Source organism: Diprion similis, chromosome 3 (genome assembly GCF_021155765.1).
Source record: "Diprion similis isolate iyDipSimi1 chromosome 3, iyDipSimi1.1, whole genome shotgun sequence".
NCBI lineage: Eukaryota > Metazoa > Arthropoda > Insecta > Hymenoptera > Diprionidae > Diprion > Diprion similis.
The window spans coordinates 6,018,965-6,273,336 of record NC_060107.1 but is presented as its reverse complement, the minus strand read 5'-3'; the positions used below and the strand labels follow the sequence as shown (position 1 = coordinate 6,273,336).

At 37.2% G+C, this 254,372-nt stretch overlaps 10 protein-coding genes and 8 non-coding genes across 23 annotated transcripts; 13 read left to right on the top strand and 5 right to left on the bottom strand.

The window, feature by feature from the left end:
- Positions 1-6,725: 6,725 nt before the first annotated feature.
- LOC124403984 (calpain-C) lies at positions 6,726-40,987 on the top strand. 2 transcript variants are annotated; one of them, XM_046877761.1, is made up of 16 exons: positions 6,726-7,131; positions 14,372-14,515; positions 19,833-19,902; positions 28,460-28,742; positions 36,352-36,535; positions 36,718-36,792; positions 37,068-37,237; positions 37,316-37,488; positions 37,827-37,921; positions 38,025-38,257; positions 38,364-38,533; positions 38,930-38,988; positions 39,610-39,757; positions 40,058-40,174; positions 40,445-40,503; positions 40,600-40,987. In XM_046877761.1, exons 1-16 carry the CDS (start codon positions 7,123-7,125, stop codon positions 40,624-40,626), a joined length of 2,016 nt encoding a protein of 671 aa, XP_046733717.1. In that variant the 5' UTR covers positions 6,726-7,122; the 3' UTR covers positions 40,627-40,987. The 2 variants fall into 2 exon arrangements, with proteins under 2 accessions (XP_046733717.1, XP_046733718.1); XM_046877762.1 differs by lacking the exons at positions 40,058-40,174; positions 40,445-40,503; positions 40,600-40,987 and having other exon boundaries at positions 38,893-38,988; positions 39,610-39,741.
- A 31,121-nt stretch (positions 40,988-72,108) lies between these two features.
- Positions 72,109-75,961, top strand: LOC124404109 (coiled-coil domain-containing protein 102A). Of its 3 annotated transcripts, none has more exons than XM_046877987.1 (7): positions 72,109-72,444; positions 72,617-73,362; positions 73,462-73,687; positions 73,780-73,989; positions 74,093-74,367; positions 74,608-74,746; positions 75,195-75,961. In XM_046877987.1, exons 1-6 carry the CDS (start codon positions 72,400-72,402, stop codon positions 74,714-74,716), a joined length of 1,611 nt encoding a protein of 536 aa, XP_046733943.1. In that variant the 5' UTR covers positions 72,109-72,399; the 3' UTR covers positions 74,717-74,746; positions 75,195-75,961. The 3 variants fall into 3 exon arrangements, with proteins under 3 accessions (XP_046733943.1, XP_046733941.1, XP_046733942.1); XM_046877985.1 differs by having other exon boundaries at positions 72,110-72,464; XM_046877986.1 differs by lacking the exon at positions 74,608-74,746 and having other exon boundaries at positions 72,110-72,464.
- Positions 75,962-77,014: 1,053 nt separating this feature from the next.
- LOC124404652 (uncharacterized PE-PGRS family protein PE_PGRS54-like) lies at positions 77,015-84,952 on the bottom strand. Its single transcript, XM_046878986.1, has 6 exons — positions 84,814-84,952; positions 83,819-83,917; positions 83,367-83,528; positions 82,171-82,552; positions 81,972-82,091; positions 77,015-81,815 (listed from the first exon to the last, which is right to left on the bottom strand). The coding sequence occupies exons 1-6, from the start codon at positions 84,898-84,900 to the stop codon at positions 77,350-77,352; spliced, it is 5,316 nt and encodes a 1,771-aa protein (XP_046734942.1). The 5' UTR covers positions 84,901-84,952; the 3' UTR covers positions 77,015-77,349.
- Positions 84,953-87,832: 2,880 nt separating this feature from the next.
- Positions 87,833-93,987, bottom strand: LOC124404294 (zinc finger protein 567). The gene is made up of 3 exons (XM_046878322.1): positions 93,523-93,987; positions 91,639-92,418; positions 87,833-89,695 (listed from the first exon to the last, which is right to left on the bottom strand). Exons 1-3 carry the CDS (start codon positions 93,590-93,592, stop codon positions 89,010-89,012), a joined length of 1,536 nt encoding a protein of 511 aa, XP_046734278.1. The 5' UTR covers positions 93,593-93,987; the 3' UTR covers positions 87,833-89,009.
- Positions 93,988-117,125: 23,138 nt separating this feature from the next.
- LOC124404956 (protein furry) lies at positions 117,126-222,560 on the bottom strand. The gene is made up of 48 exons (XM_046879514.1): positions 222,446-222,560; positions 221,585-221,658; positions 221,445-221,486; positions 220,273-220,449; positions 219,891-220,078; positions 219,557-219,756; positions 219,262-219,471; positions 218,965-219,172; positions 218,750-218,887; positions 218,432-218,666; positions 217,913-218,316; positions 217,438-217,810; positions 217,094-217,296; positions 216,880-217,015; positions 216,631-216,801; positions 216,343-216,532; positions 216,028-216,204; positions 214,674-214,820; positions 213,524-213,694; positions 213,302-213,451; positions 212,891-213,060; positions 212,514-212,785; positions 211,983-212,137; positions 195,293-195,456; positions 143,285-143,485; positions 127,483-127,619; positions 125,932-126,036; positions 125,643-125,777; positions 125,206-125,474; positions 124,933-125,062; positions 124,158-124,345; positions 123,685-124,085; positions 123,444-123,609; positions 123,071-123,380; positions 122,699-122,993; positions 122,103-122,617; positions 121,702-122,010; positions 121,370-121,538; positions 120,895-121,067; positions 120,732-120,806; positions 119,923-120,096; positions 119,692-119,829; positions 119,444-119,625; positions 119,184-119,376; positions 118,784-119,041; positions 118,201-118,702; positions 117,906-118,108; positions 117,126-117,269 (listed from the first exon to the last, which is right to left on the bottom strand). Exons 2-47 carry the CDS (start codon positions 221,625-221,627, stop codon positions 117,954-117,956), a joined length of 9,504 nt encoding a protein of 3,167 aa, XP_046735470.1. The 5' UTR covers positions 221,628-221,658; positions 222,446-222,560; the 3' UTR covers positions 117,126-117,269; positions 117,906-117,953.
- On the top strand, positions 126,179-126,251 carry Trnaa-agc. The gene has a single exon. It is a non-coding gene; the product is annotated as a tRNA-Ala (tRNA).
- Trnaa-agc lies at positions 126,329-126,401 on the top strand. The gene has a single exon. It is a non-coding gene; the product is annotated as a tRNA-Ala (tRNA).
- On the top strand, positions 126,479-126,551 carry Trnaa-agc. The gene has a single exon. It is a non-coding gene; the product is annotated as a tRNA-Ala (tRNA).
- Positions 126,629-126,701, top strand: Trnaa-agc. The gene has a single exon. It is a non-coding gene; the product is annotated as a tRNA-Ala (tRNA).
- Positions 126,779-126,851, top strand: Trnaa-agc. The gene has a single exon. It is a non-coding gene; the product is annotated as a tRNA-Ala (tRNA).
- On the top strand, positions 126,929-127,001 carry Trnaa-agc. The gene has a single exon. It is a non-coding gene; the product is annotated as a tRNA-Ala (tRNA).
- Positions 127,079-127,151, top strand: Trnaa-agc. Its single transcript has one exon. It is a non-coding gene; the product is annotated as a tRNA-Ala (tRNA).
- Positions 127,229-127,301, top strand: Trnaa-agc. Its single transcript has one exon. It is a non-coding gene; the product is annotated as a tRNA-Ala (tRNA).
- On the top strand, positions 151,522-183,623 carry LOC124404957 (neuropeptides capa receptor). Its single transcript, XM_046879515.1, has 3 exons — positions 151,522-152,379; positions 167,422-167,596; positions 183,517-183,623. The coding sequence occupies exons 1-3, from the start codon at positions 151,522-151,524 to the stop codon at positions 183,621-183,623; spliced, it is 1,140 nt and encodes a 379-aa protein (XP_046735471.1).
- Positions 222,561-223,322: 762 nt separating the features above from the next.
- On the top strand, positions 223,323-229,795 carry LOC124404298 (chromosome-associated kinesin KIF4A). Its single transcript, XM_046878326.1, has 14 exons — positions 223,323-223,495; positions 224,162-224,387; positions 224,568-225,006; positions 225,315-225,580; positions 225,843-226,295; positions 226,381-226,768; positions 226,997-227,363; positions 227,502-227,808; positions 228,005-228,141; positions 228,247-228,432; positions 228,526-228,690; positions 228,968-229,153; positions 229,283-229,350; positions 229,558-229,795. The coding sequence occupies exons 2-14, from the start codon at positions 224,162-224,164 to the stop codon at positions 229,622-229,624; spliced, it is 3,255 nt and encodes a 1,084-aa protein (XP_046734282.1). The 5' UTR covers positions 223,323-223,495; the 3' UTR covers positions 229,625-229,795.
- Positions 229,796-230,232: 437 nt separating this feature from the next.
- On the top strand, positions 230,233-241,569 carry LOC124404588 (small subunit processome component 20 homolog). Its single transcript, XM_046878854.1, has 11 exons — positions 230,233-230,405; positions 230,499-230,779; positions 230,886-236,084; positions 236,166-236,421; positions 236,508-237,113; positions 237,342-237,905; positions 238,003-238,185; positions 238,377-238,716; positions 239,379-239,809; positions 239,929-240,198; positions 240,319-241,569. The coding sequence occupies exons 1-11, from the start codon at positions 230,361-230,363 to the stop codon at positions 240,466-240,468; spliced, it is 8,325 nt and encodes a 2,774-aa protein (XP_046734810.1). The 5' UTR covers positions 230,233-230,360; the 3' UTR covers positions 240,469-241,569.
- Positions 241,570-241,964: 395 nt separating this feature from the next.
- On the bottom strand, positions 241,965-249,432 carry LOC124404590 (6-phosphofructo-2-kinase/fructose-2,6-bisphosphatase 1). Of its 2 annotated transcripts, none has more exons than XM_046878858.1 (6): positions 249,069-249,432; positions 245,164-245,591; positions 244,042-244,515; positions 243,265-243,499; positions 242,884-243,011; positions 241,965-242,047 (listed from the first exon to the last, which is right to left on the bottom strand). In XM_046878858.1, exons 1-6 carry the CDS (start codon positions 249,145-249,147, stop codon positions 241,991-241,993), a joined length of 1,401 nt encoding a protein of 466 aa, XP_046734814.1. In that variant the 5' UTR covers positions 249,148-249,432; the 3' UTR covers positions 241,965-241,990. The 2 variants fall into 2 exon arrangements, with proteins under 2 accessions (XP_046734814.1, XP_046734815.1); XM_046878859.1 differs by lacking the exon at positions 241,965-242,047 and adding an exon at positions 242,664-242,802.
- A 974-nt stretch (positions 249,433-250,406) lies between these two features.
- LOC124404591 (probable serine hydrolase) lies at positions 250,407-252,887 on the bottom strand. 2 transcript variants are annotated; one of them, XM_046878861.1, is made up of 3 exons: positions 252,657-252,796; positions 252,377-252,536; positions 250,407-251,705 (listed from the first exon to the last, which is right to left on the bottom strand). In XM_046878861.1, exons 2-3 carry the CDS (start codon positions 252,417-252,419, stop codon positions 250,864-250,866), a joined length of 885 nt encoding a protein of 294 aa, XP_046734817.1. In that variant the 5' UTR covers positions 252,420-252,536; positions 252,657-252,796; the 3' UTR covers positions 250,407-250,863. The 2 variants fall into 2 exon arrangements, with proteins under 2 accessions (XP_046734817.1, XP_046734816.1); XM_046878860.1 differs by lacking the exon at positions 252,377-252,536 and having other exon boundaries at positions 252,657-252,887.
- Between the last annotated feature and the right edge of the window lie 1,485 nt (positions 252,888-254,372).

Below are 254,372 nucleotides of genomic sequence, written 5' to 3'. Positions count from 1 at the left end.
TATCATTTCTCTTAAACCTTGAGTGCCTAGTCTTATCGAGCTCCTTTCGTACCTAGTTATCCGGTGAACGTTGAGGATATATCTTTTTAATCTGTAAATTTGTGAAATAATAAATCGTACGGTACCGAATTACTCGCGGTTAATTGCTTGATAATTGTTTTAAGTGGACATACGTATTCGAAACAAGAAACTTTATAAACGAACGAGGAATTAATTGATGATTTCAGGGTTACTTGTACGTAAGGACAATCGTTTATAGTTTTATAATAATCGCTGAGCGAAAAAGAAAAACAGAAGCATTTTCGCAAAAACATCGATGACGTCGGTGACATTTTTTATTTTGCAATATTTCATCACAAACATATACAATGATCGAGACTCTATGATTAATATTCGATAGAAGTATCGTTATTTATTATATGTATATAAGTATACATATATTTGCATAATCGTAAATTAGGAAAATGTTGAAAGTAACGATGTCTTGTTGGTTTGTTTGTTTTTTGTTTTTTGCTTTTTTTCCCAAATAGTATTCGTTTTTTCTATAATCTTTTTTTCTTATCAAAGAAAATCAAAATTCTAATATATTTTAGTATGGAATATATTTATCACTCGTAAATCGTCTCTCTCTTTCTCTCTCTCTCTTTCTCTCTCTCTCTCTCTCTCTCCATTACTCTTTATTTACTTTATACGGGTGAAAGAAAAAAAAGGTTATACATATTATCGGGAAAAGTGAAATTTCGTTTATTTATTAGTAAAAATTATTATTTATTTATTTTTTTCTTTTATTTTTACAATTCAAATTTTCTAATCCTGTCGTTGTTTAATTTTCTCAACATTTTTCTATCAATTCATCTTAACATCAATAGTTCTTCGCTGATCAATTGCGATTGTCCCAGTCCTTACACTTACAATTTTCACTAATTATGCTTCTTCCAAACTTTAGCGAATAACCGAATCGATCGATACGTCCTAAGAGAAGAAATTTGGTTACACTCACAGGTTATAATTGTTATTATATCTAAATCCCGATGTGAATTTACATTAAAAACACACATATATATATATATATATACATATATATTACTTCGATAAGCTTCGTGACAATAGACGTAGATAAAACATCATAATAATAGCAACGATTTTAAGTTAAACACAGTGTAAATCAATCATCACTTCTGTTCATTATTACATTATTTCTCATTATTTTTTCTCTTATTCAACTTTGATCAGTTGTATTACTTGTAGTTTTCCAATAATTTTTATTTTTATTTATTTTTTATTGTTTTTATTTTTATTTCTTTTTCCTTCTTTTTTTTCTTTTTTTTTTTTTATAAATATGTATACACATTCTCTTTCTCATCCTTTCGTACAATATATTGTAAAATGAGCCTGCCTTTTTAATTAAATACGCGCGGTGAGTTCTCTCATATTATAAAAACATGTGATATAAGGCTAAGAATAGGATTCCCACACATATATATATATATATATAAATATATACACACACATTGTATATATATATATATACATACAATACATACATGCATACATATATTATATCAATATGTATTATACTATATTATATATATATATACATATATATATATATATATATATATATATATATATATATATATACGGTCAAAAAATTGGCGTTTAATAGCCGAATAAAAATATAACTGTAAATATATATATATATACATTAATACGTAAATTTTTAAGTGAAAAGAATCATTGTTATTATCATTATTATTATTATTATTATTATTATTATTGTCATCGTCGTCACCATTAGAATTTTCTTAAACAACGAAACACACATTTCCATGACTTGGTTAGATCTAAATATCCGGCTGTCCTCTTGATTGGGCATTTATCGGGCCGCATTATCCGAGGCCCAGCGCTTGTGATCTTTGTTGTTCGGGTCTTTGAGTTGCAGGTATCGCTGCTCTGCTTCGTGGAGCCCTTTCGACTTTTTATATGAAATTTTATGCCTCAGTCGCACCGTAGTACTATACTTATACGTCGGTTTATTACACCTTGCACGCAATTTTTTTTTTTTTTTTTTCTTTTCTTTTCTTTCTTTCTTTCTCTCTTATATTCGTGGCTGAAAATCACGAATATATTTCTTCTCACTTTGACGTATCCATCAGCGCAGTAATTTCCTATTCCTTAACATTTTTTTTTTTTTTTTTTTTTGCACATCAATCACGGGTATATAAAATTATTATCGATAATTGATAAATAATCGCTGCAGTCGTTCTCTTCATGTCGCTATACATTGAAGACGGAGATGAAAATTGAACATATATATGTATACAATTTTTTTTTTTTTTTTTTCTCGCTGATCATACGTCGGTTTCTCCTGACGCTTGAGCTTGGTAATGGAATATTTACTAACGTCTCAAACATTCTGAGATGGAACCACCACGGATCAATTATATACATACGTATCTTGAAAGTTTTTTTTTTTTAATGCAAGTTTTTTTAAACTTTAATTGTCGTAAGACGAATTAACAATTTGAAAAACAATTACATTATCGCGGATAATGTTACGCGGAAACAACTTACGATAATGAAAGTAAGAAAGCAAAATAACTAGAATCAACATTTTTATATCATACACACTCGATGATTTATCATACTTATTGCTATAAATAAAAATATACGCGCGTTAAGACTGAACTTAGGGCATAAAATTTTAAAAATAGTCAATTTTTTTGTTCCTTTATTATTGACGTTTATAATTAGTATAAACGGAACAAATAATTATCCCATATATACTTGTTTAATTCAGGTAGTTTATTCATATATATGTATATATACGATATATACATATATATATATATACACACATACACACACACGCATGCAAGCAACGAACGTCAATGTCATACACATCTTAGTTGTAATTTCAATTCAACGACCACAACTAGCGGATATACATATATATAAAATTGTACATATTGAACGAATAGCTATATTCGAACATATGGTGCTCTGGATAAAGATTTTCACGTAAAAATGTTCCATTATGTTTTACAAGAACAATCATAGGGATATTAATATTTAATTACCTTGTATATATGCATATTATAACATTCAGGTAACGTGAAATCCAATTGTTATTGTCGTAAACTTATACTTTGGTACTTAAGGCTATACCAGAGTTTTTTAGCCTGATAATATCACTACTATTATTGTTAGATTTATTATCATTATCTTTACTTCATATGTACTATTATTATTAATATTATTACGTATTATGAAATATCACGATAGCTACCTTCTCAAGCTCGCTTGCAATAAATAACATGTTAAAAATGATTCCCGCGTTCCGGTTATCGGCTTCATTTTTTCGCGCAAGTACTCCTGAACTTAACTCTGAAATGATCTTTTTTTTATCGTAAAATATGAGGAATTTCAAGCGGTTTACCAAATTTTTCGCAACTTCAGTATACGGTAGTGTTTTCAGAATTATAAGAATTTTAGTTGTTAATTGATTTCTGCAAAAATACGATTTTATAAAATAACTCCGTGCAAGTTTTAACGCATGTGACCGACGGCTGCTAATATAAACTCGCTATTCACAACTTATAATAACCGACGGTTGGTTACGTATCGCAGTTGCTTCTGCCCATTTCCAATATTTTCTTTGAAAACAGACGAAAAATGAATAATTCCGCATGTTATTGTCCGAACTTCATTATTTTTCGTGTTATTGAATGCCACTGCATAAAACCGCCTTACAAATTTTGAATAAAAATTTTTTTATCTCGGCCGGCAATGTAGACATCGATTGTACCGCTTTACGGCTTCTGTACTTATGCGTCAAAGAAGCAAAAAAAAAAAAAAAATTACTTACGTCGATCAGAGGTGTCTACATAAAGACACCTAGATGTATAGGCTTTTTCTTCACCACATTTGTGAAGTCTATGAAATTCTCGTCGATTACTGACCGGGATACACAGCCAGTTCTTACCGATTTTATTGCAGTTTTACTTATTATCGACTGCAATGATTGTCTTTACTTATTACCGACTGCGATAATTGTCTCCGACGAGACCGAGTGCAGATAACTGTTTCACCAACGATGGTAAAGCAAACGGTTCCAAGTGAGGAAAAATTGGAAAACATCAATCCCGTTCTTACCAACGATTTTATCCCACAACCATGGGGCTTCAAACCCAGCAACTTGACTCGCTATGATTTGCCATTTGATCCTAATTTGCGGTAGAGTACGGATCGGACTGCGGTGCTCCGGCTTTCACCTGAACACGTCATAGCTGCCGGCAACAATCAACCCGATCTCCTCGACTTCCCTTCTCCCCCTCAGAAGGCCGGCCTTTCTTCTCGGCAAAAAAAGCAATGGACCTGACGGGCCATGGTACCGAAAGGCCATTGTCATCCTATAGTTTTTTGATTAAAAATATTTTCAAAATTTGAAAAATTGCTAAAAAAAATTACTCGTTCGTGGATTAATCTGAATTTTTCGTTATAAATCTTAATAAAAAAAATTTCAAAGGTTATGCAAACTTTAATAAGTATTAATATTCGTACGTGTGTTCAAAAGTAGTTGACATAAGTTTCGAAAAAAATAATCTCGTACGGATCTATAACTTGAATGAATTTACCGGAGAAAATTGGTTCGAATAGTATTTGGATCTGGATTAAAATCAAAGGAATAAAATTTACTGAAAAGCATATTAGAACGTCCTGTCAGCAATAACAGCATTCTGTTAAAATTTTGGTCAGATCTGTTTGGCGGTTCGGCGAGGATCGTGTTTGCAAAAAATCCTTACACACACACACACACACACACACACACACAGACATATACATGCATACATCCGTTTCTGACAATACCGACACGCGAACGATTTTGTGCGTGACAAAACATGCTTGCTATGCGGTTTTAATGTTTTTTATTCATCCAACGTTTTTTGCAACGACTGTCGTAAAAGCCAAACAACGTTATTACTGTTCTCTGTGGTTACCTTTCTATAAATACGCAATTAATGTTTTTGTCACGAAAATGACCTAGCATATTGTGTATATACATAATTATACAATCAGCAAATAATTTGGGAACTAAATTTATTAGTATGACAAGAAAAAAAAAAAAAAAAAATCAACGACACAAACAAAGGTAGAAAGATGTCTGATAATTATTTCAGTCGATTGTTCATCGTCAAATAGTGATTATTATCAATCACGGGAAATATTGTTCAAGTTAACCTTAATTTCAAGTAAATGACTTTTTCTTCGTATTATAAAAATCTGTTAGCCTGATTTCAACGCAGGTCAGTCGGATACAAGATTGCGATGCAGTGTTTGGTATACAATAAAATCATTCGAAGCTTTTGACTGCAAGTAGCGATGGCCACTAAGATAAAAATAATCGATGCATCGATCAATCAAGTCCCAAAAAACAATCGAACACTACTAGATTGATTCGGTAAAAATTAATCAATTATTTCGTATTTTTTGAAACGGTGCAATTGAAACCAAATTTTCTTAAATTTCAGTATATATACTAATATTGACAATTTCATTAAAAATATTTCAGGTGAAAATATTCAGATATCTTTCACTTATTATATTAGATAGGCACTTCAGTCAGTAATCCACACACACACACACATTCCTGTATTATTTAAATGGGAAATGGAAAATCGCAAACAGGCACCTCTTAATATTGATATCAAGAGCTCAAACGTTTCCAGAATCATATTTTCGTCATGTTGAACGATATTTTCATGGTGACTAACGAGACAGAAATGGTCATTGTTTTTGGCCCACCCTACTGTATATATATATATATATATTAGAGTGGCGCAAAAAAACCGACTATTTTTTTTTTTTTGAGTCTCGTATGACAAAATGTTAGTTTTTGATGTTTTAAGAGCCCACTACAGAGGACGGCTCAAAAAAAAAATTTCAAGAGGTAGCTCCAAATTTTAAAAAATGTCAAAAATCGTGAAAAAATTATATTTTCAGTATTGTGTTCGATTTTTAATTCATATCGTGGTGTATTGTTATAGATTCTTTCTTACTAAATTAAAGAAAAAAAATTATGAAATTTTAATATTGATATTAAAAGGTCGCTCGAAAAGATCTAATCAAGAAATGCACTCAAAAATTGAAAAAAAAATTTTGAGCGACCTTTCAAAATTCAAATTTTGAACTGAAACTTTCGGAAACTTATTTTTTTTTTTTTTTTTGTCTATAAAATTACACCGTAACGAGAAAAAGAATGAAAAAAAACATCGATTTTTGACGATTTCTGACGTTTTAAAAAATGTGGAGCTACCTCTTAAAAAAATTTTCTCGAACTGTCCTTTGGAGTGGGCTCTTAAAACATCAAAAAATATCATTTTGTCAAACGAGACTCGAAAAAAAAAAAAAAAAAAAAATAGTCGGTTTTTTGCGCCACCCTAATATATATCCTAAATAACCGCAGCCATAAACCCCTGAAAGCGGTTTAATCCCAGGCCTTCGGTCTTCGGGGATATCGGAGGATTTTTTGGGTAGATGTGCTACCTGTCCGATGCCTATGCACAGTACCGAAGAACGGAAAGACGCGTCGCTCTCGCGCAAGGTGGATAATTAATGCGATGCCGTGACGGCGGCGGCAAGTCGAGAAGAAAGAGGGGAAACGCGGAGGAGGAATAACTGGTCGTGGGGACCGGGGATCGGGGACCGGCAGAAGTCCCTCGTCAGTCCCCCGTTGAACCCCGTCGTGAGAGGACTTGGTCGAAAGGTGAAACGCACGGTGATCGCGCCGCGATATTTAATCCGAGATTCGGGGCCCGCGAGGAAACCAATCTGCCGTAATATCGGGGCCCAACTTTTTCGGCGAGGGCCTTAATTCCAAGGAAATTTAGGGACATGACTGCCAAAAGGACACGCCGCGTTTGCTGATATTTAATGCTGCGCGTTGATATGATTGCGCGCCCTTAAAAGATTTTTTTTTTTTTCGTTGAATCTGGATACGTCTATGGACTGTTATAATTTTTATTTTAGTGATAATCAAGGAAGTGCGGCGAACTTTATTGCAGAGTGAAGTGCTGGTGGTGTAGAGGAAAGTGTTTTTACCTATAAAGGAAACCTCTCCGAATGGTGAACGTGAGTATACATATATAATACATATATGTGTGTGGCCATTGGAATTTGATTTTTTTTTAATTCGATTCGATGCATTCGATCTGTTTCGTTGGAATATCAATAATTTAAAACGTTTGATTGGATAAATTATACAAATTTTATACGACAAGTACGTTAAAGTTCGATATCTCAAGAAATATTAATCTCAGCATTTAGGTCTAAAAGACCTTTTTTGCAAGAAATTAAATTTCCGTAAAAAATTTTTCTTCACATTTTTTCGGTAAAGTTGATCATTATTATGGAGGTAACAGTTAAAATACGAGAATTTTGGGTGAAAATCAACTTTAGTGACTCGCACTTACCATCTCACTAGTACAAGTTGCACTTACGCTGTTCTAGACACTTTTGAGGATCGTTCAATTCTGCGTATAAAATTCCGCTGGGTTATAGAATATTGAACAAAAAAATATTTCGATTTACATGTATTTTAAATGCAAAATCTTTTCACGTCTAGGTCAATTACTCAATATTAATATTAAGGGATATAACTTGGAGGGAATTTTTGTTTCGATATATCTAAATAAAATTTTTAGGTCAGGACTGAAAAAAAATAGTCTAAGGAAAATCCGAATTATTATAGTTATAATAAATAATGAATTACGAATTTTTAAAGTTACGAATTCTCGTTGACACCCGATTTATTTCTTTTTCATTTCTGAGACGATTTTAAATTTTGCAAAAACTGAATCACATTATCGGAATGCTCGAAGCTTTGAATGTTTGAAAAGCCGAGACTTTGACGATATAACTCGCCAATTTTACTCGTAATTTCACCAAATTAATTGGAGCGATGAGCTGGTTTAATTTCCGTAGCAAACCCAAGCATATCACACAAGAACTAGGTATAGATATTCACCTCGAGCGGATAATTTCTCTTATAAATAAATACCGTGGCTAATTATATTTCCGCTGTATAAGCCTGACTTGCAAGTTAGCGATTCGCCAAATTGCCTTATACGTATTGTAGAGCTTTGCAAATTGGATAATGCCGATTGTCCAAAATCTGCAATAATTAAATTATTGTTCCGCTCAGCTTGACATTTTATAACTATAAATTAAAAATCCACGATCGAGCTCAGAAGTTTACAATAAATCTGCATATTATATACGCTGCAAAATGCAAAATCTGTATATTTATAAGTTATTTATTCTTATAAAATATGGCGTAGAGTGTACAAAAAAATCTTCTTTCACTGAGTTTTAAACTTTTTGTATCACGCATTTGATTCTTACTGCTTTCAAAAACACAAAAACATCATTTTCGAATAAACAGCCCCAGTCGATTAACTTCATATTTTGTCAGGAATTCTTTGTTAGACAATGAAAATTTTGAGATCAAAATAGAAGTGGGCAAGTTTTTGGTTTAAAGGTAACAGACGAAACAAGTAATTGAAAAGTAAAAGAAATCGAATTAAATATAAATTTCAAAACCCCAAATTTTTTTCTATTACTTGTTTCTTTCAACAAAGAATTCTTTGGGGCTATTCATTCGAAAATTGGGTTTTTGTGTTTTTGAAGCCGCAGTAAAAACCAAGCCCGTAATCCAAAAAATCTAAAACCCGGTAAAAGATAGTTTTTTTTAGTATTCTACTCCCCACTATACTCAAAAATAAAAAAAAATCTGCGATAGTGAAGGTCATACGTAAGTAGATTTCTAGTGGAATGTCTCATACATAATATATAAATACATATATACACATGTATACTTTCCGGGGAAAATTATTACTTGTATAATACGATATCACTGTGTAATAATAAACTATATCTAAAATGAAAGTAAATTTAGCACGCCATATTCGAACGTTTTCGCGTATACTGTACACAGTAATATTTTACAGACTATTACAGAGACTATTAGTATACGTTACAAGTTAAAATACATTCGGTGGAGATTTTTGTAGTGGTAAAATTGTGTGGCAATGATTATATTCGGTGATATCGTCAAAAACTGCTTACTTTTCCTGTTAATCCAGCATTTACCCACACAATCAAGGGATAACAACATCGGTGTCACAACCGACATTCACTCAGTGACCGAATCACCGATTTCGACACCCGCAAACGGCATTCACTCAGTGTAAAAACATTTGTTACCTACCGGATATTAAATGTCCGAGAAATTCCTCGAAAAGATTTTTTACGACAACTCTTTGACCCCTTAAAAAATTCATGTGAATCCTTTCTTCTTACAAGAAAAACAAAAATTAATTCCTTTAATTCCTACGAGCAGTTGAACTTGAATTTTTTTTTTGTTCAACTTACAGTCGTCTGACGTGTTTTGTCGATTTTGAAAAGTCGTTAGCTTGACGTTAATGTAACGTTTCATTTTTAAGAACAATCAATAAACTCCTTCAAAATCGTTCTGAATTTTTAAAACAATAATTTCAGTTTCAATATCTCGCGTTACTAACTTCAATCTGGTACCAAGAACCTGTACTGTCCGAAAGTCCCGAGCTCAAAAAAATCCTTACGAAATATCGAAGAACAACAACGTTACGGAATTTCTGACGGCACTAAGTTTGGCAATAATTGGTGGGCAGTGATCCAGTGGGCGATGGGTTGGGTATGCATTAAACCTCGCGTGAACCATGCAGGCTTATTTTTACTTTCAATAATCCGCCCACGAGTACGCGGTCATTGGAGGCCGCATACATGAGACGCGATGCACGTTGAGTGCAGATACTGCAGATACTGCAGATACTGCACCGCTCCTCAAGCCAGTATCACGTGGAAGACGCAGATGTAATGCACTAGGTATAGAAATGCATGATCTCGGTACAAACGGAGCCTAAAGAACGTAGGAGGACGATGCGATGAACCCAGAACAGTCAAGGCCACGTAAGGCCCTAGGCAACGTTCCGTTCGCCAGAACATCCATGCTTCCAAGACCTTACCGGATCTCGGCTTGTGGACTGCAGGCCACTGCAGTCTGTAAGAACCTCCTTCTCTGTAGCCAGTAATAATCGGTTTTTGTATATAATAATCGATCGTTATTCTACAACGGAATTGCAAGTGTAAGAAAGTTAACGGACAGGAATTCATTGCTTGAGACTTTAGCTACTTCACTCCGAATACGGAACAGTCCAATTTAATCTGAACCGATCTTGATATCAAATGCTTAACGTTTCTTGTTTTAAGTAGCTCGACATAATGCGTGAGTTTGTTATTTAAATAACACGATGCATAGCCGTAGTTCTCGTAATTCTCTTGTAAAATGATTGTAGTCACTAGAAAAATGGCTGCTGATCGTTAATCCTCACTCGATTTGATATAACGTCAAGACTATATGCTCTAAGGTCCTTTTCGACGAACATGTCTTCCTTAAAATGTACTTGTACCTGACAATGTCTCATTGTCTAATCAAAGAGAAAGATCATTCATCTTGATCGTTTGCTTTTCATCTGTAAATATCTGACCTCAGGAAAAAATTAACGGCCCTTGGACTCGACTGGTATTCTTCACTTACGATTAACACTTTCGACATCGAGTCCTCTTTCACGCTACTTTCCCTTTCACTTTGCCGACCACATGCGACACATTCACTCCTTTGGTCAATACATAATATATGCGTGACTTATCACACGTAACTTCGGAACATTCGTACTATATATATATATATATATATATATATATATATATAAGCTGTTGTTGCGTAACGGCTTAATTGGTCGTTGAAATAATCTTTCACAGGTCGTAGTCGAGACGTGGTTTTACGAATTAGTGTGCAAAAAGGCTAATTGCGTTGAGTGTTTTAAGGTACGAGAAGTTGATTCCTTATTTTCTAGTTCACTTTGAATACGTTTGATAGTCTTTAAATCCTGACCAATTTTCTTGAAACTTTCGCAAGAGTTGTTCACGTTGCTGATTGAAAGTTGGCAATAAATCTTTAATGCAACGATACCTAAACATCGGTTGCAAGGCACAAAGTACGTACCAATATCCTACCAACGCAACGCTGAAGACAGGCAACTCAATAAATAGCCTAGAAGCAACGTTATGACATCGAGGTAAAAACGTTTTGTAACGAACGTTTAAACAATGTGAGTTCTAACGGAAGTGAAAGTATAAAGGAACCTATGAGATCCAAAGACCATTATCTCTTGCACGGTACCTACCAACAATACGCGAGACTCCAATTCCTCGTGTTTGATGTGCATGCATGGATCTCAACGGTATGAATCAGAAAAATCGAGTAAATATTTTCCAAGTCCAAACAGAAACAGCCGGAATGTAAATTCATCAAGTTTGCAGACGCGATCAGTGCATTACGCGAGCAGCTTGACTCCTTCAAGTCAATTGCCACGACGGTAATTCAAGAATTGTAGATGCGGTCAGGTGATGTCATTTCGAAGTAATAAACTATGAATATTAAAATACCATCCACGAGTTATTATTTACAAGCAAGAAAGGTCAGTGGCCTGCAACCCTGACCATCCGAGGATCCTTCGAAGTCCTTAAATAGCAGAGTGTCTGTATAAGTCTTGTCAGTTTTCAATGAAAACTGTCAAAGTATAACGTATTCAAGTAAAGTCAACTTACAGAATGATCAAACAACAGTGTAAAAGATACGTGTAAAATTTTCTACACTATGGTCAAGTGTTAGAACACCTATTTGGATGATGAAATCAATTAATGGGATAAAAAAGATGTTCGGTGGTACTCCACACGTTGTGTTAACAGGGTACCTAAGGCAGCCGTCAAATCTCGTTACGTGTTTGCTTTTTTTTTTTTGCTTTCGCTCTCTCCAACCGTCGAACAAGTGATCATCCAAATAAATTCTATGAAGATCTATGTATGATTCTCGGCCAACTGAGAGCAATCACCTCGAGTACGTCGTCGGGAGCAATTTGAGTTTCGGATCTTGACCTGCCTCGCGTTACGTAATTCTGTCTACTAAACGAGCGTGCAGTCGCCGGAAGGAATGACGGATTAGACTGGCAAAAACGTAATTTATCTAAATCAGCTTCATCCGTTTCTCGTTCATCGAGCCCTAAGCGCTGACCATAAACCAGCGTTAGCGACCCTAGTTTTAGTATAGTTAGTTCCAAGCTTAGCTTAAATAGTGTGCAATATGGATCGAGGCTTCAAGTCATTCCTTCTCTTTGCGCTCAGTAAACATGGTATCGATTATTAACGATTTACCGCAGGTACTCGATAATACGCAATTTAATAAGCCGTATGCAAGTGATAGTTATGTATGTACACCTTTATACGAAGTTGGCATAACAGTAATACCGATAATAATGATTATTATTAGTACAAGAATATCGGCGAGAACGGTAACCAAGCCACCACATCGCCAACGCAAAGAAAAGCAAATGCAATCTGCATGGATATACTTGTGTCAATAAGTGTGGGCAGCCATTTCGAAGGTCAGAGACAGACGCTTTGCTTTGAACCACATGTGTCTCCGCACAATATACATGTATATAGTAATTATATATTTATTCAGGATATGAATTACTTTGCAGGTGTCTGTCTACACATTGTTTCGTGTATAATAATAAAAAAAATGGAGAGCAATTTTATCATTGTTCCGCAATCTCTCACCGCGATCTTGAATAAGAAACATTCTCCGATCTTACGCTTGTTATGTAATTAACTATAAACTAAAATTCGAGAGGAATCAGAGTCATATGGGCAAATGATGAATCATCGCTCGATTTTGGTGTTTAGTGTGCTTCTACTAATATTCTGACTAATTTTGAGGTACGATATCAATAGCTAGTCACGAATATCTAATGCTGGACAGTTCCGATACCTCAACTCCTCTAACAAATCATTTGACACATTTTCCCAGCAACTGTTGATTAAGTCCACGTTATGGTCTTCCACTCTACCATGAAAATCGTCTGAAAAAACTGCGGTTATACGTTCGATGATTTATTAAAATCTGAGCGTGTAAAAATTGGTCTTCATTGATCACAGAGCATAATTTTATGATGGCATTGACCTTGACTACTGCGACTTAAAAATCAAGACACCTGTCAAAAAGCTTTTACGATTCACCGATGTGTAATAAGAAAAAGTTAAAACACTCAAGTTTGGGTGAAGGAAGGTTAATCTTAATCGATACTGATAATTTTCAACTTCCAAGAGGACATTGCTCGTCCATTTTTCTACCAAAATAATTTACTCCGTCGCTGTATCGTAAATTTTCAAACTTGAGGTGCAGATATTTGGATTAACACAAAGTCAGGATGTATCTCGTGATTATTGCATTCAGCAATGGCCCCGCAGGCTTAAAGACTACTCGGTTCGCTGGCTCTTTCTGCGGAGCAAGAATCTCATCCAATGCCATTTCCCTCGTTCCGAACTGCATCGCTGACTCTCTTCGCATCCTTAGAAACATTTCAAACCATCCTCCGCGACGTTGCCGCGATTCTTGTCGATGCTTCTCCAATGCTGCCCTGCTTTCAAAATGAACCGTTCAAACTGCTCGCAAACTCAAAATGAATATTAGCTTTGAATTATATGCATCTTTCGATCACTTTTAGCGTGTATAAACCGGGATACAATATGGCTGAAATATGGTGTGAATTGGTCTTCAGGGACGAGTGAAGGTTTTTGGTTAAAAGGAGTTTTGTCAGACGTGTCTGAACGATTGTTTCGTTACAATATATGGACGAAAAACATTTTTGGAAGACACATTATGTCGGACTCGATGCGAACAACTTCACTGAATAATTAATTAAGCATGTCCTTGAACGCTGAATTATTTTTTAATCAGCAAAAGGAAAGAACGTGTCGAAAGATGGTTCCAATTACGAACGCATCATGAGATGAATAATTGTTGCTTTAATCACGAGTAATCGCGGGATTTAACGTTAACTAACAGTTTAACTAACGAGATGCTGGTTAATGGGAAATATAATCTTAATCCTTTTCGTCCTTCTTCACGATACGATGGAGCGTATCAACGAGCGCAAACACTATACCAACGATTATATGGTCTAACGAGATTCTGGTGTTTTCTGTTTCGCTGTAACTTCCTATTATTATTATTATTATTATTATTATTTTCTTTTCCATTCTTTCCCTCGTTCCTTCTTCATCAACATTATCTGTATCAACGGAATCCATCGCAACACCGGCATCACTGATTATCTTGCAAATCTGTGCAAGTGAAACCTGAAAGTGTGAAGATGAAGAATAAAAAATGTAGATCGGTTAACCAGAGAACCTTTTTTCTTTATTTCAGGACGTGATGAGCGAGTACGAGCGCATCAAGCGAGCGTGCTTGAAGAGCGGGGAACTCTGGGAAGATCCTGAATTTCCAGCAACCCAAGCCTCTGTCTTCTACCACCAAACGCCCCCGTTTCAATTTCAGTGGAAGAGGCCCAAGGTAATTGTTCTCTTCTCAGCAACCACTAAAACTGTAAGGTATAGAAATAAGCTGAAGCAAAAGAATCGATTCCCACGCCCGCATGCGTGAGGACCATGCCAAGTCCTGATCTTCGCGTCCTCCTTAAGGATGAATCGGTCGGACTGTCTGATTCAAAAGTTATCTGCAGTGATAGTGTGAAAAAAAAAGTATCTTTGAAAAATAGAATCACACGATTTTATTGAAATAAATATTTTTTATGTTTATCCCTGTAATCCGGGCTTAATTGTGAAGTTGCTGCAAGAGATTTTCATACGTAAATGGTTATTTACTTCTCTCTTCCTAGCTTTTGGTTCAGACGATCCAGCCGATCCATTCTTAACAGCTCTCGAGTGCCCTGAATACCAGTTTCGCACACCTTAAAGCCCACGTGCAGATATGTTCTTTCGCATATCAAGGGACTCTATGGGCAGCAAGTCTTCTCAAGGGATATCAAATCAAGAACCGCGATCTCGAGAGTGCAGCTCTTCTCGGCGATTACGAATAACGGGAGCGCATTGAGTTTTCCTTATCTTTTGAGCTAGCTGGGCCAAGTGGTTAAATCGGAACTGTATCCATTACGGTTTCTCTGCCGAGTATGTCCAACACCATCTCCGCATATGCAACGTAACCGAGTTACATACGTGTAACAATACGTGTCCTAGCTAGCTCTTGTTCGACGAGGAACTGGAGCAAGCAGAGGGCAGACCCCGTGACTGTCGTGTCTACCTTAAGTTTACCTTATTCTTCGGCAAAGTCGATTCTTCCAAAAAGTGGATATTGTAACGAGAACAAGAGATCAGTGTATTACGAATGAATTAACGATGGATCTTGAATCGATATGTAGATAAAATGGGATCTAAAAGGTCTCGCCGAAAAAACACAGCATCAACGTTTAACCTTAAGAAAATTTTACCTCTGTTTTAGTCTGAAGCAAAATGAAAAAATTCGGAGACAAAGTAAGCGGCAGAATTTTTATGCACGCGATAATTAACCACGTGCGAAATTTAATACACGTTTCACTGCTTTTTTTGAGTCATAATTAATTCTCTTAGCACAATTATAATGCCAATTTATAGTCTAATTTATGAAGCAATCAAAGTCGGGAACACATTTTTACCCCACTTACTAAAAAAATACGATACAAGTGTTTTTCGATTCGAAGTCGGTTCAGCATAGCGGAAAAGCTTGGATGCTGTTTCGAAATTTTGTCAATTAAAAGTGAAATAAAAGCTAATTTATATTTCATTCGATTTCACTTCAATACCAAGTTCAAACCTATCATAATTATACCTGACGTGAAACAATCGGGCCACCTTTTTCCTCGACGTAATTCGCAGCTTATTTATCAGCCACATTAAACGACGATAAAAATCGATCAATAACTCGTTGCATATATGTGATGCATATTTATTTCGTAGAATACCTAATCGAAAATAACTGTTTTAAAAATGTCAGTTCTGTGATGATAAAAACTATACTAATACCAGAGAAATTGAGGTATCTCATCTTGAGAATCTGAAAGATAATTATCCCTAATCTCCGGGACCATAGACAGCAATTAGTGAGTACAAAATAACGCGTGGCAACTCTGCCTAACATCAGTGGGTTAGACGGGACCGCAAGAGTGTGTTAGGAGATTAATTTCTCGGATTATTACGTGAGCTGCGGTTCTGTGTATAACATCCACAGCCTTGTTCGTCGAAGGACAAGTTAGATATACCGAAGAGCAAGAAGTCCGGAGAACGTGCGGGAATTTTTTGTTTTATTTTTTAATTTTTTTTTTTTTATTTCTTTTATTTCTCTTGTACCTCCTGAGCGACGAGCAGCCAGACGGCTAAAAATTTCGACGACCTACCGCCTTACGTCACCTGAAATAGTTTTAAGGAGGAGGAATGGAATAAAAAGAGCCGAAACATCGAGATGTAAACAATGAATTTTCAGTTACAATTACCTTGTATAATATTTTTATTATTTTTTTTCTATTTCTTTTACTCGAGTAAGAATTGTTCAAAATTAATTTAAACGCATAAATAATTATATATATATATATACGTATATTAGAGTGGTTCAGACAAAAATCACTTGGCATTTTCCAACCCCCCCCCCCCCCCCCCCCCCCCCTCCAAAACGATTGTTTAGGTTAAAAGAAAGATTGTGTGAAAAGGTAAGATATATAATTACATATAACTGAAAGAAAAAAGTTGTGGATGTAGGTTCAATCCAGATTGTTTATTTAATCAAACTGAAAAACTGTAGACGAGGTAGTTAATTTAGCCGTTTAAATTTTTGCGAAAGAGAATTTGTAGTAACTTGGAGGTTTACGACAACCAAGTCTAATTACCGATAAATACGTTCCCCGAACAACTACAGCATCAACAATTAATTATTTATGCTTCATAAACTATAAGAAGTACTTAAATGAATGCTTTCATTCATAAATCTGATGGATTGAATATTTATGAAAATAATTTCTACACGAAATTGTCGAAAATTTTCGGTATCATATCAGCACTGACTGAATTGTGAGACCTATTAAGATTCTTTTTTTTTTTTTTACTTGTTTTTTGCGTGACTAATTGCAAGGTGCACCGATCTCTAAATCATTCAGCCGAAGGTATCTGAAGTCAGCTATACTATAAACGACCGGAAGTCTCGAGTCGGCGAAGGTCTTGCGGTGAATAATGTTTACGAAATCTTTTGACGATTGGAATCACAAAGTGATCTCAGCCTTGCAGTTTCACTTTTTCCGAGTGACTGGCCAACCTACTACTATATAACTAGTAAGTTGCTGCTCGATCAGTCGATTCGTCAGACGATCTACGCTTGTAACGGTGACTGTTTCCGGTCCGGAAGTAAGTCGTACACGTGCTTTAAATAATGTCAAATGATCTGTACGACGGATAGCTGTATAAAAATTCTTTTCCAAGATGTAGAGAAACGCGTCGAAATTTTCTGTAAACATTTCTTAACTTACGAAGCTTAAACGATCCATTTTTGATTTACGATTATAATTAAAACGAGCGAAGAATTCTTCCTAAGTCTTCTTTTTTTTTTTTTTTTTTTTTTTTTTGTTTTTACTTTTTTGCAGAAAACTGATAAATCGAATACGTTTAGCATTGAAGAACATTGTCTGTAAATTGCTTAATTTTCATGACAGTATTACCGCAACTAGGACAGGCCTAATTTAGAATTCTTTAGTAGAACGTGACTTGGAAAACGGTAATAACGATCAGCCAAAAAATTTTGCAAAACCGACAAAATCACGCCGTTTTTCTATACTGATTGGAATTCACCGTGTGATTTCGGCGGATTTTTGCCTATTGTCAACGTTAACCCAACGCCAAAGCGAGCAGCTCCCGTGACTGTCACGGATGGCTAGACGACGCGACCGACGCCTCGGCAAGTCACAGACCAAGAAAAGACCAAGAAAATCGGCCATAAGAACTCTACAGCTGTAGTTGCTTGCCGTTGAACTAATATTAACCTCGTGAATAATCTGATACTAATTGAACCAGCTTGACTGGCAAAAAAACTTCAAATCACTTTTTACAGTGGGGTTCTTTTTTCTTATTATTATTATTATTATTATTATTATTATTATTGGGTGAGATGCTCAACGCCTAAAAAATTTTCACATCCTAGCCTTAGAAATTATCAAATTTTGACTTCAGACTCGGATTCAGCGGCTCCACAAACACACGAGTAACCAGTATCGGCCAGAATCATCAAATTTTGATAGTTTTCGCGATTTTACAACTGCCATACTGAATCCGCAATATTTGATTTAGAAATCATTAAATTCTGACTTCAAATTCGTGGTCAGTGACCCCAAAAACTCTCGAGTAACAAATTTCGGGCCAAAATATTGAGTCGAAAAATGTGTGACTTAAAGGGTTAAAACTTTATATTTGGTCAGTCCAGCCATAGGATAGTGTAAAAAATTAATATATACTTATTGCATTTCGAAGAAGCCGTTAATTATGCATATTATATATGTATAACTCGTTTAACCAGCAGTAGGTATCAAAAATTGAACCCTCGATAATATAAAAGCGGTTTATTGATGAGCTGTAAATGCCATATTCGACCAGCGACTTCGTTAGCACCAATTCGTGGTATTCGAGCCATCGTCAAATTCCTATCAGCGCCAATGTATTTTCTGTATATTGTATACACGCAAATACATTGATTTAATTTAAATAATATCTTCTTCGTCACCTTGGCCAATTTTCTTGCTGATGCCTTGAACATTTTGCCGAATACTATACAGATCAGTAAAACACCTGTCTCAAAACCTTGTAAGAGGACCTTCTGCGACGAATTAATTGCTGCAGATTGTTGAAGATTGACTGGTTGAAAGATGAGTTTTTAGTTAGTCTGAATTGAAGAGAGGAATTTAAAAAAGACTATATATGTGCCATTTTCTTCTCTTTTTTTTGTATCTTTTTTTTAGAAACAATGTATGTGGCTCCAAGGCCAATTTTTATAATTCACAATTCTTCTCTTCAATTTTTCTACTCTTGCAGCTCTTACGACTCGTTACGTTCGTCATTATATGAATCGAGGACGTAAATTATTCGAAGAATGTACCGTCTGTTTCCCGCGTATATATATTATAATGCGGCTGAATAAAGTTCGCGGTACAAAAGTTCGCGACAACAATCATTGGCGAAACAACAGGTTTCATCTTCCGTCTATAGAAAAGCGATCACACATGTGATGTCTGAGGAATTTATTTCAGCTCAGATTTTGTCGAGGCAAAAATTATTCTCTAAGAAATAATTCTGCACGTACACTCTTAATGACCAGAAACTAAATAACGTTTAGTTTGTCAGATTATTCGAAAGTCGAAATCCTAACGGATTAAAGTACAAATCTGATGATTATAAAAAAATAAATCTCATCAGTTGAGACTGATCGGGAAAATTGAAACAAATGTTATTCGTTCCCAAGAAGTCTTAGTTGATTACAAATAAATTCTAAAAGATGTAGAAAGAGAACTTGACTTGTAGAAAAATCTCATGAAATTTAATCAGAATTTATTTTAACGATTCGAACAAAGTCTTAAGAATCAAGAAAATTTATTCATATATGTCTTCAACGTTTGATCTCTGGGAAAAATGTTATTTTCAAATAATTACAAATAATTCCACAACTTCTAAGTTAAAATAGTGAACAAAAACACAAAAAAAAAAACGAATATTCATTTTCAAATTTCAAAAAAATGCTGCCAGTTTATACCGCATAATTATATGTATATAATAATAAATAACACAGATGATTGAAATGATTTCAGGAACTCTGCAGCAGACCAGTTTTCGTCAACGATGCACCGACACAGTTTGACGTCATACCTGGAAAAATGGGTGAGTTAATTCCGCCTATGGACGTAATAAAAATAATCATAATAAATAAATGAATAAATAACTTGTGAAACGCGTGTTTTCGTACCAGTTTTTCAAGGGTCAACGAATTATTTGCATACAAACGCACGCGTGATATGCATTTATGCATATTTCTTTATAGAAAATTATGCGTGCTAACCAGGCCGGCGAAATTAACATCGAGACATTTCCTCCGTTTACATTCGGTCTACCGAACGAGCTTACAGACCTCGAATAATCATCTCGTGTATAGGCAACAACGAAATACGTATAATTAAATACTTACAGACTTTGCTTTGTACGCTCCTGAGTTCAAATCGAACGAAATCAGAGCTGAAACCGGTTTCCTCTTACACACCTACTGCAGTGCCGCCTTCGTCTTCTGGATCTATTTTCTGAACCTCTTTCTTGGCTCCTCCTCCTCCTCCCTTCTTCTACACAAGGCCCCTTAAATTCTAGACTGATGATCGTTAGGTACAACAACCATTAAAAACTTTTTAGTCATTTTCTGATACGACATTCCAATATACAATTTCCACACAGCATGCATTTAAGTATGTAGCAAATATCTGTATTCTTAATACCATAGACAGTTGCTTCTGAATTCCTATACTATTCCACGTCGCATTGGGACACTCAACTCAACAATTCATAAGCAGCTTTCAAAATTGTGCGAGTAAAAAATAAAAATTCGGTGTAAAATAATATAAAACGGATGAATATGGTGTGTACGTATATATGTCAATGTGGTCTATTAATTATACTATACCTATATTTACCATTCAAAATTCCCGCCCACTTATAAAATAAAACTTAGCTTCGTTGACCCAGCGGTACTTCACGCCTGCTTAACCAACTCTCAATAATTGTATGTGTGAAAATTATTTTGTCCCATTGACTCACTTACTAATGGTGCCGCATTTCGAGTCGATAGATTCTTTATCCCGCGGATTGAGGAGGATTCATTTTCTTAGGTAAATTTAAACAGGAAATCGCTCGAGGAGTGCCTGTCGGAAATTTCTAAAACGCGTTTGGGAGAGGAAAAAATAATTTGAACACATGAATCGATCGATACTGGCGTTGCACTTTCTAATTTATAGCTATGTAATGTTTGTAATGTCTGTATACATATATATGCCTTTATATATATATATATATAGTTACACTCTGGAATGCGGACGGTAAAGTTGTGAAATTCAAAGCCACGATGCGTGCATAAATTTTTCTACGTGCAGGCACCTATATTCATGTTTTTTCGAAAGAGAAAATTATGCTCTAATTATAAGAGATTTTCCAATTTAATACGAATCATTCTGAATCCTAATCACATCGGTATTGTGAAAAGTATGTATCCCAAAAGCTGAAGATTCGAAAGATTTTTGATGATAAGGTTTTTTATTTTTGCCAGCCATTTATTTTGTTAAACCTTTCGAACTTGAATCATCAGTTTCACGCTGATCATAAAATAAAATTTGTCCAAGTCCGACTTCAATCAACTTCGAATCATCATTATATGTTCAGCCAGTATAATTGAATTACAATTTGCATAGTATTCTGTCTTTATTCTAATGTTCACTTGTCCTAGAGTTTGCAGTTTAAATAATATCTTGAAGATCAGCTAATTCGATAATTCTATAAAGCAATCATACTTCAAAGAGCTGGAATTAATAATTTTTCGAAATATAGACACGTAGTTCTAAATCGTGCTGGGTGATCGAAAATTACACAAATTGTCATCACCATTATTTTGAAAGCCGGTGTAAAATTCGAAAGCGATCGTCCGAACCATACCAGATTTATTTGACTTGTCATTGTTCATAACTTTACACTGACAATCTAACCATTTCCATAAAGACCATCATCAACATAAAGTGGCAAAAAATTAGTAAAAGTAAAATCTCTCTGTTACGGTTCTGACAATCGCTTCCAGCTTTTAAGCAGGTGTTTAAAAATAAAAATGCGAACAATTTGTACAATTTTCACTAACCTGGCAGCACGACTTCGACTTACACACCAGTATGTACCTACATCCTTAAGGAGTCAAACCTACGTATATAGTAGGGCTCAATCGTTCTTATCTGCAGTCTCGTCGTGTGCCTAGATAATAGGTATGCATATTAGTTAGGTGAAAAAAAATTTACTCGCGTCATTAGTCACTGTCCACTACCAAGTGACCAGCAGGCTACTTTCTACGCGCGCATATGTATGATGATATTGGCTTGTCTTATAGCGTGCGAAGCCTACTTCCTCGATTCTGATCTCGCGACGCGATGTGGATAGAGAGGTATTGCATAGGTGTGGGTAAATCACGTGTATAACGTGTATATCGCGTCCTATGGGGGAACTACTTCAAAATAATGCTCTGCAAGAAACCAGCTCGAGGTAGCCCGGAATGGGGGCATGGGCACGCATCGAGTATACATTTATACATATATATTTGATTCAATATATATATGTATATACACACATAAGCATAGATAATGTATATCCCATAGAGATGCTTATTGTCAGCGCGTAACGAACGTCTAGCATTGTTGTTATTATAATTATTATAGCCACTATCATTGTTTGACGTACGTCTATAACCGGTCTTCTCAATTTATGGCATCAATTCTCTGTGACTGTGATTCTCGCGAAAAGTACGTGAGTCATGGATTCCGCAGCAAGTGACGCCTGTGTCCGCTGAAAGCCGCGGATCTGCTACGGTGGTCACCGAATTCGTACTTGTTGCAAATTGACATCCACGAACGAAGGTCGTCGTCGGATTTATTTCACGCTATAATCTTCGTTTGTAACCACAGAGATTGTTGTAAAGAAACCGGTTACAATTAGTGAAAGGATGGCCCTACCTCAATCGTGTGAAATAAATTTTTAGGAGAATAACAACAAACAGACAATTGTTTATACTCGTTCCAATGGTATGTTGGTGTATGCGAATGGAATGTGGATACTTAATATAGTATTTTTTCTGGTCATCATTACACTGCAGTGCATTGAGAATGTAAGAATACATATATAGAGAAGCGTATGTATAAGGTACAATGAAACGGATTCTACGTTTAAAAGAGAAACTTTGTATTGTTGACGAGGGCTTGGAACAATCATAAATGCGGGCTCTCGCGTTGATTTTCATGCGTAGCTGTTTCATTACGCAGTTGAACAATGCGTTGTTGATCGTATACGCGCGTGTACATACCTATGTATGTACCTACTTACGTTGGCAAGTGTCGTAAATATAATGCGGGATGTCGTGTCAGGGTGCGGCCGTATCTTGATGAGTGGGCAAAGTGCGTTATGGTGGTGCCTTGAATGTACTATACGTTATTATAAAGGCATGGAATTCGCAAGGTGTTTGGATTTATGAGATCCATGCCGCACGAAAGGCTGAAAGTGAAGTTTACAAGTGCGTGCAATGGTAGATTGTAAGCGGAATGTTTATCTATATTATAGGCATCGAATTATGATGCGGTTTGACCTGTTTTCAATTTTTTTTTTTTTACATTTCGATTTTCTTTTTCTTACTTTCCTTTTACTTAAAAAATTAACCAATCTGTAGGTTGATTTTATCATCAAAATACTTACGTGACAAAGTTGGAGCATAGGTGATGGATACAGTAGGTTGTTGTCTACATCAAGATATTTTCATTCAAGGTTATTACCGTTTTCGCAATCAGTTTCATCTGGTGATTGCAGACTATTCAGACAGGATAAATGGTATATTTCACATGCGGTTTCAACGACGTGACGGAAACTCGAAGTACTGTTTAGTTATATCGAGATTTGCAACATTCTCTGATTCAATTTACCGTTCATCACATTTGTCAGCGAGAATTTGCATATAGGTAGCTGGAAATTTATAATCAGTTTCATAAACTTCGAAATCTTGCAGCAAACATTTTTAAAAGGCATGTAGAATTTACTATTTTTGGCCAGTGAATGATAACTATAACTCACACTACTATCGTATTTAAATTTACACAGTTGAATAGTAAGTGTCAAAATACCATGCGTAAATTTTTATTGAAAAATAAACTTGCGTCGTCAGTTTTTGATGCTTTTTGACAATACATATTATACATAAGATATCGCCCGCCTTGAAAAGAGGGACTTTTTAACAATAATTATAAAATAATATTTGAAATTACATATATAAAACATAATTGAATCAGAGTGACGACAGACCGAAGATATTTTAAGGAATAGTCATGGAATTTTATTTTAGCAAAATTATCGCCACTCCGTAGAATCTTTGAATGCATTTCTAACATATATTTTTTATTAAAGCATGTTACATTAAACTACCAAAATTATTATTGAGCACTCCTTTGTACATCTCTTTGGTTATCGCACCTATTCGTCTATAATCAAGCATTGCTCTGGAAGTGAACTCCATCTCGCTTTAATATTGCCCTTGCAAAACACCTCCCAATACGCCTCAGCTCCAATAAGCAGCTGCGGTTCATCCGACCAGAATATCAAGTCCTGCAATACTTGGGCCTTGGAAAATTTGATTGACGCATACTTCATGTACGACGGTTTTTCTTCCCGTTTGATCCTATCTGTTACCAAGCAATTTAATATCACGGGCTGCTTAGAATTCAAAGTTTTCACTAATACCTCTACGGAGTCTCCAGACTTTACATACGCATAAACCAGTGCCGTGGCAGTAGCCTTATTGATAAAGTTCACACTCGACAAACTATAGAGAAGGGCTCGACACCTACGTTCTGTCAACTGACTCCAGCCGAATATCTGAACAGTTACGTCTAAAGAGAACAGTTCGGAGGCGTGAGGTTTCCGCGTAAAAGGGTGTGAAAAAGTAGACAAGCTGTTCTCTTCTGGATTTTGCTGACTGGAGGTACTAGTCGTCGCCTCTGGGGATACATGTGGTCTCTCAATATGCAATAGCGTGCTGTGTTTTTCGCCACATTTTTTACAACCACCACCTTCACATGTTTTAACTTGGTGCGAAGTAGTACGCAAACAATTCATACACAATTTTTTTGCGCGAACTATATCCATCTTTTCGTCAATCGACGCTTTGACGAACTTTGCGCATTGAAAGATGTAATGATTTCCATTACAAATAGGACATTGACATTTTGCAGACGTTCTTCGGACACCTTTCGTATTTTTGGATTGATCTTCTAAAGCCTGTGCTCTATGCGAAAGAAAATCCATCAACTGTTTCAGGGTGGGAATCTCGGAACCGGTGATGCTGGTCTCCCACTCTCGTTTACTAAAAGAATCTAATTTTGTGAAAATAATATGTATGACAACGTCGTCCCATGTGTCCGTAGGACGATGTAACGCTTTCAGAGCTCCGAGATGTTTCGTGACTCCATCTAGTAAGTGACTTAGTGCAGCGTGCCTCCCCTTGCGTACGTGTGTGACAGCTCAAAAATGGCTTTGACGTGTTTTTGTACGATAATGCGCTTGTTGCCAAATCTCTCAGTCAACGTATTCCATGCTTGGTTGTAATTTGCGTCAGAAATTTCCAAAGACTGAACTACCTCGGCAGCCTCATTTTTTAAAGCCGCTTTTAAATAGTGAAATTTCTGAATGTTGCTCAACGAGGCGTTCGAGTGAACCAGCGAATAGAATGCTTCATGAAATGGATACCATTCGTCAAATGCACCCGAAAAACTTGGTAAATCTACACGAGAAAACCGTACGTAATTGTTTAAAAAATTCCACTGCTGCTCCGTCGGTAACGCGCTCTGCGCCGACTTGGTTGCAATGAGTTCATCGAATCTGCAAGTTATTTCTAACATTCTGAACTTTATCCTTCAACAAATAAAGAACTTCGTTGCAGGATGTAACAATATACAAGGAAATAGGCAGAGTTGAATTGCACGGTATGTACCGTTATCAGCAGGCTTTTATAAGCACGTGCCAAGAAGAAGCGTTGCACGCGCGCACACGTTCGCGATTGATGGCACACAATTTACTGTGACCTACATCCTCCAGGCTTTATAAGATAGGCAATCGTGTCAGTTATTCGCCGGTCATTTGACCTACACCAATTATATCATTGTTCAAGATGATTTGCAACGTGGGACCGCGGCGAAAACGAACGATAATCACATGAGAAAACAACGCGAGCCAGGCTCTCAGCTTACCAAAATATATCATTACCTGTACCCAATGAAAGTTCGGAACAATTTTTGGTGTAATGTAACGGAATTTCGTCTCTAAAATCATCCTTGATTTTCTTTATTTTTAACTAACTTTTTCAATAATTCAATTTTCTTTAAAAATTTCAATTATATTAAGGATTAAGGATTAATGTGAGTATGTATCAATCCGGTTAGTAAAAAACATCATTCCCGGACCTTAAGAGATGTACGTCACGTTGAAAAATCCGATTAGCATATAATGTGTATAATGGGCTGCTGAGTAATTGAATAAACAATATATATTTTGCATAATTCAAATGGTTATGTGATTTTGTTACATAAACCTATATCGTCACGACCAAACAATTATTTTAGACCGGGGTCATGTACAATATATGTGAAGTGTATATAGTTCAGCCACGTTCAGATAATAACTAAATATGTATAGAATAATACACGCACTGTAACAGCGAAAAGGAAAAAAATACTTGCAATTAAAAGAACGACAATACGTCTCACGTCGGGTCTTTTAATTACATGACCGCAGCTCGCACTTTGCCGGATATGGCGATAACGGAAGTACGACATGCGTACGGAATACATTATATAATTATTCAACGACGAAAACAAAAACTGTTCTTAAAAATGTAGGCAGGCACGGGTGACAACACGTGTACAATTGCGCACAAGCCGTAAGAACTTATCATGACTCTAATAATAATAATAATATTAATAATTGATTTGGTTCATCAAATTCTTGATTCAATACCTCAAGCTAATGGATTTTATTTACGTACTTTGGATATGGTACGCGGTTACAATATTTTGAAAGTGCGCATCTTATGCGCGTGCGTCAAGTCGTTCGAATTTTATTGGCCGACAGAAAATGTCCCTAGGAGAGACACCGTCAGCTGTGGGCTCCTAGGGACATTTTTTGACAGTCGCGATCGGTATTGCGTCGGTTGCTCGATCAGGGGCGATCTCTCAGCCAATAAAATTCGAACGACTTGACGCATGCGCATAAGGTGTGCACCTTCCTCATGGACACACGGTATATCAGAATATCGTGCATTTCACGTTGCATAATAGGCGCAATGCCGCAAGTCGCATGTCATTTGTCATTTTTATCCCAACAATTAACAATGTTATTACACTGGCTCTGTTGCAATTAGACTCTGCTAGATCATAGAGTTGCTGTCCGTTGTTCGCAAATTCCATAGAGAGCGAAAGTGAACTGTGTATAACATGCATGCGGAAAAAACGAAGCAAGTGTCTCGCGTCGAACAAACCACACAAAGCCACGTGTTGAGAAACCTATTCTCCAGATGGAGAAACAAAGATCAACATGTCTGATTTTTTTCAGAGTGGAAATCGAGCGACGTGATCTTCCTGAATGAGTTATAAATTAATTTTTCTCAACGCGGGTAGGCTGATTATAATCTTAAGAGGTACGGATTAATTCAGAAAAAGAGTAAAGTTTGTAACAAAAAAAAAATAAGTTGAGTGAAGCAAAAACTCTACGGAAAAATTGAAACGAACGTTTTTCTCGTGAAGATTCGAAATTTGGGACAGTTTCATAACTTAATAAACGTGCGATATCATAACACGTCAGAATTTTACCAAAATCAAAATTTCGGCATCTACAGATGGTTTACTTTTAACTGAAGGAATCATAGAAGCGTTACGGGACTTGTTTTTGTCTGATTTGGAAAGAAATTTTGTACAATTTCTGTGCAGGAAATTGATCAAAGCCTAAAGTGCAGAGACCTCGGTTAAGCAATTAACGTCGTTTTTTTGCGCACGACGGATTTGCGCCACCGAATGAGTAAGATTGCAGGAAATAAAAATCAGGTGCATCAGGCGAAAGTGAAAATAATTATTATATTTTATAACACCGATCCATAATTTCCTGTACTATTCACAAATTTTTTAATCATTACCAATTCCACACGTTACTAGTATATTTCCAAAAATCATAGTTCTTTCAAAGTCGTTATAAAATTAATAAAAACTAAATTTTCACCCCAATCTTTTGTTACGATAACATTACTAACTTCAATATCGTGTCAAGTTTCTTTTACAGCTAATCAAAGAAGAGAATGAAAAAAATCTGTTAATGCTACGTTATTTAAAAAAAATAAAAAAATTTCTACAACACTATTGGATAAATAACTATGCAGTGAAAGAAAGATTCATTGCAGGCACTTCCAACTTTTTTTATATTCCTCTACAATTGTTGATCACAACATCAGTCCAGTCTTTACAGTACATGTCCCCTCAAGTATCCTTCGAAAAGGATTGTATCTTCCTGCAGGTACAACAAAAAGTGGCGATTAATCGACGCGTCATTTCCTTTTATCAATCCGTCATTTCGACCATACATTTTCCTCCGTGCTATGCTGTATTCTCTCTTGTTCCAGGTGACAAATGGCTGGTGTCCTGCCTCGGAGTCCTTCACCTCAGCAAAGGACTATTCTACAGAGTGGTCCCAGCGGATCAGGGCTTCGGGGGCACAACCGAGCTACCAGGATCACCGACTGCCGAGTACGCGGGTGTCTTCAGGTTCCGGTTGTGGTGGTGCGGGGCCTGGGTCGAAGTCCTCGTCGACGATCGGCTGCCCGCCGTCCATGGAAGACTCGCCTTTGTCCAGAGCCGGCACAGCGACCAATTCTGGCCTGCTCTTCTCGAAAAGGCTTACGCCAAGTAAGTTTGTATCATGCTATAGACAGCTGATTCAAATTAAGACGATATTTTTGATTTCAATTTTTTTTTTTTTTTTTTCTTCTTTTTCCATGCTGGTAGAAGTTTTTATAGATTTTTTTATAGATTTTTTCTTCGTAAAGACTTTAAATATTATATATTTGTATATGAGCAATTCCATGCGAAACGAATCAACATCTGACCTTCATCGTTTTTGATTTGATCCATAATTTTTTCTAAAATTTTCTCAACTTTGATACAGTAATCTCAATTTTTTTCCGATTCTTTATTCAACTGCTGAATTATTTATGAATACTTGGAAGGATCCTGACAAAGACTTGTTTTAAAATTGTCAATAAATTCTACGAAATTTTATTTTTGATTTTAAACAATTAAAAACGAGCCGACTTTTTTCCATTTTGTTACACCAGTTTCAATTTTTTTTATTAACTAAAACGTTGTTCGAACGGGCTGATAATTCTCGAATAATTGTCAAAACTTGTATTTTTCATGTTAGAACATTTCTATAGGCCCGCTTCGTTGTGAAGTTGATAATTGCGTTGCGAAATTCGAGGATCTTGCTGAATCCGTAGTAGAATTCTCGTCAGCTCCGAATGTCTTCAAAGTCTTGACCTGACCAGTCTCTACGCATATATTTACTGAATTGATTAGGTATGTTATATGAGGATGTTTATATGATAATTATCGTCACGAATAATATGGTTTTCGTGTTTTTAGTTATAAAACCGTTTTGGAATAATCGTCTTGAAAAATCCCAACGGTGATAAACATCCGCAAAACAAGTCTCAAGAATCGTGGATATATATATTGCACATCCTCTCGCCGCATTCCCAAAATCCAGAAATAATGTTTTCCTCAAATGTATGAACGTTTCTGTGGAAAGACGATCACTTATTCGAAGTGAACAATATATTTTTCCACGTTAATATTTTAGTTTAAAAATATTTACAAATATTTACAGCGATACGTGAGTCAAAGTCAACAAGATTTTTATGCTGGACTCACATTTCGTTGGTTCTGTAAAAAATTTTTTTCCTTATTCATTCAATTCAATAACTTTTATTCCGCGTTCTGTGTAACACGATCGTTTTCGCAAATTACTACAAAACTAAACACTAATAAAAAAGTTTCTACACAATTTGAAGAAAGTTTGAAAAACGTATCGTTTTCAAATTTTGCAGGTACAAAAAGTAGGTGCATTATACGTCTTGAGTATAGATATAAGCCGTAATTCCTCATACAGGCAATCTGATCGGGTCGATGACCGTTGAACGTGGACTCTGGATCCTAATCAACAATTTGATTATACCTTCGCGCTGTGCGTTTATCGCATACTTCGATCCGGAAAAGTATCGCAGGTAGACGATTGCACTGCACTCTATGAAAGTGTGGCTTTCGTGCAGACTTAAGAGTCGTTTTTCATAGTGAATTATATAATGATGAACAAGTTATCTGTGGATCTTTGTCGTGTTGAAAAAATTATAAGCAATCAATTACACATTGACGTGAATCAAAAGTCGTAGGAAAATGTAATTAATGAACTTGACGAGGCCGACTTAAAATTATATCAGTACGCCCGTGCCGTAAATTTGTTTTTATTGTTAAAAATGATCAATTTATTCCAAGACTTCCGTCCAGAGACTTAATCTTATGGGGATTCGAAACACTTTCTAGTTGTAGAGTAGATTTTACGGCCGCGACTTTAGAGCGTTGCTAATAGTCGTAATAATCTAGTCATACTTCGGTGTGTCGGTTCACATCGCGTGGGCTTGATACAGGCAGTACACGACTTTGATTTGAGTTAAATTATGCGTGTAAGTATCGCAAGTGCAGCCGTGCAGAATAAATAAAAGATTTGTCCCCAGAATTTTTTTTTTTTTTTTTTTTGCAAAACTTTGCAGAGCAATTTTTTTCCCTTCTTTTTCTTTTAAACATATTATAAGATAATTTATTTTTTTTTCCATACGCTCACTGTTGTATTTCTCTGAAATTATAGTTTCTTTATACAGGTTTAAAAATCTACAGACTTCAGCGTTAAGATTTAAAGATGAATCACGCAGGCTGATGTTATTTGCTAAAATGCAAGAAAGAAATGCGATAACTTTTCGAAATTATAGGGTAAATTATGCGACCTGTTATAAGAATTGATAAATTCACAAATGTTTAATGTAATAATTACTATTATTATTATATTACTATAATTATTAATTGATAATTACTAATTATTCTTGCCTCACAGTTGCATCCGGTTTGATGATGAAACAGTTGCCTTTTCATTTCACTCGTTTGTCGATGTTTTATTTTTATATTTTTGGTTCCAGGTTTCCGTCTTCTATAATTAAATATAGCGATACGGTAAAAGTGTTAAGCGTCCTGCGGAGAAAGGAAGTTGTGTACGATATAAGCACGTGGAGATTATTATTGTCGATGCTATCTAATTATTATTGTTATGGCATAGCCGTTGTTGCCACGTATATAGTATTTTAGACTTCTGCACGTAAGGATAATAATTACAGAGGCTATTAGGTAAAAAAATCGCCGCGAGTGCTTATAATATTCAAATTATGTACATAAGCATTCGTTTTTAAATTCTGAAATGTGAGAAAAAAAATCTGCGAAAAAAAAATGAATGATGATAAACGAGTCGATGATAATTATACTTCTATAAATTCAATATTTTTTTCGCTCGTTTATTGAGTGAAATTAATTCTGAATCGGAAGTGATAATCGGACGAGTAGTTTAGCCGGGTCAGCAAACTTAAAGTTTTACTTGTTCTAATATCTCCAAGGAACTTGAAGTCCATCTTGATGTTGAAGAAGAGGATTTCGCGCTGTCGATTCTACGATATAAAAGTAATTTTAAAAAAGACTGAATCTTGATTATTCAGAGATAAAAATTCTTTTTTTCCGTATATAATAACACAGTGACTGGATATAAAATATAATTAATCGTATACATGTCTGATATAGAAAATGCCTTTCTAATCCCTGATATATCTATATCGTATTTCGTACCAATTACGCAGCTGTTGGTATATTTAGAAGGTAAATATTAAATTTTTTTAATCAGTCGCTTGAATGTGCGGCTGAGTATATATCCAAACGAATCGACAATTTTTTGACATTTGTGCGACGGGAAAAACCTCGTTTTCCAAGCATTTTCTCACGTTTTTATTGGTTACTGCGAATAAATAAATAGTAAATAATGCTATAAATGCAAACCTTGCATCTAGTACAATAAATTAGTAACAATTTACAAAAGTTTTTTCTCAATTCTTTTTTTTTTTTTTTTTTTCATCAAACTGTCAAAATAACTTTCTTCCAAAAACTGTTTTAAAAGTGGCACTAACGGCAAGTTTTAAATTTTTCTCTTCAATAAATCATACTTTTATAAAAATTTTTTGTCTTCTACTTGAAATGGATCGTTTCAAACGTTTCAAAAAATTACCAAAAATCACTTCCCTCATTGAACAAAGGAATCACGATTCCTCTCCACGTGTCTCATAATTGGGCGAAAGTCCGAGATCAGAGTAAGTAACCACACTAAGTTCAATTATAAACTGAGGTCAGACTTCCGACGAAAGCGACGCCTTATTACACCTACATATTCAAGACGCGTTTCAAATCTCTAAGGAGGCAACCGGACGATACCTTGTCCAGTTACGTAGAACGTCGAGGGTGCGCTGACCCTACGAGAAACCAATCATGCAGGCAACCAGGAATCAGGCCCCGGTGAAAGTACCTTCGACGTATGTATGTATGTTCATGCCTATAACGTGCACGTTGAATCACGGCCCCGAGGATATCCATCGACGCAAATATGCCCCCCCCCCCTCCCGCCCCTTGTGAAAATGGTTTCAAAGTAGTTTACATGCGTCCTTAAGACTCTGATGTTGATGCTTTCCATTCCAGCTTTTCGATTGGTGTTCGATTTGGTGTTCCAAAAGAGGAAAAAACCGTTTCAAAAATCTCCAATTTCGTTTCTCTTTTGTGTGATCTATGAACTATGTAACTATAGTGTAAAATCCAAGAAAACTTCGGTTCTGCTTTTTTCAAGAGTCGATAATTTCATTCACGGGATCTTTTGTTATCCGGATTCCAGTATCTGGACGTCATCGATCTTGAAGACGAGGCTTGTGTTTCACGCGCGTTGTGTTTTCTAATGGAAATCTAGGGCTCCGGAGTTCTAGGCTTCCAGCTACTTGGCATGCCAGTAGCTCTCGGGCGAGATCGCGAGCTCGGAGCTTTCTATCTGCAATATTTCCGCTGAGGAACTCGACGATTTCTTATCGATTTATACGGCCCTCGACGCCTTACGCATCGATAATTATACAACGTGTGGAGGAAAAAAGTAAACGGATTGATCGCGGAGTGGAAAATCTGAACCCAAAACACAAAAATCGCTAGAAATACTTTATCTGTAATTAAAATATTGGTTGGTATCTCGTATCTTTGGAAATATATTATACCTTAAAAATTCTTTTTTAATAACTAACCATTATACCTACGTAATAACCTCTTAATTACATCACCAGTCGTGTCTGCACAGTTGCGAAAACATTCTATATGCAATCTAATATATTCTTCCACATTATATGCCCATAAAATAAGGAGTGTATATAATTATATATTATGCAGAAGTTTCTCTATCCATGCTACGTAATGTTCAAAAACAACATCGTTACATCATTATATATTATACACTATTGTCACGAAAAAGGTTCGAGTATATATAATGCTAAACTGAATTAACAAAAAATGTTTATCACTTGTTTCGTGAATTTGAGTTTATATTTTTGAGGTTCGTGATTATCTAAACCATTAAAAACAATGCTTGAAAGTATACAGACGAAAAGATTTCAACGTGGGTAGTTATTTATATAAATAATTCAGCAATTTGATAATAAATCGCAATATTGAACATAGACGGGTGTATTTTTTGAATCTTCACATCTGCTGCCTGCATGTCTTCTCCGAAACTTCCTCTACGAAGAAAATATGTAACACACATTATCTAAGAAAAATATCACCTATCACGTTTATAAGTATTTTGCAAACACTTAATGCACCTTGCATAAAAATTGTGCGTCAAGAATCATCGTCTCGGTTTGACCCTGAAACAAGTACGCTGCTTGTCTAGAACTACTACTGACATTTAACCCTCGACGTTTTATCGTTCATGAATGAAAGCTGTTTTCCAAGTGTCTGAGAAATTCTTTCGAGAATATTTCCAGCTTTTACATTCTATCATAAAAGAAAAAATCTCAGGCCTAAGTGGAAACAGATAGTCGACGGGGGGGGAAAAGTTTGCAGCCCTCTCGCATCTCGTTAACTTATCGTTCACAAAAAGAGAACGTTCATTCACCTTGACGTCAGTGTTCCCGTTCGCAATGCCTTCCAGCGAGCAGGCTACCTCACATCACGTGCATATTATATACACCACGGATAACGAGTTTATGTACTTGAAAAATCTGGAATAGCTAGATCCTGCAACCCGAAGTCAGCGCAACCCGTTTCTAAAGGAACGCAAGCTTAATGTCCCGTCGAACCAAAGTTATGAAAGCAGTAAACGTCAGAACAGCTGACACGAGAATTATAGCACCATTAACTTATGGATTCGGTTGAGGTCCGTAAAATATTCGAACCGGATTACACGGTGCCGTTTTTCTTTACTTTTGTTTAAATAATAAATACTTCATCGCACGGCAAAGTGTTCGATGTTTTATTCGTTCGAACATACGCTGCATTCTAACTGCACAGTAAACTCTTGGGACTTGTATTACATTTATTTGGGGCCCAAGAACACAAGCTTCTCATCTCTTCAGTACCTTTAACTGCGATCCTGTCTGAATTATTACAGTTAAAAAACATGAATCGTCTGCCTGCGATTTGACCAAATAGCTGTCTGCACAATCAGTTTACAGGTATGTAGAAAGTAAGAACGGCAAACTATAAGAAATGGAGGAGGACAGATGATAGACAGTTTACTATAACGTACATATATATACGCAACTAATAGTAATTACGGAATGTGGTTATAGGCAGTGACAAACGGAGATACCTAGATGGGCGTAGAAAATTTCATACTGCATTTAACTTTCTCTCGAGTCTTTTTTTCATCAATCTGTTATAACGACTCGTAATACAAGCTAGGCCGTCTCGCTACACGGTGTTAATTGGATCTGGTACCTCTATAATACCTGAAGATTAATTTAAATGTAATTGTCTGGCATTTTCGAGTAGATACTGCCTACCAAGGCCACAAGTCTACACAACTTAAACAAATTCGACTGTACAGACAAAGAGATGTTTTTTTTATTTTTTAATCTTTGAAAAATGGACGTAAAAATACACGATTCGGTTCGTCGTCCTCGGCAGCCAGAGTCGAGGTGAAAAGATCATGGTGCCTGATGATCGAAACGAATCGACGATCATACGCTTCGAGTAGCTCGGCGATGATGGTATGAGAAATACTTTCACCAAGTTCCCGAGGTCGACCGCGCTTCTATAAATTAAGAATAACATAATCGACGTCCCGTTTCTGCCCTGGGCCATTCGAAACTCGAGTTTTTCTGATCGAAATCTTCGCGGAGAAGTTATTATTGCGATTGCTGAAAAACAACGTGCCGACCAAATAACTTGTGAATATAAATAACTGGGAACTTGGTCAATGCCGTTACGATCACATTCTATTAAAATTGTCATCGTGACGAATCGTATGTGCACTCGAGAAATTTCCGTAATACCGAAAAACGCGACTCAAAATTTAACGCGCAATTATTAGGTAGGTTTTAATTAATTTAATCGAGCCCTAATCCGAAACAGAATCGATATAATTCCGTACCCTTCAAAGCAGGCAGTTATTCTATGGATTCGCATAAGTAAGAAAAGCAGTGACGAGCTTAGAGAGAGGTGCAAGATTTTTGCCGAGATAACTATACATACACGTATACAAAATGCACGTTTCACCGCGGATGTAACTACTTAGGTGCTAACCACCAGCTAAGGTATGTTTGAGAAGCTATAAACTTCGCTCTCAGAGAACGTGGTGGTTGTTATCGGCCGGCTAATCGCTGATTAGAAGTTAAGTTACGGTCTTAGACTGACAATGAATCTCTTTTCGTTTGACGAGAAGTCGGAATAAGAACTCTCCCCCATTTTTAAACGCAAAAATTCAGCAACCTGGCACTGATAATAGCTATTTCTGTGGCATGTCCGTAAACCGCCTGTTTTTTGGCAAGGATAAAGATTTCAGGACGAGCTGAAGGCGAGCCGGAAGCGAGCCGGATGCGAGTACTGAAATTATCCGAGCCAAAAAATGGTTCACGGGCATGCCACATACAATATTTTTTACGCTATGGGCATTGAAAAGCAAAGCGAAGAGTGAGGTTATGTCGCGATCTGTTCGACGAAGCTACTTTATTCGGGAGCTTGGGATGCGCACTTCGAACTGCGCATCAAAACTGCGGAATAAAGACTTTATTCCGCAACTTTGTTCGCTACTGTATAAAGCGTCACTTTACGGAACGAAAACTGCCACAAAAAGTGGACTTTTCAATGCCCATGCCGTAAAAACTCTGTTTCTGTCCAGATTGCACGGGTCCTATGAGGCCCTTAAATACGGCACCCTGTTGGACGGACTCTCGGACCTGACCGGGGGAATCACCGAAAGTATAGCCATTCGGCAGGATCCTACTGGCTGCGGGCGAGCCCTGGCCAAACTGTTGGACATGACTTCTCTGATCACATGCACTGTAAACACGAGCCAACAACAGGTGATTAGTCGCTCAGAAATACTTCAATTTCGTAAACATTCGGGTGTCGTATTCCAGGTGATATTACGGTGGTCCTTATTTGGGAGTCGGAACAGTTTTCCTTACGACGCTTTAATAAAGACCACCCTAAGGTGTATTATGTAAGGTGTAGTCACTCAACCATTACACCTAATCGGTTTCAGATTCGTTCAAGTACAGAGAAACTCGCAAATGGAGTACAAATGGGCATAAACTACAGACTTTACGCTGTTGAACGGGTAAGTTCATGGCACGAAATATCTTTCATTATCAACATCGCATTCAGTCATTTTTGAATGGCTCAAGCATCAAGAAACTTGATTAAATAGTTACTATATTCAATGGTCTCTATGAAAACCTTGACATATAGTGTCGGTACCTTATTCTTCTCAAACTACAGGGAATAAAAGTCCCAGTTTTTGATAGTCGTAAGTGCACGCGTGTCCCCAAACCCTAAAACGATGTATGGATCAGCGCAGTAACACACTGATGAAATTCCTTTGAATACAAACAGGTCGAAACCTTCAGCAGCGAAGCTGTACAGCTTGTAAAATTAAGGAATCCTCTCGGTCCAGGGGGAGAATACATCGGTGCTTGGGCTCGAGGTGGTCTTGAATGGGACGAAGTGCCGCCGGTGGAAAGAGAGCGATTGGCGGTACGAAACATGGCCGAAGGAGAATTTTGGTAATACTTGTCAGATGATAAATTGAGCGATGTCTTCGTAATCTTTCATTTCGTCTCATATTGTACCTGGTTTCGTAGGATTTCTTACTCGGATTTTGTAAAGACATTCACTCATCTGGAAGTGGTACACCTCGATGCTGAGACCTCGCGGGACGAACCTTCGCTTCATAGTAAAAACACCTGGCAGATGAAACTTTATCAGGGCAGCTGGAGGCGGGGAGTTACGGCGGGAGGATGTCGAAATAATCCAGGTTCGACTTTTTCATCACGACTCTATAATCAAGGAACTTTGACATTCACTGTGCATGCTTGATATTCTCTGTATGATGTTTACTTGGCCCAAATTCGTGTTATTTCGTGAATAGTGCTTCTCTTTGTACAGAAAATTTGATACTTCCAAACGCAGGTAGAGAATTAAATTCCAGAAGAATGAATATTCACTTAGATGCATGGGTATGTGGTTATTCATCGTTGCAATTAAGGACGATTGAGGCTCACAAGTCAATGACATGCGCAACAAATTATTATACTACCTACACTGACGCGACACGCTCAATTAGTGAATTATACAGATTAATTGTAATTACAGAAACATTCCACATCAACCCGCAACTGCACTTAATCCTCAGCGAAATGGAGGAAGTTATTGTATCTTTGAATCAGCACTCAATCGTGGAACCTAAGGTATGTGTAGAATAAAATATCGATGCGAAGCGACGAATTAGTCAACAGACTAATGACTGCATTATGAATAGAGAAAATTTGATGAAACTTGATTTTTACACAGGTTGTAGGTTTCACGGCGTACACCTTACCAAAGAATAGCACAGAGTCGATAAACAAACAATTCTTCAAGAAAAATAAGTCACTGGTAAACTCCCAGTACACAAACAGCCGGCAAGTCAGCCACAGATGTCAGCTGGACCAGGGTGGTTATCTCCTTATTCCTACGACATTCGAGCCCACCCAAGAAACGAGTTTCACGCTTAGAGTTTACAGCAGCAAACCTCTGAAGCTGAAGTACGTATGATGTAGAAAGTAAAATAACTCATTCTGTGATAAGTGTACCTGCTTGTAAAAAAAAAATGCACCGATTATCATATCCTTGCGTCTTATCGTTCGACAGATTACTCGATACTCCACCGTCTCTGATAAAACCGGCCATCGTTAAAGCTCACGGTCTCGAAGGAAAGGGATTTTCGCAGTACGAGGCGGTATTTCTTCAGCTTGCCGACGAGCACAAAACCGTGAATGCCTTTGAGCTCCTGGAACTCCTGGAGGCTTGTCTACCGAACGGTATGCTGGAACGGTTTCACTCTGTTATACCCACAGTTTCACTACATCGAGATAAATTATCCAAGTAGATTCTCGCTGATTAAGTGTCTAAGACGTGAACGTAAATAGAACCCATTATCATGCTCATCAGCTGCTTATCCAGACATGCTGAGAAAAACTATAACGATCCACTCACTCTAAGGTGAAATGCAGTGTTTCAATTTATGTGCGGAAACCTATTTGGACTTGAAGTTACAGGCTTAAGCTCCGGAATTTTGTTATAAGTATATACATGTATGTGGGAAACCTGAAGAGCTGGATATGGGCAGGTTCCTTATCTTATACCTACTACGTATCATAACGTTTACTTATGGCTGTAGATAAATCTAACCGACGATGTTCTCACTTCCGTTTCAGACTACATAAAGAGCTGCGCCAGTTTGGAAGTATGCAGACAAGTCGTCCTTACGATGGATGTATCCTTGTGTTTTTCTGTACAATAGTTCAAGCTTATCGCCTTTTAAGACCCATCCGATGTGTAATATCTCTGAAAGCATATTTTATAGACTCTTCACTCGACAACTTTGTGGACCTCATAGTTATCGATTTTTTTTTTTTTTTTGTATTTGTATTCGTTGAGGATCTATTCTGACAAAAAATTATCTAGACTCTGTGTCGTGTTTGGAGCAAAGTTGAATCAACCGTTTGACCGTGGAGGTTTCAGGAATTTCAAGAAACTTCTGATGGAAGAATAAATAATTCGAAAGAACGTCACAAAGAATTTGAAAAAAAACCATTTATACCGTTTTTTTAGAATTGTCTTATCTTAGAATATTTTATCCTCGGACGATATTTTCACTTCAGCCTGAAAATCTTTTTACATAAAATCTTCAAATAATACGGATAAAAAACATATTAGTTTTCAATACATTTTATGAAAATTCTCCAGTTTTACGAAAGAGGTGAAGATTTTGCCAAGATAAGAAACTTCCGTATTATAGAGAAAACTCACCTCACTTCCAATATGGCGTTAGATGAAACATCGCGTGCATTAATACATGCCATATTTAAATGCTTCCTTGACCGATACTAAGCAGAGTTCTGGTAGTGGGAGGTTGAAGTTCAACGACTTCAAAGATCTGATATCAAGCCTGAAGTTCTGGCAGCACTCGTTCAGAAATCATACGAAAGAAAAGACGGGCATACTCAAAGCGGAAAGACTTAGAGACGCACTCCTAGAAGTTGGTTAGTATCAAACATGATTCGTCTAGTTGAAAACCAACTAAAGTGTTTCGTCCTTTTAAATGATACAACTAAATATTTAGTATGAAAATGAAAGTAATTTTACAAGGCATAAATTGTAAATTAACTATGAATAGCCATTATAAATTATGAAAATCGTCAAGATTTTGGTTCTGGAAAAACTTTCTTTAACATTTCTGATGTCCAGAATTTTTTATCTGACTTCAAAATGCCGGCAAATTTTACGTGATAGTCTGTCCAAGAATTATTTCTGAAAGCTAACATCTCATTTTGGTTTTTCAGGCTTTCAACTGAACACGGATGTCCTGTCGATTCTTGTTCTCCGATATATGCGGAAAGATGGAACTCTGAGATTTGGCGACTTTGTGTCTGCGATTCTACACCTTAGCGTTGCTTTCAGTGAGAAATTTCCCCTCATTCGTATGCTAAGAATAATATTTTCCATAATCTGACTCACATCACTGATTAGTTGTCCAATAATTGTTGAAATATATCAGAACAACAACATTTACAACAATTTCGCGATAAGCAAATTTGCAGAAATCTATCGTCTATAGGATCAGAGGATGAAAGATTTTGATTATGGATTTATATTTCTCAGTGTATATTATTATTAAAAATATTTACAAATGCTTCTTATACTACAACAATCACGCATTTATTTTACAGATATATTCGAGAACAAAGACCCTCTACAAAATGGTACGATAAAACTAGGATTATCAGAGGTACGCATACATCACGTTTAACTAGATTTACATGGTCTGAAAAGTTTCCAGACAGAATTGATTCTCAGCTGAAAATTCTGGTTACTTTTATTTCAGTGGCTCCGGTCATCTTTAATGTGCTGAAATGTGATGGCGATTTACGAAGACTAAATACAAATACCTGAGTGTATTTTTCGGACGTTGTAGATAATATAATAATTGCAAAAGAAACAGAACTTGCTGTTAGTTATGAATTAGCCATATTAATGATTAATCGTTACTGTAATTATTCTTGACGAACCTCGTCGTGAAGTGATGACGTTTATGTTGAACTTTACAGTTGTACGTATACGATGATATGACTAAACCTACCAATACACATTGAACTCATTCCCTATGCTCTCATACGATGATGAAGTCAATTTGTCTTTGAGAACCCATGTACAAAAACATACCGTACCTATAAGCATGTTGTACTCATTATTAATAATAATTCTATTTTCTACATTTCTTTGATTTCTTGACCCTACCTTCATTCAAACTTAATGGATATTAGAGAATCATGTCTGCGCGAAACCAATCACGAACAGTATGTGTCCACTCGAACAGTGAACACATGAAAGTTTGGATTTGAGATGGTTAAATATCACTACGGGTAATCTAGAATACGGGTGCCTCGACGGATGACACAATCAACATGCCAATTGAGGTGCGTTGGTCGAATCCTTTTTTTTACCCTTTCCAAAGTGAATCGACCCCCGGAAATTCAGAAAACACATGAAAAAGAGCGTAGGACCAACAGCAGAGAAATGAGGACGAAAATAAGCAGTTTTTCGCCTGTAACTTTTCAGGCGTTGCTCGCAGCGTATTGGGACTGCGATTAATCGATTCCTCTCGCAAAATTACGTCGGAATAGTGCCTGAAAAAATTAATCGCAGCACTTTTCAAACTCGTCGAAATTTTGCCCAAAAATGCAAAGGGGTTAGCCTTAGTTTTTTCCTCATTTCTGGGGCCGGAAATTTTTCGTTCCGGAATCGATTTGTATGACCCTTTCCGGAGTAAATCGACCCCCAGGAACTCAAAAAACACATGAAAGAAAGCGTAGGACCAACAGCAGAGAAGTGAGGACAAAAATAAGCAGTTTTTTGCCTGTAACTTTTCAGGCGTTGCTCGCAGCGTATTGGGACTGCGATTAATCGATTCCTCTCGAAAAATTACGTCGGAATGGTGCCTCAAAAAATTAATCACAGCACTTTTCAAACTCGTCGAAAATTTGGCCAAAAATGCAAAGGGGTTAGCCTTAGTTTTTTCCTCATTTCTGGAGCCGGAAATTTTTCGTTCCGGAATCGATTTGTATTACCCTTTCCGGAGTAAATCGACCCCCAGGAACTCAAAAAACACATGAAAAAGAGCGTAGGACCAACAGCAGAGAAATGAGGACGAAAATATGCAGTTTTTCGCCTGTAACTTTTCAGGCGTTGCTCGCAGCGTATTGGGACTGCGATTAATCGATTCCTCTCGAAAAATTACGTCGGAATAGTGCCTCGAAAAATTGATCGCAGCACTTTTCAAACTCGTCGAAAATTTGGCCAAAAATGCAAAGGGGTTAGCCTTAGTTTTTTCCTCATTTCTGGAGCCGGAAATTTTTCGTTCCGGAATCGATTTGTATGACCCTTTCCGGAGTAAATCGACCCCCAGGAACTCAAAAAACACATGAAAAAGAGCGTAGGACCAACAGCAGAGAAATGAGGACGAAAATATGCAGTTTTTCGCCTGTAACTTTTCAGGCGTTGCTCGCAGCGTATTGGGACTGCGATTAATCGATTCCTCTCGCAAAATTACGTCGGAATAGTGCCTGAAAGAATTAATCGCAGCACTTTTCAAACTCGTCGAAATTTTGCCCAAAAATGCAAAGGGGTTAGCCTTAGTTTTTTCCTCATTTCTGGAGCCGGAAATTTTTCGTTCCGGAATCGATTTGTATGACCCTTTCCGGAGTAAATCGACCCCCAGGAACTCAAAAAACACATGAAAAAGAGCGTAGGACCAACAGCAGAGAAATGAGGACTAAAATATGCAGTTTTTCGCCTGTAACTTTTCAGGCGTTGCTCGCAGCGTATTGGGACTGCGATTAATCGATTCCTCTCGCAAAATTACGTCGGAATAGTGCCTGGAAGAATTAATCGCAGCACTTTTCAAACTCGTCGAAATTTTGCCCAAAAATGCAAAGGGGTTAGCCTTAGTTTTTTCCTCATTTCTGGAGCCGGAAATTTTTCGTTCCGGATTCGATTTGTATGACCCTTTCCGGAGTGAATCGACCCCCAGGAACTCAAAAAACACATGAAAAAGAGCGTAGGACCAACAAAAGAGAAATGAGGACGAAAATATGCAGTTTTTCGCCTGTAACTTTTCAGGCGTTGCTCGCAGCGTATTGGGACTGCGATTAATCGATTCCTCTCGCAAAATTACGTCGAAATAGTGCCTGAAAGAATTAATCGCAGCACTTTTCAAACTCGTCGAAATTTTGCCCAAAAATGCAAAGGGGTTAGCCTTAGTTTTTTCCTCATTTCTGGAGCCGGAAATTTTTCGTTCCGGAATCGATTTAAATGACCCTTTCCGGAGTAAATCGACCCCCAGGAACTCAAAAAACACATGAAAAAGAGCGTAGGACCAACAGCAGAGAAATAAGGACGAAAATAAGCAGTTTTTCGCCTGTAACTTTTCAGGCGTTGCTCGCAGCGTATTGGGACTGCGATTAATCGATTCCTCACGCAAAATCACGTCGGAATAGTGCCTGAAAGAATTAATCGCAGCACTTTTCAAACTCGTCGAAATTTTGCCCAAAAATGCAAAGGGGTTAGCCTTAGTTTTTTCCTCATTTCTGGAGCCGGAAATTTTTCGTTCCGGAATCGATTTGTATGACCCTTTCCGCAGTAAATCGACCCCCAGGAACTCAAAAAACACATGAAAAAGAGCGTAGGACCAACAGCAGAGAAATGAGGACGAAAATATGCAGTTTTTCGCCTGTAACTTTTCAGGCGTTGCTCGCAGCGTATTGGGACTGCGATTAATCGATTCCTCTCGAAAAATTACTTCGGAATAGTGCCTCGAAAAATTGATCGCAGCACTTTTCAAACTCGTCGAAAATTTGGCCAAAAATGCAAAGGGGTTAGCCTTAGTTTTTTCCTCATTTCTGGAGCCGGAAATTTTTCGTTCCGGAATCGATTTGTATGACCCTTTCCGGAGTAAATCGACCCCCAGGAACTCAAAAAACACATGAAAAAGAGCGTAGGACCAACAGCAGAGAAATGAGGACGAAAATATGCAGTTTTTCGCCTGTAACTTTTCAGGCGTTGCTCGCAGCGTATTGGGACTGCGATTAATCGATTCCTCTCGAAAAATTACGTCGGAATAGTGCCTGAAAAAATTAATCGCAGCACTTTTCAAACTCGTCGAAATTTTGCCCAAAAATGCAAAGGGGTTAGCCTTAGTTTTTTCCTCATTTCTGGAGCCGGAAATTTTTCGTTCCGGAATCGATTTGTATGACCCTTTCCGGAGTAAATCGACCCCCAGGAACTCAAAAAACACATGAAAAAGAGCGTAGGACCAACAGCAGAGAAATGAGGACGAAAATATGCAGTTTTTCGCCTGTAACTTTTCAGGCGTTGCTCGCAGCGTATTGGGACTGCGATTAATCGATTCCTCTCGCAAAATTACGTCGGAATAGTGCCTGAAAGAATTAATCGCAGCACTTTTCAAACTCGTCGAAATTTTGCCCAAAAATGCAAAGGGGTTAGCCTTAGTTTTTTCCTCATTTCTGGAGCTGGAAATTTTTCGTTCCGGAATCGATTTGTATGACCCTTTCCGGAGTAAATCGACCCCCAGGAACTCAAAAAACACATGAAAAAGAGCGTAGGACCAACAGCAGAGAAATGAGGACGAAAATATGCAGTTTTTCGCCTGTAACTTTTCAGGCGTTGCTCGCAGCGTATTGGGACCGCGATTAATCGATTCCTCTCGAAAAATTACGTCGGAATAGTGCCTCAAAAAATTAATCGCAGCACTTTTCAAACTCGTCGAAAATTTGGCCAAAAATGCAAAGGGGTTAGCCTTAGTTTTTTCCTCATTTCTGGAGCCGGAAATTTTTCGTTCCGGAATCGATTTGTATGACCCTTTCCGGAGTAAATCGACCCCCAGGAACTCAAAAAACACATGAAAAAGAGCGTAGGACCAACAGCAGAGAAATGAGGACGAAAATATGCAGTTTTTCGCCTGTAACTTTTCAGGCGTTGCTCGCAGCGTATTGGGACTGCGATTAATCGATTCCTCTCGCAAAATTACGTCGGAATAGTGCCTGAAAGAATTAATCGCAGCACTTTTCAAACTCGTCGAAATTTTGCCCAAAAATGCAAAGGGGTTAGCCTTAGTTTTTTCCTCATTTCTGGAGCCGGAAATTTTTCGTTCCGGATTCGATTTGTATGACCCTTTCCGGAGTAAATCGACCCCCAGGAACTCAAAAAACACATGAAAAAGAGCGTAGGACCAACAAAAGAGAAATGAGGACGAAAATATGCAGTTTTTCGCCTGTAACTTTTCAGGCGTTGCTCGCAGCGTATTGGGACTGCGATTAATCGATTCCTCTCGCAAAATTACGTCGGAATAGTGCCTGAAAGAATTAATCGCAGCACTTTTCAAACTCGTCGAAATTTTGCCCAAAAATGCAAAGGGGTTAGCCTTAGTTTTTTCCTCATTTCTGGAGCCGGAAATTTTTCGTTCCGGAATCGATTTGTATGACCCTTTCCGGAGTAAATCGACCCCCAGGAACTCAAAAAACACATGAAAAAGAGCGTAGGACCAACAGCAGAGAAATAAGGACGAAAATGTGCAGTTTTTCGCCTGTAACTTTTCAGGCGTTGCTCGCAGCGTATTGGGACTGCGATTAATCGATTCCTCTCGAAAAATTACGTCGGAATGGTGCCTCAAAAAATTATTCACAGCACTTTTCAAACTCGTCGAAATTTTGCCCAAAAATGCAAAGGGGTTAGCCTCAGTTTTTTCCTCATTTCTGGAGCCGGAAATTTTTCGTTCCGGAATCGATTTGTATGACCCTTTCCGGAGTAAATCGACCCCCAGGAACTCAAAAAACACATGAAAAAGAGCGTAGGACCAACAGCAGAGAAATAAGGACGAAAATAAGCAGTTTTTCGCCTGTAACTTTTCAGGCGTTGCTCGCAGCGTATTGGGACTGCGATTAATCGATTCCTCTCGAAAAATTACGTCGGAATAGTGCCTCAAAAAATTAATCGCAGCACTTTTCAAACTCGTCGAAAATTTGGCCAAAAATGCAAAGGGGTTAGCCTTAGTTTTTTCCTCATTTCTGGAGCCAGAAATTTTTCGTTCCGGAATCGATTTGTATGACCCTTTCCGGAGTAAATCGACCCCCAGGAACTCAAAAAACACATGAAAAAGAGCGTAGGACCAACAGCAGAGAAATGAGGACGAAAATATGCAGTTTTTCGCCTGTAACTTTTCAGGCGTTGCTCGCAGCGTATTGGGACTGCGATTAATCGATTCCTCTCGCAAAATTACGTCGGAATAGTGCCTGAAAGAATTAATCGCAGCACTTTTCAAACTCGTCGAAATTTTTGCCAAAAATGCAAAGGGGTTAGCCTTAGTTTTTTCCTCATTTCTGGAGCCGGGAATTTTTCGTTCCGGAATCGATTTGTATGACCCTTTCCGGAGTAAATCGACCCCCACGAACTCAAAAAACACATGAAAAAGAGCGTAGGACCAACAGCAGAGAAATGAGGACGAAAATATGCAGTTTTTCGTCTGTAACTTATCAGGCGTTGCTCGCAGCGTATTGGGACTGCGATTAATCGATTCCTCTCGAAAAATTACTTCGGAATAGTGCCTGAAAGAATTAATCCCAGCACTTTTCAAACTCGTCGAAAATTTGGCCAAAAATGCAAAGGGGTTAGCCTTAGTTTTTTCCTCATTTCTGGAGCCGGAAATTTTTCGTTCCGGAATCGATTTGTATGACCCTTTCCGGAGTAAATCGACCCCCAGGAACTCAAAAAACACATGAAAAAGAGCGTAGGACCAACAGCAGAGAAGTGAGGACAAAAATAAGCAGTTTTTCGCCTGTAACTTTTCAGGCGTTGCTCGCAGCGTATTGGGACTGCGATTAATCGATTCCTCTCGCAAAATCACGTCGAAATAGTGCCTGAAAGAATTAATCGCAGCACTTTTCAAACTCGTCGAAATTTTGCCCAAAAATGCAAAGGGGTTAGCCTTAGTTTTTTCCTCATTTCTGGAGCCGGAAATTTTTCGTTCCGGAATCGATTTGTATTACCCTTTCCGGAGTAAATCGACCCCCAGGAACTCAAAAAACACATGAAAAAGAGCGTAGGACCAACAGCAGAGAAATGAGGACGAAAATATGCAGTTTTTCGCCTGTAACTTTTCAGGCGTTGCTCGCAGCGTATTGGGACTGCGATTAATCGATTCCTCTCGAAAAATTACGTCGGAATAGTGCCTCGAAAAATTGATCGCAGCACTTTTCAAACTCGTCGAAAATTTGGCCAAAAATGCAAAGGGGTTAGCCTTAGTTTTTTCCTCATTTCTGGAGCCGGAAATTTTTCGTTCCGGAATCGATTTGTATGACCCTTTCCGGAGTAAATCGACCCCCAGGAACTCAAAAAACACATGAAAAAGAGCGTAGGACCAACAGCAGAGAAATGAGGACGAAAATATGCAGTTTTTCGCCTGTAACTTTTCAGGCGTTGCTCGCAGCGTATTGGGACTGCGATTAATCGATTCCTCTCGCAAAATTACGTCGGAATAGTGCCTGAAAGAATTAATCGCAGCACTTTTCAAACTCGTCGAAATTTTGCCCAAAAATGCAAAGGGGTTAGCCTTAGTTTTTTCCTCATTTCTGGAGCCGGAAATTTTTCGTTCCGGAATCGATTTGTATGACCCTTTCCGGAGTAAATCGACCCCCAGGAACTCAAAAAACACATGAAAAAGAGCGTAGGACCAACAGCAGAGAAATGAGGACTAAAATATGCAGTTTTTCGCCTGTAACTTTTCAGGCGTTGCTCGCAGCGTATTGGGACTGCGATTAATCGATTCCTCTCGCAAAATTACGTCGGAATAGTGCCTGAAAGAATTAATCGCAGCACTTTTCAAACTCGTCGAAATTTTTGCCAAAAATGCAAAGGGGTTAGGCTTAGTTTTTTCCTCATTTCTGGAGCCGGGAATTTTTCGTTCCGGAATCGATTTGTATGACCCTTTCCGGAGTAAATCGACCCCCAGGAACTCAAAAAACACATGAAGAAGAGCGTAGGACCAACAGCAGAGAAATGAGGACGAAAATATGCAGTTTTTCGCCTGTAACTTTTCAGGCGTTGCTCGCAGCGTATTGGGACTGCGATTAATCGATTCCTCTCGAAAAATTACTTCGGAATAGTGCCTGAAAGAATTAATCCCAGCACTTTTCAAACTCGTCGAAAATTTGGCCAAAAATGCGAAGGGGTTAGCCTTAGTTTTTTCCTCATTTCTGGAGCCGGAAATTTTTCGTTCCGGAATCGATTTGTATGACCCTTTCCGGAGTAAATCGACCCCCACGAACTCAAAAAACACATGAAAAAGAGCGTAGGACCAACAGCAGAGAAATGAGGACGAAAATATGCAGTTTTTCGCCTGTAACTTATCAGGCGTTGCTCGCAGCGTATTGGGACTGCGATTAATCGATTCCTCTCGAAAAATTACTTCGGAATAGTGCCTGAAAGAATTAATCCCAGCACTTTTCAAACTCGTCGAAAATTTGGCCAAAAATGCAAAGGGGTTAGCCTTAGTTTTTTCCTCATTTCTGGAGCCGGAAATTTTTCGTTCCGGAATCGATTTGTATGACCCTTTCCGGAGTAAATCGACCCCCAGGAACTCAAAAAACACATGAAAAAGAGCGTAGGACCAACAGCAGAGAAATGAGGACGAAAATATGCAGTTTTTCGCCTGTAACTTTTCAGGCGTTGCTCGCAGCGTATTGGGACTGCGATTAATCGATTCCTCTCGCAAAATTACGTCGGAATAGTGCCTGAAAGAATTAATCGCAGCACTTTTCAAACTCGTCGAAATTTTGCCCAAAAATGCAAAGGGGTTAGCCTTAGTTTTTTCCTCATTTCTGGAGCCGGAAATTTTTCGTTCCGGAATCGATTTGTATGACCCTTTCCGGAGTAAATCGACCCCCAGGAACTCAAAAAACACATGAAAAAGAGCGTAGGACCAACAGCAGAGAAATGAGGACGAAAATATGCAGTTTTTCGCCTGTAACTTTTCAGGCGTTGCTCGCAGCGTATTGGGACTGCGATTAATCGATTCCTCTCGCAAAATTACGTCGGAATAGTGCCTGAAAGACTTAATCGCAGCACTTTTCAAACTCGTCGAAATTTTGCCCAAAAATGCAAAGGGGTTAGCCTTAGTTTTTTCCTCATTTCTGGAGCCGGAAATTTTTCGTTCCGGAATCGATTTGTATGACCCTTTCCGGAGTAAATCGACCCCCAGGAACTCAAAAAACACATGAAAAAGAGCGTAGGACCAACAGCAGAGAAATGAGGACGAAAATATGCAGTTTTTCGCCTGTAACTTTTCAGGCGTTGCTCGCAGCGTATTGGGACTGCGATGAATCGATTCCTCTCGAAAAATTACTTCGGAATAGTGCCTGAAAGAATTAATCCCAGCACTTTTCAAACTCGTCAAAAATTTGGCCAAAAATGCGAAGGGGTTAGCCTTAGTTTTTTCCTCATTTCTGGAGCCGGAAATTTTTCGTTCCGGAATCGATTTGTATGACCCTTTCCGGAGTAAATCGACCCCCACGAACTCAAAAAACACATGAAAAAGAGCGTAGGACCAACAGCAGAGAAATGAGGACGAAAATATGCAGTTTTTCGCCTGTAACTTATCAGGCGTTGCTCGCAGCGTATTGGGACTGCGATTAATCGATTCCTCTCGAAAAATTACTTCGGAATAGTGCCTGAAAGAATTAATCCCAGCACTTTTCAAACTCGTCGAAAATTTGGCCAAAAATGCAAAGGGGTTAGCCTTAGTTTTTTCCTCATTTCTGGAGCCGGAAATTTTTCGTTCCGGAATCGATTTGTATGACCCTTTCCGGAGTAAATCGACCCCCAGGAACTCAAAAAACACATGAAAAAGAGCGTAGGACCAACAGCAGAGAAATGAGGACGAAAATATGCAGTTTTTCGCCTGTAACTTTTCAGGCGTTGCTCGCAGCGTATTGGGACTGCGATTAATCGATTCCTCTCGAAAAATTACGTCGGAATAGTGCCTGAAAAAATTAATCGCAGCACTTTTCAAACTCGTCGAAATTTTGCCCAAAAATGCAAAGGGGTTAGCCTTAGTTTTTTCCTCATTTCTGGAGCCGGAAATTTTTCGTTCCGGAATCGATTCGTATGACCCTTTCCGGAGTAAATCGACCCCCAGGAACTCAAAAAACACATGAAAAAGAGCGTAGGACCAACAGCAGAGAAATGAGGACGAAAATATGCAGTTTTTTGCCTGTAACTTTTCAGGCGTTGCTCGCAGCGTATTGGGACTGCGATTAATCGATTCCTCTCGAAAAATTACGTCGGAATAGTGCCTCAAAAAATTAATCGCAGCACTTTTCAAACTCGTCGAAAATTTAGCCAAAATTGCAAAGGGGTTAGCCTTAGTTTTTTCCTCATTTCTGGAGCCGGAAATTTTTCGTTCCGGAATCGATTTGTATGACCCTTTCCGGAGTAAATCGACCCCCAGGAACTCAAAAAACACATGAAAAAGAGCGTAGGACCAACAGCAGAGAAATGAGGACGAAAATATGCAGTTTTTCGCCTGTAACTTTTCAGGCGTTGCTCGCAGCGTATTGGGACTGCGATTATTCGATTCCTCTCGCAAAATTACGTCGGAATAGTGCCTGAAAGAATTAATCGCAGCACTTTTCAAACTCGTCGAAATTTTGCCCAAAAATGCAAAGGGGTTAGCCTTAGTTTTTTCCTCATTTCTGGAGCCGGAAATTTTTCGTTCCGGAATCGATTTGTATGACCCTTTCCGGAGTAAATCGACCCCCAGGAACTCAAAAAACACATGAAAAAGAGCGTAGGACCAACAGCAGAGAAATGAGGACGAAAATATGCAGTTTTTCGCCTGTAACTTTTCAGGCGTTGCTCGCAGCGTATTGGGACCGCGATTAATCGATTCCTCTCGAAAAATTACGTCGGAATAGTGCCTCAAAAAATTAATCGCAGCACTTTTCAAACTCGTCGAAATTTTGCCCAAAAATGCAAAGGGGTTAGCCTTAGTTTTTTCCTCATTTCTCGTGCCGGAAATTTTTCGTACCGGAATCGATTTGTATGACCCTTTCCGGAGTAAATCGACCCCCAGGAACTCAAAAAACACATGAAAAAGAGCGTAGGACCAACAGCAGAGAAATGAGGACGAAAATATGCAGTTTTTCGCCTGTAACTTTTCAGGCGTTGCTCGCAGCGTATTGGGACTGCGATTAATCGATTCCTTTCGAAAAATTACGTCGGAATAGTGCCTCGAAAAATTGATCGCAGCACTTTTCAAACTCGTCGAAAATTTGGCCAAAAATGCAAAGGGGTTAGCCTTAGTTTTTTCCTCATTTCTGGAGCCGGAAATTTTTCGTTCCGGAATCGATTTGTATGACCCTTTCCGGAGTAAATCGACCCCCAGGAACTCAAAAAACACATGAAAAAGAGCGTAGGACCAACAGCAGAGAAATGAGGACGAAAATATGCAGTTTTTCGCCTGTAACTTTTCAGGCGTTGCTCGCAGCGTATTGGGACTGCGATTAATCGATTCCTCTCGAAAAATTACGTCGGAATAGTGCCTCAAAAAATTAATCGCAGCACTTTTCAAACTCGTCGAAAATTTGGCCAAAAATGCAAAGGGGTTAGCCTTAGTTTTTTCCTCATTTCTGGAGCCGGAAATTTTTCGTTCCGGAATCGATTTGTATGACCCTTTCCGGAGTAAATCGACCCCCAGGAACTCAAAAAACACATGAAAAAGAGCGTAGGACCAACAGCAGAGAAATGAGGACGAAAATATGCAGTTTTTCGCCTGTAACTTTTCAGGCGTTGCTCGCAGCGTATTGGGACTGCGATTAATCGATTCCTCTCGCAAAATTACGACGGAATAGTGCCTGAAAGAATTAATCGCAGCACTTTTCAAACTCGTCGAAATTTTGCCCAAAAATGCAAAGGGGTTAGCCTTAGTTTTTTCCTCATTTCTGGAGCCGGAAATTTTTCGTTCCGGAATCGATTTGTATGACCCTTTCCGGAGTAAATCGACCCCCAGGAACTCAAAAAACACATGAAAAAGAGCGTAGGACCAACAGCAGAGAAATGAGGACGAAAATATGCAGTTTTTCGCCTGTAACTTTTCAGGCGTTGCTCGCAGCGTATTGGGACTGCGATGAATCGATTCCTCTCGAAAAATTACTTCGGAATAGTGCCTGAAAGAATTATTCCCAGCACTTTTCAAACTCGTCGAAAATTTGGCCAAAAATGCGAAGGGGTTAGCCTTAGTTTTTTCCTCATTTCTGGAGCCGGAAATTTTTCGTTCCGGAATCGATTTGTATGACCCTTTCCGAAGTAAATCGACCCCCACGAACTCAAAAAACACATGAAAAAGAGCGTAGGACCAACAGCAGAGAAATGAGGACGAAAATATGCAGTTTTTCGCCTGTAACTTATCAGGCGTTGCTCGCAGCGTATTGGGACTGCGATTAATCGATTCCTCTCGAAAAATTACTTCGGAATAGTGCCTCAAAAAATTAATCGCAGCACTTTTCAAACTCGTCGAAAATTTAGCCAAAATTGCAAAGGGGTTAGCCTTAGTTTTTTCCTCATTTCTGGAGCCGGAAATTTTTCGTTCCGGAATCGATTTCTATGACCCTTTCCGGAGTAAATCGACCCCCAGGAACTCAAAAAACACATGAAAAAGAGCGTAGGACCAACAGCAGAGAAATGAGGACGAAAATATGCAGTTTTTCGCCTGTAACTTTTCGGGCGTTGCTCGCAGCGTATTGGGACTGCGATTAATCGATTCCTCTCGAAAAATTACGTCGGAATAGTGCCTCAAAAAATTATTCGCAGCACTTTTCAAACTCGTCGAAAATTTGGCCAAAAATGCAAAGGGGTTAGCCTTAGTTTTTTCCTCATTTCTGGAGCCGGAAATTTTTCGTTCCGGAATCGATTTGTATGACCCTTTCCGGAGTAAATCGACCCCCAGGAACTCAAAAAACACATGAAAAAGAGCGTAGGACCAACAGCAGAGAAATGAGGACGAAAATATGCAGTTTTTCGCCTGTAACTTTTCAGGCGTTGCTCGCAGCGTATTGGGACTGCGATTATTCGATTCCTCTCGCAAAATTACGTCGGAATAGTGCCTGAAAGAATTAATCGCAGCACTTTTCAAACTCGTCGAAATTTTGCCCAAAAATGCAAAGGGGTTAGCCTTAGTTTTTTCCTCATTTCTGGAGCCGGAAATTTTTCGTTCCGGAATCGATTTGTATGACCCTTTCCGGAGTAAATCGACCCCCAGGAACTCAAAAAACACATGAAAAAGAGCGTAGGACCAACAGCAGAGAAATGAGGACGAAAATATGCAGTTTTTCGCCTGTAACTTTTCAGGCGTTGCTCGCAGCGTATTGGGACCGCGATTAATCGATTCCTCTCGAAAAATTACGTCGGAATAGTGCCTCAAAAAATTAATCGCAGCACTTTTCAAACTCGTCGAAATTTTGCCCAAAAATGCAAAGGGGTTAGCCTTAGTTTTTTCCTCATTTCTCGTGCCGGAAATTTTTCGTACCGGAATCGATTTGTATGACCCTTTCCGGAGTAAATCGACCCCCAGGAACTCAAAAAACACATGAAAAAGAGCGTAGGACCAACAGCAGAGAAATGAGGACGAAAATATGCAGTTTTTCGCCTGTAACTTTTCAGGCGTTGCTCGCAGCGTATTGGGACTGCGATTAATCGATTCCTTTCGAAAAATTACGTCGGAATAGTGCCTCGAAAAATTGATCGCAGCACTTTTCAAACTCGTCGAAAATTTGGCCAAAAATGCAAAGGGGTTAGCCTTAGTTTTTTCCTCATTTCTGGAGCCGGAAATTTTTCGTTCCGGAATCGATTTGTATGACCCTTTCCGGAGTAAATCGACCCCCAGGAACTCAAAAAACACATGAAAAAGAGCGTTGGACCAACAGCAGAGAAATGAGGACGGAAATATGCAGTTTTTCGCCTGTAACTTTTCAGGCGTTGCTCGCAGCGTATTGGGACTGCGATTAATCGATTCCTCTCGAAAAATTACGTCGGAATAGTGCCTCAAAAAATTAATCGCAGCACTTTCCGAACTCGTCGAAAATTTGGCCAAAAATGCAAAGGGGTTAGCCTTAGTTTTTTCCTCATTTCTGGAGCCGGAAATTTTTCGTTCCGGAATCGATTTGTATGACCCTTTCCGGAGTAAATCGACCCCCAGGAACTCAAAAAACACATGAAAAAGAGCGTTGGACCAACAGCAGAGAAATGAGGACGGAAATATGCAGTTTTTCGCCTGTAACTTTTCAGGCGTTGCTCGCAGCGTATTGGGACTGCGATTATCGATTCCTCTCGGAAAATTACGTCGGAATGGTGCCTCAAAAAATTATTCACAGCACTTTTCAAACTCGTCGAAATTTTGCCCAAAAATGCAAAGGGGTTAGCCTCAGTTTTTTCCTCATTTCTGGAGCCGGAAATTTTTCGTTCCGGAATCGATTTGTATGACCCTTTCCGGAGTAAATCGACCCCCAGGAACTCAAAAAACACATGAAAAAGAGCGTAGGACCAACAGCAGAGAAATGAGGACGAAAATATGCAGTTTTTCGCCTGTAACTTTTCAGGCGTTGCTCGCAGCGTATTGGGACTGCGATTAATCGATTCCTCTCGAAAAATTACGTCGGAATAGTGCCTCAAAAAATTAATCGCAGCACTTTTCAAACTCGTCGAAAATTTGCCCAAAATTGCAAAGGGGTTAGCCTTAGTTTTTTCCTCATTTCTGGAGCCGGAAATTTTTCGTTCCGGAATCGATTTCTATGACCCTTTCCGGAGTAAATTGACCCCCAGGAACTCAAAAAACACATGAAAAAGAGCGTAGGACCAACAGCAGAGAAATGAGGACGAAAATATGCAGTTTTTCGCCTGTAACTTTTCAGGCGTTGCTCGCAGCGTATTGGGACTGCGATTAATCGATTCCTCTCGAAAAATTACGTCGGAATAGTGCCTCAAAAAATTAATCGCAGCACTTTTCAAACTCGTCGAAAATTTGGCTAAAAATGCAAAGGGGTTAGCCTTAGTTTTTTCCTCATTTCTGGAGCCGGAAATTTTTCGTTCCGGAATCGATTTGTATGACCCTTTCCGGAGTAAATCGACCCCCAGGAACTCAAAAAACACATGAAAAAGAGCGTAGGACCAACAGCAGAGAAATAAGGACGAAAATATGCAGTTTTTCGCCTGTAACTTTTCAGGCGTTGCTCGCAGCGTATTGGGACTGCGATTAATCGATTCCTCTCGCAAAATTACGTCGGAATAGTGCCTGAAAGAATTAATCGCAGCACTTTTCAAACTCGTCGAAATTTTGCCCAAAAATGCAAAGGGGTTAGCCTTAGTTTTTTCCTCATTTCTGGAGCTGGAAATTTTTCGTTCCGGAATCGATTTGTATGACCCTTTCCGGAGTAAATCGACCCCCAGGAACTCAAAAAACACATGAAAAAGAGCGTAGGACCAACAGCAGAGAAATGAGGACGAAAATATGCAGTTTTTCGCCTGTAACTTTTCAGGCGTTGCTCGCAGCGTATTGGGACCGCGATTAATCGATTCCTCTCGAAAAATTACGTCGGAATAGTGCCTCAAAAAATTAATCGCAGCACTTTTCAAACTCGTCGAAAATTTGGCCAAAAATGCAAAGGGGTTAGCCTTAGTTTTTTCCTCATTTCTGGAGCCGGAAATTTTTCGTTCCGGAATCGATTTGTATGACCCTTTCCGGAGTAAATCGACCCCCAGGAACTCAAAAAACACATGAAAAAGAGCGTAGGACCAACAGCAGAGAAATGAGGACGAAAATATGCAGTTTTTCGCCTGTAACTTTTCAGGCGTTGCTCGCAGCGTATTGGGACTGCGATTAATCGATTCCTCTCGCAAAATTACGACGGAATAGTGCCTGAAAGAATTAATCGCAGCACTTTTCAAACTCGTCGAAATTTTGCCCAAAAATGCAAAGGGGTTAGCCTTAGTTTTTTCCTCATTTCTGGAGCCGGAAATTTTTCGTTCCGGAATCGATTTGTATGACCCTTTCCGGAGTAAATCGACCCCCAGGAACTCAAAAAACACATGAAAAAGAGCGTAGGACCAACAGCAGAGAAATGAGGACGAAAATATGCAGTTTTTCGCCTGTAACTTTTCAGGCGTTGCTCGCAGCGTATTGGGACTGCGATTAATCGATTCCTCTCGAAAAATTACGTCGGAATAGTGCCTCAAAAAATTAATCGCAGCACTTTTCAAACTCGTCGAAAATTTGGCCAAAAATGCAAAGGGGTTAGCCTTAGTTTTTTCCTCATTTCTGGAGCCGGAAATTTTTCGTTCCGGAATCGATTTGTATGACCCTTTCCGGAGTAAATCGACCCCCAGGAACTCAAAAAACACATGAAAAAGAGCGTAGGACCAACAGCAGAGAAATGAGGACGAAAATATGCAGTTTTTCGCCTGTAACTTTTCAGGCGTTGCTCGCAGCGTATTGGGACTGCGATTAATCGATTCCTCTCGCAAAATTACGACGGAATAGTGCCTGAAAGAATTAATCGCAGCACTTTTCAAACTCGTCGAAATTTTGCCCAAAAATGCAAAGGGGTTAGCCTTAGTTTTTTCCTCATTTCTGGAGCCGGAAATTTTTCGTTCCGGAATCGATTTGTATGACCCTTTCCGGAGTAAATCGACCCCCAGGAACTCAAAAAACACATGAAAAAGAGCGTAGGACCAACAGCAGAGAAATGAGGACGAAAATATGCAGTTTTTCGCCTGTAACTTTTCAGGCGTTGCTCGCAGCGTATTGGGACTGCGATTAATCGATTCCTCTCGCAAAATTACGTCGGAATAGTGCCTGAAAGAATTAATCGCAGCACTTTTCAAACTCGTCGAAATTTTGCCCAAAAATGCAAAGGGGTTAGCCTTAGTTTTTTCCTCATTTCTGGAGCCGGAAATTTTTCGTTCCGGAATCGATTTGTATGACCCTTTCCGGAGTAAATCGACCCCCAGGAACTCAAAAAACACATGAAAAAGAGCGTAGGACCAACAGCAGAGAGATGAGGACGAAAATATGCAGTTTTTCGCCGGTAACTTTTCAGGCGTTGCTCGCAGCGTATTGGGACTGCGATTAATCGATTCCTCTCGCAAAATCACGTCGGAATAGTGCCTGAAAGAATTAATCGCAGCACTTTTCAAACTCGTCGAAATTTTGCCCAAAAATGCAAAGGGGTTAGCCTTAGTTTTTTCCTCATTTCTGGAGCCGGAAATTTTTCGTTCCGGAATCGATTTGTATGACCCTTTCCGGAGTAAATCGACCCCCAGGAACTCAAAAAACACATGAAAAAGAGCGTAGGACCAACAGCAGAGAAATGAGGACGAAAATATGCAGTTTTTCGCCTGTAACTTTTCAGGCGTTGCTCGCAGCGTATTGGGACTGCGATTAATCGATTCCTCTCGCAAAATTACGTCGGAATAGTGCCTGAAAGAATTAATCGCAGCACTTTTCAAACTCGTCGAAATTTTGCCCAAAAATGCAAAGGGGTTAGCCTTAGTTTTTTCCTCATTTCTGGAGCCGGAAATTTTTCGTTCCGGAATCGATTTGTATGACCCTTTCCGGAGTAAATCGACCCCCAGGAACTCAAAAAACACATGAAAAAGAGCGTAGGACCAACAGCAGAGAAATGAGGACGAAAATATGCAGTTTTTCGCCTGTAACTTTTCAGGCGTTGCTCGCAGCGTATTGGGACTGCGATTAATCGATTCCTCTCGAAAAATTACGTCGGAATAGTGCCTCAAAAAATTAATCGCAGCACTTTTCAAACTCGTCGAAATTTTGCCCAAAAATGCAAAGGGGTTAGCCTTAGTTTTTTCCTCATTTCTGGAGCCGGAAATTTTTCGTTCCGGAATCGATTTGTATGACCCTTTCCGGAGTAAATCGACCCCCAGGAACTCAAAAAACACATGAAAAAGAGCGTAGGACCAACAGCAGAGAAATGAGGACGAAAATATGCAGTTTTTCGCCTGTAACTTTTCAGGCGTTGCTCGCAGCGTATTGGGACTGCGATTAATCGATTCCTCTCGAAAAATTACGTCGGAATAGTGCCTCAAAAAATTAATCGCAGCACTTTTCAAACTCGTCGAAAATTTGGCCAAAATTGCAAAGGGGTTAGCCTTAGTTTTTTCCTCATTTCTGGAGCCGGAAATTTTTCGTTCCGGAATCGATTTCTATGACCCTTTCCGGAGTAAATCGACCCCCAGGAACTCAAAAAACACATGAAAAAGAGCGTAGGACCAACAGCAGAGAAATGAGGACGAAAATATGCAGTTTTTCGCCTGTAACTTTTCAGGCGTTGCTCGCAGCGTATTGGGACTGCGATTAATCGATTCCTCTCGAAAAATTACGTCGGAATAGTGCCTCAAAAAATTAATCGCAGCACTTTTCAAACTCGTCGAAAATTTGGCCAAAAATGCAAAGGGGTTAGCCTTAGTTTTTTCCTCATTTCTGGAGCCGGAAATTTTTCGTTCCGGAATCGATTTGTATGACCCTTTCCGGAGTAAATCGACCCCCAGGAACTCAAAAAACACATGAAAAAGAGCGTAGGACCAACAGCAGAGAGATGAGGACGAAAATATGCAGTTTTTCGCCTGTAACTTTTCAGGCGTTGCTCGCAGCGTATTGGGACTGCGATTAATCGATTCCTCTCGAAAAATTACGTCGGAATAGTGCCTCAAAAAATTAATCGCAGCACTTTTCAAACTCGTCGGAAATTTGGCCAAAAATGCAAAGGGGTTAGTCTTAGTTTTTTCCTCATTTCTGGAGCCGGAAATTTTTCGTTCCGGAATCGATTTGTATGACCCTTTCCGGAGTAAATCGACCCCCAGGAACTCAAAAAACACATGAAAAAGAGCGTAGGACCAACAGCAGAGAAATGAGGACGAAAATATGCAGTTTTCGCCTGTAACTTTTCAGGCGTTGCTCGCAGCGTATTGGGACTGCGATTAATCGATTTCTCTCGAAAAATTACGTCGGAATAGTGCCTCAAAAAATTAATCGCAGCACTTTTCAAACTCGTCGAAAATTTGGCCAAAAATGCAAAGGGGTTAGCCTTAGTTTTTTCCTCATTTCTGGAGCCGGAAATTTTTCGTTCCGGAATCGATTTGTATGACCCTTTCCGGAGTAAATCGACCCCCAGGAACTCAAAAAACACATGAAAAAGAGCGTAGGACCAACAGCAGAGAAACGAGGACGAAAATATGCAGTTTTTCGCCTGTAACTTTTCAGGCGTTGCTCGCAGCGTATTGGGACTGCGATTAATCGATTCCTCTCGAAAAATTACGTCGGAATAGTGCCTCAAAAAATTAATCGCAGCACTTTTCAAACTCGTCGAAAATTTTGCCAAAAATGCAAAGGGGTTAGCCTTACTTTTTTCCTCATTTCTGGAGCCGAAAATTTTTCGTTCCGGAATCGATTTGTATGACTCTTTCCGGAGTAAATCGACCCCCAGGAACTCAAAAAACACATGAAAAAGAGCGTAGGACCAACAGCAGAGAAATGAGGACGAAAATATGCAGTTTTTCGCCTGTAACTTTTCAGGCGTTGCTCGCAGCGTATTGGGACTGCGATTAATCGATTCCTCTCGCAAAATTACGTCGGAATAGTGCCTGAAAGAATTAATCGCAGCACTTTTCAAACTCGTCGAAATTTTGCCCAAAAATGCAAAGGGGTTAGCCTTAGTTTTTTCCTCATTTCTGGAGCCGGAAATTTTTCGTTCCGGAATCGATTTGTATGACCCTTTCCGGAGTAAATCGACCCCCAGGAACTCAAAAAACACATGAAAAAGAGCGTAGGACCAACAGCAGAGAAATGAGGACGAAAATATGCAGTTTTTCGCCTGTAACTTTTCAGGCGTTGCTCGCAGCGTATTGGGACTGCGATTAATCGATTCCTCTCGAAAAATTACGTCGGAATAGTGCCTCAAAAAATTAATCGCAGCACTTTTCAAACTCGTCGAAAATTTGGCCAAAAATGCAAAGGGGTTAGCCTTAGTTTTTTCCTCATTTCTGGAGCCGGAAATTTTTCGTTCCGGAATCGATTTGTATGACCCTTTCCGGAGTAAATCGACCCCCAGGAACTCAAAAAACACATGAAAAAGAGCGTAGGACCAACAGCAGAGAAATGAGGACGAAAATATGCAGTTTTTCGCCTGTAACTTTTCAGGCGTTGCTCGCAGCGTATTGGGACTGCGATTAATCGATTCCTCTCGCAAAATTACGACGGAATAGTGCCTGAAAGAATTAATCGCAGCACTTTTCAAACTCGTCGAAATTTTGCCCAAAAATGCAAAGGGGTTAGCCTTAGTTTTTTCCTCATTTCTGGAGCCGGAAATTTTTCGTTCCGGAATCGATTTGTATGACCCTTTCCGGAGTAAATCGACCCCCAGGAACTCAAAAAACACATGAAAAAGAGCGTAGGACCAACAGCAGAGAAATGAGGACGAAAATATGCAGTTTTTCGCCTGTAACTTTTCAGGCGTTGCTCGCAGCGTATTGGGACTGCGATTAATCGATTCCTCTCGAAAAATTACGTCGGAATAGTGCCTCAAAAAATTAATCGCAGCACTTTTCAAACTCGTCGAAAATTTGGCCAAAAATGCAAAGGGGTTAGCCTTAGTTTTTTCCTCATTTCTGGAGCCGGAAATTTTTCGTTCCGGAATCGATTTGTATGACCCTTTCCGGAGTAAATCGACCCCCAGGAACTCAAAAAACACATGAAAAAGAGCGTAGGACCAACAGCAGAGAAATGAGGACGAAAATATGCAGTTTTTCGCCTGTAACTTTTCAGGCGTTGCTCGCAGCGTATTGGGACTGCGATTAATCGATTCCTCTCGCAAAATTACGACGGAATAGTGCCTGAAAGAATTAATCGCAGCACTTTTCAAACTCGTCGAAATTTTGCCCAAAAATGCAAAGGGGTTAGCCTTAGTTTTTTCCTCATTTCTGGAGCCGGAAATTTTTCGTTCCGGAATCGATTTGTATGACCCTTTCCGGAGTAAATCGACCCCCAGGAACTCAAAAAACACATGAAAAAGAGCGTAGGACCAACAGCAGAGAAATGAGGACGAAAATATGCAGTTTTTCGCCTGTAACTTTTCAGGCGTTGCTCGCAGCGTATTGGGACTGCGATTAATCGATTCCTCTCGCAAAATTACGTCGGAATAGTGCCTGAAAGAATTAATCGCAGCACTTTTCAAACTCGTCGAAATTTTGCCCAAAAATGCAAAGGGGTTAGCCTTAGTTTTTTCCTCATTTCTGGAGCCGGAAATTTTTCGTTCCGGAATCGATTTGTATGACCCTTTCCGGAGTAAATCGACCCCCAGGAACTCAAAAAACACATGAAAAAGAGCGTAGGACCAACAGCAGAGAGATGAGGACGAAAATATGCAGTTTTTCGCCGGTAACTTTTCAGGCGTTGCTCGCAGCGTATTGGGACTGCGATTAATCGATTCCTCTCGCAAAATCACGTCGGAATAGTGCCTGAAAGAATTAATCGCAGCACTTTTCAAACTCGTCGAAATTTTGCCCAAAAATGCAAAGGGGTTAGCCTTAGTTTTTTCCTCATTTCTGGAGCCGGAAATTTTTCGTTCCGGAATCGATTTGTATGACCCTTTCCGGAGTAAATCGACCCCCAGGAACTCAAAAAACACATGAAAAAGAGCGTAGGACCAACAGCAGAGAAATGAGGACGAAAATATGCAGTTTTTCGCCTGTAACTTTTCAGGCGTTGCTCGCAGCGTATTGGGACTGCGATTAATCGATTCCTCTCGCAAAATTACGTCGGAATAGTGCCTGAAAGAATTAATCGCAGCACTTTTCAAACTCGTCGAAATTTTGCCCAAAAATGCAAAGGGGTTAGCCTTAGTTTTTTCCTCATTTCTGGAGCCGGAAATTTTTCGTTCCGGAATCGATTTGTATGACCCTTTCCGGAGTAAATCGACCCCCAGGAACTCAAAAAACACATGAAAAAGAGCGTAGGACCAACAGCAGAGAAATGAGGACGAAAATATGCAGTTTTTCGCCTGTAACTTTTCAGGCGTTGCTCGCAGCGTATTGGGACTGCGATTAATCGATTCCTCTCGAAAAATTACGTCGGAATAGTGCCTCAAAAAATTAATCGCAGCACTTTTCAAACTCGTCGAAATTTTGCCCAAAAATGCAAAGGGGTTAGCCTTAGTTTTTTCCTCATTTCTGGAGCCGGAAATTTTTCGTTCCGGAATCGATTTGTATGACCCTTTCCGGAGTAAATCGACCCCCAGGAACTCAAAAAACACATGAAAAAGAGCGTAGGACCAACAGCAGAGAAATGAGGACGAAAATATGCAGTTTTTCGCCTGTAACTTTTCAGGCGTTGCTCGCAGCGTATTGGGACTGCGATTAATCGATTCCTCTCGAAAAATTACGTCGGAATAGTGCCTCAAAAAATTAATCGCAGCACTTTTCAAACTCGTCGAAAATTTGGCCAAAATTGCAAAGGGGTTAGCCTTAGTTTTTTCCTCATTTCTGGAGCCGGAAATTTTTCGTTCCGGAATCGATTTCTATGACCCTTTCCGGAGTAAATCGACCCCCAGGAACTCAAAAAACACATGAAAAAGAGCGTAGGACCAACAGCAGAGAAATGAGGACGAAAATATGCAGTTTTTCGCCTGTAACTTTTCAGGCGTTGCTCGCAGCGTATTGGGACTGCGATTAATCGATTCCTCTCGAAAAATTACGTCGGAATAGTGCCTCAAAAAATTAATCGCAGCACTTTTCAAACTCGTCGAAAATTTGGCCAAAAATGCAAAGGGGTTAGCCTTAGTTTTTTCCTCATTTCTGGAGCCGGAAATTTTTCGTTCCGGAATCGATTTGTATGACCCTTTCCGGAGTAAATCGACCCCCAGGAACTCAAAAAACACATGAAAAAGAGCGTAGGACCAACAGCAGAGAGATGAGGACGAAAATATGCAGTTTTTCGCCTGTAACTTTTCAGGCGTTGCTCGCAGCGTATTGGGACTGCGATTAATCGATTCCTCTCGAAAAATTACGTCGGAATAGTGCCTCAAAAAATTAATCGCAGCACTTTTCAAACTCGTCGGAAATTTGGCCAAAAATGCAAAGGGGTTAGTCTTAGTTTTTTCCTCATTTCTGGAGCCGGAAATTTTTCGTTCCGGAATCGATTTGTATGACCCTTTCCGGAGTAAATCGACCCCCAGGAACTCAAAAAACACATGAAAAAGAGCGTAGGACCAACAGCAGAGAAATGAGGACGAAAATATGCAGTTTTCGCCTGTAACTTTTCAGGCGTTGCTCGCAGCGTATTGGGACTGCGATTAATCGATTTCTCTCGAAAAATTACGTCGGAATAGTGCCTCAAAAAATTAATCGCAGCACTTTTCAAACTCGTCGAAAATTTGGCCAAAAATGCAAAGGGGTTAGCCTTAGTTTTTTCCTCATTTCTGGAGCCGGAAATTTTTCGTTCCGGAATCGATTTGTATGACCCTTTCCGGAGTAAATCGACCCCCAGGAACTCAAAAAACACATGAAAAAGAGCGTAGGACCAACAGCAGAGAAACGAGGACGAAAATATGCAGTTTTTCGCCTGTAACTTTTCAGGCGTTGCTCGCAGCGTATTGGGACTGCGATTAATCGATTCCTCTCGAAAAATTACGTCGGAATAGTGCCTCAAAAAATTAATCGCAGCACTTTTCAAACTCGTCGCAAATTTTGCCAAAAATGCAAAGGGGTTAGCCTTAGTTTTTTCCTCATTTCTGGAGCCGGAAATTTTTCGTTCCGGAATCGATTTGTATGACCCTTTCCGGAGTAAATCGACCCCCAGGAACTCAAAAAACACATGAAAAAGAGCGTAGGACCAACAGCAGAGAAATGAGGACGAAAATATGCAGTTTTTCGCCTGTAACTTTTCAGGCGTTGCTCGCAGCGTATTGGGACTGCGATTAATCGATTCCTCTCGCAAAATTACGTCGGAATAGTGCCTGAAAGAATTAATCGCAGCACTTTTCAAACTCGTCGAAATTTTGCCCAAAAATGCAAAGGGGTTAGCCTTAGTTTTTTCCTCATTTCTGGAGCCGGAAATTTTTCGTTCCGGAATCGATTTGTATGACCCTTTCCGGAGTAAATCGACCCCCAGGAACTCAAAAAACACATGAAAAAGAGCGTAGGACCAACAGCAGAGAGATGAGGACGAAAATATGCAGTTTTTCGCCGGTAACTTTTCAGGCGTTGCTCGCAGCGTATTGGGACTGCGATTAATCGATTCCTCTCGCAAAATCACGTCGGAATAGTGCCTGAAAGAATTAATCGCAGCACTTTTCAAACTCGTCGAAATTTTGCCCAAAAATGCAAAGGGGTTAGCCTTAGTTTTTTCCTCATTTCTGGAGCCGGAAATTTTTCGTTCCGGAATCGATTTGTATGACCCTTTCCGGAGTAAATCGACCCCCAGGAACTCAAAAAACACATGAAAAAGAGCGTAGGACCAACAGCAGAGAAATGAGGACGAAAATATGCAGTTTTTCGCCTGTAACTTTTCAGGCGTTGCTCGCAGCGTATTGGGACTGCGATTAATCGATTCCTCTCGCAAAATTACGTCGGAATAGTGCCTGAAAGAATTAATCGCAGCACTTTTCAAACTCGTCGAAATTTTGCCCAAAAATGCAAAGGGGTTAGCCTTAGTTTTTTCCTCATTTCTGGAGCCGGAAATTTTTCGTTCCGGAATCGATTTGTATGACCCTTTCCGGAGTAAATCGACCCCCAGGAACTCAAAAAACACATGAAAAAGAGCGTAGGACCAACAGCAGAGAAATGAGGACGAAAATATGCAGTTTTTCGCCTGTAACTTTTCAGGCGTTGCTCGCAGCGTATTGGGACTGCGATTAATCGATTCCTCTCGAAAAATTACGTCGGAATAGTGCCTCAAAAAATTAATCGCAGCACTTTTCAAACTCGTCGAAATTTTGCCCAAAAATGCAAAGGGGTTAGCCTTAGTTTTTTCCTCATTTCTGGAGCCGGAAATTTTTCGTTCCGGAATCGATTTGTATGACCCTTTCCGGAGTAAATCGACCCCCAGGAACTCAAAAAACACATGAAAAAGAGCGTAGGACCAACAGCAGAGAAATGAGGACGAAAATATGCAGTTTTTCGCCTGTAACTTTTCAGGCGTTGCTCGCAGCGTATTGGGACTGCGATTAATCGATTCCTCTCGAAAAATTACGTCGGAATAGTGCCTCAAAAAATTAATCGCAGCACTTTTCAAACTCGTCGAAAATTTGGCCAAAATTGCAAAGGGGTTAGCCTTAGTTTTTTCCTCATTTCTGGAGCCGGAAATTTTTCGTTCCGGAATCGATTTCTATGACCCTTTCCGGAGTAAATCGACCCCCAGGAACTCAAAAAACACATGAAAAAGAGCGTAGGACCAACAGCAGAGAAATGAGGACGAAAATATGCAGTTTTTCGCCTGTAACTTTTCAGGCGTTGCTCGCAGCGTATTGGGACTGCGATTAATCGATTCCTCTCGAAAAATTACGTCGGAATAGTGCCTCAAAAAATTAATCGCAGCACTTTTCAAACTCGTCGAAAATTTGGCCAAAAATGCAAAGGGGTTAGCCTTAGTTTTTTCCTCATTTCTGGAGCCGGAAATTTTTCGTTCCGGAATCGATTTGTATGACCCTTTCCGGAGTAAATCGACCCCCAGGAACTCAAAAAACACATGAAAAAGAGCGTAGGACCAACAGCAGAGAGATGAGGACGAAAATATGCAGTTTTTCGCCTGTAACTTTTCAGGCGTTGCTCGCAGCGTATTGGGACTGCGATTAATCGATTCCTCTCGAAAAATTACGTCGGAATAGTGCCTCAAAAAATTAATCGCAGCACTTTTCAAACTCGTCGAAAATTTGGCCAAAAATGCAAAGGGGTTAGTCTTAGTTTTTTCCTCATTTCTGGAGCCGGAAATTTTTCGTTCCGGAATCGATTTGTATGACCCTTTCCGGAGTAAATCGACCCCCAGGAACTCAAAAAACACATGAAAAAGAGCGTAGGACCAACAGCAGAGAAATGAGGACGAAAATATGCAGTTTTCGCCTGTAACTTTTCAGGCGTTGCTCGCAGCGTATTGGGACTGCGATTAATCGATTTCTCTCGAAAAATTACGTCGGAATAGTGCCTCAAAAAATTAATCGCAGCACTTTTCAAACTCGTCGAAAATTTGGCCAAAAATGCAAAGGGGTTAGCCTTAGTTTTTTCCTCATTTCTGGAGCCGGAAATTTTTCGTTCCGGAATCGATTTGTATGACCCTTTCCGGAGTAAATCGACCCCCAGGAACTCAAAAAACACATGAAAAAGAGCGTAGGACCAACAGCAGAGAAATGAGGACGAAAATATGCAGTTTTTCGCCTGTAACTTTTCAGGCGTTGCTCGCAGCGTATTGGGACTGCGATTAATCGATTCCTCTCGAAAAATTACGTCGGAATAGTGCCTCAAAAAATTAATCGCAGCACTTTTCAAACTCGTCGAAAATTTTGCCAAAAATGCAAAGGGGTTAGCCTTACTTTTTTCCTCATTTCTGGAGCCGAAAATTTTTCGTTCCGGAATCGATTTGTATGACTCTTTCCGGAGTAAATCGACCCCCAGGAACTCAAAAAACACATGAAAAAGAGCGTAGGACCAACAGCAGAGAAATGAGGACGAAAATATGCAGTTTTTCGCCTGTAACTTTTCAGGCGTTGCTCGCAGCGTATTGGGACTGCGATTAATCGATTCCTCTCGCAAAATTACGTCGGAATAGTGCCTGAAAGAATTAATCGCAGCACTTTTCAAACTCGTCGAAATTTTGCCCAAAAATGCAAAGGGGTTAGCCTTAGTTTTTTCCTCATTTCTGGAGCCGGAAATTTTTCGTTCCGGAATCGATTTGTATGACCCTTTCCGGAGTAAATCGACCCCCAGGAACTCAAAAAACACATGAAAAAGAGCGTAGGACCAACAGCAGAGAGATGAGGACGAAAATATGCAGTTTTTCGCCGGTAACTTTTCAGGCGTTGCTCGCAGCGGATTGGGACTGCGATTAATCGATTCCTCTCGAAAAATTACGTCGGAATAGTGCCTCAAAAAATTAATCGCAGCACTTTTCAAACTCGTCGAAAATTTGGTCAAAAATGCAAAGGGGTTAGCCTTAGTTTTTTCCTCATTTCTGGAGCCGGAAATTTTTCGTTTCGGAATCGATTTGTATGACCCTTTCCGGAGTAAATCGACCCCCAGGAACTCAAAAAACACATGAAAGAGAGCGTAGGACCAACAGCGGAGAAGTGAGGACAAAAATAAGCAGTTTTTTGCCTGTAACTTTTCAGGCGTTGCTCGCAGCGTATTGGGACTGCGATTAATCGATTCCTCTCGCAAAATTACGTCGGAATAGTGCCTGAAAGAATTAATCGCAGCACTTTTCAAACTCGTCGAAATTTTGCCCAAAAATGCAAAGGGGTTAGCCTTAGTTTTTTCCTCATTTCTGGAGCCGGAAATTTTTCGTTCCGGAATCGATTTCTATGACCCTTTCCGGAGTAAATCGACCCCCAGGAACTCAAAAAACACATGAAAAAGAGCGTAGGACCAACAGCAGAGAAATGAGGACGAAAATATGCAGTTTTTCGCCTGTAACTTTTCAGGCGTTGCTCGCAGCGTATTGGGACTGCGATTAATCGATTCCTCTCGAAAAATTACGTCGGAATAGTGCCTCAAAAAATTAATCGCAGCACTTTTCAAACTCGTCGAAAATTTGGCCAAAAATGCAAAGGGGTTAGCCTTAGTTTTTTCCTCATTTCTGGAGCCGGAAATTTTTCGTTCCGGAATCGATTTGTATGACCCTTTCCGGAGTAAATCGACCCCCAGGAACTCAAAAAACACATGAAAAAGAGCGTAGGACCAACAGCAGAGAAATGAGGACGAAAATATGCAGTTTTTCGCCTGTAACTTTTCAGGCGTTGCTCGCAGCGTATTGGGACTGCGATTAATCGATTCCTCTCGAAAAATTACGTCGGAATAGTGCCTCAAAAAATTAATCGCAGCACTTTTCAAACTCGTCGAAAATTTGGCCAAAAATGCAAAGGGGTTAGCCTTAGTTTTTTCCTCATTTCTGGAGCCGCAAATTTTTCGTTCCGGAATCGATTTGTATGACCCTTTCCGGAGTAAATCGACCCCCAGGAACTCAAAAAACACATGAAAAAGAGCGTAGGACCAACAGCAGAGAAATGAGGACGAAAATATGCAGTTTTTCGCCTGTAACTTTTCAGGCGTTGCTCGCAGCGTATTGGGACTGCGATTAATCGATTCCTCTTGAAAAATTACGTCGGAATAGTGCCTCAAAAAATTAATCGCAGCACTTTTCAAACTCGTCGAAAATTTGGCCAAAAATGCAAAGGGGTTAGCCTTAGTTTTCTCCTCATTTCTGGAGCCGGAAATTTTTCGTTCCGGAATCGATTTGTATGACCCTTTCCGGAGTAAATCGACCCCCAGGAACTCAAAAAACACATGAAAAAGAGCGTAGGACCAACAGCAGAGAAATGAGGACGAAAATATGCAGTTTTTCGCCTGTAACTTTTCAGGCGTTGCTCGCAGCGTATTGGGACTGCGATTAATCGATTCCTCTCGAAAAATTACGTCGGAATAGTGCCTCAAAAAATTAATCGCAGCACTTTTCAAACTCGTCGAAAATTTGGCCAAAAATGCAAAGGGGTTAGCCTTAGTTTTTTCCTCATTTCTGGAGCCGGAAATTTTTCGTTCCGGAATCGATTTGTATGACCCTTTCCGGAGTAAATCGACCCCCAGGAACTCAAAAAACACATGAAAAAGAGCGTAGGACCAACAGCAGAGAGATGAGGACGAAAATATGCAGTTTTTCGCCTGTAACTTTTCAGGCGTTGCTCGCAGCGTATTGGGACTGCGATTAATCGATTCCTCTCGAAAAATTACGTCGGAATAGTGCCTCAAAAAATTAATCGCAGCACTTTTCAAACTCGTCGAAAATTTGGCCAAAAATGCAAAGGGGTTAGCCTTAGTTTTTTCCTCATTTCTGGAGCCGGAAATTTTTCGTTTCGGAATCGATTTGTATGACCCTTTCCGGAGTAAATCGACCCCCAGGAACTCAAAAAACACATGAAAAAGAGCGTAGGACCAACAGCAGAGAAATGAGGACGAAAATATGCAGTTTTTCGCCTGTAACTTTTCAGGCGTTGCTCGCAGCGGATTGGGACTGCGATTAATCGATTCCTCTCGAAAAATTACGTCGGAATAGTGCCTCAAAAAATTAATCGCAGCACTTTTCAAACTCGTCGAAAATTTGGCCAAAAATGCAAAGGGGTTAGCCTTAGTTTTTTCCTCATTTCTGGAGCCGGAAATTTTTTGTTTCGGAATCGATTTGTATGACCCTTTCCGGAGTAAATCGACCCCCAGGAACTCAAAAAACACATGAAAGAGAGCGTAGGACCAACAGCAGAGAAGTGAGGACAAAAATAAGCAGTTTTTTGCCTGTAACTTTTCAGGCGTTGCTCGCAGCGTATTGGGACTGCGATTAATCGATTCCTCTCGCAAAATTACGTCGTGATAAAGCCTGAAAGAATTAATCGCAGCACTTTTCAAACTCGTCGAAATTTTGCCCAAAAATGCAAAGGGGTTAGCCTTAGTTTTTTCCTCATTTCTGGAGCCGGAAATTTTTCGTTCCGGAATCGATTTGTATGTTCCTTTCCGGAGTAAATCGACCCCCAGGAACTCAAAAAACACATGAAAAAGAGCGTAGGACCAACAGCAGAGAAATGAGGACGAAAATAAGCAGTTTTTCGCCTGTAACTTTTCAGGCGTTGCTCGCAGCGTTTTGGGACTGCGATTAATCGATTCCTCTCGCAAAATTACGTCGGAATAGTGCCTGAAAGAATTAATCGCAGCACTTTTCAAACTCGTCGAAATTTTGCCCAAAAATGCAAAGGGGTTAGCCTTAGTTTTTTCCTCATTTCTGGAGCCGGAAATTTTTCGTTTCGGAATCGATTTGTATGACCCTTTCCGGAGTAAATCGACCCCCAGGAACTCAAAAAACACATGAAAAAGAGCGTAGGACCAACAGCAGAGAAATGAGGACGAAAATAAGCAGTTTTTCGCCTGTAACTTTTCAGGCGTTGCTCGCAGCGTTTTGGGACTGCGATTAATCGATTCCTCTCGCAAAATTACGTCGTAATAGTGCCTCAAAGAATTATTCGCAGCACTTTTCAAACTCGTCGAAATTTTGCCCAAAAATGCAAAGGGGTTAGCCTTAGTTTTTTCCTCATTTCTGGAGCCGGAAATTTTTCGTTCCGGAATCGATTTGTATGACCCTTTCCGGAGTAAATCGACCCCCAGGAACTCAAAAAACACATGAAAGAGAGCGTAGGACCAACAGCAGAGAAGTGAGGACGAAAATAAGCAGTTTTTTGCCTGTAACTTTTCAGGCGTCGCTCGCAGCGTATTGGGACTGCGATTAATCGATTCCTCTCGCAAAATTACGTCGGAATAGTGCCTGAAAGAATTAATCGCAGCACTTTTCAAACTCGTCGAAATTTTGCCCAAAAATGCAAAGGGGTTAGCCTTAGTTTTTTCCTCATTTCTGGAGCCGGAAATTTTTCGTTCCGGAATCGATTTGTATGACCCTTTCCGGAGTAAATCGACCCCCAGGAACTCAAAAAACTCATGAAAAAGAGCGTAGGACCAACAGCAGAGAAATGAGGACGAAAATATGCAGTTTTTCGCCTGTAACTTTTCAGGCGTTGCTCGCAGCGTATTGGGACTGCGATTAATCGATTCCTTTCGCAAAATTCCGTCGGACAATGCACCTAAATCGACCCCCAGGATCTCAAAAAACACATGAAAAAGAGCGTTGGACCAACAGCAGAGAAATGAGGACGAAAATATGCAGTTTTTCGCCTGTAACTTTTCAGGCGTTGCTCGCAGCGGATTGGGACTGCGATCAATCGCTTCTTCTCGCAAAATTACGTCGGAGACTGCACCTAATCAATTTTAATTCAACATTCATCTCAAATTTCGGCTCTTTTTCCCGGAACTTTGCGCAACGGCAGCTGATATTAGATCTATGGAACGTAGAGGTAAGGAGAACTATAGTATATGGGAGAAACGTTGAAAAAGTGTCCGGCGGATGCTGTAAATAACAGTTCACAAATTCTCTAGAATTGCGTTAGCGTTGTTCAAAGGTGTGTTATGAGTGTAGTAGTTTCAGGCGGATAGAAGTATGCCGAGTTTAAAAATTCCACAACTTGGTGACCAGAGTAGTTAGTGACAGTACAGTTGACAAACCTTAACTATTCACGTAGTCCGAAATAATTTCATAATTATAACCTGAAATAACTGCATTTTTTTCTCTCGCTTTCTGGTTCACTGTCATAGAACTCTTCAAAATTAAAGAATAATAATGGTAGAAGTTTGTGTGGTGAAAAGTTGCTCAAGTGGGCGTCAATCAAAAAATTGAAAAAATTATTTACCTTCGTTGCTGTCCTATCTCCAACCAACAATATGTAAAATAATTTTTCATGAAATATTTACATCATCAACGGTTGTTCATTTTTATAATTTATTATGATCCATTGAAAATAAAATTATCATCCAAAAATTGATACTTGTCAATTTCTTATTTCTATAATTCTCTTTTTGGTGAACTTTTTTTCCCTAACTTTCTCAACATATTCATGCATTCTTTCTTCAATATTCACGAATTAGGCATTGAAAACAGATACGTAGAAGTTCGATTATTCATAATTGTTTCTTATTTCAAACCTATTTTAAAAATTCCGCTATAACGAAGCGGAAGATTTTCTTTTCTTGTTTGTTTCTCTATCCTACTCTCCTAATTTTGGCGCTTTCTTTAAAAATCTCCCTGTAGCTACTGTGGCGCCACCCTAATTTTACGCATTCGACGGACACTTTTCATATACGGAGATAGTTCTCTTTACCTCTACCCTCCATAATCAGAACACACCCAGATTCAAAATGATACTACAAATAGCGCACGCGTAATACAACGCTGCGCGATACCAGCGAAGTATGCGCGATACTTTGTGATTTCAATTTAGAGTACGCTATAATATTACCTCCCAGTGCTGTCAACAGTCTTTCATCTCTCTTGCACTGCTGAGTTCTTTAATAGCTCTGCCTCTGTCCTAGGGAGTTTTTAACGCTAACAGTAAATTTCGGAACGCATCCTTACGTACTTCTAATTTTTACCAAGCTTCTGTCATTGTGTTGTTTTCTTTAGGATTATTGTAAATAATAAAAGTTTGTCTCTATTTTGCGCAAAGGTATCTAATTGTAGTTAATATTGTGCGCATTTATCAGTGCTACTAGAAAATAAATCTCCAACTAAAATGAAGGTTACATGAAATACTATTCAGTACAGTAATCCATTCGGTAACCTCATGGAATAGGTTAACCTGCTAACTCCCAATGGCACAATCAACAGCTAGTGGAACGTCATCCCGTCGAATTGTTAGGGAACATGACGTTTCTGTTAGCTCATCGAGTTCTCCTCGCTATCCAGACAGCGAGTGGGAAACCAAAGAGGTAATATCCAAATTTTACCCGTAGAGATTCATTGCTTGCCTCTGTAGTTAATTAGAAGACTGAAAAATGAATTGGTCTGCGAAAAAATTCGTGTTAAAAAAACTCACAACCAATTTCAAGATAATTCTAATCACGTTTTCAAATATGTATAGGCCTTGCGACAAAGGGAACTTGAGGAAGCTCGAGCACGAGCTGCCCAAATGGAAAAAACAATGCGTTGGTGGTCAGATTGCACGGCGAATTGGCGTGAAAAATGGAGCAAGGTGCGCAATGAAAGAAACAAAGCGAGAGAAGAGGCTAAGGTGCTGAGAAGCAAGTTGGAAATAGCATTGAAAGATGCAAACACATTCAAGCATGAGAAGCAAGAAATTGAATTGCAGAACGAGCAGCTTAAAAAAGAAATGGAGAACATACACATGATACTGTTGAAACACGCAGGGCAATTTGATCAACAAATAATCAGCATCTTAGAGTCTGATCCTCGACTTAGAGATGCGCTCGGAGTTGACGAGCTCCTGGAAGTATACAATAACGTTCAACAGACTGAAAAAATGGGCCCCATATTGAAACAAAAGGATTTGTTTGTGCATGCAAACTCCGCTGAAGAGCCAAGCTCTAAATCTGATATGGATGCAGCAGCGCAGGACAGAGATATAGAGGAATATGTTCTGCAAGGTGCTGTCCCAAAACATGCTGTAGAATTGTACAAAGAAAGTTCAATCGATACTTTGGACAGAGATATGATGAAGCTTGTTGGCGAGACAAATGTAATGCAAGATAAATTAGATAAACGACAATCCGTTATTGATGCTAGCGATGAAGAATTTCTGATGCAGAAAATGTCCATGCTGCATCTAAGACTGGAAGAAGCAACAAAAACTATTTCTGCGGAACGAGAGTGAGTATGAATATATTGCTAATAATAAGTAGGAAAACGAATCTGTTTATGAGTCCTTAAATTGTTACATGTTTACTTATTTATTGTACTATTTTGAAGAGAAAAGTCGTCGCTTCATCGGGGAATGGAAAAACTCAGATCAGAAGTAACACAACTCAGAGAGCGCTGTGAAGAATTACAAGAAAGTAGAACTGAAGTTACCAGAGAATTATTGGCACTGAAGGACAGATTTCAAAGTGAACTCAATGCTGCACAAGCGGACCTTATTGACGAGGCAACAAATCGTGAAGGCATGGATCGTCGTCTATCAGATCTGCGAACTGAAGTTAGTCCACGGATTTTGAATAGCAACTGAACATTAACTCATGTAAGAGTAATCAAAAGCAAATTTCATCTATAAAATTCCATCAATTCCAGTTGGAGAGACTGCAAGCAGAAAATGCTGCAGAATGGGGTAAACGGGAACGGTTAGAGACTGAGAAAATTTCTCTTGATCGTGAGAATAAACAACTCAGGAATGAGTTGCGCGATATGCAGGAAAGAGCGGAGTCACGACGAGCACGACCTGTTTCTGCCTCTGACACCGACGTCAGACAAATTCAGCAAGAGTTATTGGACCGCAATAAAGTAAATTGAAAGACAAATATTTATTTGCACCGAAAAATCTAAATCATCAGAAATATTGTTTTGCAACTAACGTGCGTTAATGCTGTGTATTGAATTTTAACAGGAGGTATTAGATCTTAAGCATTCACATTCAAAACTGAAAAAAATGCTCGCTGAAAAAACAACCGAATTGTCGCATGCTTTGAGACGATCAGAACAATACGAAACCGAAGTGAAAAGGGTACGAGCTAGGGTGGAAGAATTGAAAAAAGAACTAGCTTTAGTACAGGACGAGCTAGATACTGCTTCTAACAATGTTCGCAGACTCCAAAGAGCCAATGAAGATCTATCAGAACAACTAGGCTCAGCAAACGTCCAATTAGAGCATTTCAAAAACAGGTAATAAATTTTTTTTTTTAAATATTGTACCTCTATCTTTCTGCCTCCAAATTTCAATACTTACGATTCTTTGTAGAAATTCTCATTAACCTTGATATTAACAAGCAAACCTTTCAATTAAATCTTACATTTCTGACATTAACACCACTTTTTGCTTTGAAAGAGATTTTTTTACCATCATCATTTGGTAAGTATATAGTTTATTTCTGTATGTAGACTAATTTATATTACTATTAACAGTTCTGAAACATGCGATGATGAATTAGCTGAAATAGAAGAAGATAAATTAGTGGATGGTATAGTGGACCATACCGCAACCCTATGTCCTAATTCACTTTCTACAGATTAACAAACTTGCGAGGGATAAAGGTTGAGCAAGGCAAGTTTACTTTAAGCCTGAATAAAAAAAATGGTAAATCATTAAATGTTACTCGTACGTTCATTTTCCTTTTGTTTTTGGTTGCTCTGAAGTTTGCATTTGAGGTAGCATTTTCACAACAATGGTTTTGTTTTCAAGTTTGTAAAGTACAGTATTATGATTTGAAGTATCATGATATACACTGCATTAGAATTGAGAATTTTTATTCAAATATTCAGGGATTTTTAAAGTATCGTCGTGAAATAATAAACAAACCTAACAATGAACTACACTTGAAATTAAGAATTGTTTCAAAACCTCTGTCACATACAATTATTATTATGATTTTTTCAATTTGCCTGTGACCTTTAAATCCGTTTAGGGATGAAACACTGTTACGTATCACTCAAGTTCCAAAATGGATCCAAATCTATGTACGTAATTCATGATGACGAATTTTTATTTACAGATTACTGACCTCTACAGGCATAATATCTATTCACCCTAGCACCAGCATTTCTCACGATTTCAGTGACGAAGATGTCAATGACTTCTAAACAGCATCCTGTAAATCTGTACAAATGTAAACACAACGCACGATTTTATTTTAGTCGCAGACTGAAAAAGTAAAGATACATAATAGCATGTTGAAAGATGATTAAGACGCTTCCATGTAATTTAATTAGTATTATTATTTACGATAGAGACAAATACTCAGCATGAAATTTTTTATTACTAACTCCTCTGCAGATACTTGTCTGAATTGTTGAAAAATCCGACATTTGTATTACGCTTTAATAATTTTGTTACGCTGTACATACATAATATAATTACGTTTATTTTTTTACTTGCAATTTTTGTACATTTTATGTTGTTTACGTATACTTATTTAACTTTTTGCGATCTATATAGAATTCTTTACAATTTTCATATGTTGTGTTAAATGATTTAATGCATGTACAAAATGTTTTATCACTTTCTTTTTTGTACAATTGGCCGCAGAACAATGATAAATTGTTTGTATTATTTCCATAAAGACTGACGAAATAAGAATTTGAGGTGTTTCCTGATTATAAGCACATTATTTTAATAAACCGTATTAACAATATAAAATATATATGTGAAATACTTTGAAGCAATAATTTGTGTAACTCTGTGAATAATAATTGAATGTGAATATATATAGCTTATATGTATATGCTGATTAGAATATGATGAAACCATACTTTTGTCTGAGTATTTTTTACTGAATTCCCCTACTCGTATAGAATCAACAAAGTGTAGTGAAATAGTTAACGAATCGTAACTTGATTCTGAAGTGGCAAAATCGATATTCGTTTCGAAATTTTAATATTTCTTCAAAAACGTTGAAAGCATATGTACAAAATAATTTATCCAACCGTCGATTTCTTTTCACAATCCAATTTCACGTGCGCATGCTAGTAATAAAACGAGAAAAGATTTTAGATTGATTACAAAAACAATCTATTGGAAATAACTATTGAAATTGATACAATGAAAGGTGCGTTCCGAAATTAGCTGGCAGCCTTAAAACTCCCTAGGACAAAGGCAGAGCTACTCACGAACTCGGCAGCGCACAAGAGATAAAAGATGGTTGACAGCACTGGTAGCTAATTTCAGAACGGACCCGAAATATAATCAACTTGGTATAATTCAATGTTAAAATCGTTTTTTTTTTGCTCATACGCGATATGTCGTCGGAAACTTTTTTCTCACTATCAATAAGATATGACATGTCGGAAGACGTCATCTTGCGGCAGAAAATATGCAGTTTTTGAAAACTTGCTTTCAACTTACAAGCTTAGAGCATATCTTACAAGCCTTTTTCTTTCGTTTGTTTCTCAATAATTCAACACAGCAGTCAACGCATAACTTGATTGGCGCATTGACGCAGTAGTACAAAGCTTACAAATGTGTAACAGCAGCAAATACAATTCAGAATACATATATTCGTAATACACATATTTTGTACACAGTACGCGTCCGCGTTTCGTCCAAGTGTTTGATACTCATCCGTTACCCCACCGTTGCCCCACATTCTAATGATTAAAAGGTGCAGTCCCGTATGAGACGGTTCACAGAAAAAGCGCACACGGTTCACTGATTACATCAGATATCAGTCTTCCGCTTTTCTGTGATCCGTTCACGTGGCACAAGCAGCAGCATCTTGAGGGATACTCATGATACTTCCGTTTATGTGTATATATTATAATGGAAAAAAATGAGCATATGCACTAACTCAATCGTTTTTCGTCGTTCGAAATTCATTCGTAATTGAAAAATCGTCGGACAAGTATACTTAATTACTTGCGTTCTCTCGCATAACGACAGATTGTAACACTATTTTTGTATATACTTTCAAAGATTGAAAAATCAATTCTGTGTAATGATCGGAAAAGTTAAAACGTTAACTATATAGAATTTAATTCCTTAAAATTATACGACCCAATCTTTGAGATAAATTTTTCATATGAATACTTGCGTTATTTGAAGAAGGCAGTGCAATGAAAACAAATGTGAATATATCGACGTTAGTTACAGTAAGTATTCTGAAAGTTTAATGATATGTGTGTAGAAAGTCACGTAGATTTTCAGACAGATTTTCAGCATTTTATTGGACTACCATCCGAGTTCGTCGGCATTTTTGGCTTACAGACCTTAGTTCGCCCATTAGAGCCGTAGACGATATTGCAAGAGAACGTAAAGTATCCACAAGTGGAGCTTTTTGTGTAGTAACGGTGTTCGTACTTGCGAGCTGTGTCTCTATTGCCTTGTATCTTACCTGCAACGCTGTTGCTGATCGTGTAATAATTAGGCTTACTGGATGGACTAGGACGGGAGCGCAAGTAACTGTGTGGTACTGCGGGTTGTTGGTATCTTCTGTTGTCATATCTAAAGCGGTTACGTGGAGTTTGCAAAGCTCTTGAATGGGCCGCTGCTGATTCCTTGGTACGATTTTCATAAGTTACGTTGTTTTTCCCTGGAGTTAGCGTAAGCGTTTGGGACTGCGAATTTCCGTCACCTTTAGCTAATGTGTCGCTGCCGGAAACAGACACTACCCTGCCACGGTATCCAGGAGGGATTGTAAATCCTGGTAAAGATTGTCCTGATTGGAGAATATCCCCCTCACGAAATCCCGTTGTAGAGTCTTGTGTGACACGTGTGCCGTATTCTCCATTCGAAACGTGAGTCTGTTGATATTGATTTGGTTGTTTGCTGCTCGTGGTGATACCACTATCATCTTTAGTCACACCGTCAGGTGGGAATACGGTTGGCGTAGTGTCGTAATAGTCTTCTTCTGTATACTCTTCATCATAATCTTCTGAATTTGCATTTACTTGCTCATAAGTTTCAGCCACTTTTGTCTCTTGCAATGAGCTGCGAGTTGGTCCGGGATTGTTATACCCTCCAGGTGCTCTCGTTGGATCCGAAGGATTGAACATTGTACTATATGATTTCTGAATAAGTGGAGATGGTGTTCCGCTGTTCTGTGTCTGTGGTTCGTAAAGGTCATCACCGCCTTCTTCATCTTCTGGCAACCCTTCGGTTGGTTGTAAATTTCTGTCAGTTGTCACTTCTTCGGATGAAATTACGACGGTTGGAAATGGACTAAACGGCTTGAACAGCTCTGAATTGGAACTCGAAAAGTTGAAAGGTTTTCTAGAAGCAGCAGCCCCTGAACCAGAACCGGCCTGAGCAGCTCCGTTATATGATAAACCATATTTAAACGAGCCATGCAACTGTGCCTGTGATTGACCTCTGTATGTCCCACTTTGTGCAGAAGCAGTTCCACCGCCTAGGAATATTGACGAATTCGTCTGCGATTGGTCATTTTCTTTTTCGTAAGGCTGGAAGCCTATTTGGGCCTGACTCGAGGTGCTTCCTTCGCCGTTAGCTTGTGCGTCTGCCATTCCGCCTTTGGAACTTGTTTGTACTTGCGAGTTTGTGCCATGATTCCAGCCGCTGCTTTGTGCATCCGACGATGTAGCTCCTGTATTCGAATGAAGCTGTACTTGAGCCTGGCTCTTGCCACGACCTCCAGAGCCCTGTGCACTGCTTGTCGCACCCTGCTTACCACCACTAACTTGAGTCTGAGCACCTTTAGAGCCATCATTGGTACCCGCCTGAGCAGAAAATGATCCGGAACCGCTGTAAGTTCCTGAAACTTGAGATTGTGCCGTCCCCTGTCCATGCTTTCCTTGAGCTGATGCACTAGCTGTGGTCCCGGAATTTGCTTTCTGTACTGAACTCGAAGCTTGCGAATCTCCGTCATCATCGGAACCTTGTAACCCAGATGATGGATAATACTGCTGCGACATGATATTTTCTTTCTGTAATAACCCAACTGGAGGTCCATTTTGACGGGACCCATCAGTGACAGGTTGGCCCGAATACCACCCAGGTCTATTTGGACCTCCAGTACCATCTATACCGCTTCCAGGATAACCACTTCCAGCGTTACCAGGACCGCCACCAAGATATCCACCTCCACTGCCTCCAGGACCACTGCCATAATATCCACCTCCGGTATTACCAGGAACAATTCCGGGATATCCTCCAGAACCACCAACAGTGCCACTAGATCCACTACCAGGATACTGTCCTGCTCCTACACCACTAGAACCACTACCAGGATACTGTCCTCCTCCTACACCAGTAGAACCACTACCAGGATACTGACCTCCAACACCACCAGAACCACTGCCAGGATACTGTCCTCCGACACCACCAGGACTAATGCCAGGATACTGTCCTCCTACGCCACCAGGACCACTACCAGGATACGGTCCTCCTACGCCACCAGAGCCACTGCCAGGATACGGTCCTCCTACGCCACCAGAGCCACTGCCAGGATACGGTCCTCCTACGCCACCAGAGCCACTGCCAGGATACTGTCCTCCTACGCCACCGGAACCACTACCAGGATACTGCCCTCCTACGCCACTAGGACCACTGCCAGGATACTGCCCACTTCCAACACCACTAGAATCACTGCCAGGGTACTGTCCGCCTACACCACCAAAACCACTACCAGGATACTGTCCACCTCCAACACCATTAGAACCACTGCCAGGATACTGTCTTCCTACGCTACCAGAACCACTGCCAGGATACTGTCCACCTACGCCACCAGATCCACTGCCAGGATACTGTCCTCCTGCGCTACCAAGACCACTGCCAGGGTGCTGTCCACCTCCAATACCACTAGAACCACTGCCAGGATACTGTCCGCCTACGCCACCAGAACCACTACCAGGATATTGTCCTCCTACGCCACCAGGACCACTGCCAGGATACTGTCCTCCTACGCCACCAGGAGCACTTCCAGGATACTGTCCTCCTACGCTACCAGGACCACTGCCAGGATACTGTCCTCCTACACCACCAGAACCACTGCCAGGGTGCTGTCCACCTCCAACACCACTAGAACCACTGCCAGGATACTGTCCGCCTACGCCACCAGAACCACTACCAGGATACTGTCCTCCGACGGCACCAAAACTACTGCCAGGATACTGTCCTCCTACGCCACCAGGACCACTTCCAGGATACTGTCCTCCTACACCACCAGAACCACTGCCAGGGTGCTGTCCACCTCCAATACCGCTAGAACCACTGCCAGGATACTGTCCTCCTACGCTACCAGGACCACTTCCAGCATACTGTCCTCCTACACCACCAGAACCACTGCCAGGGTGCTGTCCACCTCCTACGCCACCAGGACCACTTCCAGCATACTGTCCTCCTACACCACCAGAACCACTGCCAGGGTGCTGTCCACCTCCAACACCACTAGAACCACTGCCAGGATACTGTCCTCCTACGCCACCAGGACCACTGCCAGGATACTGTCCTCCTACGCTACCAGAACTACTGCCAAGGTGCTGTCCTCCGACGCCACCAGGACCACTGCCAGCATACTGTCGTTCTACACCACCAGGACCACTTCCAGGATACTGTCCTCCTACGCTACCAGGACCACTGCCAGGATACTGTTCTCCTACGCCACCAGGACCACTGCCAGGATACTGTCCTCCTTCGCCACCAGGACCACTTCCAGGATACTGTCCACCTCCAACACCACTAGAACCACTACCAGGATACTGTCCTCCTGTGCTACCAGGACCACTGCCAGGGTGCTGTCCACCTCCAACACCACTAGAACCACTGCCAGGATACTGTCCTCCCACGCCACCAGGACCACTTCCAGGATACTGTCCTCCTACGCCACCAGAACCACTGCCAGGGCGCTGTCCACCGTCAATACCATTAGAACCACTGCCAGGATACGGTCCTCCTATGCTACCGGGACCACTGCCAGGATACTGTCCTCCTACGCCACCAGAACCACTGCCAGGATATTGTCCTCCTACGCCACCAGGACCTCTGCCAGGATACTGTCCTCCTACGCCACCAGAATCACTGCCAGTATATTGTCCTCCTACGCCACCAGAACCACTGCCAGGATATTGTCCTCCTACGCCACCAGGACCTCTGCCAGGATACTGTCCTCCTACGCCACCAGTGCCACTGCCAGGGTGCTGTCCACTTCCTACGCCACTAGGGCCAATGCTAGGTTGTTTACCTCCAATACCACCAGGGCCAATGCTAGTATACGGTCCATCTCCTCTATCACCTGGACCAATGCCAGAATATACACCACTAGTACCACTATGGTCTCTGCCAGTATTCTGGCCCCCTGGACCACTCAGTGCACCACCACCACCAGGAACAACAGGATAAACACCACTAATACCACTGGGGCCTCTGCCAGTATTTTGTCCCCCAGGACCACTCAGTACACCACCAGCACCAGGAATTACAGGATATACACCAGCAGCACTACCAGGGCCGCCAACAACATATTTACTATTTGGTTGACTAGGCAAACCACCTTGTTTTTCACTCGTGTATTGTTTTGGCAGCAATAGATTATCTAACTTATTTCCCACCGTTTGCTGGCCCGTTGATCCAGATCCACTCTGTTGCCAACCAGATGTCGGTTTATAATTAGGTAAGTAATCACTTCCACTTGATGGTCTTCCAGTTGGATAGGACCACGCAGGACCTAATTTCAAACAAACAGGACAGTTGAATCATCGACATCTTACGATACTGGAGTAGTACCGTTATTCGTAATACACCAGATTCATTGAGTGGGTCGATCCAGCTTGTTTTTAGTGAAGCTTCAACTAACCAAACCTTCATGCGTGTTTTCAATTACCTTGAGAACTGATTCCTCCACCTTGACCTGGGTATGTTTGCTGACGATATCCCGGACATTCGTCACAGTCACTTCCACCTGAGGACATACTCTGCGCCTGGCCCATACCATTCGTCCCACCTAAAGCAATGTTACAGTTCAAGAACTGAACAAAATCCGTACTTCCCTTATTGCCAAATAAAGTAAGAAGAGAACTTACTAACAACCGCATGAGATGAATCATGTGTTACCCTGGCTTCGGCTTTTCCTTCCTTTGGTTGTCCCTCACCAAAATTTAGATACTGCGATTGAGTTTGTCCACGAAAACGACCTCGAAACGGTGCCTGACGACGTTGACGCAATGCAATTTTCGCATTAAGCTGCTGCCGTTTCTGAAGCTGAGTTTGCCTCTTTACACGAGCGTATAAGGGTTTCAAGACAACATCAGCTACGCGACGTTGCACAACGTCGTTTTCGTCCTCTGCAATTTCGTTAAGGAAAGGATCCTCCATATGTCCTGGAGTGGGTTTGATTTCCTGTAGCAATACCGCGGATCGTCCCCGGCAAAACTCAACTATACGACCTCCAGCGAGACGCCAAACCTGGTTAAATGACATCGTAAAGAATTCTGAAGAAAGATTCATGAGTTGAATTCTGAAGCATTCAATGCTAAACAATATGCAGCATATGAGGAAGATCATATAGTTTCATCAAAAAATTCATACGACCGCTCTTAGCGACTCGAAATTATATGTCTCATCATCTCAAAGTGAGCCGTTATAAAAGAAGCGCACCTGATCCAGAATAATTCATACTTCTAATTCAACATTAAATTTGAAAATGCAGCTCAAAAATAATTTAGTCTGTCGGATGTCATTGTAATCGCAGTCATGGGTTAGTTATTCTAAATTAGCGCGTAGGAAATGGAAGCGATAAAATGATATTGGTCAATGGTCAAGGAGAGACAAAAACTGGTTCAACCCGTGCCTGATTTTGATAAGCGAGACTAGAAATAAACTCTCTCTTCGTGCGACCTGATAACAATTGCAAATTGCGTCATGCGGAGAACTGTTAACTTGTTAAATACGTCCGATGTTTTTAGAGTAACAGATTCCTAATCAGGTTGACCATCGCAATACTGCGATTACTTTTCTTCCATTAAATCAAGAATTAATAATTACTGTTCCTCGCTGCATTGCACACTAAATGTAATGACATCGTTTTCCTGTTGTCGATTCAGCTGAATATAACATCAACATTAGCAATTACTTTGAAGTTAATTAGTGGAACATACACACGCCCTATGGAGAGGTCACTTGATACGTTCAACTTTCCGCTTCACCTCTCATGAAACAAAGGGCGATTGAACCGTCAGCTCGTGTAATCGAAAGATCAGTTGCACTCTATTAGACTTACTTCTATTTTAGTCAGGACTTGGTTCGAGACATAGAGAGTCCTTTGACGACCAGCTGCATTGTGGAGAATTTCTTGCAAGAGGTTCAGGCCATTAGAAGAAATGTTTCTCATAGGTTCCAAGTAGCACACATTCAACTTCGCGTCCTTGTAGGCGATGTAATGCTAAAGCCGATTTATAATGTATAAATAACAGTGAAAATTAAAGCGGGCATGATTTTGATAGAAGGTCATGGTTTAAACTTATTCTTTTAATTATGAAAATCGAATCTTGTTACTCAAGGTTCGGCGTTGAATGGGAGGGTTGTTGATTAGACTGGGCAAAACCGAATTCATGAATGTCATGCGAGACATAGAATATACTAGTAATGAAGAATCAATTCGTATCTGAAAAAACTGAAAATCCCTTTTTCGGAACCCACTACCAATTATTTCGCTGTATGATATTGTCTTACCGTTTCGTAATCATTGAATGTTCGCTGTTTACTGGGCCTATGAGATGTGCCAAGAGTAGTTTCTGGCTGATCAATTGACCGGTCAAACCTTCTCTTTTCCTATTAGAATACAATGTTAATTGTCAATTAATTTGCTCATTTATAGTAGCCCGATAAAGGCGCAGGGTTTGAATGACAAGTATTTTTTGGTATTATATGTTTTTACATTGTCTTACATTGAGATATATGAAGTAGTACATATTATGATATCGTGAGTCTAGCGTGCAGAAGCTAAAAGAATATTTATCATTTCTTATCTCATAACCTTTGATCCTCAAATCTTTCGTCAGTCAGTATCTGAATAAAATTAGTGGGATGCGCTAGATTACAAGGACTAAGTTCCTTAGATTGGCACACGTGCGAACATTTCCTTGCGAAATTTAATTGCACATTCAAGGCTCCTGTTTTCAAAGATGATAACGAATAACAGGTCATGACTCTAACTAGACTATGATTAGATGCGTGGAAAGTAATTGGTTGAGATACTGTACAAATACGGTCAAATTGTGCTACAGTGGCGCCTGCCCACATATCGTTACCACTTCTGTCAATGACCGATTATCAAAATATTACAAGGACATTCACGATCGGCGAAGATTCTTGCTCTAATTCTAAGACGTTCGATCACTATCTCAAATTGAAACTCTACGTTGTATATTATGCATTTGATATTTGCAGTTCGATTTATAAAGGTAGGTGATGAAAGTTTTCATTCAACTTAATGATACAAGGATTTTATTAATTCGTCGTTATTCTTATCCTCTATTGAAGTTTTCGCGTTCACTGATTATGCATATCAAAACCCAGGAAGATAGAGAAAAATACTTCCTCGGGTGTTTTTTGGACGAAAGTAACATCAAAGTTCGATTTCAGAATTAAATAGTATAAAAGTGTCGAAAAAAAATGTTTAGATTAACAAAAACAGAAATTTCAGAAATTTTGTAAAAAATACTTACGTCATATTTAGCCTGAATCGTCGCCAAACCAAATACGACGATTAAGACCAGAATGGACCACAAGGGTGGTCCCGGTACTCGCGTCATGACGACACTCGGGGTCTTGTCTCGGGCTGACTGGACAGCCGGATCAAAACGGACCGAAAGGGACACCGAACACTCTTGGGCCCCACTCCATTCGAGACTTCTGAAACCTCATCCCATTCCCCCCACCAAAATCTCTCCCCTAGAACCCCTCTTCGATAGACCATATCGCAGATGTGATTTCAGAGAGTGACTTGTACTCTCAGCGAGTATTGCGCCAATATCTGACATGGTTTTGGAGACTTGGTAAAAACGATGCCACTTTCCAAATTCCAATATAAGCAAAAGGTATTTTTTAATGACTCGTTCAAGTTGGAAAGATGAAATTGTTAGAACTTCAAAATTTGAACTGCTTCGTATAATGAGACGCATTCAAAGTTGAAGGGCCAGTGCTATTACTCGTCGAAAATTTTCAAAATCCAGCATAGTACCTATAGCAAGTTAGAATGATACTATTCAGATGTAGGACAATGGAAGCTCGGAAAAAATGTCTTTGTTACATAATAGTTGTTTAAAAATATCCCTATTCAGAATGTAAATACCCTATTATAAGCTAGTCAAAAAAAAAATACTGGGCAAGTCAGCGTAAAGCCGGGTCACCGAATATTCTTGGAAACGAATAGTAGCAGTACTGCTCTATACTAGCACTTCCATGTTCAGATATAGAATTCTTAGAAAACATATTCCTATGTACAGTCTCCGCTTCGCGGAGTCAATCGAGTTGGATTTATTGAAATAGACGTAAATGCGGCTGAAACGAAAACTTCTCCTCTCGGTTTAGGCTATAGTTTAAATAAGTTCAACTGAAATCACACATGGAACTGGAGAACAGTGATGAAACGGAGGGTAAAAGCTTCGAATTGACATGTCTTGAATACATCTCTTTTTCTCCCTTGCGCGGTTACATTCGCATAAACGACTCCGTTGCAATCACAGTTTCTGGTATTTTCTATTAGCAAAAGAAACGCGTAGCTCGCTACGCGTATCATTGATATATAATATAAAGTTCATAGAATCTCGACCGATATATCTACTCCGCATCCGATACACGCTTCTTCCCCTACAACGCCCTAATTATGCATTGCATATCATTGGTGAAAGACAGCTAGCCGTTGTTTATCTGAGTTCATCGTGACCGCGGCTTTGGGATGAACGCGATATGGAGGAATGGCATGACATCATTCATATTTAGCTCTCTACAGACTGCGCAAGCCATTTTTGAAATCATAACAATCTATTTCAAGGATACACGACTGGTCTGGAGGGTCAATTACAGATTGATTGATCAAATCAAGAGCTGATACGTATCGAATTCAAGCTGGAACTTGTGCTGGGCGACATGTATGTATTGAAATGTGCGAGATACTTACAACGTAAAATTTGCTCCTTGGCACTCGCTGTTTTACTCCCAGCTAAATAATTTTCACCGAAGAATACTTAATGCTTCTGTAATGACTTGATGATGTATCGTTTCGTTCGTTTTTTCTTATTCCATAAGTTTTCACGACAGGTACACACTTTTGGACGATTTATTTTAATCAACGTTCAAATCAGTAGAGTTGTGGACATGGTTCCATATTGTTTTTAAATTTGCAGGCTGAAGGGATCAAATGCTGCAACTCGACAAGTGCTCCCCACTGCAATAAATATGTCGAGGTAATAACTTGTCAGACACATATTGATTAGTGTGCAATGAATCGACTTACGTGTTAATCTGGAATTTAAAGAAGTTGGTACTTTAAGGTCACTTGACTCATAGCAGCGTCACACTAAATTTTCAATATGGATCCTTTTGTTTTAATTGCATTCAAATTTTTCTGCAATTAACAAAGCTAATAGAACATCTTACGGTTTCCATGTAAAAGCCCAGACTGTAAAATTTGAGTTTGTTTGTTTTTAAGAAACTTTCTTATTTCCGAATACTTTTTAATCAGACTGAAACCCGCAAAATCATAATTCGCATCGCCGTTTCCGATATTTGGAAAACATGTTGAAAAATTGTAGATGTAGTCATAATTCGTTCGGAGATTATGTGGAAGCGAATTACATCGCGAGCCCAGAAGCAGGAAACCCAAATGATCACTCGTAAGTAAGCTAATTAGCTGTATTTCGAGTTGCCTGCCGGTAGGCGATAGTGCGATTCGTTTCCATATAATCTCGCGGTGTATTAGATAATGGAAAATGCAAAAAAGGTTACATAAATATGAACGATGTGGTTTGATTTATACATATAATGTTTTCACAGTACTCTTAATTTATTTGCTTGCTATATATTTATACAAGGCGTATATACAGTCGTTCACACATATCTGCGTTGATAAAAATATATAGCAAACGAAAAGAGTTTTACGATTCGTAAAAAAATGAGTAAGTGTATGTCTATCAAGGCACTCAAGTATATTAATCATAGTACGTATAAACAATTATATTAACAATTCTAAAAATTATTCTGATCAATATATAATGGATATATTGTATTAAGTACTAACTGGGAATGCTATTTACAAATATATGTACGTTCAATTAAAATTGGGGTTTCTCTAAGCGTTACAGAGCTTGCTTGTGTTATTGTACCGAGTTGATGAAGTTTTTTCAGCGACCGCATTAACAAAACGTAGCCACCTATTATATATGCCACGGTTACAGTTTGTTAAAATAATATGACTAGGACACAAAAATTTACTCTATTTGAAGATAAGTTTTGTATAGAGTTTGAAAAATTTTCCCACGCGTGTAGACCTGATTAGTAACACGTGCTCAGTCCAAAATTATTTACATGGATATATTATTTTTATGTGTATATACTCACAAAACAAATATACATACGTACATGTATATATACTATTTACGATCATCTCGTGACTGTTTCTCCAGTCTCTTACACAGTGAATTTCGGTCTGGTATTCGTAAGAGCAATTTTCTTAATTTTGTTCAACTACCGATATGTTTATAAATTTGTTCATTTTTAAGTGAGACAAAAAATTTGATACTTTTAAAAAATTAGAATTAATACGAGCTAGGGAAGTGTAAGAGATTTACTGGTTAATCACGAAACGTTTCCGACTAGCGCACACTCTGATAATTACTTATTCAGTAACCGATCAAAAGATATCAATCATTGCAATTAAATAGTAGTTCTATATGTATATCAAAAGGACACAATCCCTTATATTGATTAGATATTGCAATATCCGACACTACCCCTACGAGTATTTTGAGGCACTTTGTATTAATTACACAATATGTCTTATATTTATATTATAATGTACTTATAAGTCTTACAGTTAGACAATCTATAGGGTATAGTCTAATATTTACAAAATAATTTATAGCTGCCTTGAAGAGCCTTTATATTGCTTACGGCAATTAACATCATATGTAAATAAATATGCAATATATTTTAAGTACTAGCACCATGAATCAACAATGTATTTACTCTTCAGTAAATACAGACAATGACTAATAAATATACATGTATGTTTCAACATTTGAGATGTTTACATGCTCGACACCTTTGGTTAAATTGACATCAATTTTCAACACAATTATATAGGTTGAATAATAATTACGAGCAAAAAGAAAAGTACAGACAAAAAGATAAAAGACGCAAAAATGAAAAAAAAAAAAAACGACACGTGAACTGACTACACGTATTTCATCAACTTTGCAGCTGTATATATTATGTAAGGCACATTATGAATTCACAGTTGTCTTATAATAATTTGACAATTAACTACTAAATATGGTCCCTATTAGGAAGATACTTGGAATAATATTCATCATAATTCTTTTATATCATACATACACGCATTTATCATTCTCGCAATAGATTAAAAACCTATACATATGTATACTACAAATTTAAAATTGATTAATCTGTAATTGACGATTATACGTGCATATCCGAAAATATCACTAGTCAGCTTTGTCCAGACCCGAAACCGAGAATCCAAATATGCATTGAGCTGATGAGAAAACCGAAACAATTGTCGGGTTTTTTTTTTTATCCCCACAATCGTGAAAATTCTGTTACACTGCAATTGACGTTGGTAACACTTAACAAGTCGGGCAGCCAACCGAAATCTTCCAAAGTCCCTAGGAGCCCAGCAGCTTTACGCGATAGCAAGATTCAGCGTCATGCCTGGCCTGGAGAAGGCCGAATTTCTTGATGCAGAAAAATCGAATGGCGATTTGTTATTTCCGGCGGCCGAGAGCCGCCCGAGATGCTCGGGATTCGGCGATATCACCGAAGTTCGGATGACCATTTGCGATCGGTACTCAGGGGCATCGGGAACGGCGGCTTCAAGGCGTCTCTTCGGCCTCTGAACCTCCGAGTCAGACGCTTCCGCCTGCTCCAAGGCCTTCTCCAACATCAGACGTTTCGGGTGTTTTTCCACGACCAGTCTTTCCGCTCCCGTTTCCGGTTGCGACGTCTTCGTGTGACGAATCGCCGAGAAAGATGGCGCTTGCGGCTCCGGCGTTCCGCCGACGGAAACGCTGCGACTCAACCCGAGTCGCGGCACGATGACGCTCGTCGGAGAGGCTGTCACCGGTGCCGAAATCCTTCTGGGGAGCGGACTGCTTCTATCGCTCTCACGCTTCTCTGAAGAGGCTCGATGATGCGCCCGCATGCACGACGACTCCTCGTGCTTGTAGAGATAGGACTTGAGGGCGAAGGCCTTTCCGCAACGACCGCATACGTGCGGCTTTGTGTTCGAGTGAGTCTGTATGTGCGCACGAAGATTCGACTTATCCGCGAAGGCCTTGTTGCATATCGTACATTTGAATGGTTTCTCACCTGGAAATTTCAACGGTTATCATACGTTAGTTACAAAATTTATGGATCAATAATTGTTTAATGCGCACGAGAAAGAGAAAAAAATCAAACTAATGCAGCGAGTGGATAGTAGAACCGGTATATTATTGATTAAGTTTCATTAATTTATGTGAAATGAGTCAGCTGAAACTCCAAGAATTACCATTTGCCGCCATTAAAGTTAAGAACGCAGGTTATGTGGTGATAAAATGGCGCCGACAACCAGGCTATGACGTCATGAGGACATTTTCTAATAGCAACTGTTTTCAAACTTTACATAGCTTTGTTAGGACAGGTACCCTAACTTGCAGAAAAGTAAAACACCGGAAGACATCGGTTAAAGTTCATCGAATTTGAATGAAAACGAGATTTCATCACGTTTCAGAGTAGCTACCGATTCCGAATTTGGCATCAATCAAATAATTTATAATCACTAAAATTTTGTGAAAACTACGTAGATGTGAGCGCTTGTGGAATCAAATTTACCTCCCGTCGAAATTTTTTAACTTCATTACGACGTCCATGAATCGGTATAGACCTAAATGATGGAATATAGATCGACATAGGTAAATTTGATTATTTCTAAGAATCGTAGGAAGGCTCACATCTCAAATGGAACTACAGTACGCGTCTCGAAAGCACTTTGCGTACAGATTTATTGCGATTTATCCAATAAATAATTTCTCTCTCTCTCTCTCTAATAATCTCTCAAAAAACTTCTAAGAATTATCAATTTTCTAAAAGTTCAGATAACAGTTATTTTAGTTGTGAATCGAAAACGGTCACGCAGCTCATCTCAAATACTTGATTTCCCAGAAATATTTAATCCGAGTATCTAAACGACACAATCGATAAATTTAAAAATTTAAAATTACATTCATAGGTTTCCCATCATTTCAATTACAATTTCATTTACAATTTATTGTTGGTGGCCCCAAAGTGTCTGAGAATATAATCAGATTACCGATATTTTTAAAGATACGGCGGGCATATCCAAGGATTTTCGATACTTTAAGACTCTAACAGCTGCACTCTGAATATCATTGAATAAATATTTCGATGAAGCTCATACTCAATTTCACGTGAATTCTAGTTTATCCAAGTAGGTATATATATTCTACAGTCGGCCCAGCATCGAACTATCTTCGATATACGCAGAAAGCCACCTGCAGCACGTCTGCGGCGTGTGTATTAATAGTACATAAAACGAACAAAAATAGAAACCAACAAAAACTTTCCCTCGGAAAATTTACAAATCAGTATCTCCCAAGGTACACACAGCGGAAAGAAAACTTCTGAACGAAATAAATCGGTTATTTCAAGCCCTGAAGTAAGTAATTTCGACAAACACGCAATAATATAATGTCGAAATTTTGTTGCTCGACGAAAAGTTTATGGCGCAAATTGAAATTCGATTGAATCAACCGATATTAAATTTTGCAAAACTGTGTGCAGCTATACACGGAAAAATCATGAAGCTGAAGTTAGTAACGTTACGTCAACGATGCATGTTTAGGAAAATTGTTACTTCGCATCCTTAGGTTTGTCTGGAATTCACCTAGTATATCGCAACAAAGAAAACATGTTCATATTTTGAAAAGCCAACTCGGTGAAAGTGGTTTTAAATTTACAATCATTTACTCCATGATGTTTCGTTACGTTAACGTCACTAACTTCAGTCTAGTAAGAAACTGAAGTTGCAGTTTGAAAATTAGTACGATTCTCTAACACGAGTCATACTTCAAGTACAGTAGAGCCAATATTCCGTACGCAATATAAGACTAAACTGCAAATCCATGTGTTACTCTACCGCACGTGCATATTTCTTAAACCCTTATCTCTGTATTCCGATTTACATGCAGCAGTCAAAACGGACCTGCTCTTTTCGTCAAAAGTATAAAAACACAATATAGATTTCTGCTTACCGGTATGCGTTCGTATGTGTCCCTGAAGAAGCCACGGTCGTGAGAAGCACTTGCCGCAGTAGTGGCACTTGCATCCTTGATTGTGGGTCCTGACGTGCATACTGAAAGCAGGCATGCTGACGTAGACCTTGTCGCAGTGCGGACACCGTCTCGCCTTCTTATCGCCGAGGGAACGATGCGTCTGGCGATGTCGTGCCAGGTTCGAGGACGTCGAGTACCTCTTCCCGCAGTCCGGACACTCATGATCCTCGTTGTCTTCGGGCCTTCCGCAGGTCTCCGCGGGGCTGGCGGCTACCTGTGCCTTCTTGGATGCCGGAGTCCGAGGTTCGGAGTGATGTTGACGTTGTGGATGGGCCTCGTGGTGGGTTTGGGCCTCATCGCGGGCCGCCGGAAGTCGGAGTATCCTCTGCGTCTTGGGCTCGGAGGTTGGAGAACGTCGCTCCAGTATCTTCCGTTCAGCCTCGATCCTCTCGAAGAAGAGCCGCGTCCGTTCTTGGAGGGCGTGTTCGTCGCTCGTTCGTTTCTCCAATGCTTCGTTAATTTCGTATCCGACTTCGTCCTTGTACCCGGGTGACGTCGGTCGCTGGCACAAGACGCTACCGGCCGGATGTATCAGGGTACCAGCGGCCGCTGCCAGACTGACTTCCGCGAGCTTCGTCAGGTTGTAGAGCTCCTCGGGACACTCCGAGGACGTCTCGCTACCACAGTCGCTGACCCCATCCGAGGTCGGCTGACCGCCGCCATACTCGGCGACGCTGACTCCGCGCTCAGGGCTGCAATCTAAAAATGGAAAGTCAAAATCTGATTGGTCATTCGACGTGAAAGTGCTTAGGTGGAAGCTTTCTTCCACAAGTTCGCATCCCTGATCCGAGGGTCGCGACAAGCTGCACCTCGCGATTCATCGTCAATTGCATTCCCTTGATTTAACTCATGCGTTATGTTCCCGCATCACCGGATCTGAACGAATGAACGAGCTTCTACGAGAAGTCGTGCCTGGAGACACGTTAGAGTTTGGTGTACGTACTCGACTGCGCCTGTTTTGGAGAGAACGGAAATAGACCGACGCGTTTTGGCCGCGCTTATACCGCGTGCGCTAGCGGGAAGACGTCGAGAAAAGGTTGATCGGAGGGTTAGCGAGAGGTTTCGTCCGCTGCGACGGTATGCGTCGTCTTCTGACGCATCTCTTGTCTCTCCTATTCTTAAGTCGACCACCGGTACCAGTCCAACACCAAGACCGCCGTGCCGTTCTACACACCGATGCAAGTTACGTACAGGAATGGCTGAGTAATGCTTTTCGATTCGTCGGCCATGTTGGTAGCGCAAAATCATCCATCGAACGTCGGTGATGAATATGGCGTCACGTTGTTCGAAATGTGTGTTTATGAATGAAGTCTCATGCAAATGAAAGAGAGCGGTTCAAAAATATTCGACGAAAAAGTTTGTGCTTCAAGTTTTTAAACGAGTAATCATGGCTCCGCGGTTTTATTATCGGATTGTCATTGAGGGGTTCGAAGTTTCGAGGTCAACCTTTGGGCAGCCACGTTGTTTGGATGGCTGTGGTTAATTATAGCACCGTTCTACAACGGACACTTCGGACGATATTTCAATCATTCTATACTATCCACACCGACATACTGACCGCGTCGAGGTGGGTAATTAGTTCAGTAAATCTGTCAGCGTAACGTCTTCGTTCTCATTTCAAGGTGGAAGAATTTTCTAGCACAATAGTCCTGCAAGGCTACGATATAAGATAACACGCACAGCTTATTGGGGCAGAGAGACGACTGCAGACGAAGCTACCAAGGCGCGGGCCTTGAAGCTTTGAAGGATGCTTAGCGCAAAAATTAGTTTAACAAGTCTCTAAGTAAGTCGACAACAACTCACCTCGCATGGTCTCCACGAACTGGTCAGAGCCGTCGTACCTTCGGCGAGTGATGAGAAAAGCTCGAGGCATATTTGCAGGGTGGAAGGTCCTGTCAGTTCAGAACTGGGTATAGCACACAATAAATCATGCCACACAAACTGGAACCACCACTTGAATCGTAGCCGTTATTCACTCCAGGGTCGGTCAGAAAAACAACAACAACCCCTTTTTTTTCCGAGAAAAATGACGTCAACTTTTGCGGAACTTGATAATATATTAGATATACTCTCAGCTCGATCGGGCCTGCAACTCAGCCAACCGCCGCGCAACTACTGAACCCACCGTTCGTTCTAATCCTGTGCTTAAGAGAACCTGACCGAACCGTTCTCTCGCCTGCTCGAGATACTCTGCGGATCAAGCAAGCTCACCGCGCGCCGCAGCTTTCGAGCGTATAGTGTTCGTCCGGGTGTATTTCGGGCCTACATATAGGAAGGAGTTCGCCTCCCCCGCGTCGCCCCGCTTGTAGGACCCGGTGCGGAGGGCCTCGCCTCCCCCCCCCCCCCCCCTCCCGGAACCCCGCCGAACCCTTGGAACCCCACGGAACTCTTCTTCAGCTGCCCCGAGGCACCGAGTGCGCGCGTGCTCTACCTCCTGCGGGGCGTGTAAGGTTGTATGTATGTAAGTAGGTGGGCATGCACACGCGTTGATGCATACGAGTATGGTGTGCTAAAGGGGCAGGGGGGGGGGGGGGAGTCGGAGGGTGTCTCGGTGGCTGTACCACCGATGAACGAGTTCTTAAAATTTGACTTGAGGAGTGTCGATTGCTGCTAGATTTTTTATTTAGTTTAATTCTGCACTGTAGAGCACCTGCGCTGAGAGACATTTCATTAAATATTGTTACTAGAATGTTATCGTAAAATTTGTATCGGTACACACTTACGGTTTGAATATTGTATTTGCGTTGGAAAAAAAATTTGTACACGAATGTTACAAGTACAAGTGATATTGGACACAAAAAAAACTAGACAGATATCTATTACCTTGGAGGATTCCATTAATTGGGCATATCGTTACCGTGACCGTAAAGAAGGTAACAAAGTCTGATTAGGCACAATAAATTAATTGAATACAAAGAATTTAAAGAGTGGAGTGAGTTTGAGCCGTGCTTGGTACAGATTCTCCTACAAATGTATAATCATATCACTTAAATATGACAAACTATTGGTACATTACGTAGAATGAATCTTGTGTCCCAAAAGATTCAAGCCCCAACTACCGAGTATCTTGAGTCTAATATGGCGACTATTATCGACACGGGGTTATTCTGTGAATGACGAGGGACACCACCGTTGCTTCTTCACCGCCCGAATAAAATGTGGGTTACATTATAAGGAGTTGGGTTAGACCGGAAGCAGTTGCAAATGGAGCGGAATGTGTACAATGTAAGTACGTTCGAGGATTTCCAAGGAAGGCCCTAAGCCGTCTCTAGTTTCCTAGCGCTCCGAAGTTTATTTTGAGGGATATAATCGAAGGGGAAACAGTTGACTCTCGTCTTCTCGGTAAAACCGGGGATGCTGGATGCATCAAAGAGGTACAAGGCAAGACTCGTTGAAAGAAGAAAAAAGAGACGTCGAGAGCTCGTTGAGATTTTTCCTTTGTCGAAAACTGCGAGTCCCGCAATCGAACTTTCGAAGTGGCCCATTACGGAGGGTAGAGGTAGGGACGACTATCTCTGTAAAGTAAAGGAAATTAAAATGGCGTTGCTGCAACAAAAGTTCCGCAAAGTACCAATAAGATTCAACCCTGATACCTAAACGCCAATCACACTGTTCCCTCTATTGCCTATCAGCGCCATTCTGGCGACTTGTTGAACCATTATTTTCTGCTTTTTGGCGAACAATTTTTCAGTTGAAACCCCATATACCCAGATACTTTTCCTTGTCTCTACCTTTCGCAATGGGCGCATGGTAGGGCAATCGTTACCATTCATGGACACTGCAGTCACGTAGCGGAAGTTACGTAATGTGGAGGGCTGTAATTCCGAAGCGTACACGTTTGTTGCGATTTAATATTTTGAAATAACTTTTGGCAGGTTCTGCTATATTTTGGATACAAGCATATAAGCATATAAGCACATCGTGTATGCGGTAAACCTACGCAGACTTTGGCCACTCCCTCGACTTTCGGCTTGACGACAATGTCGGCGTGTCTCGATCCACGCGGTATTCAGCCCCTTGAAACCTCTCAGGGTATTAATTATCGCCGCAAAATAATTACCATGGAACTCTGGCGGTGTATTTTTACCGCCTCCCGGTTTCGTGCGTCGCTCTGGGACCGGCCCTGTTTCACCCCACAAGTTGCTCCTGGAGTCGGCACGCGCCAGGGGGGCTTGTTAACCAAATATTAAGTCATCGTGAAAAAAGATGGTGCAGGAGGAAAAACGAACGAGGTGGAAAAAATTCAAGAGTGGAAAAAACCGCGACCCTTGCCGCTTGCGGAGTTCACGTGGGTCGCGACGCGCCCTGCAAGCACGCTTCAGTCTCTCGTCTCTCGTCTCTCGATGGCTTTCACATGTTCTGCAAGCTTCTTTTAACCGGCCCAACCACCGTCCCTCACCCGTCTCTTGTCCCTTGTCCAAACAGGTTCAATACGGCAAGTTGATCCGACGACGAGAAGCTGCTTCGACTATTTGTTGTTACAAACAAATCGCGGGGAAGGAGAAACAGAGGGAGAAAAACAATTAGCAGTAGTCAAAGAACCGTCCTGAACAGCACGAAGTCAATCCGATTTTTCTATCTAATTCTTTAATGTGCATCCATTAAACATTTTCAACGAATATTTTCTAACACCCGCACGTATAACTTTCCTGTACGAAATAATGTAACCAGTAAATTACCCCCAGAAACGTTCACACTACAAAGAAGGAAGTGGTTACTTGGCGCTTGAAATCGAGGTACACTTTTATTCACTTACTTAGGTGTCAGTCAAAAGTCAAAGAGACTAATTACACAGAGGAAATTACAGAGCTTTTTATATCGCTGGTTAAGGGGGTTTAAAAAAAGATCGGTAGATGAATTGGTTCACCATCTTCCGTCCCGCAGATCCGTTTATGCGTTCACCACAAGACTGAGTATCTTGAAATCTGGACCCAATAGCATGCAAGTTATAGAATATAAAGATGGATGATGTTTTGATGAAATATTAACTTCCCCTTGGAGAGTTAATGCCAAAAACTAAAAATGGCGTATACCTCGGAATCTTGAAATGTATCGTTATCACAGGGAAAAAATGTAATATAGATTTTACATCTGCTGTGGTGAATATATGGACAGCACTTTTTTAGAGTCATATCTACATCAACTGTGGTATTTCTTCCCAAGTGTGTTGTAACTCTTGCTGTTGGTTTGGTAACTCATATTATCGAATGTATAAATCTTGCTAAAATAGCTGATCCTAGATTGAACTCGAAAAATTGCTGTCCATATATTTTCACCACAAGAGATGTGAAAGATGTACAATATTTTTCTATCAGTGCACAGTCGCTATAATACATGCGCTTGGAGATAAAACCACGGCGCATTACTCGAGGCTTATGGAAAGGACCGATATCCGAGGTGAGATGCATCGAAAATAAAGAAAAGAAATCGAACAATTAAACTAAAATTTGTTTCAAAGAAAATTGAAAGTGCATGAGTAGATTGGTATCAGGGAGAGACAATGACTGCAAGCCGGACGAGTGAGATCTCCTCCCGAAGGTGGACGACGATAGGTATATAGGACGAAATTAGCGATAGAAGGATTTGCGTTCGCGACTGAATGGATGCTTCGTGAGTTAGTCAGCGTCGCGGTGCTAAATCCATCCAACGGATGCCTGGCGTCGGGCCAGTTAAACCACCCAGCGCACCAACCTGCTCGCTCCAACTATAAGCAGCGAGATTCTCTCCGACTCGCTCGCTCGCCTACTGGCGTCTTATCATCCTCCTCAGCCGCGTACCTACCGACGCCAAGCGTCGTCGACGTCGTCGTCGTCGGTGGTGCTTCGCCCACGTCGCGCCGTGACCTCGCCCACCTATCCATGAACCACCACGAGGTACGTTTGCGCGAGTCGTTTTTGGCACCAACATTTTCTGCAAACACATGACTTTTCCATCCCACGTCCATCCGCCACCGCCTCCAATTAGCTTCCAATACGAGCCGCTGTCCTTTTCGAATCAAATTTTATGCCCCCAGGATCCAGTTGCGTGACCACTAGCTGCGGTCCCATAATGGTTTCAGTCAGATTTACTGATCACCATTTTCATTCGGAATCAATGTCGACTCTTACACACTACGTGTCTCCGCTGTCTTAGCATTCGACGAGGCACGCCGCCTTTTTGGAAGGTGAAAATAACAGATTCTTAGGACGTTTATAGAACTGACGCACGTGCTCACGCAGGCCTGACACACGATTTCGTTGGATAAATTGCTGAACTATGCCGTGTAGGCATTAGGAGATTATCAAGGAACGCAACAACGGAGGTTCAATTTTTAGTAACGTTCAATCATCGGAGAGACGCTATACGCACTGCAGTCGATACATGAACGTTATTATACTTACAAGGAAGGTACCCCAGGTCGATCCTTCCGACTTGATTTCGTTTGCAATATGTTATAGTATAAGACTAAGAACTAAGCGACGCGTTTTTTTTTTATCTGCCATTAAACAGTTTAAGGGGGTGAAACCCCCACCTAAAGTTAGGTATGCCAAGGGTTGATTTAGCAGTCTCACCCGCACGAACATAACATTTTTTAACCATCCCAATTGGAAAAGTTCCATCATAACGAGAAATGAAAAATTTAATTTTCTCAGTTAAAAAAAAATAAATAAAAAACAAAAAAACTGCTAAATCACCACTTAACATGCCTTACGTTGGAGGGTGGTTTCACCCCGTTACAGTGTTAGATGGCAGATAAAAAAAAATACGTGTCGCTTAGTTATTGCTCTACTACAACATGCTACCTTCCCTGTTAGAAGCAAAAACGATCGATTGCAATCAGGAATGTGCAAGACTATAAATGATCTCTGAGATCCCTGGTGTTCAAGTGTCGGAAAAAAGAGCGGGAAATTTTGATTGTTTCTTAGTCAGGATGCGGAATTGCGGAAGTCCGTCTTGCTAACGAGCCGCTGATGTTTACGAGTTATACGGGCTACGTGCCATGCGATGCGCCCATCTTCTCCACCTATTCACAATATTTTACTTCTCTAGTTTATATCGTTTGCACTATGAGAGGAGAACAGGTGTCCCCCACCACTGGCAGATCGACGTCCCGCCATCCCGGAATAAAACTCTGCGCGTCGACGCTTTTACGCCTCTCTTCTCTACATATCTTGTGTGTATAGTACAGCCATCCGCCTACCGACATCCTCTTCCTAAGACGCAGGCGCGGGCGAAGTGATTACAGCCACCTAACACAGCTCGCGTTTAGCGATGCATGACGCCTAGACCATTTATATTCTCATAGGTTATTGGAAACTGTCATCGTGACGTCAGAGCCTGCTTGTCGGCGCCATTTTGTCACCACATAACCTAAGTTTTCAAGTTTCAATGGAATTTATGGAATCAAATCGTAATTCCTGGGCTTTTCAATTACTCATGTCACATTAATTAATTTAACGTAATTAGCAATGTACCTGTTCTGCTATCTACACGCGAAAAAATACCTTCAACGGTCAGCTTTCAGCGTGGTTTCATTAGTTTAGATTCTTTTTCACCAGACGACGTACTGCAAAGTGACAAACCCATTATGTAAAATTCTTACGCCTCGAGATTTGTTCGAATTTATAAAAAATATACGGTTTATCACTCTTGTCAATTAATTCTGAACACACACACACATACACGCGAAATATTGTTAAGCCAGTTGGTTTTAATCCGGTCATTATAGCATTTGAGATAAATCATCGTATCCAAGTTGAAATGAATAAACTTTAGTTGCTGTATTATCGTTACTATATATAGTTCAAAGAGATCACACATATTCGTGATAACAATCTAAACTTTGTGAAAATATTATTTCAATTCAAAACAAAATTAATGCTTGACTTGAGACAAGTTCATCAGGCACTAAACTAACGTCAAATAACATTCCGATAATTTTTGAAAACTGATCGTTATTGTTTTTCATTAGTGCAGGATTTCGTTTTAAAAAAATTTTTTGACCACACGGTGTGCAAGAAATTTTCCAAAGTTGTATGCTACGAAAAATGACGTCAATTCGTGATGAAATGAAATTCGATAAAGTCGGTAAATAACGTCGAAAACAAAAATTAGTAACAACTGCTCGCTGTAAACAAACACAATATGATAGATTGACAACGTAGGTTTTTTACCAAGCTTTGCCAGAAAAATTGAGTTTCAACCTGTAGAGTCGATTGTTTTTCGTTATTTTTTATTTTATTTTTATTATGTGTTTCTTTTGCACAAGATGCAAGCTATTTTCGATAAGATGCGCGTGCGTCCGCTGCACCTGTTCAACGAATAAATTCTTACGTTTGTTTGTTCACTTCGCGCTTTTAGATTTTTTCATTCGTCCGACTTCTTCATATTAGATTTATCTAAATCGATGATATTCTTTCTGCATCAATCGTGATTACCTTTCGACATAATTATTTTAAGTACTGTCACAGGGTTCACGCTTTTCAGATCAAATAAAAACTAATACGTATACCGTGAACGTTGTCTCGGAAAAAGTGACCTGCAGCTAAGGAAGCGAAAGGGAAGAAAAAAATAGAAAGAAAAAATGGAGCCCACGTACGGTGTATTAATAGACAGCCTTACGCGTGTATAGCCTCATGTTCATACAGCGTTTTTAGCACTATAGACCAGGGTATTACCCAAATATGTGGAACGTGCCGAGGGCGTGTGGCTTTTTCAATCTCATAAACCATCGTCAAAGTGTACACAGAATGTATCAACTTGTCGGAAGTTCTCCGGAGGCAGACATATTTCTTTTATAAATTAGGTGTATTTCCCGTATCTCTCCGTTGATGTTGGGGAGGATTATCGCCCTGCACCCTGCCGGGTGTGCGTAAAAAAGGCCAAGCAAAGGGAGGAAATTTTAGAAATGGGGAAATGCGGGCTCGCGGATCTATTTCGTCGGCTTTGGTGCTTCGCAGCCTAGGTACGTATGTACACACAACATGCGGCCAAGGGAAGCACCGGGCTGCTCTGGCTTGTTCCGTATGGGGTTCGAGAGTTATTTTCGTTCATTGCTCAAAGCCGTATGTACGCCGCGCCGCCGCGATGCTGCAGCTGTCTGCAAACCACCGCCAACCACGGTCATCTCTGATCTATGCAAGGTTTACTCATACGGCTGCTTGATTATAAACTTGGAAAATCACCGCGTTACCAACCGCAATGTGAACAGTTGTCTCGAGGCGGGGTTGAAGTTCCGAATTGTTTGCGGGCGAAACTTGAAGTGAAGAAATCAAACTTTGAACAAACGACGAGTTTTCGAATGCTCGGAAGCCCTACGGCTGAAAGTTTTGGAACAGATTTTTTGAAAAAATTAAAATATCAATTCCAGATTGAGTCGTATGCAAAACAGCACGATTTTCGGTAAAATCTAATCCATGCGTTGCCTGGTAAAAGAAGTTGTGATCAAAGAGAAAAAAAAATGCTTCGTTCAATCACGAACTATATTCACCTAAGAACAATAAATATTTGGTTATTTGATTACAGATCCAGAAAGCTATCTTGAGTTATCCTGACCACCGAGAGAATTCTTTTTTCTAAGAGGTTTCCAAAGACCAGTTCCCAACGGCTGAATTTTCAAAAATTTTTGACGAATATTTTATAAAATATTGTTAAAACAATTTTCTTTTGTATGCTTAAGCTATGAATAAAATAATTCTGTTATTATGTTTATAAAAAAAAAAATATAGAAAATGTATGTATATTTTTTTTTGTCCTTCAAAACCCATGTAACCCCTTAAGATATTCCTTGCGTGGATGGCAGTGTTTTGTGGGGGCATAATTAAGGCCCCTTATCGATCATTCCTAAATTAGACTGGCTCTTAACAAAAATGAATTGTAATCAATTATTACGATTAACGATAAGCTGGAATTAAAAACTCCTCACGAATTGCGTTGCCAAACATAACCCCTAAGAATTCGTGGTTACGAAAATTCTTCTGCTTGCGACATTTTTCCAAGTTTTATCATTATTATTTTCTCAAACACTCGGTAACCCCCTATTTTTATCGTCTTTAGGGATTCCTTGGAATTTTTTAAACGCGTAGGACAATTTGTATCAGACATATGGAATTATTGAGTACATAAATTATTAGATATAAATATGGCCGGCACGTCATCTCCATAAAGTTCCGTACAAAATTTAACGATTTCAAAAGTCGTAATTTTTATATAAATGTTCGACAACTTGGCTCGAAACTATTTCAATTCAATGCCACGTACTTCGACTTTTTTGTAGACAAAACTCAAAAGGAACACATTGTGCCATTCGTTATTTGTCCAAAGTTGAAGAATTCTTTGTTAAAGTCGATGCGAGTTATAGAGAAAGTGAGATTATAATAATAAAAATCCATCGCACAGTCGTGGGTGGGATTTTATTCAAGTGAACTTGCACCGACAATGAGAATCTGTAGGTACTCGGGGCATTTCCTTATTCTTGATTCGGAGTTGTACAGCTTTTGGGAAGCCTGGTGCTGCAGGGTGAATTTCTTTGATGGAGGTTTCGTATCGAGGGCTGGCATTGGGCCAACGGGGATTTCACCGTCAGCCGTCTCGGAGACCCGGGTGAGTCTCGAGTCTGCATAGCTGGCGTGTGTCTTCTCGTCCCGTCTGCATCTTCGCCATCTTCATCGGCTCTTACTTCTCTTTTCGTGTATCCCTCGAACCGGAGGCACGCAGACGCCGCCGCCCGCCACCCGCTCGGCTCCCGTCCCTCCGAGTCCATATTTACATTCATAAACATTTGCCTTGAGTTTGAGTCATTTCCCTTTTCACTTTCCACGCTTTTCACTTTGTGCCTCCGCTGCTGCCGGCCCCGCACCCTTCGACCATAAACCAGCTCACGTTAATTCGGCAACGTTCGCTTTGCAGAAACCAACTTTGCTTTTTTTACCGTAGAAGGTCAACATTTGCTCTTGTATGGACAGTGGAAACACTGCAAACTGCTCGTTTCGAAGGATTTTAAACGACATTAATTCGACCCAATACCTTGACTGAATATACGATTCGGTAGGACTTGCGAAACAGGTATAAAAACGCGAATGGTACGTACTACTTGAAGGTGACAAGTACCTCTGCAAGTCGAAGAGCTTTTTAACGATTCTCTATTCACTTCCGAATTGAATAGCGGCCGCAGCACGTGTCGTCGTGGGATGCAGTCAATCGGAGGGTACAAAGGTCGTTTCATTCAGTGTATACTGCAGCAGTGACGCTTGAAGAGAGGCATAAAAAACTTGTCCAAGACGACCCCCGATTCAGTAAATTCGAGGCGCGTGTTCCCCAGGAAAATAGGGTGGCTTCCTCCTTCCCCTAGGCTGCAGACATCCATCCAGCCGTCTCTTCACACGCACGATTTCTCCCCTCGACCCCAGTATTTCCAATACCACCACCATCGCAACACTGCACTGTTTGCGTTTGGTCTAATCCAATGTCTTCGTGATATCCTAAGCGGCAAAGGTGATTTTTTTTTTTTGCATTTTGATGATTTTTTTCACCCAATTCAGGTAAGTGAGGTATAAGGGTCTCATCAATGTTGCTGATAGTGATAGATCGTGCAGATTGGTGATTGGGATACCGAGTCGCATAGCCACGAAGATCTCAGTCTTGGCGATTCCAAAGCGAGCAAGCCTCGTCTCGAGCTCATGAATGGCGGTTTACAGCTCATTGGAAACTTGGGTGGCGTCACTCCAGAGCGTTGTGTGCAGTGCGGGTTGCTTGCGAAAGGAATTTTTCGTTATTTCTATCCTCGGATGAATGGAGTAGGTCCGCGTACTTGGATTCCCCGCAAGTGCAGCACTGCGCCAGCAGCATCAGGAGTAGCATCAGGACCGTTTAATACGATAGCACTCCCCGAGCGTACATAAAGACATAAAAAAGATCAGCTGGCTGGGGCGTTTAGACGCAGGCGAGAACAAGGAGCATCCTGCACTCGCAGGGTTAGGATGGCATAAGTGTTTGTGTATATAATTATCATGCATATGAGGACAGGCGCATGTTCCTCGTGTGCGTGAGCGCGATTCCATTGAGAAAACGGGTGACAACCTGGCGAGCCATTCACTCCACCAGCCTCTCCACTGAGGGTTTCACGTTGCTTCACGAATCTTGCTTGGCCCTCGAGTAACTGTACAAGGATCCGGAAGATCGGCCCTGATAGACGTCCACCAGAAGGCTGGGGAGAGGCGTGGCGGTCGAGAGGCTCTTGGTCTTGGTGCCGTCTGAGTGGCACGCGCTCGCCACGCGACCTCGTACGAATACCAAACCCGATCTGCCCCCGTCTTGCAGGCCGTAACGGTGGAAACGGCTGGGGACTAAGAGAGGGAGATGAATGGGGAAGACGGTCCCAAAAGGGCCCCCCCCCCCCAACTTCTAGCGTTCCAAGTAGTCCTCTGCCGACGCAGGCCTCGATTTAGCAGACGCGTTGTGTTGCCTACGCGTTTAATTCCCAACCACCTTATCTCGAGATCCTTTGAAAGAGCACCGCGCTTGCTATCCCGTTTTACCTCTTTACTTGGCGCTCCTGCAGCTCTCTGTAGCTCAGACAACGTCCTCCTTGCGTGGGAAAGACTGAATAGGATTCTTCAACTGCGATTAAGACACTACGAAGGATGAGCTGACACTCACCTAACAGCTGGAATAATTACTCCTTGGCAATCCGAAGGATGGGTTTCTGGATTTTCAGGAGGCACCGTCTATCACGGTAGCCTTTTCATCGTCGACCACTTGCAGGAATTCTCAACTCTAAATTCAGTTTTCATGATATCATGTGTAATATGGTTCAGATTGGAGCAGGGTAAATTTTTTTAGGTACTCATACATATATGTGGATTGGAAGTTGTAGTTTCTCCTTGTCAGTATTAAATGGATTCGCCGTTGAAAGATCAACGAAAATTCTCGAACCGTGGTAATATATCAGATATTTTTAGATCATCGCTGTTTGGAAAAACTTGCATCGCCGCGTAAAACCATTTAAAAATAATGAACTTTAATGTACAGATACGGAAGCCATGCCATTAGTTAAAGATACCTTCATTTTTTTTTTTTTTTCTTCTTTTTTTCACAAATGCACAGACATTTTCAATACCGTTCGGATGATACTTATCAGCTCTATTTCGACATGTTTTTTCCGCCACCTGCGATAGTGGATACGGATCGGTGATCGTAAATGGATCATGCGCATTGCACACATAAAATCGATTTAACGCGTATATAACTATTTATACGAATGGCATTTCGAGCAAATTAGAGACCCGCTAGTGCGGCGGGTTTTACTTGCTTCAATGAGCTGCCTAAGCTGATTCGTAATTGCCTTGCACCATTGGCACCGGATTATTAGGATCGAGACATTGCACAAGACGAATCTTCGCGAATGGACTGTGTCACTGATGAACGGCCAAAGCGGGCGGCAACTCGGCTCGCCTATTAAACATCCTTGCGTGGAATTGAAGAAGTGCCAATAATCGGAAATAGATCGCGATCCACGATCTACAGTTACTCTTTCGACTCCTACACCTATCCTTTAGCTGCATGACAACCTGTAACGGTCAGGATCGAAGAAAATCACGCAAGTACCAGCCAAGATTTTTAATATGACCGCGGATTTCCTGGAATCAGACATTTTTTCCGCACACACGTTCCTCTCAAAGTCTCAACGCTTCGTTATCCTCCAGCTGTATGGCATTCAAACAATGACATTGCACTTACGAACGATAATATAAGTTGAAAAGTTTTATCGATAATCATTATTTTTCGTTTTATTTTCATATTTTCATTACGATTAAGAGAGTGAGGATAGAGTTGAAAAAATCGAAATTACGCTTATCTACCCTTTGAGTCTAGCACACTTTGGATAGCCTCAAGTCATAGCTGGTGTGTAAAGTAAAAATTTCCGGTAAGTAAGTCTGAAAAACGTTTGCCAAGATCAGGGTAACAGCGAATGGCTTTGCCAAATCGTTTAGCGGCGTGCGTTAAAAGATCTCGCCAGAATTTTCATTGCACAGATGTTGCATCCAGCTTTGGATGGAGTTTTAATGGCTGATCGTTGTGTACATATAATATGAACGGCGGAGTGATTTTTGCAGACTTAGTCGCGTGCCATCGCGGATAATCCCTGGAAGGGAAGGAAAAAAGACGCACCGACGGGAAAGTCTGAGAGGCGTGCGACCGATATTTATTACAGCTAAGGTGTCTAGGCAGAACAAGGAAATCTAATTATAGAAGCACCGCGTCGGTCGCGAGGGTGTGCGTAGTAGAGAGAGATTGTGTACGGGAGCAAAATTGGTTGCACTGGGCGTCCATAAAGTGCAGCCTGCATCCGTTGCACGCAGATGTGCAGCCGAGGCGAACGGTGCCGGGCAGCGAGACTCCGGTGCAGTCGGTATGTGCATACGAGTATATACGTGCACCGAACGGACCCCCAACATTCTTAATAGGGCCGAGATATCCTTGGGGATCCCGCAGGGTATCCTTTCATCCTCTAGCGTACGTGGCGCTCCTTTTTCGCTTCCACGTTGTACCACAATTTTCTCTTTACACGTATTATACACAGACACGGCGAAGATCGTTGGAAATGATTTCTACGAGTTCTCATTATACTTTGAGTTCGAAGTGTTTCTTCCAAATCTAAGCGTACACACTTCTCGATTTTATCTGCAAGGAGACAGTGAATTGCCATTTCGACTCTCTTCTTGTTCTTGTCTACCGCGTGTCGCGAGTATAAGCTGTGTAACGAGAAGCGGCTTTTCTGGCTTTTGGTATGTTTTTGTTGAGTCCAACTCAGGCGAGGTGACTAACATTTGGGTTGAATCATATCCTCCGGTTGTTTTCACGTAATCCAAAAACGGAAGGATGCTGGGGCCACGGTAGGGTGACGCGGCTGATGAGCTGAGCCATGTGCAAGCATGGCTTGATCCGAATCTTAATGAGTAATCCGTAGCCCGCACCTTTCCAACTTCGTCGAAAGTCAGATAAGAGCAATGCAGCCCTTTCATAAAAAGCTGTCTTCTTTCATGTCTCACAATTCGAGGAAAATTTTTTTTGGAAAATTATAACAACTTGTTGTTTAATCTCTTCTAATCTTGATCGCGCAGTCTTTCGGTTACATCCGAAAACGCTGGTGATTGACGGGCAGATTTTTCTCAGATTACAACGTAGGTAACACCGTATTCTCTACGTAATAGTTGTATGGGAAGACATGAATCAACCGAACATGATCTATCCAGCGACGAAATTTTATTGATTCCAACTTCCGGCCTCTGTTCAGATTTGGGCAGACCGGATCATTCACGTTCCCGTCTGCAGATGCATCGTTATTGTGCATGCAGCCGCACAGACGTATACATATATTTTCTTTCCACGAGCATCTTGCGTGCAACTAAAAGAAGTGAGGAAATATCTACGCGTGGTTATCAAAATATTTTGCGATGCGCGTCGTCGAGCAAATGATGTGGAGTAATGATTGAATCTGATGACCAATTTTGTTTCCATCAGAGAGAAGAAGGGAAAGAAGCTATGTTAATCAAGGTTTCAATCGCGAATGGATATTCTCAGAAAAAACTGATTTTTCGCGCAACACTGTCGCATTTTCTTCGGACTCAAATTGAAAAATCTTAGGTATTAAATTTTTAACCCAAATTTCTGATAGATTGTATTCTTTCAATTTGTATGTACAAAAACCGTTAAGCACTGGTTATTGAACTAAAATTTGATTAAAAAAATATAAGTCTACATTCATGCACGGTTACTGACTTTTCGTAAGTCTGGAAAATTGACTTAGTTACAACGATATAGTAATAACGAGGAAAAAAAGAAGAAGAAAGAAATCTATCCAAGGAAATAACTTGAAATTTAGAAAAAGTGGGTTTTTGGGGTTGCTGATTACGAATTCGAACTCAAAGTTTCAAAATTCAAAATATCGGATTCGATATGACCACGAAAAATTTAAGAAATTGTGGAATTTTGCTGAAAGTGACACATATTTTGAATCCGCCATCTAGAATTTCGCAAATCTGCTAACGGATTCGTTTACAGTGACCCCAAAGAACCCCGTGTGAGAATTTTCACGATCGTAGTACCATTTAAAAAATGTATGCTCCAAAGTGTTAAATAAAAACGTATATTGAACTGTTTTTGTTCAAAATTGTGTACAGAATAGGACTGTCACGCCCTTTTCGCCATTCCAGACATGTCGACTTCGATATTTGGAAGTATGTACGAGAACGTCGAAATCAACCAGAGCACCCCTTGAGTGTAACGAATGAATAGATCTGCGGTAGCTCTCGCGAATGACCCGGTTGTCAGCGAGTGATTAAAGTACACAGAAACACAGCAGCGCAGCCATTCGGCTGGTTTCCCGGGCGGCAGGTGATCGCTGAAATTGCAATAAACCGAAGCGTGATTTGAGTCGGAGATTTAATGCGCGTTGTTTCCTGTACTCGAGTTTCGCGCCCTGACGTCGTTCGCCGGACGCGTGCGCGACCCGCGACGCCGTCGCCTGGACCTGGGGGACTTGGGGGTCCAGGGGGCAGACGGCGGGACTCGTGAGCAATCTCAAAACGAGCAGGGGACACGCGTGTAGCCACGTGCAGGCGGACCCGCGTCGTCGGACTCGCCAGCTGCCCTTTCCGTCCTCGTGGCCGCTCCCCAGGTCCCCCCTGGACCCCCGGACGACGTCGTCTCGACGTCTTTGACCCTAGGGGTCTAAAATTAGCGACGTGCACCCCTGTTATCCCTTACATGGCCGCATTACCCGTTGATCGTCTTGAAGAGAATTTTGTGGTTTGGATTTGTATGCTCAGTTTTTTTTTTTTTTTGCCACAGGCTGAGGACGTAAGATAGGAAAAGAAATGAGGCAGTTTCAAAAATCCTCAACGATATCAATTGCGCTAATGACGATGACCGCGGTTTAGACCATATTGTGATAGCAATGAATTTAAACAAATTTTTATAACATGGTCAAAGATATTATATCAACAATTCGAAAAAACACTTTGACAATTAGAATGTCAGAATTTATTAGAAAACTCTAGTGTTTTTCATCCGATTATGCAATGTTTTTGGACTTATTTTATTTGCTGTAGAAATCTCTAGAGATCGCTTGACAAAGAATTTATGTCTTTCGAAAACTTTTCAGACGATTTTTGGCGATCTGGTCAGCGAGCAAAATGAGGTTGATCACACTAGAATCGGATCAAAAACGCCAGGGTTTCAATAATTTCGAACGTTCTAGTTATAGAAGCTTGCGTTATTCAATTTTTTTCATATTCATTTCAAGATTTGTCAAGCCCGTCTTCTCTTCTTTGTACTGTTCGTCAGTGTAGATCTACGTACGCTTTTATATCCATAATTTCGTCAAGCAGTTTGATTTCAGGTGTTGTTTTTTCAGCGATTGGTTTATTAAAAATGCAGAGATGATCCAGTCGAAGAAATTAAGTGGCACTCGGCATCTACACTCAATTCTTAATGTTTCTCGCTTGCCGTTTGTCGAGAGGCACTCGACGCAACATCGTTTTTCAATTAACCCATATACATATACATAAATATATATGTAATATATATTTCGATTGACAAGTGAGCAAAATCCGTTCGATAGAGAAATCCAGCAAACAGGTGGATAATACGTTTCTCTTAAAATAATATACGGCAATTGAATTTTGAGTCAATATCTCAGCTCAGACACTGAATAACGCACCGGTTGGTTGAGCCACATGAGAAGCAGCCGTCGTTTCGAATGAAATTCCATTTAAAAGCTTCGGATATGCCTGTGTATACGTACCTATATGCTTATTGCACCACAAAAGACGGAAGTGGCCATACGGAGGGGGGATCAGAGGATACACGGAAAGATGTGAAGCTGTATTATTAAAAGGCGGAGAACAGAGAGGAGTTCGGCCGTATGATCACAAGTACGTTCTTACCGAGGTGGGTGTATAGGGCAGACCTCCTGGCAGCGGCTGGTGCAGCGGATGTTTTAGACTGCTGAAGCGGATGATGGCGGTAGTTCCTCTCTCAACTCCTGCTGACGCTGCTAACTTCCACGGAGACCATGCTTCGGGGAGGAAGCAGTACGGCGGATGTGATGTTTAAGACAGGGGGGGAAAAAAGTTGATGTAAACAGGGACGGTGGTTGCTGGCACCTCGAAACCACGCATAGACACCTAGATCTGATTCCTCGTTGAACTTCGTCGTGGTCTAGTAACCGAGGTGATCCATGGAACAATCACCTGTATCTGTGTGTGTTGGGCTAGATTTTTCAAAATTTTTTTTGTCGATTGGTTTGGTTTGTTCAAAGCAGTCACGAACGCACGGAAGTAAGTTTTAAACATTGCGATTTGTCAGATTTATCGTGGATTAAGAGTCATGTTTTTCGGAAATTGTGTCAATAATCATATTGGAAATAATGATTACTGCTTACTAATTGTGGTGATATATTCTAAGGCAACAGATTTTTCGTTTTTAAGTTCAATAAAATAACATGAAGTCAGTGTGGATGAATTGAAGTAAAATTAAACCGTTATCATGATTTTGGTACCTATAATTTAAAAAAATAAAGCTAAGACACATTTCGATCATTCTGCATTACTGAATTGAAACTCACTGTAGTCTTTGATTAATTTTTTACGAATCGCCTGAAATACATATTCAAAACATTTATACATCTTTTTTTTCACACAACAAAAGTTCATTAATGATAGGCTATTTAATAATTTTGAATACAATAATTTTTTTCTCTTCTTGGCAAACTCGAAAGGTAAGTAAACGAAAAATCTACCTCAAAAATTTTTTAAAGAATCTATTTCTTTGAGCACGAAGACATTAAACCGTAGAAATATATAAAGAGCATCGTAATTTCGTTACACAAAAATTATGCAATAATGTAATCTCTCTGAAATTGGTGATAAATTGATTCTTATGTTTAAAATTTATTTCATTTTTTTATCTCATAACTTATGGATTTTCCCGTTTAATCGTATTTTACCCAACTGACGTACGATATATTCTTCAAATGCTTATAAGCGTAGCATGCAGACGATGCATAAGAAAAAGCAGTTTTTCATCAGCTCGTGAAAACGACGCGATAATTAACAACGAACAAAGTATTTTGAGTATCGTTTCGGGATGGCGTAAAACTACTTAGCAAAACATTTGTGGTCTCGAGCCACGCCAATCCACTTCAGAAATTTGACTCAGACAGGCGTGAATTGGTTCGTTCCACTTGCAGCCAACCTGTTTTTACTCACATTTCAGGCCGGTCGACCCAAAATTTGACCTGCAACCTGCCAGGTCAGAACGTGGAAAATATTAAATGCCAGCACAAAAAGTGAAACATGTGTCCGTAGGCTGTTTGGGCCTCACAGGATCAACGTTGGTTCTACAACTGGGATAAAGCTTAAAAAAACGATGAAGAAAAGTAGCGAGAAAAAAAGTCAGAGGAAAACCTCGTGTGTACTACCCATAATGCCCTGGAAATGACAGACTACCTTAATCCGTGCCAAATAGTATTTGGTTCAATTAAATTTACTATTACTCAGCTCAATATTATTCACTTTTCTTCTTTTCTCAGAGTTCTAGGTATAATAATAAATAAATATTACTATAGTGAATGTCCCAATTTTTATATACGAATACACCGAAATTATATAAAAAAAAAAAAACTACCACCATCGAGTCAATAGATTTTTTTTTTTTACTCAAATAAATAACAGCTGTGCCTAATCAACTAAATATTTGGTTGACATTTTGGATCCGATGATTGGCTCGACTAAGTTATGTCGCTAAACACATAATTTCATACAACGAAATAGTTGAGGATATTTTTTAGTTAACTTTGAGCAGCTGCTATTGATACTGGAAAGTTCACAAGTTAAGTTTTATCTTTATGTTAAGGTGATAATTTGAAATATTGTACATAATGGTTCAAGTGTAGACGAGATTTTGAGTTTAGAATTGCAGTGGTGCTAAAATTCGGTACGTTCAGTAAATTTTTTCTGTAATTTTATTGCATTTTAGAACGTCTATAATTTCTAGCCTAAAGAATCTATTTCAGACACGAGTTATTATAGTTCCAGCGAAAACTATAGGCATCAGAATAGAATGTGTATAAGCAAATATCCTAAAAATCGTACAAACTATTTTGAAATTGCCTTCGTGAAAAGTGTTTAAAAACATTGTTTCGAGTAAAACGAATTGAGATAAACAATTACAGGCTATTCTCCAAATTTCAAAGCTTAAAATAAATGTAAAACTACAGTATCTTTCAGCTGTTTAATCGTTGGTCATTTGCCAACGTTCCCGTATCAATAGTTGCGGCTGTTCAAAGTTGTAGCTTAAAAATGAAACGCGAAAGGGTGACCAGCTCCCTTGACGAATTCCATCGCTAAGTGGCCATTCAAGTATTAACTAACGCTAAAACAGAGGTTGGCCATTCAGAGAAACGTTATCAAACAAAGAGAATAACAAAGAAATTTTCTTTAAAAGGAGGTGTTAATAATGCATGAATTGCTCGATAATAATATCTTAGCAAATATAATGTTTATTGCAAAGACAATATATAATGTATTTAATACCCAACGAGTAATGAATTCACATTTTACCGAACACGTTAATGTGTATTAATAATTAGCAATAATTAATATTCAATAAAGTAGGAATAAATTGACCAGAATATGCCAATAAAAATGGCAATTCTGCCATTCCAAGGTAACGAATCGACTTGCGAATAAACTTTTGAAAAAGCGTTAGCTAACGTTAAAAAACAGTAGCAAGCAGAAGAAGCAAACGTTATCAATCGCTATCACTAGGCTTGGGATGAGAAAATTTGCAAAAAATGCTTCAGCTACTACTTGAATGGCTCGTTTAAAATAACGAAATAAATCACACAACAAGCCTCGAAATATGCAAGCTGAAATATCGTCAGCGCGACGACTCGCGACGTTAATGTCTCCCAGGGCGTCGCGTGCGCGGCGTCGACGGTCGACTTGCGCTATTTACGACGAAGCGTCTTGAACCAAGGAGGTGCAATCCGCGCGTTGGTCTTGCGGAGCTTCTACGCATGCAGAGGCTCTCTTGTTGCTGCTTTTTTCCTCCTTTTACCGTTTTTTTCTGGGCCCTCTCCTCAGGGCCCCGAACAGTGGTGGACTTTTAGAAACTAGACGAGGTTGACATGAAAACAGAGGAACTGCAGCTGGTGGTCGAGCTGCGCCGGGAGGTCTGCAAAGGTCGGCTCAGCAGGAGTTTCAACCAACCACGTGCTCCCAGCTCTGAACCGTCTTCTCGAACTACCCCGGACAATTGCGGTAGACAATGAGACCCTTTTCTTGGGTCGTCGATCCTTTCGCAGATTTTACACGTCCATTATTATGCCGAATTAATTGAAATGACTCCGAATATCAGCCATCCAATTTTCGATTATGACAGTCATCGGGTGAAGAAGTAGTTGAGTGTGATATGGTTGATTGTTGGTATTTCGAAAGAGTAATATTTTTCAGTGTGTACTGGTATTTCGATAAGCGTGTACTGGCAACGTATCTAACTTCCTGTTTATCACGCAGACATACACTCGCACACACGTTTGTGAACATTTGAAAAATCCAAACGGGCGAGTCCATTGACCGTAGCTGCGACCTGAAATAATAAACGTCGATAAATATAGTCATTTTCTAATACGGCTCTAGTCGGCGCGTTTTATCCGACGGAGAAGCTGCATCTGGGTACCTTGGTCCAATTATATGCGGGTTAATCTATGAAAATGAATGATATTTTATTCGACGAATTTTATAATGACAGTGTCAAATATTCAGTCCAAGGTTCCGCGCAATTCTCGGAGTTTCGCATTAACTGAAGGAGACAAAATTTTTCGAGAAATTCAAATGTTAGACGATTCTTGTTTCGAATAAACGCAAAATGCAATTCGGATTGACAGCCATTCGCATTTAATAATCCAGAAAGTGAATCTCTATGGAAGAATTGGAAAATAAATTAATAAAACTTTGGTATAGAAAACACAACTAGAAAAGAAATCGAGTTTTACTGGATTCGGTCGTATATATAAATTCGATCGCTAAATTTTGAAGCTTTTTTCGCATACCTTTCTATCCATTGCAATAGCCCAAGACAGAGACAAAATTAGAACAGAGTCAATAACACTGTCAACTCAAATCGGTTAAAAGAACATGAGGTATGCTAAGTATTTCGCTATAAGACTCTATAAATAATTGAAACAACATATGTATATACCATATGAATTTCCATTTTTCTAGAAATTCGACAAAATTTCCTGACTTTTGGATGGTAGAACAAAAAACCTTGGTTCTTACAGGTTTTCCACATTCCTATCACTGTTAAAAATTCCGATTAGAACTTCCTACACTGTATTGGAAGCTTTATTCCGATACGGAACAGCGAATTTACCCAACATTTATTGTTCATTCAATTCACAAATACAATAAATTTACTACACAATTACGTAAATTGAAATGACTTTTTTGTGTTCTTCCTACAAATTTTAGTAACATCAAAGACTTTTGTTATAAATTTGAGAAAAATACATAGTAATTTAGACTTTGTAAATTGACAGATCATTTTTACAGTAAATGTGTAATAAATTCAGAATTATTTCAACAGTGCAGGCTTGCCTTCTCCGATCCGAGTGAAATGATCTACAGATCTATAAAATCGGAGCATATTTAATACGAGTGCACAACAATTCCGGGAATAGTGTCACCTGTCCCATTGTTTCTTCGCCGCTTGCAGCGGCGATGTTCTGTTGCAGACCGGAGCGAGAAGAAAAAGGAAAATAGGAAAAGGTAAAAAGGAAAAAGGGAAGATCGTCGGTGGGGCGCGTGCCGCGGAGGCGACGAAACCCGAGACCTCGTTTTATTACAGCCGCGGCCGCTTAAGAACTTCCAAACACACGTTGCAGAAGACCGCTGCACTGCGACCAGCACATGCCTCTTACTCAAGTTTCTATAACTGACCATGCATGCACTGTAATATAATCAGTCGAGGGACAGGTGGCGAACCCGAGGACCTTTTGTTTTTCGCAATTGGTGTAACTTTCCCAATTTTTGCACTCATTTAAAAATTTTGTTCATTCGCTCTTTCTGGCCTCGATTGTCGTGCAGATCGCAGATTTGAAATGGAATTTTCTTACACATACAACTTTATACGGGACACAAAATTAATGTCTTGTATCACGTTCAATGCTTGAATCAGCGGGATATTCTGTAAAACAATTTGAAAAAACGCGTTTTACTATCTTCCATATTTTTTTGTTTTTAGAGAAGGAGGCGGAAAGTTTCGCAACATCTCGTTCTAAAAATTTGAAAACAATCGTTACCTCGTTATCATACTGAGGCATTTTTCACCATGTGTAAGATTGATATGAAACGTTAATATTCATCCAAAATAGCCTGCGGTTACGTATGTTGTTAAAGTAAAGCGTATGTCTAATAAATGTTTAACGTCACCCTCGCCATATTTAAATATTGCCGAGATTAATTAATGTTTGCAATGTATCTTTACGTCATTAGTCAATTAAGTATCCGTGTATTAACTTTTTGTGTATATAAATGTATACCACAGCCGCAGCGTTTGCGGGAATTCTTGCAGCGCGTTCATTTTTCAATCAGTCCTGAGCCGTGAAGCCACTCGAAGTATTCAGGCTAATTTTCGTGTCACCCTCGACTTCGTAGAATGCGAAAAAGAAGAATTTGAGGAAGACGGTAAAAGAAGCCTGCACGCCGCGTGGCGCGTGACATCATTCATTCTGAGGAATTTTGGTGACCGAATGAATGACACATGGGACGCGTGTTTGAGTTAAGGATTATGATTGCGCAGCTCGTTTTAAGAGCAAATTTTAATTCATGCTGATGCATCATCGCGTTTGCATGTTTATCTGTACTACATATGCTTGTACAGTGTCAAGAGACATCTGATCAAATTCGCGACACATTTTTCACGGTGGTGAATAGATTGTTTGCGGTGTCGTAAGAATGTTTTTATAATAATAAAAAGGGATGGAATAAAGATAACAGGAGTTATTTTTGCAAAAGAAAACGAAAAAAGGCTGGCAGCCTAGAGTTTTAAAGTTAATATGCACAATTTACTGTAAACTTGGCAGCGAATTTAGTCAAGAGTTATAGTTATAGTTGACAGTGAAGCATGCCGCGTGAACTTAAAGTTAGAACAGCATAAACACCAAAAGAATACTGTTTCAAATTAACAAGACAAAAAAGATCATGGGTTTCCCATTCATTTTCAAGGAAAGTTGGCTAGCCTAAAGGATTCTTGATTTGGAGGGATGTGATGCCTAGATGATTAGTGACCTTGCGCACAAATATCTGACTTTTAATTCAAATTTCAGAATGTTATGATTTGATTAGATTAGAATGTTAGATATTTTCAATTAGTAAAACTTGTTTTTCACTCAACATTTTGTGTTTTCCTTAGTCAATATTAGCCATCGAGAGTAACTCAATTAAGTCAGAAGTATTTGGTGTATTTTCGTTGGTGCTGAATACTTGTATCATTATCGGAAATGGAATTACCAAAATAAGAATCACGAAAATGGATCATGTTTACATTGCTCTTACAGGCTAGAAAAATAAGTTATACTCCTCTCCTAGATGTTTCTGTATATCTAAGTAAATTTTAGTTACCTTGATTCCGAAATGTCACCATCCAAAGCCAATCTGTTGTATTTTATTGTAAGCCTAGGATTTTTGAGTGAAAAATACCTGTATTGACGATTGAATTTGTACATTGTAAACGAATAATTGAAGGAAATTGCGACTGTTAGATTAGATTAGACGGACGTGATTCTTAAAATTCATCTTCAAAAACGTAAGGATTTAAAGAAGAGAGTCTTCACGTCTAAAACATCGTAGAGCCATTTCTGTCGAAACGGTATTTCAGGTTGATGTACGAATTGGGTTCCTTCAAAGACGTAAGTTACCTTTGCGAAAATAATATAATTATGAAATTTGGATTACCAGACTCGGATACTGACTGGCAATATTTATTTATCATTAAAATCAACGCAAAATGCTTTCAAGGGATATTTATATCGACTTACGTTAACGGGATGCGACTTTTCTTTTAAACGCGTCGCTTCGATACAAAAAAATACGCTAGCTGTAACCTGCGGAATCGGATATTCTGCGGTTGGAACACTCCACTTGACTTCGTAAAGAAAGAAGTCTGAGGTTTGGTCAGCCTTTAATGCAATAAATTCCACATTGTACATCCACTCTTCCAAGCCCTGTGAAGAAATCAACAGATATTATCATGGGTTAATGTGTGACGCTTTCCAAGTTTTCATCACAAAATATGAACAAATTTGAAACGATTTTTTCTCCAACAAGCATCAAGGTAATAAAAATCAAAATGCATATTAATACCGGTACAGATTTCCATTTATTCATGAACTTCTCTATATTTTCTTGTCCATTTTTTATGTTAATTGATCCACAAGTTGGCCAATCACCCTGCGGAGATGTTATTAACTCCGACGCGCTAACCGGCAATTCAACATCACATTTCTAAACAATTAATTATTTTTTTAATTCAATATTTCTATCGCACGAAGACGATGGCGTCTACCGTTTGTGCTGTCTCCGTAGACATACTGTCAGTGAACCTTTCTGAACATCTATAATTAATTAATCTTCATCATACACGTCCACGCATTTATCAAAGTTTCATCGATTATTCTTCCTGTTTCTCAAAACATTCACGATATGTATGTACTTAACTATCATAATATATTCAGTTTAACTTTTTTATATCTAAATGTAGTGTCAGCTCGTCAATTTGGTTCAGTTGTTTAGTTTATTATATTTGTTCTCAATAAGCTTGAAGTTTATCGCGAATTGTGGTTATTATACCAGTGTAACACAATTATAAACTCTGAATGGAAAAAAGATTTTCTGTGCCCAGTGTAAGGCATTTTTGAGAATAAGTTAACTAATATTTAGCTGAATTTCTTACGTATACGGTTGTCTGATAAGAAAGCTCGATTGTATCAGCTTTCTATTAACGCCAATATTTACGGACAATACGTTAAAACCCGATCCCAATCTGGGTGGGGTAATTTTATTCACGATTGTTAGAGAGACGCGAATGACTGACATACATGAGGTGATAATATTTGAATGTAAATTAGAATTGACATTTACCTATTAAAAAAGAATATGTTAAATTATAGTAATATAGCTAACTAGCAGTCAGTTTTGTGGATTAGAGTGCTCAGTCTGTGCTCTTGACACTTTAGCCGACGCCTCAAGACCCGTTACAGCAGCTAAAACTTGAAACAAACTTTCCATAAGTTTGCTAAATACGTCTGCCAACTCCTTCTCATTCCGTGTAACAACAAATACGTCTGAAAGAAGAGAAAGGAAACAAACATTTCATCCACCCATTATTCCCTTATTCAAAATTTTTGTTTCATCTATAGTCTCATTTCGTAGTTACCAGCTCTTTCTTGACCCATATTTCTGCAATACATATTGACGGCAGTCGTCACATCATCGTCGTCGTGAAAAGGGTCCATGGGCCACTGAACTCTGTGAAGCCTGACAGCTTCGAGAGCAGCGGACCATCGAGCTGATTTAAGCAGATCAGCTACTTTCGCAGCTTCTTCTACCGAAGCACTGCCGGGTAAAGGGCTTGGACTTGGGGTAGGCGTCGGTGTACCTCGCTCACTTTCGGTGCTTTCTTCGAGGGCCCTGCTGAGTGCCAACTTCATTGAAGCCACTTCCAGCGACATGTCTTGCAGCTGAATTGAAACGTTGTTGACAGCCGTTGTCAGAGCGCCGAGCATTTTATTTGACGCTTCTATCAGAAGTAGAAGCTGAAAGTGAAGCTTGTAAAGAGCTCTTCCTAAGTCCAGTAGCATCTCTTCGAGTCCCGCTTCGCCTGCATGACTTTCTCCAAGGATATGGAGCTTGCTCGTTGCTTTCACAGCCTCTAGGAACTGCATGATCGATCGAAAAATGTGAAATTTATTTAGTCTAGCGCAACGAGTAGAAACACTTTCAAGTACAGAATATCAGACCTCGGTTGCGTGATCCTTTCTATCGAGAAATGTTTCCAGGTGTTCCTGAATCTCCAACATTCCAAATCGCAGAGATTCGCTCAGTCTTTGGTTAGCAAAAATACTGGTCGAGAACCAAACTAAGGGAGGTTCAGCTTTGGTGCTCAGCAACTCCGCGTGACTAGACAAATGAGCTCCAAGCTGCGCTGATGCTGAGGTACTATTGTTGAGTAAAGCGCTCGCCTCACGAGTCAGACCGACTGCCTTACTGCTTACATCCTATTATGTATAACCACACTTCAGCGAATATATGAACATGAGGATTATATCGCTCATGAAACAAATTCTTACTTCAACTTTCCGCAGCAAAATGAGTATGAAATTGTGATGAACTTTAGTTTATTTACTCAAGGTTACTCACTCGTAAAATTCTGCCCAACAGCTGGAAGAAATCTAAAGTGTTGTAGGGAGCTTGAGTAACAAGACTTTGAATTTGTTGCCTCCACATTTCTTCGGCGTCATCTCTGACAACTTGTCTGAACGGCATCAATGAAGACAGATTTGGCGAAGCGTTACAGGGTGTTACATCACCCAAGTCCCCTGCACTTGACCCGCTGCGATTGGAAAAATAATACATGCATACGAGAATCATCTATCAATTAATTTAATAGAGAAACTTACGATGTGTCCGATCTTGTTGAGGAATCGTGTCTGGTTCTACTTTGGATCAAGGAAAGTGAAGATGGTGGGAACATGCCAGGAATGGAAGCTGCTTCTTGTCCTGTTCCAGGCCCACCAGGTACTTCGTCTAAGGGAGATTCTGATCCCACCTCATCATCAGATGACTCTTCTGTGACTCCTCGCTAAAAATTGATTGAAATAATCAGAAAACTAAGTTTCCGGAAGATATTATAGTTAGCATTACTTACTCTAGTAGTATGCTTGCTAGAAGATGGAGTTTTCTCGCTAAGACTTTCTTCAAGTTGGCGCAAACTTGGCTCTCTTTCTTCTCCTTCGCTCAGAGGTCTTCTTCTTACACCCCAATTGAAGTTGTCTGTACTCTCGCCCTTTTATACAAAGACAAAGATTTCAATTATAAAATAGAAAGCAGCCAAATGATAGTTTGCATCGCACAGGCTGTCAAACATTTTATACATTACCTCCACACTTTCACTTTCATATTCAAGGAAATCAAAGTCTTTAAAGACGCCAAACTGCTCGTCATCACGCCGAGACCCACCGCTCAAGTCGTTGTTTGCTCCCGAAACTTCCTCCGTTGAAGATGCCATTGAAGATTGCCTCTCCATTAGATCTGAACTTTGACTGAATATCACCTGTTACACAACACATTTACTCGATGAGAAATGTACTTCTCACGGCTAATCATATTGTTGATGCGAAAAAAAATGTATCAATAACATTTACTTTTAGAAGTGTATAACAAAATTGATAACCATTACAGTTTTGAAAAGCATTAATAGTACAATATGGTGATTAAATATATAATATACGCACTCCACACCAAAGTGTGACAAAAGTACAAAACCTACAGGTGTCTTTTACACAGCCAATTTGTGCACTGAAGTACTCGTGAAGATTATTAGATAAAAAGAAATGATATGTCACGATATATCCCATTTAAAAATTATGAAAACGAAATGCGATACACGAAGAATGGAAACAATATGATTAAACAGATGAAATGTTTTGTGGAAAATCGACAGGTGAAAAAGCTTGGGAAGTACATTGTGGATATGTGATTGCGATGCAGCAGCTTTCTATGGAAATTTTACCTTGCTGTATAATGTCATTGAGCTAATATGTTCATCCTAGAAATAGGGAGATAAGCAATCAGTTAATCAAATTACGTAAAAACGTCGATGTTGGAGAAATTGTGAAATAAATAAACATACTTCGAGTCATGTGGTGAACAAAAACGCAAAAGCCAATTAATCGTGTTATAACTTACCGACGGACTCTTGGGCAGTCCAACACGCTGTCCGCAAGTCGTCAATAAGTTCACCAAGCATTCTCTGACACGTCCCTATTAGAATAACAAAGTAAAATATAATCATAAAACTTCAATCACAACGTGTAATAAATCAATGAAAAATTTAATGAAGTATTGTTACCTGTGACATCCATGGCCGCTTCCAGCCAGCAATGGCACTACTATCAGCTGGCGAAAGAGAAAGCGAACGTCGTGGCGATGCTACTAATTTGTCGTCTCCGATCTGTCTTATCAGCCAACATCTACCAATTACTGGTGTCTGTGATAGATCGAATGTGAAGTCCATAGTTCTTCCTGTATTAATAAGATATTTAAGTATAGCCAAGGTAAAAATTCAAGATTTTATAAATTTGTGTTGAGTCTTTGCAGAGGGATAAGCAAGTATTAGCAATGAAGAAGTAAGTCTAATGATATAAAAATAGACTTTATTTTTCAATAAAATATGTTCATTTATCATTGTTATTTTTGTCACAACCTGGGTGTCAATGTGAAGATGCATGCAATCAGTGCCATCCAAGATGCAAAACATACAAAACATTGTATTTATTATTATACTGTTCATGCTCAAAATAAACGTTATGAGGTGAATATCGTACCGGGTAGTTCTTTTTTCGTAAATATCTCCGTGTCTGTGAAACTTGGGTGGGGTGATGCCAGCGATGAATCCCATGCGGAACCATGAAGTGATATTGGTGGAGCGACTAGTGTCGATGATCTCGTTACGACCAGTTTCAATATTTTCAGAGCTTCCTTCCAGTGCGTGCCCTGGGATCATGAATATATTCAATTATTTTCACCTGTATTCAATAAGAACAACTCGAAATAAGATCCAAGTACAATGTTAGTTGAATTAATATTCGTAACGTTTATTGAAAACCGCATACTTACTGAGATATAAGACGATGGTGTATTCTGAAGTAATTCTTACCTCAACATATTTAGAAATGACCCTCAGTAACTCAGTGTTGATAGGCTGAGCAGCTTGGGAAGCGAGATCGACGTAATGGAGCATGCAATGAATAATGCTAAGAACTGGTAACGCTACACTCGCCGGTCCCTTCTCAAGGACTTCAATCAGAAATGCGAGCATATTGAAACTGAGGTGAGCATAAGTATCGTACAAATATTTAACAACACATTTTGTCCACTGAAAGCTTTCCTTGCTAAAAGTTCGACGACTGTACAGCGTCATCACGGTTCCAAGATTTTCCAATTTCTTACCCTTCTCTGAACTGACCTGAAATCAAACATGCAACAAGTATTCGTAAAAAAAGATATCTATACCCTGAACTATTCGAGGATCGTAAGAATGCTTTTTAGAAATCTTACTTGAGCAATATTTTCGGCGCTCCTGATGCACAGTTCATTGGCGTCTTCGTAATTAAGAAGCATGTAAGGTAAGAGTGACACAACGTTCATGGGGAAAGCTAAGCTCTGCGTTGGATCAACTACAGGAAGATCCAACAATGGAGTAAATTGTGACAACAATGTGACAACTGGTTCGTAGGTGTTAGGGCTGGTGCATCCTTTAAGTAGTAAAGCATGTACGCCTGGAAAAGAATTCCACCTCAATTGTTGTTGCAATTTTTCCACTTTATCTCTTGCGTCCGGACGGTCTAGCGGAAGCCGATGCAGTACTCGACTCAGAAGTCTTAAGGCCAGTAGGAACTCGTGCTCGTAATCAGACTCCAAGAGTGATACGGAGAGCCAGAACAGTTGAGCTAATATGGTCATCTTGTCATCTTGCGTTGCTGAATCGCCTAACAACTTCAGGGACTGCGCTGATCTTGATCTGGACAGGTTTGTGTTTGGATATTTACTGCAACCGGGTCGATTTTCTAGCTCTGCAAATGTCATTACACTGTTAATAAAACTTTCATTTTACGTTGAACGAAAGTTCGGTAAATAACGAATAATCTGAATACCTTTTGGATCGGTTGCTGGACTACCACTGGATTTCCTCATACAGTAGCTGACAGAATAACTTGTACTACGTGTATGACCACCTTGATTAAGATGTGAGAAAAACGGTCCAGGTGGATAGAAATTTCCACCTCCAGGACTGCGCTTTCCACCAATTATCATTCCTGACACTGGATCCTTGTTATTTAAGTTTGGCGTCGATTTGAAAATTTCCTTCATGAAGTCCAACGGCCTAAAATCTGACTCAAGTGAATCAACAGCTGCTTCAAGAGTCAAAAGAAGTTCCGTGACATATCCCTTCATAAATGAAACATATATTATTAATAACTTAAGTTTCATGGACTCAAATGAATCAAAAGTGATAGTGATTTTACCTGCATGTCTTCGCCTTGCTCAGCTACCGTTTCTACTAATCTAGACAAAATGTCCGACAGCATTCTGGAAGTAATAGGAACTCGTAAGGCCCTGAAAACTTGCAGCGATCTTCCAGCATAATGCCGAGACGAACAAGAAAGACCAAGCTGAAGCGCTGTTTGCGCCCATCGCTGACTGACAAGAGCATGCGGTAAGGAGTCTCTAAATACGCGTAATACATGGCGCAATAACACGGTCAGCTGTTCAGCACTCCTTACCCACCAAACTTTTGCAGTCATATCTTCATAATTCCACAACGGTTGATTTGTCCTGTAAAATATTAATGTACTTGATGCAGTTCTATACATCTAATGATCCCAATTTGATTTTTACCTGGCTGCTAGAAAGTTGATCAATGACTTGATCACGTCCTGGATGGGCATATTAGGACCAGGCTGCGGTCCTGTCCAGTTGGCACTATCTTCTGGTGTAACAATAACAGGCACTGTGCCAGTTGATCCTATTGACGATGTACTGCTACTAGGTGCAGAGCTTTCCACTGAGTGACGAAATACGCAATTGATTAGTCCAGAGTCTATGTTATCAAAAGAACGGCAAGAAAATTCGATATTACCAAAAACCGGAACAATCAGTTCCTTGGAATCTTCGGCGACTGATTGAGGAACTGCAGTGCAAACTGCCTGAGGAGGTGGAACGAATAGATAACTGTCAAATTCTGGATCAACTTCGGTGAAATTATGCTCAAGAACTGGCAGAGCGGGAGTTGTTAAACCAAGTCCTAGTTGTTCGGTGCGAGAGGCGAGCAGAACGCGTGCGACGCCCAAATGATCGCGATGATCACCCAAGACAACAAGAAGATTGAGCAAAAGACATCGACAATGATCTCTGACCAATGGTCTCGAATGATCCAAACCCAGAAAGACAATATGAAGCATTAAAGGCACGTGAATAGCCCAATCCAATTCAACTCCATCAACGACGACGTCAGTGAGCAGCATGACTGCAATATTGCACCTGAAAGTTTGAAATAATTTTAAGATTTCGTAATGAGAAATTGATTTTCTTCAATATTTTTAAGCTTGCTACCTATGAAAGCCGCTTATAGGCTGGGAACTGTCCGGAAGATATTCAGTAAGCGGTGCGAAGTAACCTCCATACTCCGGCATCGGTAATGGATGTGGTTGAGGAATGTCGAACTTCTCCCCTGGACAATTGACTTTACCATTTCCACCGACTACGTTTCGAGGTACGTAACATGACTCGTCGGTATTGAGCTGAAGTTGACAAGTTGATTAAATAGAAAAGTAAATGAGTAACTTACTTTACAAGCAGAAATAGAAAGTTTAAATATTCATTAAACCTGCAACGGTTACTATTTTGAAACAAGCTGGATAATATACTTTGGAATTATACCAACGATTGTAAAAAACAGTTTATTTATCCATCTGGTCGAAACTAGCAATTAAACACAGAATATCATCAACAAATCAAGGATGAGAGAAGAAAACCAGAAGCAATCTATAAAGAAAACATGCGAAAATCTGTAAACTTTAAGAAAATATTACGAGTATTTTAGAGATCATGAATAAGTCACTGTTTGGAATGGTCAATAGCATTTTTGGTATTAACTATAAAATATATAAATAAATGGTAATATATAAGAGTATTTTTGGTGATATAGTAACTACAACTATGATGAGTTGTTAGCGTTTTGTTATAAATTTTCGTATAAGTGCAGGTATTCGATCACTCGGGAAATTGGTTCTAAATTTTTACAATCAGTATAATATGTCTTGAGTAGTATTGTTTTCCAATGGTACGTAGTATGTCAACTGGACATATAAAATCTACAAAAGTGTACCTCTGCTTCAGTTGTAGGTGTTGACAAATCATCCGGTAAACCAGGTGGGCCGCTACAAGTTCTAGTTTTCTCAACACGAGGCGTAGGAAATCCTGCCAGTGCTCGTAAAGCTGTGTCTGATTTTGAGCCGCTGAGATAAAAGTGTTAAAAATAAATTCAACAATTAACTTTGAAGAACTGTATAGCTTCTAGGTATTTGTATACTAGTCTGTTTACCTATAGATGGATCTTTTCAGATCCATTCGACACATGAAGTAAAAAGTGATACCTTACCCCGTCTTGATAGGATCTTCTCCGGAATGTCGTTTTGTGTGAATAGTGCCTTTTTCCACTCCTAAATCTCTTGACGGATTTGCTGGATCTGCAGCAGGTGCATCGCTATGTGATGAAGCCTTTCTCATACTGGTAAGCCTGTAGAATGGAGGTGTTTCGGTACGTTCAATAAGGCAGTTCAATGTCTCAACTGTCTGAAGTTCTGTCATCATTTCATCGAGAAGACGATCAGGTCTGGCTCTCGCCAGGTAGAGGACTACACGTTTTGCCTGATAGATTAATCATGTTTGTGTCAGTAGATATACTAAAAGTAAAGTTATACCTATATAAAAATGTACAAAGATAATTATATGAGAGAGTATAATAACGAAATGTGCCATTAGATTGCTCTCATGTTACTAAATATAAATTATCATACTTTTCTAATAATCACTCACATATGGCAATAGTTCTAATGGTGCCATGCCTGACACTATTATCAGATATCGAATGATGACTTTGAGATTATTGGGCCAGCAACCGCATAAAGTTGCCCATAATTCTTCCATTTCTTTTGGATGTTCATCTGCAAACTGTACGACATTTTTCATTAACTTATTTTCCGTGTAGAAACACTGGGCTATTACATCAGAAGTGCAATGTGCACATTAAGTACATTATTATTCCCTTGAGTAATTTATTTATCAGACCTATGTTACTTGGACAAGAATCAACTGATGAGAGTACCTTTGCAGTGATGTAAAACAAATTATTCAACACCATCTCTGTTGCCTCGGCACTACCCCATCCTTCTCGACGAGGCCCTCCTCGTGTGACATCACTTGCGTAGTACTAAAAAGGTGAAAGACCTGTATCAAAAATTATGAAGCACATTTTCCATGGTTTCACATTTTCAATTTTTTTTTTCCAAGTCGGGGCCTTGAAATAGATCAATTTGCCGATCTTGACAATCGTGGACAGAATCTGGATCACGGGGGGCGTAGCTCAGATGGTAGAGCGCTCGCTTAGCATGTGAGAGGTACCGGGATCGATACCCGGCGCCTCCAAGATGTTTTTTTGAATCGGGGCTTTAAACCGGTCCAGCTTACCGATCTTGACAATGGAGGAAAGAATTTGGATCACGGGGGGCGTAGCTCAGATGGTAGAGCGCTCGCTTAGCATGTGAGAGGTACCGGGATCGATACCCGGCGCCTCCAAGATGTTTTTTTGAATCAGAGCCTTAAACGGGGCCAGCTTACCGATCTTAACAGTGGAGGACAGAATTTGGATCACCGGGGGCGTAGCTCAGATGGTAGAGCGCTCGCTTAGCATGTGAGAGGTACCGGGATCGATACCCGGCGCCTCCAAAACCTTTTTTTGAATCGGGGCCTTAAACTGGGCCAGGTTACCGATCTTGACAATCGTGGACAGAATTTGGATCACGGGGGGCGTAGCTCAGATGGTAGAGCGCTCGCTTAGCATGTGAGAGGTACCGGGATCGATACCCGGCGCCTCCAAGATGTTTTTTTGAATCAGAGCCTTAAACGGGGCCAGCTTACCGATCTTAACAGTGGAGGACAGAATTTGGATCACTGGGGGCGTAGCTCAGATGGTAGAGCGCTCGCTTAGCATGTGAGAGGTACCGGGATCGATACCCGGCGCCTCCAAAACCTTTTTTTGAATCGGGGCCTTAAACTGGGCCAGGTTACCGATCTTGACAATCGTGGACAGAATTTGGATCACGGGGGGCGTAGCTCAGATGGTAGAGCGCTCGCTTAGCATGTGAGAGGTACCGGGATCGATACCCGGCGCCTCCAAAACCTTTTTTTGAATCGGGGCTTTAAACCGGTCCAGCTTACCGATCTTGACAATGGAGGAAAGAATTTGGATCACGGGGGGCGTAGCTCAGATGGTAGAGCGCTCGCTTAGCATGTGAGAGGTACCGGGATCGATACCCGGCGCCTCCAAAACGTTCTTTTGAATCGGGGCCTCAAACTGGGCCAGCATGCCGATCTTGACAATGGAGGAAAGAATTTGGATCACGGGGGGCGTAGCTCAGATGGTAGAGCGCTCGCTTAGCATGTGAGAGGTACCGGGATCGATACCCGGCGCCTCCAAGACATTTTTTTGAATCTGAGCCTTAAAACTGGGTGAGCATGCTGACCTTAACAAATGACCGTGAAATTTAAATCTTTTCTTGTGAAATTCACCGCAGTTAGATGTAAAACTCATACAAGAGCTATCAGATATAAGACATATCACGTCTCTAACATTGCTGAGTTTAAACTAAGACTTCACCTGATAGTAGCTCAGAGGGTTGGATGGTGGAGGCACGTTTGGGTCGACCAATTCCATGTTGTGAAGCCAGGGAAGAAGATACTGCAGTAATAACTGGCGCACTTCTCGTCTGGCGGTTTGAAATCTATGCGTGATTTCTGAAAACAGTCAAAAACGAATTCAGTTAGGCGTACGTTGTTTTCATAAAACTATATTGTATAGTCTTTATTCAGAATAATAACAACTTTTAAGTTGAATTTGACACGTTTTTTTTTTAGAGTTATAAGCTTTACCGAATTCGGGGAAAAATCTACAGACCCCAAAAGAAAATTCATGTAAAAGAGATTTTCATACATTTGAAGTAAAAAAATTAAACGAATGTAGAATTTCAGAATAATAAATTTTCGTGGATTTGGTTCTCTTGCAATTTTGCATTAACATATAAGTTTCTGTAATCAAAAACTGACAGAATAATCAATGAGCGAATTATAACATTATATTCTTTCAATCTGACTAAAAGTCTAGTAAATTTATAATATATATGTAAATAAAAAACATTTGTGCATCACTTGAGGCTAAAAAACTTCGGATACGTATGGGTAATGGAAAAAAAATACCATTTCATTGTAAGATGCACAGGAAAATAATTTTTTTTTTTCTAAATTGTTCGTGCCAAGTCTTGGACAATTTTCATTGTAAGATGATTTATAAATAATGTGTTTGAAATGACGAGGTTTAAAAACATTGTTAAAAATCGAAAAGTGAAATTCTGACATCTCTGCACGTCATAAAAAACAGCAATACGTAATGTGAGAAAAAAAGAAAAATATTGCAACAATCTCATCTGGATATTCGAGACAAATTCAATCAAGTGTGTTGGGAAGTCAACCGAGTTTGACTTCTTCATATCGCAACATATTATAGATACAATAATTTCCACACTGCATAGGTGATACGTGTTCGTCTGTGACGTATACCAATATATCTAATTAAAGGTAATTGCTTCGAACAGATTCTCGTCTCCCCCATATTTTTCCGGCATTGGTCTTCTCGGCGTGCAACATCTGGCACAGACTCCAGATACGCGTAGACATCTCGATTTATTAATCTTCCATTAAGCAATTACTCGGTGGATCGACATCAGCAGAAGTCGGAACATCTCGCTCGAATTGAACCGTCAATTCGTATTAAAGAATTTGGCGTTATACTGCACATCATACCTCGCTGCGTAGGTATATTATTGTTATTATTCTTGTTACTATATTATACATATATATATATAGTATAGTATATCCGTATAATGCACACTCCGATGATTTTTCACGCTACTCATTTATTACACACTGCATACGTTCACGATGCAATTAGAGCATCGCATCGAGCCACCGCCGCTGTTGCGTGTAAATTAATTCTGACTACATATTTCGAATAACTAGGATTGTTAGGAACACGACGTATCGAAATTATAAATCCTTTAAATGCAACAGTAACAGTTCGTTTAATTGCTGCATGATTTTTGTTTATTTTTTTTTAATTTTTATAAGCTTGTTTTGCTTCTCCAGCTTTGAGCAATCGTTCAATATTATAATCTCCGTGAATGTAATGTGAAAAAAATGCCAAGCAATTAGCATGGTATGATTAAAATCCTGAGCAGATGGACTTTGTATCATTTTTCACGATGTGAGATATCGTTCGTGAGACGAAGCTTCGTGTTTCTTAATAATGAATTAATTAAGTAAGGACTTGGCCCATATTTACACACTGTGACAGTACAGCGTTACAAAACGAATTAGCGTAAGTGGATTAAGAGTTGTTACTGATTGTTCATTTTTTTTTTTTTTTTTTTTTTGTGTTTTTACTATCTCGTATTTCTCAAGTACGTGCATTATTAGATGCACGTGACTCTCGTATATTAAAGTTATTTTTCATAATTAGCCAGTCTTCTCGAAGCATGTTTAATACCACATGTGTAATATTATACGCTGCATGTAGTACGTAGAAAAACAAACAATAATAACAATAACAATAATTAATAATGATAACAGTAATAATAATGAAGGAGAGTCGTTATCAAAAATGTTTGCGAATCCATTACCTTGCAAGAGATATATATAAACGAGTGGGTGATCCTGGTGCCCGATATTGTTTGGAAACTGGAATACACAGAATAGGTATACCTGTAGGTACTGTAGATATATATAATAACCCATCAACGCGTTGATGAAATATTAGAAAATAACGGAAGTGAAAATCAGGCTGCGATACGATTTCATATATCCGGAATGTGTTCCTTTCATTTTTTTAATTTTATAAATTTTTTTTTTTTATATTAATAAAATATAAGCTTTCCAATTTCAGAGTCCTGTAGAAGAGGAATTTGGATTTAAATATAGCTTATTCAATATCAAAGGTATTTATAATATTCTTCGAAGGTATTTGACATTTGACGTTGCCCGATAACTCCGCGGCGCGCTTTTGTCTCTGGCGACGATCAATCGGGTCGGAATAATTCTTATACCGAAAAACTTGGGGTCATTTATGTACTCATTTCGCAGTTGATTGTGCGACGCTATAACATTAATACACGTTCTACTCTGAAGTTTGTTAATATTTATCTGACTATATAGGTATGAAAAAAAAAATTTCTAGAATTGGGAAGAACAATTATTATTATATAAATGTGAATGTTAGAATTCTGTTAAAAAATTACGCACATTGAAAAAACAACTAAGGGAATAAATAAAAACTACTGTTGTAATATGTATAACTGTAACATGTTGTATCTTAACGTAAAAGAGCGTGAAAAATTGAGTTTAGAAATTTCTTACACACGGACAAAGTACTGAAATAATTTACACGCGTCTCGAGTCTCGATCCATCTGGTGAAAGTAGGTATGTTATGCGTATACAGCTTGGAATTCCTTCGTCGCCAAGTGTACAAACTTTTTAATACCGTTGATCTGGATCGTGTAGAGTGAAAGAGAGAAAGCGACAGAAAAAAGGAGAGAAAGAGAGACACGATATCGCCATATTCAAGATTGACGTAACACAAGGCCGGATTGTAACAGTCTAATATAAAATGAGATGGTGATTCTATGAATAGAAACGTAGAAAATATAACACAACGCATAGACTACCAGGAGTGTCACGCCCATGATCGATTAATTCTTATTCAAATATTGATGAGTATAAACCGGCGTAATTCGCACAGGAAATTTTTTCAAACGTATGCTAGGTATGTAAAAAAACGTATTCGAAACGGAAATGAGGTATAAAAATTTAATTTCCGAATATGAGGCGATGTGAAATATGATCAAACAGGATATAAAAAAAAAAATTGAAAGATAAACAGAAACAAGTAAAAAAAATCCTACTCATACTGATTCTTCGTAACGCGACTTTGGGATCGTGATTAGGAGAAAAATTCCTAGCAGAAGGATGTGTATTGTTTGTACAAAATCCAAGAACACAGAGTAGGAATCTGACGCGAAATATCCCTGAAAATCAGACATTGGATAAATTTTAGATGAAAAATCAAATTCCAAGAGCTTGGCTTCAAGGCTTTTCCGTGATCTTTTTCATCTGTTATAACTCTGCTGATGAAAGAGTCTCGTGACTCGATTAGGTTCACGTCTCTGGTATCTTTTAAGAAATTGCTCGCCCGTCTAGTCCAATTGAAGTCCCATAGGAGGTCTTTCATATTCCAACGTATAATATTTATTAATGATTGATGGGCTTTTACATTTCTGCACATAACGCGTTTTATCAAGAATCGACGCCGGTTCGGTAGAGGTGGTCGATTCTGAATCGATCTTCAGGAGAATACATCGTTTTTGCGAGAGAAATCGATCTTCTGTATCGATTCTCCAGCCTTCGATTTTCGAGAGAATCGATTTTTTTAGGTTGGAATCTATTCTCTTACGTTCATCCAGGTTCCGGGTTCCGAAATCTGAGGCAATAACACAATGAAAATTTTATTACACCGAGGCACGTAAAAATATTCTAGTAAAAGAACGTTCAGATTAAATCGGCCAAAACTAGCGACCCGATTTGCGGCGACGATCCGGAAAAAAGAGAGAGAAACAGAAAGAGTCAAGATAGAAAAAAAGTGCATTTGGCTCCCGCGTTGCATCTCCCATTCGAGGCGTGTCTTAGAGTTTGGATTTAGGTTATTCGTTTGACTTGGAGTTTGGTTTTTTGAGACACGTGACACGAAGAGATCGATCGTAACAAGATCGATCTATCACCCTTCAATTTTTAGTTAGCGCCGGCCATAGACGGTTCGTTATTTAGAGAGGAGGTCTCATACACATATGTGTCTAACTTGTCGATCGGACCTTAGCCTAACTATATTGCATTCAGGTTACAACACATCGATACGAGATTAGCCTACTCACAATTGGATGTCAAGTTTTTTTGATCAGTTTAGCCATTCGCATGTACTTCATTTTCTGGGCAACGGTCATAGTTTTCCATCGCATGCCAGCAACCTTGGCGATCCTAGAAACCGGACAATTGGGAAGCCGGCGTTGAACAGCCAAGAAGAACACGATGAAGGCATTTCTCTTCTTCCTCCGACAAAGGGAACGTCTTTTTTTACCTCTCGAGCAGGGCATCAGGAAGCTTAGTTAGTTAGCATCAACATTTCTCGTCGTTTCACGCGCGTTTAACTCGAAATTTTTACTCCACCCATTTGATACGTGGAACCCGAAAAAGCAAACGGTCCGTGTTACGTGTAATCGACCGGAAGAAATTTAGAAAAAAACGACGTACAACAGTAAACAAACGTGCCTGTGTTCATAAAAATGTTCCATGGGCGATTTAATATTGGGCAAATTCGCCTGTATTCATGCAATCCAGGGTGCATTTGATCGAAATTGACTCTTCACTCTCCTGCCAATCGTCTACCACGAGTCAAGTGTCGATCGCTGGAATTTACTCTGAATTGCACAAATGCCGGCTGCATTCGGTAAAACGTGGCTTGAATTGCATTAATTTCGGTCAGAATGTATCTTGGATTGCATAAATGCAGGCGGATTTTGCCAGAATGTACCCTGAATTGCATAAATGCAGGCGAGTTTTGTCAAAATGTACCCTGAATTGCATAAATGCAGGCTAATTTCGATAAAATGTAGCCTGAATTACACAAACGAAGGCAAATTTCGGTAAAAATGTATCCTGAATTGCATATACGCGGGGACGGATTTCGATGAAATGTATCTCAAATTGCATACATGCAGGCGAATTTTATCGAAATGTATTTTGAATTGCATATTTGCGGGGGCGGATGTCGATGAAATGTATCTCAAATTGCATAAATGAAGGAGTATTTTATGGAAATGTACCCTGAATCGCATAAATGCAGGTTGATTTCGGTAACATGTATACTAAATTGCATAAATGCGGGCGTGTTTACCTTATATCACATCTATAGATATATTATTTGTTATAAACAGTTTTTGCTACAGTCCATGACATATTAGCGATCATTGGGGGAGGGAACCTGAATTACGATTTGGTATTCGTCGTGCTTCTCAATCGCAATCAGTCTGGGCTGTAGTAAGGAAGGTAAGAATAATTTACATCAAGGGGTGTTCGACGAGGAAAGCAGACCCTGTATAACTACAAGAAGCCCGATAACGCGGCCGGGTTCTCTAATTCTGGTTAAGGGAAACGTTGAATAATAATCATTGTTTGCTCCTTGTTTCAAAGAAGAAACATGGCACAAGTTAATTTTACTTACTTTGATCTTATTTCGGGACTATACATGCATGGTGATAAAACCGATAAGGTTCGCATAAAAGTTTATGATTTTATGCAAAATCGGTCGAGTTGTTGGTGAATTTTTTGTTTTTCCTTTTTTAAATGATGATTTTTCTTACCCGGAATTAACTCAAAATTTGACGGACGAATTTGGGTGAAATTCGGTTTATCGGTTTACTTTCGCTTAAAAAAGGAGAACTTGTATAAAAACTTGTCTTTTTAGGTAAGTCAATTTTTCTTGCTTGTTTTCACATCGGTTTATTCATCCCGATTATTAGGTACATAGATTAATTGAGAATTTCAAGGGAAACTGCACTACGGTGAAAAAACTATGCCTGTTTGGTGTAAAATGAAATAGTATTCGATTAAACTCGAGTTCACTTGAACATAATGAAAATTCATTTGAAGATAAATTTAATCAAATATAGTGTTCGACAAACCGAATGAAATTCTCTTCCAGCTAGTTTAACATTCAATTAAATTAATGAAAATTTTAGCCTTTTCGTATACGTGGATACGTATGAATATCTTATTAAATAAATTTCACAAAATCGTTTTACAAACGTATCGTTTGAGAATAAAATTATCAAGTGAATTAATTTATTTGTATAAAATTCTTGCTGTTATATTGAATAGAACATATGAAATTTTTTCTTCACCTTAGTCTGAAACAAAACTCTGCAGGCCTGTATTCGGTTCCCGGCAATCTATAATTGATCGGCGATTTGCTGGCGGGATAAGCTCTGTGCTGCAGTTTTTTTCAGCTTTATCATCAATTTCCGCAGCTGCAGAAGCGTGGGTATAACTGCATTTACACCGTATCGAAAAGCGATGCAAATGAAATTCGATTACAGGCTACGATCGAGTGAGTATAAACTTATTATCCGACGAATAAATCCTTGAACGAACAGACGGAATCATACGTATCCAAAATTTCGTTGACACGTGAAGTATTCGTGGGTAGGCAGCCATTTTTTGCAAATTACTGGGTTGAACCAATTAGGTACAAATACCAAATACGATCGACCTGCTGAATTTCTATATGGGGATAATAACGACGACACGACATGATTAATCACCGGCAGACATGAGATAAGCTTATAATTGCGTTGCTGTTTTGTTTTCCTTTTTTAGATTGTTTGTTTTTCATACGCAGGATTTCGTATTACACTAGCAGCGTAGCGAAACGCCTAATTTCGACTAATTAACGCTCGCTTGATTCAATTCTGCTGACATTGAATGAGTGAAAATAATAACAACGGTAGTAATAATAACAATAGCCGGAGTAAGCAAATGAGAGGTGTATAAATTATTCGCCCCTTTTCAAATCCAATTTCACTGAGATACGTATTATATCGTTTATACGAAAACAATTTAACTCACGATTTTTTGCGAATTACAATAAATCGAATAATAATCTGAGTTATATATATATATAGATATAAATTTGAAGAAGAAAAACTCATTTTAAAAACGTTATTCAATGAAGGGGGAGGAGAAGGAGGATTCTATTGACTAATTTTTAACGTATGTAAATGAATCGAAGTTACCGTTGAAATTAAAACTTGTGACACGTTTAAAAAAAAAACGTCCCCTTAAGCTCCCGTGATATAATAAATACGTGTGATATTTTTAAAGCTTTTGTTTGAAAAAGATCGTATCTGAATTTCAAACAAGTTTACCTTATATGAAACCTAATCCGTTTCTGCAGGAACGCGGCGTATCTATGACAACGAGACGTAGGTAATACTTACGCCGGTTAAACGGCAGATGCAATAGAAAAGGACGAAACGTGATATGACAAATACATATTGCGAACAAACTTATTTAAAGACGTCGCATCTCGATGCCTACTGCCGCTAAATACTAGACAAATGGATTTATGTATATATAAATAATTAATTGTTGTAATATTTTCTAAACCTACAAGCTTTTAAATATGGTTTAAAGTCGTTTTTAATATTTTTACGCCCAACCTCCGCAGGCATAATTCTTTATAATCCTCTTTCCCGCTTCCGGGAAACTCTGCTGTTTTTAATAGCCGAGTTCACTGTTTACAGAGAAAAAAGGAAGTTGCTGTAATCAGGCCGGAGATGAAAAGTTGAGTTACGGGTTTCAGTGATTTTGGTCTCAATCGACGCGGATTTTCCAAACTTAGAACTGATTTGATTTTCGCTTTGATCGGTTTGGTCCTTTTTCAATTATTCGAATAACAAAAATTAAATTCCAAGAAGTTGAATAGAAATGATAATATCTTGATAACGGATGAATGCATTTGAATGAAAACCGCGAAATAACGAATCTATGATCAGATTTGTAAAATTTATAATTAGCGTATTTGATAAGCTAAAAAATAAAGTAAAAACATTGGGATTTAGATGAAAATTCGTATTTTTTGGTTTATGGCGGAAGAACGTCCGAAATATTTTTTATACTTATGCTGATTTCAGATTGATAATCAGCGACACCAAAAACCGTGGAATACCATCTTGTTACAAAAGTTATATCGCGATTTCGATAAGATAATTTAAAACTAGGTACCCTAATTTTTTTTAAAACGAAATGTTTGTAAACTTTTTCCTCTGTATTAATCTCGGGAGAAGAGATAGAAAAACTCACTAAACCTTATCGTAGAAACAAAATAAACGAAGTAATCTGACGAAATGAAGTTTAATTCTTGTCCGGGTCGACGTTACACCGACCTGTATTTCGTTGTACAACTTTTTATTTGTTACAACCGTTATACGAAAGCGAGTTGAAGGAGCAAGTTGAGGGCGAGAGTACCAAACCCTGTTCTGGGAACGTGACGAACCAAGCGGTTGTAAAAAGAGAAGGAAAATTTAAAGAGAGTTTGCCAAAATGTGCGAGTAGAGTCTACCGGCACGGTGCCCTTATATTCAGGTAAAATCGGATTATTTCGTCGAGCTACGTGTTTCTGCTGCAAACGAAAAGTTATACAGCCGCAGTAGCCGAAATTATTTATAAACACAAACACACGGCTAAAACTACCCAACAAAAGTATAAGTATAAGGGAAATATTGGATGAAAAAATTTAACTTTTGTATAGAAAGTAGGAAAGGGGGTTGGGGAGGGGGGTGGCAAAACGAGGTACTTAAGGAAATACTTAGTTTTCGAGGATTCGAATAAGCTGAATATATATATATATATATATATATTAGACTGTATCAAAAAAATTGACTTTTTTTTTTAAATGTTATACTGAAAATATTGTTCAAAATCACGAAAAAAAAGTACCGTCAAAATTTCAGATTTTAATATTGATATTTAGAGGTGCCTCATCGCGATTTTCTACTTTCCATAAGAATAACATGGCAAAAATGGTTCTTGCTCCTTGCGATTTTTATAACTAGATAACGACACGTCGTATAGAAAATTCATAAACATATTTTTGTAGGAAATTGAACGTTCTACAAAAAAGGTATACTGTCATTTTACGATAAATCTATTCTTTCAAAAGTTATTTGAGGTCAAACATCAACAAAGGATCTCAAATAACTTTTGAAGGAGTAGATTTATCGTAAAATGACAAGAGACCTTTTTTGTAGAACGTTCAATTTCCTACAAAAATATGTTTATGAATTTTCTATACGACGTATCGTTATCTAGTTATAAAAATAAATATATATACAATATAGTATATGTGGTAGAACCTGAGTTCAGAGCTCACAACAATTGGGTGGCGCAGGAGCCGATACGTATCGTAAGCGGACCGACTCACTTCTGGATCTGTTCGACTGATAACAGCTCGATTTTATTACCATCGAACCACTAGCGCCATCTGTCAGCCCGAAACGGTTTGCCGAATCAATTTAGGGTATGTCCGTATATTCGTAATGAAGGTATGTGACAGTGCTTGAGGCTTCTTGTATCACTATCGCTCCCACATATCTATATATATATATGTATTTTTTTTTTTTTTCAATTGTAACCAAAGAAAATGAAAATGATTTTCAGATATCAGGGAAAGAAAAAATCAAAATAATGATCAATATTGTTCACAAAAGTCATTTAGGAACTAATTGGAAAAAAAAAAAAAAGAAAAAAATTCCAAATAAAATTTTTGTTTTATTAAATTTTAAGGGTGCCCCCCTCCCCCCTCGACTCGACTGTAATACTGACTTACAGACCTTCTTCATCTCGACGCAATTTTTATTTTCTTCCGTTAGTAAGATTCATTTTATTTTTGTTTGTTTTTTATCGTTGATGATGGATTTTATCTTCGAAAATCTTGAGCTTTCTCTTCAAAATTGTTTGATCTAAAAATAATATTGAAATTTTTAAATAAATACGTATACATATATATATATATATATGTATATCATCTCGTAAAAAGTTATATCCGTAGTTTCTGACCGTACGAGATGACTTTAATAAAGTTTGGAAAGTAAATATGAGAAAAGGAGTTGAAGTATAGAGACATACATACATACATATATGTATACTTGCGATATACACGTGGGATAATTCGACTGGTGTCAGAGGTTATTAGACCGATATTTTGGACCGTTTTCAAAGTTTTCAAAACGATGAAAAAAATTCAGATCCTGAACGAGTAATTAGGTATACGAACCGTGCTCAAGTCTGAATAATATCGTCGGTTTCAGAGCGTTGAGGAATGAAATTTGATAACATGGTGCTGATGCATGGTTCCTCGGACTATGTTTAAGACGGAGTTGAAACGTCGACTTTACTACGACGCGAACGTCCTAAGGCTAGATTCATCACTGTCGAGAAGTTTCGAAAGGGATTCCGAAAGTTTAAAGAGGACCCAAACAGCGAGCAAAGCTGTTTTCCTAAAGAATTTACAGTCCAAAGTATAAACCCTTCAAAGGATTTCAAAGGAACCTCCTTACGCACGTGCATATAATATAATATATTATAATATAATGTAATGTAATACAAGTTGTAATGACGTGAGCTTACGCTGTAGAAATCAAAACGCAAATTGTTTTCCTATTAAACTGGAATTCGCAGATCTACAAATGGTCGGGGGGGGGGGGGGGGGGGGGGGGGGGCTATAACACCGTGTGAAGGAAAGTTTTGATTTTATGAATGAAAAAGGTCACGATTTATTAGCGAAATTCCGGAATATAAATTTTAGTCGTAAACTTTCCAGCTGATCGATGATCCAGTTTCGTTTGTTATTACAGAGTTTTGTCCTGGCAAAGAGAGAGAAGAAGAAGAAGAAAAAAAAAAAAAAAAAAACAGTCCCTCTCAAACGAGAAGGCGAAATTCTTTACAAACTTTTTTCTATAAGATGATACCATTCTCAGATGGCAAATAATTTTTTTACAACGTGCTTAAATTATTGGTTTAAAATTCAAAGAACTTTGCAAAGAAAAAAAATTTTTTTATCCAACTTTCAACAGCGCTGAATGTGTGTGGTGATGGTGAAAGTCGTTGTCAAAGAACCAAACACGTCAACGTCTCAAACTCTAGGGGTTTTCAGAAATTTTACTTTGATTTCTTTTTTTTTTTTTTTTTCAGAAAATTTCAATTCAATTTACATAACGATTTTAGAATTTTTATGGAGTTTTCAAAAAAATATTATTACGCAGTATTTTGCAGGGTATTTCTGTTAAACTTCAATGGGAGTTGAAGAATTTTTATTGGAATATGAGAATTGTTATGGGATTTAAAAAAAAATTTTATCGGGACATCCGATGGGGTGGTTCCAGTTTTTTTTTTTTTTTTTTTTTTCCCTTCTCGGTAATCAACTCCTGAATTCTTACCCGTAGCGACGACATGTTTTTCACATAAATACAATTACTTTCATGCTGTATACTATATACGCGAAAAATTCTGCATGACGACGATTACGTTTGAAATATTTACTCCCTGTATTATAAACAAGATATAAAATCCGGGCGCAAGGCTCATTCATCTCCGCAGCGTTGACTTAACTTTGCTGTTTATTGACGGTGTGAAATATTGCCTATGGGAAGGGGGGGGGGGGGGGGGGGGATATTGCTGCTGTGCGTACGATGATGTATACATCGTTGAACATGCCAAACTCCCAATCTTCTATCCACGCGTCATCAGAGTTTCGTTGCAAAACAAACCTTTCTTCTGCAAATTTGCCAAGACTTTACACATCTATATATATATATATATAGGGGATTCCGATGAAAACGAAACCAGCGTGTAACCCACAAAATTTTTTCGGCAATCGTCTAAACTTTGAAACAGTACCCTTAATTTTTTTTTTTCAGATATTTTATTCAACTGCTTGATTATTTGTATATAAATATTGAGAGTTATTTTGAGAAATTACCTTTTTTAATATCATCAAAAAACGTGAAAAAAAATAAATAAATAAATAAAAAAAATTCAAATCGCGAGAGTGCGTAAGTTCTCGATCTTTAAGATACGTGAGTAAGTAAAACAGTTCGATCGGCAAAATATGTGAGTATGAGAATCAAGGGGTGAAGTTTGGTCGAACAGCTCGTCGAGAAGTGGGCAACGAATCCCGGTGTCGGTACAATAAATCTTTCGACTTTTCAAGAGTCAAGAGTTTGAAAACGAATATGAAACGAAACTCAATCCGAATGTATAACATATGAATCCGTTCCAGTGGCTTCATAGCTATGCCTCTTAAAACCAGAATAAAAGCATCCATTCAGAAAAACCATGCATAGATTTTTCTCGGGAGTTGTTATCATACTATGATGTAATGGATTCGCTTTTTCGCGAGAGAAAAAAGAGGAAAAAAATGTATCCTACGTTATGGCCATATACCATACCAGAGTATCTTTAGTAGCGAGAGTCGTGACTCTAGTGTTTTGATTAGGTGAAAAAAAAAAAAAAATTTTAAGAAAAATTTGCACCACATTCTCGCGAGCAAGAGACTGTTCTACGTTGGTCATAAAATTTTTGTAAATTTTTTCGAATTTTAAAAAATGGTCGTTTTTTTTTTTTTTTTTTTTTTTTTTTTTTTTTTTTTTTTTTTTTTTTTGGCTTACAAAAAAAATGGTTGGTCCGAAAAATCTGAAAAAATTCTAGATAATGTTTCAGAGCAAGGAGAACAACAGAAAGAATCTCGAAATAGATCAAAAATGAATTGACGTGGACAGCCCCATATGTTATAGGTAAACTAAGTTTTTCATCACCGACTTTCGACGAAATTCAATTATCTAGCGATTTTAGAGACAAAAACGTGTAATTCGCTTACACAGATTTGAATTGAATTCACCGACCTCGTCGAGCAGCGAAGTATAATTTAGAAACTCGGCTATACGTCAACGGTCAGTCAACTGTGAGGGAAATTTGGATTCCCCTTGGGGGTTGAAAGGTTGTGACAGGGTAGAAGATGAAGGACAAGAGAGTGAAAAATTGGGGCAGGATTGAAGTTCCGAAAGCGGCGAATTCCGAATTACTTTACGGCGAAACTTGAAGTAGGGAAATCGAACTTTGAAGAAACGACAGAATTTCGAAACGTCGCAAAGCCTATGGATAAAAAAAAAATTCAACTTGGAATGGAGTCAAATTGTCGAAAATAAATTTTCGATGAAGTGAAATTCCGAAAATTAAAATAAGTATAGTCACACAGCGTTTGCTCAACGAGTGGGTGTGAAAAATCAGAAAAACCAAAAATCGGAATAACCAGGATTCCGAAGGTGAAAATATCGAAAATCCAAAACGAAGAAAAATGAAAATGGCGAATTTTCAAGGAGCCAGAAATTCACGGAACTGAAAATCTTCGGTCATTTGAAATTCGATGTTTCAGATTTAAAAATTCTCTCATTTTCGCTCTTTCGAAACTTTGCCCTCCGGACCTTAAGCATCGGCTTTTGGATTATTCGAACCTTTAATATTTCGTCGAGGTTTGATTTCTCTACGTCAACTTTCGGAATTTCAATCCCGCCCCAAAAAATTATTCATATATTACGTGTGATAATAACAATGCGTGAATAATTTTTTTTTTCTGCTTCCACAGGATATTTAAGACGATCACACGATGGAATTTTAACAGATCTCAAGAGCTTATTTAAATCCGACGATAAATCGTCATGAATCATTGAGTAACATACGTTATATATTCATATTTTTTAACCTTGCCAAAAACCAAGTGTGTTACGAAACAGCTTGAGGTATGATTCTAAAAAAAGCTTTACTCATACTTATTATACAACCATAGTCATAAAATAATAAAATCAGTTTACAAGAGGATCGATAATCCATTAATCGATCGTGTAATGTTTGAAATAAAATCTTGCCGAAGTAGTTTGCGAAAAAAAAACAAATTAAAAAAAAAAAAAAAAAAAAAGAAATTCGTCGATACTTCGTAAAGTTTTTTCAAGTTCTTCGAAAATGAACTCGGCAAGAGGAATTGAAAAAAAAAAAAAAAAAAAAACCGATTGAGATCTAGGGAGTAAAAATACAGACTAATTAAGCGAAGCGGTGAAAGAAAAGAATGATTAAAAAAAAAAATAAGATAAAATAACGAAACGCTGCGGATCCTATTGACAATGAGACTTCCCGGGATTCGAGAGACTTTCGAGTCGTGGTTTAGGTATTCCGCGATGTCAAGGATACAAAGCTTCAAGCGTGCAAGGATGAAACGAGCATTTTATGCCCGAGAAATTCTCGCGGAGGCTTCTTTCAAAAGGTTAACAGAGTCAGCAAAATTACATTTCGGGAGTGGATATTTCAGCTGGAAAATCAGGAAGTACGACGAGGAAGTTGAAATGGCACGGAAAAACCACAGAGGAGTTTCGGGGGGTGAGAAGGTGTAACAAGGGATTCGAAAGTGTGGTTAGATGTTGAAATTTCATATTCAAAGAAAATGTCTGCACGAATCGAGTTAATAAATCCTAGATTCGGTTTCACTTTTCGATTAGTCTTCCTTCTTCTTTTCGCGAACGCGCGTCAATCGATGAATCGAATTACACGGATGAATGGAAGAAATAATGTTCTTTCTTTTTTTTCATTATATTTGAATAAACAAATTTTGATTCTATACATTGAACGATAGCAAAAATCTCTATTTATTAATCAATATTACTTAATATGAACGATATTTGGGATTTTCTAAAAAATTGCCTTCCTTCTCAAGCATTTATTGTGAATAGCAATTAAACAAAATTTAGTGTCACATTTAAATGAATTTTATTAAAAAAAAAAAAAAAAATTGTATTCGAAACCGAAGTTTGTTTGATTGATATTTACAATAAATGTTTTTTAGAAAATAGGTTTTTTCATTCCTTCATTTGTGTTTCGGCAGTTTATAAAATTCGCTTCAATTTTCCTCAAATTTTTACAAAGTAATGAAATAACGTCGATTCTTTGGAGTTTGTATGTTCAATTTTTTTAATTATTGATTTTTTTTTCCTCAATCAATGATCATTACGCGAAATCAGAAAAATCTGCGCTTGTATTTATCTCGAACATTAAAAACGATATTATATGCGATTTTGGAAGAAATAATCAAGTTAAAAAATTCATCGCTGTTGGGTAAAATCACTCACGAATCACTTATTGTTGATACGAAAAAACAATTCGCAGCTCGTTTACTCGCATTGAGAGTAAAATTTCGCATCTCAATTATACGTATAACATTTAACAGGGTGTCCAGTTATTTGTAAAAACTTAATTCCCTAAAAATTCCAGGTTTTCCAGACAAGAATCATTGTTTATCCAGTCTCTTCTCATGTAAACAATAAATCAAAAATACGATATTCGTACGAAGAAGATTATTCAATATTTGACTATAGCACGGCTCATTGTGAGGCGAATTTGTAAGAATTCTCTAGCGAGTAAAATTTTCAAGAAGTCAGAGCTTGATTCACGAGCATTGCCTGAAAGTTGAAAGAAAATTTTTCTCTTCTCACCAAATGGCTAAATTTTTATGAACCTGGGATGAAAATTATTATATTCCAGATTCGACATAAAATTCCCTGAGATTTCCAACTTTTTTACAGGGTATATGAAATTCCTTGAGAACTCCCTAATTCCTGATAATTTCCATGAAAACCGGCCACCTTGCTGAATGATGATCCCGAGAGAATCCGGCAACGTTTTACACGAATATTCTACTCACCGCTGAACATCGGCATCGTTAGTTTAGGGTGCAATTGCGCCAGCTGTCGCGACAGGTACATTTGGCTTCGGCAATAGGAGGCGGACAGAAGAGCGTCCAGGGTGCCGACGCGGCTGCTACCGACGGTCAAAACTCCTCCAGGACTGCTTGGTCCAGCAGGAACTCCAGCAGCCGAAGTCCCAACAGCAAGTTCCTCTTGTCCTGCAAAATTGATTTAATAATGATTTAAAAATAAGAATCAGGAACTCAATTCTGAAGTAATTTTTGAGCTGCGTAGCCGGCGTTTCGAGAAAACAGAAAAATTCGACGATTTTTGCCTTTTTCTCAAAAACTGCTATCGATAGATGAAAAATGACTGGACCGTTGTGTGGAGCGGAAAATTCTAGATGGAATTATGTCCTCGTGTGACGGAAACGAAGTCGGATTAACAAATAAAGAAAATATTTTACTAAAATTCTGCAAACTCCGTCGGTAAGTAGAATTTCTCTTTTCTTAACAAGGACGATATATACTTGGTTGAGTTTTATAATAAATAGGTAGACAAGTATAACAACAATATATTACACATATACTTCAGACGGCATCCTGACTCAATTTTATTGAAGTCGGTTTGTCGTTCTTTTTTTCTTTTTTCTTTCTTTCCTTTTTTTTTTTGGCGCGCAAAATCTCATCAAAAGAACTGTCTAAGCGTATAAAAATCAGAGAATTCGTACAAAGACGTCTGAAAGTGGAATCATTATCTACTTCGTACAGGGTTAGCTTTGCTTTTCTTTTATACATTTTCTTTTCGGTTTTTCTTCGCTTCCCTTAACTCGACTTTGTGAATGAATGAGGAATAAAATATCCACTTGAGGTGATAAATTAGCGGGATAACTCGTACAATATAAATTTAAGATGAATATAATCATTTTTCGATATATTAATTCAAAGATTCGACCATTTTCCCCGCCGTGGGAAAAAAAAAAAAAAAAAATGAAACATAAAATATTAATCCACGGAAATAGAAAAATTTTAGAAAATGTCTCTCATTCGATTGTTGTATATAGGCTCTGGTAAAAATTTTAGGATAATTGTGGAATTTTTATATTTATTAAACGTATTTTGCAGGCAATAGAATTTCAAGAGAAATATATAATTTTGAGAGTGAGTAAAATTTCGACGAATCAGGATCGTGACGAGGCTTTGATGAGCCTCTTTGAATAGCGACGAAGTGAATTCGTTCCAATAGTAATTAGGATAATTCGCTGAATTGCTACGGTTTTAAAAGTAAGCCAAAGGGGGCACACGATGCTGATTAACGAGAGAGAGAGAGAGAGAGAGATTTTTATCGGAGCAATCAGGGCTCTGATCCGACGAGCTTTTATCGGTATTAAAATTAAGGAGGAAAGGCCAGCGATTTTTTGGCCACTTTATACATTTTTTATACAGAATAAATTCCAAATCGCATCGTCGATAACGACCTAATGTCTTACGACGTTGATTTACACGCAGATAAATTGATTGAATTTAAATTGAGGAAATTCGAAACTTAAGTAACGCAAGTTGCACGCGAAAAACTAATAACGCTTCGTTTTAAAATCCGCATCCACGTTATTATATGTATACGGAAGATCTGAATCTTTCTGTATAACTTATTTTTAAACGAAACGATCTATTATTCAATGAAATTTATCAAATCGTAGAAATTTGAAATGAAAAAATTAAACTGCTCCATAATATAAGCCGTCTCAGATGTTCAACTCTTCACACAACTGACTCACACGCTATTGTGCTGAAGAAACTTTTGTAACAAAATAGTAATCAATCGTTTTTCAGACCGGTGATTACGAGCCTGAAATTAGATATCAAAAATTCAAGATCCCGGATCCAATATGATGGACAAAAATTACAAATTTGATCAAGTCGGATCAAAAAACTTTATGCACTGGTTTTCCGGGTCACTGATCGGATTCGTCGCACTGGATTTTCAAAATCTGATTTCAGATTCGTAATCAGTAACCCCAAGAACCCCTGGACAGAGTTTTTTTCCCGGATTTGATGGAATTTCAAATTTTGTAAAATCCGAGTTGGACAAAAAATCGTGGTTTTCAATTTTTTTTGTTGTCTTTTATCTTAGTCACCGCAAAGTGTCCCCAACAAGTCGAAGGAGTTTGGTATGCTGACTGGGTTCATCATAGGGTGAAACTACATTATCGTCTGTTTACAAATATAAAAGTAAGCCGCTTCACTACGAATGACAATGAATCTTGTACGAAACGATGGATGTTCGGTAGACGCGTGTATTTACTTACCTACGTCAACTAAATTAATGGTATTTCGAGTAAATAGCTTTTCTCCACTTCAGCAGACGCGGCGAAAAATGTCGATGTTATGTCGACTTTGTTCATTCGTTCGCCGTAACAGCGGCGAACTAACTTTTTTTTATTTTTTCTTTTGTTTTCATAGTATCAACTATCGCATAAATTATTATTCGCCTCGAATCCGCGTATAGTGAAATACGAATGTCTGAAATTTTTCTACCCGGAAAATATTTTACACGATAAAAAAAGAAGCGTTCGAAAATGACGTAAAAATGGGAAAATGAAAAAAAAAACGTTCATTTCTATTTTGTTAATCAGTGTTATTAGAGTATCGTTTCGTGATGTATTATATTCGGCACGAATTTTAAGAATCTGACGAAAAATATCGAGACTCGAATTTCCCACTCGTGCATATCTTGCAATTGCTAATAAATGATGAAACGCAACTGTTGAGGTGTAGACACGAAAACACGTCTTTATGGTCTATACGGCATGGGCATTGAAAAGTCCACTTTTTGCGGCAGTTTTCGTTCCGTAAAGTGACGCTTTATACGGCAGCGAACAAAGTTGCGGAATAAAGTCTTTATTCTGTAGTTTCGATGCGCAGTTCGAAGTGCGCATCCCAAACTGCCGAATAAAGTAGCTTCGTCGAACAGATCGCGACATAACCTCACTCTTCGTTTTGCTTTTCAATGCCCATACCGTGAAAAATATTGTATGTGGCATGCCCGTAAACCATTTTTTGACTGCGATAATTTCAGTACTCGCTTCCGGCTCGCCTTCAGCTCGTCCTGAAATCTTTATCCTTGCCAAACAATCAGGCGGCTTACGGGCATGCCACATAAATAGCTATTATTTGGTAAATAATTTCTTTAATCGTAGTAATATACTTTTACTGGTAGTAATAATATTCCCTAGAGAAAAAGTCCCTAATCTAGTATTTTACTGTCCATTTGTTTTCAGAGTAACAAAGCCGGTTATTCACCCATCCAGGGCGTATTGCGTGGCAAGGTTAGAAGTTTCCGGTTCAACCGACTTCGGAAACTTTGAAATTAGGTTTGCCTTCGCTTCTAAGGAAGCCCAACGTTTACCTTTATTGTCTGCACAGCCGCACCGCTTTGTTTCGAGTATTGCGTAGTTTCAAATCTTACACTGTTAGAAGAATTTAACGCGATGTAGCAGTTGCCTACCTTTACCGACCGAGCAAACTCGTCCGTTTTCTTTCTATATTAAATTTAAAAAAAACCAACGGAATGAGCTGAAATTTTAACGGTGAATAGCTCTTTTGTAGCGGAATCGAGGAAGGTTACTCATATCTTGATAATCGTGAAAAATTTTCTGGTCTTTTGACGTATATATCGCTGTTTCCACATTTTCCAAATTTAAGGGGCAAAAAATGCATATTCGAGGGATTTGCGATGAAAACAGTCTCACGATGGCTCATTTCATTACTCCCAATTCTTTTCGCTCTAGTGGTCTAAAAATCCCTAAAAAAAAATTCAGAAATTTTCGTTTTTATTTAAAATTTAAATTAATTTTAAAAAACAGTCGAGGTATGGAAAAGTAAATATAGAATATCGGAATATAAAATTTTCAAAACCCGTTTCGATATTCTAAATTTTGATTTTTCTGTACTTGACCCTTCAATATATGCTGTAATAATTCTAGGAATTAATCCCCCGAAATTTGCTCAAATTCTATGGGTTTTTTCTCACAAAATCCGTGAGTTATGGAACACCCTGTAGACGTCGTGTCATGGTGCAAGGTAAACTTGATCCCTACACGCGTAGTGTATGAATGGGAAATGTTTACATTATAAGCAATAGACTTGCCGCCTGTACCTTTCAATCATAATAAACCGAGTTTGCATGGCGTTTACGTCGGGCTTGAAACTACCGTGCATCCAAGTTTTGCTGGGCGTTGACGGCCGCGTTTATACTCCAGGAAAAATCCATAACCTAAATTCAGATCGATAAATAGACTCGGTGATATTTGAAAGACATATGCCGTTTGGGAGATTATTTTTTACTTGCATAGAAGTACCTTTCAAAGAATTTTTATTCTCTTCACTTGACTAACTAAATTTTTTCGGCACTTTTATCGAGTAGAAAATCAATTTTTTTTTTTTTTTCTTTTCTAATCTTCTTTTTTTTTTATTTTTTTTTTAAACATAATATTACATTTTTGAATCGTTGGAAATGATTTGTTAATGCACAAAATCCATATAACCGGTGAAAACTGATTAATGATTTTTTTTTTTTTGCTCCAAAGAAACGTAAAAAAACTAGAAGTGGTAAGATTTTTTGTATCTTCTCCGTTTTCAACCCTTCGATTCACAAATTCTTGTGCTAAGTTTACTTTTATAACAAGACAGTATTCTATAGTTTTTCGGATCGCTGATTACGAAATTGATATGAGATTTTGAAAATTCAAGATGGTGGATCGATATACGTAAATAACATGCCTGATTACGAATACAAAAATCGAAAAATTTCAAAGGCCAGGATAGTTTCTTCTTTCGTATAAATGAAAATTTATTTTCTTTTATCGAGGCGATTAATCACTCGAAACTTTTTAGAAGTAATAATTTATCGGACTCGAAATTGTGTCAATAAACAGGTTTTATTCTCGATCAAATGTTCTGGTATTTGTTTGCCGAGGTTTGTGATGACGTTGAGAAGCAAAACGTAGGCCTGCTTGCAGTTCGAGAAGTAATCGATGACTCGAAAATTTGGTAAGAATGTTTTTGTTCATTTTTATTTTATTTTTTTTTTTCGTTTTACTAAATTAATATAAAAGTGAACAATTTTTCTGTAAGAATGATCAAAGTCTAAAAATCTCAGGTATTCCCAATGGTGCGACGTAACTATATTCACAACCTGAATTCTACGAGCCATCAAATGTGCGTAAATACAATACCCACGAAATTTCTCAAACTCTAAAAGTTTAGAATTTCTACAAAAAGTCTAGCGATACTTATCGAGAAGGTTTTGTTTATAAAAAATGACAGATATCCGCCACAGCTTTGCACTAAAACAACAAAGGATTCAAAACAATTTTTTATACTAATGACGTGTATTTTTACATCGATTAGCACATAGAAGTGCATTTTTTTTTTAGTTTTCAGATTACATAACATTGAAAATAAGGAAAAATTATGAAAATTTTACCGTATCGTAATAAATAAAATGTTCGATTCGTCGTTTCACTCAAATTATACATAAAACATCAACCCGATACGATTAAAATCACCCCCCCCCCTCCCCCCCCCCCCCCCCCCGGACAGTATTTTCAACCTCTGCGCCAAGTTGAAAAAAGACAAGAAAAAAAAAAAATAGAACGCAGCAGTAAGAAGTGAATTTCCGGTTCCGTTCAGATCCGGGCGATGTATAATGGACGATGAATTTTTTATAAGATCGGTGAGATAATTGTATAATCACGGGCTGAGAAACTCGATGGGTAAACGAATTTCGAAATGAAATATCCTCGATTCTTTTAAATAACTTTAACTACACGTATACTCTTAGATGTATAAAGGGGTAAATATTGACGAATAAATAGAAATGAAAAAAAAAACGACGCCAAAGTTCGTTAGATTTGTTCGTTTTTTTTTTGTTGTTTTTTTTTTCTTCTTCACGTCACAAAGGGTAATAAAAAAGAAGAAGAAAAACAATCGGGGGTGAAAGTCGTTAATGACTCTCGTCTCCACCCCCTACAAGATGCAGGGATCCGGCAATGACGTTTGCCATCTCGCCAAAGTGGAGAGCTGATTGATCTTTTTCCCCCAAGTCGGTATAAATCACGATTGTGTGAGACGGATTTTTGTCCCCGAAGGAAAGGCGGAAGAGAAAGTGTGGAAAACTAAGTTTTTCTTTTTATATAGCTTTTTACAGCTGGTGAATAAAATGCGGAAATAAAAGAGAGAGAGAGAGTGAATAATGAATAATAAGTCGAGTTGTCGAAAGAAAAGTTTCTTCTAATATATCTAATTAATATATGCGAAGTATAAAATTTGCAAGTTTGATAAAAATAAAAGCGGCGCGTATAAAATTTCGCATTAAGATATTTAATTAGGTAGAAGACGTGATCGAAACATCCGAGGTATAATAAACAAACAAACTTCAAAAACGTCCGACACGTTTTTTCACCGTTCACGTGGTTGCAATGACTTACGAGATGTTTAAGGAGGTGGAAACGCGACGGCGGAGCTGAAAGCAGGCTTCCGGTATCTCGTGGGCGAGAGAACTACCGATAGAGGCGAAGAGCTTTCAAAAAGAGGTTGGCAAAAAGACACGTGAGAGGTTGGCGGGTGGCTGCAGAACCGGCGCGCAGAAGCAAAGTCAGCCGACGAGTCGAGTCGAGTCGAGATAGGCGACATGCAGAAGGGACGCCGTGGCGAAGGCAGTCTGGTGCCACCTACAAACCGGGAGGTCACTCGGCAAGACGGGGAGAAAGTGAAAACCAGAAGGCCAACTGCCAAGGATTCATAATCTTCTTCGACCGGTTGGAAACTGCGGTGCAAAACAGATTCGAGAAAGAGTTCACCTCAAAACTTGAAACTCAGAAATCGGGATACAATCTGCGACTGTAACGTGAAAGGAATAATCGTTTTTCATCCCCGGGCGATAATGCGAACGACGATTATGAGCTAAGCATGGAATCGGAAAAATCTGAAGAGACTTGGAGTGCGGTGTGAAATGTGACGAAAAAGTATTTCGACGAGACGGGAAATAAAGTGAAAGACGCTATTGCGTTCTGTCTTAAAAATAATAATAACAACAAAAACAACAACATTAGCAACGATAATATATAAATAATAATAAATCGTACGTACGTAGAACGCGAATTCGTATTTCTATTTCTACATTCATCTTTTTTATTCTTTATTTTCCTCTTTCAAAACCATTTATCAAACTGTGAGCAACACCGAGCAGACACTCTTTAAATTTCGGAAGCGAGAAAAGGTTCTACAAGCAACTCAAATAAGCGGTTCAGCTTCCATTAATCCTAAAAACATTTCCTCAAGCTTACATTTTCGTCGACTGTTTTCTTCTTCCCTCGCTTCGTTTCTCTTATCCCCCCTTGTTTTTTCTCATTCTTTTTTTTTTTACTCCACTCCCGCGCTTTCCCCCCTTAAATCGCCCTAAAAACTTCCGTGATATACGACTTGGCCACCTACGCTCTAATCTTCGCACCCTTCAACATCGCGTTAGGCACGTCGAAAGTTGTGCGGATTCGTATATCTGCCAGGAATCTTATCGTTGTGAGAAATTTTCGAAATTTTTCTTAATTCTCTCCCCCCCCCCCTCCCCTTTTTTTTGTACACCATATTTTCATGGTGTAATAGAAAGAAATTGAATAAAACGAGAACGCGAGTGAAGTGGCTAATCGCCCGTAAAGAGTTTTCTAAGTCGATGTAAGATCTTCAAACATTATCTCAATCCTCTTCCGTTATTTTGTTGTTGTTGTGGTTTTTTTTTTTTTTTTTTTTTTTTAAGCAACCGTATTATATAAACCGGTGCTTAGATTCGGTTTCCATAATGCTTAGATCGACCTCAAACCTGTGGAACAGTCCGAAATAATGTAACTCGCGAAGACTTTCCCAAAATGTGAATGTGTGAAATTTGAAAAACGAAAAGTCCAAAAATTTGCATAAATCGCGGATGTCAGTCGGTGATGACAGGTTAAGCAGTGAAAAAATCAGACCAAATCATAAACGACGATCCAATTTAATACCGAAAATCTCGAGGCGAGAATTCGGGGATCCCACCGCTGGCACCAATATTCCCGTTCAACAAGTGGTTTTGCGGGGAGAGGAAGTCGAGCAGGCTTCTCTGGTTTTGGTCGTAATGCCGTCGCGACGTCGCTAAGGGTGGTAAAGTAGAAGAAACGCGGAGCGCAAAAAAAAAGGCATAAAAAAAAAAAGCAAAAACAAAAATGAATACCACGAATGCGACGAGCGGGATTCTCCCGATGGACGAATCCGACCAGCTTGAACCTGACCTGGCCGAGGTGGTGATCCACTGTATCCAGATGTACTACACGCCGGTTCTCGTGTACCTCGGAGCCCTCGGAAACTGTCTATCGGTCTGCGTGTTCTTCAACTCGAAGCTGCGTAAATTGTCATCGAGTTTTTACCTGGCAGCACTAGCGATAAGCGACACGGGCTTCCTGGTCTCGCTGTTCGTCGTGTGGTTGAACATGGTGGACGTGGGTTTGTTCAACCGTCAAGGTTTCTGCCAGTTCTTCATCTTCCTTACGACCCTCTGCAGTTTCCTGAGCGTTTGGTTCGTCGTAGCGTTTACGGTGGAGCGATTCGTCGCCGTGCAGTATCCGCTCCGTCGGCAATCGATGTGCACCGTTACCAGAGCCAAGGCCGTTTTGGTGGGCCTTACGGCCCTTGGGGTCGTCGTCTGCAGTCCCGTTCTCTGGTTCTCCAGCCCCCAACCACCGACCGAGAAGCACAATGTGACCCTCTGCAACCTCGCCGAGGAATGGGAAGAGTGGGCGAACGTCTTCAACGTCGCTGATACCATCCTCACCTTCATACTACCATTCTCCGTCATCGTTGTTTTGAATTCGTTGATCGCCAGGGCGGTTTGGCGACTGGCTGGTGTTCGTCGCGCCATGACTGTGACCGGAAGACGAGTGAAGAGACCTCAGATGTCCAACGGACAGAATCCAAGACCCGCCACTTCTCAGACGAAGGTCACCAAGATGCTTCTCGTTGTCTCGACGGCCTTTCTTTGCTTCAATCTTCCCGCCTATGTTATGCGGCTCTACGCCTTCTTCGGGGTAATTATTCATCCATCGATTCAATGCTTCCGTATATATTAGGGTGGCGCAAGAAAATCGACTTTTTTTTTTTTTTGATTCCCGTGTGACAAAATTTTAGTTCTGGATGTTTTAAGAGCCCACTTCAAAGGACAGTTCAAGAAAAAAAATTTTAAGAGGTCGCTCCACATTTTTTAAAACGTCAGAAATCGTCAAAAATCGAATTTTTTTTTTAATTATTTTTGTGGTTACGGTATAATTTTATGGACAAAAAAAAAATAAGTTTCCGAAAGTTTCAGTTCAAAATTTGAATTTTGAAAGGTCGCTCGTAATTTTTTTTCAATTTTTTGGTGCATTTCTTTAGATCTTTTCGAGCGACCTTTTAATATTCATATTAAAATTTCATACATTTTTTTTTTCTTTTATTTAGTAAGAAAGAATCGATAACAATACACCGCGACATGAATTAAAAATCAAACAAAATACTGAAAATATAATTTTTTTAATTTAATTTTTTGACGATTTTTGACATTTTGAAAAATTTCGAGCGACCTCTTAAAATTTATTTTTTGAGCTGTCTTTTGGAGTGGGCTCTTAAAACGTCAAAAACTAACATTTTGTCACACGAGACTCAAAGAAAAAAAATAGTCGGTTTTTCTGCACCACCCTTATATACATGTTGTACATATACATTACAAATATAACAATTGAGACTTTTTTACCATCTAGTTAATAACGCATTCCCACTTCTCACTTCTATAAAAGTCTATCGTTCCCTGAAAATCGGAACGATTCAATGCTGGACAGAATAGAATTGAGAAGTTGTGATGAGATGCCGTCGATCATTATCAACAACAACGACAACAACAATGATTTTTGTTTCGTTTTCTTTCCTCTCAACCTCATAGAAAATGCTCAGTTTTTCCTCCGCATTGATTTCCTTGTCAGAAAATCCAGACTCAATGTCACTCCACAAGGTGAAACTGTTTCCATAGTAAATCAGTAATTTGTTACTATAGTGCTATGATTTAGGGAAAACATCATAGCTATAAGTGAAAACTAATCCCGTTAACTAAATATTCGAGATGAAAATTATTCAGATTATCGATCAGCTGTACATTGATTGTGATTAAATCGAAACGATGCAAACTAGCATTGAAAACAAGTATCGCTGTTAATTCTACGAGATTAAATTTCAGACCGAAGCACTCAAGAATCACGTTTTCGTTATAAGCGTGACGATAATTTCGAGCCTGCGGCGATTTCAGTTGTTGCTAATTGTCAAACAACCGACAAGTTATTGTCGGAGGGAATTGAGCAAGCTATTTAATAATGGCTCAGCGGTGCGGATTAGACTCGCGAAAATTTTGGAGCAGGTGTTGATCGAAAGCTCGGGCTGAGTTGGAAATTGTTAAACAAATTTCTGCGCACTTTTTTTCCTTTTTATTTATTTATTTATTTATTTATTTTTTTTTTCACGGCTTTGGAAAAAAATAAAAGGAAACCGAAATAATTACTGTTAAAAAAAAATCCGTATACGTATATACATATGTAGGTACAAATGGCGGTTGAGAGAGTCGTTCATTTGTAAAAACATTCCTTCACCCTTCTCGAATCACTCCATTAATCTTCATCTGCGATTCAATACTGCGAATTGATAAATTGTCAAAGGATGTAAGGCGTAGCGAATATCTTGAAACGCGTTCTGCTCTCCCCCCGATAATAAAATAAGCTTTATTTGCGACACCGTTTTTCCTTCTTCTTCTAATTCTTCCTCGTTTTGTCTTGCCAGAAAATTATCGGATAATCATTTCAGGCCAATCGGCATTCCACGAATGAAAAGTACATAATAAAAAAAGTGTAAACTGAAGTTCAGATTTGATAAGATAACGTATCGAGTTGAATTAAAATCCGATTATAACATCTGTATTTGCAAAGCTAAAACGACGAAGAAAAAGGCTAATTTACTTTGCGTTATCGCATTTGCAATTCCCGATAGCCAGCGAGTTTGATTTTTCTACATGGTTTCTTTTTTCTTTCTTTCTTTCTTTCTTTCATTCTCTCTCTCTCTCTCTCTTTTTATACAAAGCTGCACGCTTCGGCTGGCTTTAAGATCGCAAATGGTAGAAGCCACTTTATAAGTTTTTTTTTTTTCTCTCTCTCTCCGTTTTCTTATCTACGTCTACAAACCGAATGAAATTGAAAAGAAGAATTACCAGACACTCGCCGGTTTACTATATAGAGTGTCTAAAAATAAACAAGACACTCGAAAGATGCCCCTGAGTTCGATAGATAAATATTTCAGCTGCCAAAGTACGATATGAGAAGATTTTTGTTTAAAAAAATCCTCGATACGACGCAGCAAAAAACTGCAAAAATTACAAAGTTTCTCTGGAGACGAAACGAAGCTGAAATTAATTCAATGAGAGCATCTACAGTCAAACCTTTCAAACAATTTTCAAGTAGTCGGATAAAGTTTTGAAAGAAAAAAGAAAAAAAAAAAGTAAAATATCTACTAAAAAGCTACTCAGGCAAATAATTTCGAATCGAGTTTATAGCGAAATAAAATAGACTTTCTTCGAGAATTAAGAGGTCGAAGTTAAGCAACGTTAGAAATTTATTATATCAAGGAGTTGGGATTTTGAAGAATATCGATACACTGTTTGAAAAATTTACCTTAAACATACTGTTCCAGCAATTCCACTTTATGTTTGTGTTATTTATTACATTTCCGTTAATTAATATAACACAAATTATTGTATAATATTAACATTTAAATTGTCAAATCAACATTTAATTTATACTTTATACTTTCGTTTTCGCTTAGTAATGGATTTGAAAAAAAATAGTTAAATGAAACCAAAAATTTTAGTGGATCTGCTGGGACATTTTTTATTTTAATCGTGTACGTTTTTTTTTTTTTTTTTTTTTCTATAATTTGCTAAATTTTTTATAATTTTTACGGTGCGAAGAAAAGATTATTCTTGAACAAGCATCGTTAGAGTAACGATACTAACTAACTTCTATCGCGTCGAGAATTGATATGACATAATTAACATTTTACTGAAGCACAAAATCTGCTGAAAATAAAATAAGAAAATGATTCCTCGGCAGCAGGTTTTCATTATTATAACTAAGTGAAACGAATCCCACTCGTGACTTCTATACACGTTTGAATATTTCAGGTGAATTGATTAAACACCATATACAAGAAGCGTATCATACGTGTAGCTGTTCGAATCAACCCACGCAAAGTATTATCCATTGTGTGCATACGTTTAGAATTTTATCGCGATTGAAAAGTAGCGGAAAAATTAAATGAAATCGATTAATTTCTGTTAAACAAATAATAAATTAAATGTAGTTTGAAGAAAAAGTTTAAAAAAATAAATAAATAAATAAATCAAATAAAATTTGATATAAATTTAATAATATTAATGAATAATCCTGAATCAAAAATGAAAATGAAAATAATAAAATTCTCTTGTTTTTTCTTCTTTCTTCTTTTTCCATCTTCTTATTTTCGTTTCATTGTTAAACGCAAAGCATCTCAGACGGTACGGTTGAGAAAAAAACATTTTAGTATTAGCATACTTCTGGCAAGAGTGTCTAATTAGTCCTTTGACGAAGTAAACTTTCATGAATAAGTAACAGAAGCCCTTCGCTAATTCGTTTGGTGCTACGTGCTGCAAAACAATGTCTATAATACCGGATAAATATGTATTAAAGATTACAAAACATGTACACATAAAATAGACGACTTATGGAAACAATATATGGTGTAGAAAAAAACAACAACTATTATCGAATAGAAAACACTCTATTATGACAGAATTTATTATCCGACAAGAGTTGTTATTTTTTATACCATATTCAGGGTGTCCAGTTATTTCTGAAGACATAATTCCCTGAGAATTCCAGTTTTTCCAGACAAGAATCATTGTTTATCCAGTCTCTTCTCATGTAAACAATAAATCAAAAATACGATAGTCGTACGAAGAAGAATATTCTATATTTGACTATAGCACGGCTTATTGTGAGACGAATTTGTAAGAATTCTCTAGCGAGTAAAATTTTCAAGAAGTCAGAGCTTGGTTCACGAGCATTGCCTGAAAGTTGAAAGAAAAATTTTTTCTTTTCACCAAATGGCTAAATTTTCATGAACCTGGGATGAAAATTATTATATTCCAGATTCGACATGAAATTCCCTGAGATTTCCAGCTTTTTTCCAGGGTATATGAAATTCCCTGAGAATTCCCTGATTCCTGATAATTTCCATCAATACTGGACGTACATATTTCGCAACTTTTAATACGTAATTATCCGGCTCCTACATGTATAACTAAAGCATGCTTAGGAATGAATCTTTTTCTGAAAAATCACGTTATTCACCGTTTGTGTCGTTTAGGTAAACAGTCTACAGTAATATCATCGTCAGAAGTACGCCGTTAAAAGCCACGAAACGTGAAACGAGTAATTTCCGGTATGGAGTATATATACATGTATGACACGCAGTCCGAGTCATAGCTTCAAACTTTGAAGTTCTTTGTTTGTAAATGGAATCACCGAGCTGCACAGTCAGTTTTAAATATCTCGCGTAATCGATCACAGCTCGTAATCGCAAACGCAAACCTAACTTGAAAGGTTTAAATTTTACACATATTGCCAGTACGATAATCATAGTTGATAATTGATACTTTTTCGCAGTTTAATCACGAGATAGTATCACGTCGATTGTTATATTCGTCAAGTTTGTAGAAAAAAAAAAAAAATGAAAAAAAATGAATTCTATAATTTCGATAATGATGTCCTCAAAAGAACAAAATAAAATAAACAATTGATGAAGAAAATAATAATATACACGTATATTCTCACGATTTCGAATCCAAGTTGACCCAATTTGTGTGTTTAAAATTAATAAATAATTCTTCGTCGATTTATCGTCGAAGTTTTTTTTTTTTTTTTTTTTTTTTTATTTTCCTCTCTTTCTCGTATTATTAGAAAAAATATTATCAATCTGACGAATGATTAATTAATTTAAAAAAGGAAAAGAAAACGAAGAAAAAAACCAAATTTCCCCAACTTATTGAAAACTCAGCGCAATCTGTTGAATGATGTAAGAATTAAAAATTGAATAATAAAATGAAAAAAAAAAAAAAGTGAGAGAGAAAAGTAAAACAAAACTTATATCCCCAACTTTCTGACCTCGTTAAAAGGAGACACAATGACGCGGGATATAATTAGCAGGAAATTAGCTCGCACGAAGTTATAACGTAGAGACTACTTCAACAACCTAAAACAATTAAACCCGGCAACGTTCAACCCGCACAAAATTGCCGACGTGTCGACCGTTGGAATAATATTTACGAGGACGATTCCGGCAAACGCGCCCTAAAAACGTAGCGTAGAATATATATATACATACATCCTAACTTGCACCCTCGGTTTTAGACGAAACAGATCTGATATGGATAAGTTATGTACGCAAACACGAACTTAAAGTATAGGTATAATAAAAAAATGTCCAACAAGTTGTCGATTTCGTAGAAGGTACGCCTCCCTTTTTTTTTTTTTTTCTTTTGTCATTTTTTTTTTCAATTCCGTTCTTCACCTTAATTTTTTCGCCCAAGAATGGAGAAATTCCTTGTGAAACTTTAAAGAACTAGAAATCTTTATTGTATACCTACTTGATGATAGTTTTTGGATAGAAAGAAAATTTCGCGTCTCGAGCACGTTTCAGCAAAGAAAATAGGTAAAAAAAAAAATATATATATATATATATATATTAGGGTGTCGCAAAAAAAAAGACTATTTTTTTTTTTCGAGTCTCGTGTGACAAAATGTTAGCTTTTGACGTTTCAAGAGCCCACTCTAAAGGACAGTTCGAAAAAAAAATTTTAAGAGGTCGCTCCACATTTTTTAAAAGGTCAGAAATCGTGAAAATCGATTTTTTTTTCTCGTTAAGGTATAATTTTGCAGACAAAAAGAAAATAAGTTTCCGAAGGTTTAAGTTGAGAATTTGAATTTTGAAAGGTCGATCATAATTTTTTTTCAATTTTTTGTTGCATTTCTTTAGATCTTTTCGAGCAACCTTTTAATATTCATATTAAAATTTCGTAAATTTTACCTGATATATATGTATATAGGTTGTCCCTTATTTAGGATGTTGACAAATTTTTGGCGCCCTACTACCCGCCAAATCAACTTCAAACTATTGGAAAACAATTACCTAATTTTTTTCAGATCTCTACCTCAACTCTGGGATAGTCCGCTTTATGATCGAAGTTTCTTATGGAAATAATATGGGAAAAACTTTTTTTCCTCGGTATATATTCTGTTGCGAGAGTAATAATATTGATGAAAAAAAAAAAGTCTGCAACTACGAGGTTTTAGTGGACATTATTGCTACTATCTGTAAAAAAAAAAAAAAATTTACATCACGATACCATCAAATCTAGACGAATCGCAATTCCTCTGAATAAAGAAAAAAAAAGGTCAAATTTCAAGGGTATGGAATTCGTCAAGATTGCTTTGTATGATTATGTAAATTTTTTCCCCAGACAGTAACACTAATGACGATTAAAACCTTACGGTTACAAATTTTTTTTTTAACATATATTACTTTTACAATAAAATATATACCGAGAAAAAAAAAGTTTTTCTCACGGTATTACCCAAGTTGATGTAAAAATGTGTAAAAAATTAGGTAATTGTTTTCCAATTATTTGAAATTGATTTTGGGAGATGGGGCGGCAAAAATTCGTCAACATCCTGTGAATAAGGACGAAGCTAATATACATATTGTCCTAATTATATGAAAAAGTTGAGTGGACGTAGAGGTTATTTATTATGCACGTAGGTATGCGTATGTAACGTAAGCGTGAAATTTTAACCGCAACAAGCTTTCCCATTATCGCAGGTTCCGCGTATATTATAAGCCGTATTATACCTGATCCGGGGCTTAAGCAAATCAGGTTTCGGCCAGGCTCTCGGAATTCTATCGGGCAGCGTATATTTAAACAGACCGAAGTCCCTCGACTGAAACCCTCGCGAATTATTAAATCTAAATTCGGCAAAATTTTCGAACGAAAGCGAGAATTCGAAGAAAGACTTGTCGCTTCGAAAAGCCAGAAAAGACAATGATTTGAGAATTGGGTAAAGTAGAGAAAGAGAAAGTGAATAAAAAAAAAATTAAACAACGAAAGTTAAACGATAGAAATTGTAGCTTGTAATTTTTTCATTCTTCTTTCTTTCTGTTCACTTTTCAACTTGAAATCAATAAAATCATATCAATTCGGTGAAATAAGTGTAAGTAATGTGAAAATTCAAGGCTCAAGTGCTTGCGAAGTGGAAGGAGAAGAAAAAGGACGACTGAATAAAAAAGATAAAAAAAATTGTGATGTGGACGTTTGAAGCGAGCGCAATGATCGATGATTTGTTCGAAATGATCTTGATTTTCGAAAGTGCCACTGATTAAAATGATTGGTAATCAGTGAGACTTTCAAAAATCAAGATTTTGTACAATTTTTTTTTTTTAATTTGAATTTATTGGCCAGATAAGTTACAAGCATTATACATTATATATACAATATATAACACTTGCAAATCCTGCAGAGGTGCACTGCTTACCTGTTCGCAGGACTGGTCCTAAAAACTAGACAAATATAAAAAACAAAATAAAATATACTAAAGTGAGTAATCAATTCATTTTTCTTTATTTCATTTTCGTTTGTTTGAAATTTTAATATATATAGGCCATTGGAAATATTGAACCTTTCAAGTTTTGACCTCCACCCATTAATTCGTATTTGTTCTTGTTTTAAGCCTAACGTCAGTCGACGTGTTGCACAAGAATCTATATTAATATACTTACGCAGCGTTAGTTAAACAAATCGGACGCGTGACTGCAGTCCAAGAATCGAGTAATGTTTCTATATCACGTTTACGAGTATACCGAAGTAAATTATAAATAAATATATACTATTCTACCCGCGGAGAAGGCGAGATAAATATATTTCGTTAGACAGGGTTTCCAGTTATTTGTGAAAACGTAATTCCCTGAGAATTCCAGTTTTTCCAGACAAGAATCATTGTTTATCCAGTCTCTTCTCATGTAAACAATAAATCAAAAATACGATAGTCGTACGAAGAAGAATATTCTATATTTGACTATAGCACGGCTTATTGTGAGACGAATTTGTAAGAATTCTCTAGCGAGTAAAATTTTCAAGAAGTCAGAGCTTGGTTCACGAGCATTGCCTGAAAGTTGAAAGAAAAATTTTTTCTCCTTACCAAATGGCTAAATTTTTATGAACCTGGGATGAAAATTATTATATTTCAGATTCGACATAAAATTCCCTGAGATTTCCAACTTTTTTCCAGGGTATATGAAATTCCCTGAGAATTTCCTGATTCCTGATAATTTCCATCAATACTGGACACCCTGTTAGAATCTTCTCAAATATGTTTATTTCTGCCTTCCATGAACTTTGTTGAGGTAAGAAAAGTATTGGTTTCGATCGAAAACCACATTCTCTAACTTCACTGAATTTTTAGCACGATATTAAGGTTAGGATCACGCGTTGTCAGATCCGTTCGTGACAGCGCATGCGCGGGAGTGCAGAAAACCCCACTTTCTCCACCGGTGACTAAAAATCAGTCTTTTCGGTACTCCGCGCATGCGCATTCGCATCCTACCTCTGCTGCCATAAAAAAGATTACTTTGCGCACGGAAAACAGGCATGAAAAAAAATGTCTAATTTCTCGCAGCTTTCTTTTATCAGTGACAATAACACCAAAAATAAAAATAATATAAAAAATTGTTAATCACGCAAATCAGGGCCCAAAATGACTAAAACCCAAGGGACCGTTAAGCCGTGTTAATTAAATTCGTCCGAAGACTGTCAAAGTTTCGAATAATTTATACCGATGGACGAGCATGGCAGACGTTCGAAAGGGTCCACCAGCCGACTTTATACAATATAACCGAGATAAAGGGGGTCGGTATTTTCCTCTGGAGCAAAGGTGGGCGGCGGTGGCTGAGGGAAATTCAATTTGGGCCCCTCCGTTCGTATACCGGTGGGAATTTAAATCAAGTAACGTAACAAGAGGCCGAGACGTAAGGGGGGAGGAAGCTCTTCGGTTATTCATAAAAACATTTCCCAATAAGTCGGGACGTGTGTCGTATAAGATAGCGAATATATAGTGTACGTATATATGTGAGAGTCAAAGTGAAAAAGGCGCTCTTGTTCGATGATACTTTTCCAGACAGATATCAGACTTATAGACCGTATAGGTATAGGTACAGTAAGTACAGTGTGGACGGAAAAATTTTTACAGAGAAAACGGAAAATTTCGCGTTCAAGAGGAAGAATATATATATATATATATATGCGTAGGTAGTAACAATATCCGGAAATAATGAAACTTGACGCTAAAGTTAAACTAAATTCTTATACATAAGTCTGACGAATCGACAAGAATCTGAATAAAAAAGATTCGATAATAATCAGAATGATCGACGTTTGTTGAACTCTCGTGTGTTTTTTACTTCTTTTTTGATTGTTTTTTTTTTTTTTTTCTCTTCTCCCCCGTTTTTTTGTTCGATCACGTTGCATCGTTTTCGAGTCAAAAATAATCTCGACGAGCAACGTTCGTGAAATCCTAAATTCTGGTGTATAATTATAATTCTTAACTAACCATCTGCAGCTGTAACGTATATTTATTAAAAACTCTATTTTTATCTCCTCGGAAGTCACTCAAAGATTCTTCAAATTTATTTTACAATCACAATCAACAATCTTTGAAGATCTATATTTTCAAGAATATTATCCATAAAAAAGATCAGACTCAAATCAAGTCCCCCAAAGTTTTCCAATCGTAGATAAGAACTTTTCCCCAAAATAAATCACGTGGCGTTGAAATTGACTGTTTCAGAGTAAAAGATCTTTCCTGAATCCTATTAATCCATGAAAATTTAACTCGACAATGAGTTTTGGTCCGTATTAGTTTACGAGACTGAAGTTAGTAAAGTTTACGCAACGAAGTATTTGGGGGGAGGGGCATTATTATCTTGCAAGTTGACAATAACTTCAAAACAAGTAAAGTCAAGTTTTGAAAATATCAATACATTTAGCCTTATTATACATAATTTACTGAATTTCCAGACATTCCACTGAGAAACGATTTTTCCGAGACGTTAATAATTACAAACAAACTTACAAACTTCAGCCTAGCGTTTGTTTCGATTAAATTTTTGACCCGACTGTACTTTTGCGTACCTACGTTATACCTACGTATATCCTGAATATCGGTTCAAGTTTACTTTTCATCTAAGGAACTATATACGACGTAAAAGTTGAACACGGGTTCGAAGAACCGGGAAAATAAAAAAAAAAAATAAACAAAAGTTACGCCGAGGAATAAACCGATGCAGAAACAATAAAAACTTTTACTTTTTACCAACTTTATACATCAGGGTATAGTCGTGCTCTTTCAACGTAGGCTCCTCGAGTAATTAATTATCACATCGTTGCGCAAGTCAGTGATTTATTTTCCGATAATTATAACCCAACATTTTTCCTTCCACCTTTTCTTCCAAAGAAACACTTTCTTTTCTCTTCTTTCCTTTCCTTTTTTTTTCCACCCCCTCAACTATTCCGACAACGAGTGAAACGTTTCGGAGCAACGCAAAAAAAAAAAAAAAACTTTGTTAATTTTTGGTCGATATAGTAAATGGAAGAAGAGAGGTAAAGGAAAAAAAACAAAAAATCCAAAAACAAAAACACCCGTTCGAACGGAAAAAATTTCAAGAAAATTTATCGCAACCGTACGTCTCGAGTCTTGAGATAAATAAGAAAGTTTGAATACAATGTTAGTAGTTTACGATAGTCGAGTGACTGGCAATTTACCCTTTTGATTACCAATTACTGGTCTTAATAGCCATAAACTAAGTTATCACGTTAAACGTTTTCAGAAGTTGTATAGAATTTCTCCATATACGTATACCTACCAATAAATCAGAGCAACTAAAACTTTCTTAAGGAGTTGCCGGTATTTTGTTGTTTTTTTTTTCCTTCTCTTCTATTTTTTTTTTCTGTTTTTTCTTTTTTTCATACAATTAGTCACACAATTGATCTTTTTTTTTTTTTTTTTTTTTATACTCAGTTTTTCCACAACAAGTTCTTCTATACAGCGCTAAACACACGCAGGCAATGACAACGATGGAGATAATTAATCTTTAATTCTGAAATGATCGGGGAACTCGAGCGTATGAAGCGTATTGTTTATTATTTTACAAACAGCTAATGAGAAAAGCTCTTAATTGTGATTACCCTTTTAGCTGATGCTTGAGTGCGAAATCTGGTCTAATTCAATGCTTGCCAATTATTTGTATATTTGTATATACAGTTATACCTTGAATACTGCTTGGCTGCAGCTTTGTGGAAAAGTAAGTCCCATTGAAACAAAATTCGTTGATAAGATAACAATCGATACTTTTCATCAATTAAGAAAACCTTTGTGTTTCTAATCGATATTTCCTATTTCGTACTTCTGTATTTAAAGAAGTAAGAATATTCAACTTTCTCGTTATGATAAAACGAATAAAATGTATCGATTTTTGAACAATTAATCTCTTATTTTTTATACAAAGATTTAAATTATCAAAGTATTTACATTTTCTAACCGCGTACAAATATTATATGTATATATATATATATATATATATATTTATTTTCAATAGAGGAGAAAAAAGGAGAATGGAAAAAATGAAGAAAAAAAAACTCAACATATTTTATGATATTCAATAAAGTTTCACCACACTTTTCACATTCCCTGTAAAGTTATCGATATAATATAATATATATATATATATATATATATATATATATATATAGGTATATATGTATATATCAAAGTCAAAGGAAAAGTCATGGCTGCATGAAGTGAGGTATAAAAATTCAGCAAAGCGTATTGACATATATGCTGATCATGCAAGACGTCGAAATACAAGTCATAAATTTTAAATCTAACTCGGTACGTGTGTGAATTTTTTTTTTATATATATATATATATTTTGTTTGTTCGAAAAAAAAGATGAAAAAATAAAAATAAAACCTTTTTGTATCAGCAGATCAATTCTACAGTGAATAACACTTCGTTTGGGGTCTTCCAACTGAACGATTTCAAATCGCAATAACCCCCCGCCCTTCTTCGGCTGAATAGAAATGGATTCGATCACCAACTCGAAGTTCGGAATTTGCAATTTATCAGATATCGCTGTACTAGGCGCTATAACCTTATAAATGTGTCTCCTGTCCTCCTCTTTATTTTTTTTTTTATTTTTTCCAACTTTACAAATCTTTTTTGAATTCCCTCGAGAAGAATGTTCAACGACGCGGATAAAGAAAATAAAAAATCGGAATGAAACAGCTGATCCGTTTCTTTTTATATACATGTATATATATATGTATGTTTTTTTTTTTTTGAAAATTTGTTTAATAAGAAATACTTGCCGACACTTGATTCGGTAGAAATTCTTTTCTCTCTATGTATAAATATTTATTGTATATGACATATATGAATAGAGGAGAGAGAGGGAGAGAGAGGGAGAGAGAGAGAGAGAGAGAAATTAAAATATCGGAAATTATCTCCTATGAATCGCAAAATTCCAACAAGAATATCATTATTATTTTTGTTATTGTTTTTTTTTTTTTGACTTTTTTTACACCGTTCAATCATTCGTACGTAACTCGGGTGAAAAATTTACAATAAAACCAACACTGCAAGTATAATATAATATCTGCAATAATAAATTACCGATTCTGAAGAGTAAAAATAAAAAAAGAAAAAAGAAAAAATCGAGGCTCTCTACCCGTGTGACTCAAAGAATTAATTATACTTTACTTACGGATAATTTAAGACAACGATTTGATATTGCCAATATTTAATTTTAAATCTATACATCCAGCTTCTATATTATAGGATGTAAAATAAATTTTGTAAGGTATTAAAGCTTCAGCAAAATATTTAAATGAATTAGATATTATATTCGTTGCCTTTAAAATTAGACGGCGAGGGGATGGAGGGGGGGAGGGGGGGGGGGGGAGGGTGTCTTCCATCAATTTTCGCTCCCTTTCGCGTCTGAAATTAGGTCATAAAAATTTATCATTCGTCGGTGGCTGATTTTTTATTATCGACTGTCATCGAGGCGAACAATATTTTATATATCTATTATCACACAAAACGCGAATATCATTTATTATTATACCAATTTTTCAAAGTTTTATAAAAACTAACTTACATCCCGATTGCTAATGTCGAAGAAAAACTGACGATTATTATACCTATATACGTCGGGATCGAAATTGTGTAAAGTAGGTGCGAAAAATTGACTTGGAAGAAAGAAAAAAAAAAAAAAAAAAAGAAGCAGAAATTCATTTATTTATTTTTTCTTAAACCACTGACAACGGATTAAAAACGTGATCAAATCCGTTTTCTTGGAGGAAAATGGTTGCAGTTGTTGTTATTATTACTGTTATATCTATAAGTCAAAGGATGACGATCGTTTTTAATAAATAACCAATTTTCCCTACACTTCGTAGATTTTTTTCTTTATTCATTTTACTTTTTAAACAGACAAATGGAAGAGGTTCAATCAAAGGGCTTCCGGATCCGCTGGGAGTTCATAGAACAATTTATCATTGCGCCACGGTTCATTTCTCATTGCTCATGTATTATACATTCATCCTCCTCGGAGTTTCTTTTCCTTATTATTATTATTATTATTATTATTATTTTTAATAATTTGTTTTTTCTTTTTCATTACGGCCAAATTTGCAATCGGAAACTTTTGCCGAAGCGTTTACGCCGGTTTCCGGTGACTTTGATATTTGTGAAAAGATATATTTTATTTAAATACATAAGGTGGGGAAAATTTGTAAAGTAAATAACACGATGAAGTAAAAAGAACAAAAAAAAAAAAAATCTAATTCTTTGTTGAAAATTGATGGATTACAAAACAAACTGTTGTTCAAAATTTACAAATTTACAAATTGAAAAAAAATTAAGGAAAAGCTCAGAACAAATAAGAAAACGACAACAAAAAAAAAACAGCAACAACAACAACAACAACAACAACGAAAACCGAGAATTCGGAACTGACGTATTTAGTCAATTTCTGCGAAACTTTGACCGTTCGTCACACGTCAGTCCGTCGTTATATTATTAGGATACACACAGAGAGTGCAAAATGTATATTAAATATCAGAGGATATTTAGGAATAGTTCTATGCCGGAACTTGGATCGTCAAAGGAAAGAGAGAAAAAAGGGTAAGAGGTGTGAGAGAGAGAGAAATCTAAAACGATTCCCCGAGATTATAAATAGACTATAAATAATATTTCAAAGATTTATCTGGCGATGGAGATTAACGATAAGCGGCAGTTAGATATATTTGCACGCTGCGAAATATAATCTTCAAAAGAACTATATTCGTTACTGAGTGAATGGGAAAGAAAAACGAGAATAAGAAAGAGGACAAAAAAAAAAAAAAAAAAAAGTAGAAAAAGTAACTTAGATATCTGGCAAAAAGCTTTCAACACAAATTAACTGTATTCTTGTATATATTATACCTATTATTTGCAATTAGCCATTAATTATTTGTTGTTTTGTTTGTTTTTTTTTTTATCTACGTCTCTTTTGATTCTGTCTATATATCACCTTTTCTAGTTTAATGTAATTACAAAACTTCACGGGCTATAGTACCTAGTTTATAATTAAATGATAATTAATTATAATTGTTAGGTGAAAGAAAAAAAATAAATAAATAAACAAACTAGAGGAGAAATAAATTTAAAAAAAAAAAAAAAAAGGCTAACCATTTGTTCTAGCTCCAAATAGCGTATCAATAACGATGAGAAGAGGGGAGAGAGAGAAAAAAGAAAGATTCAGTATAAATGAATGCCTGAGAATAGATGAAGAAGATTAATATCGGGGGATGAAGAAAAATTGATTGAAAACAAACAGCCGTCGGTTAATGTCGATCCGTTTTAATGTGATTTCAGGGAGATTCGGATCGCATGACCGTGATACTACAGCACGTGTGCAATTTACTGTTTCACACGAATTTCGGCATCAATTTTGTGCTGTACTGTGTCAGCGGTCAAAACTTTCGACGAGCTGTTGGCCACATGCTTTGTCCAAGACCGAGACGCCGCCATGACACTACTCAAGTTACCAGTAAGTATAAGTTTTCGATTTTTCAATTTTGATTTGAAAATATGATTTTTAGTCGCGATTTATTTATGTTAAACTTTGTTTTATAATATCTGTTTTTTTTTTGTATGTTGAGAGAACTTTGAAAATATGCTTCTTTACGGTTTTTTGCTTTCAATACTCGAGAGTAATTGTTGCGATGTAATGTGAATTATTATTATTGTTAGAAACAAATTGATTGAAAAAATCGTCAAGAAAAAGTTACCTCTCGACATAAGTGTACGTGTTTTACATAAATTAAAAGTTTTTGAGATCGCTGATTACGTATCTGAAATCGGATTTAAAAAATTCAACATGCTAGATCCAATATGGCGGACGAAAATTTCAAATTCCATCGAATCCGGAGAAAAAACTCTGTGCAGGAGTTGGTGTTGAATCTGAAATCAGATTTTAAAAATTCAGCAAGACGAATCCAATCGGCGACCCCGAAAATCCCTGCATCAAGTTTTTTTACCCAATCCATCAAATTCGAACTTTTCGTTCGCCATATTGGATCCGCCATGTTGAATTTTCAAAATCTTATTTCAGATTCGTAATCAGCGATCCTAAAAACCATAGAATAATATCTCGTTATAAAAGTATCAGTTAATCGATTAATTCGATAAAGGTTTTTGGTGTATCTTGTTCTCGTTCTTCGTCTTCTTCATCTTCGACTCAATGAGATAAAATTTGAACAGCGAATGGATGAATATGTGCATAAAGCAATAAAACTGTATGAAAATCGTTGATTAAATTACATTAAAGGGTTTCTATGAAACTCCATTACAGGAAACTAATCTTCAAGTGCAATGATGGTAAAAGTGAAAACTAGGTAAGTTCTCAGAATATGAAAGGGAGAGTTAAAATTAGAGTTAGAGAGTCAGAGAAAGAGAGATAGAGAAAGAAAAGGGGCGCGAAAATGATCAATTAACAGTTCCACGTTTCTGCAGGAATAGCTGCAGGCTCGTTTATTCGGCGACGAAAACTCGCGGGGATGAATAATGAATTTGTAACGGAGATGAATCGTCCGGGGCATCTGTTATGGCGGAAGTGAATTAATTACATTTTATAGCAGGGTGAATCCATTGCCGGAAGTTAGAAAAAGACTTTCCACCCGGTGGTGATCCAGGATACGGTGCTCGGAATATCGTCTCGAGCAAAAAAAAAAAAAGGGGTTGATAAAAAAAGAAAATATAACATTCAAGTTCACCAAGTACGGCGTATTTCACTTGAGAATAATGATAAAAAAAAAAAAAAAGGAAGAAAGAAAGAAAAAGAATGGCGAGAACGTTAAAATAATAACCGGTTATAAAATTGCGACGATTTTAATAAAGCCGGAAATTCGTTTCTACATTTACCTACTAAAGGCAAGTATAACCAAAAATCGTTTTTAATTAATTTTTCCCGATTTCCGGTATCTGAGAATAGAATACAAACGATACTCTTTATATTTCCAAGTTGTACGAAAATTTTTCGAAACATAACTGATTTCTAAACGCCGAACTTAAAATTCAAACAATTAATTTCAATAAATACGTTTGACAGACAAAAGGGATGAAGGATTTTCTTTTATATCACGATTAATTAATATTTCATCACTTTCATTCCAAAAAATTATATTTTTCTTTTCTTTTTCCAATTTACTCTTTTAACTGATTTCGATATTTCGAATTTTGCAGCTTTGATATCGGTTTCCAAATCAGGAATTCCACTAACGGTAATCGTATAATGATCTGAAAACCAATTGCGGAGAAAATCGAACGAACTTTATACAATCTTATCCTTCCTTTTCACCCACCGAATTCTCTACCGCATTAAATATTTCGCAATCACGAGGTGAAACCGTATAATCGAATCGCCCCAATCCCATAAAGAGCGGTAACTTGCTCAGAATTCTATTGAACATTGGAACACTTTTTATTTATTTATTTATTTATTTTGTTTTTATTATCACTGCAGCCGCAGCCACGCATAAAAAAGTTTCTTAACTTGTGATCAACTATGACGCGATCTTTTGATTACTTTAACTTTGTTTTGTTTTTCTGTTTAACCATAATCGAAAAATCCAATTCCAGATACAAAAATTAAAAAGTATTTTGTACTATAAAAAACTTGTTAGGTGTTGTAATTATTTTCAATTATCATCTCTGGTACTAAATTTTTGTTGTTGTTTTTATTCTCTCCTAATTTGACATCGGTACAGGGATAAATTAATGTCAAGGAATTATTTTATTAGAAAAAAAAAAAAACCAAAAAACAACAACAAAAATGTAGTTAGCTAACGAAATTTGCAGTTATAACGATACTGTCACCGAAAAAAAAATTATATCATCGACAATTTAACAATAGTTACACTAATTGTAGAAAATTTTTCTTATGTTTATTTTTTTTTTTTTTCACGATTCATATAATTGCAATAATATTTAAACCGTTACTCCAACCTTTAGTACTTTTAGTAATAAACAATATATATACATGTGTGTGTGTGTATTTTTTAAAAAGTGTATAATGAATGAACGGTTTCCAAAATTCGTATGAAACTTCGTCAATCACGACACGAGACTTATTGTTAGAGAGAGAGAGAGAGACTAGCAGCGAATCGCCTGTAGAGAATATCAGCCCTTTGGAAGCTGATGTATCAGTTGGTATCTCGCATATAATACATAATGCGTTGGAATACATAGAGGAATAGGGGGGAGGGGTAAAGGCGTATTCACGGATAATTGCAGAGAGGCTTCCGAGATTCAGATACTGAGATATTAGATCTATTCCTAAGCGTGTCGCAATTAGCCAGCTTGCCGAGTTCGCTGGGTTTGCGTTTGATATGTACATGTACATATACATATACATATACATATACATACATACACCGTGTGTAGGTATCGCAGATAACAAACACAAACACAAAGACAAAGACAAAGACAAAGACACAAAATATCCGGGAGAGTTGGCGAGAGCTCGCGCAGAGCTTTGTAAGCGGCAGGCGTGTAACCCCGAAGAGCAAAACTAACCGCGTCAAAGTCTGTATTGAATTATGGAATGGAATAGATATCCCCCAATTACCGAGGGTAAGGGTCTACCAATTACCATGGGTTCGGTGTATTCTACTTCAACGTATCGTTAATATCCTCTACTCGACCATCCATCTCCTCGTGCAATTTTCAAACGCCAAACTTCGTGCCTTTGATTTGCATGAAGAGGGATAAGAAAGACGATAAAAAAAAAAAAGAAAAGAAAAGAAAGAAAGGAGAAAGAAAAAAGAAGAAAAAACGACGGAAGATTCGAGTTTCATTATTTTCTGGTTCTTTTTTTTTCCCCCAACAACAACAACTTGCTAGTCACGGAATTCGTTTCTTTTTTTCAACTTTGAAATATTTGCTTCATAATTTTAGCACCGAGGGGGCTGCTTTGCCAAAATATGATAGTTTTGGCACTAGGATTAAAATGTCCAAAATCAATAACCCAGAATAGAAAAACTATAATCATGTAGGGGAGGGTGGGGCAAAGTGGGCACCGTAAAATTTTTGATATCCCAAAAAATTTGGGGGCAAAGTGGGCACCTTAAAATTTTTGATATCAGTAGAATTCACTGGGACACTTCGCTTTTTCGTTTCAACTCGAAGGGCGTGGAATCAGTTTGCCAGAAACTCAGCGTTAGATGGATGATATTCGGCGTGACGCCACTGCAACTCCCAAAGGACATTTCACGCGTCACGTCCAACCGAAAGGAATGGGAAGAGGAAAAAAAATTCCAACCCCGTAACAAAACTCCCCGCAGATTTCCCTGACCAATTCCTTAACCCCTCAAGTTACCGAAATTCTCACAAATTCCCTCCGCAGTTTTGCACCAATCATGTAAAAATTCATGGGATACCGACGTCACATTGTTTTTCAAAATTAGACCCAAATTAACAAATTTCAAATATTCGAATCTGAATCTCCAAGTAAAAAATTGTCAAATTCAAAACGACTGAGTTTCTTCACCCGAATTAATTCACTGTTTGATTTTTTTGCATTTGGTTGCATGAAATTTCTACCGAGTGACAAAAAAGAACGAAAAAATATCTTGTGTGATAATTTATTTTGTGTACGGTTTTGGTATTTTTTTAATCAATTTTCTCGTACCAACCAAGATATTTATCCTAATTTGTAAAACTTTGGTAGAATCGCATAACTGACATACAGGGTGAAATATACCCCATTCTTCAAAAAATTGATATCCAGGATCAAAAATGAGTCGTAAAAATTTTAAAAAAATATGTATATCTAGGTATTGCTTAAGGATCGCAGAAAAAGATCTCTCAGTTTTCCTAACCATAGGATTAAGAAGGGGGGTGGATCCCTCTCACCAATACTCGTCACGACGACGTCTTCCAGCATATCGAATCTAAATCTAATCTAGCATGATTTGAAACAACGTAAATCCGATCAGTCGTTGTCTAGACGTATAACAGAGATTGGAGGTGTGCCTGTCGCGAGGTTAGTTTAAACTTGAGACTATGACAAGGTGGCTTAAAGATCCAATTAAACAGATCCACTCCAATCTTTAACGAGCCGAACTAATTTCTGAACACCATTCGGGTAAATCTCGCTCCTTCCCTTTTCTCGAGTACCTATATGGATACTCAGTCGTGTTAAGTTAGGATCAAAAATAATACCCATAATTTTTTCAAATTTTTTCGAAGTAATGAAATGTCCTTGACATTGAAGATACGAGATTTTGAAAATCGATGAAACTTGGTTGTAAAATCAGTGACTTGGAAGCACATTTTTATGTCATGGTTCCAAAATGGGATGAGAAGGATTAATATATATAGTACTAAATTTTTTATTTTTGAATTTTTTTTCAAGAGGTAATTTCGTTTAATAAATTATGTGTTTCATTTAAGGTTCCCGTTGATTGATTTGTTTACTATTTTTCTTTGAATGTGAAGCGAGTATCGTTTTCTTAATTTCACTTTTGAAGTGAAAAGAAAATTGAATTTCACTAGGACGAAGTTTTTTATTTTATTTTCAAAACAATTTTCATCGAAAAGAAAAAAAAGAATGAAACTTTAGCATTCTCTCATCCCGTTTTCAAATCCCTGATTTTCCAAAAGAGTTTCATCGATTTAAAAAATCTCCATTTTCGTATCAAGGATATTTTTTTAAACTTTTAACAATTTGGGAAGAAAATTTGAAGAAATTTGTGGTATTATTTTTGACTGAAGTGAAGCAGAAAATCCATTATTACTCAGAATCCAAGGGGATAGAGGGATGGCCCGTTCGTTTGACGTGGAATGTCCCATACGTAGTATTATGTATCTCTAATAATTCAAATAGACGCGATCAAGATTTCTGACCGCAAGTCAACCGAGATCCGATATTTCGGTCTGACATGCGGTCGGATCGAGGGTGGCTTTCGGCGCCCTAATCCGAGCAAAGTCTTCCTGCCTACAGTAGCTACGCAGAGAGGGATGGAAGCTCGAGATTCGAGCTGTGCTAATCACGGGGTTGCTTGGAGCAAACGTCGAACGAAAGATATATGTTGAAAATGTTCCGCGAGTGGTGAGATTTTTGAGAATGACGAATGAAAAGGGGTAAAAAAAATGGGGTAAAGTATGAGTAAACTGTTTGGAAAATGATGGTGAAATTGAATGAAGAAGCAAGTAATTTCTTGGTGGTAGTAAACTTGAAGTGAAGAAATGAAACTTTGACGAAACATCAAAGTTTCGAATGGTCTGGAAATTGACGCTCAAAGTTCCGAAATTTCGAGAGTGAGAAAATTGAAAAATCCGAAACATCGAGGTTCTGAATGATCGAAAATTTTCGGTTCCGTCAATATCTGGCTCGGTGAAATTTCGCCATTTTGATCTTTCTTCGTTTTGGATTTTCGATATTTTCACCTTCGGAATTCTGGACATTCTGATTTTCGGTTTTTCTATTTTTTTACACCCCCTCGTCGAGTGATTCTATTTCAATTTTCGGAATTTCACTCGATCGAAACTTTATTTTTCGAAACTCTGTTCTATCGTAATTTGAATTTTCGAAAACTTCGTCGATTCGTAAAAGTTTGATTTCTTAACTTCAAATTTCGTCACCAAATAATTCGGAATCAGGCGCTTTCGGAACTTCTCAAATTCGGAACTCGAACCCCGTCCGGTGATTGCTTAAATTTTATCGAGTGATTACGAGAAATTACTTGACAGATAAATTTTACTTTTATTACGTGATTTCTCATGATATCCAATATCTTATATGATTTCTTAAGATCACAAAGAATTTTCTGAAATCCTAAATGATTTCTGACGACAACCAATAATTACCTTCATGATTACTAATGCGGAATTTTATTTCAATATCACTAATTTCAGTGAAATCATTTCAAATGAAACGTCTCTCGTATATCCTTCGTAATGAAAAAAGAAGAAACGAATTTGAGATTGAAAAAAAAAAAAAAAAAAAAAAAACCCCTGATACACGTAAAATTTTCAAAAAAAGTTTTCATAATTAGTATAACGTTGAAATTTCCTCAACTCTTCCACAAATTTCCTAAGCGGTTTCTCCTCTTTCGCAAGCTCTTTATTCGCACCGCGATCCGGCAGGTTCATCCTTAATCACATGCGCTGCACACGATATGAAAACACGATAATATTATGCTCTTCTTGCAGTCACGCCATGATGGATTTGTGGGTCGAGTGCAAAGAGGAAGCCATGAATCTCTCGTCTAAACTCCGCGTGTATGAGTCACGTGTCTGTGTGCGTGTAATATGATCTGTGGAGTGACAAAATGAATTTGAACGATTCCAAAGATAGGCGGACAGACGCGAGAGGTTTGAAATTATTTGTATCGTAAGAAAAAAAAATCTATCGCTTATGATCCTTTCAAATTTCAGCTCCTTTCTTCTTCTTCTTCTTCTTCTTCTTCTTCTTATTTCTCTCCTCTTTTTTCATCTCGTTTTTTATCGTCAGTCTGGGAAAAGTCAGTGTTGATCAAAATCGTTACCTAGACTGTCAGATCTTCTCGTTTTTATCGATCGCATAATATGCGATGTAAATTTTTTTTCTTATTCTTATCTTTCCTCTTTTTTTTTTTTTTTTTTTTACTTCTTCTTCTACTTCTTCTTCTTCGTAGAACGCGATAAAAATTTTCAACTCTCGAACGAAACTCCGTTTCGATTTCCTAACTGCTGTAATAAAATTTTTCAGATATTTCAGTTCAATATATAGTATATCGCGTGTCAAATGCCAAAAGGGAGTAAAATATATATATATATATATATATATTTTTTTGTCATATTGAAAATTGTGAAAAAATTCATTTCGATCGACGATGAAATTATAGAAAGTCATGATTACGCAAGTATTCATGGAAATCGGTAAAACGTCGAGTTTTCCGGGTTGAAAAAAGAAAAAATAAATAATAGGATCTCCCTCGAGTTTTTAACGATTCCACTTCGTTTAAATTTACGATTTTGTCGTTCGTGTAATTTGATATTACATTTGTTATGTGCCAATATCTCGACGGAAGTATATACGACGGCGATAAAATCGTGAATATTTCTTGAAACTTGCAATTTCATTACAAAGTAGAACGTGAGAGGGTAAATGAAGAACGGAAGTTAAAAAAGAAGAAGAAGAAGAAGAAGAAGAATAAGGCGGCGGATAGGCGAGGGTAAATAAGTAAGAACGGCTCTCCTAGCACGAACTCACTTTCTACCCAAGGCGCGTAAAATATAGGGCATTAATAACGCGGGGGTTTTATAAGTAGGTATAGAAGAAGAGACGTGCCTCGCCTATTTCTATGGGAAAACGTTTTCCATGGATTTGAAATTCATCAAGTTTAAGTGTCAATGCGATTCCGCGGATAAAATCTTCATCTCGTCCGAAGGGGATAACGCTGCTATTGCACTCATCGTCCACGTGACTTAATACAAACGAAAAAATTTACTCTATATTATAGAGTATTGAAAAATTGTCAAAATTTATACATCGGCTGAGCACATATTAATTATTTCAATTCAGATGAGGAATTGGTCGAAATTCTAAGGAATTTATTCGTTACTTGTTACATTGAAAAATTAAGTTTTATTCATTTTTTTTTTCTTTCTCTCAAACGCGCATCAAAATTTCGATAAATCATCTCAAATAGAATATCTCGGCCAAATATGAATACTTAATATCGATATTTAAAGGTGCTTGTTTTACTTTTTTTTCCATTTATTCATTCAAATAATTGGTAATAAGAAAAAAAAAAAAAAAAAAAAAAATTAGCAATATTCTGAATTTTGTTTTCACGTAAATGTTTTTTTTTTTTTTTTTTTTTTTTTTCGATACACTAATACACACGTACAGAGAAATTCATTCAGATTGAAATAGCAGTCGACGGAAATTATTACAACATGATCCTTTTTTTTTTTTTGTTTTTGTTTTTGTTTTTGTTTTTTTTTTTTCGTCACTAAAAGGCGTTTCAAATTCATCGAGTGATTAAAAAATGTAAGAAGAAGAAGAATAAAAAAGAAGAATTAATTACTTTTATTGTTGAACACAGTTGCATAATTGATTAGATTATTGTTGTTGTTATTTGGGACGTGTCTTGTTTTTTTTTTTTTTTTTTTTCTTCTTCTTTCTTGAAGTAAAATATTCGTACAGATGGATACAGAAATGGTTGGGAAGTATAAGAATCCCGTGGGAATTTATCCCTCCTGGCCGGTCGACCGCGGTCACTGGCCGAAGTGAATATTCCCTTGAAGAATGTAGGAATAACCTCGTCGCGGTGAAGCGGAATAGACCATATACATGTATCGTCGGATTACTCATAAACTGTTTACCCGATAATAACATATACATATATGCATAAACGTGTAAACACCGTGTGTATCTGCAAGTGAGTGAGTGAGTGAGTGAGTGAGTGAGTGTAATATTGGCACAAGGTAAAACTGGGAATCGCCTTATATGCTCGCCTATTTCGCTGCGATAACGCGAAAAACGTTATACGATGTCGCGATTTCAGATTTTTACTTCCACATAGTCTTTCAAATCCCGTCTACCCTATAAGGTGTAGTGATAATACATGTATATGGAGATGGTATTATGTATGAGGCATTCCGAGCCGAATCAGCCACCGCTGGACGTTTGAATTTTTAAATTTGCCGTTTTTTTTTTGTTTTTTTTTTTTTAAGGTATTTTTCTTTTTGAAAAATCCTAATGGGTGCATTTTTTGAGATAAAAATTTGAAAATAGTCAGGAGAGTTCCTTATGATGAGCTCAAGATGAGCAATAAAAACAATTAGCAAATTTAAAAATGCAAAGGTCCAGCAGTGGCTGATTCGGAATGGAATACCTCGTGTAAGGTGTGTACCTAGAGGATGAATCGGTAAAAGTGTCCAAATATATTTTCAATAAATAAATTCATCGGTATCTGTCGATAAGGATTTGTTTTTTTTTTTTCTTTTCTTTCTCTCGTTAATCGATTTTCGTTAGGAATTTCAAATTTCCGAAAATCAAATTTCAAATTTCAAATGATTGTGATTACTCATCGATGAAAAGATATGTATATTTTTTTTTTTTCTCCTTTAAACAGTTTAAGAAAGTTGAAACGGACAGGGAGCAGAAAAAAAAAGTAGAAAAAAAAAATTAACGGAAAATCGTACGAAACTTTTGATATTCGTAATAATACGTGAAGATGATAATCAGATTTGTGAAGAAAAAATATTTTCATTCAACTGACACAAAATTTATTGCACAAAAGCACCTTATATATATATATATATATATAGTATATATATATTAGGGTGGCGCAAAAAAACCGAAGATTTTTTTTTTTAAGCCTCGTGTGACAAAATGTCAGTTTTTGATGTTTTAAGAGCCCACTCCAAAGGACAGCTCGAAAAAAAAATTTTAAGCCGTCGCTCCAAATTTTTCAAAATGTCCAAAATCGTCAAAAAATTAAATTAAAAAAATTATATTTTCAGTATTTTGTTTGACTTTTAATTCATGTCGTAGCGTATTGTTATCGATTCTTTCTTGCTAGATTGAAGAAAAAAAATGTATGAAATTTTAATATGAATATTGAAAGGTCGCCCGACAGGATCTAAAGAAATGCACCAAAAAATGGAGAAAAAAATTATGAGCGACCTTCCAAAATTCAAATTTTGAACTGAGACTTTCGGAAACTTATTATTCTGTTTTTTTTTTATTATTTATTTTTTTTTTTTTCTACAAAATTATACCGTACCGAGAAAAAAAATCAAAAGAAAAAAAAATCGATTTTTGACGAGTTCTGACGTTTTAAAAAATGTGGAGCGACCTCTTAGAAATTTTTTTTTTGAACTGTCCTTTGGAGTGGGCTCTTAAAACATCAAAAACTAACATTTTGTCACACGAAACTCGAAAAAAAAAAAAAAAAAATAGTCGGTTTTTTGCGCCACCCTAATGTATATATATATCGTGATACAAGTATTAAAAATGCGAAATAAAAAGTTTCAATCTTACAGTTTTCCACAATTTTTAATACCGTCAAAACCGGTGACAAAAAATTCACTCAACTATTATTATTATTATCAGCTTTTTCTCCGCCTTCCGTTTTCCCCTTGAACTACCTTGTGTACCTACGTGACTGAGAATAAGAATCCCGAGGTCGTGTTTAATATACGTCATATTATTATTATACATATCCATATGTATATATAATATGTTTAATCGTACGTCAGACGTTATCGTGCCAAGTTAACTTTTGTAACAAATTAGTATTTTATGGTTTTTGGAGTCGTTGATTACGAATCTGATATCAGAATTCAAAATTCAAGATACCGGATCCAATATGGCGGACGAAAATTTGAAATTTTATCGAATCCGTTCAAAAAACTTTATGCAAAGTTTTTCGGGGTCGCTAATTGGATTCAAAATCTGATTTCAGATTGGTAATCAGTGAAAACCCCTGGACAAAATTTTTTCTCCGAATTCAATGGACTTTCAAATTTTCGTCAGCCGTGTTGGATCCGCCATATCGAATTTGTAAGATCCGATTTCAGATTCGCTGAATAAGCGAGCGCAAAAACTTATGATTTATCTATTTATCTTTTTCAATCAATTTGTTTCTAACAATAAGAATTTACATTATATCGCAATAATTACTCTCTCGAGTATTGAAAACCTTCTGAAATACTGTAAGAAATAGCAAAAAAAAAGGAAAAAAAAACCGCAAAGAAATACGTTTTCAAAGTTCTCTAAATATACAAAAAAAAAAAAATGTTTATAAAATGTGTGGTAAGAATACTTGCTTACACCATGACTCTAAGGGTTAAGGACGACGGCAAAGTCGATCGTAATAGCTTCGGCAAACATTCTATTTGCTGATATTATAATCGAGCAATCAAATTACACGATCGTCTAATTTCCTCGATTTAGAAATATCAAATTATACACTCGCGTTATTTGATCGCTTTATCATTATTACTATTAGGTATTATATATTACGTGTATATTTGTTCATCGTTCGGAGGATGAATTGGTGAAGTTTCAAAAATTTAAGAAATATATAAATGATCAGTTCTGAGTCAAATTTCTATATATTTTTTTTTTTTTTTTTTTGTACTAATTCAACGCCCGAACTTTCAACGAATCGACAATATTTTTCTTCTAAAATTGTCTCGTGTTTTTCGAAAGAAAAGAAATTTTCTCTTCTATTTTCACGTGTCCTGATCCGGCGATGAAAAAAAAAAAAAAAAGAAAATTGTTTTTCTAGTAACAGTTTCTCGTGTAATTTATCACTTTTGACTTCCGCAGGTGTTTGAAGTAAAATATCGAAAAATCACTAAAACCTCGTGTCATTTGAAACTAGAATTTTTTCAATTATAAAAAATATTTATAAAAGTAAAAAAGGGGCTAAATTCAAATTTTTAAAAAATACGATCCGGTATATATACAGAATACCGAGGAACAATTCGGCTGTGACATCAAATTGAAAACTTGATACACACATACTTATATTTATATAACATATATGTACAAGATAAAATAAATCGAAACCAGTCGAAGCTTTTGCGATATATTGCAGACATATTATGTACCTTATATGTATATACCTATGTATACCATAAGAGGAATGGAATATGGTGCAAGAAATACCCTGTTAAAGGGTGAAAACTTGAGAACGGAGTCCCGTAAGTATAAGGGTTGAAGATTTTTTTTCCTTTTTCTTTTTCTTTTTCTTTTCATTTCGTTTCGTTTTTTTTCTTTTTTAGTTATGTTTTTATCGTCGCCTTTTCTATTCTCCTTCGTGAATGTATACCTTTTATTTTTTTCACCCACCCGCGGGAATTCAATTCACGGTAGTTTATTGTTTTCCAAAGAATTTTGCGAATCTCCTGGTGAAGAGAAAAAAAATGAGAAGAAGATGAGTTTAAGCGGAGTGGAAAACGTTTCGCTCGAAATACTTTTTGCCGAATTATTCCTTCCCTTCGAACTGTGCGAACAGTCGAAAGTTGAATGTTTGTAATTTGCAGTAATTTACATAATTCGCATCAATTTGTATTATAGATTTTTTTCATTTTCGACACTTATTGCGTATATAATATACTAACATAGCGTCGAATGAGCAATTCGTGAAAAGAGCAGATAATGTTCCGTCAATTTTTCATCTATTCTTCTTCTTCTTCTTCTTCTTCATCTTCTTCGCACAATTTTCATTTAACGGTACGCTCGACCGTTTCGTATATACGCGGATGACGTGTGTTGAATATATAAAAGTCAAGATTAACATATAAAAATTGGTATTCCGGAGAGATTTTTCTCATTTTCCTCTGAAACCGAACTTTTCAAACGTCGAAATATTTACGTCAATTTAAATGATTTTCTTGAAATTTATTAAATTAATGGTTTTTTCTCTCTCCACTCGAGAGATCAAATTTTTAACATTCTTCTATTTTATTTTCATGGAAATACAATTCTTCGTACCGATTCCCATTGAAAATAAAATCATTATCATATTTATTATAATTGAATAACGCTGTATTGAAGAAAAACTTGGTGTCCATCGATTTTAACGTCGTATAAAATAAAAAAAAATTCCAAAAAGATGAAATTATCTCTGCTTTTAGAAATGGTTGAGAGAATGAAAATTTGTATGAAAAAGATTTCGCCTTGAAAAATCGAAAAATAAATAACCGTAGTAGGCGTATATATATATATATATATATATATATATATATATATATATATATATATATATATATATATATATATATATTATATACATAAAAAATGGAAAAAAACGAATTTAGATCGTCTGTCATCATCCCGTTTGCATATTTCGTCTTCTAAAAACGAAGATCAACTGTAAAGTGTTTTTTCGAAAGGGTTTGTATAAAAATTTGCGATGAAAAAAAACACAGGATGCTTCTTTCTTCGCTTTCAGAATTATATACATGTATGTTATGTAAATTATACACAGATTGAAAATTTTATAGGCTCTCAGCCTGCACTGACGAATAATAAGAATTTTTTTTTTTTTTTTTTTCACTCTGTAAGATATTTTTATGCTTTATGAGACGCGTGTGTGAAGTTTGCGAAAAAATAATAATAATAATAATAATAATAATAATAATAATAATAATAATAACAAACTTACTTGAATAAAAAAATATTTTTAGAAACATGATCGGGAAGTTCGCGATGATAAGAAACTCTTTCTTCAATTTTATCTGTTTTTTTTTTCTTCCTATTACACGACAAAATAATTTAGCTTCATTTGTTTGGAACAAGAACAAAAAAAATAAATATAGGTATATATATTCAAACGAATTCAAGTCGAGTGATTGAGAATGGAAGGAAAATTTTCGAACCAAGAAAGTCACAAATGGGTTAAAATTCCTGAGCCCGTTTCAAACGTATGGAATTCCACGTCTGCGTATGTTTTTCAGAGTAATACGTAGTAGAGAATACCTACTTTACCGACGGGGTAGAGGGCGAAAATATGTAAAGGATATTCATAAGCCGGGATCCGGGAGCCTAGCCGCGGAGAAAAGCCAGAAATTCAACATCAGAGATCCTCGAGGCGCGCCGCAGCTGGCTTCAATTTGGGGGAAAAATTTATCTGTCGATGGGAATGACAGACACTTCGGGGCAAGAGGGTGGGGGAGGGGGAGGGGGAGGCTTACACCCCCGAATAAGTTTGAGCGGTGAAAAAGCGGAGTAGCTAGGCGACAGATCGAGAAACGCGATTTGCGATTTATAATCGAGGTGCGAAACGCCGTTCGAACAACGACGTGAATTCGATGAGATTAAATTTATTCGAAGGATCAAAGTGTCGGGTGACTGTGTATGAATAAGTAATAATAATAATAATACACAGGGTGTCTAGTTATTTGTGAAAACGTAATTTCCTGAGAATTTGAACAGGTTTTTCAGATAAGAATCATTGTTTATCCAGTCTCTTCTCATGTAAACAATAAATCAAAAATACGATAGTCGTACGAAGAAGAATATTCTATATTTGACTATAGCACGGCTTATTGTGAGGTGAATTTATAAGAATTCTCTAGCGAGTAAAATTTTTAAGAAGTCAGAGCTTGGTTCACGAGCATTGCCTGAAAGTTGAAAGAAAAATTTTTCCTTCTCACCAAATGGCTAAATTTTTATGAACCTGGGATGAAAATTATTACATTCTAGATTTGACATGAAATTCCCTGAGATTTCCAGCTTTTTTCCAGGGTATATGAAATTCCCTGAGAATTCCCTGATTCCTGATAATTCCCATGAATATTGGACATTATGAGAAAACGAAGGGTGGGAGAAGATTGTTTATTCATTTTATTATTATTATTAAAATTATCGTCAAACAGCAAAATTTAATGGTAAATGAAATTTTTCAACGGATAACATATAAAAGGTGGTTTTCCCCGCGTGTTAAATCGCTCCAAGACTGAAAGTCGAAACTTTTCGTGCCTCAACTTAATACGCGTATAAATAAAAATATCCGAACAAAAAAGCGATTACAAAAGATTCACACTCGGTCGGATTCCTCGAGCGACATTGGAAAAATCGCGTGTCGATAAACGAGTGAAGAAGAAACAAAAAAAAAAGGAGAGAAAAATGCCGGCAATATCAGCCAATCTCGAATGCTTCGATTCATTATATTCGCAATATTACAAATGAATTTTTCGTCCGCTATTTTTGACACTCAAGACTAATGTTTTGGGATCACGTATTTTTGCGGGGTAGAAACACGATAAAAATTTAAAATTGACGGTTAAAGGTCAAAGTGTAAGAGAGTAAAGCCGAAGGATATAATACAATAGAGAGAGAATAAATTTCACGAGCTGAAAAATAAATTTCCCGCGAGGTAAAGCATGACTGGAGTACCGAAACGGTTCGGTTAACTTTTGCCTTCGAATTCGCGCATAAAACGATTCGGTACTGAAGTGAAATTTCAAGTTATTACTTCGAACTTTAACAACGCGATGATGGAAATATACGAAAGATAATAATAATGATGATAATGATCTTGATGATGATGATAATCTTGACCGAGGTTTGGATATTTCAAAAATTCATCATCAGATCTTTTCGATCGACCTTTTAATACTCATATTAAAATTTCACAAATTTTTTCTTCTTTCATTTAGTAAGAAAGAATCGATAACAATACACCACGACATGAATTAAAAATCAAACAAAATACTGAAAATATAATTTTTTTTATTTAATTTTTTGACGATTTTTTACATTTAAAAAAAAATTTGGAACGACCTCTTCAAATTGTTTTTTTCGAACTGTCCTTTGGAGTATTTGACTCTTAAAACATCAAAAACTAACATTTTGTCACACGAGACTCAACAAAAAAAAAAAATAGTATATATGCATATATATATAGATATATGTTTACTGAAAACGTGGATACATGGAAATTAAAAATTCTGTTTCAGTGTCCGAATACGTGAGATCAAGCGGTTCGCTATCGCGACGTCGCACAGTGACGATGAACGGTTCGTGGCGAGACGCGCACGAGCTTCACGCGATGTCGCAGAAGTGATTAGACGATATGGAAAAAGGGCTCCAAGCCTAATTGCAAGAGGGTCCGAAGATAAGGAAGGACGATCGTCCTGCTCGTCGCCACGTTGAGTAATTTATTGGACGGAAGTACTTCAGCTTTGGCCTGGGGAAAATAAAAACGGAAAGGAAATACATCCGGGATTTAAGCCCTCGAGGGAATTTTTTTTTTTTTGGGGGGGAGGGGGGGGGGAAGTTGCGTGGAGTGAAAAAACAGTTTTAAAAATTTACCGATCCTTAGATCCTGAATAATGAATCCGAGAAAAATTTCAACAAGATGAAAGAGATACGATTAAGAATTTTATTAAAGGTTTTACAATTTAGACGTCCGAGGTTATTGAATTAATAAAACAATTGTGTAAATATTTGAAACTGTTTTTCACGTAAGTTCATGAATTTTGGATCGACGAGATGCACGATTTTTTATTCTTCTTTTAAAGAAAAAAACAAGCAGGAAAAAAAACATGAGAGCAAAAAAAAAAAAAAAAAAAAGAAGAGAAAATCGAGAAACAACAAGTTTGTCGATACACCGGAACGTAAAAATAAATATCAAACTTTTACGGTAATGAAAATCGATAAATAATTACGCTTTTAGATGTGTTCGCCGGTTTTGTAGAAAAAAAAAAAAAAAAAAATTTAAATTCCGAATGCCTGAAAGTTTTCAAAAGCTGACCACATTTACTTCTACAATCCCGTAAATAAATGTTCCGTGTTTTTGGTTTGCACAGCTTTTTAACTATCGCGATATTATACCTGAAAAAGTAGGGAACCCACGTAATGAAAATAAAAATTTGGAGCTCTATATTGTGTTATGATAAAAAAAACTGTAAATTATATATATATATAATACGTTAGGGTGTTTCGGAGAGAAATAATTTTCAATTTTCTACCACAGCAACCCCTGAAAAGTTTGTTCAGCTTAAAAGGAAGATTCTGTGAAAAGATGAGCGTTCCACGCTATGCGGAATATCGTGCTCAGTTGATTTTCCACTTTCATACACGTTTTTTGAAAAATTCATCAAGTATCGTGAGTAAAATTTTTGTTTTCATTGCTTAGATTAATCGCGATATCAATTTACTTCACCACGAAGAGCCACACTTGTCATATCAAGTCTCCAATTGACGTTTGAAAAGTGTATCTGACGACTTTTTCATTATTAATTCAATCTCATAAATTAGTTACAATTCGATACGAACTTTTAATTTATGAGAATAAGATTCCCGGTTGATATATCGTTGTGTTATGGATCCCGATCTTTGGGTTAAATGTAAATGCCAGGAAAGCAATAATAATTCAAATCCTGCAACGTTTTTCTTCACAAATTCGGAAAACATGCGAAAGAAAGTGAAAAATCAACTGAGCGCGATGTTCCACGTAACGTAAAGCGCTCACCTTTTCACAGATTCTTTCTTTCAACTTAAACAAACTTGTTAGGGGATGCCACGATGAAAAATCGTAAATTATTTTTTGTTCTGAAAGACTCTAATAATATGTATATATGAATAATATATATATTCTTGTATGAGAAGTTTTGTTTTTCTTCTTTCTTTTCTGTTTTTCTTGCAAATTTTTTAAATCAATGATCTGCATCTATCATTGCAATATAATTGTAACATACGTTTACTATTATTATATAAGCATCGAATTATATCGAATGCAAGGGGATCGTACGCTGTCTTTATAAATTATATTATAATCTATATATACATATATATTATAGAAGTTGATACCGAGCACGTATGAATAAATATTGTAAAAACTGGAGAGATGAAGAATAAGCGAAAAGAAAAGAAGAAAATAAATAAACAAATATCCTACAGGAAACAATTTATTACAGCATTTATTATAAAATGTATAGCTGTAAAAAATCATCAACGATTGTATAAATGTGTATAATATATTTGAAAATTAACGATTATCTCGCTGTTTGCGTTACGATGTATATTGAATGTAATAATTACATATTATTCTCGCGAAATATTTCATCTTATTATATATATATATATATATATATATAAAAGACCAAAAATGCGAGAAAAACTAAAATAAGTGTCAGAATAATATAATATTATAAGATGTAAATGTGACATTGAGAGAAAAACAAAAGAAAGAAAAAGAAAACAAAAAAAAAAAAACAAGGAATAGAAAATATTTTCCAACAAATATAAAATAATCATGCCACGTAAATTTTACGCATAATAATAATATTTATCTCTGTAAAATATTTACTGTGCAGTATCAACGGTAATAATTATTGTATAAAATAAAGAAATACAACACTTATAATGTGTAAGTAATTATGTTTCTCTCGATGTGTATTTTATTTGTTTATTTATTTATTTATTTATTTTTATTTTTTTTTTTTTATTAAAAACCGATTGATTAATTAAAGCTTATTGTTAAATTCAAAAGTCAAAACTGTACACATCAAACTTTGATCGATTTCTACGCTTTAATCGTGATTCTACTTGGTGAAATATATCTAGTAAAAAAAAAGGTAGTTGAGTTAAAGAAAAAAGATTGAGAAAAAAAAACAAAAAAAAAACAACAACAACAACAATAAAAAAGCAACTTATTCTCAGAGCTTTCGACGTATTTTTGTGTCAAAATAAATTCATCTTAATTATTCGGCTTCCGACGATTCTTGTTCGCAAGCTCATTCATAATATCTATAACAACATTCGACTGTACAAGGCTATAAATAATAATAATAATTGTTCAAAATAAACTTTTTTCAATTTCCCCATATTTCTGAAGTGTATATGCAATACTGAATCGTTGTTAATAAGTTGTAGTGAAAAATATTTAAACGTTTTACTCATAAATATAAAACAGAGACTTTTTCTTATCGGCGTTTTAATATTTAATATCAGGGTTCGTACACTTTTTGAAATTTGAAATTCCCCGATTTTTCCAGGCATTCCAGACTGAGAACAGAATTTTTTCCAGCAACGTTTCGAGGAATATGACGCTGACTAATGACAATTTTTTTACACAAGTAATAATACAAGGCCGGTTCTACTTACAGATTCCTGTTACCGACACTTACCGACATCTTCCCTGGACTCAAACCCTTCTCCGCGATTTTGATCTGCGGCTGATAAAATTGACGGTAAGGTTGAACCTTCGGTCGATAAATGGGTGGCGCGATTTTGACCTTCGGTCGGTACTACAGACTCTAACATCATTGCGGAGAAGGGTTTGAGTCTAGGGAAGATATCGGTAAGTGTCCAGCCTTGTGTTACTACTTACTCATCAACACTAATACCTCTAATATTGCCTAGTATAAACTATCTAACTAATAAAAATAAACTCACAAAAATCTTACTCTCTGACTATAGATTTAAAAACAATAGGCTGCGATTTTCCGTAAGAAGAAAACGAAAAAATACATAGTATTAAGTAATATACGTAGAATGCATGGAGTAGTGCAAAATTTGAAGTGCATTTTTTTTTTTTTTCTTTACATCGATGTTCCCTACTTTGTACATAAGAAACGAGTTTATTTTTTCGACGAACCAAGAATTCCAGTCTTATTTTTGAAATTCCCTGACTTTTCCTTACTGTGAGATATTCCCTGAATTTTTCCCGGTTTTCCAGGTTTTTCGCTGTGCGTATGAACCCTGTTATTTATTTCTATAACAAGATATATAGATGATCCTCTAATAATTTCAAGTTCGGAAACCCGTTGCAAAAACAACAATGATATCTCTTGAATTATACACATTTTATACCATTTCAGACTGTTTATTGTTCAACCATAATAAATGGAGAAAGTGTTTCATCGGGATATCAAAAGTACCGAATTAAGTGAATTATATATATACATGTATATTGTATATGTATATAAACCGTTGGAATTTGAGAAGTTGAAGCGAAATTTTCTAAGGTAGTCGAACATAATGATGTCAAGCCTCGGGGCTTGGCGAAAGCAAACGCTTAAATGGCCTTAAAAGCCCCGGTGAGGATTGAATAATTAGCGAAGCTTCGTCAGCTTTCGGATCCCATGTAAATTCTGTTTATTATGATTACACTAATTAATAGTGAAAATCACTCGCTGTTTTTCTGAGATTTGACAGAAAAAAAAATATATAAAATAAAATAAAACAAAAAAAAACTCGTCAAAAAGCTTAGATATCGATGCTTATTTAGTAAAAATTTATAGATTTGTTTGATTTTATTCTACAAGAATGGTTAATTTTCTTCAGAGAATTAAGAATATTTTCGTAAAATTTTGTAAAACAGATTCTCTTTTCTTTTCATTTATTTATTTATTTTTTTCTTTCTTTCTTTGCGTCAAATAGTCAATTCAATGTTTTTGTTTTTTGATATAATCAATATCGGTACAATATTTGTTATTAATTAATTAATTGAATATTCTAACGATACCAAAACGATAGAGAAAAAGTATTTCGGTAAAGCGTGTTTCGAAACTGCGTTTCAGATTTCGCTTTTAGTTTTCTTTAGTTTTGTTGAATTTCTTTTCATATCTTTACAAATAAATCCTTCATCCCCTTTAATTTTATCAACTGTCTTTTCATTTGAAGGTGAAAAAAATCCGCTGGATTTTTCCCCGAGTTCCCTTATATTTTTCCATCAGACACCAGAACCCACGTTTCATTTTGCGCAACGGGTGCTTGGCAAAAATATTCACCGCGTATTTATGATGCAAAATGTGTAAGAATAATAAGGAGACAGCTGTAAAGCAATTTCTATTGGTCCCGTACTTTCCATCGATCGATATCAACTCGAGTTCCCTTTTATTTTTAAGGAGGCACATCCTAGTAGATGGCTAGAAAAGTAGACGAATTTTGAGAATTTTAATCTCAAAAACTGTTCATTCGATTCCATCCGTATTTTTTTCTTTCTTTTTTTTTTTTTTTTTGTTCTTCTTTCTTTTTTCCCCAAAGTTTATACATCAGTGTTATACACTAGGATTTTGGACAGTCGGTTGATCTAGAATTGCAATTTCTGCAATTCTTTCGATTTCATCATGCAATTTACACAGAATATTCTTAATACTTTAAATTTTCAAAAACGCGAATGAAAAGAGAATCGATTTTTAAAATATTCTACTCGGATGTGTCCCCTTAAATTATAATCAATAATGATTTCACCTATCGATGCGAGGCTGCATATTTATTTTGCATAAATTCGTATTTCGTGATCCGAGAATCTGTCGATAATAAATGTAACAAGCCTGTATCATATGCACATTAATAATAATAATCGAGACAAGAAAACTCGAAAACTTTTTCCTCAAAAGTCATGAAAGAATTTTAAATCTTCTGCTTTGATCTCTCTTATATTTCGATTGTTCGGTTTTTAACAATTTTATAACCGCTTCCGGTTTAATTTCTAATTATTATTTTACCGATACGGGAATTGACTAAAATAGAGTTATAGATATACTCTTTTAATTATATGTTCCTTGCGCAAATAATTAGATTTTTTTTTTAATTGTATTAAAAACCTTTTGACTTGTCCTCGCGGAATAAAAAGGGCGTTGCCTTAATAATTGACGTTATATTACGGCCTTATATATATATAATATATATATATATATATATATATATATATTATAAATCGATCTTATATATTAAATATTATAACGTCCAATAAACTCTCAGAACTCGGAAATCTCTTATATTTCTTCTTATTCCGGAAGGATGGCTTCGACTAGGTACAATATGATCTTCAATTCAGTGCAGGTGTGTTAGAAAGTGTGACGGAGCGAGAAAAGAAGGTGGAGAAAAGGAAAATGAAGAAAGAAGAAAAAGGTTAAAACTGATAGAGATGAAGTGAAATTAATGGGAAAAAGAAAAGAAGAAGAAGAAGAAGAAAGATAAGGGGAATGAGAAAAATAATAATTACTAGTTAAAAAAAAAATATTATATTACAATGTAAAATATCTTACATCGGACGGGAAAAACTCTTCGGCGTAAAATGTAGGAAAAATTTATTCGTTTCTCGTCCAACGGTAAAAGCGTCGACGTTACATGTATTATTCACTTAAACCGCGTTTATACTTTCCTCTTTTCCCCAGGTTTTGTAATTTTTATTCAAGTATTCGAGTGCGGAGTTGAAAAAGTTGAGATGAAATTTTAAGTACACAAGCATAGAAGTTGGGATGAAAGAGAAATTCAAAAGAAAGAAGAGAAGCGGAGAAAGGATTAAAAAAATCTCAATTCCATTCTACATAATAATATATTAATCACAATCATTCGTTAATGCATTTTCAAATTATCACAAATTACGTTGGATTCGATGCGAGAATTTAATATCGATATTAGTATTGACCGACTTTCGATTATTTAGCGGATTAATATTTCATCGAAAGAAATTTTCAATACTAGAACGACTCTGAAATATAGTTTAGTTTCCAAAATATGTAGTTACTTTTTTTTTTTTTTTTTTTTTTAGAGGTACCAAGGTTTACCGAATTTCAAACGAAGTAACGATTTTTCCCAAAATTACGAATTTCCCTGAAAATATTTGAGATGAAATTCATTTCCACGATTATACTTAACGTAATATATTCATTAGAATATTTATTATTACAAAGTATTTAACAAAATTGTGTAAGAAAAAAGAAAGGTAAAAAAAAAAGTCAAGTAATGATCGTGTAATAAATACTTTGATCTAATCACGGAATAAAATCAATTCTACCCGAATTATGAATAATTATATTATTAGAAAAATAAGCGTCGCGATAATAAACGCGATTCGAAATTCTATGATATCTAGGATATCTAGGATACAGGAAAGAAAGTGAAGCCTTTTCGCGATGCTTCAACTTCATTTCCTCCTCAGCATCCTCTGAAAATTATTCTTAACTTTAATTGTCTGATAAACGTTTATATATATTTATACACATATATATGTATTATATAGGTATATAAAAGGAAATGACAAAATTAATTAAAACTTTCATGTTTAAATATTAATTAAAAATCTTTCGCGTGCCCATTTTGCCCATGGCATGATCTGCATTTGTAACATACCTAAATACTTTAAATTACTTTACCCCTGCAGCTTTATGCTCACCCCTTAAAAATGTTTCAACCCTTTTTTTAGCGATTCTCACGTACAATTTTTATGTGTTTATTAGACTGTATCAAAAAAATTGACTTTTTTTTTTTTTTTTAATGGTATACTGAAAATATTGTTCAAGATGACGAAAAAGAAATACCATAAAAATTTCAGATTTTAATATTGATATTCAGAGGTGCCTCATCGCGATTTTCTACTTTCCATAAGAATAACATGGCAAAAATGGTTCTTGCTCCTTGGGATTTTTATAACTGGATAACGACGCGTCGTACGGAAAATTCATAAACATATTTTTGTAGGAAATTGAACGTTCTACAAAAAAGGTCTCTTGTCATTTTACGATAAATCTACTCCTTCAAAAGTTATTTGAGGTCAAACATCAACAAAGGACCTCAAATAACTTTTGAAGGAGTAGATTTATAAATAAATTCAACAAGGTAATTACGTTTGTTGTTTTTTATGCGGCAACGTTGAAAAATTTAAAAAAAAATAAAAAAAACATTTAAAAAAAAAAACCGTAAAGTCAAACATAATAATATGAACCGTGACAGATTCCTGGGGGTTAATTTGTACAAGGTACAAATTAGCTTAATTGGCTAAAATTAATGAAGCGAGGAAAGTAAATATACATGGATGTATATATATATGTATAATAAAGGCGTGTATAATTATTACTGCACAAGCTGAGTATCCAAATTTCGTTGTTTTTCAATTATTTATGCATTATACCTACTTAATATAAATATACGATATAATATATTCTGCATACGCGGGCTTTAATGCAAACTGCGAATACTTTTTGCTATAAGTATTAATAATATTTTTTAATTTTTTCAATCCAGCGCTATGGATTGTTAACTTAATTTTTACCTTCCTTTGTTTTTCTTTCGTTTTGAAAGTTTCACCTCTGACACGTGGGTACGATGAGGTTTACAACCAATTAAATCTAAGTGTTGTTTTACATTTATATTGCAAATGATCATCTCGTTGTAACTTTACTCTCTTGTTAACTTTAGTTAAAAATAAAATATTTAAATTTATGAGGAGTGCTCCCCCTCCCCCCCCCCCCCTTCCCCACGACCTCACAAGTCAAATCTTGACTTTCGTTTATTTTGACCTTCGACTAAAAATAACGAAAAATAATCGATTATAGATTAAATCTTATACTTTTACCCGGTTAATCGATTATAATCGATTATTTTGCTTCGCAATCAGTTTTTTTTTTTTTTTTTTTTTTTTTTTTTTTCCAAGCACTCTCAAGGACAACGATTCAATAAATTATCTATATTTATGCGATAGTAACTATAAGTATACCTATTTGATACAATAAGTTAAAGATAAATGAATATTTTCACCTGAAATTGAAAAATATTTTTAATCAAGCTGTAAATCATCGAAAAACTTTTTCACCATTAAGACGCTACGTACTCAAATTTACAAAAATTTTCCTTTTAAATGCGTCGTAAGAAAAAAAAACGAAACAATCGATGAGTCGATTAATTTCTAACGATTTAATCGAGTCGTGTTTGATTATTGTTATTGATTTTTTTTTTTTTATTTTTTTTTTTTTATATATATTGTTTTTTATATATAAATAATAATAATCAACAACTGTGAAACTCTCTTGGCAGACATCGTAGGTAGATAGGACAAATATTGTGTCGGCTAATAAGGTTAACCAAGATCCGCAATATATATATTCGCTTGAATCAATTTCGGTTATACCCGCGCGGCGTCGCTTCTCGTTTGCCCAGACCTGAGTGGATAAATAGCTTTCAGTATAATTCATCTCGATCGGAAATTCACTCGGATGAATAAGCGTAGAATTCTTTCAATGAAATTATAACGAATTCAATTTTTATTCGCTCGTGAGAATTGCTGCAAGAATTGCAGTTGAACGATACGCAGAATTAAAAAAGTTTCCAAGTGGCGTTTTTTTTTTTTTTTTTAATTACTTGTTTATTTATTTAATTTTTCAAGAACAAAAAAAGAGGAGAATAAAATTCAAGCACTAAATGCAACATTGTGGCAGGAAAAAATAAATAAACAGACAAAAAAAAACAACAACAATTTCTCTCCGTATCTTTAAACTTTTGACTTTTGATTTCGGGCACTTGCAAGACTTTTTTTTTTTTTTCTCAACGATCCTCTATATTCAACATCGTAAATGTACAACAGGATACGGGTATTGCAAAGAATTTAGGTAGCTACGTAATTTAAATTTCCTTGACGTAAAATACCAGGAATGTTTCTTACATTAAAATTAAATTCCTTCGTCACCAACGATTAATATGCATATTGAAGAAATTTCTATTTCAAACGTTGTGGTTTTAATATTTATTCATTTATTTATTTATTTATTACACTTATTACGAAACTTTTTTTGTCTCGGCAACAGTAATCATCAACAAAAACTAATGACAAATAATACGGCGAGAATTGTCGTAATTTTCAAAAATTGGCTTGACGAGCGTTGAAATTAAAGGAGAAAAAATAGAACTTCCGGTTATTTCTCGATTCTTAAATAATAGTACGAGTGATAAAACCGATTTCTTTTTTTTTTTTTTCTTTTTTCTTTTTTTTTTTTCAAGCAGGAAACTCCAATCTCATAATTATACGTTCGCTTTTCAATATTCCTAAACTTTTTCCGTTTTACTACTAAACGAATTTATCGCATAGTTCGAGGTTCAAACGGAGTCTGGCTAATAATTAAATCGAAAAGGTAAACCACGACAAGAAACTTGGAAATTTTTCAGACGTTTTGCAAAAATATCAAATTTTCCGCACTAGGTGTGTAAACAATTTGATTTACATAGTCTAAAATAATTTTCATTACAAAAATTGGCAGACGAGGATTTCACAGGATAAATATTTTTTTCACTTGTAACTGCAGTTAAAATAGTGGGGGGGGGGGTCCGTTCATCTTAAATATACCTACTCTTAGAAGTGAACAAGGATTCTTTTGAATATTATATATTTTAGGGTGTTTCGGAGAGAAATAATTTTCAATTTTCCACCACAGCAACCCCTGAAAAGTTTGTTCAGCTTAAAAGGAAGATTCTGTGGAAAGATGAGCGTTCCACGCTATGCGGAATATCGTGCTCAGTTGATTTTCCACTTTCATACACGTTTTTTGAAAAATTCATCAAGTATCGTGAGTAAAATTTTTGTTTTCATTGCTTAGATTAATCGCGATATCAATTTACTTCACCACGAAGAGCCACACTTGTAACATCAAGTCTCCAATTGACGTTTGAAAAGTGTATCTGACGACTTTTTCATTATTAATTCAATCTCATAAATTAGTTACAATTCGATACGAACTTTTAATTTATGAGAATAAGATTCCCGGTTGATATATCGTTGTGTTATGGATCCCGATCTTTGGGTTGAATGTAAATGCCAGGAAAGCAATGATAATTCAAATCCTGCAACGTTTTTCTTCACAAATTCGGAAAACATGTGAAAGAAAGTGAAAAATCAACTGAGCGCAATGTTCCACGTAACGTGAAGCGCTCACCTTTTCACAGATTCTTTCTTTCATCTTAAACAAACTTTTTAGGGGTTACCACGGTGGTAAATTGTAAATTATTTTTTTCTGACAAACCCCTAATTTCGTGCTCGTTTCCCGATGAAAAAAAAAAGAATCCAATAATTCTGCCTTCCTAACATCGAATCTATCGAGCATACCTACGACATTAGTAATAATGCTGCTGCATTTATCTATTATGCTGAGCAAATCTCGCCCACAAATATTCTCGGCTTGTTATTATTATACCAGTATTATATGGGAATAGTGAACGACGTTGAGAAAGAGACAAAAAATTAATGATATTTGACCCGAGTAAATGTTTGTTTCTACCGAAGCAAGAAATGGCTGCGCTTATCACAGGTGTATATATATATATATATATATATATATATATATGTATACATACCTTGATATTACGAAGAAAAGTCAGTAGTACAAGTCTAGTAATTTCCATTCCAAAGATACGAAAAGAAAATTATACGTTCAACGATAATTATTACTATAAAAAAAAATCGCATCTATTTGTATTGAACTTCCAGATTTGATCGTTTTTTTTTTTTTTTTCTTCAATGAATTGACAGAAAAAAACATTTAATACCGATAATAATAATAATAACAATAATAAGAATGATTGTTAACGGAAAAACAAAGTCAATATACGTATACGCGAATGAATATTCATTGAATTTTCGGCGTTGCATAAATAATGATAATAATTAAGCCGGGAAGAGAGAAAATATTAAACCGACTCCAGCGGGGCAAAATGCATTAAATATAAAGTGGACATTTCTCGTAAGCCTCCTTCGCTGATTGTGAGCTAATGAATCCTTTTCAAAGAAATTTGTAGAGCTCCGCCGCTGTGGAAAGTGGACGCGAATAAAGATTATCAATCTTTTGAAAGAATTTCAATTCCGCGCGGTTTTCTACGCGATAGTTGAAATTCAAATTCATCATCACAAGGTTGTAATGGGGGTAGACTACAGGGTTGATCAAAGAAGAATATATATACAAGTTAGGTATAGAGAGTATGAATGGGGGTGTGTTTTAAGCAGGGCGTGCGACTCACCGGCTTCAACGTCAGCTGCAGGCAGGGGTCCGACGTTTCCAAAAAAACGCTGATCCAGGAGCTGGAGCAGTTGGAGAGCAGCATCGTGGACGGGAGCTCGTGGACATCCGGTGTTCATCAGGGTTACGTTTATTATGCTGGTGTAATGATCGCACGGATATTCCCTGGAAGAATTGAAATCACGATTGTTACTGTGATGCAAATAATACCGAAGGGCGTGATTTATTCTTCTTCGGTTCTTTTCGGTACGAAGTTCGTTTTTGATGATACTGGGAGCAAAGAGCCCGGAAATAATAACCCGAGCAAAAATAAAATATGTCAAATTTAATTTAATATAATTTGATATTCTAACAATTTTTTGTCGCAGGTTATTTTTGCACGGGTTATTTTTTTCACGGGTCATTTTTGCTATGAATTATTTTTGTTCAGGGTATTTTTGTATCGAGTTATTTTTGTAGCGGTTATTTTTGTCTCGAGTTATTTTTGTAGGGGTTATTTCTGTTTGTGTTACTTTTGTCTTGAGTTATTTTTGTATGGATTATTTATATCATTGAATATTTTTGTTTCAGTTATTTTTGTCTTTGATTATTTTTGTGCGGGTTATTTCTACACTTAAGGTCGGTCACTTTTGTTGTCGCTGTTGTTGTTTTTTGTTCTTGTTCTTCTTCTTTTATTCGACATTACCAACCTGCCATCTCCCTACCTTACACCTTAACTTTGCAAACTTAATTGTAATAAATAAAGACTATTATTAATATGATTATTATTATTATTCCTCGCGATGTTTATGAACAATGATCGGGATCTGTTGACTACTGGAGATGAGGGTGATTGAAACTAACTACTCCTCGGAAGGGATGATTCACAAATTACGGTCACGCACATGTCCGTAACCGGATATCCGTTTCTGCAATTCATCGTGAGTTGTGCAATCAGTTCCGCAAAAAAATTAACGATGTGACCACTGCATGAAAATAATGTTTCGTCAATTTTCACCGCGGGCAGTAAAAACTAGCGCAAGTCTACTTTCAAAAATTTCATTCGCATGTCGTTCTCGATACGATTAACTGACATCGCTCGAGAAGTTTTTTCAAAATGGGCACAGAAACGTCAATTTTTAATGCTTATACCGAGTTGAAGGAGAAAATATTAATGAATAAAATTGTGCTTTAACCGATTGAAAGCTTCAAGTATACAATTTGCCCCGGTTTACCTTGACGAAAGCTTTGATCGAGAGTCTCACGGCGTATACATGTATACCTATATATAAATATCTCATGAATAGCCATGAGGCAAAGAGCACTCGATTCCTCGCAATTTCATGGATAAACGTGGTGTAAAAAAGATATAAAAAAAAAAAGAGGGAAAAAAGGTTGGAAATTGATCGTGAAAAATTCAGCATACCTAACTTACGGATAAATATCGCAGCGTATCACGTACACAACTTAGAAGCACGGGTAAATTAATACCCTGACAATCAATTATTCAATATTGTGAGGGTTTGTGTTATAAAAAAGTGAGGAGATCGATCTTCGGTTGTGGTTTTTCTGTTTTTCTGTTTCTCTTTCTAATGTTTTGATTACCTTAATTTCCTTTTTTTCTTCATGTCAATTAAATGAAAAAAGATCGTAAGGTTCGGATGAAAAATCAAATCTCAACTTTGAACGGTCGCCATTAATTGTTGAGGAATAAAAAATCGAACCACGAATGGGAAAGGAAATTAACTGTAGCCTGAGAATACTTTCTCTTAAAATTTGAAATAAATACGTTTTGCCGTTTCTGATGTACCGAGGACACCACAAAAACATCTGACCGAGCGATCGATCGATTACAATAAATAAATAAATAAATAAATAAATAAATATATAAACGAAACTCGATTTAGGTGCTTTTGAATAAAAACGAACCTGGATCGAATTGAATGATTGGTTGTCGAGATATAAATTCCCAAAGTTTACCAACATTTTCAAACGTATTTGTAAGGGTGATAAAAAAACTGACCTATCATAAATAACCAAAAAAAAAAAAAAATAACCCGAGACAAAAATAACCCGAAACAAAAATAACTTGAAACAAAAATAACCCGAACCAAAAGTAACCAAAGACAAAAATAACAAATCACATTTTGTGTGTGTTAGTTCGTTCGTTCGTTTGTTTGTTTTTTTTTTTCTGATCATCATTTCTGGGGAATTTGGTCCCAGTGCCCTACATAATAGGTATTACTTAACAGCTTTAACAGCTTCAACTTGATTGACCACTGGCGTTCAACATCGACGGGGGTGTCGTCTAAGCGAGGTGATGGGTTGCAGGTGGTGACTTTGAGTTCTAAACTTAATTTCCGGCCTCACCCTGGCAAAGTTAAATGCACAGCGCAGGGCTTTGATCGGCTTCTTATTATAACTGTTAAGTGGGCTCGCTACGGTCCGAGGGAACATAATGAAATTTATCCGAAGCCAAGCGAATCGGGAGCCTTAAATTCAACTTTTTCCGTTCATTCAGGTTAGCGGAATATTTTTTGTCTAATACTGAAACAGAATTGAAAATACTCCCAAAGTAGAAAAGGATTTTTACGGCTAAGAGTCTAACGAGAAACATCTCGAATTCCATGCGCGATTCTAGTCCAATTGCTTCGCAGAAATTTCAGAAATTTTTTTTTTTAAAGCTCGGACTTGCTTCGTTTTAACGCAATTAATAATAACGCGTACTTTTTCTTCTGTCACCTTATAACGTCGTTTTCAATTCAACCGATTTGAACTAGGAAAAAATAAATAAATAAATAACTGTACAAAAGAAGTCCTGATTTTGCTGATTTTGCTCCAGCAGTTTTTCCGAAAAAGAAAAAAAAAAAAAAAAAAAACTGGAAGACTATGGTTTCGTAAATTGCTGTTAATTAAATTGTCGAGACAAGTTTGAGAAGCCAAAGCAAAACTAAGATTTCCCTGTGAATCCAACTTTCGGTGAATTGAAAAATGATTTTTTCTGCGGTAAAAAAAAGTTTCTTGGCAAAGACTAATTGCTTCAAAAAGCTAAGACACAAAGATATTCTCCAAATTTGATTCGTTAGATTTCAAAAACTGTGTAAAAGTGCGTGGTGCGTGGAAAGTTTTTATAACGACTAACCGAAAACGATATCGTTAACAATATTTACACGAATCATCTACGGCATAATTGTAAAATTTATCCCCAACTCATGTTACGTGGATAACGAAGCTTGATTGGCACTTGACCTAAATACTCCGATTCGGCGTCGATATTTAGGGATGATTTACCACCGTTTGTTTCGACGAAATCGAGAGACGGAAATCAGGACGCTTTTCAATGTTAATTAACGCGGTTCTCACCGATCGTGAGATCTATCGATCCCTCGAACCGAAAAGATAAAATCAAATCCCTCGATAACGAAGCCTCGGACTTTGGAAAAATGATTTTAGTTTATTGATTTGTTTCTTATAGGTAAGTATTGCAAATAAAATTATAAAATTTGCGTTTTTATAAATAAGATCCAAAAAATTTCTAATCAATGTTATTTTTTGTCTATTTATTTATTCGTTTATTCGTTTATTTATGTGTTTTTTTGTTCTATACCAAAATTCTATCGATATCTTAGATAGCAATTTGAATACCTACAAAACAAAATATAAAATAATATTTCTCAACCAGGCATTTCATATAAAATAAGACACCCTCTATACAAGACTACAAACATTCCGTTAAAAAGTTAGAAAAAAAGACAAAAATTGTACTGAATCGGAAAGATCGACGTTATGCATATAATATATATATATATATATATATATATATATATATATATATACTCGTATAATGATAATAATAAGTAAGGCAAACCGAAGGAAAACGATGAATAAAATATATCCGTATAAATTTAAATTGATTTGAAGTAGAATTTTACGTAGTTTTTATATTTATTTATGCTGTTTTCATTTTCTTCTCTCTATTTATTTCTCTCTTTGAACTCCCGGCAGTATATTGGAAAGGGAAATGAGAATAAAACTTGGTGAAATAAGGAAAGGAAATACGGGAATTGAGAGAAACTTGATGAGAATAAACATATTGTCCCCGAGTTTTGTTTATTACATTTCATTGTAGACATTTGCCAAGTGAATTCTAGAAGATCTATTATTCGCGCTCTAAAAGCGAAGTGTTAATTTCAGAGAACCATAGATACATATTATATGAACGATAGTTTTAAAAAAAGTTTATTACAAATCTTTGTGTAGAGTTTAATTTCTTAAAGCTAAAAACTCAAATCGTCTTTACGATTATTCTCGAGTGTTTTTTCAACGTCCATTTTTTTTTTTTTTTCACCATTGATTTTTTGCACCAAAACAAAATGAAACAGCTTTTGTGAATTCGAATCGCGTGTTGTATTCTCGCGACGATATTCACCTTTCCTTAAATTCCAAGGAAGATGAAACTTGAAAAACCACGATATAAAATAATTTTGTTGTAATTTTTCAATTACAGTATGATAATTTATTTCAATAAATAAGTATTAAATTTTGAGTAGAAAAAATTGTAACGGAGGAGAGGGGGAGGAGGGAGGGGGGCGGGGGGGGGGGGGGGAGGCAAAAGAAAAAAAATAATAAGGACAAAATTTTCATCCCTGTAATATCGTACTTGCTTTATCAATTAACCGAAAACCAATAACTAACAGCCTTGTATAATAAATATGAGGTTCTTTTTTTTTTTCTTTTTCTTTTTTTCTCCAGCTTTTTTTATAATGTGCGCTGAAAACGGCATCGACGCGGTATATACGTATACGGGAGATGAAAATAATTTGTTATACCTCGCAGAGAGACTCATGAATGATATTGATGATAGACGATTTTATCCCCTGCAGAACGCGTTCATTACACGTTATATAAATACATATATATATATATATATATATACATATGTATTGTATATGTACACCGGTGTCATTTTCTGCTCTCGAGCCATTTTAATTACCCCTTTGGCCGCGTGTCACGGGGATTTTTTTCACCGTTTTTTATCGTTTTTTCCTTCTTTTTTTTAATTTTTTTTTTTTTTTTATTCCCCGCTTTTTGACGAGCCAGTTAACGAGTTGGGTCGACGCGGTTCCCTGGCCTGGATGACCGAGGCTGCAGCAACTTCTTCATTGTAATGTGGAGGGAAAAAAAAGAGATAGATAGGTAGGTAGAGGAAAATCAAAGCTCAGAATTAAGGACGATTTTCATTTTCAGTGCTTAACGGATTCTTTCTCAGTGCGGTATATATATATATAATCGGGGCAATGAAATAAAATTAAAGGAGAAAATTTGTAATGAAAATGACGAGAAATATAAGCGATTCTTGATTGAATAGATTAAAAATTATTTTTATACCGATTTATCGAGTATATTTGATCGATTATTTTTCGTCAGAATCGGTTTCTGTTTTTCAAATCTCATCAAGGACACAATACAATATCAATTTATGTGATTAAGGTTATCAATTGACAACGAAAATAATAACACGGCTCGAAATGAAAAAAAATTATTCATTTTTCTTTTTTTTTTTTTTTTTTTTTTCAATCAATTCAGAGCGTAGAATTTATGATAATTTATAATCATGATCATGATTGTAAATTCTAAGTTCTCGAACAACAAAAATTCACGTATAAAAATCAGGGCAAGAGAAGAAAAAAGAAATTTCTGTTGTTCAAATATTTTTTGTTGAGCTGTGTAGTATTTTTTTTTGACAAACTTTAGGTTTTTTTTAAAAAAAAAAGAAACGAATTTGTCTCCTAAAAATATTACTTGTTTGAGTCATGTGTATGAAAATGTCGATGAAATACATGATTGGATAGAGCCAATTTCGAAAAACTATACTTAGCCCTAAGAAAATACGTAAAACATTTTGAACTTACGTTTTAATTGTAAACACATTTTTTTTCAAATTTCTTTAATATCTGGACTTGTGCGTGATTCGAACTCTCTCGAAATCGGTTCCGTCCATTATAACCAGGAATGTCCGTAGTTTAAAATCAAGTTTTACTTTATTGTTTTTACCTTTTTAATGATTCTTTCTCCTCCCCCTAACATTTCATGCCAACGAACTTAATCAACTTTTCAACAAGTCAAAAGTTGACGAGAGGTTTTTCACAAAAGTTACGGTATACGAATCGATTTTCAAACAATACAAGTAAAATGAAAGTTTGAAAAGTTACGCGCCGGTTTTAATTGATCATAATTTCTTTACGACTGGAGACATTTGTCAAAACGGTTATGAGACGTTCTCCATCAGTTGAAGCGAAAAACCCGATGAATAGATGAAGAAAATTGAAGTAAAATGAATTTTCAAACTTTTCATTTTATTAATCTTACAATAGGTGCAAAATAAAAATAAAAAAAAAATAAAAATTAAAAAAATCAAATAAAAACGGTGAAGGCTTCGAGAAGTGGAAGGTTAGCAAAAGCGAGCTTGGCAACAATGAAAGAACTTTCGGAAACAGGCGAAAGCTTCGAAATTCCCTACGTATATTACAAATATTAATTCGCAGGCGAAGATTCCGCAGGTGGAAGGGAGTATATGAGGGTTAAATAGTAGAAGCTTTAGTTAGTTCGAAGGATGACAAAATTCTGGGCCAAAACTTTCCTCGGAATGCCTCGAGTCGAGGATCTAATGAAGATAAGACATAAAAAAAATTCGAAACACGAACAAAAAAAAAAAGAAAAAAAAAAGACCAAAAAACGAAGGTCGAGAAAACAGAAAGAAAAAAGATCAGCATTTTCTCTCGGACAAGGTGCGGTTGAATTTATTATAAAAGAAATTATGGGAACAGCCTTGCAGTGTCGAAAGAAAGTATCCAAATTTCAACGTCCGACGAGTCTCGCCGGAGGGTGAAAACGCTATGCGTGGTCTCTCTCTCTCTCTCTCTCTCTCTCTCTCTCTCTCTCTCTCTCTCTCTCTTTCTTCAAACTTTGTCAGTTCTCAAGAGTTTTCCCGTAAGTCTATACAGTGTAGAAGTCCGGAGAGAAGCTTGGATTGCGGGGATCACCGAGAAAATAAGTAAAAACTGGAATTCTGAATTTTTTTAAATTAAAATAATACGGGAAATTCCATGCGAAACCAACCAACGTCTGATCGTCGCCGTTTTTTTTTTTTTTTTTTTTTTTTTATTTAATTTTTTACAAAATCGTTTCTGCAATCGTCTCAACTCTGAAACTGTAACCTGAATTTTTTCAGATTTCTTATCCAACTACACTTGATTATTTATAAATATTTAGAGTGATTTTGAAACAGACATTTTTTTTAATATATATATATATATATATATATATATATATATATATATATATATATATATATATATAATTCTCGAAAAACTTTCCAAAAACTGAATTTTCTCTTTCAAACTCTTTAAAAATCATTGTTTTCGACGTGAATTTGCAAAGTTCTGCTTTCAATTATTTCAATTAAACATAAACCGTAAATATAGTGAAATAAAAAATAATTAAATAAATGTAGAATTTTTAGGAATTTGTACGTGAAATTTTTACGAGACATCGAGGAACTTTTTTCAAGAGCATCGATCTATTACTCACGTTATTCGAATCAGTATATGCATATATAAGAACCTAAACAATATAGTGTGTAACGTATAAGTAAACAAGCGGGATAATAACGTTTGTTTTGTCAAAATTTTGTTGATATATGATAATCATTATTTCATATCAATTGAAAAAGTTTTAGGTTTCAGTGACGTGTCTCCTTTAAGGCAAAGTATCGGGCACGATTTTTTTTTCTCTCTTTCTTTTTGCTGATTTTCTAATACTTCCAACGATTTCGATCCTTTTTATTGATCAATCGCCTAGAGAAAAAAAATTCTGAATTCAAAATAATCTTTCAACGACGTTTTTTTTTTTTTACAACCGTCTTGATTCTTGAAATTTGGTATCTTTAATAGAGAAAATAAAATTCTTCTCATTATCTTTATATTCTAATAATTATATTATCATCGTAAGATATTCTCTCTGAGCAAATAAAAAATAAAAAATAAACAAAAAAAAAAAAAAAAATTATAACAAAAATCTATATCCATGATCGACACTTTGATAAAGTGTTTAAAAAAAAATAAAAAATTTCTGTTTCTCTTCACTTTTTCTCCAATGGATAAAAATCAGAGAATTTCTTAAGAACAAACTTAATATAGATCTAATTTTGTCGAGTATTTTTCCGGGTTCAGCTGATCACCGCTGATGTTTACGAAGCAGCAGTTATATGCAATAAAGTTCGATTCTGTTCACCGTGGTTCGTTCGATTCGCTTCGCTGTAAGTTAAACGAAGATTTATAGAATACGGACCGCCGTTCAAAGCCGAGAAGGCTTTGCCAATTTCACCAACGCAACAAATGAACTGAAAAAAAAACATCTCTCTCTCTCTCTCTCTCTCTCTCTCTCTCTCTCTCGTTTTCTCAGGATACGGCGATTTATTTTAACGAATGAAAATCCAAAGGTAAATCCTAATTTCCGGCATTCTCTTCACCCTCAAATCCGAGTTAATTGATTCTGGTTTAAGATACAGATAAATATGGTTCCTTCCCCGTGAACTGAATACCGAAACCTCAAGATTCTTCATTTTTATTCTCATCCACTCTTCTCCCTACACTTTTGTAGATAAAAATTTTTAAACCCATATGAAAAAACCACCGAAATCGATTTGTTTTTAAACGAGAATAAGAATAAAAGAAAACATTTAGTTTTCGAAGTAAAAATATTTTCACCGAATATATAATTCAGATCGAAAACTCGGAAGGACCTTTTTTTCTGCTTTATTTCTTAATTTGTTTTCAATTTTTCTTCTTCCGATTTCTGAGAGAAACGTGATTAAATTGCATGGATTTGAGCTAATGAAATGAATTTGAAAGAGAAAAAAAAACGTATACAAATATCAAATCAGGATTCGTCAGTCGATTTGTCACGGAACGTCCTGTAAGCTGCAAAACGGGGTTTAAGTTTTATTTTCACCGGTTCAAGGAACCCTTTTAATACTGACTCTCGTGCAGTCTAAATTACAGGATGAAACCACCGCTATTATCAATTATAAAATTATCTTTCACGGCGCCATCGCGCATCGGCGTGTCTGAGGATCGAAATTCCAAACTTTAATGCCCACGTAATGCTTCGTGTATATATATATATATACGCCTAGTTTATGTGCATATTTAGGAGAAAATTTGCAAGCTTTATTATGTATAATATATTAGCAAACGGTTTGAAAGCTACGAACGATCTCTTGACGAAACTTGAAACTTTGAAAACTTTCCGCCAAACTTTTCTTCGATCTAAAGATTAAATTCTCGCGTGTCGTCAAATTATACGCACGCTTTGATTATATATACATATACGACTTTGATTTAACATCTCGTTTCTCTGTCGAGTCTAATTTTGCCAAAATTTTAGCGAATTTTCAATTTTCATTTTTTTTTTAATCATTATTTTTTTTTTTTTTTTTTTTTTTTCCCCTTTACAAATATAAACAAATTTATTTAAAAATATATTGAAAAAATTTCTTTTCACTCAACGAAAAAATGAAAATTATTTTGATATAATACACGTATATTTTTAATACTTTTGAAAATATTTCATAAGTATATTTCAAAATGACGATTTATTCTTCTTGTACAATAATCAAAGAAAAAAAATCGTGACATAAATCGTAATTTGAAAATATCAAACCGTGCAGCAGTGTTTTGGATACTTAATTTCGTTGGAAATATTCTGCGACATTTAAAAAGAAAAAAAGAAAGAAGAAGAAGAATAAGAAGAAGAAAAAGGGGTAAACCTTAGTATAATACATGGGAATTACATTACCCAGTGCACCTTTTTTTTATCCATTTTTTTTAAAAACCTGACGAGCTATTTGTGATCTCAATGGAAAAGAATAATTTTCTCCATTACTTTTTTCACAAAAAAAAAAAACTTACAATTTTCCAAATGGTAAGATAAAGAGGACGCATCTGCAACGGAGATGCGATGCAAATGAGAAGAAGAGAAAGAAAGAATAGGAAAAAAAAGAAAAAACTAGATCGAAACGAGATTCAATCTACCCTTAAACATTTCTTTTATCTTCGTCCTTTTCTTTTCCTTTCCTTTTCATTTCTTTTTCTTTATCATCGTGAAAATTCACTCTGGATATTTACAACATCGGCTGAAACACGTTTTAGCGAGTCGCCTTATCTGACTTATAAACCTGTTTATGTACACACCTACAACAACCTGAGACTTCCGTTTGTCTTAAAACTCCCAAGTAATTTATGGCGTGCAGAGCATTGATCGAACCATGAAGCACGCTATGCGAACATTATCATCGTGATGAAAAGACGATGAGCAATTTCCGAGACACTTTTTTTTTTCCCATCCCTTATTCCTTCTTCTTTTTCTTATCTCTTCTTTACTGTCTAGCTTTTATCAAATTAGATACGCTCATAATATTATAATCTATCATACGTATTATACCATAATATACGACGAAGACCAAAGTTTTTTTTTCCGGATTCGCAAAGTGTTTTTTTTTTTTTTTTTTTTTTAGAAGAAGAAGAAGAAGAAGAAGAAGAAGAAGAAGAAGAAGAAGAAGAAAAAAATATAGGTACAAAATTATTACCGCGGTCAATGAGAATGATAATAATTATTGGTGTACAGTTTTGAGAAAAAGGTGAGAATTTTTTTTTTTCTTCTTGTCTTTTAGATCGAAAATATTTAATCTAAATTTTTCAACTCATCGTCCCAAATCTATAATAATTAATTAATACGCGAGGTGCTAAAGTTTGATTTCTTACAGACTTTTTTTTTTTATCTATAAGGAATCTGTAATTACATATTATACAGATTATCCTGAGAAACTGTAGGTACAGAAAGAAAAAAAAAAAAAAATCTAAGCAATTTTTCGTATAATACGATAATTTTTTACAGCCATTTACAAACGTCGAATATTATTTACGATGTATTGAATCGATTTCGAAAAATTTCAATTAACAATAAACGCGCATATGCAACCAATTGTAATATCATCTTTGGTGGAAAAAAGAAGAATGGAAAGAAGAAAAGAGAAAAAAAAAATTAAAATAGAAAGTAAATTAAAAATTCAAATTGGCCAAAAATCAGAAACAAGTTTCGATAAAAATTTTACAAGTAAAATCTGCATGGAATTTCCTTTACGAGGAATCTTGGAAGCGCAGAATGTCACCGGGGTTCTTTCGAAGTGCAAAAAAAAAATTGGAAAACACGATTCAAACGCAAAATAGACGATCCATCCATCCATTCGTTGGAGCTATCGATGAAATCGCTATTTGATTATTCAGTGTCACGTATAAGTGTTTGAAGTAAAGAAGAAAGAAAAATAAGAAAAAAGGAGACATGAGCAACGGACAAAGAAAATATAAATTTGTCTTCCCATTCGTTGGTTAAAATACTTAGCCAGTGAATTTCGCTGAACGTTTTTAATTAATTTAAAGTAATTAACCTAACGTTATAACTTTTCACTTTTCACTTGCAGAATCTGATAAGGCGACCGCGATATCACGTCTGGTGAAAATTTTCCACTCTCGGGACGTAAAGAAAAAATAGAAAAACGAAGAAAATAAAGAAAAAAAAAAAAAAAAAAACGGTAACAGAGAAGAAAAGTAGATAATGAAAATGTACGACCGAGGCGAATCTGCAAAGGCTCAAGATCGTCTAACTCTGATAATCCGGTTCAGTCCTCGGATCGAACTTGCGAAATGCGATAATAACTGGCCACGATTAATTCTGTCGAAAGAAGTCGACCTTTTTCTATTATGCCGACAATGAGATATATTATTATTTGCCCGCTTATGCCTAATTGAAAGGGAGAAATAAAAACGACCGTCGATGTCTGCTTTTTGAAAAAAGACAGCAAGAAGAAAAAAAAAAAAAAAAAAGAATGACAACTCAGAACTGTTCTTTCTTCGGTGCATGGTTTGTTTTGTTTTTTGTTTTTGAAAGATAAAGAAAAAAAATATTTTTTAATTCACCTCTTCAACTGGCAGAGCAAAACTTTTAATAATTTTGAACATTCTGATTATAAAATTTTTTTTTACATCGCGGCCACAAATTTTTGGGAAAATAATTCAGTGACATTTCCAGGTTTTTCCAGGATCTAAGACCTAGTTTTCCCTGACATATTCCAAGTTCCTAGTAAGTTACTGAAACCTGAATCGTTCGGCTTACTAACTCTACATTCGGTTAAAATTCAATTCGAATTGAAAAAGAATTAAAGGTAAAAAGAAAAAAAGTCAGTTTGAGCTAATTTTTTTCCTTGATGAAAAAAGTAAACTTATTACCTCAAAAAATAATATTTAATTCCCTTATAGAAAAGTGACATTTTCAAACTGAAAATCAGTTTGAAAAAAAGGTAGGTCTACAGTGTTGATGATTTTTCGGAGATGGTTAACCAGAAATAAAAAAACGAAAAGTCTTAGATTCAGCATGTTAATAGCCTTGGGATTAATCATACGATTTTTGATATTACCAATATTGAAAAAATTGCAGCAATTTTTCGAAAAAGTTGAAAAAGATCGCTTTTTTTTTGCCGTTTTTTGCAAAAAAAATCATAGTTAAAATGAAAATTTTAAAAATCGTATGATTCATTCCAAGGCCGTTAACACACTGAATCTAAAACCGTTCGATTTTTTGGTTTCAGGTTAACCATATCCGAGAAATCATTAACACCGCAGACTTACCTTTTTTTTTCAGACTGATTTTCAACTACGATTTTCGTGTGTAAAAAGTGATTAAAATCAATAAAAACCAAAACAATTTCCGGTCGATAAGAATTTTCGTAACACAGGTAAATCGAGGTACCGAAAACTCTTTGAAACAGGTGAATATTACATGCACCTTCGTATATCTGCATCCCTATCCGATAAAAAGTGTTCGTTATAAAATATTGGGTATACTCTCGTCTCAAATTTCCTTTCTTTTCGAAATCCCGTCCAACTCCTCGGTAAAGCTTTGAAAGGCATATCGAATATTACGCCTATAAATTGAAGAGCACAGGAGGGGGGATTGGCATCACGAAATGTATATATATATATATATATATATATATGTATATACGCATATGTACAAAGGTGTTTCAGTCGAGAAAAAATTGCTATTTTCTATTCTTTAAACTCGTTAAAAAGTTTCTTTAGGTTAAAAAAAAGAAAAACCTTAATTATGGGAAAAGATAAGCGATAAATCGTTGAGAGGTTATTATTATGAACTTTGCTTTTCTCTGTTTCCAGAGAAAAAATGAAATTATTATATAATCACCCTGAAAATGAAAAGTTTACTCTTCACTAGATGTCCGCGTTTTGAAGAGAATCATCTCCAATAATTTTCAGATGGTTGTCTGTGTTTGTGTATGAATGTTACGTATGTGATCGATTGTTTGTCCAACGACATCTCAAGAACGAGTTACCGGATTTCAAATATTTTGGTCTCAATTGACGCGGCTTTTCCAACCTTAGAACTGATTAGAGTTTGGCTTGAATCGGTTCAGTGCTTTTCGAATTATTTAAATAACAGGATTCTAAAGAATAAAATAAAAATCATGGTACCTTGAGATCGGATCAAAGGATTTTAATAAACCTTGGTACTCCGAACTTTTTCTAATCGCTGATCACGAATCCGAGGTTAGATTGCAGATGTTATAAAATGGCGGATACAATATGGTGGACCAAAATCCAAAGTATATCGATTTGGACGAAAGTCGGTACTCGGGGATATTCGAGGTCACTGATCACAAGTATGATATGGAATTTTTCAAAAATCAAGATGGCGGATCCAATATGGCGGACCAAAATCCAAAGTAAATCGATTTGGACGAAATTCGAAGTCACTGATAACGAGTATGATGTTGAATTTTTCAAAAATCAAGATGGTGGAACCAATATGGGGGACGAGAAACCAAAAACACCCTTCTTGGCCTTGAAATTTCATATCTCAAGATTTTTTAGGACGCTAATTACGACTCCGGTATCCAATTTTTCTTTTAAGAACGTGGATCCTGCGACGCCAAAACGGGAAGTTCAAGGACTGCCAGATCATACAAGTTTTTTAAGCAAAAATCTGAGAGAACAGAAGTTTGTCAAATTTTAGCAAAAGCCATAACCTAGTTACGTTGTACCGAGGAAAAACAGAAAAAAAAAAAAAAAAAACATCACCGTCATACGGGAAATAAATTCATAAAACACTGAATTATACCGATAAACAGTAAAACAAGGACATTGCTAAAAAACAATCACGAAAACTTTTGGAATAACTTGATCAACTTCCAATTGCACTTTCCAATCATTTATTTTGTCACGCACGTTTTCGATTGGAAAAATTTTTGCGAATAGAATTCTTCGATTGTCATTCGTGATTTAGAGATTAATTAACGATTTTCAGGTCGAATTTTAACGATTTTTTTTTTTTTTTTTTTAAATTTTCCCCTTTGTTTTTCATTCCGCAGATTTTTTCTCCATAAAACTTGATCGACTTTGAATTTCGGTGAATATTTTGCGGAGAAGGTTCAGTTAGACACAAGAACAATATAATTTCCGGATATAGTATGACAATTTGACCCTGTTTATCAGAACCGAACCTCCACGGAGATCCAAATTACCCCGTTTTGTTGCCCATTGTACGCAATTTCTCTCTATATACAGAGGAATATAATACACAGAAGCAATCCGGCAACAGAATATGGAGAAGTAATTATGCCGAATTGAATACAAGCGAAATCTGCGCTGATACAATTAGTTATTCATGAAGCGGTCAATAACCGGACTGCAGAATATCATGAACATGTAACTACAGGCAAGCGCCAGTAAACCGGAAGTACACAGTTACTATACAATGAGCACAAATTGTGTAAAATATACATTGTCCAGTAGAATTAAATGAAATATAAATTTATAGTTCACGCGAAGTCGAAAACATTTTTATATTTCTGTGATCCTATTAGAGTAAAAATCAAGTAAATCCTTTTCAATGAAATTGTGAATCTTTTTTGTTTCTTCGTTCTTATTTTCACGAGGTAAGAATTGTAATCAATTTTTCTGTGATACAATATACCTACTTTAATTTAAATTCAACTTCGTAAAACAAGTTTTTTTTTTTTTTTTTTGTCAAAAAAGAAATTCAGTTCCTCCGAGAATGAGAAAAATGTGATTAAAAAACCTTGAAATTCAAATAAATTAAGTACACTTGCAATTAAAGAAATTTGATAATATATTAAATTGAGAACGATTGTCAACGGTTTAAAGAAGAAAATAAAAGACAAAGTACTAATTTTTAAAAATAATCTACTTTATGCGTCAGTAAACCTATAAGTAAAACGGAAAAACGCAAATGGCACAGTCAGTGAATTTTTGTATGATATTTTCTTTGCATAAGAATGTAAATATATACAAAATTTCGTAAATACAGTTTAGTAGTAGCGATTTTTAACGTTTATATAGGTATTTGGAGAGAAAATTTTCTACTCAAACTGCCGTAATAAACTGTCGAGATAGAAATCCTCTGTACATGTGGAATGAGTATTTATATGGGCGGCTACGCGGCTGTACGTACATCAGATATACGGAACCCTGAGTCGTAACATTCTCGTAATGCCGCTCGATACACGCACACATACATGCATATGTGCGTAATATGATATACGCACACAAAATGCGCATATATATGTATATAGTGGATCCTTGGGCTGGCTACAAATCGCCACTGTGTGCGTTTATGTAAGTCAGTGGCGACTTGCAGCTACCCCATATGGATACACGGACTGACCATAACATCGCGAGTATGCATGAGAAAATTTAACAGCCGTTATTGTACGGTCCAAGTGTTTCGGTTCAAATTATTCGAATATTAAGTACAAGGAACTTGGATAGGAAATATGTAAATTGATTGACGATAATTTCTTTAATTAATCATCATTGAATCTGGTAAATGCAATTGCACTTCATTTAAAATAACTTTCCAATCAATTTACCCGAACACTTGGCAGCCCCTTCAATAAGTTTAATCATTCAGCCTCGACTCAATTTATAAAGTAAAATTCCGATGGCAAGAGTTCGATGCCAGGAATTTAATTCCTTTCCAAAGATTCCTGACGATTTCTATGCATGTCCCGTGTTTCAACTCGTCGCAAATTATTCATCAAGAAAGTGGAACGGAAAGCTTAGTTTTCGAACATCCGATTACCAGCACATGCAGGCTTGTACGTTATATGTATGTATGTATGTATGTACATATAAATTCCAAAGTGGCAATAAAAACCGTTGGTACATACTCAGGAAAATTCCTGCAAAGTTTGCTCAATTTAACTGCCGTTACTGCCAGACGTAAGAATATGATTAGCATTTTTGTGTGTATTATATATACTGAAACGACTTTGTATACAAAATTTTTACCAGGAATTCTTGATACCGTCAAAAACGGTTCTGAATAACGTCAAAGAAATATTTACAAGCAAACGAAATATAACAGCAATATCAGTCTTTGAATTGACATGGTAATTGAGATCCTTGGACGAATGAAATTCCAGAGAATTTGAAAGGATTTTAAGAAGGCTTCTTTCGCATTAGAGATAATTTTTTCAAATGCGATATAAGCGCCGGGTAAACAACGCTCTGACAATAAGATTTGAAGATATTTTCTTATCTTGTGAGTAAATCTCTTACCTTGCGCTGAAGATTGTGGCCAAAGCGAGGAAACAGCCATCTGCCACCTGGGGAGAGCCGGTGTAACACCGATCTACGACCCAATCTAGTAGAGCTCCGATATCAGGATTACCCTCCAGCAATAAAACCACTGTTTCACGTGCCAGCGCATAAATCTGTAAATAGAAACAGTATCGAGCCGATTTAACATGAGGAAGCGATTATTTGGTCACGATTCGAAACGGCAATATTTTTTCGCTCAGTGAGACTAAACGATTTTCAATTAGTTCTTCACCAAGAATATGGCAACGTTTTGCTTAGAACTTCGAAACCTTAAATAAGAATCGATGTTTTATCCAACAATATTTGGTCATCAAGACGATCAAAATAGCAACAAAACAATAAAATTAGTTAGTGAGAGCTTTTTCCGAAATAACCAGTAGATCACAGTTGCAAAAATCCGAATAACAAATGCTCTGAGGGTTTAAATATTGTTAATTTTCGCTATAAATCTTTGATAAAAACCTAACTCGGCGATCCATAAATATTTACCTTTTCATCCTTACTGGCCAAAAGCAAATCGAGCCACTGATACAGAATAGCGCCTTCCTCTGACAGACTTTGAGGATTGAAGCAAGGTCCGCAGCAGAGTAAGCCGCTCATTGCTTGCAGGGCTGAAAGTTGAAGCTCGGAACAGAACTTCTCTTCTTCGTGAGCCGACGAATTACTGGTTAATGGACGACCGTATGGTCCGGCCCAGCTTGCAAACAATGTGAAAAGATTGCTGCGAAGATCTCTCTTCAAAAGTGTGTGACAAGTTTCGACTGAAAATTGAAACGTATGGTAACAATCAAGTCCGCTCTGAATTTTTTGTATTACGATTTTTGTTAAAGGCTAATCTTAGGTGGTCTCATCGATCTGATACTCACGTGAAAAACTCTTGATCATTTTCCTGATAAAGTTGCAAAAGTGCAGCTTTATATCTCTGACTGCGGGGGCTTCTTTGTCTGTCTCAAGTTCCAAGTAAACACGGGCGCCGTCCATGTATTCCACAAACGTTGGATGCAGAGACTGAGTCTCACGATCCAGCACCGAAGGACTAAATCATACCAAAGCAAACAGAATTAGAACACTGGATGAAAAGTATTACAGAAGCATGGTACAGTCTTTCACCTGATTTTGAACACTTGCAAAACAGGATTTGCCCGAAATTGAGTTTTATCAAAAACACAGAAATTTGAACTAAGCTTCCGAAAATCTATAAGAATTTCCTAATTTAATAATTGACGGTAAAAAATACTTGCTGCCGTCAACCCATAACATCAGCATATTCAACCAACCAGATTCCGAAAGTTCCGTACTCAGCGATGAGTTCCAATACTCGAACCAGCTGCAATCGCAAGGCATCTCGTCGGCGTCTTCTTCTCATATTTTCCTGTTTTCTGTCAACAGCCTCGCGAATGTATGGTACAAGTTCCTCCATCAAATCCCTGAAAAGTAACAGTTAGGAACAATGAGATTTTTCAAAGCGCGCGTTGACTTTTGAAGTTTATTTGACGTACTTGAGAGCATCGGGATTGACTTTTCCTATAGCGTGAACAGCCGCATCTCTGACGTCCACTTGTTCGACGCGAAGCAGAGGTACGGTAAGTTTATACAGCGCTGCTGGACTGGCGTTTGCTCCTGGAGACTTGTTGTCACCTCGTTCCGCAGATAGACTGTCGGGCGATGAGCTGTGGAAATGAAATTTAAATGTATTCGACAGAATAAAACTCAACTCCCAATTCCGATGCATCATTTCATCAAGCAGATGCAAAAAAAAAAGGTTTTCGCAGGTGGTAAACAGAAACTGTTCAGCTAAACGTGCCATACAAAATCATGCTAATCTTGAATTGAAAACTTTCTTGATCTCGAAAATTATATTTTGGAGCGAAATCTTTGCCAATTGTACGTAGATTTTTTACACAAAGCAAATCAGTCAGATCTAAAATATCTTTTTTGTTTTAAAAGTTATCAACTTCTAGTAACTCAGATTTTTCCAAGTGAAGTGTTTTATTGGTCTCATAAATAACCGATGTTCTGCATTTGTGAAGACGAATAATTCGATCTAACTTTGATTTGTAGTGATACAGTGAAAGATTTATTCTGCAAACTGTGCTGTAACACAAAAATCTAACTCTCTAGGCGAACAGTATTGCAGAATTACGAACAATCTGAAATCTGACTAATCCGCTGCATACGGAACTAAAAAGCTAATATCATTAATGACACCATAATCTTGAATGAGAAAATCGTTTTGATAGTGTGATCTCGATCACAGTATCACTGAACGCTCGTTAAAAATTAAGTGAAAAAGAAGTCCTGCTATTATTCCTTGTTTGTTGATTATAACTTCAACACCGCTAGCTAACTAGATACTATTTACTTACTATATGTAATCTACACATTCAATCATGGAAGTAAACTTTATTGATTGATCTCAAAATTAGTAACTAAAATTAATAACGTAAATAAAGTGGATAGATGAGAATGTTACAACTATTCAATAGAATATAGGCAGAAAAATGTACATTTTTGAAACCTGATGTACGAAACCAAATTAAACGCAAGCGCATGATTTCCAATATGTTTGAAGAATTTCTACCAATCAAGAAATGTTACTCCAATGGTGGATTTGCAGCGACGAGGGTCGCAACACAGTTAATGGCTCACCTGGTCCGCTTATGCCTCGTGTAGATGCCGGATATGGAGGGAACAGAGAAACGACCCGGCAGGGTCTGCGCCCCGCCGAGGTTCTCCAGGCTCTGACTCAACTCCTTACTCATGCATAAAACACCAAACTCCACCGTTTGTTGACCACTAGAGTATGTAATACAGTACCACCAATTCTCCTTATATCAGAGATAAATTACTCTTTGAAAACTACTCTACCCAACCAACCAACAAGAGACACACAATATAGGAAAGCCATAAGCGGGTGACAAAACAATGACACGGTTTGGCTCTCTGGTTACAAATTCTACATTCATTTACAATGAAATGAATGAACTAACATCTTTCCTACGAATCAGTTCTGAATTCTGAAATTTACCTTACAGAGTGAAAGTCGGAAAGATGCTGATTTTCTAATTTCTTAAGTTTTTGGAACATCATATTCGTGGCTTTAGGTTGAGATCAAATTTATTGAAACGTGATATTTTGAAAAAAATGACCCGTAATACTCGTATCTTCACTCTTAAGTGGATGATTGCATACTTTTATTTAATTTTTAATTTTTTTGTTTGTAAACGAATGAGTACCAGTAATTGATGGCGATTAGCAGCGATTGACTAGACAAAATTTACCCCGCAGAGATTAATTTCAGGATTCTGATCGACACACTCAGAGTTAAGAATTGGAACAGTGGAATTTGGGCATGGTATGATTTAAAAATTCTACTTGCTTGACATGAACTCTGTACTATTGATAAATAAATGTAAAAAAATTGAATGCCACTTGCATTGGATATGATATGTTTGGTGATATTGAACATAACGGGGTTTAATTGAATAGACTTGGATAACATCACAGACATAAGCAGACATGACCCAACACCAATAGAAACATATATATTACTAATGTACATTCACTCAATACCTTCTAAATTGCGTATACCCAGTTTTGATGGAAGCATATTGCAGGTTGATTATTTTGGGAGTGATTCTTATTTTTAGTAGTGTAGCGTAAGATTCTCCTATTCTTATTTGTACGCAATAAATTCGACAGATTATCAAAATCATATTTCAAATCATTGGGAAAGTCTTCTACAATGACCTTGCAATAGTTATGCATCCACCTGGACTCCGCGTTTATAGGTATTTAAAAATTTTGAAAATCACTAAGCAAGACTAAGTAACTACTTATTCTTTAAATCTTTTTCAATTCAAACTGGCTTCTCCATTAACGTGTCAAAATTCAAACTAAATAATAGCTTGATTCCAATTCTACTTGTTTGATTATTCCTGTATACCGGTATGTATGTTAATAAAGGAATATAAGTCTAACTTCAAAAACCCAAATCTTTTACCTCAGACTCAAGTCAGGACTCGCACAACGGACTATTGGACTTGGTATCGGGGGTACAACCCTATATCCAAATGTGAGATAATTCTTCCACACGTGCATGTAGACATCCCTCTCATTGACAGGCTTTTTTACAGCGGTTGAACCACGCAGGAGCGAAGCTCTATTGTCGTTGACTGGTCTAAAATAAAAAGGAATAAATCATGAACAAAACCACAAACATAAGGAAATAGCTTATACAAGTTATTGAAATTTTGCATCAACTATTCTATTTAAGCTGCAGAAAATCGTAGAGAACAATGTCTACAGATAAACTTACGTCGGATCAACGACTGTGAAGAGCGAATTGATTCTAGTGAACACAATCGGCCAGGAATGAGCTACCGCGTTAGGACACAAAGTGAGAACTCTATCCCTCTCAAGAAACGCAAACAAACAGCTACTCCATGGATCGGCACCATTAAGATTCAACGTTGAAGAGCTCTTTGTGCTATTTTCATCGTGGAATCCTGAAAAATATGACAAACAAAACACTCAATTTGGCAAACCAAAAACAACAGGGATTGATCAGAATATTGAATACAGATTAGCGTGGTCAGAAATTTACCAGCAGTCCATACGCATGTACTTCTGTCAGCTATCCACTGTAGATCGACATTTGAGGTAGACGTTGCTGCGGCTTTTTCTCCCGGAGGTAACATGTGATAACATTTTTCTAATACCGCAGGACAACAAGCGTCTATTACATCTATTACTGGCTGATCGTCATCAAGTCCGCCTAAAATCCAAAGAAACCAGAAATTCATAACAACCGTATCTCGTTACTTAAACTATTCGATGAATTTAGAGGACATACCTAAGGTCTTGAGAAGAAGTTTGACCTCCCGTAGTATATGTACAGCCAATCGACGGGGACAAAGTCTGCAATTGCACAACATGACCAAAGCGAAACCTTCGACCAAGTGAAAGACACTGGGACCAGATTCAAGTTTCTGAAATGATTGTAATTTATTTTTTCGTCACTCGAACGATTCTTCAAGGGAATACTTTCGTAATAATTGACAACAAACCTGCAAAGATTCACTTTTCTTAGTCTGAACTTCGCCGCGAGTAGATGTTCTCATTGTTTCCGCCTGCTGATCCTTGGACCTCACACTTGGACTGATCAAAGCATTTTTCCAGCTAGTCAGCAGTTGTAGCAGCATTCTCAACCCATTGTCAACCAACTGAGGAAACGTATCTTGCACATCTCTAGCAAGAAACTGAGTAAATCCTGAAAAATTTTAAAATTCGCCATGAGAAGAATAACTTGATAAATTAGGAAATGAGGTAGCAAATACATCAATCTGTCAATCTATTCTGTATCGTAAGCGACGTTTGAAAACATGAGAGGAAAATGTTAAAATTATCTTACCGAGAATGACGTCTTGTCGCCAATCAGAAAAATCAAGTACCAAAGTTTGAAGACTCTGATAAGCCAAACCGCGAAGTTCTTCATCCATGTGTACAGTCAGTCTGCTAAGTAAGTCGACTAATTCTGCACCAGTCATACCGTCGGGAATAAGTCGAGGTACGGCAGCGACACAGGTTCGAAACAAATCAATCCGGGGCTTTCTTTCGCCAGTTATCATCTCATCAGGCTCTTTATTAACATTCTGAGTACTGGTCATCATAAGCGGTCGTCCGTAATGTACATCCAAGGCACGTAAAATGTCTACAAAGACACGTCGTACGTATGGAAAATATGACGACATACCTATACTCCTCGCTGTGTCTTCGGTCAACATCTATCGAAATAATATTACAACTTGCGTGATTTAAATGTACAAAAAATGTGAATTCTAAATTTTAATTAAAATTTATTGTCGAAGTGAAAGCAGGTGTATTACCTTGTTCAGAAATGTCTTTTTAACTCTCATTGTGTTACCGCTTGGGAGTACTCCCATGGTACGCGGCATCGGGGGTTCGCCTTCCTTCTGCTGTAGACTGTCGGCGACAACAAGAAAGGCTCTCAGACCAATACTCATTCGTTCCGGAGTGAGAATAATTTTTATAGGACGGCCAACCGACAGCAAATCAAAAACGATTTCTCTCATGGCAAAGTCCAGCCTCTCCTGAGCAATGAATTGGATGATTTTGACGAATATATTCAACGGCGTGTCACGAGGTACCACTGCTTTCGATCCTTTCGGAAATAGCGAATGAACTATACTCTGAAGCCTGCTTTGAGTGGCTGAGTTGCTCTCGCATTTTATACGGATCATGTACACCCACAGTAATCGGTATAGAGCCTCTGTAAAGTTATAAATTTTGAGTAAAGTTTTTTGACATTGAATCAGTTTCCAGAAATAATGTAATAGAATTCATAAATTATTCATATTTTACATATTTACGTATGATATACTCACCTAGTGCAACTCGGCATATTTTTGGATCCCGATTCTTCAGATGTGACAGACACATGGCGAGGAAATAATGCCAATTTTGCAGAAAAAATGTTTTCTGACTAACGCAAAGGAGACACGTGACGAGAGGGAAAAGCGCCAAACGATGCTTGGACTTTGTACACATGTCCAATGTGGTGGAATACAACATTTCAACAAAATTTTTTAAGCACGGTACGTTTACCTCGTTCTTGACAGCCTAGAAAGGAGAAATCGAAATCTTTCTACATATAGTTCAAGGAATACTTGTAATTATTAATAATTCTCGCAATTAAGACATACGGCAGCAACTGGAACAAGGATTTCAACAAACAGACCAGCAAGAGCATGTTTCACATCCTTATCTTTTACTTCCAAAAAATACTGAGCACACTCTTGCATGAATTGAAACGATGCTTCGAATTCTTCGATTGGAACCATCTGAAAACCAGAGTCATTAGTTAGGATTCGCGTGAAGGTCAAAACCTCGTATTAAATTACAGTGGAACGATTCTTACTTTGACTCGGAAGAATTTCATACCCATGAGCAAAGAGATTATACTTTGCGTTGTATGTGTTCCAGGTTCTTTAGCACGTAGTTCTTTCAATTCTAGCATAAAGCGCTTTCTAACAGACATGAACCGAGACTGAGCAAGAACTCCTATCACTTCAGCGTACAAATCAGCAATTATATGAATGTTGGCAGCGTTGCGTTCGTTTTGTATCCTGAGAAATAGCAGAAGCGTGATTAGTTGTATATTCTAATTAAAAAATTTACATTTTTCGACTTAAGAACAAATATAGGTACTGCTCACCCTTCTCTGTACTTGAAATGCTTAAAAGCAATGTTCTCGATATGGGATACAAGATCCTCGTGTCCTGGATGAAAAGGAAGCTGACGAAGGACTTCAATAAGCATCAAACAGAATATAAATTCCACCGCCAGATCTCTGCGTTCTTGCATCAACTCGGGCTCGCTTCTTTCGACTGTCTCCACGCTTCCTGATACTATTGTATACATTATGCTGTAAAGATATATATCTACATTTCAAAAATTTTCCAGATATACTCACATGATTCCATTTCTAAGGTAGTTATTATTAACTGTACCTTTTTCCTCTTTGATCTTCTTTTCCAGCTGCAGGTTTTTTCTGCTCTGTTCCATGATCGACCAATTGACGGTCGTACCAGTTGAAAAGCGCACGCAATATCGATGGAAGGCAATGTTCGGCAACTGAACCGAACGCAGAAAGAAGTTGATCAAATTGCGCGTCTTCCCCTCTTTGTAATGCTTTTGAAAGCGATTTCTCCTGATTAAAAAGTTATCATTTTACATACGTATATGAAATTCGTTCCTGTAGCTATCCAATTCAATCATAGAATAGAGAATAAAATATTAAGGGGAATTCATATCACGCCATCAATAAATTCAGCGAATACTCACCTGTGGCTCAGTCATTACTGCTTCCATTTTTTTTTCAGCTTGCATAGTAAAATCTGCAAACAGCATTCTCATCACATATTCTCCAGGCCTCATGTCCATGTCTCCAATCTGCTGCGGTCTTACTGTTTCTTTCTGAGCACCCCAAGGTAACACTACTGTAACTGCGCTTACTCTGCTTGAAGTTGATTCTGTGAAAGAAATTTGAACAATGAATAAGTATAGAAGTCAATACATGTATACTTCTAAATCAGAAACCTGATGATTTATTTTTGAAAATTTTTGCCTGGCAAAAATAAGTACTTTTACAATGTCTTGAATAAACAACACGTCGTAGAAATTCCGTGCGATATTTTACTGTGAAATTCAATCAAATAATAATCACCGTTCCCAGAAATCGAAGTACTTGCTGTGTGTATACTAGCAGCATCGCTACTCTCTCCTTGTGTTGATCCGTGAATTGTGAGCACATCCTGATTTAAACCTGGAATTATCTGAGGCGTAATTTCGGTCAAACCTTCCTGTAGAGTTCCACTTGGTATTGTCACTGGTTCTGGTGCCTCTGCAAAATCGGTAAAAAACAAGCCACTTTAATTTGTACTCCTTGCTGGATTTCACATTTTCAACAATAAAAGCGATAATGAAGAGACTTTTGACTTTCAAAAAATAGAAAGGGCGTAAATTGCAGGTGATTGAGTGGAAAATTTGTTGAATATATATATATATATATATATATATATATATATGGTATTTTTCGACTGTAAGTAAATTTGAAACCTGGTATAGTCTTAAAATTCTCGAAATAAAAACTTGTCGCAAAAGTTTTTGGTTGTTTGATTAAGCGATTTAAAAAAAATAATGTTGATAGAGATGTTTAGTGGGTAGGTAGGTCAAGTTCGTAAATAAGAATAACAAGGGTAGCACACTAAAGGGAAAATGATGAAACCAAACTAGATTTGAAGCCCTGCTTCGTATCGTAATAGGCGCCCACATAATTCCTTAACTTGATTACACCAAATGTAAAGCCTGACACAGTACAGTAGAGACAGGACAGTGTGCAGATATCCAGTTGAGCTTTTGACAAAGAATAAAATACTCGCAAAAATGTGTGTTGTAATGATAAGAATTTATACCAATTAAAATTGCACACTATGAGTCTGAGGGAAGAAAAGTTATACAATGTGTAAGCGAACAATTACGAAATAGAGCACTGTTCATGCATTACCAAATATAGTACAAATTCGTTCTTGAATTACTGTGCCCAGAGACGGATGGAGAAATAGATACTTCAAAAGCAGAACACCACTGGAACTAAGTGAAGTCGCACATGCATAATAATGTCTGAAAAATACCGATGAACCGGTCAAAGGAAACGGACACAGTAAAAGAAACTAATTTTGTATTATGCATAGAATGATTGACAAATACTGGTGCGAGAAAAATGTGCTCAACAGAATAGACAAGCGTTGCACAACATTATTATCCCCCCCTTCCTTGATGGAACGTTCAAATTATTCATCGATTGCATAATTTTTGTAAGTGCATCGTATCATTTACCGGTTTGTATCTCTTCGCCCGTAGTCGGTTGATTTTCTCCCCCTGTAAAATAAATACACAATAATAACGGGTTTCTCATACATTAACTTTGTCATCCTTGACAAAGGTCTATTTTTTAATATATTATCATATTATCAAACCTTCTGTCATGTCTTCAATGTTCGCCTCTCTTTCAGGCAACATCTTTACTCTGAATTGTTACTTCAGACCATAGCTGTAAAATATTATTTACCATTTAATCATACAATATAAAGATGATTTCTGTGTATTCTAAATTACTGTTCACATAATCTATTACTTTGTCTTATTATAGGTATGTGATTTTGGAAAATTTAAAACTAGGTCTGGTTTTTATTGGTTTTAAATAAAAGCCATTATTAATTTTCAAGTTTCTGCATACAGCTAGTAATCGATAATGTAACACAGAATGTAGCATCTAATGTGTGTTTTTGGAATGAATGAAACAGAAGAATGAAGAAGAAAGAATTCTTCAATTGATAATCAACAACAATGTTGAACCTCCTCTTCTGTCAGTTAGTGCTGTTGTAAATACGCGTATCTATGTTTAATTTCAACATAAATAAAGCAACAAAGTGGTGCAGTTTACGAGGAAAACAAATATTTGCTAACTCTATTATCGTTCATTATTTACGACTACGAGTCTGCCAATCCTAAATAACGCGAGTTGATAGCAACAAAACGGAATAATGGTTGGCACAAAGCTGTAAGAATGATAAATTGATGTGTCGTACTTTGATGCGCGTACGTACGATAACAGAGTTACAAAAGTCTCAAGTGGTGACTCATGACGCCTGACAAGTTTAAAATTATAAACATAATCGAATTACTGCGTTGTAAACGGGATATGTGATCACCGACATAACCTCTCATGTCAACAGGGCAATTCCGGGTTACGTGCATAAAATAAAGAACTAAAAGTTGTGCCAATAGCCAGTGAAAACGACGAGAATATGGCGAAAAATGAAAACGCGACTACTTACCTTGCCACAACAATCACTCGTTTGTAAAATAACTACTTGGCGTATATTTTTCACGGTTTTGACGTTTTGACTTTTGACAGAGCTCCAGAGTGGTCCCACTCGGTTTAATTCCATGGTTTCCACAGTTTCGTTCCGTCGTTTCTGCATTTAGATGGTGCCCTTGACCGGAACAACAGGACTAGGAATAGTTCTGAAGCTTCAAAACGCTAGTTGCCGCCAATTTGAATAATTAATATTTCTTCACGATTAAATATTGTACATGTACATTATCCTTCTTGAGCGACAAACTTTTCACTTGTACCCTCATCCATTAACCTAACTTCTCTTTTACATTGATTACTGGCTGTAATGACCAGACATAACTGAAATGAGCATACATGTGTGGTGATGCTTAGAGCATATTGGCAAGCCTGATCCGAAACTTAGGCCCAATTCCTCCAAAATTAATCAAAGTTTAAACTAATTACTTCAGCCTATACTCATACAGAAACTTCCAAACCATAGAGAAAAAATTTAACGCTGTTTAAACTTCGTTGGAGGCGATAGGCCTTAGTGGCGATTTCATAAATTATAATTCTTTGATCTATCTTTTTATACATCTCAACTTCTGTCGACTGAAGTTAGTCACGGCTCTTTCTTTAGACGCGAAAGCGAAAAGGATACGGAGAGCACAGATTTAGAAACAGAGGATGTATTTTGTTTTCCACATTTTAAAAATGAAAAAGTTAAAAGACACACGATTAGCAGTGTTAAAAATTCAGCCAATGAGGAGCTTTATTCAGACCTATAACGCTATGTTGGGAAATAAAACGCATCCAGAACAACTTGAATCGTAATGTATCCCAGTTGGCAACACTGATGAAATACCTGTCCCCCCCTACCTGCTTGTCGACAAACGAAAATTTCAAACGTACAACGGTCGGAAAGTGACTTTCAATGCGAGTGACACGGGAGTTACGGAAGTAAGAACGGCCGGCCCGTGAGTCTCTAATAAAAAGTGGATGAATTGTAAAGAAGAGAGAAATATATTTGCGTCTGAAAAGCATCAAGGTATGATAATTGCAAATTAAGTAACAGCAACGAAAAATTTGATGAGGTTTATAATCGGAGTGCATCAGAGCTGTGCAGCAGATCTTACCCTTGCCTGGTTTCTTTCATGGCTGTAATTTCTTGATATAATTTTTTGAGCATTCAGCCCTTTGTCTTTTTCAGTGAAGACATACGTTTCAAAAACTCATAACAAAATTTTACTCATCAAACTTTTTTTTAAGGATTAGATTTTATCGGTAGTTACAGTACCTATTTAAAAAACAAAAAAAAATATATACATTGAAGACTATCTTCATCTAAGTATGTTTCCTAGTCGAAAAAGTGGAGCTAAAATACTAGAAACCAGATGCGTATCATTTTCATTTCCCTTTCTAACTTTATAGGCTTTTTGACATTGACTTTTTTGCTGAAACAAAATATTTATGATTCTAAAATAGTCTCGAATGTCGCTAAGAAAATAAAAAAGTTTACCACCTATTAATGCAAAGTTATATACATACTGGAAAAATATTACGTTTCCACTGTTTTCTACTGTCAACTACAATCCCCTTTATTATACAACTATGCTAGCTTGTGAAAGACGCGTCAATAAAACAGAAGTAATTGTCTTCTGTTGCAAATTTAATCATTTTTGTCATTCTATTATCACCTTGATGTATTTTGCAGATGGTTGATGCTTCGGTTAAAGTAGCCCTGAGAATCAGGCCTTTGGTTCAAACAGAGATTGAGAAAGGTTGCCAGACATGCGTCGCGACAGTTCATGGCCAACCGCAGGTTCAAGTCCTGGGTACTGATAAAGCCTTTACTTTTAATCACATATTTTCACCTGAAGTTAGCCAGGAAACATTTTATAATACAGCAGTCAAAGGAATGATAAACAATCTCTTCCAAGGTAAGAATATGAAAGACTTACAATACACTACAAATTGCATTTATTAACTTACTATTATGAGACCTGTATTTCTCAACCATATCACTATGTTTAGCCATCATATTTTGCATCATTCGTTTACTATTTTAAAAATTATTATATGGCTCTTAATGTGACGAGGTTAACGTGTTTATTTGTTAGGATATAATGTAACGATATTGGCATATGGCCAAACTGGAAGTGGTAAAACCCATTCCATGGGGACGTGTTATAAAGGAGGTAGTGAAGAGCTTGGTGTCATTCCTCGTGCAATAAATGACATTTTCCAAATTGTGGAAGACCAAACGGACTGCAATTTCCAAATCACAGTCTCCTTTATTGAACTCTATCAAGAACAACTTTACGACCTGCTCTCCCAAAAATCCCGAGAAAACTCCATTGTTGATATTCGGGAAGATACACAAGGCATCAAAATTCCTGGGTTAACTGAAATCAAAGTTGAAAACGCCACTGCGACCTTTCAGTGCCTTAGTCAAGGTTCGCTGGGTCGAGCCACTGGAGCAACGGCAATGAATTCGCAAAGTAGCAGGAGCCATGCTATATTTACTGTCAATATACATCAAGAGAAAAAAGATGATGTGTAAATATTTAATTTACTTTACTTTATTAGTTTGATCTTTTCCCAATGAGAATCTGTTCTCAGAGTCATTGATCAATATACTTACTACTAGATCAATGTTTGCAAATGAGTATTTTATACAATGTACAAAAAATGATTCACAAATACTTGACAAGTTCACCAATCATTAGATCGACATCTGGGTAGCTGAATTCGAATTTTACTGTAATTTTAATAGATTGTTTACTGTTTAAAAACTGAAAAAGCTTTGAATTGGGCTTTGAACATAATTCAACAACTTCTAATAATTTTTGAATATTTTTTGACAGTAACTCCGCAACAACAGCTAAGTTTCATCTGGTGGATCTGGCTGGTTCGGAACGCAGCAAAAAAACCAAAGCAACCGGTGAAAGATTTAAGGAAGGCGTAAATATAAATAAAGGCCTTCTCGCTTTGGGTAATGTGATTTCACAATTGGGAGATGGAACTTCCGGAAGCTATGTTGGATATCGTGATAGCAAATTAACCAGGTTGTTGCAAGACTCGCTAGGCGGAAACTCCATGACGTTAATTATTGCATGTATCAGTCCTGCAGGTTAGTATGTGAAGTATTAACAAAAGTAGCTCTGTTCAGAACCTTATTTTTCACGAAAAAAGGCTACGTACTAATATTTGAACTTCACTTGACAAAGAGACTTTCTTTTTGGTCAAGAATATTTCTTTCAGTAAACTACCCGACTGTTCATTTGATCATTTAGTATGTAGAGTGCGAAAAGATGAAATTTTATAATAAAAATAGGAAACTTTGCTTTAATTTTCCAAATTGACTTGTAACATAACTGAATTTCTATCTTCAGACTACAACCTTGACGAAACTTTGAGCACACTGCGATATGCCGATAGAGCAAGAAGAATAAAGAATAAGCCCATTGTGAATCAAGATCCACACGCTGCTGAAGTGAACAGGTTAAACAAGTTAATTCAAGAATTGAGATTGGCTCTTCTTTCGCAAGGAAATACTGTTAATGGTGAAGGCGCGTGCCCACCTGAACACAAAGAACTCCTGGAAAAAATACAGATGATGCAAGTCAAAAATAGGGATCTAACCGAACAACTGCACGCCAATCTAATTGAATTTTTGCATATGAGCGAACGTGCCGATTTGGCAGAAAGTGCCAGCGAAACTTTGAGGAAAAATATAGCTGATCTTTTAAGAGAATTTAAGCAAGCTATCGACGACTTTGATGTAAATCCCAATAGCACTGAAGAACATCGATCGACGTTAAAAATCATATACAATAAAATTTTAGGTGTGATTCAAATTCGATCAATTCATGCAGTTCTGTTATTATTTGATGTGCCAACTGACAAACTCTTCGTTCTGTTCTTTTTTAGAGTTTCAAAGTGATCAAGAAAAGACCGCTAGGGAAATTTTATGTCACGAATTATCAACAGAGAAACAATTTGTCAATCATGAACCGGCTGGTACCAATTTTGCGGATGAAAATTCAGATGATACCGAAACTGGAGGTGAAGATGTGGATATAAAACAAGAGGAGCATACATTGCAACAGGCCGAGAGGAAAGATCAAGTGAAAAATATTAACCGAGAACTAGCTTTGAAGGAAGAATTGGTTGCAAAACTTATAGCAAACTCGACGCAAATGGTTGAATATTCAAAAGAAATGCAGGAAATGGAGTCCGAAATAAAAAAACTGCAGGCAGAAAAAGATGATCTCCAAAAAGTTTTGGTATCAGTTCAATCTAACAATGCTAGCTCCAAGTAAGAAACCACACATTACTTGTATATTTTCGTATTACTACTATTAACTGAAGGAGAGTGATCTTCAGTTTGGTAAATTCCGAAAGTTGGTCTTATAACTTATTACTGGAAGAATGAAATATTTCACAGTACCATAGAAATTTTAAGATGTAGTAGCCAATGCTTTGAAAAAAGAAGTATGATTTGTTGTCACACTGTTCTATTTTCATTACATTTATTTCGTTTCAGACTCGCAGAAACACGTCGCAAAAAAGTTCAAGAGCTTGAGAAGAAGATATCTGAATTATCTCGCAAATGTATGCAGCAGGGAACGGTTATTAAAATGAAAGAAAAGTCTGAGGCTAAGATACAAAGTTTGCTGACTGAAATTCAATCGATGAAACGATACAAAGTAAAACTCATGCAACTGATGCGATCAGAAAGTGAAAAATTCAGACAATGGAAGCTCACAAGAGAACAGGAGGTTAGAAAATTAAAAGATCAAGACAGGAAGCGACAACACCAAATTGTACGGATGGAAACACAGCATAGTAAACAGCAGAACGTTCTTAAACGTAAAGTGGAAGAAGCCTGCGCAATCAATAAGAGACTGAAAGTAAGTATCTCAAAATACCCAGTGTCACCTGACATTACATGCGAATACAACACACATCTAGTCCAACACTTTGTATTCTTTTTAATGTTGAACATTTTCTATCTTTCTTTTTAACCCTCACACTCATCAAAAACGCAGGAAGCCCTAGAGAAGCAGAGTAAGGCTCAACAAAAGCGAGACAAAGCAGGCAATACCGTCGGGATACAAGCTTGGGTGACTCAAGAACTTGAAGTGCTCACTAGTACGATAGATGCTGAGCGTTCGTTGGAACGATTGATGCAAGATAGAGCGTTACTCACATCAAACTTGACCAAGATTAAAGGAAATAAAGATAAATATGATGCAGCCACCTATGCAAAACAAATTTCAGAACTCACTGAAGATTTACAGTTACGCAGTGCACAAATTGCCGACCTGCAGCAAAAGATTCTTGCCTCTGATCAAGGTAATTTCTTAATTTCACTGTGAAATAGAGTAGGAATGAAATTGTCTATACGTCGTCTGAAAAATATAGTGATAGATATATATGGTCCTATAGATAGTTACCAAACGATGTGATATTCTGTAAATATCTAAGTAAATCATGATCAAATGACAATAATTCTTAAATTTTTGGTCATTATCTTATCTTTTTATTCCAGAAAACAAGAATAAAACCCGGTGGAATCAAATACAGACAATGGTAGACGCAAAGTGTGCTTTGAAGACACTGTTTGATATTGCAGCTGAAAAAAGTCGAAGCCAGTATGCCAAAACCTATCAATATGATGAACTGATGGTGTGTATTAAAAACAGTAATAAGCTTTTCAATACTTTTAGAATGTTTCATAACTTGTCACAATTCGCAGTTATTTACATTTCATATATTATGCAATGGTTATAGGAAGAGTGTGATGCTCTTCGAATGAAAAATCGACAAATGGAACTTCAGCATTTGAAACAGCGAGAACGAGAGGCACAGCTGCAGGCCGAACACGAAGAAGTGGTAGCTCACCTGCTTGATCAACTCCGCGGAGTTAAACCTGTAGAAGCGGCACTCAAAAAAGAAGCAGAACCTCGAAAATCCATCGTAATATTTGTTTTTAATATTATTTGAAATATGCTTTGTTCATCATGTATATATTTCATGTATCTATTCGATTTTTTAAAACTCCATATACAGGTATCTCAAAAGGAGAATAAACTATCAAACGAAGAATATCCAACAGCAAATGCTGTACACTACGAAGACTACCCGTTCACAGACGACAGCCTGTTAGAAGATGATGTTGAAAAAGACCCAGATTGGACCAAAACGCCTCTGTTTAATCGGATTAGCAAAATCGTGGTAAGCCTTTCGTTGCTCCCAAATACAGTCTTCCTCTGTACATTGCACTGGTAGATTTCAATACATGCTTTCTAAATTAAATTTTTCAGTCTTCTAGTTGTAAAATGCAAATATCGATTTCACGACATGTGCAATTTTATTTCTCAATCAAATATCAACTTTCTGAACTCTACTTTTTATGAAAAGTGAAACGCGAATAAACTTGTGCTTGATAATTAAACAGTTTACCTGAATTTTTTTCTGGTACATTTTACTATTTATGCTACCTAATTTACAGAGCTCTGCTGCAGAATCCCGTTCAAACGGTGGAATTGCTGGTTCAAAGCGATCATCAGACGGTGATATAAAATGTGCTTGTAAATCCAAGTGCCACACGCGTTTATGCACTTGCCGGAAAAATGACTTGGCGTGCACAAATTGCAATTGCAACCCAGAAATATGTTGCAACAGAGACCAAGAAAATGTAATGTTTCTTCAACATATTTTCTAAATTCATGTTTTCGTTAGTTATAAAAGGAACACCGGATTATTAAATAACGTTTTTTCAAAAAACTGAAAAAACCTATTAGTAACATTGTTATTTCAATTTCAGATCAGACGAACCATCCTGTTTCCAGATGTTACCAAGGATGATAGTGATGACTCATTTAAGAAACCAGCGTAAGTGAATATACAATCTTTTTTGTAGGTCTTAATAATTTGTAGAAGTACCACCCAATATCATTAAAGTTATTTACTTTTTCAAGATCATTTTTCATTTCGATTCTTGCAATTTTTTTTTACCTAATGAATTTACGGGCTTAATTTCATTAGAGTGATAATAAGATAATCTATGTGCTAATTTGTAATGAGATGATTTTGTTGCAGCGAAACGAATACATTTCCACCTAAGCCAAAGAGATCCAAACAACAGGATGAAACCATCGAAATTTAAAACACGGCGAGAATCATAGAGAAAACAGAATGTATATTGAAAGTCAAGCACTTGATTTTATCAACTAAACGAAACATTATGAATAATTTTGTACATTCCTAATCCGAGTTTTTACCTGAAGGACTAGATATATTAAAATGTAGCTCAATTAAATTTGACATGAACGAATAACTTACAATTTAATTCTTCATATCCTTCCTATTGAATATTTATATTTTTATTTCAGTACAACAACGCTGAGCAAGCTCAAAGATTCAAGATAAGTAAACGGAAGCTATACGCTTGTCTATATAAGAATTTTGTATTCGAAATTATCTTTTCATAAATCAGGTATTTCGACAAATTTTAAGGTCGTCAAATAAAATTGAAATTATTTACATGTAGAGTAACCTTATAACAATAATATAACTTGAGTCATATTAAGAGTTGCATTGACCTTTACCTTACGATAAATTAATATATGTGATAGTTTTGTAGTAATATCCCTCTCATCTCAAAATTGAACTCACGTGCAGCGCCACTGTAGCAGATTCTAACATTCTATGTATTTGTACTAATCTCGTGCCGGCGTGAACATCGTTGAACCCGTCGAATGAAGCGTCAACCACGTGGGTACAGTGTGTCTGTTGCAAGAAAGCATAAGAAAGTGAGGTGTTAATAACTGTCAAATTGATTATCAATCCACGATACTATCACATGAGTTACAAGAAAGCTGAACTGATCAAACTGACTAATAATGAAGAATAAACCGACCCGTCATAAGGAATCAAACACCTTTAAGGTCAGTCGAAGTAAACATTTAGCTCCACAGGCGAACTCACCTAACCTAATCTAACCTCAATTTATAACTTGCACGCTTCGTTCTCTTCCGTAGTTTAAGCCCTTCTCTGAGCGTATAGCTGACATCGACGTTGATGTATTTCATCGGGTATCCCATCGCAATGAAGCAGAAAGTGACGAGGTGGAAACACATTTTTACCAATGTCTCCATAAATGGAGCGTTCTTAACCTCACAGAGAATTATACAAATTTGAAAAAAGAACTTCGAGGCATTGTCACGCTGCCACAACTGTTGAACAGCAAAGAACACGTTATCGATGCTCTTTTGAGATATCTCAGATTAAAGGATACTCTTTGTCTACAGCCGATACTTGAGTGAGTATCATACATGCTTACTGCTCCGTTAAATTAGCTCCAGAAAGGAGGCTCTTCTCACTCAATCCATTTTCAATATATTGATAATCCCTTTTAATGTTTATAGATTAGTAATCGCTGCTGCACGAGATCTTCAGAAAGAATTCTATGAATACTTTCCTCAATTCTTGACAGTGATAATAGATTTGCTACATACAAACGATGCTGAGCAGCTGGAATATACTTTTACAGCATTGGCTTACCTGTTTAAATTCTTGTGGCGGTACTTGATCAAGAATGTTGATGCGGTGTTTGATTTGTTGTTACCATTACTGGCTGAGTCAAAACCAACTTACATCAATAATTTTGCTGCCGAAAGTTTTGCATTTGTAGTAAGGAAAGTCAAAGATAAGAATGCATTTTTAAAACTGTTAATCAATGCTTTAGAAAAAAGACCAGATGGAGTATCAGGGTGCGGAAAATTATTATTTCAAGTCATCCAAGGAACAACTGGCCAGTTTCATTCCTGCGCTGAACAAATGTTGACGCTTTACATTGGCAGCCTAGAAAATGAGTCAATAAATAAGCAAATTTTATACGGCATTCTTCAACAAGTTGTTCAATGCTTAGTCAACTCCATACATCCACAAAAAAGCGAAAATTTTTGGAATGTTTCTCTTCGATTGGCAGATCTGTTTTTAGAAAATTATGAAAAATTAGGTGAACATACGGATGAATTGAAAACGGAAAAAGAGAATGCACTATTCCTGCTCTATACTTTATTGCTAGAAGTAGTGAATCATAAAGATGGAAGGATGCTTGTTCATCCCAATCTATTGATAAACCAGCTGGTCAAAGCACTGGATTTCTTTGAAAATAAAGAAACAACTGTAGGTGGTGACAAAGTAATCACGAAGGCCTTGGCTAAACTTTCTGGATCAGTTCTTTTGGCTCAAAACGTAAAACTTACGCAGGAAAATTCGAATAAACTTGTACTGAAAATATTGGCCATATCAGATGCCGAGATTTTGCTTTCAGTAGTGGAGCAACTAATTTCTTATTCGTCATTTGAAACATTGGTATTACCACATTTCATGACCTACAGTTTTCAAACTGGCTTCGACAGCAATATTTTGCGACTTTTTTCTAAAATAATAGTTGTCAAATCACCTCTCTGTCTTAACGGTACCAAATTGAAAGAATGGACCAGGTACAATCTGAATATCCGTAATATTCCAGGTGAAAGTTTGAATTATATGCAAAATAAATTAGCAGGACTCAATAATAATGCACCATCAGAAGATTCACTGCGAATGTTGATAATATTACCTCACTTGAGCCCTGTGCCAAAGATATGTGAGGAAACATTGTTAGAAGCTACAAAAAATATTTATAGAAAATTGAAAACATTCGTCGATGGTAATTCAGACCTGAAACTCGACTTGTTAAGTTTCACTTTCCTCTTGGCGATTGAATCTGTTGCACACATTTTAAAGCCAAACGAATTTTACAACTATATTATCAATCATGACATAAATTTATCTGAACTGATAGATAAGTATTCGACAATGAGAAGCATACTCTGTGCTGTAGATTTGTGCTTGTCGCACATTGTCAATTCAGAAGTCGAAAATGACCTGATAAATGTAGATCTGTTCAATTCACTAAATGAAAGTTTGGCACCATTATTAGGATCTCCGTACCATAAGGACAGACTCGTGATAGCCCACATTTATTCTTTATTCAGTAATGTAAAAGATATTTTTGCAACGAATGATCAAGGTGATAAAAACTTCTTAGCACTACCATATTTAGCTGAGGCTGAGCCGTCAACAGTCCATTCCTATAGAGATAAATTGCTACCCCTGCAAGGTCTTGCGTTTGAAAGTATTCTGCTAAGTAAGTTTGATTCAAAGTATTTGAAATTTCCTATATATTGTCTGTTTGGAAATTTGTATGTAAATTTTTCATTGCTATGGGATCCAATAATGAAATTAATTGCTTCGTACGCCCACAAGCAATGCGATGCATTTTGGCCAATATTTATATCAAAATTGACAAGTGTCAAAATACCTGACGAATCGAAAACTACCAGCTTGCCTACATTTGATTGTGACATTACTTCCATGCTCTTGTTTCAAGTGTTTGGTAATGACGACAAACCTGATTACAATAACTACAGTTTACTTCTTTGGAAGTGTATGGCATTATTTCCTGACTTTTGTGAAATGAAAAACAGAGATTTAACTGGAATATTCATCGATTTCGTTGAGAGTAACTTTTTCAAATCTAACAGCGAAGATGCTAAATCTTGGAGTATTAAGAAACATGAGGGTGACAATGAATTGGCAAATCAAATTGTCCAGGAAAACGAAGACGATGATGACATAGATCATGAGAAAGCCACTAAGAATGATTTAGCAACGAATAAAATATCGTTTGACGGTAAACATAAAATCAAGCTTCTCTTGGCGCAGATGGAAATATTTTCAAAAGTAAAAAATCCAAGAACTTTGTACCGAGAAGCTGATATGTATAAAATTTATTTAGAACTACTTGCCTCCAAAAACAGTGAAGTTCAAAAATCTGCTCTCAACTGTCTGTTCACTTACAAACACAAGTACCTAGTGCCGTACAAGGAACACCTATACAATCTAATAGATGAAAAAAGTTTGAAGAATGAGTTAGCTTTGTTTAATATTGATAAAGAAAGTAACATGATACAAGACGATCACAGAGAAGGATTGCTCCCGATTCTTATGAGAATAATTTATGCTAAAATGGTGATGAGGACAGGAATGAGAACCGGGGGAAAGGCCGGTGGTCTTGTTAGAAGAACTATCGTACTACGATTCCTGGCTGGAACTCAAGAAGACGAGATGATGATATTCATCAGCATGGCCTTTAAGCTTTTTCATAAATATGTACCAATAGCTTCTGAAGAAGAATTCAATTTGAACGAAATGGTGAGAGATGTGGTTAATAATCTGGATTTATCCAACATTATTCCACCGAAACGACTACAAAGCTCCGTGAATTTATTGGCAATTGTAATCGAACAGTTTGGTGGTAAAATGTCAAGTAAATTGTTACCTCGTTTGTTGGGGATACTAATTTGTATACTAGCACAAGTAACTGGAATATCACAACGTTCGGACGATGTTCATCCCGGATACATGTCTTCAATACGAAACCTGCGTAGCAGTTGTCTGAACATACTATCTAGGTTTTTTTCTCATTATGAAAGCTACGAATGGACTGAATACGAAATAGATGCGCTGTTTGCTGTTGCTGTTTTTCCGTGGCTCGAAAAGTTACCAATTGAAGGTATCCACAGTCCAACGGCACTCTTAAAACTCTTCATAGCTTGGAGCCAGAATCCAAGGTACTACCCCTTGTTCGCAAAACATTTCGAAAATAATTTGGCACTAACACCTCTGCCATATGTTATACAATTATTGTTGGGGCCTAAAACGCACGGTTCTGTGATAAACGCGATTATGGAAATGATCGAGAAAATGCTGACGCTGCAGGATTATGGCATAATTGATAATAATGTCAATCAAATGGACGTTGACAAAAAGTTTTTCCCAATAATATTGACCAATAATATTCTGGAAATCAACCAAGGGAGCACCCGTTGTCCCACAGATAATATCAATTACGGATCAGCTCTGCTACTGCCTCACGTACCAAATATATTGGAGTATATAAAGAAGAAGTTGAACAAGAGCAACAAGGGAGTAAACAGAATCGAACTGGTCGTATTATCGCGTGTATCCGAATTCGTTGAAGACTCTGAAACATGCGATACACTGTTGACATTGCTTTTGCCAATTCTTGTTAAAAAAGCCACAACTGGTGCAAGCGAAGAGATTGTAATTCAGCTGGTTTCCACCATCTTTAATCTTATGAAAATTGTTGAACACCCAGAGAAGCACTTACGACTTATCGTTCCACTTACCGGTGCGATTACAGCTGTATCAGCTAGAAAATCCCTGATGCGATTGTACAATATTATATCGGAAGGGTCATCAGAACGACACCGTGATCTTATGATACGCAACTGCAAACTGCTTGTTGATTTGAATGCCTGGGATAGTAAATGGATCGATCAACCAGACTTTGATAAAAGGCTAGAAGCGTTCAAGGAAGTAAACACGTTACTGGAGGAAAATGCTCTCACACTTGAGTTTGGCGCAGCAATAATATACAATTGCTTTTTCTTTTTGAAAACTGAGAAAGATCTTGCGCTTAGAGATTTGTCAGGACAGTGCTTAAAAACAATTGCTCCGAAATTGGTCAGAAAGTACAAGGACAGGCACTTAGAGAAGCATTATCTGATTGATGAAACCATTTTGTCAATTGTACGAATGGGTATTCGGGATAAAAACGAAATTGTACGCAACCAGTCTATTGCTCTTCTGGGCCAATTAGCAATGGAATGTTCCGATGTTCATCCAGTGCTCCGAGATCTTCATCCACTGAGTAATAAGGCTGATCCAGAAGTGGACGTTTTTGAAAATTTGCAACACTTACAACTACACAGAAAAGCACGAGCACTGCTTAAATTTTGCTCGGTTGCAAAAACCTGGAATAGATCTCCAAATCCAAAAACATTGACGCAATTCATACTACCGCTCGCGTCTTCTTACTTGTGCTCCGAATCTTTTGTAAATAAAAATAGTATCGTTGATGCTGCGATCGAAACAGTTGGCACTGTGTGTAGACTGTTGCCCTGGCATCAGTACGAAGTTGTTCTCAAATACTATCTGGATAAATTGAGGTCTTCAGTTGAATTTCAAAAACAAACTATAAGAATTGTTGTTGCTATACTAGATGCGTTCCATTACAATCTTTCAAAGTACAAGGAGCCTGCAAGCTCTGTAATCGCTATAACGAATACAGAGGAGGTGAAACAGCCAGATCCATTACCTAGTAATGACGAGGATAGTGTGCTTGATAGTATTCCAGATATGGATGAGAAGTTGGATGAAGCATTGGCTGATGATACGATAAATCCTGATGAATTGGAGCCGAAAAGTGGCAATAGTTCACAGATAAATATACCAGCAATGCAAAGAGAGTTGATTCTTTCACAATTTGCTGCCAGAAGACTAGTATTCAGTATATCGAAAGGCTTGTTGCCTCAGTTGAACCGGTCAATCATGGCACGTACGCAACACGAGAACAGTCACAAGGTGAACAGAAGAAAGACGGGCTTCGAAAGGGAGGAAGAAGAGATTTTGCGAGTGCCAATTGCACTTGCTGTTGTTAAGCTACTTCAAAAGTTACCGGCAGGTGTACTAGAGGAAAATTTACCTGGGTAAATAATAAATAATTATCAGATTTGTTCAATTATGCTCATATTCAGACAGTTTTCTTTATATCGATTGTTTTCTTTCAGCATCCTGATGAAGTTATGCACATTTCTTAAGTCTCGTTTGGATTCTGTGAGACGCATCACACGTGAAACTATGCAAAAAATAATGATAACTTTGGGGCCTGAATATCTGTGTCATTTACTCAAAGAGATGAACAATATATTGACAAAGGGTTTTCAAGTGCACGTTCTTGTGTATACCATTCATGCTGTACTTGTTTCTTTGAAACCATACTACAAGCCTCTTCATATTAATGAGAATTTGCACAGCATTTTATCGGTAAGGAAATTATCTGAGACTTACTTGCTATTTTCGCTCTGGTACTGGGTCATTATTGAAACTTATATTCAATTGTTGCATTACAGGTATGCAAGGTTGATCTGTTCGGTCTGACTGGAGAAGAAAAAGAGATCGCTGGTATTGTAAAGAATGTTTCCGAAGCAAAATCAACTAAAAGTTTTGACATCTTTCATATATTAGCTCAATTTATAACTGAATCTTGCTTACTCGATCTGATTATGCCATTGAAGAATGCATTACTCAAAACACACTCGTATAAAATTATCCGTAAGGTAGTTGAGTGCTTGAGACAGGTAGTTTTGGGTCTGGCTGATAATACTTTCATTGAAATAAATAAAATGCTAACATTTCTCTACGGCGTTATTTCTGAAAGTATACCTGATCTCTTGCTTGCATCTAAACCTAAACAAATAACTGAAAAAGAAGCTGAAATAAAGGCACGCCAAAAGCCTGACTGCTTGATCGTCGCACCTGAACCAAAGAATAGAATGGGTGTTAAAGCCCAGGCGAAAACTTCTAGCAACACCAATGCTCACATTATGGTGGAGTTTGGCCTACGACTGTACCATATTTTGTTGAAGCGAGATCGCATATCAGCACCAGAACTCAAATCCTATTTGGACCCTGTCGTATCCATATTAAGCGATTGTTTAAAGTCTCAGCATGTCAAGGTAAATAATCAATCTTCATTTTTAAACTCTAAGAATTTCATGTTGCACCTTCCGAAGACTTGAGTAATAAGATACATTGCTCTTACGTTATGATAAAATTTGATATAAAAATTTAATAGCCTTACAACTTGGAATAGTAATGTATTTCTTCTATCAAAATTCAATCAGATAGTCCTTAGTAGAACAATATTTCACATGTTGATAAAAACAAGTCAAATTTTTTTTCAGCTGACTACGCTTGCCCTTCAATGCCTGAATTGGATCCTAAAAACAGATCTTCCATCGGTAAAGACTTATGTTACAGAAATTTGTTCATCGATGTTCAATATACTGCACAAATATGCTGCTGCTGGATTAAGCAAAGGGGACAACTTTGATCTTGTAACGGCAGCGTTTAAATGCATGTCTGTGCTTGTACGAGATGTGAAAGATTTTACAATAACTTCAGAACAGTTGAAAATACTTATTCTCTACGCTGAACAAGATTTGCACGATTACGATAAGCAAGGAACTGCGTTTACTTTACTCAGGGCCATACTAAGTCGAAAATTAATTGTCCCTGAGATGCACGATGTAATGGAGAAAGTTGCCAAGCTCAGTGTAACGTCGGAATTAGATCACGTCCGGCAACAAGCACGTTCTATATTTCATATATTCCTTATGGAATATCCACTAGGAAAGTTCCTTGAAAAGCATCTTTCCTTTTACCTAACGCAATTGAGTTACGAAGTAAAGTCGGGAAGATTAAGTGCGTTGGAAATGATACATGGCATTATCACAGGATTTCCTCTGGTAAGACTTTGCGGCCTTTTATTATTCATACTTTTACAAGATTCGGTAAAAAATCGTGATCAAAGTTATATACTAGTTTGCTTTCTCCGAATTTCAGACGGTTCTATCCCAACACTCCGGTTTGTTCTTTTTGATGGTCGGTGCAAGGCTAGTGAATGACGAAGATCCAGACTGCAGAAAACTTTGTGCCAAGTGTATCAAGGAAATGATTATTCGACTACCACATAACGATAAGAACAAATTATTTGATATCATACTCCTGTGGCTAAAAGAACTTAAGGTAATATATCAACATTTAGTTTGTTTCACAAACAAATTGAGCTTGTAAAATATGAAAATGTGGTATTCCAAATCACAATTGCTCTTTTAATACTATGAACTCAAAGCAGAATCCTCTCAAAAATGTTTAAGCAATGGATTTTACACAAATTGCAATAATTAGACATTACTGAAGTTTATCGGTTTCTATAGGTTTCCCATAGACGACTAGCAGCACAGCTTTGTGGTATTTTCATTACCGTGGAAAAAGAGGAATTTGAATCACATCTTGCCGACCTGCTTCCACTTGTGCTGAAACAGTTTAATGATACTGATTCTGATGACTCAGAACCAGGTCGATTTGTGAGGATAAAAAAACAAGACATTCCAGATTCAGGCGATTTTCAAAAGAATAAAATGAAACTCGGCAATTCAGAAAGAATGAGAGACCACCACTTGTTCCAAGTTTTACAGATGTTGTTGAAATTATCATCGAATTGTCCTAGTTTTTTGAAAGATGAAAAATATGAAGATACCGTGTGCATATTAGCTGGTGAGCTTTTGTGAGTTTGTTCTTTTTGAAAAATGAGGGTATGACTGATCATATGATTAAAGGACAACTGAATTTGCATTTTAGTGTATAGAGAAATGTTTCATATCATATTTTTCAATTATTGTTAAGAGGCTCAGTAAAAAGACACAGATTTTGATTCATAGTTTATTTTGCATAGAGTTAATACTTCTTCTAAGCCTTGGGAATATTACAAAGTACATCACAGCCTGAAGTATAAGTTCCTAAACCACGACTAAAAATTATTAACAATTGGTCCCGTTATTGTACTAATGTTCTTTTTCGTTATGAGATTATTATATCCGTTACGGACTATTTAATGGGTTCTTTGCCGCCCATAACAATCACACTTGAAGGCTGTTAACATGGTGTTGAATAATGATTGATATTTGTCAAAGGTGTTTATTTAAAAAATGGAATCGACGATAATTTGATGAATGCAATTGAATAGAAGGTCTGGAGATAAGTCTTTACAAAGAGTAGGTTTTTGAGTGAATAAAGGAATCAAAATAGGAGATAATCAGAGGAAGCTGAGAGAAGTAGGGGGTCGCACGTAGCTGAATAGAAAGATAGTGCGACAAGATGAAAAGTATGAAGTATGGAAAGCCTCAACTTTCCTTGATACTATAATGTTCAAATTACAGCACACAGCCAATCGTTACTGGCACATCCTCATCTGTGGGTTCGTTTAGCAGCAGCACAGCTCATTGGATTTATTTTGGCTGCTATCGATGTTGGAAGAGTAGCTGATGCTCTTGAAAACCCAGAGAAATACGCTGATCAGAAAGGCTACATTTATGCGGACCCAGTTGCCACGATAAAAAGCTTGGCCCTGGACTTGGCTGCACAGTTACAGCCCGAACTTGTATTTGAAGATCTAGCTGATCAGGTGGTGAAAAATCTAATATTTGTTGCTCGCGCTTTGAAATCTTTTCACGTTAAAGATGGGAAAAAACCTGTAAATCATTCCAACTCAGAAAATGATGGCGATAGAATATCACTTTTTTGGCTCGTCAAGAGAATGCGAAAAGTTGTAAATGTGGAAGTTACACAGTCACCCAAATCTACCGCCATGGTACGTAGTAAGAAATATTTGTTATTATGCACGCACATCTCTAATTGTGTGATAGTTGCTTGAAACTATCGCACAAATCAAAGGAATTATGAAATTAACGTTGAACTTCACATTTTTAGAGAACTGCAGTATTCAAATGGACCGCAGGGGTGGTAGCAACTGTACCCGTGGAAAATTTGAATCCAGTATTGTTTCATTTGATGTCACCGCTGGTTAGAGAAATGACTACAACTGAGGAAAGCAATGCTCCGTTGCGTCATTTGGCTAAAGATGTTGCAACAATGATCAAGAAAAGTTTAGGGAGTGAAGAGTATATGAAACTATTGAGCAAGGTTCAACAAAAATTGGACACCAAAAGAGCTGAGAAGAAGAAATCGCGCACACAAGAAGTAATGCATGCGTGTTTTTATTCTATTTCCCTTCTGTCTCCTATTGTCTTCTGATATTTCCGTCCTTGGTCTTGTGATACAAGTTCACACTAATACTGTACTTTACATTTTCCATTTCAGTTTATTACGGACCCGGAATTAGCTGCGAAGCGAAAAATTGCAAGACAGCAAAAGAAAAAGGAGGCAAAAAAACGGAAAATGGAAACTATGAAAGGTCGGAAGTCGTTTAGTAAAAAACCACGAAGAGAAGTCAATCTTGATGCTTCGTAGTGTATTAATCCGTGATCTTGTAAATAAGTAAATTATCCATTTTTTTTTTTTTTCTTTTGTAAAGAAAATATGTACATAATACACATGAGTGCATTGCATTTTAGTAAAACTTGCGCGTCTGATGCTCAAAATTGGTGTAAATCGAGACATTGACTGATATCTAAAAATGAAAATTACCAACTTTCAGAAATTGTAACCTTTTTCTATATCCAACTAGTAAGTGTATTATAATAGGAAACTCGCATATTATTATCCAACAAATCACGTTCAGGCATTTATGCTAATTTTCTGATTTGTTTATCTTTCGTCGCAGGTCAGTCCCATATTCCCAAAAGTTTTACGTGACAAAATACTACAGATGAGATAAGGAACTAAGCCAGAGAATTGTCGTATTCATAATTCATTAGCTGATTTTATTTCTTCATTCTGTTATTCTCTTGGCGTTAGTCAGCAAATCTCTGATGTACGATTGTTAAAATCGCTTAGGAAGATAATCAGAATTTGGAAATAGAAATCTGACAACAACCTCATTTTGATAAGCGTACATTTGCTGTTCAGTTTTCATTCTTTATATTATTAAATTTTTCATATCCACTTTTCACTAAATGGGTACTTCATATGTGATGTATAAAACCTTCACAGAAATCTGACTGAAACTTCCGTAACAACGAGGCAGTTAATCGTTATCATTCGTGAATTAAAGTATACGCAAAAAAGAACTACATAATTTATTTAATAAAAAATATATTTGGAAGATTCTGATAGCTTATAAGTGGTAAATATTATCCTTGGCTACTGAAAGAAAATATATGATAGAATACGAGCCGAAAGAGATTAAATACTCATTATGCCTATGTTTTTATGTATCATTTGTATGGCTCGTATTCCATTATATTCAAGAGACAATAAGTATAATATCTTATTCTCCTTTCTAATCAGGCTATACGTTGAGTATAACTTATATATATGTAAGTGGTCAACATGAAGCAATTTTATTACCGTTTGTAAATAATGTTGATTTAAAGATGTCGGAAAGAAAATTGATTTATTTCCTACATTTTTATTTAAATACGTCATATAGGTATATCTGTGAAGTTACGTTCATTCGAAATATCATACGTTGTTCTCATTAAAGTTGAAATGATCTACAAACGGTATATACAGAAGACATCATACATAAATACAATAATTTAATATTCTTAGAATAAATTTCTTTTTTATCGGCATTCATATCACATAAAAATTTTTGATGAAAAGAAGTCACAATATATTTGTAACCATTGCATAAAAATTTTTGTCCAATTTACATACGTGCCTTTGCTCGACAGGTAGTTTAGTAATATAGGAAGTTAGAGATAACAATGAAATTTAACTATTTCTTTTTTTACCCCATAATAACGAATTTAATTATTCCAGCATCACAGCGTATTCAATTTGACAGCCAGCTGCCAGTAATGCTTTGTTCTCGTCACGAATTAGCGTGGAAGGATTTTTTCATTCTCCTCAAAACAGCGTCATTACATCACGTCAACAGTTTTTGTGCACTGCTTCTAAAGCGTTCCTCCAAATATCCAGGTACCTGAAATTGAAATAGAAAAATGTGTATTATTCAACTTGTAGACGCACATACAATTTAGTGAGTATTAAAAGTTATTCAAAGTGATACATTTAAAATTAAATCAAGAAAGATTTTATTGCGTCTATATTTACTAGCAATGTTGTCTTTTATCTTGTCTCAATCAAAATATACAATTTACGTATTGATTGTAGTACACAGTAACTAACGCTAGTTGCGCAATGGTTGTAAACCATCCATTACGTAACTCCAGACTACGATAAATTACCAACTGCATAAAAAGCATGGCAGATAATTTGAATGAAAATATAAATGAGATTCGGAAATTCATCATCTATTCGTTGTATCCGTACTACGTGAAAAAAATATGGTAATTCCTATTACTAGCACCAACAGTTCCAAGTGTTGAGTTGTGTAAGCTACTAGTTTTATTTGATACAACCTAATGGAAAAAAATGTGTCAAACTTACACACACTTGTAGTACATAAAAACAAGTGATAAGTATGTAACTTCAAGTGAGTCCGAAAGTGTCTTAGTGATAGATAAAACCTTCTCACTCTACTTAAATGCAATAAATGAGCAAACATTCTGGCGGGTCATTAAAACACGAGAAGCAGGTAAGTAAAAGTTATTTTATTAGCACATGGCTCAAGCACCGGGACAAGATAGTAGCAGTAGTAGTGTAAGTAATAATAATATTATCAATTTCTTTTTTCCTATCAATTCTTAAGGAATTAAAATATTCACCTCATCAATTCTGTAAAACGCTCATATCCAAAATTAAGAAAAATCAATTAAGTAGAAATTATTGTACATCTTTTTTTATTTGCCTTTGTACCTTTGGTTTTGGCCGATGAGTATCCACTGCATCTATTGGCAACCTGATGTGCTCAACTTTGCATCCATAAGCCACAGGTGTTAGCTTCATAATAGTGTGTAGTGGAACACTCAAGTATGGTAACTCGTCTGAAAAATTATAAAAAATAGTTTTATATAGACTTTATCATGGTTAATCAGATCTTTTTCCTCTCCTTCTTCTTCTTCTTATAATATGGAAATTATCACTGAAGAATTACTGCGTGTATTTAATTCACCATAAATATATCTGTTACAGCTTTGGAATTAAAACCAAATACTGAAATATCGTGTTGAAATATGTATTCAGAGATACACTTTGCCATTATAAAGAAAAGTATGTAGTTCAGTGTGACAAGCTTACCTGCACTTTTATCCAGGAAATAGGCAAGCAAACATCGTAGAACAGCCTGATGACTCACAACAAGAACATTACCCTGACGTTCCAATTCCATAATGACTGGCTCTAGTCGAGCAACTAAATCCTCGTAACTTTCACCTCTTGGGTACCTATACGAAAATTTATTTTGGTCCCTTGCCGCAAAATCAGTTGGATATTTCTCAGCTATTTCTTCATAGGTCATTTCCTCACAAATTCCCTGGAATATCATTTATATTTATTCCAATGTAAATTGAATTGCGATGTATGTATACGTTCATGATTTTATTATTTTTAACTCATCGTCGTGTGTAGTATAACATACTTTATCCTATTCTTTCTTCTTTCAGCTGTTCAAAACTTGGTAGAATGTTTAGAAACATTAATTTTTACATTGATGCAGAATTTTCAAAGCCGATAAAAAAATACTGAGTGAAAACAATAAGTCGATGTAAGGAACCCGAGGATCTCTTTATCAGAGTTTAAGTTCTGAACGATCCAGTTTTGACTGAGACTAGAGAGATCGCTTTGATTGATGATGATTTGCAATAAGTGAGTAAAAGGTAGAAGAAATTTTTTCGTAAAATTTTCATGTATCAAAATTTGATGTATGTAAGTACTTGACGTGAAATCATTGATGTTAAAATTCGATGGCACTTTTATGGGGAAAGGCAGTCGAAATATCTTGACATAATATTTGCACGGACCCTTTTTTTTCTACGTTCTGAATTCGTGGAACCTCATGGCTAAAAAATATCTCACCGCATCAATTTCATTCAAAGCCTTCCACCGTTCTTGTGGAGCTTGAACTCCAGTCGCGGTTTGTATAGTCCTCTTGAGCCAGCTAGTCCAAACCCTCAAACCCTGTATATCCTGCTCCGCGATGAATTGAGCTAGCGCGTTGCTGTACTCGTGTCCTCTAGAGCTGAGATCAGAATTACCACCTATTCTCCCATCAAGATTCATAATACTTTCCCCGTGTCTGGTCAAGTATATAGTTCGAGGCACAATATGTATATTCATTAAGTAGTAAACTATTCTGCTCTGAATGTGTCCCTCGTGTTTGTGGACCAGAACCTTTTCTCCTGTGTTGTAAATTTTCATAAAGGACAAGTCAACCTCGCAACTCTCATCCAACGGGTTGTACTTCTCTTGGTAATGTTCTATCCGCATCATAAAGTCGGCCAACACCGCTTCCTTGTTCATATTGGTGTAATCAGGACTGCTTACTTTTACCTGTAATCATAAGATAAAAAAAAACACCAGACTAATTAATGTCAAAGATCATACTATCATACTCTATATATATGAGAATAACCATTCTTAATATTATAATTTTTCTCTTTCAAATTATCACCTCTTAGGTCTGCTGATTCTACATTATTAAGATTGAACCTTTCGAAGCTGAATTCCAGGAAAAATGTTTAAAATATCAATTTCTCGCTTTTCCATTTGATCAGGATGCAAAGTAACGCGTGTTTCTTTTCCCTCTGATTAACTTTCGAAGGATTCTTTGAAATGCGTTTTTCATCAAGGTTTCTGAGAAATTTATCCAAGCGTTGTTATCTCATCAATGAATAAGCGATAAAACTTAACAGATAGCGCTACTCGAGTGATCTTCTAAGCTTTCTTTTAATTATTTTCGATTTCAAGAACTTTGATGCGGAATGGGAAAGAAGGTATAATTCAATTTTCTTTTACTGCTAGATAATGATAAGAAAGCGCATAAGTATATCAATTATTGACGAAGGCGATGAATGAATCGCTCAATCGTAATGAGAATCAATGCGTTCGCGATTTTTCGATAATGAGATATTGATTATAATCCTCTTCAAAGAATTGCGTTAGATACTATGTGCTGAAAATCACATGCATATTAAATACCTCCATAATATTTTGTTCAACGATTTCGGGATCGTTGCAAACAGATTCGACGAAAAACAATTTGAAACCCATTTTCCTAACGACAATGTCGTGTATCATCCTTCTCCTGTCGATGGTCGAATTCGTCGCGTCGAAAACTGCAACTTCGCCGTCGCCGTTTTCCAACCATTGACAAACGTCGTTCAGCGCGTCAATGGCACATTGCGTTCTTATCGCCATCGCCTTGATATTGTCAGGTCTGAAAAACTCGTGACATTGATATGCCGTTGTCGCATGCCTCCGGTATTCCCCCAAATTAAATACTTTCGTATTTATACCAATCCAATTCAAGTATCGACACAGCTTTTTCGATATATACGTTTTTCCTCGTGCGGGCAGCCCAACCATGGCTATTACGTGTGGTTTGTTCACGTAATTTGCACGTTCCCCTGTAAAATAACACACATATAAAAATTTATAAGTATAATAAACATCACAAAGTAGGCACAACGTTAGGAAATTTGCCGCAGTAATCGGACCACGGATTTATCGTTAATTTTTGTTCATCGATCAATTAAATCTATGTGTTGATTAGCTTTCAAATTAAGCTGTGCACTGATTGATGGAGTCTCTTAAGAAAAGAACCAAAATCGTTATACCCGCATCTTGACACGGAAACAAAACTTGGTATGCGTCTGAGTATAAAATTATGCAATATCTTATCAGCTTATGAGGATGAACTTATTAACGTTATATATACTGTAACGATGCGTATATGTTTTAAAAAAATCTTTCCGAAATTTAGGAAACCGTTATAAACAACATATATACTGGTTCTGAAAAACCAACTCCCGAAAATTCATCCTAAAATTGCCCAATATTGATTTTCTTCTCCTGATGTATCATTACATCAACGTTATACTAACTTCAGTTAAATTCGCAACGTTGTTGCAACGATGCATTCTCAAGGTAAATTGTTATTCTGCAACTTTAAAATTGTCCGAGATTCAGTAAATCGTAATATAATCCTCATATTTAGGAAACTCGAGTCCTTTCTCACTATACAAGGTTTATCCAGACGTATTTTGAAAAAATCGTTACTTCCAACCTTTAGAGGAATATCTGAAAGTTAAAGTAAGCCATCACAAATAAAACGAATTTATTTTGAAAAGCGGACGACTCGTAAAAGTCATTCTAAAATTGCACAATAATGATTTTTCCCTGATGTTTCGTTACGTCAACGTTACTAACTTCAGCCTCATATTATTCTAAAGTTATATACAAATTAATGATCTTCCTCAGTCTTATGTTGGATTTAATTTATCAAGTTCGTTTTGTCATTCAATATTACCGATCAAATTCTGCCCAGCATGCTTTGATTTTTTTCCCCAACAAAATGCCAAGGCATTCTGCAGCGATAAAACTGGGAATATGTACAATACAATCAGAATTTGATAGCAAGGTTCAAGTTGCGAATGACGTTACACCCGCGTTGCTCGTTTTCCGCTTTACTATCATAACAGCACAGAAATTGCAATTGATAGTGACTGTTGTATGTATACCGTCATACGACACTTTGACAAACATATCAATATAATACCGTTATTAAACCTTTAAAGGCGGAACGAAGGAAAATCTGAGCCATTTTCTACAAGTATAACAGCTAAAAGTAAACATATTATTCCATATACCGGCGAGCTGATTGAACGACTTAAATGGCATCAGTAATCAAAATTCTATCAACTATGAAAAAGCTCAACGCCACCTGTGCATTCGATAGAAACGTGATCTTCACATGATCGGCCAATGCCGCAGCCTTCGCACGAATCAACGGAACAATCGATCTAAGTTATGCAAGATTTTACAGAAGAATTTTTCTTTCCCATTCGAACAACAAGAAATATTAGTACTTTTATTGTGTATGAGAACCTAGTTCGAATCAAGTTAGCCGATCGAGTAAAACTATAATCTTTGTTCTTATGCAACCTGTACAGCGTGGAAATTTTACATTATACACACGCAGACCCGTGTGACTATAAATATAAATAAAGCTAAAATAAATACTATGCTTCGTGACGTTTTTTCGAATACAATTAGCTTGCAGCTAATCTTTTCAACCGACAAACATACATGGGCTGGGTATGTATAGACACAAGCGATAGTTATTTGTCTACATATAAACGTATATACATGCGTGTAATTTGTTTGCCATTGCTGAAGACTGACGTAACTTTCGATACATTTCTTCCGAGGTATTGAATAATAATTAACAATACAAGAAAGACTATTTGTTTACGTTTTTAGTCTTATAATTTTTTAAATACTTTAACGAGACAACGATTCTTGGCTATTTAACGTTGCGCGATGTGAGATTTGGTTCGCTGCCATAAACCGCTTACGAAGTCAGCTCAACTAACACATCGAGGATCGAATTGTGAATTCTTTTTTAAACATACCGCAGAGGTATAATTATATGTACCGCAGCCATGCTCTGACCTCGAGGCCTGCAGTTAAATTAGGATCAAATTTGTATAGAAAATTAAAAATCAATTACTGGTTGAAAAGTCAAACGACGATAATTATACGTCGCGTAGACGAGATCTTTTCTCATATTTCGCGTCTGCGTTGCCAAACTATTATTCAGTTTCTGACAAATTGCATCTGTAATCGTTTTGTCCTCGTATCACGTACAGCAATTTCTTCCATAAACCGCGTAACATTTGTTAGGTACACATATTTTGGTGATTCCCTAACGAGTGAATTAATAGCCGATGTTTACAGCGCGAATCGCCATTGTTATTTAAATAGTCTGGCTACAACCTTACGTTCCTCCGAGGAAATAAAAGACGACGTGAAAAACTATGCAAAATCAGCCTGATAATACCAACAGTCGTCTTACGTATGCTAAATCGCCAAGTGCGATATCCAACAATAATTGACAATGAGGCTCTGCCTACAAAGAGAATTGGCCACAAGCCGAGTTTGTCTGGTTTGCTCTGGAAATAATTCAGCGCCTCGAATCAATCTCTAAGGACGGAATTATTCCAATTGTTGGGGATTCGAAGGCGTTGAAAAATTTTCCGCTCATATGCCCGCGACTTGAGTTCTCCACTTTCACGCGTATACATATAATACGAAGACACATCGTTTCATCGCTGCAGAACATTAGCCGTTGTACGCTGACGCTGACGGTCGCTAGCTATCTCGCCTTATCGATTACCTACTATACAAAGTCTTTCGCCAGTTATGTTTCACTGTGCACATACAGCGAGCCAAACGCCAATTAAATCTATTTTCGGCGAAAGCAATTGACACATTCAACGCGAAGATCTGACCCGTGTATTTACGTAGTATTTTAAACGAAAAATAATAAAACTGTGCAACTTATTTCCGTGCGGTATTACAGCTTGTAACTTTTGCAGATAATTTACAGATTTGTGGAAGGTCAACGCGCCTCGTGAGGAGGAGGAGGATGCGTCTGATAACGGTTTATAGATGAAATTGTGAAATTTTTTTATTTTTCATTTTTGCAATCATGTTCTACGACCTGATCTGGCGAATATAATGAATAAAACGACCAAGTGCAGAGGAAGAACTATAAATTGTAGTCGTTCGAAGCGCATTGGATGAATCAGAATGAATTTAAGCGGTTATGTTTTATAGTTTCGGGAAATATCGCTGCCTGTAGCCGAAGTGTACAGCTTAGAACGATTTGTGAAACGAATGAGCTATAATAGTACGGCATGCATGGCTCGGCTGACGGTCTATGTGTATATTAAGTTTGCATACTTCGGTAAGATAGAGAGTGTGTCGTACGTGTAATGTATCCATGCGTATATCATAACTGTACACGCATGTGTCGGCTGATAGAAATATATTTCCGTGATGTATAAATTAAGAATAGTTGACATGCAATCCTTGATTACCTCTGATAGGAAAGGGCTTTGTCTGAATAGTGTCCGAAGTCGGCGGTGTGTAATGCATCTCAATTTCGGGCTTGGACATTTTTTCGATCTTTCCTTTTCCCTCTCTTTGTTATTTTAGTTTCAATAAAACTTGAAATAAGATTCGACCCCAAGAACGAATCGTGCTCTCGTATCACCGTCTAGTAGAATTCACTTCTTTATCAAAATCTATGTGTATGTATATATTTAGTATATTATAATTACGTCCTCTAGGTAACTCGAGTTTCTTTATCTCTTCCTTTTATCAGCCGTAAACTAATATTCTTCTCGTTTGTACGACCTTTTCTCCGTCATTGATTTCCGCATGACGATTCGTAGAACAGAAAAATAGCTAGCGAGAACTAGTCTCTCGAGGGACACTCTTCGATACGAACTTGTGTGTACCAGCCACAGAATATAGTTGATCGAATAATTTTACAAGCGCATAATTTATCAAGATATATTGTATAAAGTTTCTTATTTTTATTTTTATTTCTTCTCCTCTCTAATTCTTTTATTCACGAGTCTGCGCCGTCTTCAACGAGACAAACGTCGTTATACAGCAGGTAGGTACGTAGGTAGATCTTATACGTGTGATAATCAGGCAGCCGACAGAGCCTTGCTTTACTCGACGCACGACGCGGACACGGAGAAAATGAAAACGAACCAGCGAGCGTCAGGCTCGTACTAAACTCCACGAATCAACGTAGATACGTACGGAGTCTAAAGTTTAGTCGTGGCCATGCGCGTGTGTCTGGCGAAAGCCTTGAGACTTTTAATGGTGAATCGAGGGGGGCGCCGGGCTGCGACGGCCACAGCCACAGCCACAGCCGCAATCGCAATCGCAATACGCAGGCAAGCTAAAGCCTCGTGGCCGCTACGCGGGGAAAAGGGTGGACTTGTGGAGGCCTCCCGAGGATTTCCGACCACTCCGAGAAGCCCTGCGACGATCACGCGACCGTAACTTACGTCACTCTCTTATCCCACCGCGACGACGAGATTCTGACGTTTCGAGGAGTGACGGCGATACAGTAAACTCGCTCCTCTCGAGTCTCGAGGACGGGGAGGCTGTTGCCAAGAGAAGACACCCGCGATCGATGATAAAACCGATTTACCATAAGTATGCCGGTTTGTGATCTTTGGACGTCGTCTCCACGCTGACTCGGTCTTCTTGCACTCTTTCAGAATTGCATTGTTCTTTTTCTTTTACTTCTACGTCGTTCGACTGTAACGATTGTTGGATTAGATCAAAATGCAATTCGTGCGTACGCAGTTATATAATCACACGAATAATCGAGACACGCATGATATACGTATAATTGGGAAATAATTTAATTTACTATAATACATATGGATTTTGGGTAATTTACAGAGTACGGTGTATCGTTCTATATATTATGTACACATTGTGTTATAACGACAAACTATGAGGCGATGTTACACATCCCTTCTTGACCGCCTGCCATTACATGCATTTGAATATCGAATTATTTTTAAACGAAAACGTGAAATCGTATTCCCTAATCTTACTCAGAATTCTTTGTTATAAAGGAAATAGCGGGTCATTGGAATACTTACTTCATCCATTGACAATTCTAAATTTCTCAACAAGCATCACATTTCTTCAAGTGTGTACCGCATCCAATGTAGTATTAATGGAAGTACATTTATGCTAGTTAATTACCCAAATGAAAGTAGAATAGATTTATCTAGATTTTCACAATGAAAATAATTTACATCTATAGTCTGTATATACATTAGGACATTCTGACAAACCCTATTTATTGTGCTTTTCTAAAAATGGATTGAGTATTTCGGTCACTCTTTCAGGATGTGTTAAATGTAAATGGTGTTTACCAGGCACTACGGTATAGGCAAAGTCTGAACTATTTATACTCATTTTCTCAACAGTTTCGAGAACCAGGTTCTTATCCTGATAAAAAGGTGAATCCGAAGCTTTAATCAGCCTGTATGGACAAGTGATTTGTTCGGCTAGCTTTAAGATGTGGTCATGGGTGTAGCCTGAGTCAAAAGAAGTATATGTGATCAGCCTTGGATCTTTACTGAATATAAATTCGCCCTTTCCAACTTCTTTAACTCCTCGTTTCATGAGCAGCCTGCAAGCAGCCTCGTCCAAAGAATATTGTGTTCCCTTTATCCATTTGTGCATAATTTCTTCATCACCGTAAGTGGGTGGATCCGTTGTCCTAGCCTCTATTCTAAGGATATTTTCTGCATGCTCGGCGATTATTTTGGAATATTTATTGACATCTATAGAGGGTGGCTTCACGAGGTCGATACCGATGCCAAAGTCCATTTCTTGAGGGAAATACGATGCGTATAAAAACACGACCATGCTGCCCATCGAATGACCCATGAATTTCACTTTCCTCCAATCGTAATATTTGACTATCCTTTTAACTAGTAGGACAGTGTTCATCAATGAATATGGTATTCCAGCTGGTAACCAGGATGAATATCCATGGCCGGGCATATCCATTGCAAGTACAGAAGTTCCCTTGGGTAGGAACGGGATCAACGTATCGAACGTTGCTGCATTATCCTGCCATCCGTGAAACGCCAAAATTGGCTGCCGGTCTTTTGGCCCCCACCATTTACCTGCAGAACCATTTAAGATTTCTTTCAATCAAGTATACAAGTGAAGATAAACCACCGTTATCAGCAGTTCGTCTCTGACTCATACAACATTTGCAATCTATTCCGATATTACACAAGTTTGAAACAAAATTTAATGTTCAACGTCTGGCATACCCATACAATTATTGTAATTCTTAATTGCACGTTTGGTTTTTTTTTTTTGGAATCTATCATCGATGATTACGATAGTTCAAAGAAAAAAGAAATAAAGGAATATTCTAATATTTTTAATGAGATCCTGCTTTTGAATTTGGATGAAAAATGTATTCATTTATGAACGAGAATGCAAATGGGCTAAGAAAGCAAATAATTTTACACACAGGGCCGTCGGAAGCACCAGGATAGTACGCAATTGAATGAACCATAACAGTCCTGTGTCAATCTCGATACTTCAGTACACAGAAGCACAGTGTATATTTGTGCTGATATGAAAGTTCGTAAAGTGAATGTGATTGCAGATCACAAGCAAAAAAAGGTATTTTGTTCAAATAATGCTGACTAGGATCATTTGTAATTGTAAACAACTGACAAACGTTGCTCCGACGAGCCTGCTCAAATCACACTTTTGGACTGCCACGACCCTGTATGAGTGTCAAGACGTTGTTTCTAGTTATGCAGACTTGACTACTCACAGTCCAAATAAATGATGTATCTATCCAAATTTTTAAGCTCCATCCATTCGGTCACGGTCAAGTGTCATTATTTGTACAGACGACAGTTACGATACGAATGCGTTTTCTTGAACATAACCATGATGAAATGGGTTTTTGAGGTTAGATCAGTGAACATCAACTGAAATGCGGATAATAGAGACGGACATTGACCATATTCGAATTAATGTTGTCGCAAGATAGATGATTGTAACGGTAGAAATGAAAGTTGATTTTATTTTTTTTAAACTGATCCTCTCACCAGCTATCTTGCCCCACGGTACGGGGATTTCAACTTCCGTTGCATCTTGATTTGAATCGTATGAGTTCCTGTAAAAGTTTCTTGCACCGGCTGCCACGTGTTGGATAATTTTCCTCGAATAAATTTGCGACAGCATTGCGTCTTTGTTTTGATAATCACAGTTACGATTCTATTGTACTACCAAATGTCTATCGAGCCCAATTGCCACGTGCTCCACTCGTCGAGGTTTAATACTAAAACTGGCGCGAATGTGAAGTGATGTGAAGGGTCAGTAAAAGGATGGCGGGGGGGGGCTCCCTCCCGCCCCAAATCGTTGTATAAGTGTGATTATTTTTCATAGACTTTGTGTGCGACAGATCGAGTCCGCAAACGTGTTCTTCTTCGTTTCCCAGTGGATATCTCCGACCTGCAAATGTCAAAGGTCAATCTTTAATGGATGGCGCCTTCAAAGTGTGGTTATATATGTATATATGTATACAGATCACTGGGTCAAACTCTGTCGGCAAATAAGAGTACATAGAACGTTGACTGAGGATATATCTTCACTATCCTTAGTTAATGCATAGATTAACAACGTCGGGCTGATTGATTCAAAATTGAATGTGAATTTAGTTAATATACATACAGGTCCACTTCAACTCCGGCTAACTTCAGATGGCCAACTTTCATTTGATAGCGCCACCCTTATTTGCACCATAAAATAGGCTCACTTTTTATAATCCTAAGTTATCCTTTATTGCTCTATACACTCTATAATTTCGATGTTGACGTATTATCTCCAAACATCGAAGCCCATGTATCTCAAACACGAAAAAGGGCTCAACAGTCCCATTTTATACACAATTCTGAACAAAAATGGTCCAATGAATTTTCATTTGACAACGAAATAAAGAAATGTTGAATTCTACAAATTTTTCACAAGAAATTGTTGTCGTACAAAATAGTAAATATGCATAGTTTCTAATAAAAACTTGCATGTTTTCATGAAAATCTGTATCTTTTCAGTAAATAAATCTACAAGATACTACAATTCTTCAAAAACCATTAACCACTCTTTACAAAAAACTATGCATATTTACTATTTTGTACGAAAAAATACAAAATATTTCAATTTTCGTAAAGATTCGTAGTAGTAAAAATTTTCACCAGAGTAATGTTTACTAAACCTCCTGATCTGGAATGTTTGAATCTGTGAAATATTTGTAGCAAAAGAGCTACACGGAAAGTTGAACGATTTCTCTTCCCGCGTTTTTTGCTACCAAAATCAAGCTTGCACGCTACGTTTGCATTTGCGGACGTAAAGTTGCCATCCGGTATCCAGTTGAATACACAGAATACAGATCAGTGGACATTTCACATTCCGCACAAGGAGAGTGCCGAAATGAAACAACGGAAAAATGGATGTTAATCAAATATACGCGCGTTCATCGTCTATATTCACTTGAATATATTGAATCTTTTAGCTGAGTGCTGAGAGTAATTCTATGTCGACCGCAGCGCGAGCGGGTGTTGCCCTTCTTGGTCAGTTTGTGTTTGCCGTTTTCGGTTTCCTTATTGGGGTCCAGTCGACCCCAACACCTAATTGGGGTCTAGTTGACTTCAATACCGACTTTAACGTACTTCAAGTCAGCGATCTTGAATCATGGTTGTGCAAGTAAAATCTAAATGATGAAAAAATTTGGGGTCTCCACCAAGGGTTGGGGGGGGGGGGGGGGG

Bases quoted from the DNA above. Each gene is read 5' to 3' on its own strand.
- LOC124404298 (XM_046878326.1), top strand. From the start codon at position 224,162: ATGGTTGATGCTTCGGTTAAAGTAGCCCTGAGAATCAGGCCTTTGGTT. The intron at 226,769-226,996 runs GTAAGAAACCAC...ATTTCGTTTCAG, and splicing joins TCTAACAATGCTAGCTCCAA to ACTCGCAGAAACACGTCGCA. The intron at 229,351-229,557 runs GTAAGTGAATAT...ATTTTGTTGCAG, and splicing joins GACTCATTTAAGAAACCAGC to CGAAACGAATACATTTCCAC.
- LOC124404591 (XM_046878860.1), bottom strand. From the start codon at position 252,792: ATGCTGTCGCAAATTTATTCGAGGAAAATTATCCAACACGTGGCAGCC. The intron at 251,706-252,656 runs GTGAGAGGATCA...ATGGTTCTGCAG, and splicing joins ACCGTGGGGCAAGATAGCTG to GTAAATGGTGGGGGCCAAAA.
- LOC124403984 (XM_046877761.1), top strand. The intron at 37,238-37,315 runs GTAATACTTGTC...CTGGTTTCGTAG, and splicing joins ATGGCCGAAGGAGAATTTTG to GATTTCTTACTCGGATTTTG. The intron at 39,758-40,057 runs GTTAGTATCAAA...TTGGTTTTTCAG, and splicing joins AGACGCACTCCTAGAAGTTG to GCTTTCAACTGAACACGGAT.
- LOC124404956 (XM_046879514.1), bottom strand. From the start codon at position 221,627: ATGTTGCCTGAAAGAGAGGCGAACATTGAAGACATGACAGAAG. The intron at 212,138-212,513 runs GTAAATATTTAT...TTCTATTTACAG, and splicing joins TGGCCAGTAAGGATGAAAAG to ATTTATGCGCTGGCACGTGA. The intron at 118,109-118,200 runs GTAACTACGAAA...CTCTTCTTTCAG, and splicing joins TATGGGTCAAGAAAGAGCTG to ACGTATTTGTTGTTACACGG.
- LOC124404588 (XM_046878854.1), top strand. From the start codon at position 230,361: ATGAAGAATAAACCGACCCGTCATAAGGAATCAAACACCTTTAAG. The intron at 230,406-230,498 runs GTCAGTCGAAGT...TCTCTTCCGTAG, and splicing joins AGGAATCAAACACCTTTAAG to TTTAAGCCCTTCTCTGAGCG. The intron at 230,780-230,885 runs GTGAGTATCATA...TAATGTTTATAG, and splicing joins TGTCTACAGCCGATACTTGA to ATTAGTAATCGCTGCTGCAC.
- LOC124404294 (XM_046878322.1), bottom strand. From the start codon at position 93,592: ATGCCTCGAGCTTTTCTCATCACTCGCCGAAGGTACGACGGCTCTGAC. The intron at 92,419-93,522 runs GTGAGTTGTTGT...TTCCATTTTTAG, and splicing joins GTTCGTGGAGACCATGCGAG to ATTGCAGCCCTGAGCGCGGA. The intron at 89,696-91,638 runs GTAAGCAGAAAT...TGAAATTTCCAG, and splicing joins ACACATACGAACGCATACCG to GTGAGAAACCATTCAAATGT.
- LOC124404652 (XM_046878986.1), bottom strand. From the start codon at position 84,900: ATGACGCGAGTACCGGGACCACCCTTGTGGTCCATTCTGGTCTTAATC. The intron at 83,918-84,813 runs GTAAGTATTTTT...GTATTCTAATAG, and splicing joins CGATTCAGGCTAAATATGAC to GAAAAGAGAAGGTTTGACCG. The intron at 82,553-83,366 runs GTAAGTCTAATA...TCATTTAACCAG, and splicing joins AAGTCCTGACTAAAATAGAA to GTTTGGCGTCTCGCTGGAGG.
- LOC124404109 (XM_046877985.1), top strand. From the start codon at position 72,348: ATGGCACAATCAACAGCTAGTGGAACGTCATCCCGTCGAATTGTTAGG. The intron at 73,363-73,461 runs GTGAGTATGAAT...ACTATTTTGAAG, and splicing joins ACTATTTCTGCGGAACGAGA to AGAAAAGTCGTCGCTTCATC. The intron at 73,688-73,779 runs GTTAGTCCACGG...CATCAATTCCAG, and splicing joins TATCAGATCTGCGAACTGAA to TTGGAGAGACTGCAAGCAGA.
- LOC124404590 (XM_046878858.1), bottom strand. From the start codon at position 249,147: ATGTCCAAGCCCGAAATTGAGATGCATTACACACCGCCGACTTCGGAC. The intron at 245,592-249,068 runs GTAATCAAGGAT...GTTATTTTACAG, and splicing joins AAAGCCCTTTCCTATCAGAG to GGGAACGTGCAAATTACGTG. The intron at 243,012-243,264 runs GTAAGCTTGTCA...ATAATTTTTCAG, and splicing joins TTTCCTGGATAAAAGTGCAG to ACGAGTTACCATACTTGAGT.
- LOC124404957 (XM_046879515.1), top strand. From the start codon at position 151,522: ATGAATACCACGAATGCGACGAGCGGGATTCTCCCGATGGACGAATCC. The intron at 152,380-167,421 runs GTAATTATTCAT...ATGTGATTTCAG, and splicing joins GGCTCTACGCCTTCTTCGGG to GGAGATTCGGATCGCATGAC. The intron at 167,597-183,516 runs GTAAGTATAAGT...ATTCTGTTTCAG, and splicing joins TGACACTACTCAAGTTACCA to TGTCCGAATACGTGAGATCA.